General features: G+C 41.6%; 1 protein-coding gene and 1 long non-coding RNA gene across 4 annotated transcripts in view; one reads left to right on the top strand and one right to left on the bottom strand.

Annotated features, from left to right (window-relative positions):
• Positions 1-40201: 40201 nt before the first annotated feature.
• Positions 40202-231317, bottom strand: LOC148002878 (uncharacterized). Of its 3 annotated transcripts, none has more exons than XR_015631220.1 (4): positions 64225-64422; positions 61548-61712; positions 46075-46596; positions 40202-42306 (listed from the first exon to the last, which is right to left on the bottom strand). It is a non-coding gene; the product is annotated as an uncharacterized LOC148002878 (long non-coding RNA). The 3 variants fall into 3 exon arrangements; XR_015631219.1 differs by lacking the exons at positions 61548-61712; positions 64225-64422 and adding exons at positions 228227-228286; positions 230267-231317 and having other exon boundaries at positions 40212-42306; XR_015631218.1 differs by lacking the exons at positions 61548-61712; positions 64225-64422 and adding exons at positions 228227-228286; positions 230267-231317 and having other exon boundaries at positions 40617-42306; positions 46306-46596.
• Positions 231318-265560: 34243 nt separating this feature from the next.
• Positions 265561-267011, top strand: part of LOC120093097 (ral guanine nucleotide dissociation stimulator-like) — a 1779-nt gene continuing 328 nt past the window's right edge. The window contains exons 1-3 of the mRNA XM_087575108.1: positions 265561-265773; positions 265900-266060; positions 266844-267011. The exon at positions 266844-267011 is cut by the window's right edge and continues 328 nt beyond it. Coding sequence (XP_087431234.1) covers positions 265603-265773; positions 265900-266060; positions 266844-267011 — 500 coding nt within the window. The 5' untranslated portion in view covers positions 265561-265602. The remainder of the gene's footprint in view (positions 265774-265899; positions 266061-266843) is intronic.

Raw genomic sequence — 267011 nt, 5'->3', positions numbered from 1 at the left:
ATAGTGTTAGACTCTGAGTACAGCATAGATGGGTTGATGGGCAGACAGATGGATGGATGGTGGTTAGGTTAGAGGATGTCTGGATGGAAGGATGTTTGGATGGAAAGTTGTGTAGCTGAATGGAAGAATGGATGGGTGGTGGATGGATGGGAGGATAAGTGGATAAATGTGTGAGAGGGTGGGAGGAGGGTTAAATGTATGGATGTATGGATGGGTGGGTGAATGGATAGATGGGAAGATATATGAGAATGGGGACAAATGGATAGATGGACGTACAGATATATGGCTGGATAGAGAGAGGGATGGGGGGATGGGTGGATGGATGAATGGAGGAAAAGTCAGCACAGGGCTAGTGCTTCACATGCAGAACCATCGCAGCCACTTCATTCAGTACCTGCCCGCCTTTAGGATTTTTTCCAAGCTGCAGTCTTTGCTTTTACTTCCTGCAGCCAGCAGCTCTTTGCATCTTCAGGGAGCACGGATTCTCTTCAGACAAGCCCTTTAGCATGGACTTACAAAATTTTACATGGCACAGTAGAAACTCCTGCAAGCACCCCCTTTAAATAAATGGAATTACGATTTGAAAGGAGCTACCCAGGCACCAGAGCTCACAAAGAAAAACCAGGCTAATTTTGTGCTTCACTAATTCAAGATTCTTTTGCTGTGTGGTTGTGGGGGATCCAGCATGACAGATGTGTTCAGGGTTTTCATGTTTCGTTAAGAAAGAGATTTTGCACATCGGTAGTTATGTGGGAGAGAAGATATAAACTATGCTAGGACTAAATATCTAGTAGTCACACTTTTCGAATGTAAAAAGGCTGCACAACTACATTTATTTTCATTTCACGAAATGCTATAGAGGCTAATTATTGTCTTGTTAGCTCCACAGCTCTTTTAAGTTAAACTTGGAGAACTATGAGTCCATTTACTTGAATCAAGTATTAAAAAAGGATATCATTCTAAGCAGCAATTAAGACTTAAATGCCATCACTTAATTCCTCCCTGGAATGCATTTGTTTGCCATCCTATGACTGAGACGTTAAATTGGCCACATCTGGAGACAAACCAAAGACAATGCTGTATCAAACCTCATTTTCACAGGGCACATCTGCTTCCAGAGAGGGAAGAAAAAAGGCAGCCGAAGAGAAACCAAAGACCCATAACGAATGTGAGGGAGTGGGTGATAATCTGTTACCATGCAGAGCAGTGGGATGAATTTGGAGCCCACTTGTAGGTATGCCCTGATGACTCTTGACTGAGCTAAGCATTCTATAGAGAAAGATGCAACTTCCCGCCCTGCCGGAACTATAGGTTGCTCTGTGCACTTGGTGAGAATCTTGTTATACCACCATTATCCTGTCCCTCTGTGACCTCCACAGCCATTCATGAGGAATGCCTTAAAGCCATGTTTATTTGACAGGAGACCGTGTGGCTATTGTGGCCAGAAGTGAGTGGATCAGGCTAGATGCTGGCTCACAGTGGCCACTTAGATTTCTCGATCAGGTTCCTGGCTTTGAGATCTAGTTCAGGTTGGTACGTTTGTTTCAGATTTGCATGTGAGAACCTTGGAGGACTTTGGGGAAGATCCGGTTGTACAAGGACTCAGAGAAGCAGGTGAGGGTGAAAGATGAAATGATCATCACAGACCCAAGAGGATTCTTTTTTTTTTTCTTCCATCTTTGTTAAATTGGGTATTTCTTATTTACATTTCAAATGTTATTCCCTTTCCCAGTTTCCTGTCCATCAGCCCCCTAGCCCCTCCCCTTCTATATGGGTGTTCTCCCCATCCACCCCTCATTACCCCCCCGCAAACAATCCCCTGCACTGGTGGTCCAGTCTTGGCAGGACCAAGGGCTTCCCCTTCCACTGGTGCCCCAACAAGGCTATTCACTGCTACCTATGGAGTTGGAACCCACGGTCAGCCCATGTACAATCTTTGGGTAGTGGTTTAGTCCCTGGAAGCTCTGGTTGGATTGCATTGTCATTCTTATGGGGTCCCAAGCCCCTTCAGCTCTTTCAGTCCTTTCTCTAATTCCTCCAACGGGGGTCCCATTCTTAGTTCAGTGGTTTAGTGCTGGCATTCACCTCTGTATTTTGACATGTTCTGGCTGTGTCTCTCAGGAGAGATCTATATCTGGTTCCTGTCAGCCTGCACTTTTTAGCTTCACCCATCTTATCTAGTTTGGTGGCTGTATATGTATGGGCCACATGTGGGGCAGGCTCTGAATGGCTATTCCTTCAGTCTCTGCACTAAACTTTGTCTCCCTATCACCTCCTATGGATACTTTTGTTCTCCTTTTAAAGAAGGAGTGAAGCATCCACATTTTGGTCATCCTTCATGAGTTTCATGTGGTCTGTGCATCTTGGGTAATTTGAGCATTTGGGCTAATATCCACTTATCAACGAGTGTATACCATATGTGTTTTTCTGTGATTGGGTTACCTCACTCAGGATGATATTTTCTAGTTCCATCCATTTGCCTATGAATTTCATGAAGTCATTGTTTTTGATAGGTGAGTAGTACTCCATTGTGTAGATGAACTACATTTTTTGTATTCATTTCTCTGTCGAGGGACATCTGGGTTCTTTCTAGCTTCTGGCTATTATAAATAAGGCTGCTATGAACATAGTGGAGCATGTGTCTTTGTTGTATGTTGAAGCATCTTTTGGGTATATGCCCAGGAGAGGTATAGCTGGGTCCTCAGGTAGTGCAATGTCCAATTTTCTGAGGAACCTCCAGACTGATTTCCAGAATGGTTGTACCAGTCTGCAATCCCACCAACAATGGAAGAGTGTTTGTTTTTCTCCACATCATCATCAGCATCTGCTGTTGCCTGAGTTTTTGATCTTAGCCATTCTGACTGGTATGAAGTGGAATCTCAGGGTTGTTTTGATTTGCATTTCCCTGTTGACTAAGGATATTGAACATTTCTGTAGGTGCTTATCAGCCATTCAATGTTCCTCCACTGTGAATTCTTTGTTTAGCTCTGTACCCCATTTTTAGTAGGGTTATTTGGCTCTCTGAGTTCTTTGTATATTTTGGATATCTATTGGAGTTATTAGGGTCAGAGCCTGGGCCCTGGCAGCCAACGATCCAGGCTAGTCCATCCATCCTTAGCAGGCCAAATAAAGAGACAAATCACAGTGTGTGATGCTTTGCATATGTTCAGCCCAGGGGGTGGCACTATTTTTAGAAGGTGTGGCTTTGTTGAAGTAGGAGTGTCACTGTGGGTGTGGGTTTTAAGACCATCATCCTAGCTGCCTAGAAGCCAGTATTTTGCTAGCAGCCTTCAGATGAAGATGTAGAACTCAGCTCCCCCTGCACCATGCCTCCCTGGATGCTGCCATGTTCCCACCTTGATGATAATGGACTGAACCTCTGAACCTGTAAGCCAGCCCCAATTAAGTGTTGTCCATATAAGAGTTGCCTTCGACATGGTGTCTGTTCACAGCAGTAACACCCTAACTAAGACATAATGAAAACCAGAGAAAGGAGATATATTGCATGTGGCTGCTTGGGGACAAGGAGCAAAGAGGTCTAGTTACCCCAAGTCCATCACTGGAGTCCTGACATAAGTTGAAGTTTTAGTAGAGGACAAGAGGCATGCATGACTGAGCAGTCTTGGTCAAGGAGTGGTCCTGCCCACTGTTGCCCCATAGTTGCCTTAGATTTCTTCCAAGTTACTCTGATTTGTCTGAACAGTGTGAAAATTCTTCCAGAGAGACAAACTCCCACTCTGGCTAGTTCAGTTTCAGTGGAAATTTCAGCAGAAAATTCCAATTTCTCAGTTTAAAAGGGCTTAACATCTTGTCTACTAATGATTTTTCAAATTGGGAGCCCTTCTTCAGGGCTTCTGCACTAGATAGAAATAATTGGATGGGTAAACCATGACCATGGTACCATTTTGCTCTTTTACCACTATGCTATACCAGTTGGTGTTCTCTTGAGAAATGAAACACAGGAACCAGATGGCCTTGGGCCCGAAGATGAAACGACTTCCAGTAAGCAGCACGCTTCAGTGATCTCATTTCAATGCTTGATAAAATGGTCATGTCCTGCTAATAAATGGCTGTGTTTGTGCCTTTTAAACCAGTGGGAAAAATTTCTTTTCTAATTAGAGGATGGCCTATCAGTAAACCAGAAGAATTGAGTTATGTTATCTTCACATTATTAGTAAAATTAATGAGTCACTGTTTAATTTTCTATCCCTCTCTGGAATGAGTAAAGAGGCAAGAAGGCAATTCCTTTGGCCAGAATGTCTGGAAAGACTGAATTTATATTGATGTCCCTTACAATACCACAACAACAGCATTTGGGATGAATCAACAGGGTAGGGTAAGAGCACAGGCTCTATAGAGGGTTCCCAGTATCTTGTCCTGAGGCTCTATTTTCAGTCCACTTTCCATGATTGGACAGCCTCAAGCTGAGGATGGGGTCATCTGTTACTGAAATTATGTATGGAAGTCACTCATTTAAATCTCTCTACCTTACACACACACACACACACACACACACACACACACACACACACACACACACAAACACCCATTTATTCTATAACAGCTGAAAAAATAAGCAAATTAAAACTCAGCAAATTTTCTCAGCTTCATCAGAGAAGTGAGATCAAAGGACAAATGGCTGCCCTCAGAATCCCAGCTTACCAAGGCTTATGCCTCCATGGGCAGGTATGGGTAAGGGATTGTTGGAGGACCAGCGTGGGTAAGTATGAGAGCTAGCATCTTGTACGGCACATAGTCACAGGGCCACTGGTGCAAGGGAATAGTTTTGCTTTCAATGGTTACACAGGAGATACTGAGCAAAAATCACCCATATTCCAGGGTAGGGAAGAAATGATCAAAAATTAGCCACTTTGTAACAAACCAGAATATTTTGCTTTCCTAGCAAGACCCACAATCTGGAGAATCTCTCTGTCAGAGAATAACCAACCCAAGAGCGGGAAATACACAACTTGGGTTAGCTCTTGCTATCTTGTCCTCACAAGAAGAGAAGGAATAGCTGAGGAGCACTAAAGACGATCACAGTCTAGGAGCAAGCCCGAATCATTACCCAATCCCAACCAGCAACATCCACTGGACTCACACCTTCCTCCTCTTCCCACTGCATCATGGAAGACCCTCTTCTGTTTGCACTATACCAAGATTTTAAGCAAATATGCATAAGGAAGTTAGTAAATGAAATAAAAGGCAAAAACAAAACAAAAATCATCTTGCAAAAAAATAAGTTTCAAGGCAAGAGTCAGAGCTGCCAGAGGTACTGGGATTGCTGTCTGTACAGGAATTCAGAGCCAATGTGGCTAACATGCTAAGGATGTTAAGAGAACAGCTTGAAATCTTGCAAGCATGGATGAATAGCATGATTGGAGAAATTGAAGTTCTGAGAAGCAATCAAACACAAATGCTAAAGATCAAGGTTTTAATAGGGACAGACCATCCAAAAATGGCAGGAGGGCTAGAATAGCTATTATGTATGACTAATAGAAATTCAAAGAACAAAATCAACAGAAGTAACAGTTGAATATAATTAAAATTCACCCCAAGATAATGTTGGATACAATACCCCACGTTTAGGAACAACATCAACCAGCCTAAATAAGCCCTCAAATTAATCTACATATATTTCAATTTCAGATCATCAAAAGCAAAGAAAAACATTGAGAGGGCCCAGAAGGGGAAACTTAAATACCGGACATGCAAGTGAACAAAGGGAAAAACTATATTATATAATAAAATTCTTTGTATCTGGGCAAGCAAAGGAGAGAACACTGAGATAAATGAGGTTCTGAGTAACATAGATTGTTCTACTGACTGAAGATCCTCTGCCCTGCAAAAGCACCCATGAAAAATAAAGAGATAATTCGGACAAATCAAGATAGAGCAATGTGGACCTGAGTGTGTACCCTATGGGAATTGATAAAATCCTCGGGAAGCAGAAAAGTGAGCCAGGTTAGACACACAGAAGGCAGGGAAGAACACTGCTGAGTGAATGACAGAACTCAATAGAAGAGCTATTCAGGCATGTTAACCAAATGCCTTGCCACTGAGCTTCCTCCTTAGCCATTTGGTTCTTTATTGATAGAAGAGGTAACAGCCCCTATAAAGCAATAATTATTAACTGAAATCTACTCCAGATTTAAGTCAAGAATCCCTTTTTACCTATACAACAAGGCCAACGTTGCTCTAAGAACAAAGCCAGATAAAGTTATGGATAAAAATGGAAGTTATAGGCCACTATCTTTCATGAACACAGATGCAAATATCCTCAATAGAACAATAGAAATTAAAATATAGACATGCACAAAAAATAACTACATATCAAGATGAAGTAGAACTTACTTTAGATCTTGGAAGGCTGCTTCAACATTTAAAAATAAATATACTATAATGTACTATGTCAACAGTCTAAATATGGAAAAAAATCACAACTAAATCAACTAATATCAACTAAAAGAGAGAGACTTAACAAGGTATATAACAGCCACTCATGGAGGAAATTCTCAATAAATTAGGAATAAATAGAAACTTTCTACCAACACCTTCTACAAATGTTCCCTGGTCTCATGGGTAACATTCAAAAACTGGAATTTTCCCATCTAAGCTCAGAAGTAAATCAACAATACCTTACATATCATTGTTTGTAACATCATCTTGACATAGTCATGTGGTCAGACATGAAAAGGAAATAAAACACATATATCAGGAAGAGGAAATGAAATGAACTTTGTATATGTCATCATGAGTTTATTCAGAATAAAAAAAGAATCAACAAAAGTTGATTCTTTCCTGGAATTAATAAGACATGATAGTAAGTATTCAGGGTACAAGGTTAACATAACACTGCTTTCTCACACACAAAGAGCAAGCCAGTAGAAATTGAAGTCAAAGATATGACACGTTTTATGTTAGTACTATGAAAATGAAATGATTACATGTAAATCTAACAAAATATGCATAATAGTTATATAAGTAAAGCTACAAACTGATTAAAAATACCAAAGCATTAACCCAGTGGATGAAGAAGAAATGGAGCATCTTCAGATAACAAGATTTAACTTTGTAAGAATTTTGGTATGAACTACTATAATGAAGAGAGTCAATGCATTCCCAACCCAATGTCTGGGGGATATTTACAAGCACTCTGATGTTTATATGGGGAGGTAAATGACTCAGAATACTGATTCAATCTTGAAAGATGATCTGAAGTACTGACAATATTATGCCTGCGCTTACTGTAAACAACAGCCATCAAAGCCAGCAGAGTATTAGCTAAAGAAGAAATACATAAATGGAACAGAGGGCTCAGAAATGACGATGTCAGTAGTGTCCTGACTTCATTTCTGTTGCTGAGATAAAATAACCTGACTGTGACTGATGACTATTCTTAGTTGTCAAGTTGACTGTACCTGGAATTAACTAAGACCCTAATGGCTAGACACATCTGTGACCAAGTTTTCTTTATTAGACCATTTGAAGTAGAAAAACCCAGTTTTAATATGGATCTTTTGAAGTGGGACGATCCTTTAATTTAGGCCACACCTTCTGCTGGCAGCCTATATAAATGACATAGAAGAAAGAAGCTCGCACTCTTTGCTTCCTTCCTCTCACTCTTATAGCAAGTCTATTTCTTCACTGACATTACAGCCTACTTCTCTAGGATCCCAGAGTGTATGGAAGACCAACTGAGACACAGCCTCATGGACTGAACAACTACTGGATTCTTAGACCTTCTGTTGGTAGACAGACATTGTTGGACTAACTGGACCACCATTTTTGAAACATTCTAATAAATATATATATACATATATATATTTCTATCAGTTCTGTTCCTCTAGACAACCCTGACTAATACACTGATCAAAAGCAGCTTATGAGAGAATGGGATTTATCTCATCTTATAATCTCAAATTACAGTCTATTATGGTAGGGAATCCAAGGCAAGATCTTCAGCTAGTCATACTATATCCACAGTCAAGAACAGAGAGACAGGAATGCATACAAGCTCACTTGTTTTCTTGCTCATACTCAGGTTATCCTCTCTATTTTTATCCATTTCACGATTCCCCTGCCTAGGGAATGATGCCACCTAGAGTAGCCTGAGTTTTTCCACATCTATTCATTCAACGTAGGACAACCACTCACACCTGTGCCGACATGCCTCTGAAAATAGACAATCCCTCATGAAAACTCTCTTTCCAAATGATTCTGGGTTGCAACAAGTAGACAAAACTAACAGACATAACCATCTCTCCGATCTTTAACAAAAGAGCAAAGAAAACACAAAGAATCAAAGACACTCTTCAGCAATTGATGCTACCAAAACTGAACCTCTCAACACAACTATGTGAGACAAACCTTATACCCTTCACAAAGGATAACTCAAACTTATCATAAAACAAGATATCAAATTCTAATCTCTGAAACTCCTAGTTCAAAGGGGGAGGAAAGCTGAAGTATTTGGGGAATAACAATAACTCATTAGATAAAAATCCTAAAACATGATCTTGAAAAGAGAGTTTTAATGAGGAATTGTCTTGGTTCAGTAGGCCTGTCAGAACAGCTGTGAGTAGTTGTCTGAAAAGAATAATAGATATGGAAAAACTCACCCTACTCTAGGTGGCCTCATTCCCTAGGCAGGGGAATCATAGACTGCATGGAGATGAGAAGATAAGCTGAAATAAGTGAGCTTGCATGCATTCATTTCCCTTTGTTCTTGACTGAAATGGTTGACAAGCTAGTCTCCATTGAAATTAAAAATATCTGCTCTCGAAAATATGATCATGAAATATTGAGAAAACAAACAGCAGACTGAAATAAAATACTTGCAGTGGATATAGACGGACTCTCCACCAAAATTCATCTTATTTTTTCAACTTCAGTTAATTGGAGTTCATCCTGCCAGATATTTGAGCCAAAATTCTTGGGTCAGCTTCATCCATCACTCCTTGTGTTTGAAGTCTAGGTCTCATTGGCAGGAGGTCTTCTCCCTGTCTTCAGTCTGCTTAGAAAAGAGCATCATCCCCACCCCCATATCATTCTGTCTTAGCCTCCTGACATGCCTATTCACTTCTGTTTCTGAACTATTTATGATCCACCCAATGCAGTAGCTGTGTTGCTTTGTAGATATAATTCACTGTCACCTTGTTCTCTCTGCTTCAGACCCCTTGTCCATCTTCCTTTCTATGAGCATCACAGCCAAGCTATTCACTTTTATCATCTGCTGGAAGCACTACATGGCTGTCATGCATTTCCCTTAGTAATCAGCGCAATCACATTCTTCAGTCCCTTCAATGCTTATGTCACAGCTCAAGGATAGGTGCTCAGGCCTTCCTATTCATTTACTGCAGCACAACGTTCTGTCTGTAATACCCTGTATTCTCATGTACTTATCAGTTTCTCATACTCACAATGTATTTGTCAAGGTTCTTCAGGGAAACAGCTAATACAAAACATATTATAAAATGGATATATTCATTTGTTTGCTCTGTCACCAAGGCCTGATCGTTCCATGGTTTCCATCCACAATCTGGAGACCCAAGGAATTTATCAGCAGCTTAGTAACATGAGTAAAAGACTCAAAGCAAAACACCGAAGATGCCTTCCATACAGTCAACATCTGTAGGCAGGAAGCCTAAGACCCTCGAATTACTCTCACTCCTGGGAGCTTCTAGCACAAGTCAGAATCTAATGGTCAAATAACCTAGAGTCTGATGTCTGAGGCATGCAACAGGGTCAAACATAATCTCATAGAGAAAGAATGATGGGCAAAGAATGGAGAGCATTAGTTACTTTTATTGTTGCTATGACAAAATATCTAATGAAAGTGACTTAAAGAAGGAAGGGTTCATTTTGACACACAATTGGGAAATACCATTCATCATATTAAGGAAGGGATGTCAGTAAGAACTGAAGCAGCTGGCTACATTGTTCCTATAGTCAGGAAGCAGAGAGACAGATTCAGGCTATCAGCTAATTTTTCATTCAGTTCAGGACCTCAGCCCATGGTACAGTGCCATTGACACTTATAGTGAATCTCTCCACCCCAGTTAAATAACTCTAGAAACTCTCACACACATGCTCATACATTTGCATCCATGATGATTATAAACCCCACCAAATGGTCAGGAAGATTATTCACAGACAATTTCTTGCTCCTCTTGCTTTTTTTATTCTATCCTGACCTTCAGATCGACAGACTACTATTCAAAATCCAAGTGGAGATTCCCCACTTGACTTGCTGACCTCACACTAGTGGTAATAGCCTCATAGCATGCCCTACTACTTGTAGGATTTGCCAATCTTTTGAGTATCTTTTAAGATGGCAAGAGACTACCTTACATTATCCATCCCACCATGCATTTGTTCATAACATCATTAGCAGTCTTCACCTAGATGCATGAACTCCTCTACTATTATGCAAGAATAGTGAGAGCAGCCAGTCATCTTTTTGTAGGTTGATATATCCCAGGCACCAAGCACCACGCACAGTGCTTAGCATCACGTATATCATTGAGAAGATACTGCTGGGTGAACCTGTTACCATGCTGACCACTAGGAGTCTCTTGGCTCGGAAGGTCTTTTCATAAATTCTGTAAGCACTCATTAAACAAGCTTCTCATAGCCAATGGGAACAGATGAGAATTTATACCAGTTATTCAAGAATGAGATAGTCCTGATTCTACCAGAACTGTAGATGATGGGGGACAGGTGTTAAAAATGAAGGATCAAGTGTCACCTCAATGGGAGAGGTCAAGGTGGGGGCCAGTCAGGATGTCATCTATATAAAGAGCAAGACAAACTCTGGTAACTATCAATTTGAGCAATTGTTAACTGAAATACACAGACGTTGGGTATAATAATGGGTTCCGTGTGGTGTTTAACAGATGTATATGCTGCATAATATTCGCATCATGATGGATGCTCAATGGATTTCTCTCCTCCGACTTTATTTCTTGGTGATAAGCCTTTCAAACCCCTTCTTTTGAGCTTTTGTAAATACGCAATGTGTAATCGTTATCTATAATCATAATGTTAGACAACTGCACACGGGTCTTCCTGCTTCTGCCTGACCGCAAGTTAGGACCCACCGATCAGCCTTCCCTTCTCCTCTCACTCTGCTCTGTCTGTCCTGTCCTCTGGAATCTCAACCTCTAGAGCCCAGTTGGTTTTTTTTTTGGGGGGGGTTGTTTTTTGTTTTTTTGGTTTTTGTTTTCTTTTTTTTTATTTCCACATATGAGATTAGGTGGTTCTTGTCTTTCTGTGTCTCACATATCTTCACCTAATGAGGTCTGGTTCCATTCATCCATACAAGTAGCTTACATTGTTAGAAGTAGGTCTGGAGTGCAGAGAAAAGAACAGCACATTCCGAACTATTCCCACCAGGCAAAGGAGTTTTACTTCTACAGAAAGGTGTCTAACTTCATCAAGTCAGCAAACAGTCACACCCAATGGGGGTTCCGTCTTTGTTTCTTTTAACTCCTACCTAATTGCTGGGGGTACAAATGTCTGTATACCCACAGACATCTAGGGAAACCAGAAATGTAAATCACGCAGGGCTGTCTCCTCAGTGCAGAATATAAAATCAAATACCTGCACTCCATCCAGAAAGCTGAGAGTGGATATTGTTTATGACTTGGTAATTATTTTAGCTATTTATGGTGGCAGACATCACCCTCAACCACCTTTTGCTTTAGAGGTAGACCTTATCCAAATTACCCAGAATGAGTATCTCTCTCTCTCTCTCTCTCTCTCTCTCTCTCTCTCTCTCTCCCTCTCTCCTTCCTTCCCTCCCTCCCCCCCCATTATCTTTAGCTTTCGTAGTCAATAAAACCTATCCTTGGAGATGTCACATCTATTTTATGTACTGCTGACCCCTATGCTGTCTTGGCTAGAGACTACATTTAATCCTAGGCCCTTTAGCTATAGCTCATGATCACATATACTTAATAAAGGAATTTCTAAGTACTCATCCCTTAAGCTTTATTGAGCACCTGGAATGAGAATAATTGTCTCCTGGAAACTTTTTTTCCAAATCATACATGTTTTAAATATGCTGACAAGGAATTGCCTGGCATTAGCCTCTCTGATGTCTGATCCAGTTGATGAAGTCAATCTGAATGGAGTATTCATTCTCGTCTCTTGGTGGATCACAGTGGCCTTGACAAATGCAGGTCCCTCTCACCTAATGCCCAGGGGTTCTGTGCCTCACTCTGAATACCTAAAGCTTGGCTTCACATGCTTATGCAATAGGCTAGTTGGAAGCAACACAGCTGATAAGCAGAATACAGTGTTGTGTATAACTTTGAGTATATATTTTGGTTTCAAGAGGTGCTGATTCTGGGAGAACTTTAATTCCTGCCAAGGGCCTTCTTTACTTTCTTTTAAATGAAGCTGTGCCTTATTTAACTCTTTGGAGGAAAATGCACAATACATTTCCCACAAAATAACAGGATTTACCACTGCTCCTTTATCTAATCGTAGGTTGCTAGGCAACTTGATTGTGTTGAGATTTTGGCTAACATAAATAGGGAAGTAAGTATCAGATGCCTCTTGGACATATGGACTTCACTTCTTTGGCTATACACCCAGTGGTGATGTAACCTGGGCCTCAAATGGGAGCCTTGAGATAGACATAGTATAAATAGAGGTACTCAGACCCCTCTCTTCATCTAACAATCAGCTCCATTTCATTTGTAAACTTAGTGTGTGTAAGCATGCAGAATTCTGAGCTCAAGCTGATCTCTAAAGAAAAGATACAAAAGATTTGACTTACATCTATCAAAGAGTAAGATGAAGGAAAATGATAGGACCAGAAATCCCATAAGACTTTTCTCATTAAAAAATAGAATTGTTTAGCCTAAAGTCCAATGCAGAACTGTTTTAAGAACAGAGAGTAGGGACAGTAGAGGCTACGAGGGTCCCATGTCCCCTTCTCCATAGGGAAGGTTAGCCTGTCTCATCGATAAATTTACATATGTTTGGCCTTTACCACACAGCTTTCCATAGAATGTAAGACAGCCTAATAAATCCATTTTCCTTTGTCATTTGATGCTTCTAAATTTCTTTGGAAAGCAAGGAAACTGAAGCAACAGCCTTATAAACCTAAGTGTTCAGTAGCAGTGCAATCAATGGAGCATACAGTTATCCAGGTCTAGTCCTGGACTTCCTAGTTCCCCATCCCTCTGATCTTTCTCCTGTAGTTTGTCTCCTTGACTTTGCAAGTTGCTGCAGATGAGAGACAGGTCTGTCCTCATGACCTGGAAATCTGACATGACTGACTGGCTACCTAGTAATGCCTGTATCATAAATTTTATTTTACATTTTTGTAGAACCTCCATATTGATTTGCATAATTTATCATGAATTTACCAGTTTATCATGAAAAGTAATCTAAATAGATTAAAAAAAGAGGGGGATTGGAGGAAAGGGAGGGAGGGAGGAAGAAAGATTAAAGTATGAGGAAAGGCTATCATAAATTCTGTGGTAACTAAGGCCAGGCTCCTGTGTTTTCATCACTTTCAAAGTGGAGACACAAGATTACAAGTTCAAGGTCAGTCTTAGTCACCTAGAAGATGCATCCTACAACAGACAAAAAACACAACAAACAAACAAACAAACAAAAAAACAACCCAGTGCATTTAAAGCCTTGATTAAAAATTCCAGAATATTGTGGGGAAGATTCCAGCAGATATGTGGAGACAGAATCTGTATCTTTAAGCATCATTCAAAATTACATAAATTTTTTCCCGTGTGCTCCATCACACTCTGCAGCCCAGATGGCACCCACCTTGGTAGATTCTGCAGTTATTGTGGTCACAGTTGATGCAGCACTCACATGCTGACATGTGGAGGGCAATAAGGTGGCAGTTCTTGATCCCCAATTTGTCAAACATTCACATGCAATCTGGTCCTAACATCTGTTATAATTGATCCCAAAGGAGAGGCCACTTATGTTCCCACATACCAAAGCAATCTGCATGTGGGATATTTTCTCCTTTTCTTTGAAGTCCCTCACCCAGCTCTATTCTTCTAGTCTCATCATGCTCCTGTCCGTGAATCCTGCCATCTTCTAATTCTTGTCCCTCTCCATATGACTTTGTCACCTAATTCCCTGGTCATATCATTATCATTATCAGCATCAGCAGCATCAGCATCACTACCACCAGCAGCAGCAGCAGTAGCAGCATCTAATCACCATCCACAGTCCTCTTTGTCCACAGCAATGTTATTTCTCAGCTCTGATGAATGCATCTTTTTCCCTATTGTAGGTCTTGCAGTCACATCCCACTGAAGTTCTATGTAACTCCCAAATATCAGGAAAGAGATGGAGTTTAGAAAACAAGGGAGCAACATTGGAAGTATATGGCACAGTCAGGGGGCTCTGTAGCAGGTAAGGGGGCATACTCCATAAGTTCTCCTAAATTGTCTTGTTTCTATCGGTTTTTCCCCCTTGCACTAATTCTTTTACTTAACACTTTTAACGTTTTTCCTAACAGCCTCCCCAAATGCTCTTTTAAAAACCCAAAGTACTGGGGTGGGAGAGATGGCTTGGTTGCTAGCTTGTTGGCTGCACAAGCCAACAAGGACCTCAGTTTGGTTTCTAGGACCTGTGTGAACCCCTAAAGAGCAGTAATAGTGGGTGGTGTGTGTTTATTATTCTAGAACTAGTGAGGCTGACATGGGCAGATCCTTGGGGCTGGCTGGACAATCATTCTACCCTACTTGTTCTAAAACAAAACAAAACACAAAATAAAACACAGTACACTAAGAAACAACACTCAGACTGTCTTAAGGCTTTCAAGTACCTACTCATACACATGCATGTGAACGTGTACCAAGCAAGCATGCACATTCTTGTACATATGTGAACAACCCACACACAAACACATAAACACAGAATATTAAACCCACAGTACTCAGCATTTTGTGTCTTTCTAAAGTCACTTATAGGAGGCATCATGATGATCCTAAAGGTTTTCAGGGACACAGCACTTTCAGAGTCCCTCCCAGTCTTCAGAACCCTCAAATGTGAAGGCCAAAGGTTAAGGGAGTTTGGATTCTTTTGACATTGTGGTTTTCTCTTTTGAATGTCCTTGGAAACTAACCTGAACAGCACATAGATGCAATCAGGAAGATTCAGGTGCCTTAGTTTAAGTATTGCTGCCACTCAGCTGGCCCTGTGATTGACAGCTTGGGCTCTAGGTGCGAGTATTGGGTGCTTTGGGTCTATGGCCTGTGGGGCTCCATGGGAGTCATTTAAAAGCACTAGGGACACATTCTTGTGTGACTCCTTGAGTTCCTAGCAGGATGTTAATAAAGGAAACAGACCTGGCCCCTGGCCCACCTATATATGCTCAACCTTGAGTCCTCTTCCTATCTCTGCCAAAAAGTCATGGAACCAAGCAGTGACATGTACCCCATTTGCACTGTGTATTTGGACTTTTAATCTATGTTTATGATTTGAATAGAAAATGTTCCACATCCTGTTGGAACTCCAGTCCACTTTCTGGTCTGCTGGGTGCCGGGAGATAGAGATTCCTTGTTACAGCTTTCCTGGCTACTGGTGGCCATTTCTAAAGTCAAAGGTCAATTCCAGTGAACAGTTTCTAAATCTACTTTCTATGTCTTGATGATCTCACTTCTGCCATTATCAAGGTCTGCTTCAGATAGACTACTCTTCTTGGCTTGAAAAAAGAAATTAGAATGGGTCTTTGTGGATAGAAGTGAGAATTGCCTTATAGTTAAACTCTGCCTTTAACAACATTTTTATCACTTATGAATCTTACCTGCTCCAAAAGCCAAGTTGATGGTGTAGTCCATGTCTGCTGCTCTCCTGTACATTCTGTATTTATTCTTTGGCATAAACATTGCACCAAGTATCTATTGATTATTCCCTGGTGTTCTAGTTAGATTTTGGTCAACCTGACACAGCCCAGAGTTCCCTCAGAAAGGAGTCTCAACTGAAAGACTGCCTAGATCAAATTTACCTATGAGCACGTCCTATAGGATTCCTTTGATTGTTCATTGATGTAGAAGGACCCAGTTCATTATGTGTGGTATCATTTCCTAAGCATATGGTACTAGGCTAGCTAAGCATGAGCCTGTGAGCAAGTCAGAAAGCATCCTCTATGGATTCTGCTGTACTTTTCGACAGTGAAGTGAGTTCCTGGCTGAGAGGTGGTACCATGCAGAAAGCAAGCACGCCTCTCTGACTTCCTTCAATGATGGACTGTAGCCTGAAACTACCAGCTGAATAAATTCTTTGGTTCCCTAAACTGTTGTTTAAAGAGTGCTTTGTCACAGCCACAGGGAGGGAAACAAAAAAAAAACCAAACTAGAATAGTCTGCTTAGTCATACAAATGTGGCCCTGCATTGTCCACCTTCCACAGGAAAGTTAAACTAACTGGATATTTTTCATACTTTCTCTTGAGAGATGAGTTTCCTAACTCCTCTAACTTTACCCTAGTACACAGATTTGTGCAGCATGCATGATATGAACCCATAACCCTGCAGGCACTATAGTCATGCTCAAATTTGAGTTGTCCTAGAGACTTGATGCCTTCTATCCGTGGATGAATGTGAGTGCCTAGCAAGCCTCAGTCTCTGCTCCATACTTTGTCTCTATATTTCCTCCTGTGAGTATTTTGTTCCCCCTTTTAAGAAATACTGAAGCATCCACACTTTTGTCTTTCTTCTTCTTGAGCTTCATGTGGTCTGTAAATTCTATCTTGAGTATTCTGAACTTTTGGGCTAATAGCCACTTATCAGTGAGTACATACCATGTGTGTTCTTTTCTGATTGGGTTACCTCACTCAGGATGATATTTTCTAGTTCCATCCATTTGATTTGCGTAAGAATTCCATGAAGCCATTGTTTTTAATAGCTGAGTAGTACTCCATTGTATTAATGTATCACATTTTCTGTATCCATTCCTCTGTTGAAGGGCATCTGTGTTCTTTGCAGCTTCTGGCTACTATGAACATAGTGGAGCATGTGTCCTTGTTATATGTTGAAGCATCTTTTGGGTATATGCCCAAGAGTGGTATAGCTGGGTCCTCAGGTAGTACTATGTCCAATTTTCAGAGGAACTATCAGAATGATTTCCAGAGTGGCTGTACTAGCTTGCAATCCCATCAACAAGGGAGGAGTGTTCCTCTTTCTCCACACTCTCAACAGCATCTGTTGTGACTGGAGTTTTTGATCTTAGCCATTCTGAATGGTGTGAGGTGGAATCTCAGGGTTGTTTTGATTTGCATTTCCCTCATAATTAAGGATGTTAAACATTTCTTTAGGGGCTTCTTGACTATTCAATATTCCTCAGTTGAGAATTCTTTGGTCAGCTCTGTAGCCCATTTTAAAATAGGGTTATTTGATTCTCTGGAGGCTAACTTCTTGAGTTCTTTGTACATATTGGATATTAACTCTCTATCAGATGTAGTATTGGTAAAAATCTTTCCCCAATCTGTTGGTTGCCATTTTGTCCTATTGACAATGTCCTCTGCCTTACAGAAGCTTTGCAATTTTATGAGGTCCTATTTGTCAATTCTTGATCTCAGAAAATTTTCGGCTGTGCCCATGTGTTCGAAGCTCTTCCCTACTTTTTCTTCTATTAGTTTCAGTGTATCTGGTTTTATGTGGAAGTGTTTGATCCACTTGGACTTGAACTTTGCACAAGGAGATAAGAATGGATCAATTTGCATTCTTCTACATGCTGACCTCCCCTTGAACCAGGACCATTTGTTGAAAATGCTGTCTTTTTTCCATTGGATGGTTTTAGTTCCTTTCTCAAAGATCAAGTGACCAAAGATGTATGGGTTCATTTCTGGGTCTTCAATTCTATTCCACTGATCTACCTGCCTGTCTCTGAACAATAACATACAGTTGTTTTTTTTTATTACTGTTGTTCTGTAATACAGCTTGAGGACAGGGATGGCGATTGCCCAAGAAGTACTTTTATTGTTGAGAATAGTTTTTGCTATCCTGTGTTTTATTATTCCAAATGAATTTGCAAATCTTTCTAAGTCTATGAAAAATTGAGTTGAAATTTTGATGGGAGATTACAATGAATCTGTAGATTGCTTTCAGCAAGATTTTTACTATATTAATCTTGCCAATACATGAACATGGGTGATCTTTCCTTCTTCTGAGATCTTCTTCAATTTCTTTCTTCAGAGACATGAAGATTTTGTCACACAGTTCTTTCACTTGCTTGGTTAGAATTACACCAAGGTATTTTATATTATTGTGACTATTGTGAAGGGTGTCATTTCCCTAATTTCTTTCTCATCCCGTTTTTCCTTTGAGTAGAGGAATCTTAGCCATTCTGATTGGTGTAAGGTGGCATCTCAGGGTTGTTTTGATCTTCATATCCCTGATGACTAAGGACTTTGAACATTTCTTTAGGTGCTTCTCAGCCATTCAAGATTTCCTGTGTTGTGAATTTTCTGTTTAGTTCTATACCCCATTTTTTCATTGTGTTGTTTGGTTTTTGGAGGTTAGCTTCTTGAATTCTTTATATATTTTGGATATTAGTCCTCTATTGGATGTGCAGTTAGTGAAGACTTTTTCCCAATCTGTAGGTTACTGATTTGTCCTACTGGCTATATCCTTTGCCTTACAGAGGCTCTCCAGTTTCTTGAGGTCCTATTTATCAATTCTTTGATCTTAGAACCTAAGCCATTGGAATTCTGTTTAGGAAAGTTCTCCCTGTGCCAATGATTTTTCTTTCTCTCCTCCATCCTTCTTTCTCCGCTTCTCTCCCTTCCTCCTTTATCCTTACTTCTCAGCCTCTCCTCTCTCTGACCCTGTATTTCTGTTGTATCCCAGGCTAGCCCCAAGCCCCCCAGTCTTCTTGCTAACATTTATTTGCTTACTCCATCCTACCCGACTCATCCCTCTTTCTCATATTTCTTCCCCACACTAGTGATTCTCCATGCTTGCTCCACGTGAGAATGGTCAGAGTCCTTTAATTTATAAAAATTAAACAAATAAAAGTCAAAATATAAAACCACAAACTCAGGGTCTTTGTCCTAAGATTTTGATTCCCATATACTTTCTTCAGAAGGGACTAAGACTCAAGTTCATGGGACACTTTAATTTAGCCAACTCCAGACTATGGTTCTGTGGGTACAGATTTGTAAGTCACTGAAGAACAATGAAGAAGGTAAAATTCATAACCTAGTAAGATGTGTGGGACTGTCAGATGTATTCATATTCTAAGTCTCAGTGTCTTTGACCTGTTACATTATATTGTAAAAGGAATCTTTAAAAGGACAGAAAGATGGGAGATGGTTCCAGCCAGCTCTCCTGTGGCTACCTGTTGAACAGTCCCTCTTTCCAATGGCTAATAGCTTCATTTCCCCGAAGCCATCACTACTGATACTACTCTTCCTGCACAATCTGGTTTAACTAGAACCATGACCTTCCTAAAAAGACCACATATTTTAAAATAACCCTGTCAATGCCATGCAGCCTTTCTTATTTTTCCTTTCTTCTTTCAGAGCCTCCAGTTTAAATTTTGCTGCAAATGTACTTGTATTATTTACTTAGCTCACCGCTCTGACAAGAAACCTAACAACAGCCTCTCATGGGAGTATTTACTTTGACCCACATTTGCAGGGTACAGTGCACCATGACCTGGAAGTCAAGGGAACAGGTGCATAGGGCAGCTGGTCACATCACATCCACAGTCAGGAAGCAGACTTTGTATGCTTTGTATCCTTTGTATGAGTTAGGAGACCCTGGTTTTTTTTGTGGGGGATTTATTGCGTGTATTTAAGGTGGGATCTAGACAATTCCTAACAGACATACAGGGAGGCTAACATAGTCTACATAATCTTTCATAGGCATGCTTTCAGATTTATTTCCATAACAATACCAAAACTTAGCCAATTGACAGTCAAGATTAACCATAAAATTCATGATTACTGCCTTGATTAACCATAACATCTATGATTATCTTTCTTTAAAACTACTTTTCTTTCTGCAGTGCTCAGTGTGGCTGCTTCCCCAGAAAGGCAAACACTTTTTCTTTGTAGTGTCCTGTGTTCTCTGGTGTATGGCTGGCGACATACGCTCTCAACTAGAAAATGCTGAGCTCTGTAATCTCTGAAAGCATCCTTCTTGTTCATGTTTAGAGCTGGATATATATCCCACTGCTTCAGATGTGTGGTTCCCACCCTCAGAATCTCACATGCAAAATAGCACTGGCATTGTCCATGCCTACACAGTGAAATGAGGCGTTGAGAAATTCTTTCAATTAGTGTCTAATTAGCTCTGAACTGCTGGCAGATAAAACGGTGTGGATTTTATTGCAGTAGGTATCAAAGTTTACAATGCTAACTCTATAGAAGCTGGCAGTTCCATAGAGGAATTGGCAGCTTTGACGGAATCCAAATCTATTCAGTCTCACCCCAGATCCCAGCACCTCTTTCTGGATGAATAACTGCCTTTTTAGACTTTGTGCTGAAGTTGTATAATGTAGAAGGCTAAGAAAAAGAAGAAAAAAAGAGAAGAGAGGAAATAATGTTAGCAGCATGACACATAGGAGAAAAGGAAGGAAGCCACAAGAACTCTGAACAGGCGATCTTGTACCAGAGGCCAGGGAGGAGAAAGACCACAAAACACCATGAAATCTAAACAGTGCCTTTGTCTCCTCAGTCTGTGTTTCTGTGAAGTTACTTGGGAATATGGAAGAATCCACATGAGCAATGAATCTCTAAGACTTCAGAATCTCCTTTCTAATTTATCTGTTGATGTCCTAATACACAAAGCCACAGTGTCTGGAAACAGAGCCTTTTGAGTTAATTGGGCTTAAATGATGACTTCATGATGGGGTTAGTATCTTTGCAAGAAGAAACCCTGGGGAGATTGCTGGCTTACATTCTCTGTGAGACATGTGAAGGCAAAGAGAAAAAAAAGCAAAAAAAACAACAAACCAAAACATAACAAAATAAACCTACCAACCAACCAAACAAACAAAAACCCTAGACCTCTTCAAGCCAAATGGACAACCATGGTGTCCATTCCTGTGCCTGACTTCCATTTATGAGGTAGCTGAGAACAGAACATTGTAGCTAAGGCATTCCATCTATGGCATTTTGGTGAAGCAAAGAATTAAAGAAAGAACAAGAAAGGACAGTAAAGAAGATAAGGCTTCTTACCTAAGTTATGGAATTCTACATTAAGTATAATGTACTACATCATTTGTGTACCCAGAGAAACTACTAAAAAACCCAAATAAATATAATTATAAGTCAAAAAGACACTGTAGGCCCTTGCTTATTAGGTGCATAATGTCAAGTCTCATCCCAGCACCAGAGACAAACTGACACACTCACAAATACATAAACACATACAAATACACACATATGTACTCTCTCTCTCTCTCTCTCTCTCTCTCACGCACACACACAAACACATTCACACAGAGAGAGACACTCACAAGAAATCATCAGTATGAAATTACAAAAATTGCTCAAATAATTTTGGCAAAGAAAACAGAAACAAAATTAAAAAATTTTAAAGAGGGAAAAATCAGCAAAATTAAACATATCATATTAATAAATATGATAACTAAAAATAAACTGACTATGCTCACTTTAAAAAAAGATCCTTATGAGGTCCCAAGGTAGCCCTCTGTGAGTCAGGAACTGGTCATATATCTAAAAGAAAGCCATTGTTAACATACTCTAAGTAGACAGAAGTAAAAATAATAAATCATTTCAACAGTGATGACTTGCAAGCAAGATTCTCTATTAATATCAGATAAAGTATACTTTTATGTCAGAGTTACTAGATGAAGAAAGGAATGACACACACTGATTAAAGTATTTATTCACCCAGACACCAAAAGAGACAATGCACATTGATAAAAGTATGAATCTACCCAGATGCAGTGATCCATTACAGATGTACCCAAACAACAAAGTAGCCCAACTCCCAGGACAAAAGCAGAAACAGAAGGGAGAAATAGATAAATCTACAATTATGCTGAAAACTTTCCTGGTCTTTCTCAACAGCTGAAAGAACAACTAGACAGAAAGTCAATAAGGATACAGAATCGCCCAACAACAGCATCCATCAGCAGGATCCAGTCAATATTTGCCAAATGGTCCATCCAACGGCAGCAGAGTTCACATTCTGCTCAAGACCCCAAACACATGAACAAAAGAGGCCAAAGACTGGGCCATAAAACAAACTGTGGCAAGTCCAGACAAATTGAAATAACTACAATCCACTCCAACTTAAATTTATCAGCAGAAATAGCCACAGCACTCTCGAACGTGTGCCAAGTAAACCATATGTGGAGAGAACCTGGGAGTCCAAAAATTACCTGAAGTAAATTAAAATATACAGTGACTAGAATGAAGTGCTTTCAAAATTTTATGAGCTATACCTGAAGATATAGTCAGCAAGTATATGTATAGAAACCAGCCTACACTTATTTATTTATTTATTTATTTATTTATTTATTTATTTATTTATTTATTTATTATTTATGTCATGTGTCTGTATGTGCTCATAAATGCAGTTGCTCAAAGAGGCCAGAAGAAGGCATCATATACCATGGAGCAGGAGTAACACGTGGTTCTGATGTGAGTGCTGGGAACTGAACCCAGACCTTCTCCAAAGTCACCAAATCACTTTTTTTTTTGAATGATGATTCTTTTTGTTCCCTCCATCTTTATTAAATTGGGTATTTTTATTTACATTTCAATTGTTATTCCCTTTCCTGGTTTCCAGGTCAATATCCCCCTTACCCCTCCCTCTCCCCTTCTATATGGGTGTTCCCCTTCCCATCCTCCCCCCATTACTGCCCTCCCCCCAACAATCACATTCACTGGGGGTTCAGTCTTGGCAGGCCCAAGGGCTTCCCCTTCCACTGGTGCTCTTACTAAGCTATTCAATGCTACCTGTGCAGTTGGAGCCCATGGTCACTCTTAAGAGCAGAATCCTCCTTCCTTCCAGACACTAGAGTGAGCATCATTTTCTATTGTGTGTTTGCTTTCCCTATTCTTCTGATACTAACTTACCTTAAAAGCATTTTTTGAGACTATAACTACAGATGAATGCATTTTTTTAGATTATACTATACTTTAGTCTATAAATAAGTTCAGGGCATCAATAATAATCATAAAAAATTTAACGTAAGAAATTTTAGTAAGAAAAATTTTAGTAAAGTTAGAACACTTTAAATTAAGAAAAGTTTAAAGTAAGGAACTAGATTTAACAAGAATACCAGGTTCTTATTCTTTTTCCATTCAGTCTCTGTTTTTCAGGCACCTCAGTCTGGAGACCAGAGATTAAATGCCATCACCTGCTAAAAGCTACTGATTTTTTTGATGCCTTATAGTTTCCAGAAAATCTCCCTAAAAGACATTAGCTATTCAAAAAATAAAAAAGGAAAAAACCCTTCTCCAAATTCAGTAGTAGTTTTGACTATCTCTCATTTTACATATATATCAATTATCATAATAACTAGATGTATATTTTGGTGCTTGACATAAATGTAGATTTCAACATACTTATGAACTCCTTGGTATCTGAATACTTGATAAGGAAATGTCAAAAAATAATGTCAAACATTCTGACAAAAAATAGAATATTAAAATCTAGAGCTTGAGGAGGGCTGGGATGCAAGTTTATGGTAGAGAACTTGCCTGGCATGTTTGAATCCCTGGGTTCAATTCTCTGCCAAAGGGGATAATTGAGAACTGAAAAGGATTAGAACTTCAAGTATTGAAGTAGGGCCAGCAGGTCACAGCTCCAATTCAATGGGCTTATCTCTGGAACTTCTGAGCAGTGTCCTAGGCAGGGTTTGAAACCACAGCCTGTAGACTATAATGGACCTTCCTTCTTGGTTCTGTTTTTATCCTTTGCAAGTTTGATAGCACCAGAATGTTTCAATGATTGCTGTCTACCACTGCTAAGTTGACACTGACGCCTCCCTAAGATATTTCTTCTATCAGTATGGCAAAGCTCAAAGACACCCAGGACCTTGGAGAGTTTTATCACACATGCTGCTTGTTAGGTTTTCCAGGTGACCTCTCTGATATCCCCTCAACTTCAGGATGGTTATGGTAATTCACTCCCAGCTTGTCTCATGGGCCAATGAGAAAATTGCATTAGAAATCAAAACAGTTAAAAAAAAACAAACAAAAACTCTGTGGCCCATAAAGGAGTTGTCAGTTGACCTCCTACTCCTCCTGCTTTGAAATGTCTCCTTCCTATGATTCCAGAAAAACCATGGGTAATTACATCTTCTATTCTAACAGAACCATCAGCCCCACTGCCATGGTTCTAAATGGTACTATTTAGAGTGGCAAGAGAAAAGCAGCAAAAGATCCTTGACCGGCTTTCAGGCAGAATTGTCATTATTATAATTATAATGCATAGTGCAGCCTATGATATCTGATGGCATCCCAGGACACTAGGACAGAGTTTGATGAGGACCAGTCTGCTATGTTAACTAGAAATTGGATTGGACATGAGTGCTGTCATCAGGACGGAAAGCTGTCAGAGAGCATAATAGTGAAACGGACAAAAGGCACCAAGGAGTGGCAGCAGAGACCGAGGGAAGACAAGGTGCCCAGCAGGGCTCTCTGAGACCAGAGGTTAGGCCAATCTCATTAGAAACCATCATTAACAACTCCTAAGAGGGCATCGGGTCTCCTTAGAGTGATTTGCAGAAGGTGCTTAACTCCGAGGGCTGCCAGCAAAGAAAAACAAGACCATCCAAGGGGGCCAGATGTGTAATAGTGGCGGTATCAGCAACTCTCATGACCAGATTCTTTTAGAGAAACAAGAGCTTGGGCTTACAGCCTAATGTGCTATTTTGTATTTTACTTCTTTCTATCTTATGTCTGTCTGTCTGTCTGTCTGTCTGTCTGTCTGTCTCTGTCTCTGTCTGTCTGTGTCTGCCTCTGTGTCTCTCTGTCTCTGTCTCTGTCTCTGTCTCTCTCTCTCTCTGTCTCTCTCTCTCTCTCAGGTTTACTGCGAGCACTTCAAATAGAATTATACTTCTATTTTCTCTAACTTCCATAGCCCACCCTCATCTTCTATGACTCATTTGAGTTTCTAAAATGAAGCAGTCTTACCCCTCCCTGGACTGTAAACTCCCTAAGGGAGAGTGAGCTGTCTAATTCTTCACGGACTGCATAATATTTAAGATGACAGCCATTCACACTTCTCTAGACTTGGATTTCATTATCCACCCTCTACCTGCTTTAAAAGATATGGCTCGAGATCTTTCTATCTTTGTGAACATCTGGTTCAGCCTCTGTACTGATCTCCATCATGTAGTCTCATCTCCATACCCTCACTGTGCCTGAATCCATCTTCTATCTACTGCCACACCAAGGAGACAATTACAGGCTTTCTCACTCACATGGCTTTTCATGAAAATGCCCGGAAATTCTCCCTGGCTAGTGGTCTAGGCAAACAAGCCCTATTCTTGAAGACAAGTTATGTGGTTGCCACCCTGGATTTTCTGCTCATTGCCCACTGTTCATGATCACTCAGTACTGATTCTCTGTTTGTTCACAGCACCCCCCCCCATGGACAGTCATACCCTTGCCTTTCTAGTTCTGTTTGTGTCCCTCTGTTCCTCTACATGAAATCTTTACCTCTCTAGCTTCTTTCCTTTGATCTTTCCTTCATACCAAGGTGACACCACCACCCTGGGATTTATCCTGATACCTCAGGATCTCTTCCACTCCACTCAGCAGTATCCACTTCAACAATGGATGTGATCTAAGTCCTGTGGGTTTGAACACAGGGACATCCCTTCTCTGTTTTTATCTTCTCTACTTTTATCACACAACAATGTCAGCAGATCTACATGATGGCTCTTCATCAGACTCTTTATAAACTTCATTTCTGATAAGCAGTGATACCTTATTGGTACTTTTTCATGATCAGAACTATTTCTTGTTAGGAAAGATGAAAATCAAACTGAATACTGCAGCTTTACAAAGCCCTGAAGCTTATCTAAAACCCAAGGTTAGCTACGGCCTCTGTAGTTTTGTTCCATACCATATCTGTGTTAGTTCCAAACCTGGTCTCAGTGATCAGATCTGTTTGCAATGAGTAGGGATACAGTCAGGCATGGAGCTGGGACATGGAAGCAAGATTTGAGGCCCAGTGTATGAATCAGGCAGAAAAGATGATGTACAGATGCTTACCTGGCTTCTCCTTTCCTCTATTATCTACTCCAGACTCCAGGCCTAGGATGGTGCCACCCACATTTAAGACAGAGCCAACACCCTCAATGAATCCTATCTGGACACATCACCACAGGGACTTGTCCATGGGTCAGGCTGTTTCTCCACACTCAACTCTAGTGTTCTATAATGTCCTCAAATAGGTCATGTTTTCTTATTCCTTAGCCCACCCACATTCTATTTTTGGACTATTCCTAGCCCGTCTACTCTGCTAATCCAGATACAGTTTTAAAGTCATTTTCAAGCTTAAGTTCTTATGAACATCTCTTGATGCTCTAGAGCAGTGTTTCACAAACTGTGGGTCATGACCCCTTTTTAGGGGGTGTCAAACGACCCTTTCACAGGGTTGCCTAAAACCAAAATACACACATTTACGTTGTAGTTCATAACTGTAGCAAAATTACAGTTATGAAATACCCACAAAAAGAATTTTATGGGTGGAGGTCACCATAACATGAGGAACTACATTAAAGGGCCACAGCTTTAGGAAGGTTAAGGACCACTGCCTTAGAGACTCTACTGTGCATTCTTATAGCACCCTTTGCCTTCCAATAGTGAAAATACATAAATTAATCCCTATGTTGTCAATAAAGTGTTCACAAAGCTGTCTGCACATAAAAATATATTAGTGATGTTATTTTCCTTATAATTTTGAGAAACTGCTACCCAATTTTTGGATATAGGTTAGAGCTTACTCTCTTAAACGATAATTTCCTATGTCCCATGTGATACATGGAGAGGAGGAATGTGCTATGAAATTCATGCTTACTGACTGACATCTTTACATGAAGACTTGTCACAGCCTGTCGTCCCTGACATCACACTCTTATTCCCAGTTCTGTCTCATCTGTCAGAATAAATTTCTAGCCAGATTGAAGGTACCATGTTCTAAGTATATCTAGGGCTGAAATGCAGAACCAGAGTCCGACATGGTCCAAACACTCAAGAGATGGAGGCAGAAGGATTGATGTGAGTTTGAATTTGAAGTTTGTGGCCATCCCAGGCTATAGTGTGAGATTATGTCTCTAAGAAAGAATAAATAAAAAACAACAACAAAGGAAAACAGAGGTGGGAATATCTGATGTGAAGAAGTATTCATAAACTTTCTGCAGCTAGGTTATCATGTGACCTTGGTCTCCTGGATTAGAGCCTTGCATTCTCTGAGAACAGAATCAAGGTCAATGCTAGCCATGATATGTAAAGCAGGCTATGAGAATGTGTATAACCCTCTCTGAGGATGTGTACATCTGTCCCCAGATGAAGTGAGCCCAGAAGTTTATAGGGAGTGGAATTTGTTCAGAAGAGGAAAACAAATGCAGAAGAAAAAACAAAACAACCCCCTCCCTGGGTTTGGTGACATTGGTGTGTCCTTAACACAGTTACCCTCAAAGCCAAGATCCTCTAGGACTAATCAGCCACACAAGACCATGAAATTCCTCTTTTAAAATAAGCTACTTAGAATGGGAGTTCCTGTCATTTGTGATCAAAATAATCCTAAGAGATGTATGATTTCTCAAAGCAGATGAACTTTAAGTGAATTTTTAAAGGCAGGCCTGTGGAAAGAGAAGCCAACTGGGCATGGAGAATAACAGATCCAACACATAAAGGTTGGATCAGCCTTGTGTGTTTGTGGAGCTGCAGAGGGATGCTTGTTGTAAATGTTAAAGAGAAGAATGTTCAGCACCAGCTCTCTGTTTTCTGAAAGCTAGCATCCCATACTCATGTCTGCCGACTTCCCTTCGACCGCTTGGCAAGAGTTAAGAGTATGCCCCAGTGAGTTGATGGAAACACAACAAAGCAAACAGGAAATGCTTTCATGGACAAATGAAAAATTCTGAGAGAAGCAAAGAAACCAAGCCAAACCTGCTGACTTCCCACACTTCATTAAAGGAATAAAGGGACGAGACTGATGTTAAAGGCTGTCCACTGGCTGACTCACTAATATTAGTGTCGTAAAATATGCACATTAAAAGTCTTCTGTGGGCAGATAAAATTTCATGAGTCATTCAGTGTTTACTGTGTGATGGGTAATGAATCCAGCATCAAAAAATGGTAATCTTAATGTCAGCTCCCTTTGTGGCCAGGGGGCCTGGTAAGATCCTGAGGCTTTAAGGGGCAGTGTGCTTCATGGGTGTTATAGCTAGAGATGGGACACCTCACTACTCCGATGCTGTTCCTCCTTCTACAGTGCTATTCCTTCTACTCCTTATTCACACTCATTATGCCAGCCTTCAGGTCCTCTGAGGAATGCCATTTTCTCTGTAAAGCCTTCCTCGAGAAGGCCACATCTTGCTAGAGACTCTCCTAGAAGTATACAGCTCATTCTTTGAATAACCCTATTTGCAGTTCTACTGTTAGTGAAATGATAGACTGGCATATAGTGATCTTCTCGTTGGATCTTAAGCTCAGTGAAGGCAGAACCTGATCTCACCTGCTTGCTCCTTTGTGTGTCTCTCTCATGCTGGCAGAACAGCTGAGCTCAAAAACAGGCCCTTGGTGTTTTCTAACTCAACCAGTTAAGCTGGATTAACTCCCTTGCAAACTGCCTGTCTGTATCTCTTTGTCTCTTTTCTAATCCATTTCTTCATCTTGTTATATTTTCTTCCTCCAGTTGGAAAATTACTGGCAATGTGAACATAATTGTGGGGAAATTGAAAGAATGATGCTTCTTTTCTGAAAGGGACAGAGATGATGAATTTACAAAAGATAAGCAAGCAAAATAATTTCAAAGAATGATTCATGCTGTGCAGAAAACTAGGCTATTGGGCTGGACACACAGAGGTAATGTTTCATCAGCTTAAAGTGGTTACCATGCAGACACAAGGACCTGATTTCAGTATCCAGGGCCCACATGAAGAAGCCTGGCGAGGTTCAGACTTGGAATCCCTGGGCTGGGTATCTGGGGAAGGGTACGAATCCCCAGGGGTCTCCCACCAGACAACATAGTATTGTGCTATTTCTGTAAAAGTGAGAGCTTGTGTCTCAAAAATGAGGTGAAACACTTCAAAGTCTCCTGTTCTCTGCATATTGACCAGTTAGGGGTCTCTGTTAACTACCATCTACTTCAACAAGGAGCCTCCTCTGATAGGGTCAAGTTATGTATTAATGTATGATATAGTGATAAGTTATTAGGAATACTTTTAATCCTATGTTCATTTAGCAGAATGTTTTCTCCTAGGGCTATAACTTACCTAAGTCCTAAGTCTTGGACTTGCTGACAATGTCATAGCTGGGTCTTATCTCATGAAGCAGGCCTTAAATTAAATCAGATAATGGTTGTTTTACTCCTGTAACATTTAAACTTTTATTGCATCTTGCCGGAAAAATTGTTATTGCCACTAGCTGTGTTCATAGTTAGGTGAGATGAAGGATTATTTTTCTTTTTCAGTAGTGTGTACAACATTTTAAATCATGAATACTGGCCAGCAGGGTTGAATCTTCCATTTGACTACTATCTAGATTTCTCTGTATCATACAGGTCAAGTATGTGCTGTCTTCAGCATTAGGGTCTTACATTCAATTTCTGGAGTTAACCAAGAGCATTGTTGAGGGTCTATGGGACCCCACTGACTAATAATTCAAAGGGATGTAGCTCTTTCCTGTACTAGGGATTTTGTTAGTAGAATATGGTGTCTAATTGGAGTATTATCACTCCACTATAAAGTAACTTCACTTAAACTCTTTTTTTTTTAAAGATTTATTCATTTATTATATATAAGTACACTGTAGCTGTCCTCAGATACACCAGAAGAGGGCATCGGATCTCTTTACAGATGGTTGTGAGCCACCATGTGGTTGCTGGGAATTGAACTCAGGACCTCTGGAAGAACAGTCGGGTGCTCTTAACTGCTGAGCCATCTCTCCAGCCCTTAAACTCTTTTTATATGTGTGTGTGTGTGAATATTTTAGAAAGCTTCTACAGTTATGGGTTTCCGTGTGGCTTTTTCAAAGTGCCTTTGCTATACATGTGCAAAGGGTGTAGGTCTGTCCTATGCATGCTCTCTGGTTGGCAGTTCAGTCTCTATGAGATCCTATGGTCTCAGGTTTCCTTGTAGTGTTCTTGGCACCTCAGGATTTCCCCAGCTCCTCTTAATGTTTTGCTGTGAGTCCCTGCATCAGTTTCTAGCATTGCCTTGTTTAGCCTCAGTAGAAAGAAAGGTACTTAGTCTTGCTACAACTCGATAGGCCAAGGCTGGTTGATATACATGGGAGCCCCAGCCCCCTTTCTGAGGAGGAGAGAAGTGGATGAAGGATAGGGAAAGGGAGAGGGAGGGACTGGGAGGAGAAAGGAGAGGAAGATGCCATTGAGATGTAAAATAAATAAATAATAAAGCAAGCAGGAAAAAGCTGCCTTTGTTGTTATTTTCCCCCTCATTTTTTCTTTACCTGCCCTCGCATCGCATCCTTCACCCCCTTTAATCTTAACTGTTCCCTTCTCCCTCTTCTTCCTTTGCAACACTCTATTCTATATCCCCTCCCTAGCAGATCTCCCCCTCCCCCATATCATGGTGCATTTTAGATAGAATGTCTTTATTTTTTTGACAAATTTATAATTGTAAACAATGCATCTTGATTACACTTATCTTAATTCTTCCTCTCCCCCCTTTTCCAGGCAACCCCAACACATTCTGCACCCCGTTCATGCCCCTGCCTTTTTCTTTTATAATCGGCGTGGTCCAATTGGTGCTAAGTTTCTGGAGCATTAACTGTTGTTGTTGGCTTGAACTTCTATAGAAGATAACCACAAATTCAGTGAGTTTGTGACTGCAGCAGCCACACCGTGTTCAGAAGTCCGCACGACACAGCACTCTTTTTCCCCCATTCCGTGGTCCTTACTTTGTTCCCCCCACCTTCCATGCTGTTACCTGAGCCTAGAGGAAAGACACGATCAAGATACCTCATTTAGAGTTGATCTGCCAAGAATCACTTAGGCTCAGCAGCACTTTGACCAGTTATGACTCTTTTCACTAACTCTTGACCACAGTGGAGGGAAGGTTCTCTGGCTACAGTGGAAGGCAGAACTGATATATGGGTATATCACAGTTGTACAGAAGATAGCTTGAAGACATGTCTATTTAGTAAGACGACTACAGTACTAGCTTCCTGGCCAGGGTGCAGTCCATTTTAAATTATGTTTTTAAGTCCTGAAATTATATTTTTTGTCATTTATCTTTTTTCCTCTATGTTTCTTTCTTCCATTATTTCTTTCTCTTTCTTCTGGTCTCTTCTCTCTGTTTTTGTCTTCACAAGCCTAACTATTCTAGCATCCTTGGCTAAGATGTCTCTGTATTTCTACCAGATCATTTTGCCAGATCATTATGATTTCAATTTTGTGTTCACTTTCCCATTCCTTATATATAGGTAGTGAATTGGCTTTTCTGTATTTATCTTATATACTATACTTTATATTTTCTAGAACTGTTTTTAGATATAGTTTTATTTCCTATTTTTTGTCCTCTACATCCTTTATTTCCTGCCTTTGTCTTAAATGGTTTGAAGTGCTGGGCTGATGGAATGGTAAAAGCACATGAGAAAGCAACTCTGCCTTGGTCTTGAGCACGGAGAGGAAGTGTTCAATCTTTGATCAGACACTTGGCTTTTCTTTTCTTTGTTTTGGTAGAGATTCTTTTTACCTTTCTATGTATATGAAGTGTGTGTGTGTGTGTGTGTCTGTGTGTGTGTCTGTGTGTCTGTGTGTCTGTGTCTGTGTCTGTATAGATAGATAGATAGATAGATAGATAGATAGATAGATAGATAGATAGATGATAGAAATATATGTGTGTGAGTGTTTGTGTGTGTAGTGTATAGCACAGAGAGTATGTGGAGATCATAGGACAAACGTGTATGTCACTCCTCACTCTCTACCTAGTTTAAGGCAAACTCTGTCCTTTCCCATTGCATATCGAAGTCTAACTGCCCCTGGTCCTCCAGGGGTTCTCCTCCTACCTTTATCTCCCTCCAGGAGTGATTACAGATGTGTACCACTGTGTCCAGCCTTATACAGATCTGGGGGTTTGAACTTAGACCCTCAAGCTTATAGGGCAAGTACTTTATTATACACCGAGCCATCTCTCCAGCCCTATTTTTGTGGATATTGTTTTGGAAGTTTCTGTCTGACATTCCTGAATATTTTGTAGTGTGTTTCATTGGCAGATTTTTCATCTAAGAAATAAATTCCATTGTTGATTATGTATAAATCTTTTCATAAATTTCTTAATTCTTCTGCTGATTCTGTTACTAATTTTTACAGGTGTATTCATGGAGGATCCTGGTTTATAGCTTTCTTTCTTTGTACTGTCTTTGATTTGCTATCAAAGGGATAATGAACTTACAAGGAATTATAAAATATCCCTTCCTATTCATTACTGTGAAGAAATCCTGAAGGTAGATCATTGTAACACTTCTTTTTTTTTTTTTTTTTTTTTTTTTTGTTTAGCAAAACCATCTGGGCTTTGATATTCCTTTGTGGGAAGTTTTAAAGCTATGAATTGAGTTTCCTTAACTGTTGAAGGGTAAAGGCTCTTCAGCATGTGTTGGCATAGCTTGAAGGTGTTTGACCATGTGATCAAAGCCGTCACATTTATATCTAGAGAGCAGTTGTTAATACCTCCTTCTTATTTCATATGGAATGGTTCCCCTGCAAAATTCTTGTTATTGGTAAAGGGTTTTTTTTTTTGTCAGTCACTAGTGGTTTGCTATCAATGACAGATACACATATATGCATTTGACTATATGTAATTGATATTGCTATGTATCCCTGGCTGCCAACAAACACCCCTTATCACAACCTGAAAAAGACCTGGATTGCTTTAACTTCATTTTATTTTTTTTGTTTTCTTTTTAAATAGGCTTCTGAACTAGGCTAAGACAGTCAATAGCAACTTTTCATTAAGGTGCATGATAGGAACTGAACCCAGGGTCATGTACATACAAAAGAATCTCTAACATTTTAGCCCAACCTTGCCTTATTTGATTTTAGATAGGTATCTGCTAGGTCGTCCAGTGTGGTATCAAGCTTACAGTGTTCTTCCTGGACTCTTGAGTACCTGAGTTTTCAGGCCTGAACCTCCATACTAAGCTAACCCTGCTTAATAAATGTCTTCAGCTCTTCTCCTAGCCTTGTGCATTAGGCCCAGATGCACTGAATAGCAGACACAGTGTATTTGAAGATGTTACTATTGTCTTTTTGTTACTAACTTACAGTTTTATTCCACTGTGGTCAGAGAAATAAATTAATGATTTCAATTTTTGTTTGCTTTCGCTGAGACTCTGATTCTGTGCATGTTAGATCATTTGTTACTGTGATGCAAATTTTATTAGCAAATTGCCATTGGGTTGTTTGTGCTTATTGAGGGTAGACTCTGAGACTACAATAGAGGGAGGGGGCTAATTCAGACCCAGCCTATTTATCAAGAGTCATCTGAGACTGTCTCCTAGGCCAGGTTGGTCTCTGTGAAAGGGAGAACTGATATCATCAACCAGCTAAGGTTTTTAAACATTACCTCCTTGAGAATGACTGCAAGGCAAACCATTTCTGACATAGATTACCATTGTTTTTCCCCTAGTTAAAAAGTAAAGTGTGAGGGAGGAGTGTTCTGCATTGGGAAGAGAAGGCAGGCACTCATCCATGGAATGACAACCTGCAGTGTGACTATTCCAGCAGGATTTCTCCTAGAGGTTGGAAGCACCCAATGGGATGCTGTTACTTTGGCTGGCTCTGTAAGCACCCAATGTAATGTTCTTTTGTTCTCAGCTGCTTCTGTCCATGACGATGAGCTGCTACTTGCTAATGGTTCTTTTATTTTGCTCACTGCACATATAATAAATTCACTCAAAACCAAAAGCTCAGCTATGATTGGTCCCTTTCCTTAGGAAGTACTTGCAAAGCCTTGTGTGCCTGAGGCCCTCATTGTGATTGTTTCTCTCCTGCTTTCTGACTGTTGTTCTGGTTGTGCTATTCCTTTCTTTCTTCCAGTTCACTGGTCCTTCCTTCTTTCTCTGAAATGTTCCTGTGGCTTTAGCCTTCTGATCTCTGAATACAAAGTTCTACATTGTCATACTGGATTATTATATTTATTTCCTTATCACTTACTATTTCAAATGATGGAGAGATGGGTCAGTGGTTAAGGGCACATACCATTCTTGCAGAAGACCCTAGTTTGGTTGCTAGAACCTAAGTCAATCAGCTCACCTGTAACTCTTGTTCTGAGGGATCTGATCACACTCTGGACTCCTCAGGTACCCAAACTTGTACATGCACATACCCACACACAGACACATGTGTACATATAGTATTTAAAATTAAACTAAATCTTCAAAAGAAAGATGTTGTGGCAAAGACTTAATTTTTTTCCATTTGTCTCACATGTGTTCTTAGTGGTTTAGGGAAACTTTCTTTAATGCTGTTGTCAAGCTCTAATCAAATAGTTATCTGGATGTTGGCATCTCTCAGCAATCTCCTCTTTGACGCAAGGTTGGGCTGTCCCTGTTTCTTGTCAGGATGGGAAATTTTCAATTAGAATTTGAATTTGTTATGAGTGCTCAGATGCTATATAAGCCTTCTTTTTTGCTTCCTTTTCCTGATACCAACCACAAAGGGAACATTGTGAAGGGATTGCTGCCTTAAAGTAGCCCAGAAAGAAAAGGAAGGATTTTCTACTTGGGTTTAATCTATACCTGTGGTAAGAATCCTACTGATGCTGGACATTTCTCTGAGTCTTCTACACCAAGCGTTTTTGACTGACTCTGGCTTTAGGAGCCAAAGTACTTCCTTCTGCTCCCTAATGTCTCATGGTGAAACCAAAGTTGGGGACCACCAAAGGGAATCAGTGTCTCAGTTTTCCCCAATTTGATCAACCTTGGAGGTCAGCTGTGCCTTTGAACTTCCAGCTTTGAGGGGAAGTCCAGGTTTTCCTACAGTTTGACCGGAAATGAGAGTTGACGACAGTGCAGCAAGATGAAATCCCTCACTTGGCTGCATGGGGTGGAGGAAGGCGGGTGCTCCTTGGTATAATATGGGTGGGTAGGAATGAAACCATCCAAAATACTCTTCATTGATGGGGTTCTAGATGAAGCCAAAGATTTTTAATTTGATATTTTGTTGTAACAGGATGCCAAGAATCTCATATAAAGAATACCATGACAGGTGAGCTTGTTGGGTTTTTTGTTTGTTTGTTTTTTTATTATTCACTTTACAACCTGATCTCTGTTCCCCTTCCACAGCCCCTCCTCCCATTCCCCATACCCTTCTCCTCTGAAAGGGTGGAGTCCCCCCACAGGAATCCCCCAACCCTGGCACATCAAGTCTTTGTAGGGCTATGTGTTTCTTCTGCCTCTGAGGTCAGACAAGATAGCCTTGTTAGGGAAACATATTCCACAGATAGGCAACAGCTTTTATGGATAGTCCCCACTCAAGTTGTTCCAGTCCCACATGCAAACCAAGATGCACATGTGCTGCATATGTGTAAGGAAGCCTAGGTGCACCCCATGTATGCTCTTTTGTTGGTGATTCAGTCTCTGAGAGCCCCCAAGAGTCCAGGTTAGTTGATTCTCTTGGTCTTCCTGTGGTGATCCCATTGCATTCAGGGTCCTCAATGCTTCCCCAACTTTTCTATAAGAATCCATAAGCTCCATCCACTGTTTGGCTGTGGGTTTCTTCACCTGTCTGAGTCAGCTGCTTGATGGAGCCTCTCAGAGGACAGCCATGCTAAGCTCCTGTCTGCAAGCATAACAGAGTATCATTAATAATGTCAGGGATTGGTGTTTGCTCATGGAATGAGTCTATAATTAGACTGGTTATTGCTCGTCCATTTCCCCAATCTCTGGTCCATTCCCTTGTACCCAAATTTCTGGTAAGCAAGATAAATTTTAGGTCAAAAGTTTTGTGGGTGGGTTGATGTCCCTATCACTCAGCTGGGGTTCCTGTACAGGTAAGAGAGGTGGCCTCTTCAGGTTCCACCTCCCCACTTCTGTGAGTCTCAGCTAAGGCCACCCCCATGGACTCTTGGAAGCCTCCCCTATCCCAAGTCTCTGCCATGTCTTTTGAATACCCCTAGCCCTTTTCATGGCTATCTGGCCATCTCCCCTGTCTCTCCCCATACCTGATCTCTACCCCTTCCATTCCCTTCCCCATACCATTTCCCACCCCGTCCCTCTCTCCATCTGCCTCCTATACTAATTTATTCCCCCTTAAGTGAGGTTCAACCTTCTTCATTTGGACCTTCCTTCTTCTTTGGGCCTATGGACTGTATTGTGGGCATCCTGTATTTTATGGCTAATATCAACTTATAAGTGAGTACATACCATGTTTGTCCTTTGGCTCTGGGTAACCTCACTCAGGATGATATTCTCAAATTCCATCCATTTGCCTGAAAAATTTATGCTGTCTTAGTTTTTAATAGTTGTATAGTATTCCATTGTATAGACGTACACTTTCTTCATTCATTGTTTGGTTGAGGGACATTGGGTTGTTTCTAGTTTCTGGCTATTACAAATAAAACTGCTATTAACATAGTGGAACAAGTGTCCCTGTGGTATACTGGGGTATCTTCGGGGCATAAGCCCAAGTTTGGTATAGCTGGACCTTGAGATCAATTTCTGAGAATTCCTAGTTTTCTGAGAATCCAGCAATTGATTTACAAAATGGTTGAACAAGTTTGCACTCCCACCAGCAGTTCTCATTGCTCCACATCACCATCAGTATATGCTATCACTTGAGTTTTTGATCTTATAAATTCTGACTGCTGAGACAGAATCTCAGAATTGTTTTGATTTGCATTTCTCTGATGACTAAGGACTTTGAATATTTTTAGGTGCCTCTCAGCAATTTGATTCCACTGTTGAGAATTCTATGTTTAGCCCTGTACCCCATTTTTAATTGAGTTATTTGGATTGTGGCTGTCAAACTTCTTGAGGTCCTTATATATTTTGGATATTAGCCCTCTGTCAGATGTAGGATTGGTGAAGAACTTTTTTTACAGTCTGTAGGCAGCTGTACTGGCTGGTTTTGTGTGTCAACTTGACACAAGCTGGAGTTATCACAGAGAAAGGAGCCTCCCTTAAGAAAATGCATCCATGAGATTCAGCTGTAAGGCATTTTCTCAATTCGAGATCAAGGGGAGAGGGCCCAGCCCATTGTGGGTGGTGCCATCCCTGGGTTAGTAGTCCTGGGTTCTATAAGAAAGCAAGCTGAGCAATCAGGGGAAGCAATCCAGTAAGAAGCAGCACACTCCATGGCCTCTGCATCAGTTCTTGCATTCGAGTCCCTGCCCTGTGTGAGTTTCTGTTCTTACTTCCTTTGGTGATGAACAGCACTGTGGAATTATAAATTGAATAAGCTCTTTTCTCCCCAATGTGCTTCTTGGTCATGATGTGTTGGGCAGGAATATACACCCTGACTAACACAAATTGGTACCAGCATAGTAGGGTATTCCTGTGACAACCTGAACAAGTTTTGAGGTGGACTCTGAATGGAAGTGGGAGCTTTGGGTTAGAAGAGCTATTGGATGTTAAGAGCTCTGTGGGATATTCTCTAGGAGCTTGGAAGATAATGTTGAGAACATTGAAAATGGAGGCCTGGCTTGTGAAATTTTAGAGGGAAGATTTAAAGACTCTTATCAGCCATTGCTTTTTTGATTGTGAAGATTCTGTGGTTTTGGTTGGCTGGGGCTGAAGAATCAGCTGTGATTAACAAGATACCAGAACTACTACAGTGAACCCTTTGCATTACTGGGACTATTGATGCTGGTCAGCTGGAGCTAAGAAATTAGTGGTGATTAAGAACAGACTAACATCACTGAGATGAAATCTTCTGGGAAGTGCTTTCTGAGAGCACAAAGAGGCTGTGTTCCAGAGATAGACAAGGTTGTACCTTGTGCTGTGGCTGGACTTGGTAATGTGAAAGAGTCACCCAGGTGGTGCTGGTTTTGAAGGCATGAAGGGGTCAGGAAGAGCAGCTGAGGCTGGGCACTGTGAGAGGTCATGGAAGGCCACTGGTGAAGGTGCAGCCTCAGTTGAAATTGATGGCCTAGGGCTTATGGGGTCATGCAAAAGAGTTGAGGCTTGGCACCATGATGAGAGCCTATGAGAGGCTATTGGTGAAGTCTAGTTGCAGCAGAAGACAGCAGTTATAGTGTTTTGGAGATGCCAGTACCATGAGATGACCACTACCAATAGCAGCAGCAGAGAACAGGCAACTGGAGCCTAGAAGACAACTTGTGTGCCACAAAGGGCAGAGCTGAAGAAGTGACCTAAGCTCTTGGAGGAGCCCATAAGTTAATCAGTAGCTCTCAGATGGTTAGAGTTTGATTTTGCTCTTGTGACTGTGCCCCGATATTTTTCCCTCTTGAAGGAAAAAAATTTTAGTGGAGCCTACAGTTAAAAGACTTTGAATTTCGGGGCTGGGGATTTAGCTCAGTGGTAGAGCGCTTACCTAGGAAGCGCAAGGCCCTGGGTTCGGTCCCCAGCTCCGAAAAAAAGAACCAAAAAAAAAAAAAAGACTTTGAATTTCAAAAGAGATTGGATACTTTAAAGGAATTTATATTTTCATATATAAGAATCTGTAAAGAATGTGGGGACTTTTAAAGTCATTTAGATCTTGGGGAATGAATAAGAAAGTAGCAGTGACATGTTTGTGTTTCAAATTGACAAAGGGTCAGTTATACTGGCTGGTTTTGTGTGTTAACTTGACACAAGTTGGAGTTATCACAGAGAAAAGAGCCCTCCCTTGAGGAAATGTCTCCATGAGATGCAGCTGTAAGGCATTTTCTCAATTTGTGATCAAATGTGGGCCCAGCCTGCTGTGGGTGGTGCCGTCTCTGGGCTGGCAGTCCTGGGTTCTATAAGAAAGCAGGCTGAGCAAGTCAGGGGAAGCAAGACAGTAAGCAGCAACCCCCATGGCCTCTGTATCAGCTTTTGCATCCAAGTTCCTTCCCTGTGTGAGTTCCAGTCCTGACTTCCTTTGGTGATGAACAGCAATGTGGAAGTGTTAGCCGAATAAACCCTTTTCTCCCCAATGTTCCTCTTGGTCATGATGTGTTGTTCAGGAATACAAACCCTAAAACAGCAGCCTTTGTCCTAATGATAGTGTCCTTTGCCTTACAGAAGATTTTAGTTTCACGATGTCCCATTTCTTGTTGATCATAGAGCTGGAGCCATTGATGTTCTCTTCAGGAAGTTGTCTGCTATACAAATGAGTTCAAGGCTATTCCCTACTTTCTGTTCTATTAGATTTAGTGTATCCAGTTTTACATTGAGGTCTTTGATTCACTTAGACTGGAGTTTTATGCATGGTGATAAATATGCATCTATTTGCATCTTCTAATACAGACATCCAGCTAGATCAACACCATTTGTTGGAGATGTTTTTTTCTCTTTCCATTGTATGGTTTTTGCCTCCTTTGTCAAAATGAAGTGTCCATAGGTGTGTGGGTTTATTTCAGGGTCTTTGATTTGATTCCATTGGTCAACCGATATGTCTCTATCCAAATACCATGTAGTTTTTATTACTATTGCTTTGTAGAAACAGCTTGAGGTCAGGGATGGTGATTCCTCCAGAAATTCTTTTATTGTTCAGGGTCATTTTAGCTATCCTGGGTTTTTGTTTTGTTTTTGTCACATGAAGTTGAGTATTGCTCTGTAAAAGTCTGTAAGAATTGTGTTGAAATTTTAATGGGGACTGCATTGACTCTGTAAATTGCTTTTGGTAAAATGGCTATTTTCACAACAGTAATTCTACCGATCCATGAGCATGTGAGATCTTTCCATCTTTTGATATCTTCATCGATTACTTTCTTCAGAGACTTGAAGTTCTTGTCATATAGATCTTTTACTTGCTTCGTTACATTTGCACTAAGATACTTTATATTATCTGTGACTGTTGTAAAAGGTATTATTTCTCAAATTTCTTTCTTTGCCCATTTATCATTTATATAAGGGAGAGCTACCTTTTTTTTTTTTTTTTTTTTAGTTAATTTTGTATCCAGTCACTTTGCTGAAGTTGTTTATCAACTGTAAGAATTCTCTGGTAGAATTTTGGGGGTAGCTTATGTATACTATCAAATCATTTACAAATAGTGATACTTTGACTTCTTCCTTTCCAATTTTTAATCCTTTAATATCTTTTAGTTGTTTTATTGCCCTCACTAGAACTTTAACTTCTGTATTCAATAGACAGAGAAAAGAGTGGGCAACCTTGTCTTGTCCAAGGGATGGCTTTAAGTTTCTCTCCATTTAATATGATTTGCTTGATGTATATTGCTTTTATTCCGTTTAAGTATATGTCTTGTATCTGTGATCTCTTTAAGGCTTTTAACATGAAGATATTGGATTTTAGCAAAGGTTTTTCAGCAAATACTGAAATAAACATACCATTTTTTCTTTCAGTTTATTTGTATGATGGATCGTGTTAATTAATTTTCATATATTGAACCATCCCTGCATCCCTGGGATCCCTACTTGATCATGGTGGATGATGTTCTTGATGTGTTTCTGGATTTAGTTTGCAAGTATTTTATTGCGTGTTTTTGCATTAATGTTCATAACAGAAATTGGTCTGAAATTTTTTTCTTTGTTGAATCTTTGTGTGGTATAAGTATCAGGGTGACAGTACCCTCAAAGAATGAGTTTGATAGAGTTCCTTCTGTTTCTATTTTGTGAAGTAGTTTGAGGAGTCAACACTCAGCTTTTCTTTGAAGGTCTAGTTGAATACTGTACCAGAACCACTTATTGCTTTTGGATGGGAGACTTTCAATGACTGCAACTTATTTCTTTTTATTTCTTATAGGGCTGTTTAAATAGTTTACGTGATCATGATTTAACTTTCACAAGTGGTAGAAAATCATCCATTTCATCAATACTTTACAATTTTGTAGAGTACAGACTTTTGAAGTAAGACCTAATGATTCTTTCGATTTCCTTAGTATCTGTTGTTAATGTCTTCCTTTCCATTTCTGATTTTATTTGGACACTGTCTCTCTTTCTTTTGGTTTGTTTGGCTAGTCCTTTAATCTGAGATAATGTCTACTTTTTATTGCTGAGATGTGTTTCTTGAATGCAGCAGAAGGACAGATCCTGTTTTCACATCCATTCTGCTAACCTGTGTCCTTTTATTGGGGAACTGAGTCAATTGAAGTTGAGAGATATTAATGATCAGTGAATGTTACTTCCTGTTATTTTGATGTTTGTGGTGTGGGGTGTGAGTGTGTGTGTGTGTGTGTGTGTGTGTGTGTGTGTGTGTGTGTGTGTGTTACCCTTGCTTTTGCTAGCCTGGAGTTACTTATTTCCTGGGCTCTTCAATGTTGTTATCCTCTTCTGGTTGGAGTTATCCTTCTAGGATATTTTTTTTTAGTAGGACTGGATTTGTCGATATATATTGTTTTAATTTGGATTTGTCTGGACATAACTTTTCTCCATCTACTGTGATTAAGATTTTTTTCTGGGTATCTTAGTCTAGTTTGGTATCTGTGTTTTTTTTAAAGGTTGCAAGCTATCTGTCTAGGCCTTTCTAGCTTTTAAATTTTCTGTTGAGAAGTCTGGTGTAATTCTGGGAGGTTTGCCTTTGTATGTTACCTGACCTTTTCCCTTGTTGATTTTAATAGCCTTCCTTTGTTCTGTACATATTGTGTTTTGATGATTATGTGGCAGGAGGATTCTCTTTTCTGATCCAGTCTAATTTGTGTTTTCTAAGCTTCTTGAATGTTTAAAGGCATCTCTTTCTTTAGGTTGAGAAACTTTTCCTCAATGATTTTGTTGAGAATATTTTCTGCTACCCGGAGCTGGGATTCTTTGATGACTTCTGGTCCTAATATTCTTAGGTTAGGTCTTTTCATGGTATCCCAGATTTCCTGGATGTTTTGTGTCAGGAATTATTTAGATTTAACATTTTCTTTGATGTATCAATTTCTTCAAGTGTATTTTCTATGCTTGAGATTCTCTCTTCCATCTCTTGTATTCTGTTGCTGATGCTTACGTCTGTTCTTCCTGTTCTCTTCCCTTGGTTTTTCATCTCCAGGATTCCCTCAGTTTGTATGGGTTTGTATTTGTTTGTTTGTTGTTTTTGTTTGTTCAACACCTGAAAGTGGAAATACAAGCCAATCTTATTTATTTCCTTTACCCATTTCATGGTATTTTCCTGTATTTCTTTAAGGGAGTTACTCATTTCCTCTTTAAAGGCCTCTATCATCTTTATAAGATTGGATTTAAGGCCATTTTCTTATGCTTTCAGTTGTGTTAGGATACCTAGGACTTTCTGTAGTAGAGTAGTTGTGCCCTGAAGGTGTCCCATTGCCCTGGTTTTTGTTGATTTTATTCTTTCTAGGGCCTTTAACCATCTGGATGGCTTTAGTCCCTGGATGTTCCTGTTGTAGGTTTAGGAGTAGGCCTAACCTCAATGGCACTAATGTGACAGGCCTCTGATGAATATCCTTGGGCTGTATGGTTCTGGATCAGGAGGTCTGATGAAGGTGGTCAGAGAGGTGTTAGGAGAATGGGGTTCCAGTGGGACTAGCAGGCAGCTCAGGACAGCTGGGGGTGCCCCAGAGGACCCACAAGGAAGATGAGAGTGGTAAGGGATCTATCCTATATGCTTCTGTCCAGCTCATTAAGTCTAGTGGCAGGTGGATGGAGAAGTGGCAGGATAATGGAGGTCCTCCAGAGATAGCAGATATCTCAGGGCAGCTGAGAGTGGCCCAGAGGACTCAATGAAAGGTACAGAAAGGATATACCTGTGAGATTGTTTTAACATGTGACCCTGTTAGACACATTTTCTTTCAAACCTCTAAAGTTCTCACAAACACTGCTAATAGCTACTGTTTCCAACACTCAGCCTGGGAGACAATGCATAGAAAACCCAGGGTACCCATTGCCACATCAGTGATGGGGCAGTTTCTCTACTAGTCAGTTTTAACCATTAACTCTACACAGCTTAGAATCATCAGAGAAAGGGGTCCCAACTAAAGGCTGGCCAGATCAGACTGGCCTTTTGGGTATTGATGGAGAAGGGACCAGCCCACTGTAGGTGGCACCATTCCCTGGCCAGATGTTCCTGGGCTGTATGGGAAAAAAAAGCTGAACATGAACCTGTGAGCAAGCCACCAAACAAGATGCATTCATCATCCATACTTCCTTCTGTAACTTTTGGCTGTGATTGAGTTCCCTACTTAGGGGTAATGTGTTATAGAATATCAAGTATCCCTTTACCCATAAATTTCTTCTAAAGGCCGAGGTCCTCTTTTTTTTTTTTTTTCAGTAGTGAGCTGTGGTCTGGAAGTGTAAATTAAACACAAACCCTTTGTTCCCCTAGGTTGTTTTAGGCAGAGTGTTTTATCACAGGAACAGAGGGGAACTAGAACTCAAGCCATAGGGGTTGCTACTGTCTTCTCAATACTAAGAGCCTTCTGATCTTTGTTGTATACAATGTCTACAAATGTGTCTGATATGTACAGATATCCACATACACGTACAAGCACATTTACAAAAAATCCAAGGAATAACAGACAAAAGAAGAGGAACCCTGATTTCAGAAGCTCCTGGGAAGTGGTCTGGTGTAGCTGAGCTAGAGATGCACAGATTAGAGGTTGAACTTAAGGAAATGTAACAGTTTAGATTTTCTGCAGACTGGGAGTAGCTTGTGGTCATTTTTAAGGTAGTTCCTCTACCACCTTATATAAACTGCAGAGAGACTGAGCTAGTAATATGAGAGAGACAGAGACAGAGAGACAGAGAGACAGAGACAGAGAGACAGAGACAGAGAGACAGAGACAGAGAGACAGAGACAGAGAGACAGAGACAGAGAGAGAGAGACAGAGAGAGACAGAGAGAGAGACAGAGAGAGAGACAGAAGAGAGAGACAGAAGAGAGAGACAGAAGAGAGAGACAGAAGAGAGAGACAGAAGAGAGAGACAGAAGAGAGAGACAGAAGAGAGAGACAGAAGAGAGAGACAGAAGAGAGAGACAGAAGAGAGAGACAGAGAGAGACAGAGAGAATCTCTGCAGAAAGAATCTGCTCTGTGAACATGAGAACCAGAGTTTAGTCCCTATCACCTACAGCAAAAGCTAGATGTGCTGACTCCTTACTAATCCTTATACTGGGGAGGTGAGTCCCTGGAGCTCATATGCAAACCAGGCTAGGAGAATCAGCAAGGACCAGTTTCTAGTGTCTCAAAAAATGAAGGAATGAAACCCAAGGTTGTTCTCTGGCCTAGGCACATACGCACACAGACTCATGTGTACCCACAAACAAACAACCGCCTCCAAACATGACACCGTTAGCATGGCAATTATAATTCAGTTGCACAGAGCCAAAATTGAGGTTTTCTATAGCTGGCTTCTGTACTGGATCAAAATTGTCAACAGTGATTTTCACAAAATCTGGTACAATCCAGCTGATTACCATGCATACCTGTGATCGCTGCAGTTTATTTCATAATGATAAATTATGCAATTAGACATCCGCCACTGTAGATATAAACACTACAGAAGCACTGATTATGGCTTTGTATTCCCTTGGTGCTGCTGCAGAATCAATTACGCACTATTTTCAATATGACAAACTGCTAGAAAGATTGTGTGTGATACCCCCCTCATTTTTGTATTGTTAATTTGCTAAGCAATTATCACCCAAGGCAAGACTTGCTGTTATGAAGACAGACCTTTTGGAGTAACCAGAAACGAGGGCTGAGAAGCCTTTTCCAGGTTCATCTTTCCTCCACTGTCCTGCAGACTATCTCCTTTTCCCCTATCTGCCAGCTTGAAGCAAATGCAGGATTTCATCTCTGTTTTGGGAGAACAGGATGTGAATACAATCAAAGAGCTTGGAATCCTGATTTCTTTTACTAAATCTTGAACAGAACATCGCTACCATTTCATGTTTGCAATGGAATTTTTAAAGTTTATTTTAAATATGTTTGTTTTACTTTGTGTAATTTATTTTTATTCTGATTATTTTTAATTACAGTCCCCTGGAACAAATTTTGAGTACATTCTCATCAGAACCTCAGTGCATAGGAGAGGTAGATAGGAGGCCTCTGGATGTCTATCTACCCCTGATTACTTCCTTTTGTTAAAAGGAACCTCGCATTCCACAAGATGTATCTTCAGAAAACTAGGTCCTTGATGTTGGTGAGCAGGCTCAGTTCATAAGTGCCTGCTGTTCAAGCAAGCATGAGGACCCGAGTTCAGCCCTTCAACACCTAGGTGAAAGCATGGCGGCATGCATTTGGAATGCCAGCACTGGGAGGCAAATGCAAGGAGATCCCCAGAGCTTGCTGGCTAACCAGTCTAACTGAATAAACACACTCCAGATTGACCCTATCTCAAAACTAAGGTGGAGGGTGAACAAGGAAGCACCTGACACCAACCTTTAGTCCTCACATGCCTTTTCATACACATGCATATATATACCTATGCAAACATGTATACAAAGAAGTATACATACATCAGAAAGAGCAGGAGGAAGAGGGAGGGAGGGAGAGTTGAGGGAATGAGAGAAGGGTGATAAAATCTACTCATAGCTTGAAACAATTATATATGACTTGAGATATGATTTAGGTATAACCTGTGTCCTCTGATGGTTAGTAGGTAAGGGCTTTGTTCTCAGGGTGGAAATCTTGGGAAATGGTATCTTAGGGAGGTAGGGCATATTGGAGTAATTAAATCATTGTTTCACATGTATGACAGTAGTTACAGGACTCTTGTGTCTTTATGTTCTTCCTCCTCCTGCTTTCTTTTGAAATGTGCTCCTACACACCCTCCTGCCTGGCTGTGCTACCATCTGCTCTCAACTCAATTGAACTAATGCAGAAATCATGCTTTGGGGCCTCTGAAGCTGATGTAGACCAACCTGTTTTCTTTTCCAAAGTTAGAAGCCTTTGGTGTTTCATTGTAGTAACAGCAGGCTGACTAATATTAGTTGATTATGGTCTTTGATGTTTGCAGATGGCAAAAATTCATTCTTTCCTTGATTCCACCAATTTATATTGAGTGCCAATATGGGGGGAGAAAATGAGAGTGTGGTAGTGAACAAAACAGATGGCAAAAGACTCATGAAGAATGGCATGTGCCTCCGTAGTACCTGCATGATGGCAGAACTGGCTTCTTCACCTTCTCCATGATGCCCTGTCTCCTTTCCACCTCAGCTGGCAGAGTGATCTGATGCTCTTACTCCCTTCTAAATCTCTTCAGTAAAATCAGATGGCTTTGAAATGCATGTCCTGAGATGAGAGTTTTTTAGACTACCAGGGACAAGGAGTCAAGAGGACTGTTTCAGACTGTGGTGGTATCCTTTGCATTGTGAAAGCGCTGGGTCCTTGTTGAGTCCAGTTCTTACTAGGTGAGGTCCTTCTGCTCTTCTAGGGGTTTGTTCCTGTGAAAAAGGAAAGGCATTTCATTAATTGACACACTAAACTTCTTGTCATTCTATGACCTACTTGACAAATGTAACAGAAATAGCAAGTAAGAATCATAGGATATTCAAGGAACTAGCAATTGGAGATTAAATGTGGATTTATGAGCTTAAGCATTGAATATTTGAAATACGGAATGGTCCTCCAAATTATTAAAATTACTAGACATACTGTGTGTCTCTCTATCTATGATCCTAGATATGGAATGGGGAGAATGATCTGTTGTATTTGTTGTTCATCTGCAATTAAAACTTAACTGAAAGCCACCTATGTTTTCCATTGAGAACATAGTGGCTAGAGTTAAGTATTGTAAAATAAGGCACGTGACTTCTGTAACTTTCTAGCTTATCAAGTTATCTGTGGGTTTCCGTTTATAAATCCTTAAAGTGGAGATCTACAAGACAATCTGTTTTAAATACTTGTGGAGAATAACCCATACGTGGATGTCTGTAGTGATAAAACAACACATAGTTTATAATAAGTCTTTTATCTGTTCTAGCTTCTTCTTTTGAACACCAGAAAACACTGTAGAAATATGCATGACAAATTCATTAATATACATGTGACACACAGTACATGTATGATATACCTACAGATGCGTGTGTGTGCATATATATATATATATATATATATATATATCATATGTGTGTGATTATCTACCCAACCAGAACCTGCTGGGAATGGGAGAGCAGGCTGTATTACTCACAGCCTTTCAGGGTCACTGAAGTGGAACACTCCAACTATGGAAATGCAGACTGTTATTATGCAGTTAGGTTTCATGGTCCATTGAAGAAAAAAATCTGGGCTTTGCTGGTCGAGAAATACCAATAGCTTTTCAGTCTGTCAGGCTCTATGGTCCTTGCATAGCTCAAAAAACAAAACAAAACAAAACCCAAAACAAAAACAAAAACAAACAAACAAAAAGCAACAGCAGCCAGAGCAACAACAACAAAACCAAAACAAAACTGTCTGCCATATTCCCATACACAGCAACCCAAAGTGCTGGCTTGTTATTGGTGTTCACCAATCCAATCAAATTCATCCTTTCTCTTTTTTGTCCTCTCAGAGAAGCTTGTGGAGTTACAGAATATTTTATTTTGCTTTTTTCAAATGAACACAACATGGAAAGAGTCCTTACTGACAGAGGGCCTGGGAAGGCCGACTCTTTACCACCTTCATCATTTCTTTTAGTTACTGATAATGCAGAGAGCAGGATTACACAACAGCCTGCCCTCTCAACCCCATCATCTGTTTGCATAATGGAATGGGTGTTTAACAGCATCAACTTTTTAAAAACTCAGACATTGGAAGAATTCTAGTCATCAATTTCTTGTCTGAAATTGCTATGAGCAAGCTATCAAGCATTTCGGCCATTTCATAATGACCATTGGTTTATTGTGATAGTTGCTTAAATCTTCAGTATTTCATTTAATGGCTACATAAAAATACTCTAACTCATTCTCAAGATCAGAGTAGTAAGGAGGAGTCGTTTTAACCTTTGATCTGATTGTGGATTTTGAATAACTATAAATGCCAAAAAGAATTACAATTTATTTGTTCCATTGACATAGCTTTCAAACCATGGTATGACATCAATTGCAGAGCAACCAAACTTCAAAGCTTGCCAGAGATGTCGGGAGATTGAGTCCTGAGTGTATGTTGTTTATCTCAAACCCATAACTGTGTGTTCCATGATATATTGATGTACCTAAATATATATATCCCAAAAATGTAATATAACGTTGATTTTCAACTCTAGTGGGAGACCATTTCATCTGCACAGTTAACCTCAACAGATTTTATACTCTGTAACCTTCGGTCATAAATGTAGGGACAAAAGCTAAGACTCTGAAGTTGAGTATGAAATTGTGTCTGTTCATGAATCATTGACTACTCTTGAACTGTATTTAAGGGTTCAAATAATGCCCATGGATAGAGCATCTTTGTTAGATCTGGCTTGCTTTGGGGACATGAAGTTGCAAATCTCTGAGTTGTAAGAGTAAAGGGAGAAGGCATTGGTATTTAAAGGCAGTCTTTTAAGTCTTTGATAATTGATAGTAGTCAATTTCTTCAGCAATTAATATATTTTGCATTGTTTTTATTTCATTCATTTCTTACTATGAGACAGTGAACTGACCAAAGGTGAACCTTTTTCTAACAGTGAAATTGTGATTCAGTTTCATTTCTTTAGATGCTCTGTTCTTCAATCAAACTGAGTTCTCTGCAAGCTCTGGGTTTGAGGGTGGGGGTGTGGGTGTGGGAGTAATTTAGGAATTTGGATAATAATTAGGGATTTTTTGATTATGCATATTCCATTTATAGTCAACCTTAACAGATCCACTTGCAGCTATAGTTTTTAATATCTAGATAAAATCCCCACATGAAAGACTAACCAGGCTTCCAGTCATCAGGTACTGGATACATCTAGATTCAACTTTATGTCAACCCATGGAAAGCACATTTGATTTAGTATTTGATTTATCATTGGAAGACTGACATAAGTACCCATTTCCACCATGCTTCTGTGCAACAGAACTCAATAATTGTTTCTAATAGCTTTTGAGATAATACTGTGAGAATAGGAGCTCCTTGAAACCTATTCAGCAAGGAAATACTTAGGAGTATTCAAAGGCTCTGCCAATAAGATTTATTTATTTATTCATTTATTTATTATTTATGAGTACACTGTAGCTGTCTTCAAATGCACCACAAGAGGGCATTACAGATAGTTGTGAGCCACCAAATAATTGCTCAGAATTGAACTCAGGACCTCTGGAAGACCAGTCAGTGCTCTTAACCGCTAAGCTATCTCTTTAGCCCCACCAATGACATTCTAGAACACTATATGAACCGTACAAAGATAGTGGCAGCCAAAATAATCATTGATTTAATGGTTAAGTAGATGGCAGACTGTTCATGAAATTAAACTCTGAACTTGCTAATGATGCAGATCTCAACGTTGACAAGAAAATGAAGTCTTTGAAATTCTTTCTGTTATGTAGTGTTGGACACAGAACCTAGACTGTCCTGTGTGTTAGGCAGGTTCTAGACTATTTCTGGCACAGTCCTGATGGAAAATAATATTACTTGGTACATCCATGGTCAAAGAAAATGGAAGTTAAGGATTTTGTAGTAGATGACCAATTTCAGTGAAAATTATGGGTTTGTCTGACATTGAAGAAAGTGCAACAATCAATCAAAGCCTCAGTGGTCCTGAGCTCTTAATATGCTTCAGGCTCTATTACAAACTCCACATTCATGAATACATGCTCAACCTGACTTTGTGTTTGTGGGTTTTGTATGTATGTGTTCTTGTGGGAGGGTACATATATTGCGAGAGATAGATGCACTCTTATATGAGTTCATTTTAAGGTTTTGAAACCCTGAACCTATACCTCACTCATTTAAGTAGAACATGACCGACAAAGTCCCAGAAATACTTCTCCCATTTCTGTCCCTCCAGCTTCTCTTACTGCTGGGGAGATATATAATGTTCCAACATGTCCACATCAACCTGAGTGCTGAAGATTCAAACTCAGGTACTCCTTCTTCTGGAACAAGCATTTTGCAGAATAGGTCATCATCCTGGGCCACAACTTTGTTGTAATGACACTATTCACAATTTATAGCTGAGAAAACTGAGGTAAGTTGGTTTGGTCCACCACCAGTTTCCCTTTGGCCATACCATCATCTTGGAGGTGTGTGAGTAGACTAAAGGAAAACTGTGTAATGGTCACATGCTTCCCTGTAGCTTAAATATCTTCCCCAAATATGTTACTCTTAAAACTCATTTGCAAATGAGATCATGTACAAGGGAGCATTTTGTTTTATAGCTTGCCACTTGCTGTATTTAGATAAATGCTAAAATGCTGAGATGCTTGTTATATTAAAAAATACAAAGTTGTTTTGCATATCAACATCTCTTAGCACAGTCTTTGCTGGGGTAAAGGAAGTTGAAAATAAGACAGTTACATCTCCAGCATTTACTTGCATTTTCTCCATAATGTAGCTCGTGATTACTCTGCAGATGGGGTCTGATTATCAAATTGTGTGTCTTCCAATCCCACTCACATCAATAGCACGTGAGACAATAACTCCCAAGTGGTGTCAAGGCCCCCTCGTCAGAGCTACTGCCGGCAAGCATTTGGGCCAAGAATAAGAATGGCAAGTGTGTACACTTCCAGCTTTGCAATCAGTATGGAAATGAGTCAACTTATAGATGCTGAGTGATCTTATAGAAAGGGCTCCAGCTGCAGACAAATGCCAAGCCAAGGATGATCAGCAGAGCAGAGCCCCTGCTTACTCTCTCCAGCTGCTTACAGCCGGAGAGTTTTGGCAGCAGAGCAGCCTTGGCAAAATTGTTGAATTATCATGAGCTGAAGGAAATCTCAAGTCCTTATTGTCATCCATGAGGAACCTGAAGGTTAGACAGGGACTACTGTGAAGTAGAAACAGACACATGTGCGGGCTGTGGTTTGCACAGGTTTGAAGCCTGCTGGAATTTCTGCATGATTGAATTCACAGATATGTTGTTTATTTCTGTAAAAACGTATTTGGACACATATTTATTAAACAAATATTTTCAGAACAGCCAAAGGCCATTCTCCGTGTTGCAATCAGAGGAATTGTTTTATAATGCAAACTCAATTATATTGCTCTTTCCCTAAAGCCCTCAAAAGGGCTTATGTTGCTCTCAAAATAAGATTTAATTGTCTCGCCAAAACCTGTAAGGCCCAAAAAATTTGACCAGTGCCTGTGCCTGGCCAGGTGGCTTGTGCCACTCTGACCTCTCTCCCATCAGCAGTAAATGTCCACTGGGCTACACATTCATCCATTCTATATCACAAGATGAAGTCTGCCCAGGACTTTTGTTTGTCTCCTACTCCTCCTGTCTTGGTTTCCTTTCAATCTGGCTTCTCAGGGGGGACTGCTTTTGTCATGATGGCTCCAAGTCATCCACACTATTTGCTCTGCCAATTCCCTCTAGCACCCATCTGGCACTTGTCAATGGTGTCCCATCCAGGGCATGCTCTTGACAAGATTGACTCAGAACAACACTCAGCAAGTGATGGGCCAGAGAGATGAGGAAATGACCAGATCCCACTGAGCAGATGCTTCGGTCTGCTCCCAATCACAACAGCTTTTAGAATCCCAAAAGGAAGAGGGAAAGAAAGCAAACAAATACTAGGACTTTGCCTATCCTAATTTCAACCATCACAAACACAAATCCCCTTTTATAACAGCCTTTTGAATTCTGAGATGAAATTTATAGATGCTCAGCTCAGCTGTGATGAGTAGTTCATAAAATCAGATATAATTTAATGTAGATAAAAATCCATCTATAATAAAAATCACATTATTTAATACTTCAGAATGATTATGCTAGAACACATGTCTCTCCATAATAAATGTTCTTGGAGATGGGAGGAGCAAGATAACATCTAACTGAGTCATAATCAATGTTTGCTCTTATCACTGCTGCTTTGAAATTGAGTCTTAACATACAGACACATACATTGTGTCTCCAATGACAGCCAAGCTACACAGCAGACTAATACATATGTGTCATATGAGCATGGCAAACACTAAAAGTAACTGTTTGGTTACATGTGTGTTGGTTTCCATGACAGACACCTGAGAAACAGTTTAAGGCTCACAGTTTCAAGGATTTGGCCCATGGTTGCCTGGCTTCATTACTATGAGTCCAAGGAGGGCCAGAAATGCACAGTAGTAGTAATATGTAGGAAATAAGGCTATTCACAGACAGAGAGACAAAGAGACAGAGAGAAAGAGACAGAGGTGTCAGACATCAAAGAGGAGTTGGCAGGATACAGAAAGCAGATAGGCCCTTTAAAGCCCCAGCTCAAGTGATCTTTTCCCTCCAGTCAGGGCTCCAGTCACAGTATCACCACCTTCCAACAATGACACTGAGAATTCATCAACTAATAGACCCATAAAAATATACAGCAAAAACTAGACAGAGTACATTTGTGTTTTAAAGCCTGGTTTGGGATAAACTTTAATGTCTGTTGAAATGTACTAAGTGGCAATTTTTGTGACTTAAATAAATTAACGCATTATCTTTTGACAAAGGTGACAGTGGTGACAGTCATACATGCACACTGATGTCTAAAGCAAAGGATTTTTAAAATTTTAATGGAATACTGCCCAAATCTAAGTAGATTTGAACTTGTTCCTCTTAATGAGCAGTCGTGGTTTTATTTGCTTGCTGGCTTGCTTGTTTTGTTTCATTTTGTAAATCATAAACTCTTCTTTCAAGATCATTCTTTTGTAGTTAATGGTGTGCCTAGCATAATGCGTGGCAAGGAAGGGATTAGGAGTACCTGCTTAGAGCCCCCAAATCATCTGGGTGCATGGAGTAACTGGGTCTGCAGGTCAGGGTAGGACTGAGAATTTACAGTCTGCAGCCGCTACCCTAAACACCACACTTGTGATCAGAAACTTAGAGCATAATGAGGTCTTTCAGTGGGATACACATAGGTACAAGTCTGAGTCTATCCATGTTATTGGCTAACTGGATCTGTGGGGGTCACTCATGTAAGTTAATAGAGTCTCAGACTCACCATATTTAGTTCATGCAGGAGAAAGAAGTGTTTATTTCATCCACAAGGGAAAAATAAACCAACTCAAAGCTTGTGTAAGTAGCACAAGGTATTTGCTCAAGAGATGTGGTGAGTTTGTGTGTGTGTGTGTGTGTGTGTGTGTGTGTGTGTGTGTGTGTGTATACATGTGCAAGTGGGCATGTGCATGCATAGTCCAGAAATCAGTCTCTAGTGATTCATGGCATCCATTTATTCATATACCCCATGTTTTGAGAAAGGTAACTCCTTGTTTTGGAGGTCATCTATTAGCCTGGGCTAGCTGGCCATCGAGCCCCAAGAATTAGCCTCTCTCTCTGTCCTATGCACTAAGAGTACAAGTGTGTGCTGCTGAACTCAGCATTTTCTTTTACATGGGTGCTGGAGATTGAACAGAGGTACTTGTGTTCACAAACTCAGGAGCTTCCTGATTGACCTCTATCACAACATTTATTTATCTGTATTTACTTTGAGCTGAGGTCTGGTTCTGTAGCTCAGACTGGCCTGAAACTATGGAGCCCAGGCAGGCCTTGAAGAATTAGCTTCCTTTCTCATCGTCTGTGCTTGGCATTGCAGGTGGAAGCTACCCTACCAGCTTACAGTATCTATGTTGAGGAACTCTCTCCACCAAGAAAGGTCCCAGCATGACTTAAAGATGGCATTAATGTAGAATGAGAGTGTAGAGGAATTCAAGGACACTTTTAACATAAGATTTAATGGTTTCTCTCTGGGTCTATATGGATTAGAGAGGCCACTCAAGTGTCCTTTGGAGTGAGTACTTAAAGTATTGCTGAAACATCTCTGAATTTCTGTAAAAAACAGCCCAATTTGCCTAAAGCACAAAACTGCTGTGTGAGAACAAAAATATAATATGCAAACAGGTTGTACAAGAAACCACTGCTCAATACCTGGACAGAGCATCCTTTTGGTTTGATGAGTAGGAAGAGGATAAGGGTTAATGAAGGATTTTCTGTACAGCAGCAACAGTAACATCATTTTACAGCACGGTTTTTTCTACTTCTGCACTGTGATGATGGTTCTATTTGACTGTCATAGCACATAAGGAACACATGAGACTGAATCAGGGAATCAGGTGGTTCCTGTCAGCTTCTGAAGGAGCCTTCTGGATTGCAGTCTCCTGTTCCTGGGAAAGAACTCAGTGATGAGGCATTCTCTTCTGCAGCCCTACCATGTTTCAGTGAATTTTCATGATTACTTTCTAACCTGTCCCAAACCTTCTTCAGGACCTCTCATGGCAATGGTCTCATCTCTAAGACAAGGTCATGCTGGAATTGTCCAGCATTTAGGAAAGGAATTTATACTTTCCACTTAACAGAAAACTCAAGGATCTTCCCCCACCCTATATGAAAGCAACTCTCGGGCTTCCCTGCTAAGTCAGCAGCAATCTTTGGCAATGCTGCCATGCCCCTGTGGAGCTTTAAGACATGTATCTAGGGATACATAGCCAGGAAACCTTACAGTTTTAAATAAAACACTTAAAGAGAAATTGAAATCCAGAGAGGTTCAGAATGCAGAGCAATGTCCCCTACATCTAACTAATATGATGATGTGTCTCCCTCCTGTTGTGTTTTGTGTCTGTCTGACATTTCTGATTAGATTACCTCAGGCTTGAAGGGTATAGATCTGGAAGGAACCTCTGTTAGATATGCATAACTAAAGAGTGAGACTGTGTGGGTATGTATATGGGCAGGGGGCTGTCTGGTCTGAAAAGGACAAAGACCCAAGCAACAATGAACTTTTATTTGTACATTAAGCCACCATTACTATATGTCTCTCTGGAAAACACTCACTATTCGGTAGGGATGCAGAGGTTGACTACTGACATCTGTCATAACTAATATCACAGGGTCTTTCTTTGATGCTGTGAGGGAGACACCCTATTCTAGGCTGTTGGGAGTACATGAATACATACTAAAGAGAAAATGTACTTCTTGAGAAGAGAGTGGTCACTGTAGGCTGGGATAGGTGTGCCTTGAATTTACACTTGAAATTGCAAAGGAACATTTTCAGCATTGGGCATTCAACCAAGAAATAGAAGGAACAGCTGTATTGTGCTTGGGAGTAAAATGAAATGTAAAGAAATGTGGGCAGGGAGAGGCTTGGTTGATATGCGTGATGTCTAAGCCGAACTAGGAAGCACAGGGCATCTTTGGTGAGAATCGCCAAGAAGGTACAACAAATCTCACTTCACCAGCAACTTTCAGTGGGAGAGAAAGGGGCCAGTCAAGACAGCCCCAGAGGCAGGAGCAATGCATATAGGTTGCACTGAAGTACAGAATGGGAGGAGGGAAAGGAGATGGATATAATGCTATGCTTTTTTTCTCTGAAGATTCCTCTAAGAAGCATCTAAAAAGAATGCATGCATGTGAAAATGCACTGTGGAAATTAAGTAATATTAAGATTTTATTGCAAGACATAGTATCCTTGACCTGTGTGTTCAGCGGAAGCAGTAAGGGCATCAACAGGTGAATCCTGGTTCATCAGGGATCTTAATGTTTATGTAGTGTAAAGAAATAGTTCATGGATGTATGCCGTTAATATTTCAGATGTTAGCACTTAGGGGAAAAAGCATTTAAGGGGCTTATGGTTGGATGATAGAACAAAAGCTAGAGAAACAATGTCTCCTTATTAGGGATTACAAGTCCACTCTGTCTTGTGGTGGCTCCCAGGTATGAGCCCAAACAATGGCTTCCTAGGATGGTGGGTGCATTCATTACTTCTCTTGTTCCTGTGGAGGAAAAATACCTGACAAGAATCCCATTAAAGGAGAAAAGTTTAGGTTTGGTTTATAGTTCCAAAAGATAAAATAGAGTCCCTTGTGGCAGGGGAGGTAGGGTTGGATTCTGAGTAGGCTGCCCACTTTGCATCCATCATCAAAAAGCAGGAGACTGACAGAAAGTGGGGTGGGACTATAAAGCCTCAAAACCCAACCCCAGTGACAAACTTGTTCTAATGAAGGGGCTACCTTCTGAAGACTTCATGGTATTGAGACACAGAACCCTGGGGAATCAGTTCATATTCCAGCCAGACTCCTCATTCCTGGGTCAGCACCCTCTTTGCTCTTATAACTGGTTTATTGATCCAACTGTCACATCTTCTTGGCTGATAAGACATCCTGAAAGTGATATGCTGGCCAGTTTTATGTCAACTTGAAATAAGCTAGTGTCATCTGAAAGGAAGGAATTTCAATGGAGAAAATGCTTCCATAATAGCAAGCTATAAGCAGACAAGCATATAGGCTATTTTCTTAATTAGTGATTAATGTGAAAAGCCCAGCCCACTGTGGGCGGCCCAATCCCTCGGCAGGTGGTCCTTGGTTGTATAAGAAAGCAGACAATGCAAGCCAGTAAGCGGCACCCACCCCCCACATAGCTTCTACATCAGCTCCTGTATCCAGGTCTCTTCCCTGTTTGTGTTTCTATTCTGACTCCTTTTAGTGATGGACTACAATGTGAAAGTGAAAGCCAAATAAACCCTCTCCTCTCTAACTGGCTTTTGGTCATGGTATTTAATCATAACAATAGTAACCCTAACTATGGAGGTTACTTTAAATACTTCTTTCCTAATCCACTTTTTCTTACTATCTGAGTTCTATCTGAATTACCTACACCTGGGTGAGAGGTCTCTTCCCCAAGTTTCTATGGCTCTCTGACGTGCTTTCAGAGCCTGCTTGGGAAGTGTCACTAATGGGTCACTGTGTTCATAAAATGTTGCCTCTGTGTCCTTCATACCTAACCATTGAAGCTGTGCTTCTTGTTGCTGTAGGATGATACAGTGACAAAAACAACTTGAGGGACATCTTATTTTGTCTTAAAGTTCCAGGGTACATAGTCTGTCGTGGTGGGAAAGGCATGATAAGAGGAGCAGGAAGCTGGTTGGTCACATTACATTCAGGCTCAGGAAACCAAAAGTAAAACAAGGTATAGGGCAGGGTAGAAAGTTTCAAGGTCCTTCTCCCAGTGATACACTTCTACAGTAGGGTCCAAAGGTTCTACAACCTCACAAAACTACCATCTGGGGACCAGTTTGACACACAGGATCCTAGGAGGGATTTTATATACTCAATCCAGCAGTAAGCCTGGTAATCCACACATTCAGGAAGCAGTTTTATGACTTAAGTTTGAGCATCATTCTGTTTGGATAGAATGTCCTGAGGCAACTCTTAAAGTGAAGCAGGATTCCCTGTATGTATGAGTCCATGGTCTTATTGCAGTTGAGGGCTGTGTTGATGTCCATGGCCTGTGTTACCACCAAAGGCCAGGCAGATGTCATGGTTTGTGCTTCTGCCTGAAGCCAGGTTGATGCCCATGCTCTGGGCTACTACCAGGGACCATATTGGTACCCTTATCCCCTGCTGTCCTAGAGGTCATGTTGATGTCCTAGGCCCATGCTACAGAGGGCTATGTTGATGTATGTGATTTATTGTGCTACTGTAGACAATACTGAGCTATGTGGCATGTGCTGATATCGGATGCCAGGTGGATATCTGTGGTCCATGCTGTCACCAGACATCATGTAGAAGAAGTTCACATTCCATGTTCCTTCTGATTATAAAAGGCAAGGATGTTATTTTTACAGTGATATTGATGACTGAAGACTCAGTTGAGAAAGGAGGACATAGTAGGCTTCTGTGACAATCCCTACCCACCCCCACATCTAGAAGAAGTGACCTCCTAGACAGAAAGTCACTAAAAGAACTTTTAAAAATGGTAGTAATGGGCTGGAGAGATGGCTCAGCCACTAAAGGCTAGGCTTACAACCAAATATATAAAAATGGTAGTAAAGATACAGAAGCAGGAGTGTGGGTAGGGAAGGACTCAGTTTTCTTTAAGGGTCTAGCCACTGTGAGTTTAAACATACTCTAGTGAGTATATGGGTAACACAAATTAGGCCTGTTTTTATTGCTTTTTTGTTTTTTTACTTTTTTTGTGGGTAGGTCACAAGGTGAGGTAGACTTGGGAGGACTGGGAAGTGAGTGAGTATGATTAGGATGCGTGATGTGATTCTCAAATATTATGCTTGGAAAAGAAAGAAAAAAGGAAGGAAGGAAGGGAGGGAGGGAGGAAGGGAGGAAGGAAGGAAGGGAGGAAGGAAGGGAGGGAGGGAGGGAGGAAGGAAGGAAGGAAGGAAGGAAGACCTTATGAATTCATGACCAAGGTAATGACTCTAGTCCCTAACAGAGCCACTTTTCCATATTTTTAACACTTTATAATTTCACTTCCTCTTTCAAACATCCCCAGCACTTTGTTATAAGCAAAGCATTCAGTGTCAAAATCTACTCTCACATTTAATCCCAGTTAATGTTCTAAAGGGAGTTTTTCCTTCTCCAATACTTAGTATCTTCCAATACTAAGCATTACTATTTTTAAGAAAACACAAAATGTCCTTTTAAAAAGATTTATTTTATTTTTAATTATGTGCTGGGGGAGGGCATATTTAGAAGTGTTCAGGTGCCTTACAGAGGCCAGAATAGGATTTCTGATACCCTAAAGCTGAAATTGAAGGCACTTGTGAGTCACCAGATTTGAGTGCTAGAAACAAAATTCAGATCCTCTGTAAGAGCACTACCTGCCTTTAACTGCTTAGCCATCTCTCCAGTCCCAATAATGTCTTAAGAAAATTCTGTTCCAATCATGGAAGGATATCTAGTGAGGAGACTGATTCCAAAACCTGTATGTGTCCTCTCTGGTGTAATTGTTTGGCACTTTGGTAATTATTTGGCAAATTCTAATTTCATTCTGTTGCTATGATAAAATATGGCAAAAATAAACTAGAAGAGAAAGGGGTTATTAGGTTTACAATTACTCCATTACTGAGAGGAAGTCAAAGCAGGATCTCGAGCAGCTAGTCACTATCCAACAGTCAAGAATGAAGTGAAACACATACACACACCCTACCTGCTTGCTTGCTCCAGCTAGCTTTATCCTCTTATACTATGCAGGATCCTCATCCCAAGGTATGGTACTGTCCACAGTGGGCCTTGTCTTTCTACAATTAACAATCAAGATCATCCCCCACAGACATGTCCAAAGCCAATTTGATCTAGATAATTTTTCATTATTATTCTCTTCCCTGATGATCCTAGGCTATGTCAAGGTAACTGTTAAATTAACCAGCACATGTTATTGTGAATAACCAAGACAATAAAAAATTGAAAATGTTTATGAGAAGCTAAGTATTATTGTTTAAAAAAAAGACTATAACATGTCAACATGTTTGTGATAGGTAAAATCTTTTGCTCAATTTTAATCTAAACTAATGATGATAGCTTGAAGAATTTGGAGCTTGAAGAGGATCTCAATGAAGATTTATTTTTTCTCTAATTACTGAAAGTGAATATATGTGCGTGAGTGTAAAATGAAACTCCCAGCTTCCTCAGGAACCAAGAAAGATACTAAAGCCAACAGAAGCTTCAAGAGAACCAATCAACTCACAGAACACAAATTGATGTCAGGGAGGAAGCAGAAGTGAATTTCCCATTCTGAAAAAGAAGAGACACTTGGCAAGAGTGTTAATTATGTGTCTATCACACAGCTCTCTCTGCCATAATTATTTCCTTAAACGTCCATCCTCTACATCTGCCTGCTTCCACTCTGCACAGCTCAGCATGGAACAAGGCTGTCTTTAAAATCCCCAAATGGTTCCTTCTTCTCCATGTTAAAGCCTTGCAGTGTGGGACCAAAGACTTCCCGAAATCTTCTCCTTGTTTTCATTCTCTCAGTTGTCTCTTATCTCTCTGACTGCACTCAAGCACAATGCTTTGTGATCTCCCAGATTCTTCCCTATGTTCCCATTTTACCTCTCCCTCCATTGCTGTCCTATAAGTTCCTCATTATACACAAATGCAAAGTCTACCAATCATGGACAAATTATTTTATCACTGTTCTAAATGTATCTTAAAGTCCCAGCTTAGGAATTTGAGAGGTGGGTCAGCTATGAAGAGAACTTGCTGTTCTTCCAAAGGACTGCATTCAATTTCCAGTACCCACAATGTAGCTGACAATAATCTGTAATTCCAGTTCTGGCGAATCTAATGTCTTCTTTTGACCTCTGTGGACATGGCACACGTAAATGGTGCAAATACATGCATGTAGGCCAAATGCTATATACATATAAAATACAGAAATCTATAAAAATAATCACAATTTAACCTTAGTTTACATAGCAACAGAACTGTGTCTTCTGAAACATCATTAATTCAAGATTCATCTAGATCCAGGTACCCAAATGCTATTAGGAATCTGCATCTAATTTTATTAATTTATTTAATTACATTTGCATGTGCATGCATCTGCATTTTGGGTATATATGCATCTGCAATACATGCTCATACATGTGCTTATGTTTATTCTTATGCATTCACAGAGACCAGAGAGTTACATCATGTGCTCTCCTCAATTATTCTATCTGATTCCCTAGATATCATCTTATGTCATGAACCCAGAGATGCTTTGGAAGCCAGCAAGCTGCAGCAATCCTCCTGTCTCCACCTCTCATGATGTTGGGGCTACAGGTATGCACAGCAGCTTTGCCTGGCTTTTGACATGAACAGTAGGCTTTAAACTGATGTTCTCGTGCCTGAATAGTAAACATTTACCCATTGAGCCAGCTCCCCTGCCCCAGCAATCTGTATTTTTTCTATCTCTTTGATTCTTTTATAATGAGTAGCACTGAACCACTTTCCCCCTTTGAGATATCTGGCTGTTGAGGGCTCTCACAATGACCACTGGGTAATGTGCCCATCTGGAAGATAATTTCCACAGCTGAACAGTATACTATTCCTAACTAGTTGAGCAAAGTCTAAGGTTGGGAATGGGGTCAGTTCCACTCATACTATTCAGAGAGGAAGAGACAGTGGCTGCAGAAGAAAAAGTGGGTCTTCCCAACATAAGAAAGGAAATGCCTACTTGAGTAGCACAGACCTGAACACCAGACCCCCGTCTTTTCTTCTTGCGGGAAGTAATAGCCTATTAAAACCTCCATAACTATGCCAAGTGCCTGTCTCTCACTTCACAGCCATCTCTGCACACATTTCATTTTCCCTGAGCCCTTTGAGATCCTAGAGAGAAGCAAAGTTCTGTTCATTCTCTTTCCAACAGCCTGGCAGGATGTGTTAGTTTGTTTTGTTTATATTCTCCTCAATGTGGAAATAAAAATTTCATTTAACTTCCTTGAATCTCCTTCAAACAGACAGTACAATAAGTCATATATAAGTTCTTTTCTCATATTGAAGCTTTTTGATTCTGCTACATAATCAAAGAGTCATTGAGTGGATGAATGGGTATACGTACGAGAATATCAATTATTAACACTCAAATCCATCAGTGGAATGTTCCATTTAAATGCTGTCTGCTAGAGGATGGCTCGCCATGCTGGGCTTATAGAGCTGGAGTGCCTATGCACCCAGTTGTTTTCCAGTGCAGTTTCCATGTGGAAGGCATCAAAGGCCCAGAGTGCTGTGGAGAGAAGTGAGTCAGAGTTGGCTCTATTATCTCATGTGAAGGGGACAGGCTTAAGACAATGGAGTGATTTGACCCTGAGAAAGTGAGTAAGAAATAAAGATCATACCTGTAAATAACTGGAAAAGAATAAATCATTCCATAACTGCCCAACACTGGGTCACCTTGGTGGGTTATACTGAATAATTATACACTTTTCCTTATTCTACTTTGCAATGCTCCTGAAAATTCCATTCGTTCTTCCTCTTCTATCAAGGGGGAATAATCCTAGGCTCAGGAAGATATGAAAGGGTTTGCCAGGGGTGACTCAGTAGCTGGGAAGATCTCCAGATCCCACAAGGTTTTGTTCTGAATTCAAAGCTCAAACTATCAAGCCACTGTGATCAGAGGCACCTTACATCAGTGTGCTTAGTTTGTTCTGTAAATTTCTGTACCCACACATCCCCAGATTCTGAGAATGGCAGGAAAAGAGTTCCTACTGGACAGTTAGGCATTTCGTAGAGTTGAAGGATCAGGCCGATCTGGATAGATCATGGGACTTGTCAAGGCGACACAATGACCAAGCTGACCCATGAGCATGTCTCTGCATGAAATAGAACCTTAGAGTCTCATGACTATGAGGTTTTGTCTGCTGTGACTTGGAACAAAAAATTATTAATGTTTGAAACAGCTCAGGTGCAACCTGACCTCGACATCTTCTGCAAAGAGAGTGGTCTGCTCAGAGAGGTCCAGGAATGTTTTGATCCGGGTGCTGTGGAGGAAGTGGAATTTATCTGAGAATCAGAAATCTGTACTTGCAGTGGCTCCTCCATCAGGGCCAGAGCATGATTCCTGAAAAACTCCATCCCAATGATAAGCTTCTTCAGCTAAATATATTCTCTAAGAAGCATATCTCTACATGCCACTGTATGGGATATAATCTTATGGAGCATGGCATAAACAGCCAGGGACCAGGATGAAAACAGAGCTCAGTTCTGCGTGCTGTGTTCTCTGGGGCTATCATGACTATCTCTTTCCAGGGAGTGCCCAACTTTTCATACCTTGACTTGTGAGTATATTCAAAATGGAGAGAGATGGCTCAATGAGGATCAATTTTACATTGTGTAAATAGGTTTATGTTTGCTTAGGTGTAGCCACTCCTTCTTTTACTATATGCAGTAATTACTTATTCAGGGTTACAGGAGTCCATTTTCAGCTCACTGTATTTTAAGCATATTCTCTCCATATTCTGCTAGCCTCTCCTTGTCTATTAATTCATCAAGAAGATTACAACTTTTCTATATTGAAGCTGTGTTTGAGTGCAACAGAGCCTCTTATGACCCAGTTGTGTGGGACTTAAGGAACTAGGGTGATGCACATTCACAAACACCCGACATCAACTTGGGATTGTAATTTGCTATCCTATGCCAGAGGATGTTAAAGACACAGACTCTCCTTGTGGTAGGCAAAATTTATTACATACCAAGAGAGAAGAGAGAGATGGTACAAGAGAGGGAAAGAGCATTTAACTCCCCTTTAGGGCATTTCCTAGGGCCATACCAATACTGGACAAAGCTGAAATTATGGCTGTGAACTTGGACAGAGGCTACACACTGTACTTGGTGTACCACCCAATGCAAGCAATGATCATCACACACATTTTACACATGGCTTCCATATGTCCATCTCTACTTATACTTCTCAGCTGCTCTCCTTGCCCATCTTCTCTATTTATTCCTGACCAGCAACGCCACTGTCAACTTTACTGATAACTTGTATATTTACCGTGGCAGAAGGTTAACTCTACCCCAGTCACCGAGTGTTTCTTGGTCAAATACTTAGTTTCTTGCATGTAAGTGGTCTGTGTGTTCTGCTAGGGGGAAAGCCTCTTATGACTTGGTACATTACAATTAGCTGTGTTGGAAACATGGATATATGGAAAAGTAGAATGGCTGGACAGCTGGCTATGTGCTGATCTATGGCTCTCCTGTTCTGGAAGTAAAGGACAGCTGTTATCCTTCAGGCATTGTTTCTAGAATCTGCTCATTCTTTTTAAAGGATCCCATCATGCTCATGGATCTTGGAGGCAGGTCTTACAATATGCTGCTGTGCAAACCCTGGACATCTGGGCTCTGATGCATCAGTCCCTTCTACTTCTGTCAACTCCCCAGAGACCATGAAGTGATATCTTTGTTTCTCCAAATGACAGAAAGAGGAGAGAGTGGAGGGAAACCCTTGACTTTTTTCTACTTATAGTTCCAAAGAGAGTGGTCAGAATCACAAACATAAGAGTACAAAGCATGTTGTTATGCTGATTCCCTAAGGATGGATGGATTCATCCATGCTGAATCTTATTAAAGATGACAGGGATCTATGTGAGGGTGTATCTACTATATGACAGAGCCTTCCTCCACAGCAGGCCCAGTCATGTTAGCTGTCACTTCATTAGCCAGAAACTGGACAGTCTTTGTGAAGTAGTTCTTAATTCATTAGCACTAAGTGGGCAGATTGATTTACAAGGATTAATTACCTGCCACTCTTATCAAAGGGCCTCTGCAGGGAGACCTCCCACTGAGGACATCTCAGTTCTTCAGATCCTGTGGTCAGTTCAGTTAATGAACATTGAGCTTGGTGACCTTATAGCCTTGATTTAAAGGTGACATTATTTTAGCAACAGCTTTTTGAAGAAAATTCTTCTTTAAAAGGAGGTAATATAAAAAGATATCACCTATATGATACAAACAATACATATTAGAACATAATTTATGTACTATATAATGATACCAAGATAAAGTTTCTATATTAGCATACTTTAAAAACAATGTACTCCACTATTTATCATACAGTAATATATAATCCTAGTTAAAAATAACAAACTACATACATAAAATATGCATATAAAGGTGATGGTTAATATTGATTGCCATCTTGACTGATTGCAGAGTCATCTAGGAAACAGGATCCTACACACACTTTGGAGGGACTATCTTGATTAGTTTAGCTGAGATAGACAGACTCACCCTAAGTGTAGGTAATGCCATCCCCAGACCTAGCAGGTTATCTTCTTTCTGAAAATCTGATTCTGATTGGCAACATCCATCCATCCATCCATTCATCCATTTCTGTGATATACTCTACCACACTCAGTACCAAGAATCTACAGGGAGATACCCACCACTGGCTCTCTAATGAGAGCGCCAAAGAGTTATAATTTTTCTCTTTCCTTCTTGTATTCCCCCTCCCCTTTGGGAAATCAGTCTCAATCAGACGCAATTTGTTAGACTATTTTAAAAGAATGAATTTCTAGTTTTACTCTTTTTTATATCTTCTTTGTTGGCTCTTCTATTAGTTTCAGCTGTCTCTAATATAATTTATCCTTGGTTCCATGTAGATTATTGCTTTGTTACTTTTAAATTTTTATTATTTTATTTTTAATTTATTCACTTTACATTCTGCTTCCTCCTTGTCACCCCTTCCCACAACCCTTTCCCCATCCTTCCTACCCTTCTCTTCTGAGCAGGTGCTCCCCCGACCCTTGACCCTGACCCCTGGCACATCAAGTCTCTGCAGGGCTAGGAGAATACTCTTCCACTGAGGCCAGACAAGGCAGTCTGGCTAGAAGAACATATCCCACAGACAAGCAACAGCTTTTGGTATAGCCTCTGCTCTAATTGTTCAGGACCCACATGCAGAACAAACTGTACATCTGCTACATATGTGTGGGAAGGCTGAGGTCCAGCCTGTATATGCTCTTTGGTTGGTGGTTCAGTCTCTGAGAGCTCCAAAGGTCCAGGTTAGTTGACTCTGTGGGTCTTCCTGTGGAATTCTTACCCCTTCCAGCACACAATCCTCTCCCCTGTTCTCCCACGAGAGTCCCCAAGCTCCATCTGCTTTTTGGCTGTGAGTGTCTGCATCTGTCTGAGTCAGATGCTGGGTAGAACCTCCCAGAGGACAGCCATACTTTAAATGTTTAACATTTGATTTACAGTGAATATTGCTAACAAATTAATGAGAATTATATACTCGCTGGTGCTGTTCTAGCCACATGCCACAGATTATCACTTGATACTCTCAGTTACAAAGATGTCACAATTTATTCTATGCTTCACCTCAGGTCCTTAAACATAGATTTTTTTTTGAGGGAAGGGAGCTTATAATAGTTTTAAACTTATACTTTTCTTCTTATTGTCTAAATTAAAAGATAATTACATTACCCCTGTATTTCTTTCACCCCTCCAAAACATCCCATGCACCCACCTTGCTCTAGGTCCAACTCATGTTCCTCCTTTTCTCCTTTTCCTTAATTGTTATTGATACATATGTGCAGATGTGTGTATGTGCATGTGTATGTGTGTATAAGTACAGAAAGACAACCTCTTGAATCTATTTAGTGTTGCGTGTATGTCCACGATTTCAGGTTATTAGATGACCATTAGAGGATTCATCCCTGGAAACTAATTCTCGCTCTCTCAGCAGACATTAGTAGCATATAGCTCTTTGTCTAAGGTGGAACATCATGGGATTTCCCCTTACCCATTAGCAAATCACGGAGGTGTCTCTGTTTGGGTCTTGTTCAGGCAGCCATATTGTTGAACTATATAAATGAAGCTTCCCTGTCATTTCCGGGAGACAAAATTTCACAGCAAATATTTTTGTTCCTCTTGCTCTATGGCATTTCTGCCCTTCTTTGGAGATGTTCCCTGAGACTTAGGTGCAGGAGTTCTGTCACATATGGATCGATTTTGGTTGCCCCCTCCAATAATTACTAGTTTTCTGCCATTTGCGTATGTGTGTGTGTGTGGTTTTAGTGGTCTATGATCTTCTTTGATGAGGGGTGAGAGCTACACTTATCTGTGGAAATAAGAATAAATATTTAGACTATGTTAGAAATTATTATAGTTCAGGGAAATATCATTAAGAGATGCTCCTCTAGGGTACATGGCCTTACCAGTCATTGGTGCTTGGCTAGGTTTCCAGTGCTGGATATCATTTCTCTCTAATTGTGTAGGCCTTGAGTCCAACCATGACAACTGTTGGTTGACACCAAGATAAAAATGCCACCATTACACCATTAGGGATATCATGCTGTGCTGGTCATTGTGGGCATTGTGTGTCACAGTCATCACAGCTGAATAGAATCGTTGGTTGCTTTCCTCCCTTAGGAAGCTTAAATATAACATTCTGGATCTATGAAAACTAGTCTTCAGAGGGGAGTCTTTCAGATCAGATTCAGCTAGGATTCTCAGAGTCCTGTGTTTGAAATGTGTGGTGCCTTTAGCAAAGGGAACTGTTGAATCCCAGAGACCCATCTTCTCTCCTCCCACTGTGTTGGAAATACAAGCACAGACTATGCCATTTTTTGACATGAGCTCTGTGGATCTAGTTTGCATCCTGAACTGACAGATCATATAAACTATCTCCTCAGCCCCTGTAAGTTAAACTCTAATGCAAAACCTCCACTGGAGACAATAAAAACCATTTAAAATGTTAAATTGTATTATGGTTACCACAGTGAGCAAGCCAGGAATACAGATAAAGAGATGTCTCTGTGTAGCTCCCATTTCTGCCTGCTCAGGAAACTTTCAGAGTTTAAACTCATTTCAGTAAGAAGAATGGCATTAAACAGAACCGTAAACAAAATTTTGCCATCCTAAAAGAGTGTCTCATGGTGCCCCTATTCAGACAGTCATGTAGAATCACCGACATATGGAATGTTTGAGATTCTTAGACTGTTTTTTGTAGAGATAGCTCAGTCAGTAAAATTTTAGCTATTCAAACAGGAAGATTTAAGTTTATATTTCTAGTACCCACACGAAGATGCCAGGTGTGGTGGTGCACAACTGGAGTCTTAGCTTGGAAGGTAGACACAGGAGGATGCCTGGTCCTTAAAGGTCAGCAAGCATGGCTGAATCGGTGATGTCCAGGTACAATGAGTGACCCTGAGGAAGACACAAATGTACATAAAATGGTTTTTTCTTAGAACTTGGCTATTTTGCTTGTCTGAGTCATCCGTCATGTTCTTGGTGTGGTATTTTGAGTCTTCCAGTATGAGTTTTAGCTTTGTTAATTTCTTTGTGTGTCTGTTGGTATTTCTTTCTGTGCTCTAGTGCCCCGATGGCATGATCCAAACTTCATCAGTTTCATAGCTTGGAGTGAATTATCCTTTTAGTAACAATGTTCCATTCCTTTTTATATCTGGTAATGAGATTTGCTTTCTAATTCAAGTTTTTTCCATTTCAAGTTTAAGGATGCTCATTTGCATCTTGACTTAATTTCAGGAGTGTTTTAATAATATTTTTAATATGTAGGTCAGAACTTCTGCTGGTTTTATCCACCTTGCTGATGTAGTTAATCAGCTCAATTTTGCTATCTTCACTGTGCTTATGATGTGTTAAGATTACGTCTATCCTTTAGCTGTGCTTCCCCTCCCTTTTCCTCCTTTCTTTTATGTTCTGTGAATCCCATCACTTTTATATATATCCATACCAAGAAGTGACTTCTGACATATTTTACCATCTATTGCTTCTTTTATTCTTCCTTCCCAAACCACAAGGATTGGGACATGATCAAACTAAACATTTATTTTTAATTTTTCTATATCTCATCTGATGTTGATAAGGTGGCATCTAGCCTTGGAGAATTTACCAGATCTCTCAGAGTTGTATCATATTTTCTCCTAAGATTAAACTCTTCTGTCTTGGCGGGAAGCGTGTTAATCGTGGGATGTTAAAAGGAAGGTAAAACAACAGATATTCTGAGCAGAGATGGAACAGTCTATTCTGAAAAGAAGTTTCCTGAGATCAAGAAATAAATGATTCATGGGTTTCAGGAAGTCCATGAAACTGATCAGATTCACTGTGCCCTTTCCTCCCCAAGGCAGTAAGAATTGTCTAGTGACACCCATGGACAAACCAAGCCTCCTAGAAGAGGCAGAGACCAGTTGATCCAATGAGAAGAGGTTCAAGCCAACTTAGCCACAAGAATAGGAGACTTATCAACTCATTGAGCTGTCTACATCTCTGTAGTGTACTCTAGGTTTCCTGTTTTTATGAATTGTCACCAATGCTGGGGTGGACTTATGAGATGCAGTTGTCCTTGAATAATTTATAGTCCTGTAAGTAACTACTCACCCATACTCCTGTAAATAATCCCAATAAAACTCATTGGTTCAGCAAGCTGAACCCTAGTGGGGACTCCTGCTATAGTCTTGTGTCAGTTTCCTATTTGTTCACATGGAGATAGTGTCACATTACACTTAGCTTTCTTCTGGCTACAATCTGTGCCTCCTCTATAATATCATGGCCTTGTCTTAGTCAAGAACAGCTTTGGATCTTGGCTGAGTCTTTTCCTTGACACTTCAAACCCTTGGCTCTGACAGTGGTTTACAGCTTCTCCCACTCGTTGCAGCATGCTGAAGCATTTCTTTCAGCAATAAAGAGGCCTTATCCTACACTTACATTTCAGGTTGACAAACCTCCCTCCTTCTGGCAGAGAGACACTTGGTGCCAGTTTACATTAGAAACTGACTCTAGTCACAATCCATAACAGACTCAGAGCAATCATGGCCCTGGTATTTCTCATGACTTGTGTTCCTAACCTGTTTCTATTCATTTGATTTTGAAATACTACTCTCCCCTCTGCTCCTTGAGTCCATGGCATGTGTCAGTGTTATGTGTTTGGAAAGAAAAGTCACATAATGAGAGGCACATTACTTCTTTCCTTCAAACTAAATTGTAGATTTTAAAACAGTAAGGTTCATTTTCTGTTTGAATTTGCTTTTGGTCATATTTTTTATAATCTTGTTTTTATTATTCTGTATTTGTTATGATAATTATAGTTTGCATTATACTTTCATACAGAATGTAAATGACCTTCTCTTGACCCTTCCCACTCCTGTTCTTCTTACTCTTACTCTTCTTAACTAGTCTCATTCTATTCTCATGTATTTCTAAATTGTCATGTTTTAGCGGAGCTGATGTGATCCATTAGGTATATTTAGGTGTACGTAGTCAACTTACCACTGCTGAAGAAACTGGTGATCTCTCCATCAACTACCTAGAAATCCTCATGGAGGGATGATAGTTTTAATTTAAAATATATTTGGGGGTATAGAAATTTCTTTGTTGGGTGAAATTCTTGCAGGCAAGCCCGGATATCTTAGTCTGGATCCCCAGCAACCACAAAAAGATTGTGAATGATTGTATCTCAAACCCCAGTGCCAGGGAGGTAGAGACAGGCCATTGCCAACCAACCAGTGAGCTTTAGAGACTAGAGTGGAGAATGATGGAAGATACCAAATATTGACAGCCCATGCTTTGTCTCAGTCTTTTATGTCAACTTTAGATAAAGAACTGACAAAAGCAGTCCACATACCAAGGTCTCATCACAAAAATACAAAGAGTGTGACAGAGTACAGCAGTACCCTATGCCACCCACCCCCATGTCTGCCAAAACCAACCAGTCCCATACACATGTTTTCCAGTGAGAATTGCCTTGATGAATCACAGGACACAGAATTTTAAAGCATAATAAAATAATAAACTTCAAAGCATTGAAGAACTCTAAAGAAAACACAAGTAGCTCAAAGAACATAAAGAAAATAAATGCCTGAACATTGCCCAAGAACACAACTATAAGGTTGATGGAAGAATCTAGGATTTAAAAATCAAATTGAATAAAGAGACAGAATTATTAAGAAAAACATAAGCTGAACTGAAGAGAGAATTGAAAACATCAGTAACCTAGCCTGAATAGAAAACACAGGGGAAAGCCTTATAAAGAATTATAAAGAATGCATCAAGTAGAAGAGTTAAATCACACAAGTAGAGAATACAGAAATTATTTTAAAAATAGGAAAGAAATGCACAGGAACTCTACAACACCATGAATAGGGCAAAAGTTAAATTATAATCATACATGAGAAAGATAAATCTATGATATAGAGTGGATCTTCAACAAAAGTCTAGAAGAAAACTCCCTCAAACTAAGGGAATACTCACCCATATAGACACAAGAAGTACACAGCATACCAAATAGACAGGACACCCCATACAAACACACACACACATCTCCACAGGGGAAGAAAACCAACTCCCATGTTATATCATAGTTAAAACCCTAAATAATATAAAAAAAGAGTACTGATACCTACAAGAGAAAAACACAACTCACATATAAAAGGTAACCTATCAGAATAATAGCTAATTTCTCAATGGAAACTTTGAATGTCAGAAAATCCTGGAACAGTGCATTTCAAGTCCTAAAGAACTATAAGGTTCAGCCTACATTAATATACCCAGCAAAACTGTCTGCCACAGGTGAAGGGGAACTAAAACCTTTACACTGTTCAAACAGGTTACAAAAATTCACAACCAGCAGACCAACCCCGAAAGAGTATGGAAGGCAATAAAGATGAAATTTGGACTAAAGAGAGGAACAAGCATAGCCAGGAGGCTGTGATGAAAATATAATTGCTGAAAATAAAGTATTACCAAGGATACAAACAGTAGAAAGAGCTGTCAACTACCCCGACTCCTTTTTAATACAGTGTCTGGAGTACTAGCTGGAGCAATAAGGCAAAAGAAAAAAATTAAAGTAATACAGACTACTTTTCTAAGTGGAGTTATCTCTAGTTTATATCTCTAGATGATAAATAACAATAATGAAGAAAAAGACATTGATGTGAAGGGGCACATGAAAGAGTTTGGAGGTAGTAAAAGGAAGAGAGATGACTTAATTAAATTTTGAAAATTTGAATGTTTAAATTTACATACAAACTTGTTAACACATCACTTATTCTCATCAATACCCTGCAAGAATAACTAGTATTGACAGTGAAATGGACGGCGACCTTTGCACAGATGTCTTCAGTTTCTGTAATACTGAGCATCATGTAATGTGGATATTGGTGTTGGAACACTGTGATTTGCAGGGTCACAGTGTTTACCAGTTTCCTATTGGATTCTTTGCCCTTCTTCATTTATGCGGGACTCATAGATGTGTTTTTTGTGCACACACAGCATATTCCGTCCCAAAGGATTGGTCTCACCTGGGCTGTGTCTTTTGTGGTGTGCCTGCATTTTTAATTGGATGTACTCTCTTATTGGCAGAATTTTAAGTGGCCAGATAGCTTTTCCAGAAGAAATTTATGATGTATAAAAACATAGGAAATTTAATCACTGGTTTAGTTCTGATAATTTCACACAAATTATTTATGTGGTGTCTTCTCTCTAATAGGCAGAGTGCTTTCAATATTTTATTTGAATATAACCACAAAGCAACCACATGTGACATGGTAATCCTTAATTAGTGATGGAAGACACATATGTTAGGGAAGTTGATTGAGTTACCTAAATTCTAGCTGCTATAAGAACTTTATTCAAAGCCCTTTTATTCCTCAGGGTTTATTATGCTGTTCTTCACTCCTCCTGGCCTATAAATCTGAGTCCAAGGCTAAGAATCCATGAATCCACAGTGGGGAGAGTGGAGGCTCAAGGGTGAGGAATCTGAGCCAGGAGCTCTGGTATCTGACAGATCATTCAACTCTCAGATGCATAAAAGAACTTTCTGCCCATCTTTGTGTTAAGTGAACCTGAGGTTGGTACATGCACACACACACACACACACACACACACACACACACACACACACACACACAAAACGGAGCTTTCTCACCAGGTCTCCTTGCTGGGGAGCTAATCTGAAACCCTGCACAAACAGCCCGAGTAAAGACATCTCAGCTCTCAGGGCTCATGTGTTCTCATTTCAGAACTGATTGCAAAACTGTACTCACCAAAAGGGATCAATACTGGCAAAGGAGCAGGTGCATTGGGCTGATGTAATAGAATAGATAAGAGGAGACGAACCCATCTATCCATGGTCAACTGAACTCTGACAAAGGCATCAATATCATTCAACTATGGGGGAACTATCTTTCAAAATATAACACCGAGAAGTTTGGTATCTACACAGAAGAGAATCTGTACCCCTGCCGTATATCCAACGTGTTAGAATGGCTCCGGGATCTTCACTGCAAAATATAAAACTTATATGTCCACACAGGTCTAAATTTGACTAGATTAGGCACAGGTTTAATTAGTATAACTGTAATAGTAAAAATAACCACAGAAATAACAGGTACTGTAAACTTAATTAAAATACTAACCTTGGACTGGAGAAATGGCTGAGTGGTTAGGAGCACATACTGTTCTTTTTTTTTTATTTTAGATTTATTTATTTATTTATTTATTTATTTATTTATTTATTTATTTATTTATTTATTATATGTGAGTACACTGTAGCTGTCTTCAGACATACCAGAAGAGGGCATCAGATCCCATTACAGATGGTTGTGAGCCACCATGTGGTTGCTGGGAATTGAACTCAGGACCTCTGGAAAAGCAGTCAGTGCTCTTAACCACTGAGCCATCTCTCCAACCGCAGCACATACTGTTCTTGCAGAGGACCTGAATTCAGTTTGTAGCAGCCACATCAAGCATTTCACAAACACCTGTAACTCATGATGACCAAGGGAGTCCATTGCCCTCTTCTTGATACTGTGGGCACTCACATACATGTGCGCATACATTAACACATATGTAACTAAACAAAAAAAATCTTTAAAATCATCAAACTTCTAAAACTCAAAGGATACTATTAGACAGTCTAAAGAATGACAGAAAATACTTGCAAAGGATGCACTGGATTAAAGGTTTGAAAGCATAGTCCCAAATCAGTAAGCTGGGGGGTGGGGGAGGCCATCAGAAAGACACTGGGGCAGTTTAAGTCAAGTGTGGGGAGGGGCAAGGGAGATGGCCATATGGCCGTGAGAATGAATAGAAATCTGCAACTGACTAGGGTAAAGTTAGTGGGCATGTTCAGGAAAAGAAAGAGAGACCTGAGATAGTGGTGGTGCCCAAGAATCAATGGGGGTGGTTTTAGCTGTGACTCATAGCATTGGTGATATTGAACCTGAGGAGGCTGCCTTCTGAGGCCAGGCAGGAACCCTGGTGGAGAGATAGGGACACTTACCCATCCAGAAAACTTTAGACCCCAAACTTGCCCTATCTACAATAAATGCAGGGATCAGGATTTGAGCAGAGACAGGAAATAGCCAACCAATAACTGGCCCAACTTGCACCCCTCCCATGGGAAAGCCCCAATCCCTGACATTATTAATAATAGTCTGCCATGCTTGCAAACAGGAATCTAGCATGGCTGTCCTCTGAGAGGCTCCACCCACTAGCTGACTCAGACAGATGCAGACTCTTGGAGCCAAACAGTGGTTGTAATTTGGGGATTCTAATAGGAGAATAGGAGGAAGGATTGCAGGCCCTAAGGAGATAGAAACTCCACAAGAAGATAAACAGAGTCAACTAACCTGGACCTATGGGGCTCTAAGAGACTCAACCACAAACCAAAGAACAGCCACAGGGTAGACCTCGGCCTCCCTACTCATATGTAGCAAATAGCAACTTGTTCTTCATGTGGGGCCCAAACAAATGGAGTGGAGGCTATCTCAAAAGCTGTTGCCTGCCTGTGGGATATGTTCTTCTAACTGGACTGCCTTGCCTGGCCTCAGTGGTAGAGGATGTGTCTAGTTTCACAGAGATATATGTGCCAGTGTAGGGCATATACTCAGAAGGCCCTCTCTAGCTCACTGGTGAAGAGGAGGGGATAAGGTAAGGAATATGGGAGGGGATAACCAGGAGGGGTCAGTAAGTCAGATATAAAGATAATAATAATAATAATAATAATAATAATAATAATAACAACAACAACAACAACAATAACAACAACAAAGGACCACTCAGTCCTCAAAATATACATAAAACATTTAAGTACAATTTTCTTTAGAGAAAATATGCACTAGTCATTCAGTACACAAAAATTGCCCCAATCCATTATTTTTAGGAAAATGTTGATCAATAGTCCAGAGAGGTACCACATTATAGTCCTTGTGCTTGACATCTGATCGCAGAGGTCAGTGAGGACACATAGAAGCTACGATCATTGATGGAAACTGAAATGGTGCAGCTATGATATTTCCTTAGAAAGTCAAGTGTGATATTCCTGTGTAATTTGGATTTCATTCCCTGGTGTGTGCGTGTATATGTGTGTAAAGATGTGTATATATAACAAAAAATGTATAAAATATATATGAATGTTAATAGTGGCATTCTTATAGGCCAAAAGTAAGAAATTGACTAAAAAGATGACTCAGTAGTGAAAACGCTTTCTGCACAACATAGGGGCCTCAGTTCAAATTCAGAACCTAGGGATGTGGTATCTTGTACATCCTAACTCCAGAACTAAGGGAGATGCTGGGGAGTGTGGAAACAGTGGGATGACTGCTGTTTGCTGACCACCAGCCTAGCTCTAATTCACTGAGAGACTCTGTTTTAAAGAAATTAGGTAGAGCATGATGGAACAAGATACCTTACATCCTCCTCTGGTCTCCATATAAATAACACACACACACACACACACACACACACACACACACACAAACCAAAAAGAAAAAAGAATAACTTCAAAAAACAAAAATTAAAAACAGCCAAAAGTCTAATCTACTTACATATTAATAAATAAACACTGTATACTGGCAAAATGGAAAGAACTGGACCATAAAAAGGGGCATCTGAAGTACTATTAGATGACATCAGAAAAACAAACCTTAACTGTGTCAGTGCTAAGTGATCAAGTTGGACATTAGCTGTCGCATGTGTGACATGTGATTCATTTACTTTAAATATCTTCTATAAGAACACTCAATGACAATAATGGGTTGTGATTGGTAATGAGTCTGGATGAAGGGACTATTTGTGGGGAGAAAGTTGACAAGCAAAGAGGTTATGTTGGGGCTGGAGACAGGCAGCGAGAGATGGGGATGAATTAGAAGAAGTTATAATGATGCATATGTATAAAATACCTTATTGAAATTCATCACATTTTATCCTAATTATAAAATTAATTTAAAGTGAATTAAAATGATAATAACAAGGTAAAAAGAAATGCTCTAGAATTCAACAGTGGTGATGGAAAACCACTGAACTAGGTAATTTAAAATGATGAGGTCTGAGTTATAGAAATTAAATCTCAATAAAATTAAAAGATGAAAGAAGAGCTGAAACCAATAAAACATATATCCTGTAGAATAAGTTAGACCAGAAGAGTAGCAAACAGTCCCAGTGAGAGTGAAAGGAGTCAGCTAGTAAAAAAGACTGGAAAGTACCAAAGTTGAATAAAAAGACACATAAGAAATAATGATAAAGCTTCCTGGTTGCTGCCGCCGCAAAGAGCCCGTGGGCAGCACCCCGCGAGCGAACTTGAGCCTCGGGACCACAGGTAAGACCAAATTTTCTGCTGCAAGAAAGCTGCCTGGTGAACTCAAGACACAGGCCCACAGGAACAGCTGAAGACCTGTAGAGAGGAAAAACTACACGCCCGAAAGCAGAACACTCTGTCCCCATAACTGACTGAAAGAGAGGAAAACAGGTCTACAGCACTCCTGACACACAGGCTTATAGGACAGTCTAGCCACTGTCAGAAATAGCAGAACAAAGTAACACTAGAGATAATCTGATGGCGAGAGGCAAGCGCAGGAACCCAAGCAACAGAAACCAAGACTACATGGCATCATCGGAGCCCAATTCTCCCACCAAAACAAACATGGAATATCCAAACACACCAGAAAAGCAAGATCTAGTTTCAAAATCATATTTGATCATGATGCTGGAGGACTTCAAGAAAGACGTGAAGAACTCCCTTAGAGAAACACAGGAAAACATTAATAAACAAGTAGAAGCCTACAGAGAGGAATCACAAAAATCCCTGAAAGAATCGCAGAAATCCCTGAAAGAATTCCAGTAAAACACAATCAAACAGTTGAAGGAATTAAAAATGGAAATAGAAGCAATCAAGAAAGAACAGATGGAAACAACCCTGGATATAGAAAACCAAAAGAAGAGACAAGGAGCTGTAGATACAAGCTTCACCAACAGAATACAAGAGATGGAAGAGAGAATCTCAGGAGCAGAAGATTCCATAGAAATCATTGACTCAACTGTCAAAGATAATGTAAAGCGGAAAAAGCTACTGGTCCAAAACATACAGGAAATCCAGGACTCAATGAGAAGATCAAACCTAAGGATAATAGGTATAGAAGAGAGTGAAGACTCCCAGCTCAAAGGACCAGTAAATATCTTCAACAAAATCATAGAAGAAAACTTCCCTAACCTAAAAAAAGAGATACCCATAGACATACAAGAAGCCTACAGAACTCCAAATAGATTGGACCAGAAAAGAAACACCTCCCATCAGAAAGAGGAACACTCCTCCATTGTTGGTGGGATTGCAGACTGGTAAAACCATTCTGGAAATCAGTCTGGAGGTTCCTCAGAAAATTGGACATTGAACTGCCTGAGGATCCAGCTATACCTCTCTTGGGCATATACCCAAAAGATGCCTCAACATATAAAAGAGACACGTGCTCCACTATGTTCATCGCAGCCTTATTTATAATAGCCAGAAACTGGAAAGAACCCAGATGCCCTTCAACAGAGGAATGGATACAGAAAATGTGGTACATCTGCACAATGGAATATTACTCACCTATCAAAAACAACGAGTTTATGAAATTCGTAGGCAAATGGTTGGAACTGGAAAATATCATCCTGAGTGAGCTAACCCAATCACAGAAAGACATACATGGTATGCACTCATTGATAAGTGGCTATTAGCCCAAATGCTTGAATTACCCTAGATCCCTAGAACAAACGAAACTCAAGACGGATGATCAAAATGTGAATGCTTCACTCCTTCTTTAAATGAGGAAAAAGAATACCCTTGGCAGGGAAGGGAGAGGCAAAGATTAAAACAGAGACTGAAGGAACACCCATTCAGAGCCTGCCCCACATGTGGCCCATACATATACAGCCACCCAATTAGACAAGATGGATGAAGCAAAGAAGTGCAGACTGACAGGAGCCGGATGTAGATCGCTCCTGAGAGACACAGCCAGAATACAGCAAATACAGAGGCGAATGCTAGCAGCAAACCACTGAACTGAGAATAGGTCCCCCATTGAAGGAATCAGAGAAAGAACTGGAAGAGCTTGAAGGGGCTCGAGACCCCAAAAGTACAACAATGTCAAGCAACCAGAGCTTCCAGGGACTAAGCCACTACCTAAAGACTATACATGGACTGACCCTGGACTCTGATACCATAGGTAGCAATGAATATCCTAGTAAGAGCACCAGTGGAAGGGGAAGCCCTGGGTCCTGCTAAGACTGAACCCCCAGTGAACTAGACTAGGGGGGGAGGGCGGCAATGGGGGGAGGGTTGGGAGGGGAACACCTATAAGGAAGGGGAGGGGGGAGGGGGATGTTTGCCCGGAAACCGGGAAAGGGAATAACACTTGAAATGTATATAAGAAATACTCAAGTTAATAAAAAAAAGAAAAAAAGAATAAATGATTGATAAACATTAAAAAAAAAAAGAAACACCTCCCGTCACATAATTGTCAAAACACCAAACGCACAAAATAAAGAAAGAATATTAAAAGCAGTAAGGGAAAAAGGTCAAGTAACATATAAAGGCAGACCTATCAGAATCACAGCAGACTTTTCGCCAGAAACTATGAAGGCCAGAAGATCCTGGACTGATGTCATACAGACCCTAAGAGAACACAAATGCTAGCCCAGGTTACTGTATCCTGCAAAACTCTCAATTAACATAGATGGAGAAACCAAGATATTCCATGACAAAACCAAATTTACACAATATCTTTCTACAAATCCAGCACTACAAAGGATAATAAATGGTAAAGCCCAACATAAGGAGGCAAGCTATACCCTAGAAGAAGCAAGAAACTAATCGTCTTGGCAACAAAACAAAGAGAGTGAAAGCACACAAACATAACCTCACATCCAAATATGAATATAACGGGAAGCAATAATCACTATTCCTTAATATCTCTCAACATCAATGGCCTCAACTCCCCAATAAAAAGAAATAGATTAACAAACTGGATACGCAACGAGGACCCTGCATTCTGCTGCCTACAGGAAACACACCTCAGAGACAAAGACAGACACTACCTCAGAGTGAAAGGATGGAAAACAACTTTCCAAGCAAATGGTCAGAAGAAGCAAGCTGGAGTAGCCATTCTAATATCAAATAAAATCAATTTTCAACTAAAATTCATCAAAAAAAAGATAAGGAAGGACACTTCATATTCATCAAAGGAAAAATCCACCAAGATGAACTCTCAATCCTAAATATCTATGCTCCAAATACAAGGGCACCTACATACGTAAAAGAAACCTTACTAAAGCTCAAAACACACATTGCACCTCACACAATAATAGTGGGAGATTTCAACACCCCACTCTCATCAATGGACAGATCATGGAAACAGAAATTAAACAGAGATGTAGACAGAGTAAGAGAAGTCATGAGCCAAATGGACTTAACGGATCTTTATAGAACATTCTATCCTAAAGCAAAAGGATATACCTTCTTCTCAACTCCTCATGGTACTTTCTCCAAAATTGACCATATAATTGGTCAAAAAACGGGCCTCAACAGGCACAGAAAGATAGAAATAATCCCATGCCTGCTATCGGACCACCACGGCCTAAAACTGGTCTTCAATAACAATAAGGGAAGAATGCCCACATATACATGGAAATTGAACAATGCTCTACTCAATGATAACCTGGTCAAGGAAGAAATAAAGAAATTAAAAACTTTTTAGAATTTAATGAAAATGAAGGTACAACATACCCAAACTTATGGGACACAATGAAAGCTGTGCTAAGAGGAAAACTCATAGCGCTGAGTGCCTGCAGAAAGAAACAGGAAAGAGCATATGTCAGCAGCTTGACAGCACAACTAAAAGCTCTAGAACAAAAAGAAGCAAATACACCCAGGAGGAGTAGAAGGCAGGAAATAATCAAACTCAGAGCTGAAATCAACCAAGCAGAAACAAAAAGGACCAAAGAAAGAATCAACAGAACCAAAAGTTGGTTCTTTGAGAAAATCAACAAGATAGATAAACCCTTAGCCAGACTAACGAGAGGACACAGAGAGTGCGTCCAAATTAACAAAATCAGAAATGAAAAGGGAGACATAACTACAGATTCAGAGGAAATTCAAAAAATCATCAGATCTTACTATAAAAACCTATATTCAACAAAACTTGAAAATCTGCAGGAAATGGACAATTTCCTAGACAGATACCAGGTATCGAAGTTAACTCAGGAACAGATAAACCAGTTTAACAACCCCATAACTCCTAAGGAAATAGAAGCAGTCATTAAAGGTCTCCCAACCAAAAAGAGCCCAGGTCCAGACGGGTTTAGTGCAGAATTCTATCAAACCTTCATAGAAGACCTCATACCAATATTATCCAAACTATTCCACAAAATTGAAACAGATGGATCACTACCGAATACCTTCTACGAAGCCACAATTACTCTTATACCTAAACCACACAAAGACACAACAAAGAAAGAGAACTTCAGACCAATTTCCCTTATGAATATCGACGCAAAAATACTCAACAAAATTCTGGCAAACCGAGTTCAAGAGCACATCAAAACAATCATCCACCATGATCAAGTAGGCTTCATCCCAGGCATGCAGGGATGGTTCAATATACGGAAAACCATCAACGTGATCCATTATATAAACAAACTGAAAGAACAGCACCACATGATCATTTCATTAGATGCTGAGAAAGCATTTGACAAAATTCAACACCCCTTCATGATAAAAGTCCTGGAAAGAATAGGAATTCAAGGCCCATACCTAAACATAGTAAAAGCCATATACAGCAAACCAGTTGCTAACATTAAACTAAATGGAGAGAAACTTGAAGCAATCCCACTAAAATCAGGGACTAGACAAGGCTGCCCACTCTCTCCCTACTTATTCAATATAGTTCTTGAAGTTCTAGCCAGAGCAATCAGACAACAAAAGGAGATCAAGGGGATACAGATCGGAAAAGATGAGGTCAAAATATCACTATTTGCAGATGATATGATAGTATATTTAAGTGATCCCAAAAGTTCCACCAGAGAACTACTAAAGCTGATAAACAACTTCAGCAAAGTGGCTGGGTATAAAATTAACTCAAATAAATCAGTTGCCTTCCTCTATACAAAAGAAAAACAAGCCGAGAAAGAAATTAGGGAAACGACACCCTTCATAATAGACCCAAATAATATAAAGTACCTTGGTGTGACTTTAACCAAGCAAGTAAAAGATCTGTACAATAAGAACTTCAAGACACTGAGGAAAGAAATTGAAGAAGACCTCAGAAGATGGAAAGATCTCCCATGCTCATGGATTGGCAGGATTAATATAGTAAAAATGGCCATTTTACCAAAAGCAATCTACAGATTCAATGCAATCCCCATCAAAATACCAATCCAATTCTTCAAAGAGTTAGACAGAACAATTTGCAAATTCATCTGGAATAACAAAAAACCCAGGATAGCTAAAGCTATGCTCAACAATAAAAGGACTTCAGGGGGAATCACTATCCCTGAACTCAAGCAGTATTACAGAGCAATAGTGATAAAAACTGCATGGTATTGGTACAGAGACAGACAGATAGACCAATGGAATAGAATTGAAGACCCAGAAATGAACCCACACACCTATGGTCACTTGATTTTTGACAAAGGAGCCAAAACCATCCAATCGAAAAAAGATAGCATTTTCAGCAAATGGTGCTGGTTCAACTGGAGGTCAACATGTAGAAGAATGCAGATCGATCCATGCTTATCACCCTGTACAAAGCTTAAGTCCAAGTGGATCAAGGACCTCCACATCAAACCAGACACACTCAAACTAATAGAAGAAAAACTAGGGAAGCATCTGGAACACATGGGCACTGGAAAAAATTTCCCGAACAAAACACCAATGGCTTACGCTCTAAGATCAAGAATCGACAAATGGGATCTCATAAAACTGCAAAGCTTCTGTAAGGCAAAGGACACTGTGGTTAGGACAAAACGGCAACCAACAGATTGGGAAAAGATCTTTACCAATCCTACAACAGATAGAGGCCTTATATCCAAAATATACAAAGAACTCAAGAAGTTAGACCGCAGGGAAACAAATAACCCTATTAAAAAATGGGGTTCAGAGCTAAACAAAGAATTCACAGCTGAGGAATGCCGAATGGCTGAGAAACACCTAAAGAAATGTTCAACATCTTTAGTCATAAGGGAAATGCAAATCAAAACAACCCTGAGATTTCACCTCACACCAGTGAGAATGGCTAAGATCAAAAACTCAGGTGACAGCAGATGCTGGTGAGGATGTGGAGAAAGAGGAACACTCCTCCATTGTTGGTGGGATTGCAGACTGGTACAACCATTCTGGAAATCAGTCTGGAGGTTCCTCAGAGAATTGGACATTGAACTGCCTGAGGATCCAGCTATACCTCTCTTGGGCATATACCCAAAAGATGCCCCAACATATAAAAAAGACACGTGCCCTACTATGTTCATCGCAGCCTTATTTATAATAGCCAGAAGCTGGAAAGAACCCAGATGCCCTTCAATAGAGGAATGGATACAGAAAATATGGTACATCTACACAATGGAATATTACTCAGCTATCAAAAACAACGAGTTTATGAAATTTGTAGGCAAATGGTTGGAACTGGAAAATATCATCCTGCGTGAGCTAACCCAATCACAGAAAGACATACATGGTATACACTCATTGATAAGTGGCTATTAGCCCAAATGCTTGAATTACCCTAGATCCCTAGAACAAACGAAACTCAAGACGGATGATCAAAATGTAAATGCTTCACTCCTTCTTTAAATGAGGAAAAAGAATACCCTTGGCAGGGAAGGGAGAGGCAAAGATTAAAACAGAGACTGAAGGAACACCCATTCAGAGCCTGCCCCACATGTGGCCCATACATATACAGCCACCCAATTAGACAAGATGGATGAAGCAAAGAAGTGCAGACTGACAGGAGCCGGATGTAGATCGCTCCTGAGAGACACAGCCAGAATACAGCAAATACAGAGGCGAATGCCAGCAGCAAACCACTGAACTGAGAATAGGTCCCCCGTTGAAGGAATCAGAGAAAGAACTGGAAGAGCTTGAAGGGGCTCGAGACCTCATATGAACAACAATGCCAACCAACCAGAGCTTCCAGGGACTAAGCCACTACCTAAAGACTATACATGGACTGACCCTGGACTCTGACCCCATAGGTAGCAATGAATATCCTAGTAAGAGCACCAGTGGAAGGGGAAGTCCTGGGTCCTGCTAAGACTGAACCCCCAGTGAACTAGACTATGGGGGGGAGGGCGGCAATGGGGGGAGGGTTCGGAGGGGAACACCCATAAGGAAGGGGAGGGGGGAGGGGGATGTTTGCCCGGAAACCGGGAAAGGGAATAACACTTGAAATGTATATAAGAAATACTCAAGTTAATAAAAAAAATCAAAAAAAAATCAAAAAAAATAATGATAAAGTTAATAAGTCCATCTGAGGGCAAGAAAATAAAAAACAAATCACCAAAGTCAGGATTGGGCAATGGATTGTGAAATTATACCCTACAGAAAATTAAAATATGGTATTTTATGGGTAGGAACTGAAGAGTTCAAAGTAGACCTATCTCCAGAAAATACAATTTGTCAATACATATAAGATCAAACTTCCCGGATGTCACAAGGTTTTGAGATATGTAGACAATGTTATTCGAAATTTTGTCCTAAACAAAGGTGTTTTTCCCAGTGGGTTCAATGAATACTTCCACATAGTAGAGAAAACATAATAGCAATTTAAGCACACACTCTCCAAGAATAGGATAAGAAAACCAAAAAGATGGCTTATTGGCCAACAGAGATTGTTGCACTTAGAAGGGATCTGGTTTGGTTCTCAGCGTTTATTACTCCACTCCAGGAGCACCTGCCCCTTCTTCTGGCCTCTATAGCTACTCATACCATTGTATATACAACCCATCATATGGAATGATCTGGGAGGAGAGTATCAGTGAAGAATTATCTGGATTAAACTGGCCTATGGGCACACCAATGAAGGTTTGCTGTGAAAAGCCTACCCTGTGTGTGGTTGGAAATGGGGTTCTAAAATATGCAAGAGTAGAAGGGGCAAGTTGAGAAGAAAGCAAAAGAGGTCATGACTGTGTTTGGGATGTGGCCAATTGCCTCACGTTCTGGCTACTGTGACTTCTCAGCAGTCATGGGCTGTACCATGGAATTGTGTGCTGAAACAAGCCTCCTCCTCCTGTGAGATGCTTGTGATTGGGGCATTTTATCATAGGAAAAGAGAGGAAACTAGAACAGATGACAAGCTCAGATCCATAGTGACTTTGTAGATTAAGCACCAAGGTTTAGTTGATCATCATAGAGCAACAACACCCTGAACTAACTGGTTTGATCAAGTGTAGTTATAATCTTTGTGAAGGTAAAAAGAGATCAAGGCACAGGGGTGTGATTACAGATGAGCAATGGGGTACAGATGACCTCAACCCAGTGCTGACTTCCGGAGCACCAGTTACCAGGCAAGGTACGAACACCACCTCACTTTGGAAAAGCTGGGTAACCTCCACTAGAGTTGCTGAGGAAACACAAGTCTGCCAAGAGTTTCCTAATAGCTGGAGAAACTCTAATGAGATAGTTACAGTACATTTATGTTGTTTTAAGCCACGGCGTTTGTAGCATTTTTTAAAATACGAAAATGACTTTAAGCTAGGATATGGCAAAATAGCAGCCATAACCCCCTACTTGACACTAAGCATAAAAAATAATCAACTCAAGTGACAATTTACATAATAAGGGTAGATAAATGAATAAAGAAATAAGAAAACAAGTGTGTACCAGAAATATGACAAGACATCTTGATATCCCTTAAATAGGAAAAAGTCCACACACAGCACACGTAACTGTAAAATAAAAACCTCAATTCTACTTACCATTTAATGAAGGAATGTACAAAAAGAAAATAATAAAATAAAGTGAGAATGGATGGAAATTCTGTTTCCTCAATCAGAGCTGAGGGAAAAATAACAGATAAGGCTTGAGAGAGTAGTCTCATCTTTTATGTGTGTCATGTATGTGATATACAGGAAGACATCATTGACAGTCTATCTAGATATGAAACAAACACTGAAGTCATTAACTCACAGAAACTGTGGTGACATGCACTGGACCCCCACATCAGACTGGCACAATTGTCAGGTGAGGGCCCCAGGGAACCCCTCCTCATTAACTCTGAACCACTGACTCTATGGATTCTAGGAAAGAGAGGGTTACCAACTTTGTGGATCTACTACTGAGGGTACCAGGCTCCAGTAGACAACTGCAAGTCCAGTCACACGGATGGCCCTGGGTCACAAAAACAAGATAAAAAAGGCATGAACACAAGAGAAAGAGAAGTACAAAGGAAGAGAATAGACGGTGACGGTAGGGAGGTGGGTGATGAGATGGGTCATCAGACATCATGTACATATATGAAATTGTTTAAGAACAATCTAATTTTAAATGTGTTACCACATTTAAGTAATAATAGTTTAAATTTCAAGCAAAAACTTAATGAACGCATCATCAAAGTGGCTGCAATGATGACAGAATAAACACACTGCAGTTGCATACAGTGCTGCATGCATGTGGCTCTTGAATCCAGGACAAAAGAAGTCTAGAGGGAAAGTACATGCTGTCAGGAGGTAAGATGGTAACTATATGGGTTTCAACTGAGAACAGGGCGCAACAATACTGCTCCTGGTCAATGCCTACAGGGTTTTGTAGGACATCAGCTGTGCTGTCAAGATGTGTGCTTCAAGTGAGGACAATCTCTTGAGAAAGTAGAAGCATGCTTCAGCCATGGTCTCACTTTTCAGTTTCCATGGCCACAGTCAATGTGACTTGGGAAAAACTCATGGAAAATTACAGACATAAACATTCCTACATCTTCCTACTTATTTGCTTGAAATATATAATGTAGCAGTTATAACAGTTACAATTACATAAATGGCATGCATACCTGGTTTTAAAATTATGTCTGTGTGTGAGTGTGTCCCAAGGTACAACGTTGGTAGGTGTGTCCTAATCCGTATGTGACCATATGGAGGCCAGAGCTCAATGCTGGATACCTTCCTTAAACATTCTTTGCATTGTTTTTGGAAGCAGAGCCTCTCCCTGAACCTTGACCTCATTATGTTGGCTAGACTGGCTAGCCTCTGAGATTCTCCTGTCTCTACACCCCAATTCTGGACTTACCTGAACACATCACCACTTCAGGCTTTTACATGGGTTCCAGGGGTCATCGAAACTCAGCTCTTCATGCTTGTATAGCAAGCATTCTTCCATTAAGCCATCTCTGAAGGCTCTGTATTTTGTATTTGATCTTAGCATGCATGAAGTATTCAAAAATTTTCAGCTCACTGTTATAATTCCACAGAGGTATACACTGTGTGGGAACCATGCTTCCTTACTCTTTCCTGTTCTGAGCAGGAATGAAGTCTCAGGGCGTTGGGGTTTGAATCATCCCTCTGCTCAGCATTCCATGGTGTGAAGTAGATTGATGTTTCCTGTTGTCCCTTCAGCAGCTTCCTCCACCATCACATCGTCTGTGGATCACAGTGATTGGGTTCGGGTACCTAACACTTTACTAAACTGTAACCCCAAATCACAGAAGGAGTGCTACTGACTAATTTAGTACACTGTTGCAGTTGTACTCTTTTATTGTTATTTATCCTTTACTGGGTCTAATTCATAAATTTAGAAAGCAAGATGGCACTCACCTTTGATCTCAGCCCTGAGAGGGGCTAGGCAGACGAATTGCTTTGAATTTAAGGTCATCTAGCCTACCTAGAGTATTCCAGGCCAGCCAGAGCTGCATAATGAGAGCCAATCTCAATGAATGATTTTAGTCTAGATATCTGTGAATAGGAAGAAGTATAGTGATTGATAGTATCAGGTAGTAACTATAGTTTCAGACATCAACTCGGTATGAAGAGGCTTGGGATGATCATGGGAAGACCTACTAAATTCACGATTTATGCCTTTTAGGATAATCATGTCATTCTTGGAAAAGAAAATTGACCACAAACAAAATAAGCCACTGGAAGAGGGTGAACCGCACTGCACCTGATTTCTATGAGCCCGTCAACCAGTGGTGAATATTAAACTTGATATTGCAAGACTCTCTGTCTTCTGCTTGTAACTGCATTAGGAAGCCACCCCCTTGGCTGTCTTTACATTTCCACTTTCATTCACCATGACACAGAAAGGACAAGTACTAGTCTCTGATGTCAACAAATCTCTGAAATTAAATAACATGTGATTATCAATATGTGGCATCAATTTCTGTGATGCTTTTAAGTGTCCCTAAATCTTCTTCAGGATCTCTGGGAAAGATGTACATTGAGCATTTCCTCTCTAAAACCTCTTTTCTTCAAGTGCGTATAATCAGTATTTTTCAAAAATATTTGCATAAATTTTGGTTATACACTTTCATGTCTAGCATCTACCAGAGTAATGTTCAGAGTGATGTTTTTTTTAAATATAATTTTCCTCATAGGTATTCTTGTGATTGCATATACACATGTGTATTCACATATATCACACACCACTCATATACTTCAGACTAAGCATGTTGCTGTCAGACTCTAAGTTCTAAACCTGCATGCACTGGAAATCTTGCTCTGTGCTCTTCTGATATATGAACTGAAAAGCCTTCTTCATGAATTCAGAACGCAACTGCATATCTGGAAAAAGGCTTGGAAGAGTAAAAATGTCACTGAAAATTATGTAGAGTGGCTGACATCGGGGCCACTCATTTTTTTCTCAACAACACTCCATGAAAGGGCAGGGCAGCCATTTGCTTCTGCACTTTGTACATAGGGAAAGTCAAAACAGAAGTAGAATGATTGAAGTAACTGACTCACGTTTACAAAGTTAGATTGACTTCAGACTCGGGGAAAAGTGAGAAATAAAGTCCATGTCTTTGTTCATGATGAAATCTGTTCTTCATCCTCTTGCCCTCCAGCCTCTTTCCCAACTCAACTCCACATTAATGGATATAAATTCCCTGCACTTCAAATAAGTAACAACAGGGACAGCAAGATGGCTTGACAGATAAGTGCTCTTGCTGCCAAGCTTGAAGACCTAAGGTCAAACCCTGGGACCAGCACAGTTGAAGGAGGGAATTGACTTGAGCAAGATGTCCCCTTCTTCATACATTGCCTGTTGTGCACATGTGCAACTATACATACATAGAATGAATAAATGTTAACAATTCAAGGAAGTGAAAATGTAAGGCTTGGGAAGGTGGATAGCTTCAATAGTAAGGCATTTCTGCGGGCATGTGAACCAGAGCGTGGTCCCCTAATATCTATGTCAAAGGCCAGGTATGGTGGCATGCATGCCTATAATCTCAGAACTGAATAGCTAGAGATGGGCATATCACTGAAGCTTTCTGGCTAGCCAATTTGACAAGTTAATGAGCTCTGGGTTTTGAGAAGAAACACAGTTTCAAAAGAAATTAGATAGAAGGCAATTGAGAAAGATACCTGATGTTATCCTCTGTCCTCTCTAGGTATACGTGTGTGTGTGTGTGTGTGTGTGTGCGTGCGCGCGCGCGCGCGTGCTCCCATACAAGCGTACATGTACACACCGTATACACACATACAAAGAAAGATAATATACATAATGAAGTTTCTAGGAATATACATGACTCATAAATAGGGCTAGGAAGTAGAAGTTGGTTTTGGACTCACGCTGCACTGAGAGTCAGGCTCCATAAATAAAAGAAAGTGATGTCTATCAGATAGGTCCATGTAGAGTTGACAAGGAAACTGACTTGCTTAGGATGGACTGGCAGTCACTGGATGAGAAACAAAAATAGAAAAAAGAAGCGGGCAGGCATGGTGTCTAGACTGTATCAAGTAGCCCAGCCCCTGCAGTGTTTCTACCAAAAAAACTGGGCTTAATTCAGGCACCTCTCTAGCAGTATTTTGGTTGTTAAAGATGTATTTGTCATCTCCTGTGGAAGTGCTGTTAGGATTAGGGAGGATATGGGACTCCCCAGATGAGCCTAACTGTAGGCACAATTCAAATGCCAGATGTTCATTTCATTCCATTTAAACCTCTTCAGTGCATCAGGGATATCCGCCTCACTAAACATTTCCACGTATCTCAGAAATGTTCTTCCAAAGTGTTTCGCCACCAAAGAACAAAGAGTTCTAAGAAGTAAAGGAAATGCTGAGGTTTTCTCTTTCTGTTTCTCTTTGTGTCTGTGTGTCTGTCTCTTTTTTCCCTACCTCTCTTCCTCCCTCCTCCCCTTTTCTCTTACGGTAGGGAGGGGAAGAGAAACCAAAAGTAAGAAAATAAAAATGATTACTTTTTCATTCATAAATAGGAGCCCCCACAAAATGCTGCAGATGTGTGCATGAGATGCCACACTCATCTCTAAAACCACTGTTTCTGCTTCAGAAGTAGTGACACAATTCTGAATGGTGTCCCCTTTCATCCAACTCTGGATTTGATCCTACATCAAATTATGGTGGCTTTCTTTCCTGAATTCACCCACAAACCAGGTTCATTCACTTTATTACCTGGGCCATTCCTCGTCTCCTGGTGAGTCCTCCCCTTCTATTCTCCCTGCTGCCACCACCAGCACTGACACCAATGTATTGGGATCCATGGCTTTCCATTTATATTGGAAGTTATGTAGTCATATGCAACGTCTCCTCACATAGTGAAGATGATCAGTGTTTCAGCCATGTAAAAGGGTGCCAGAGAGCTTGTGGAAGATCTCACATACTCCGATTTCATCTCAGCCATTTGTCATTAGGGAATTACTCTATGATCATCCCATCCCAAACATGATGAGGCACATGTAGCCAATTCTGGACAGAAGTTCTTTGCAATGACAAGTCTATAGGGCATCTAAGTGCCCACTAGCAAGGCTTAGTTTAATTGCCATGATGCATTGCCCTCTGGAGTTCAGTAATAGGAAGTAGATGGATCTGTAAAATACTTAGGTCTCTGTGATGTTTTAGATATAAAAACCACAGTAGAACAAGCTTATGGCATGTATACTACTATTTTTCTAGGAAAAGGAAAGACAAACTAGCTTTTAATACTTTTTAAATGGAAAACTTAACTTCAAATAAATAAAAATCATGTCTGAGCAGAGAAGAAAGAGGACATCTGACTCTGATGCACAACAAGAGTAATGAAATCAATGATGAAAAATCTAAACAAAGATAACATTCACTGCACACCAATTGGAGATGTTCCTCACCCCAGGAATGTTCAGTTATCACACTCTGTGTGGTAGGTAGAGTGTCCAAGGGAATATACTGAAGCCACATCTGAACCTCAAGTGTTCTCTCAGACACAGTGAAAGATATATCCAAGTGCAACTTTAAGAGCCACCGCCTCTGCCCTGAGAGTGGACAACAGCTTGTGAACAATAGGGGAGACTCAGCCAGGGACCCCTTTTCCATTCTTCCATTCTTCCAGACTCCTATCTACTAGCTCTACCTTACAGACCAGAGTTGAGGGTCACAAAGTTCCAGCCCTAGAAGTGTTTCAACTCGTGAGTGCATGACCATAGATCCTGGTCATTGCTTTGTGACTCCTGAGAGGATAAAGATTCCAGGTCATGACCATGTGTGGCCACTAACATGGATAGGACAGGAGTCTCTTGAAGAACAAGCCACTACCATAAGAACTTGCAAGACAAGCAATCCAGAACTAACCACATTTCGGTACTAATTTACAGAAAATACATGTGACTGAGAAGCACGTTCAACAACATGGGCAGTCCTCAGTAGCCCTGGCTGTGAGATCGTCCACCATTCAAAATGTCTGGTTTCTCCAGTTGAAAAGTACTTTGTGTCTAATATTTTTAGAAATCTGATTTGAGAAGTGAAAACTGAAATGTTTACCAGGAAAAGAACACATGATCCTGGCTTCTCGTCAAAATAAATGAGACTGGAAGCAGCTGCTGTTGAGGAAACCCATGCAACGGCATTATATAAAGCGAATAGCTGGAAGCTGGAGGAGAGCCACTTGGATGATCCCAATTATTTTTTTTACCTGTTTTTCTATTTTAATTTTCAATTCAGAGCAAGAAGAGAATAAACAAGAGGAGGAAGAAGATACAGAACGGAAAATCAGTAGGTAGGGGTAGAGGAAGGGAAGGTTGGATGGAGGGGTGGATGGAAAGAAAGAACAGATGGAGAGAGGGAAAGAGGGAGAGAGAGAAACAGGGAGAAAATATGAGAGAAATGGTTATAAGGAAACAGAAGAGTAAAGGGAGAAAGCAACGAAGGCAAGAAAAGAATGGTTAGAAGGTGACAGGGAGGGGAAGAGGGGAAAACAAGGTAGAAGAAAGGAGGGAAGGCAAGTCCGCCAAATGGATGAGTTGGGCAGTTTCTATGCCAGCCCACCTGACTCTTCCTATATCTGCCGGCCACCTTCACCTCTTGCCTCTCCTCTAGTATCCTCCAGGCTCTGACTTTCCTGCACTTTCCCCTCAGGCAGTAACAGTTGTCCGGGCCCTTCAGTGCCTTCTAAACTCTTACACCATCCTTCAGATTCCATACTGGTTTTCTGCCTTCATGCACAGACTGGCTTTCCTGATGTGGTCCCGTCTCTGCCTTTAACTACTGTGGTACCTTCCACCCTGCTTTGCCGAATGTCACACCCCCAAAGCCACACTCGATCAAGGGACTATTGCTTGCTTCATCAGCTTCACTAGGCTGTGAGGTTCCCACTAGCAGACACAGTACCTGACCAGCTTCATGAGTCAGCACTCAGCTTTCTAGAACTTGCTGGATATTTTATCACGTTTTTGGGTTGGGATGAGGCGATGATAGGAAACCAAGATATTCACCTTGGAGGTGAGAAGGGCTCAGGTTTCAATAAGTATAGAAGGGGATGCATGATTCGTAGAGACTGAAAAGGCTGAGGCAAGCATCTCCGATTTTATCCTTTGATGGAAAAAATGAAGAGAAAGTAATAAAAAGCCACATACTGTTATTAGATAATGCCTCCTTCCATCCCTGAGGTTATATGCCATTCTGTGTGGAAAAGGGTAGAGGAGAATCCTTAATACATATAGCATTTTAATCATAATGTGACCATGGACTTCAAGGTATGGCTGCGATCTCCTAGTGGATGAAATCTCCCTTCCTGGGCAATGCTGGCTGCTTCCTGAAGAATATTATATGGCAAGTTAAAGACATGCCCAGATATGCAAGCTCTGAACAGCAGTGACCAAAGACACTGTTAGTTTCTTCTGGTATGCTGGGTGAGGAGCTCATTAGCAATACAACCTCCTTCTATCGGACTAGACTACTCATCACATAAATCCTGGTGACCTGGCACAACAACCTGAGTTCAGTCCTAGGGACCCAAATGGTGACGAGAGAGAACTGGTTTCTGAAGGTTGTACACACCATAAATGAATGTAATTTTTAAGGAAAGCAATGCAGCCTTCTGCAGACCTGAATATTCAGATCAGAGACCTTTGCTAATTATGGACACAGTGGATGAATGTACATCCTGTGTCGTCCTTATTTTATATATTCTTCTTTTGCATAACACAATGTAGTCACCTGCAGAGAGGCCATTCATGAGTCACAGAGGAAGCCAAGATGTCACCCACTGCAGGGGATCAGTACATCTTCCCAGGTTAATATTTGGAAAGGAAGCAAGCCATAAAGAATTGCAGGTGCTTTTATTGGCCAGCATGGGGTGTCTAGTTGGGGTACTGTATTCCATTCCCTATTTTAGGGTAACTGATAAATCCTTTTTAATGTATTCATATTTTATTAATTGTTCATCTTAATACCTGCACTTTCAGAGCTGCATTCAGAAAGGGTTTTTTTTTCCTGTCTCAATTAATTTTCTATCAAAAATGTGGTTTTGGTGCCCCTAACAGACTGATTTAATCATCAAACGTGGTCTAGGGAACAGAGTTCACATATGTATAAGCCCAAAGATGTAGGTTTGAGGTCTGTGCCTCAAACATGGCTTGAAAAGGATGGGGGGGGGATGGTATCCAGCTCACCTGCTGCTATGGAGACCTGTTTGGGAGGCCGAAGGACTTAGGATTATTACCAGTTTCTTCAGACTTCTGTGTATATGCATGCATACAGTCAATGTGTGCACACAGATATGAACAGGTACTCTCTGTGTATATGTAAGCTTAATCTTAGGCATTCCTCTGAAGCTGTCCCATATTGTTTTGAAATGAGGACTCTCACTGGGACCTGAAACTTGCCAATTCTGCTAGGCTGACTGGCCAGCGACTCCAGGGGATCATACTGTCTTTTGCTACCACCCCCTAAGAGCTGGGTTTATAAGTACCTCTCTCTGTCTGTCTGTCTCTCTGTCTCTAGTTCTTGCTCTCACTCTCGCTCTCACTCTCACTCTCACTCTCTCTTCTAATCATTTCTCTTTCATTGTGTGTTCTGGAGACTCAACTCCACCTTTTACTGGACTGTGGTAAGCATTTTACTGACTGAACCATGTCACCAGCCCCAACTCTTCTCTTCAGACTTTTACTGTGCCTTTGAGAACCCCTGCTGCCCTGGTTTGTGCCTTGCTTCCTTGTGAATGACGTTTTCACACATGCATTCAGTATGCTTTTATCATAGTCAGACTTGCCTCACTTTCATACCACCCCCTGGGGCCAGGTCTGCTCCCTCATCACCCAACACAATCTCTCTGCTGCTTCATGCTCTGTTTTTCTTCATCTATGATCCACATAGGAGAGTCTTTATGAGTCTGTGCTTTTCTCCAGGTCTACCTTCTTTCCTTTTTTTTTTAAATTTTATTTTTCTTGGATATTTTATGTATTTACATTTCAAATGTTATCATCTCCTTTCCCACCGCTATCATATACCCTCCCCCTCCCCTTGCTCCTATGAGAATGCTCCCACTCCCACCCACCCACTTCCACCTAAACGTGCTGGCACTCCCCTACACTGGGGAAATGAGCCTTCACAGGACCAAGGGCTTCTCCTCCTATTGATGGAAGACAATGCTATCCTCTGCTACACATGTCATATGTGGCTGGAATCCTGGGCCCTTCCATGTGTACTCATTGGTTGGTGGTTTAGACCCTGGGAGCTCTGGTGGGGTATGGTTGGTTGATAGTTGTTCTTCCTAGGGGGTTGCAAGTCCCTTCAGCTCCTTCAGTCTTTTCTCCTCCATTGGAGTCCCCATGATCAATCCAACTGTTAGCTGCAAGCATCCTCATCTGTATCAGTAGGGCTCTTGCAGAACCTCTCAGGAGACACCAATATCTGGCTCCTGTCATCAAGCACTTCTTGACATCAGCAATAGTGACTGGGTTTGATAGCTGCATATGGGATGGATCCCCAGGTGGAGCAGTCTCTGGATGACCTTTTCTTCAGTCCCTCCTCCACTTTTTGTCCCTATATGTTCTCCCTTCTAAGAAGGAATGAAGCATACACATTTTGGTCTTCCTTCTTGATCTCCATATGATCTGTGATTTTTTTCTTAGGTATTCCAAGCTTTTGTGATAATATGCACTTATCAGTGAGTGCATATTATGTTCTTTTGTGACTGGGTTACTTCACTCAGGATGGTATTTCTAGTTTCATACATTTGCCTAAGAATTTCATGAAGTCATTGATTTTAATAGCTGAGTAGCACTCCATTGTGTAAATGTACCACATTTTCTGTATCCATTCCTCTGTTGAAGGGCATCTGGATTGTTTTTAGCTTCTGGTTATTATAAATAAGGCCACTGTGAAAATGATGGAGCGTGTGTCCTTGTTATATGTTGGAGCATCGTTTGGGTGTATGCCCAGGAGTGGGATAGCTAGGTCCTCATGTAGTACTATGTTCAATTTTCTGAGGAACCACCAGACTGATTTCCAGAGTGATTGTACCAGCTTGCAATCCCACCAACAATGGAGGAGTATTCCTCTTTCTCCACATCCTCACCAGCATCTGCTGTCACCTGAGTTTTTGATCTTAGCCATTCTGACTGGTGTGAGGTGGAATCTCAGGGTTGTTTTGATTTGCATTTTCCTGATGACTAAGGATGTTGAACATTTCTTTAGGTATTTCACAGACATTTGATATTCCTCAGTTGAAAATTCTTTGTTTAGCTCTGTACACCATTTTTAATAGCATTATTTGATTATCTGGATTCTACCTTCTTGAGTTCTTTGTATATATTGGATATTAGCCCTCTATCAGAAGTAGGATTAGTAAAGACCTTTTTCCAATCTGTTGGTTGCTGTTTTGTCCTATTAACAGTGTCCTTTGCCTTACAGAAGCTTTGCAACTCTATGAGGTCACATTTGTCAACTCTTTATCTTAGAGCATAAGCCATTGGTGTTCTGTTCAGGAAATTTTCTCCTGTGTGTATGTGTTCAAGGCTCTTCCCCACTTTCTCTTCTATTCGTTTTATTGTATCTGGTTTTATGTGGAGGTCTTTGATTCACTTGTACTTGAGCTTTGTACAAGGAGGTAAGAATGGGTCAATTTGCATTCTTCTACATTCTGACCTCCAGTTGAACCAGCACCATTTGTTGAAAATGCAGTTGTTTTTCCATTGAATTGTTTTAGCTCCTTTGTCAAAGATCAAGTAACCATAGGTGTGTGGGTTCATAGATTGGCAGGATTAATAAGTAAAAAATTGCCATCTTGCTGAAAGCAATCTACAGATTCACTGCAATCCCCATCAAAATTCCAACTCAATTCTTCATAGACTTAGAAAGAGCAATTTTCAAATTCATTTGGAATAACAGAAACCCCAAGATAGCAAAAACTATTCTCAGCACCAAAAGAACATCTGGGGGAATCACCATCTCTGACCTCAAGTTGTATTACAGAACAACATTGATTAAAAAAAAACAAAAAAAAACAAACAAACAAAAAACATGTGTGGTATTGGTACAGGTAGATCAATGGAATAGAATTGAAAATCTACCTGCTTTCCTATAGATGACATCATTTCCTCCTTTGTGACAAGTACACTGTGTGCATCTATCTGCCACATTTTCTTTATCCTTTCCTCAGTTGATGGGTACCCAGGGTAGTCCATCACTTGACCACGGTGAACAGTGACAGTAAATGTAGGCATGTGGGAGTCTCTATTACATGCTTATTTTGATTCCTTTGGGAATAACACCCAGGAATGAAATAGTGAGATCATGTAGTTGTTGTTATTGTTGTTCTGTTGTTCTTTGTATTGTTTTGAATTGGTTTTCTGAGAAACCTACATAGTTATTTTAGAACTGGTTAATTAGATTACATTCTCCCTGCCAATGCATTTACATCTTTACCAGTGATTGTTTTGTTAGCTTTCTTGATGATAGCCATTGTTAGCTTTTATTGATGATAGCTGGGATAAATACATTGCAACTAGTTTTCAATGCCTTGACCTTTATTGATAGGGTGTTTAATATTTTTCATGTATTTACCATATATTTCTAATGCTTTTGAGCAGAATTCATTTCTGCATTTATCAATTGTACTATCTGGTATTTTGATACCTGTTTTTAAGATTGATTTTTATTTTTAATTATGTGTATGTGTGGTTATGTGCATGTGTGAGTGAAGTAAGTGTCTGAGGTGTCTACAAAAGGATATTGGATCCCTCCGAACTAGAGTTCCAGATGGTTATGGACGTCATATGGGTGCTGGGAACTGAACCTGTGTCTTTTGCAAGAGCAACAAGTGCTCTTAACCACTAAGCAATCTTTCCATCCCCTAACTATTGTTTGTTTCATTTTGTTTTAATTCTTATGCGTTCCAGAGATTTGACCTTGTCAGGGGAATAGCTGGACAAGAATTTCTTCTACATGCTGGGCTGTCTTTCTATCTTTGCATTTATCTCCTCTGTATGGCAGCTAATTAGTACTTTATTGTTATGATTTGCTTTTTATTGATTTATTTTATGTGTATAAATGTTTTGTCTTCCTTTATGTATAAGCACCATGTGCATGCATTGTCCCCAAAGCCAGAAGGTCTCTTCTTCTAGAATTGAGTTACAGAAGGTTGTGAGCTTCAAATGTGCTAGGAATTGAACCCAGGTCCTCTGAAAAAGCAGCCAATGCTCTTACCTGCTTAAGCATCTCTGCAGCCCTTATCTCAGGCTGGTGGTATCTCATTAGGTAGACTAAACTGTCCTCTAGTTTAAACTGCTCCATTCCCTGGTCTCCCAACTCCACATCTACTTTCACGTTCGCCTACCAAGTCCAATTAGTGCTATGCACATGTACGTTGTGAGGCCACCCATGGGTACCTACCAGTGTCTGTTTCCTCAGAGGAAGACATTTCTCCAGCAGTCATCAACGGCCAATAGCTCCTCTGTAGGGGTAGGGCCTTGAAAGCTTATCCACATCTATTCTGGCATTGTGACTGGCTTGATTTTATGTGGGTATTATGCAAGTAACCACTGTTGTGGTGAGCTCATAACATGATAGCCATGTTAGATCACAAGACAGCATTGTGCTTCACTCCACCTCATCTTCCAGCTCCCAAGTTCTTTCTGCATCCTCTTACTTAATGCTCCCCAACCCTGAGGAGGGACTCACCTTCACTTCTTCAGTGCACACACTGGGTCTTGAACAGTAATATGGTCTGAAGCTATTTCATACCCAGTGATACCATGTCGAGCTGCTGCTGTCTGGGAACTGGGTCCAATCTGCCTTTGACACCAGTAGAAACTGTTCCTTTTTGTTTTTAGTTTTCATATTTTTTCAAGACTGAGTCCCCTAAATGCAACTGATTTCATTGTCAACAAACTTAAACTCTTAAGGAAAAGTAGCTATAATCCTATTTGTTGCTTCAACAATGTCTACAATTTTGACACACAATCATTTTAATGCTCATGGGGAAGGTCTGTCTGTCTCTCTTTCTTTCTTTCTTACTATTGTTTTTTGGTAGGGGAAACAAAGGATTTCCCCTAACATTTTAAGAAATTTTAGTTTCATTCCTATTTCAAAAATCCTCACTGATCTCCTGTTTCATCAAGATCTTCAAACACCTGGCAGCTCTAAGATCTAATTACTAATTCCAGAGGGGCTTGGTGTACATTGGAAATTCACAAGGGTTAATTAAAGGGATCAACTCTTCCATAATAAATTTGAGCATCTATCTCAATATATTACTAATTGTAGAAGATATTTCTGCCTTGTTCACTTAGGGAGATGCTTGGAGGGACTTTCAAGGTTGCATATTGTTCCTTGTTCATTAGCTTGGTGTCTCACAGTAGCTTATAAGACCCATATTGAACAAAAGATTGATTAAGACTTAGGCAGGTCAGATGTCATTGACAAAAATCCACAACCAAGTTCATAATCCAACAAAACTTGTTCAAGGTTTGAATCATTTAGTAAAATAATAAATTTTTAAATGTTAGATTGCATTGCAGCAAGCTTCTTGGCATCAGGGGCTCTGATAAGAGTATCAAATGCATTATCTTGTTTCTGTAACTACAGACTGATAGTTAATATTTATCTCTATTGTGCAGAAGAACAAATTGAAGGTCAGAGCAGATATGAATCATTTCCAGGTACCCAGCTGAGCTGTGTAAGGGAGTCTGTGGATCTGTCTCCATCGTACTGTTTTACATGTATGTACGCTTATGTGTGGGGTGATGGACATATAGATATGTACATTGTTAATAAAGTCTGGGGCTCCTGGGGAAAAAAACCACAGACTCCATTCAATTATAATTAAAAGATTTATTGATTAGCTGCTAGTAGGACCATAGCCTCTGAGTCAGACTTGAGATTGCTGTATGGGAGGGGTATGGGGAAGGGTTTTTTAAAGATGAAAACCACAAGAAGACCTTTGATATGTATGCAAGCAAGCAAAAAGAAAAACAACAGCTCTGTTCTGCCAAGTTCAAGTGGTAGAGGTGAGTCAAGACAGTCTCTGGGCAAATGTATAGGCATATAGAGACCAAAATGCAGTTAGTCATATAACAAAGAGGTAATCGTGGCTATATATTTCTGGGTGGGGGTCACTGGGTCAGGGTTATGTAGAACTTAACCTCCAGAGACTGAAGTCAGACATAAACGTCTAGGGGTTACCAAGTTGGATCCCTAACATAAAAGTTTCTTTAGCCATCACAGCACATATTGATTTTCCTCAGACACAGAGGCCTGTAACTTGTCAAGTAACCTGGGCTGGCTGGTCAGTGAGCCCAGGCATCTGCCTACCTCTGTTTCCCCAGAGCTGGGTTTTACTAGTATCTAGAACCATGCCTGGATTTTCAATGTGAGTTCTGGGAATCAAACTCAGGTCCTAATGTTTACATGGTTAAACTTTTACAGACTGGTCTATCTCCCTAACCCTTACATCCCTCCCACTCATAGTCTACCAATGTCTGTGGCATGGCTTATCACATGGTCATCATGTGTGCTGATGGCTGTAAAAATACAACATAAGGAAACGAGCATTAGACACTGTCCATAACATACTTATGTCCTTACTATGCAGCCAACTGATTTCTTAGTAAACTGCTTTTCTCAGCACTCCTTCATGATTTAAGGCTATGGGGAAGAAGTGGATAAGGTGATTTCCTACCATCCTTTCTTGATCAGGAACTGACCTGAAATTATATAACAAACTGAACAAACTAATTCATACTAAGCACTGCGTTTGAATGGCCATCTTCCTGTCTTCCTTTCATGGTTATTTGCATTTTCCAAAAGGAAGCACTTACATGAGCATGTGACCAGATAATTGAAGCAATTAGAACTACACAATCAAGAGACCAGGCAACTGGGAATCAAGCCTTCACAGATCTTACTTACTCCACCTACTGCGGCAGTCTTTGCCTACTTTGCCCTTTCTCTGACTTTTCCCCAATTTTTTTCATATTGTGGAATTGTCCAGCTAAAGTGTCTTCTAGATATACATAAAATATAAGGAATGCTCAAGAGAATTATAAAATGTAATAAGTTAAAGCTAAGAACAGAGTCTCCGTTAAGAGAAACACCTGTGTAAGTTTGAAGACCTTTACCCTCTTCAATGCTGTTTACTTCCTGGCATCTGTCTTTAGCCCAGTGTGGATGGCAGCAGGATGGCCTGCTTTGAACTACTAGGTAACAAAATCACTGTGGTAGATCTGACTGAAATATCCTTGTCTATCACTAAGGAAGGGAAGAGGCCTTGTGCCCTAACACTGTGTGCCCATCCTAGTCTCTTCACTAAGGAAGAAAGACTTCAGCGTAGCATGGATCTCAGACAAAGTCTCTCTCCGTATTCTGAGGTAAACTAACCACTTGAAATCTCTTCATCAAACCTCAATTCCCATAGCAGGTTGTGTGTGTGTGTGTGCGTGTGTGTGTGTGTGTGTTTCCCTTGTGCGTGTGTGATGAGTGTACCTGTGTGCGTGTGTGATGAGTGTACCTGTGTGCGTGTGTGATGAGTGTACCTGTGTGCGTGTGTGATGAGTGTACCTGTGTGCGTGTGTGATGAGTGTACCTGTGTGCGTGTGTGATGAGTGTACCTGTGTGCGTGTGTGATGAGTGTACCTGTGTGCATACACGTTTGTGGAAGCCAAAGTTTGAAGTCAAGTGCTTGTCCCTATCATGTCCACCTTATCTTTAAGACATTATCATCACTATTATTATTATTGGCACGTAGACTCGTGAATGTGTAGGTATCTGGAGAAACCACAAGAGGGCATCCAATCCCCTGAACCTAGATTTACAGATGCTTGGGAGTCATCTCTACGGGTACTAAGAACTAAACTGTGGTCCTCTGCAAGAACACACTCTGAGCTCATGAGGAACCTCTTCAGACTTTCCATCGTATTTTTTTGAGACACAGTCTCTCACTGACCATGGAGAGTTGACTAAAGTTGGCTTCAGGGTTGCAGCCTTCCCCTACACCGGAAGCTTTTCTACCTAACATTTTTGGTATCAAACTCCTGTCCTTGTCCTTGCATGGCAACCACTTCACCAGATGAACTGTCTCCCCAGTCCTACCAGTATGGGTTTTTTTAAAAAGTCAAAGAGAAATAATATATAGTGTTTAAGAGCTTAACCTTGAACACGAGCCAGGCCAGGTCTGTAATTGCTCTCTCTTGAACTAGTTGGAGGTGCCTTTAAAAATTATTGCCTTGGCTTAAGGTTGAGTTCCCTCAAGATGTGGTAGGGGCTGTGATGGGTGGCAGAAGAGAGCGCCACGTCGCGGATTTGTGGTGAGCATCAAGTGAAGTTTTATATTAAAAGTAGTCTCTGCTTAACGGCAATGATATTTGGCATATTGAAGCCCGTTTGGTGCCTTCTGTAGTGACCCACACATTTCACTTTCCTTCTCACAAATAAAATTGGTAAAATAACATGAGCTTAAAGCTCCATGGGCTCTGTACTGTGAGCATCTCCAAGTGAAGATCAGACAGGAGGAATGGTATCAAACATTATAGATTTGGGGGCTGTTTCTAGAGTTTACTTTGTTGTCTGGGATCAAAGTCCCTCTTTCCTTTGTGGCCTTCTAAGTAATAAAAGAGTGGATCTGTAAAGACAGATCTGTGTGTAGAAAGGTTGAATACAGCAGCTAGAGTTACTAGTCCTAGGAACAAGGTGAGCCAAGCTCCAGTGTCAGTTCAGCTGGTCCCTGACTGTGTGGCCTTCCCTGTGGAAGCTACTTTGTTACCCTACCTCAAAGTCATTACCTGTAAAGTGAAGAGAAAAAGACCAAAAAACAAACACTCCCAAGCTCTGGCAAGAAACATCTAGCAAAAAGATGTGGGGACGGGATCTGACCGTGGGTGGCCAGCTCCCATGGCAACAATTATATGACAGGGAGAAGATCAGCCCTGAGGCAGTGGGGGAGATTCTCAGAGCTAGTATGCTGTTTCTGCCATTAGCTCCTGGTGTCACCATGGGCAAAGTGCTTGGCTTTCTCTCTGAGACAGCTCCTTTCTTGAGTGGGAATCATAATAAGAATATCTATTCCACAGAATTGCTATGAGACAAGCTGGGAAGAGGGTTCAGTGGTTAAGGTATTTAATGTACAAGGGTAAAGATTTGAGTTAAGATGCCCAGGTTCATGGAAAATATCTGGGTGTGACAGTATATATCCTAACTCCAGTCCTAGGGGTAGAAAAGAGACAGGGGTATCCCAAGGGTCACTAGCTACCTTCTGTAACCAGTCTGTGGACTCTATGTACAAGGAAAAACTTTTTTAAAGTAAGGTAGAGAGCAATAGAGGACAGTACCCAACATCTGGCCTCCACAAGAATATACAAGCAGTCACACACACAAAGTGTGGTGAAGAGGATTAATCTGTCTCAACTTTTAGACCTGAGGCTGCCACTTGGTTATAAATAACAGCTACTTTAAGGCAGATCCCAAACAGCACACAAAACATCTCCCCAGACCTGTTATAAAAATCTTGAAATATGGTCTAAGTTAGGGTTTCCACTGCTGTGAAGAGACACAATGACCAAGGCAACTCTTTAAAAGGATATTTCATTGGGGCTGGCTTACTGGTTCTGAGGTTCAATCCATTATCATCATGGTTTGAAGCCTGGAAGCATCCAGGCAGGCACAGTGCTTGCTGGAGGAGCCGAGAGTTCTACGTCTTGTTTTGAAGACAAACAGAAGATTGTCCCTGATATTGCTAGGAGGAATGTCTCAAGGTCTGCCCTGCAGTGACACAAATCCCTCAACAAGGCCACACCTACTCCAACAAGGCCACACCTACTCCAACAAGGCCACACCTACTCCAACAAGGCCATACCTCCTAATAGTGCCACTCCCTGGGCCAAGGATATTCAAACCACCACAAATACCCTGCTCCCATGCACCAGACACTGAATCTGAATGCTTTGAGTAGGGATGCCTACATTGAACATGACTTCCATGACATAGTTCAATAGTTCAATTGACGAACTATTTTCTCACCTATGGATCCCTCTACCTTTTAACTCCTACCACCCAACTACTTGGCTTAGGTCATGGGAAACTTTTTATACTCTTCTTTCCTCCTTTCTCCACTTGCATCTGGATCTTATAGCCTATTGCTGTTTGGAAGCATGTGGCAGTCCTCTGCTATTTTTCCAGAGTTAGCCCCATGAGGGAAGAAGTCATCTTTCTTTTGTTACCCCTTAGCCGCTGTCAGAGCTGCAGATAACAGTGAGCCATGCTCTTAGCTCGTCTGACCTTGCAGTTTAATACAACAGAAGGGCATTTATCGAGCGGCTGCACCTATTAGCACTGAAGATGTCATGCTGAACACCAATGAAGAGTGACAGACACAAGGGGGTGTGTCAAGAAGATATAGAGACACAGAGCACAATGGCAGAGTCCAGAACGACCCTAAGATCTGCTGCCCCTTGGAAGGATGTTCGGTAACGTGTGCATCCTAGGCTGCACAGGGACTTCTGGTAGGAGGTCTCCTGAAAGGGCATGGTGTGTCCCTTCAGTAGCAACTCCATTCAAGTATTATCCACAGCAGTGGGGATGATTCAGCTAGGGGTATGGTGGCAGTTTCCCTCCAGGATTACTCCATCCTGGTACTGTTAGCTTTTAAGGACCTCAATGCTTAATCCCATATGTGTTGTGATTTAATGCATTTGAACACTTGGTCCCAAGCTAGTGGTACTGATCGGAAGGTTATAGAACTTTTAAACACCGCAGCTCTGCTGGAAGAAGTGTGTCAATAAGGACAGCCTTTGCAGTATTACATCCTAGCCCTACAGAATGTCCTGTTCTCTCTACACTTCCCTGACTGCCAGGCCAGTCTCAAGCTCCTACTGCCACGCCTTGTCTGCCATGATAGACTGTATGCCTTATGAAACTGAACCCAAATAAAACCTCTTCTTTCCCCCTTAAGCTTCCCAGGGTATTTTATCACAACACTAGGAAGAAAATGAATGCAATACCAATACATATGTCACAACAGAAATATCTGCATTTTCTGCACAGTAATTCCACATATTAGTGACTTTACATGTTGCTGTTACAGAATACCTAAGCAATAGTACCTTAAAGGGAAAGGGATTAATTCTATCCTCTAGTTCTGTGGGGTTACAGACCATCCTGGTGAGGGAGGCATGTAGCCTGCCTAGCACATTGCATCTGTAGTCTGGAAGGAAAGAGAACCAGAAATTGGACTGGGCTATAAAACATCAAAGCCTACCTCCAACAACATACTTCCCCAACAGGGATTCACCTCCTAAAGGTCCCATAATCTCCCCAAACAGTGGGACCAAGTGCTTAAATATGTGATCCTAATGATGACAGTCTACATTTAAACTCTCTCTCTCTCTCTCTCTCTCTCTCTCTCTCTCTCTCTCAGGATATATATATATATATATCCCCTAAGGGGACCTGGAGATTATAACACCCTGATAGCAATGAACTTACCTAATGCCTAAAACTTGGTTTTTAAATACTATTCTTCAATAAAGTGAATAAGGTTGTGTGCAGTGCCAATATTACTGCCCAGCCTATTGCCCTTGTATTTTTAATGTATTTTATTTATATGTGAGAGTGATTGATTGAAGCACACATGTGCGAATATGCATGTGGGTGTCCTGAGAGGGAAGAAGAAAGAATTGGATCTCCTGGACCGTGAACTACAGAATCCAACAGGGCTTCTGGGATCCAAACTCAGTTTTCATCAAGAGCAGTAAGAGCTTGTGACCACTGAGCCATGTCTCCAGACCTAGAAATTAATTAATTAAATCAACAAAGATCCCCCCCCAATGACTCCTCCAGACATAGAATATATTTGAAACATCCATCCCCAGCATGGGAATGTTTGCTCGTGGTGTTGAGGTTCAATAGAGGACTATCTTGACTTGAAAGGAAAGCCCATTTTTCGAGGAAAATAGAAAAGGGAGGAGTAGAGTGTGGCTGGAAGAGGGGACAATAGAAATGTGGAGGTGTAGGGAACACAGTCCCGTTTAAGGACTGCTCAGGACAGTGCATTTGAGCATCTCTGAGTCCTCTGCTTCTTGTTAGCCTGCCTGACCAAAAATTCAGGCACAGTCTGGTGCCCTGAACTTTTCTCAGCCAGACATGGCTCTGCCTGTACTTCAAAGCTCTACCTACAAGCAGCAGGTGGTACCTCCTAGGCCAAGCAGAAACTGCCTGGAGAAATGTCATCTAATATCTCTCTCTCTCTCTCTCTCTCTCTCTCTCTCTCTCTCTCTCTCTCTCTCTCTCTCTCACACACACACACACACACACACACACACACACACACACACACACACTGATTAAGAAGAGACATATGACCAATTTCTTGCTAGGAGTGATTCATGAGGATTATTTGGGGGACAATCAGCATGTTATTGTGGGAAGCTTTCTTCTGAGGTACAACTCCAGTTTTATTTGCTGAGACTTTTTTTTTCCCAAAGGTCCTTGGACCGTGATCTCTTATGATGTGGATAATCAGCAGAACCTACTCCTCCCTTAATGAAAGCAACTGAGACCAGCAACTGTAGCAGCTGAGATAAAATCATGGCTTTACGGCGGTGCCCATTAGCTGGGTAGAAACTGCATCCTGGGGTCATAAATAGTTATTAGCCAGTTAATGACAGCTATAGTCAAATCATTACATTTACATCTGATGAATAGGGATGAGGCCTTCCTTGGCCTGTTGGAGCTCAGGCAGTTTATTGGAGTGTTCCAATATTCTGAGCAGAATTTCCAAATTTAAAATGACAAATCCTTACACCTCCCTTAAGGAAACACAAGAAATGGATAAAAGTAAACAATTAGTGTACCCTTTTTTGTTTCTAGACAATTCCACCTTTCAACGATGTCTTTAAATTCCTGGTGTGCTTCCTGTTGGCTGCAACACAACCCACTCAGTCATGTGACCTTGGGTGCTTCATGCTACATCCCCAGCTTCTCCCCATTATGGCAACTCCCCAAGACTTCTCCATACTATCCTGTCAAGACTTTACTCCAAATGACAACAAAATCACAGATTCGATCTTTTATGCTCTCCTGTGCTGCTTGTCTATTTTTGTAGTTCCAGGGATGGCACCTAAAGCCTTGTGCATGCCAGGCGGAGGCTCTACCATTGTGCCACATTCCCAGACCCCTTGTGCCTTTTAGAAACTGACACTTCAAGTATAGCCTATGTTCTTCAATGGTTCCTGCAATTGAGGAATTTAAATGCTTGTTCAATCTAGCAGCATCCCGTCTCCAGTGGAAGATACAAATTTATCCACAATATATTGCTTTGGGTGATTTAACAATCAAGCATATGTACTCTGGGCTTCTTTTCCAACTCATTTGATAATGGGTCTCTGATTTAATTGGAACCGTTTGGACCGGGATATAATATTTGTTCAGGCAGGATTGCTGATAAATACAGGAAACAAAGTATGTGCTAGAATATCATTGTAAGCTACAAGTATCCCGCAGTCCCGTGGTTTATAAAGTAATCATTTCTGAAAACATGAAGTTTGAGAGCAGAAGGTTAAGCACTCTTATTTTATTAATTGTGAGCTTCCAAACCCTCTTCCTTAACCATTAGTAATTAACTCAGATTTAAACTTATGCACATGCTCATTTCCTAGAAGAAAATTATGGGGTAAAGGTCTGCACAGCTGTGTCAATTAACACAGGCTTCTATGGGTAATCATTTTCTATGTGCCCAGGCACCACATGCCACAAATGTCACAAGATATATCTGGAAGGGGATGATGTGTTAGTTACTTTCATTGCTGTCACCAAAAATATCTGACAAAACCACTTCTGAAAGGGAGGTTTGGGTTTATTTTCGCATAGCATTTGAAAGTGAAGTTTATGGCAGAGACAGCGTGATAGAAGCTTGAGGCAGCTGGTCACACTGCACCTGTAGTTAGGACACAGAGAAGGGTGAAGGCTGGGGCTCAGTGTGCTCTCTCTCTTCTATTCAGTCTAATATCCTAGTACATGAGACAGTGATGCCCACATTATAGCTAGACCTTTCTAGAGTACACACACACACACACAGAGAGAGAGAGGGAGAGAGAGAGAGAGAGAGAGAGAGAGAGAGAGAGAGAGGTGGAGAGAGAGATGATATAGGTATAGATATGATATAGATAGAGATAGATAATATAGAGATAGAGAAAAAGATTACATATAGATTAGATATAGCCAGATATAGACATATGTTTTAATATATCTTATTGCAGGCTGGCCTCAGACTTGCCATGTAGCCGAGGGTGACATTAAACTTCTGATCCCTCTGCCTCCATTTCCAGAGTGCTGGGATTACATGTGTGTATCACCATACCTGGTTTTATGCAGTCCTGGGGATTAGATCCAGGGTTTCGTGATTGCTAAGGCAACCACTGATATCCAAAGTTAGGAACTTTTCCTTGCAAAGGTAAAGACAGTCTGGCATCCAGAGTCAGGTGACCTCAGGCAGCTCTGCTTTCTCTGAACTTCACTGTGCTTCCCAGATGTGTCTCAGTACCCATACCATAGGCTGTCTATCACAGGGACAAGGGAGCACTCTCTGAAGAGCTTCTGGCACAGGACTGTTTGTGAGATAACTGTAGGTGTTATCAGTGGTTATGAGTAACTGGCATTGGACAGAAACTGCCAACAATTGGAGATGTAAATCACAGACCTTGGCTTTAAATATCAACTTTGCCAATTTATGCACACAATTGTGTAACAACTCCCTTATGCAAAACAGGTATGGTGATAGCTGATGTTATCAACTTGGCCTCTGAGCATGTCTATGAGGGATTAATTGATGTGGGAGACACTCTGATGATGGGTGGTATTGCTTCCCAGATGAGATCTTGAGCTCTATGCATGGCGGTGAGGAGTTGAACAGCACCATGCACTTGTGACTCTCCCATACTGTTTGTGCCTGCAGGTGGAGTGGAACCAGCTACCTCCAGTTCTGATAATGATTTCCCCCACTTGAGTGGGCTGTAGCCTGAACTCCAAGCCAGATTATACCCTCTGTCCCTTGAGGCGCTTGTGCTGGGGATCTTTTTATCACAGCAACAGGAAAAGAAACTAAGACATGAACCAAAATCACACCGTCCCTTAGTTATAGCTTATAAATGTGCTTTGGGTTCTCAAATAAAATAGTGAGTTTGACTGGGCTTTAGCAATCACCTGCTTTGCCCTCAGCACATGGCTGGCCCCCATGGCCTGGAACACCTGTCCAAGGGTATTTACATTGCCTCTTTCTCAGAAAGCAGTCACTGTGCAAAGGCTCAGGAAACTTTTCCATGAAATGACTAACAGTAGCCAGTCACATGGGTACTGTATTTGAAGAGTGTGAAGCCCAATCAGATGTCCTAACTCATGAGACTGTCTTTTTATAGTTGGTTCCTTGAGCATCTCTCTAGGGAAGCTTAGGAGAGTAGGCACTAGTTGGGGATGGGTCAGCCTGGTCAGACTGGGAAGAGAGTGTGGACCCCATCTCTAGGGAAGACCTTTTTGGGGCCTCCTGGTTGACTGTTCCCATAATTCCTGCGCTGTATGATTTGGGACTTACTTCTATAATCACCTTCCCTGCTCTTAAAGCAGAATGGGGGAGTGAAGCAATCACTTCATCAGGTAATTTAACTCATTCCAATACCCAGTGCCTCTTGCCACCTTGGTGAGTGGACAGCCTGAAGAAGGGAATCGTTGTAGCAGACACAGTGGTTTGGTCTGTCAATCTGCAGCAGCTTTACCTAATGTGGAGCCATAGTGGATTCCTTCCCTGGTGGTTTACTAGGGAAAGTATAAGTGTCTGCCATGGGACACAATGGATATTTTGAATTCATTGGCTGCTGTCTGCACTAGAAGAAGAAATTTCCAAGGCTGAAGCTCATCTCCTCAATGTTCTGGGATAGAAGCACTATGGTTTCAAGACAGTGCTGTGTCATGGGCTAGATGATGAGTGCCCACTTTGACTCAGCCCTAGGAGTCCTGCAGCTGCTGTGCTCCCCCAAGCCTTGCCACACTGCTGTTTGTTAAAACCACTCACTTAGACATAAGGAGTTCTCCTGAAATGTTCAGGAACAATCAGACGGGGAAGAGAGGACAGAAACCCTGAATGGGGGAGGAAAGCTCTGATCGTCTAGCACCAGCTCTCACTGCAGACAGAGAAGCTCAACTTTTATTCCACCCACCATGGATCCTCTGAAAGGGTTTTGCTTTTTATACAAAAGAATTCCACTCAAGAACCATGGAGGAGGAAAATGGGTGCTAATGCTGTGGACATTCTCACCTGGCAGTGTTTATTGTACTTCCTGGGTTTGGTCTCTCAAGATTGGCAGAGTGCAAGGAATGGGACAATATCAAGACCTGGGGTTCTGAGTCTCACCACCCCCACACTTGTAAGACCATATTCCTCCCCAACTAGTGAAGAATACAGTGGACTATCAGAACCTGGCCATTTATGCCCAGGATAGGCCACACCTCCTCTCTATTCCTGGTGGCTATTCCTTCAACAACCCAACTTACTTCCTCTACTTTGTGTTCTGCAGAGGTAAGGATTCACTGCTTCATCAGTTCCTCACATGACTCTTGGTCAGTGCAGTTTCCAGATGGAGAATGGAGCCTCTGTGGAAGACTGCCCTGTGCTGATTTATAAAGCTAGGAATAAGACTTCTTTCTTACTGAGAACAAATGAGAGGAGACAATGAGGATGATGAAGGTGAGGGAGAGGGTCAGACACCAATTACCAGTCCTGTCTGGTGTGTGAGCGGCTGTGGATATATTTCTCTTTTTGTTCATGCCTTATTAGTTGTGACCTTCAGAGTCAGACTTAAGGCTGACTGGGGCACCTCCTGACCCTATAGGCGGTGGATAAAGGTGCTGTCTTCCTTCTGTCTTCAAACAAATCTTGAATATTGCTTCTCGACCCAGAATCCTCTTCACATAATGTTAAAATTTAGACTAAAGACTTTCTCAGATTCTTTCAGTGGCCACATTGATCATTTCTTTGCATGCTTTCTGTGATCTGATCTTGTTTCTACCCCCTTTTTCTTTAACTCACACCTGCAAAAATATGTCCATTGAGCAGTTATGTATAAAATGCTGTATCAGCCACCATGGTGACAAGGATCTCATTAAGACATCGTAATCAAAGACCTTAATAATGCTGCCACTGGCTTTCCATCTGCTCTTTATGGTAGCTACAGATACCTGGATAAGAACTTCCAGTGGGACAGAATTAACACTAGGGGTGGGGGATAAAACAGCTGACCATCACAACATCAGCAGTAACTTTTGAGAGGGAGGCGTACTTGCAATAGGATAAGATATCATACCATTAATCAGAGAATAATGAAGAAGCCAACATGCTATGTTTTGCAATGTGATTCAACCTGTTCCTACTCCCTCTCCCAACCTAGCAGCCAAAAGATGAAGCATGGACACCCAGAGAAGTGTCCAGTAGGACCCTCACCTGTAAGATTGCTGCTGCTGTTTTAAAATTGGAGCTCAGTGTGTAGTCAAGGGTGGTCTTGAACTTCTGGGTTCAAGTAGCTAGCTCCTCTGCCTCATTCTTCTGTGTTCCTGAGTCTATAGACTTCTGCTACTACTGAACAATACAGTCGGGATTGAGACATGTTAGGAGGCATTGATTCTATTCCTGCCTGCTGCAAAATTCTGGAAAGGCCCTCTAGTACATTTTGGGGATTGGTTAATTTCAATGGTATTTTTCAACTCAAGAGTTTGTGTTGTATATATGTTTATGAATGTATGTGCATGGTATGTGTGGTATGGTGGGTGTGTTGGTGGTGTGTGTGTGTGTGTGTGTGTGTGTGTGTGTGTGTGTGTGTACCTTTATTGATTCTCTCTATTGATCCCATACTTTTCTTTATTTTGTTCTTTTTTCTTGTAAGCATGAGTAGTAGTTCACACAGCTTTGCCAGTGATTCATGTTTAGGTTTTCCTAATGACACTCTTGGTTGTGAACTATTTCTCGATTACAAGGTCTGGATGTTTCCATGCTTTTGAATGTCCTAAGCTTTGTCTCTTGCCAAAAATAAACATTTACAGTCACAGAGCAACTCCAGAAATACAGAGTAGCCATTTCCTCCAGCCCTGTTTCGGCGAGCATTTGGTGAATTTCCTGTCTTCTAAAGGAATGTGGCTTCTGGTAACATATGCCTGTGTTACTTTCAGGGACCTTAGCTTTGCTGCTTTTAATAATTTAGTCTTCCAGTTCTACTGTCTTTCTACATCACCAATGAAGTGAGGCCTGTGCACAAAGAATACAGAAGCTTCAGATCAATTCGGACTCTGAAGAACACAGGAGCCCAGTTTGAGAATGAAATAAGATGGGGAAATTGATTGTGGCTTGTGACCAACATGTTTAAGAATCTGTCTGAAGAGAGAATGTGGATATTGCTGATGATAACATGTATAGAATGAGTAGAGGGAATGAATGGAGATAAGAAAGTTTGAGAATTAAAAGGGCTAGTTTGGGAGCAAGCAAAATGACTCAGTAGGTAGAGCTTGCTTTCGAGCCTGATAACCTGGGTTCAATCCCCAGACCTGCACAGGACAAGAAAAGAATTGACTTCTGAATTGACCTCCACTTACACTGTGTCTTGTGTGTACATGCACATATACACTATCATAATTTCTGTTGCCATGACCAAACACTCTCACCTGAGAAGAAGAGATTGGGTTTAATTTTATCTTATCTCTGGGTTACAGTCCATCTTTGAGGGAAATAAGAGCAAGAACTCGAGCAGAAACAATGGAGGAATGCTGTTTACTGACTCACTGCTTGGCTCACTCAGGAGCAAATGCTCAATCAGCTTTTTTACACAGCCCAGGACCACCTACCTAGGGATGGTGCTGCCCACAGTGGCTGGACTATTCTATTAAATAAATAATCAAGACAGTCCCCCCAAAATATGTCCACAGGCCAATATGAAGTGAAAATATATCAGTTGAGGCTCCCTCAGATGACTGTAGGTTGTCAATTTGACACCTGAAACTAACTAGGAAACACACACACACACTACAGGACTATATATATATATATATATATATATATATATATATATATATATATATATATATATATATATATTTGAAAATAAAAGCCAGAATGTTGAAAAAACTCCCCATAGTGAATCTTGACTTATTATTCCAGAAGAAAATTAATGAAAAGTGAGTAGGTCAAAATCCCTAAGTAGGGGAGAGGCTGGCAGAAGCCCCATCTCACGCTGGACTAAGGAAGACCAACGTATATTACAATACAAGATCCACATTGGCTGTTTAGCAACAAAGGACCTGGAAGTCATAATGAAGACCATGAGGTCACTCCTGAGACACTCCTGAGAAGAGAAGGTTAGGAAAGGGTAGGGAAGGAGAATCGTTATAAGAGAGATCCAAGTACTAGAGAACTTTAGGGGAGACCCTAGAATTCCATTTGTGGACAAAATTGATTAGCTCTTCCTGATGGTCTTATAAGTATGGATAATCTGTGGCAAACGCTATGTATATTACTTCAGGATTATGTGGATGCAAGAGGAATTGAGTCAACAGTGACAGAACTCAAGGTCATGTAGGTGTTTGTGTCTAGAAATATATGGGTTGCTACAGAGTCCCAATGTGGGGTTCTTGTAGATAATGTAGAGGTAAGTGATAGTTTTCTATGGCTGGGAATAGATCCTGAGCTCAGGATTCTCAGCTGCTGAACACAGGAGCCAGCTGAAGCATCTAGTCCATGAATGTGATGAGGGAGTCACTATCCTAGCCTTTGGCATTGCTGGGATGTGGTTTGGTATAAGCCCTAAAGTGCTTCACCAATGCTGCATAGCCAGTAGCTCTGTCTCTGAAAGTTTTATAGTCAGCATATCTATCAATTAATTTTCTACCTATAGGACCATGTGGCTTCGATGAAATTCATACTTGTAGAAAGCAGAGGGCCCAGAACTCATGGTATAATTTCACTCTTGTATATATCTCACCACGTGTTCTAGTGATAGCCACCCTGTGCTATTCTAAATGGGGAGCAGTTTCTCATGCATACAACCAGACCAGGAAGATAGTCGATATGGGATAACATGCTTTGATACATTTTATAAGTTCCACAGAGATCAGCAGAACTATTAATTAAACAGCTGTAATTATTCTGTGGAAATGACTTAATATCATAAATGTAAGTCTATTGAGCATGATTGTCAACCTCCCAGTGGCAACCCCAACACTGTCAGCCTCTGGCTAAAATGCTTGTCGTAGGAAGAGTGGTATAACTTCAGACTTCACCCTGTAATCAGTCCAACAATTAAATCATTTTCCAATCTTAGTGCTATACTAAAGGAGAAATTATTGAGACCATTTTACAAGGGAGAGTGTCAATGTGACAGTCACCTCTGGACATCATTGCACTTGAGTTCGAAGTGTGTGTCTGCATGCCTGGGGATGCTGCATTTCATTTGTGACCTGTCCTGTCTCCTTTCTGTCAAGTGTATTCTTGTCAGGACAGGTGAAGCAAGGTGTTCCTTTATACAGTAGGAGTCTCCATGAAAAGCTTGTGTCTACATGTGGGCGTCCTGCTGCTGCAGTACTCAGTAGCTTTATGATATTGGCCAAATTAATGTGTCTTCCCTGTTTCCTCTGTGTGTATGTGTGTATGTGCCTGTGGAAGCCAGGGGTTATTGTCAAATGTCTTCCTCAGTTGTTTTGGGTTTTTTTGTTTTGTTTTTTGTTTTTTGTTTTTTGTTTTTTGTTTTTTTTTTTTGCCTACTTTCTGTAACTGGATCTCTCATTTAACCTGGAACACATCAGTAGTTAACAAAGGCCTGCCAGCAAGCTCTTAAGATCCTTCTGTCCCTGCATTCCTCCAAAGGTGCTGAGGTTCTAGGTGTACAGTACCATCTACCTTTTGCATGGGTGCAGGGGATCCAAACTTACACAAGCCCTCACATTTATGCAGCAAGCCCTTAAGCAACTGAGCCGTCTCGCCAGCCTATTTTCTAAATTTTCAAATCTATACAAAATGTTTAGAATAGTGCAGAATCTTGGTACATGGCATGTAATTATTACTGGTGTAAACCATCATATGTGTGGGTATTTTGTGATGTAGACAGTGTCTGATTTATAGAGGATGCACTACACAGGGCCAACTAAACAGTTATGTTGCTTTGTTTCAAAACAGAAGGGCTTTTATAGCTGCATAATATCTCTTTGAACTATCTTATTACAAAACATAAAAGAAATATTGACAAGGAGATGTCTCAGGCAGTAAAGGGCAAGCTGTGCAAGCCATGGAAACTGGATAAGCCATGGAAGCCGTGCAAGCCATGGAAGAGGACGAGGAGCATGAGGATTTGAGTTCAATCCCTAGAACCTTCGTGAAAAATGCAGAGCATGGTGGCAAGTGTTTGTAAACTTAGTGCCAGGGAGGAAGACATGTGGGTGGGGCGCGTGTTCCCTGAGGCTCATGGACCCAGCCTGGCCTACTTTGTGTGTTCTAAGCCAGTGGGAAACTCTGTTCAAAATAATATGATAGAATGTGTCTAAAAGACAATACCAGAGGACAATGTCTGCCCTCTACATACCCTGTGCAAACATTATTCTATTGATGTCTTGATTAGTCAGTCTTTGCCCATGACAGGCCAAGGTCCAAGTGTTCTATGAGTAGCCTATCAGACCTTACAGTGACTCTCTTAGCCAAATCACTATATTGCTGCTGCTCATAAATGAGAGAAAAGGAAAGTGAGGCACCCGTGTTTTAGAACCTTATTGGAAGGGCCAGAAAATTCTAGACACTCTCCACCCAAGTCATCTGTGCTCCACAATGCACTCTCTTTCCCCTTAAATCTTAGAGGCATTTATTTTAAAATTTGAATGCTCAGATAATTTTCATGATTGATGAAAATACATTTGAGAATATTAAGCATTTAGGATATTAGCATTTTGTCGGCCTTCTGACAGAAGTTAAAAGGCCATTAGAAAGTCTGATGAATCACAGCAGTATGCTCTTCCCTCAGAACAGCACTGCCTTCCCCAGTGACCATGCATTTCACATGCAGGGGCCTGTCTGCTTCTACCACCCCCTCCTCCATTGCATTCACCACTGACCATACATGTCACAGTTGGGGTGTCAGTGACTGTAGCTCCAGTCCTAATCTAGGACAGCCACTAGCAAGCTTGAATGGCAAGCCTGTGGCTGAACCATTGCTCCTATTGCTCTCTGAGCCAGTGGCTCTAACGTTGCGACCCTTTAATACAGCCCCTTATCTTGTAGTGACCCCCAAACATAGTTATTTTTGTTGCTAATTTGTAACTCTTGTTTTGTTACAGTTAGAAATTGTTGTGTAAATATGGATAAACAAGATTTCTGAAATAGAACCCCTATGAAAAGGCCATTGGTCACCAAAGAGATGGAGACTCACGGATTGAGAACCACTGCTCTAGGTGCTGAGGCCCGAGATGAGTTCATTCATTCATTCATTCATTCAGCCACTTGTTGCTCCTTTACACAGCAGTGAAGAAACAAACAAAAAAAGCCTTCAAGGAGTTTATATCCCATTAGGGGAAGCACGTTTGAATATAACGCACAATTAGCTATGAAGTCACTTAAGGGATAAATGGAACAAGGATGTTGGCCCATGTGAAGAATAAGTGATGGGCATATCTGGGGTGGACCACCTTTAAGAAAGGATAATGGAGGAGCCACATGAGGAAGTGTCTGAAGGACGAAGTGGAAATTCCTGGGATGGAAAGGGTGTTCCAACCAGGGATAGCAGCCAACACGCTCAGCAAAGAGGCTGCAGTGTTAAAGCCAGAGCCATTTAGGAATAGTGTCAGAGATTTGGGGGAGCATGTGACATTAGTTATGGTCATCCAGACCTTCATAAAGACTTTTTACCTTATGAGTTGGATAGCCAGCCACAGAAAAGCTTTAGGCTGAGACTGTGATATCAACTGGGAGGTAAATCTGGCCTGTGACTCTGGCTGGGTACTCAGACTAGGGTGGAGGAGGGGGTGATAGAAGCAGACAGGCACCTGCATGGGACGTGCATGGTCACTGGTGAGTGCAGGGCTGTTTTGAAGCAAGAGCATACTGTTGTGATTCATCTGGCTTTCTCATGGTCTTTTAACTTCTGTCAGAAAGCCTATCATCACACTAGGAAGTGATGGTAAGGCAGAGACGGGTGGATCCCTGAAGCATGATGGCCAGGCAATGTAGACAAATCAGTGAGAGTGAGCCCAGCTTACACGAGAGACTATGTCTCAATAACTGTGCAAATGATAGAGGAAGACATCTGAGGTTGACTGATGGCCTGCACAAAGATGTATCCATATACTCATCACACACGCACACACACACACACACACACATATGCAAAGATATGAACACATACACACATACATGCAAAGATGCATACACATACATATATATGCATACACACTGGTATGCATGCACACATTTGCACATGCTTGCACATATATACTTACAAAGAAAGATGTACACACACACACAAAGATACACACACGCAAAAAGATACACACACACACACCAACATAAACCAAAGATAACTTTATGGTGTGTCTTCATCAACTTGAAGGGTGGAGTTGCCATCTGCACAACATAGATACTTATACAAAGACATGCTTGAGAAGGTAAGAAGATGGCAGTTCAGCCCAGTGGATGAATTGCAGGACACGCTTCTAGGCCTCCAAGTGAACATGATAGGAAGATGAGTACTGGAGTAGGTGTCATGCTGAGGGTACCACTCTTGTACCAGCAGCACAAGGAAGGAATGTAGACAGAAGAGAAGTGGTCCTCAAAAACCATATTTTGTCACCCTAAGGTGATGTGCGTGAAAAGAGAGATGATAAGCCAGAGGACAACGATGAATAAAAGGGATCAGAAGAGCAGACATGTTTGGCAGCTGAGGGAAGGAAAGTTTCCAAGAAGCAGAGGTTGATGCCACCTGATGCAATGTGCTGTGGTTCCAAGTTCTGCTTCCTTTCTTGAAGTGCACAGTGGGCAGGAAAGAGTAAAGTGGAGCCCCAAATGGTGAGTCAGCAGGACCTCGGTGTTACCATTCTTTCACATGGTACTCAGTGCAACAGTTCTCTTAGACAATATTCAGTGAAACAGCTTGTGTGCTTTATTGGGGGTGAACAGGGCTATATAAACCTTGGAGAGTGGGAAGGGTTTTTGGTTTTCTTTTGTTTTGTTTGTTTTTTAGGGTGAATATACACTGGCTAGGAATTAAGACACTAAGAATGCCTCATTTTCATGGAGGGGGTACTCCAGGTACTTTGCTGGCCAGGTCCTTATTTGAAAGAAGGGAGTTGAACACTTGATTTCACCAAGGACTAGGTGACATTCCTCAGGTAGGGGATATGGGAGTCAGGCTCCCCAGATAATAAGGTCAGGCAGAGAAGTCCAGCTGCAAGATAAAGTCCTCCATTCTGCTCAGGGCTCAGGGGACTGCCCAGTCATGGGAGACTGCAACTTTCATAGCAGGCTTTCCTAACACCATATGAGTAGTTGTTGCTACAGCAGAATCAACCAGGATGGAATGGAAACCTGAGGAATGGGCTCATGAGAGAACTAGACTAGAGGAGCTGGAAATAACAACAGGCTCCTTAAGATGGGGAAAGGCCATACCTGTCCATACCAGTGGGGAATGCTAACAGTTTACAATAGAGAACAGTTACAGAAGCTAAAGAAAGTCATGCTAGGCCTACATGCTTATCAGGCAAGAGGAAGAGGCTCAAATATAACCTCTTCTTCCATAGCAGTGCCCAGGACTTGCACTGGGAGTGGAGATATAGTCACTGGAGTTTGGAAACAAACTTCAGCTAAAGGCTGAAATGTCTGCTCAGGCATAACCTGCCTATTTAATTTCTCTGAACCTCTAGAGTGCTTGAAAAACCTTTAATACAATATTCATGGTGCTTAATTTTGGTTTGTTAACTTGATGTTTGGGTTAAAAATGCCCAGGGTATTAGTGATGTATGCTGTTGGGCGTGGCTGTCAGTGTATTGCAAGAGAGGATTAGATGAGAACCTACGGAAAAGGAGATTCCACCTTGGTGTGGCAGCTCCATTCCATTGGCTACATTCCTGGACTGAATGAAAAGAGGGAAAGTAGAAAATTCGCTGTGTGAGCATTCATGGTGGGAAGGCATGGCAGCAAGAGCTTAGAGCATCTGTTCACATCACATCCACAGCCAGGAAGCAGAGAGATGAACCCTCATACTTAGCTCAATTTCTCATTTTCAATCTGGGCACCACAGCCCCAAGGAACGGTGTAGCCCATATCTAGGGTGGGTCTTTCTACCTTAATTAGCCCACTCAACAAACTCCCCTTTAGATTTCTCTTGGTGATTCTCAACCCTGTTAGATTGGCAATATTGGTCCCACGACAATGGGAAGTTGAGACCTCAGTACCATAAGGTACCTACCTGGTCAAATTACATCCTTCTGTCTTGGGAAGCAGAAAACAATGAAGACATTGAACTTTCTTTCTCTTCAGTCCATGGGACAGTTCTGCCCACATGCAGGGTGGGCCTTCCCACCTCAGTCTAGAAACTCCCTCATAAATATGCCCAGAGGCTTGTCTCCCAAAAGGTTCTAGAACCCATGGAGTTGATGCTAACCGTCACATGCTCAGGAAATCAAAATAAAGCCCCCCTCCCACAGGCTGTTGCTTTCAAGTATTTGATCATAGCAAACAGTAACTCATACGGCATGTGACACACAATAAGAGCTTAGTTAATCACTGTGGTTGCTCTAAGCAAAACAGGGGTTTATAAACTCACTAATAACAGAGAATAAAAGTCATTGCTTCCTGCCATCACTGCCCACCACACATCTTTTTAAATTTTGGGTTAATCTTCTGTCCTCTCCTATGTTTTCCGTCTGCACACAGATTTCTGCATCCCTGTGCACACGTTGCCTCTGACATGACACGGAGCGCTCAAGAAGGTAATTATCTCAGGGACTAAGCTGCATGAAAAGATAAACAGCTTAGCGGATTAAAATTGCATATTTAATATAACCCAGTGGCATAAACATCCTCTTCCTGCTTGTTGAGTGTCCCGTCATTCTCTCCTGGACACCCACTGCATGTGGACATCTCCCTTGGTATCTGCTTCATTCTGGTGAAGGGAAAATGGTCTCAGAAAGCATTTCCTTGTGGCAACACTGGTCCCAGGCTCCGAGAGATGAGCTATGATGACACCCACCTCTTACAGAGACACAGGGGCTGTGACAATTTAATAGACTGGAAAAATAATTGAAAGAGAAAACCAACAATTCTTCCCTCCCTCTGGGGAGAAAAAGAGACTGAGTTTCATTAAGAGCCCAGATGCTTGTGAACAGTTGGCTGTTATTACAGGGAGGGGTTGACTGGCAACCTATGTGTAGCAGTATTGATGGAAAGAGCTCAAAGGTTCAATGAGCCAACTAGCCATGGCTCTTTGTTCTGGAGCAGCCTCCCTGGCTTAGCTAGTGCTGATGTTCTGTAAACTTCATGCTAACCCTGGCCAGTTTGCAAGAAGCACGAGAGAATCATTTGAGGTATAGTGTCTTAACTGGACATGCTATCGAATTACTGGATAAAATGAGAGGAAATGGGATCCAGTGAAGCAGGAGAGACTGCGTTAGGAAAGGAAAGAATAGATTTAATAGGCAAGTCAGGCACGAAGGTCCCAGAACTGGTCCTCCAAGATCCTTCTGAAGACTCACTGTGCTGGTCAGCTCAAACACAAAATAAAAGTTCTTTACCTTTCTACAATTCTATAGTCTTGACTCTGACCAGGCCATCAAAAACCTGGCCAACCCTGGCCACCTGCAACTCCACATCCTCTTGTCTCCATTAGGATCCTCTGCTGGCAACTCCTCAGCTTTGGCCATCTTCAACTTGTACTACCTTGGGTTTGCTAGCTTGCTTTCCTGTCATAGTTCACTTCAGTCCAGTGGCTCCGACACCAGGCACACTAGTGCTCGCTAAAGCCGAGGGAAGAGCCAACGTTTACACACAAACTTCATAGTTTTGACATGAGAACCACCAACTTTGAAAGTCAGCTTTGAAGCTTTAAATCACTCCTCTGCTACGCTGGCAGGCTTTGTCATCTCCAGGGATGCTGATATATCCTTCCCTTCATCCAGAAAAGAGCTTTGCGTATCCTAGGCAGCTCGTGAGCAGTGACCAGTGGAGCAACTTCTGGAAATGCTTCAAAAAGATGAGTACCTTCTTTCTCTACCAAAAATAGTAGAAAAGGCCAGAAGTTTTATCACATGAGCACCAGACCTCAGGCAGTGTTGATGTCTTAGTCAGTGTTCTATTGCTATGAAGAGACATCATGACCATGACAACACTTCATTGGGGTAAGGTTAGAGTTTCAGAGGTTTAGTCCATTAACAGCGTGGTGGGAAGTGGGGTAGCACACAAGCAGACACGGCAGCTGGGAGTTCAACATCCCAATCAGCAGAGAAAGCCATTGGGCCTACCTTGGGCTTTTGAAACCTCAAAGCCCACTCCAAGTGACCTTTTCTCATCAACAAGGACACACCTCCTATCCTTTCAAATAGTACCACTCCCTAAGCATTTAAACATATGAACCTTTGGGGGCCATTCAATCCAGCACAGTTAGTGTCCTGGCATTCATGTCTTTATATTCACTATCTACCCTCCCATCAACCCTGCAGCTACATCACTTCTCATTGTCAAAATTCTCCCCCTGGGAGAGATTAAACAGTGTTTACTCTCTCTTCATGAAGACTCAATAAAAGAAACCAGTTTGATTCTACAAGTTACTTATAGAGCAAGGGTGGGGAGTTGTTGGTAGGAGTATGACTGATGCTAAAACAACTACACTGGAAGGTTTACACCCAGCATGAATGATGGTTACCCCTTGGATGCTTAGATGGAAACCCGATTTAGCTTTTCTGACCTATAGACTCTAGCACTTCCCCAAGACCTTAAAGTCAATTGACATTTGGGCAACACTGCATACAAAGGACTGGAAGGAGTGGCTGGAAGAACAGGGGAGGATGCAGTGACCCCCCCCCCCTGCTTCTGACTTCTCCAAGGGGAAATGTTCTTTTGATTCTGGCAAGCAGACACAGCTGACTTGGCGAAGATGGCTGCTAGTTTTGCTATGAGGGTGGACTGTACTTCACAACACCTCTGAATCACACAGCCAGCCCTCGTCCACACTCATCACCCAGTTCAATGCAGCATGCTGTGATGAAATACTGTGGCATGAGGCCTGGGACACTGGTCCTAGAAACAGTGTCCTCAGACTGCTATGAAGCTACCCCCACTCCGGGTAGGAACAGTTGCCACTTGGAAAAGAGTTAGGTAGAAAGTGGGTCAGATTTGGAAGAACACAGAGCCCTGGGGCTTGTAGGAGGAAATCTCCATGATCTGAGAGGGAGTTTGTAGTGCAATGGACCCTTCCAAAGGAACAGTCAAACAGAGTCTACATGGCTGCTGTCAGTATCCAAAGCGGGATTCATTAGGATGTCTGAGACCTTAGGGACTTGTTCAGCAAAGTGATGATGTTGTAAGTATGAGGATCTAAGCTTGTTCTCCTGGAACCCATGTTAAGCAAGATGTGGTAGCAAACACTTATAATCTTGGTGCAGGAGAGGTGAAGGCAAGCAGAGGCCTGAGCTGTCTGGCCAGGCACTGTAGTCACTTGCTAAGTTCAAGACCAGTAAGAACAAATACTGAGGAGCTCCTGAAGAAAAGCATCACATCAAAGCTGTCGTATGATCTTTATAGGAATGTTTGCACACCCATCCATGTGCACGTATATACAAAACAATATGCACATATATAGAGAGAGACAAAGAGAAACACAGAGACAGAGAGACAGAGGCAGAGAGAAAGAGACCAAAAAGACCTTCAATATCCTATCAACACAAATTCAAGAGTTTGAGAGACACACATAGTCTGTAACAGTTTTCAAGGGGGTATACTAAGGGCTGTTACTTGCTAAGAATCAAATATATGCAAGAACTATCTGGACCCTTTACATCAATTGCTACTATCCTTTGAATAGCTTCTCAAGGATGCTACAATCCTTTTACTCATCTTAAATACAAGGAAAATAATTCAGTAAGTTTCTTCAAGACAGCCACTCAGTCCAACTTGGAGCTGAGAACCAGGCTGGTCCAGGGCAGTGTTGTTAACACTAAATGTACTGCTTCCTCCTATGAAAGAACATATTTAGTTCCTAAGAGCAATACTCTTTATTACTTTTTCTGGGATAGACTTCTCTTCAAAAGAATGTTCTAGATGGGGCCTGTACAGTAAGAACTAGGCAGCTATAGGATGTGGTAGGAGTGGTCTAGAAAGATATCACTGGGTCCTTCACAGAGTAGGTTTCCTTCAGAGAATGAGGTAGACAACCATGGTGAGAGGAAACTGATAAAAAGAGGTTTTGTAGTAGGGCCCAAGCTCATCACTAGGGCTGGGTCACAACACTGGTTGTGCTAACAGGGTAAGTGGAGTGGGAAGGCCTAGGAAATAAGAAGTTGGGTTGCCATTAGCTTGTCTTAAAAATAGAGGGGAAAGGTAATAGGGCTAGTCCATTCCTGGGGATCTTTCAAGGCTTCTGTGAGAATCAACTCAAGATAGAGAGGCTGACCATTACTGTTGTCAGGCAACACAGTTTAGGATTGGTATGTCACTGTGGCACAACCAAGCACAAGCTGATTGGCAGTATATGCAAGAACCAGTCATAGAAGAGCTGAGAGATGGATGGGAAAGAATGGGGCTGGCTAATGCTGTACAGAAATAATGGGGAAATAAGACCAGATGCGTTGAAGATCTGAAAAGCCTGAAGTTGCTTGAGTCAAGAAGACATAGGAGAGTGAACATCCAGGCTGAGGCCAGATCATAAAAGGGTTTGGAGATATTTTAAGAGTTTTATATTTAATCCTAAATGCATTTGGAAAAGCCAAGAGTCAACAAGATAATCTCCGTGGAAGTGATAGTTTTACTTGGCAAGCTGTGAAGCAATCACAGATCTATTTCACATTAAAAATAAACTCTTGCAGCCTGGAACACTGGGAGTCATCATCACTGTAACTTTTCATGCCTCAGTTTCTAGAACACTTATGTAAAGACACATTCTCCTACATAACTGTTACATCATTGTGACAGCTAGCAGAATTAAAAGAAAGGATGATGCCTCATGGATTTTTTATCATAAAGTTACATGGGAGTAAATTTTAAAGAAATAGAATGACAGAAGAGACAGCCCTAAGTACCAGAAGGATTTTGCAGACCCTGTTTTGATGAGAAGCATTGCCTAGACCACAGTAATTAGAACAATAGACTCCCACAGAAACTGTGTCATTTCAGAGTCATTTCAGAAAGAGTTGTACATGTAGCAAGAGCTATTGATGGAACCTGAAATAAGTCTTCCACAGCCCTAAATTCAGCCACACACCTGATATGAGCTTCTAGAAAAGCTTGAGATGCCATATTTCAAGGGCCACAGGTCATCAGCATAGGACAAATCCTTCCAGTATGGCTGCTTCTAAAGCTAATCCATTTTAAACCATTTTGAATTTTTAATTGTGTGTGTGTGTGTGTGCACGCGCGCGCATGCACGCGCGCGGTCATGTGCACATACATGCACATAGATGCAAAAGGAAAGCTTGAAGTCGGTTCTCTCCTTCTGCCATGTGGGTCCTGAGGATGTCCTCAGGTTGGCAGCTTTGGCAGCTTCATTTCCCACTAAGCCATCTACAGCCCACCTACCTATTCTATCTTTCGTATATCAGCCTAAGTGTATCAACCTGTCCACACATTTCATCCCCATGAACATGGACCTTGCTAGTCTACTTAATGCCCAAGCTCTGACATAATTTAGTAGGACAGGGTGTGACTATCCCCAGACATACTTAAGATACTGGACTGAGTCACAAAGCACTCTTTAAAACCAGCTTTTGATTCACAGGAATGGTAGGAAGTGTGTGTGTGTGTGTGTGTGTGTGTGTGTGTGTGTGTGTGTGTGTGTGTGTTTATGATATTCTTATACAACTACTGTACTAATTTGTTTTCAGATATCTGTACCACTGTTTTCTCCTTCTGCTTTCCAAAATGCCAAAGATATGTGTGCTTATATGAACCCACAAATGGTCTCATGGGGCAGGAGACAAAAGATACAACCAGCTGTTATTATATTACCTACAAGCTTTACTAAATGATAGTTTAATTGAATAATTAACCCCAAAATGCACATGCTGCACATCAATATGTACATAGTGATAGAATATGTCCATAGTGACCCATAAACCATTTCAGACTACCCAGAGCTTCTCTTCACACCAGATAATCATTGATCTCCTTTGCCCTCCTTGTGCCTAAACTCCTCACAGTCCAAAGCTTGACTCAGATACTGAGAAATCATTGACTGGATAGCCCTGCCTTGTAAAAATCTCTCAAGAGCCCTGGGTTTAGAGGTCACTTTTATGTTCTGCCTACATGAATCAACCATCCTTTTCTCATCACCAAATTTAAAAGTGGGAAGAAAACAAGAATAGGAGACCTCCCAAGTATCAGCATATATTTCTGGTTAATTTGAGATGGTAGGAATGAGGTCTTAAAACAAATCCCAAGTTGATATTTCTAACATCATTATGCATCTCAATTTATTTTTAAAAAGAATGTATGAGACAAGACCAGCTTTGAATTCACCATATAGCTAAAGGTGACCTTGAACTTGTTATCCTCTCTCCTCTACCTCTGGAGCCCTAGCATTACAAGTAAGTACCACTTACTCAGCACCAAATTACATTTCGCTAAGATGTTTCTCTTTGCTGTATCAGGAAGTGATTAGATGGTTTACTTTTCAAAGCTTCAAATTTAACAGGGAAGTAAGTAAGAGTGGAGCTTCCTCCCTGAACATCACTAGGTTGTGGTTTTACAAGCCAGGGGCAGGTGAAGGACACCAAGGCTGTTGCATTTTCTGACTATTGTAAATAGAACAGCAATGTACACAGATGAACAGCCATTTCTAGAGTATATATAAAATCCTTTGTGTATAAACTAGAGTGGTACAACTGGTATATTTACTTCTAGATTTTTGAGGAATTCCAACACCAATTTCCAGTGTCTGTACCAGTTTGCACCTTCATCAGCAGTGAATAAGTGTTCCTCCCCCACCCCCAAACTACCATTTGTTGCCTTTAAAATAAAATGTTTACCATTCTGGCTAAAGTAAGGTGAAATATCTTGAAACAGTTTTAATTTGCTTTTCTCTGATGGCCAAGAATGTTGAACATTTTCCAAATGATACTCAACCATTTAGAATGTACTTGTATATAAGGCCCACTCCACAAGTTGAAACCCACATCTGGCACTATTATCAAGTCCAAGAACCTCTGGCTAGACAGGTCATAGGCCCTAAGAGGAATATCTATGACCAGTACTCTGCTAAAGAAGCACAATATTGATTCTTTTTTAAAAGATTTATTTATTATATATGAGTACACTGTAGCTATCTTCAGACACATCAGAAGAGGGCATCAGATCTCATTACAAATGCTTGTGAGCCACCATGTGGCCATATGGGTTGCTGGGATTTGAACTCAAGTCCTTTGGAAGAGTGGTCCGTGCTCTTAACCACTGAGCCATTTCTATAGCCCTTAAATTGATTCTTAATGACTTATTATTATACCCTTAAATCTCTGCATCTCTCAAGCTTCATCAGTTACCTGTTTTGCAGTAGATGGAGATTAACACAAGGACCCCAACTGGTCAAATGGCAGGAAATAAGAAACTTTGGAATGCTTGGCTTTAAATGGGACACCTGCATCACGTCATGTCCTTTCTAGGTTTGGAGGTCATTGCAGAAAAGGGGGCAGAAACATTCTAAGAGCCAGGAGTGGTAGGGTTACTACAAACAATGTTTTCTGGAAACCCTGGGTCAGTTATACATATAAACTCATAATAGTTGTGACAGAGTGCATAAGACCTGCACAAGCTCATGCCAAACCAAATCTCAGGACAGAGATGAGGTAGGCATGAAGTGCCACCCCCAGAGAAGGATCTACTGGCAATAGACAGCTGCTAGGAAAGCAGAGTCAGTTTTCTTTAAGGGTGTGCCCTCTGGGAGGTCAACCAGACTCCAGTGGATGGTCACAACCTAAGAGTATATGAGCAACATATAGTTAATGGCTTAGGGGGACAGGGAGTTCACAAGGTAGGGAAAAGGGTATGAAGCTTGGAGGCTTTGGGGGAGAGGTGGATATGATCAAAATATATCATATAAAATTCTCAAAGAAATAATTTAAGATGAGAAAAAATATACATTCATGCAAACACTCATGCCCATAAGGTAAAACTAAGTCTTTAAAAAGTCAAGCAAACAACAACAACAACAATAAAAAAAAGGCAAGCCATCAGCAGGGAAGGGACATAGAACAAAGAAACTTCTCTTATAGCAGGAAACTGGATGCAGACCATGCTCCAAAACACTCCCCAGTCACATGCACCCCTCTTGTTCAGTGTCTTTACCCTTCATCCAGATATTGGAGCCAGAAAGTCTGAAATTCATCTTTGAGCCTCTCCTCTCCTTCAATCCACATGTTCAGAGAGTGCCTGAGCCCTTGAGATTTTACCTCTCAATTTTCCCGGTGTCCCCTTTTCCTTTGTCATTCCACTACTGTGTCATAGCTCAGCCCGCACAGCCCTCTGAGACATCTCTCTGCTCTCGTGGAGCACAGTCAGAGATTCCACATGTACGAACTCTACCTCCTGTGTTCTGTGACCTGACCCCAGAGAATTGATCCAACCTGAGTTTACCTCCTCAGAGTTATATGGTGTGACTTAGGAATGGTGCCTGTTACTTGGGCTGTGCTGTGGTTTCATTTCTGTTGCTGTCATAGAACACCCTGACCAAAGGCAACTGGTGGATTGAAGGATTTACTTCAGCTTGTAATTCCAGGTTACAGCCTATTGTTTGGGCAAAAGTAAAGACAGGGATTCAAGCAGGAAGTCAAACATACACATCTAGCAATCTTTGGGTAAGCAAAAGTGTCTTTTCCTCACATGCAGTCAGGGCTTTGTCCAGGTTCATCCACTGCTTAGTTGACTTTCCTTCATATATTTCCCCAAATGTGAAAGACGGCCAAGAATTACCAATGTATAATGAAATTTCTTTATGGAGTGTACAGCATCTCTGAAAGTCCACCTCTGCCCACTCCAAGTAGGCAACAATTGGTCTTAGGATTCAGCCGTGAGGGAATACTAAAAATAATTATCATCTAATAGGGTTCTGAATGATAGCTTCACTCCTATGAACTGTTTGATGAAAACTACAAATACCTGGTCCATCTGCATGGTGGCCCACACTGGTTACTTCCTCACCTGGAGGACTCTACTGTGTCGTCACTGTGTGTACCCACAGTGGGCTTAAATAAGCCTTCCTGGACTGCAATGCTGGGACCAAAGTGAACTAAATCTGCTGCTCCCATTGCTCAAGTCGACTCCTGGATTCTGACAAGCTTGGGATTGATATCGTGGTCACCATCAGTTACTCAGGGCTACTGCAAGGACCCTGGGCTAGACAAATGGTCTGTACTCCCAGCCTATTTTCTCAAAGGGAGGAGACATTCACAGCATATTCTGGGGGAAGATAATAACCCACCCAGGGCAAGCAGGATCATAGGTACCTCTGTCACTATGTCTCTTTAGATGAACTGCTGTGGGACTTCAAAGTTTTAACGTCTTCCAGAATTTACCTTTCTGTCAATGTTTTTTTTTTTTTTTTTTTATCTTTAGGAACACCAGCTTAACACAAATCTTCAAACATTTGTTTCTGAGTGACCATGACAAGCCTTCATCTGCTTTCTATCTTGCTCACCCTCTCCTGAATGCTTAACCACCTCCCAAACCCAGGAACTCAGAATCACCATCTCCTCCTACTACTTTAGGAAGATCATGCTCTGTTGCCGGGTTCAGCAAAGCCAGCAAACGCCCACACCAATACTGAGGTTCCTGTTGAGTTACATTTTTCCTTTAAAAGATTATTCTCATAAGTTTTAATTTATTTATGTGGTGTGGTGTGCGTGTGCGTGCGTGTGTGTGTGTGTGTGTGTGTGTGTGTGTGTGTGTGTGTACATGCAAGTCTGTACATGTGTATGGGTGGCTTTAGATGTCCCCAGAGATAAAGTTATAGATAGTTGTGAACTGCTTGATGTGGTTCTGAGAAAAGAATTTGCTCCCTCTGATCCTCTGCAAAAGCAATAAGTGCTCTCAATGACCAAGTGATCTCCCCAGTCACTTATCTACTTTGTTAACCCTACAGTGAACAGACTATTATCTGCCTTGATGAACTGGTCATCAATTTGCCTATTTCATGCTGAGACCCCCTCAGTGATACCTGTCCTTGCTCTGTTGTTCTGAAGTTCCTGGTTTCCATGGAGATTTCAGCTGGTGATACCCATGTGTCCCTAAAGGCTCAAATGAGTCAGTCCGTCTGTCCAGTACCGATTTTCCTCATATTGTCTCATAGCCACATCTCAAGGAGTCATTCAACTCAGTTGTAGCACTCAAACCAATCTCCTCATCCCCCTTTGCACAGCTGCATGATCCATGCCTGGATTGGATCTTCCATTATTAAAAAAATAATGTCTTTCCAACACAAGCAGTTTGGAAGCAGTGTCCTCTGAATAGCCCGGTTGCCTATACTGGCCACTCTGAAGGCCCCAGCTGCATGCCAAGTCATGGATTTTCCCATGACTTCTGCTTCATTTGCTCCCTTCTCACAGGCTTATCCTTCCTCTAGGTTCCAAGCTTGCTGATGCCAGGAAGGACTCTTTAGCACAGATCTAACGTGCACTAGTCCTCTTGCATCCTGCCAGCTGTAAGAAGCCGAAAATCAACACTGAAGTCCCACGTCCCCTGTGTTCCACTGTTCCTGCCAGATCAGCAGGCATGCGGGTGCTGCTGCCCATGTGTCTTTTCCTATTGTTATGACTCCCTCAAGTGGGCAAGCTCTGTGAACAGACAGCTGAGCCTGACTGAGCTCACCCACAGCCAAGGCCACACAACTGTTGTCACAGCCAGCTTATTGTACCGCCCCACTCACGCTACTGTCAAAGACTGCGCCATCTTTCCTAGTATACCCAGCTGTTTGGAGATATCAGAACACTTACAGGGCAGACCACATCCATCAAAGGAGGCATACCACCTCATTAAGATGACCACTCTGAGATCCCCATCAAAGGGGCTCCGCTCTCAGATGGCTCAGCTTTGAGTGCATGTCTTATCATCAGAGCAGAGAACACACCACAGCCATTACAACAAGGAAACACTCCAACCCATACCTCAGTGGGGAAAGGTTGCCATATCAGGGGTACTAATGTTTTTACTTGAGTGACAGGGTCATATGTGAAGGATTACTTATCAAAGCACGACAGATAAACTACCAAAAGTCTCTTTCCTTGCATATGGAAGATTCCAGAAAGGCAGCATCACTGGAACTACCTGCACAACTTCTAGGGAGTCCTGATTGGGACTCTGCTCTCTTATAGGGGCAGAACCTCCTCTGTTCACTTTTGGTTCCCATGGGTATGATAAATCTTTTATCATGTCTCTTCCATTTTAGTCCATGTGTATTTAGTGAGTTGTCTTCGTTAAGTTGGTCATATTTATTATCCATTCAGCTAGACTATATTTTTATTAAAGAAACAAATCCATTTACATTTCCTCTATTACTACTACTACTACTACTACTAGGTTGCTACTTGCTGCTACTTGGTTTATTGGCTCCTGCTTTAATATTTTATATTTCCTTTCATTTACAGCCATGTCACTATTTTTTTTGAAATTTAGTGAGTTTCTGTCATACTAATTTTTGGTTCTCTTTCTCATTCACATTACAGTGAGAAGGTATATTTATTTTCATTTTGGTGGCTGCCTACCATCTTTTTCTCTGTGGTGGAGAGCTCCCTTTCTTAATTTTAAACATTTTTATTTCATTTTATATGTATGACTGTTTTGTAGGTATGTATATGTGTATGTATGTATATATGTATATGTGCCACCTGTGTGCCTGATCTCTGTGGATGTCAAAAGGGGGCATCGTATTCCAAGGAACCGAAGTTATGAATGACTGTAAGTTACCATCCTGGGATGCAAACCTGAGTCCTCTGCCAAAGTAGCCAAACCCCTTTCTAGTCCTTTTATGTATTTCTTATAGGGCTACTTGGTAACAATAAACTTCCTCAGTTTCTACCTATTTTATTTATTATTTTACTTATTGTTTCTGAAGGATGCATTTGCTGGGTATAGTATTAATGGTTAGCAATTTTCCTACATATTTAATGTTTTCCCATTGCTTATAAGGGACCTGCTGAGAAATGTTCTCAGGACATTCCCTTACATATGGTTTGACTCTTTACTGTTTTCATAATCTGTCTGTCTGTGTGCAAGTATGCACACGAGTGAGTATTTGCATGTACATGTGTTATATACCTTTCAGCATTTTCACTTTAATATGCTATGAAGAAGGTCGCTTTCGTTGTATATTTTGAGGAGGTCCTTTTAGCTTCATTTCTCCTGATGTCTATCATCCACAAACTGCACATGCCTCTCCAGGGAGACCTGGTTGAAGGGGCCATCTGCTTTGTTCTTTTCCTGGGAAAACTCTTGCAAACTCCCCATGCTCTTTAGAATTTCCACACTCCTTTGCTCCTTTCCAGTTGTCCTCCAGTCCCCCTGCTGCTGCTTTGTTTCTCTGTAGCAGGGATTAATGCAAGATACCTCAGTTCAGCCACATTCTATGCGCTATTTATTCTTTACCCATCCATCCTTTGGATACTGCATGTTGATTTTAAGTGCTTGCTCCTAAACAACACTATGAAATGTGTGGAGATGCACACTTCTCTTTAAGATCAATTCTATTTCCTTCAAGTCTATACCCAGTGGCAGGACTGCTGGGTCTTACAGTAATTGTACTTTGAATTTATATTTTTTGAAATTGCATTCTGTTACTGATGATTCCCAGACTAGTTTACATTCCCATCAATACTGAATGAGTGTTCTCTTTTCTTCCATCATCCCTAATGCCATCTATCTTTTGTGAATAATAGTCATTCTATTGGGTGCGAAGTGATAATACATTGTACATTTTTGTTAATGGGAATTAACAAAATCCCACATGCTTATAAAGTGAACACTGCTCACATACGATCACAAACACACACATGAGCTTCCATGCTCGCCACTCATTTCCACAGCACCCTTCCCTATCTTCAGAAACCCTTACCCTATTTTCAGGTCAACCTTTTCCTTAAGCGTCGTTATTTATGTGCATGGGCAGGTATGTGCACATGTGTGATGGAACCTGTGGAGACCAGAAGAGGGTATTGGATTCCCTGAACCTGGAGTTACAGTTGGCTGTGATCCACCCCTGTGGATTCTGAGAACTAAACTTGGTCCTCTATAAGAGCAGCCAATGCTCTTAACTTCTGAGCCGTGTCTCTGCTCCATCAACTCTTGCTTTTTAAACTGTTTAATATGAAAAAGAAAATGCAGAATCATGGGGCCTTTCTCAACTCTAGGATTCAGTATAACAGCTCATCTTGAACGCCAAATTTTAAGACCAGGAAGTTGAGTTCTTTTCTCTCTAAGTGGGAGGCACCCCTAGATTCAAAGTCTGCTGGAGCATGGTGTGATGATCAAAGACCCAGCTGTATAGCATGCCCCACCCTGAGGCTGACCCAGAGCCTATAGCTGTAGGAGTTAGCCTGGTGTCAGTAAGACCCCACCCAGTGCTGCCTACTACACTGGAGACACTTGCTTTAGGGCTGGAGAAATAACTAGTTTTCTTTGCTTCCCCTAAGTTACCTCCCTCTGTTACACACACTCTGGTGCTGACGGCAGAGGTAGTATAAAGTCCAAGGCTCGTCTTCTTCAGTGAGGCCTTTCCTCCTTCTCTGCCATAACCATTTGCTGAATCTCTTACTCTGTCTCGGTGTTTATCAAAGTATTTTATTGCATAGACATTTGTTCAAAATATGATTCCCAACTGCCTGCTGAATCTGTTTTATCCTTTCTCTAGAATTTCTTTTTAATTTATATGTGTCAATTTTCTTACAGATTACATATAAAAGCACCAGCTGTAAATCTACCCTGTCACTCTCTTATTTTCCAGTGTTTACACCTGCTATTATGTCTTCTCTTTCTCATTAAGTGACTGAAAACTTCAGCAGCTAATGTGGAGTGAATAGGATCAGAAAGCAACTCTGGAGTTCAGTCTCAGGTGTGGAACAGAATGTCTGGTGTTTATTGGCTTGATTTTTGTTTTTGTAGGTACTTTAGATCAGATTAAGCAAGTTTGCTTATGATTTGAAAATTAGTATTATATAATGGATGCCTGACTTTATCATTTCTTTTGACATCTATTCGTATAATTTTCTGTGTATTTTTCCTTTCTGTCTTCCTACTAATCAGAGAAAATATATTGGCTTTTATATGTAATTTTTCAGGACAGAGAAGAAGGACTTATGGGTAAAGGCAGTTGCCACCAAGGCTATCAACCTGAATGTAACAGCTGAATCAACTCCTGCAAGTTGTCCTTTGACCTCCACACATACACAAATTGTGGCATGTGCGTGCGTACACACACACATACACACCAGCATATACACAAACCAGGTCCCAAATGACTTTTCTGTTTAGTTCATTAAGTTGTACAGTCTATACAATCTTGCCTACACAATACACTAGGACAGTGGTGATGTCACCCTTGTGGGAGTAAGCAATCAATGTCTTATTTGACTTAAGGTCCATTCCATGAGATGAAACACATACTTAACACTGCATGGGTGACCAAGAACCAGAGACCAGATAGCCAAGAGACCTAAAACTCAAATACTACCTACCCTTCTTTTAAAAAAAGTAACAGTAAAATGATCCCTAATGATATTTTGCCATAGTCATAGATCAGTGTCTTCAGCCATCATCAAAGAGGCTTCTTGCTACAGTATAAGGGAACATATGAAAAAACCCTCAACCAGACATTATGCAGAGAAAGAGTCCTTGGAAAACACAGCTCTAAATGAGATGTCTCCATTAAATCCTCCCCACCCCAGAGCTCAGGAAACCCCACAGAACAGGAGAAAGGAGGAGTGGGAGAGATAGAAGGGACAGAGCAGAACAGGAAGAGTAAGTTCTAAAGAAAGTGAGCAAGGCTTACATGAGATTTCAGAGAGACTGGAGTAGCAGGCTTAGGACCTACAAGATTCTGCACCACATCCTTTGCATGTATGACACAGCTTTCAATTTAGCAACTTTTTGAGACTACTGAATTTGTAAAGTAGCTCTCTGGTTCTTATGCCCTCTCTTGGGGCTCTTTTATTTTTTTCATAGCTTGCTTTGTCTAACATTGTTGGCTTTATTTTTATCTTAGTGTATTTTATTTTTGTTATGTTTTATTGTTTTCTCATAGAAGCCTGTTGGTTTCTAAAGAGAGAGAAATGGAGTGGCTCCAGATGACAAAGGAGGTGGGAGGAACCGGTAGGAGTAAAGGGAGGGAAGTTGTATTCAGAATATCTGTATATGAAAACAATCTATTCTTTAGAAGGGGGGGGTTGTATAGTCTTTTTGCCCTGGTTAATTTTACTGCATGATTTTTTCATTTGCAACATTTTTTAATAAACATTAAAAATTTTAAGTAAGCAAAATGCAATATAATTTTAAGGTAACTTGCATTTGTAGAATGATGAATGTGATTATATTATCAGTTTTACATATTCACAATTCACTAGCACTTGAAGAAAGTGATAGCTTTGCTCATCAGAGTGATGACAGAGTGAAACATTTCCTTTCAATGCCCTTATCAAGTTCTTTTTTTTTTTTTATTAACTTGAGTATTTCTTATATACATTTCGAGTGTTATTCCCTTTCCCGGTTTCCGGGCAAACATCCCCCTCCCCCCTCCCCTTCCTTATGGGTGTTCCCCTCCCAACCCTCCCCCCATTGCCGCCCTCCCCCCATAGACTAGTTCACTGGGGGTTCAGTCTTAGCAGACCCAGGGCTTCCCCTTCCACTGGTGCTCTTACTAGGATATTCATTGCTACCTATGGGGTCAGAGTCCAGGGTCAGTCCATGTATAGTCTTTAGGTAGTGGCTTAGTCCCTGGAAGCTCTGGTTGCTTGGCATTGTTGTACTTTTGGGGTCTCGAGCCCCTTCAAGCTCTTCCAGTTCTTTCTCTGATTCCTTCAATAGGGGACCTATTCTCAGTTCAGTGGTTTGCTGCTGGCATTCGCCTCTGTATTTGCTGTATTCTGGCTGTGTCTCTCAGGAGAGATCTACATCCGGCTCCTGTCGGTCTGCACTTCTTTGCTTCATCCATCTTGTCTAATTGGGTGGCTGTATATGTATGGGCCACATGTGGGGCAGGCTCTGAATGGGTGTTCCTTCAGTCTCTGTTTTAATCTTTGCCTCTCCCTTCCCTGCCAAGGGTATTCTTTTTCCTCATTTAAAGAAGGAGTGAAGCATTCACATTTTGATCATCCGTCTTGAGTTTCGTTTATTCTAGGGATCTAGGGTAATTCAAGCATTTGGGCTAATAGCCACTTATCAATGAGTGCATACCATGTATGTCTTTCTGTGATTGGGTTAGCTCACTCAGGATGATATTTTCCAGTTCCAACCATTTGCCTACGAATTTCATAAACTCGTTGTTTTTGATAGCTGAGTAATATTCCATTGTGCAGATGTACCACATTTTCTGTATCCATTCCTCTGTTGAAGGGCATCTGGGTTCTTTCCAGTTTCTGGCTATTATAAATAAGGCTGCGATGAACATAGTGGAGCACATGTCTCTTTTATATGTTGAGGCATCTTTTGGGTATATGCCCAAGAGAGGTATAGCTGGATCCTCAGGCAGTTCAATGTCCAATTTTCTGAGAAACCTCCAGACTGATTTCCAGAATGGTTTTACCAGTCTGCAATCCCACCAACAATGGAGGAGTGTTCCTCTTTCTCCACATCCTCGCCAGCATATGCTATCACCTGAGTTTTTGATCTTAGCCATTCTCACTGGTGTGAGGTGAAATCTCAGGGTTGTTTTGATTTGCATTTCCCTTATGACTAAAGATGTTGAACATTTCTTTAGGTGTTTCTCAGCCATTCGGCATTCCTCAGCTGTGAATTCTTTGTTTAGCTCTGAACCCCATTTTTTAATAGGGTTATTTGTTTCCCTGCGGTCTAACTTCTTGAGTTCTTTGTATATTTTGGATATAAGGCCTCTATCTGTTGTAGGATTGGTAAAGATCTTTTCCCAATCTGTTGGTTGCCGTTTTGTCCTAACCACAGTGTCCTTTGCCTTACAGAAGCTTTGCAGTTTTATGAGATCCCATTTGTCGATTCTTGATCTTAGAGCATAAGCCATTGGTGTTTTGTTCAGGAAATTTTTTCCAGTGCCCATGTGTTCCAGATGCTTCCCTAGTTTTTCTTCTATTAGTTTGAGTGTGTCTGGTTTGATGTGGAGGTCCTTGATCCACTTGGACTTAAGCTTTGTACAGGGTGATAAGCATGGATCGATCTGCATTCTTCTACATGTTGCCCTCCAGTTGAACCAGCACCATTTGCTGAAAATGCTATCTTTTTTCCATTGGATGGTTTTGGCTCCTTTGTCAAAAATCAAGTGACCATAGGTGTGTGGGTTCATTTCTGGGTCTTCAATTCTATTCCATTGGTCTATCTGTCTGTCTCTGTACCAATACCATGCAGTTTTTATCACTATTGCTCTGTAATACTGCTTGAGTTCAGGGATAGTGATTCCCCCTGAAGTCCTCTTATTGTTGAGGATAGCTTTAGCTATCCTGGGTTTTTTGTTATTCCAGATGAATTTGCAAATTGTTCTGTCTAACTCTTTGAAGAATTGGATTGGTATTTTGATGGGGATTGCATTGAATCTGTAGATTGCTTTTGGTAAAATGGCCATTTTTACTATATTAATCCTGCCAATCCATGAGCATGGGAGATCTTTCCATCTTCTGAGGTCTTCTTCAATTTCTTTCCTCAGTGTCTTGAAGTTCTTATTGTACAGATCTTTTACTTGCTTGGTTAAAGTCACACCGAGGTACTTTATATTATTTGGGTCTATTATGAAGGGTGTCGTTTCCCTAATTTCTTTCTCGGCTTGTTTCTCTTTTGTATAGAGGAAGGCAACTGATTTATTTGAGTTAATTTTATACCCAGCCACTTTGCTGAAGTTGTTTATCAGCTTTAGTAGTTCTCTGGTGGAACTTTTGGGATCACTTAAATATACTATCATGTCATCTGCAAATAGTGATATTTTGACCTCTTCTTTTCCGATCTGTATCCCCCTTGATCTCCTTTTGTTGTCTGATTGCTCTGGCTAGAACTTCAAGAACTATATTGAATAAGTAGGGAGAGAGTGGGCAGCCTTGTCTAGTCCCTGATTTTAGTGGGATTGCTTCAAGTTTCTCTCCATTTAGTTTAATGTTAGCAACTGGTTTGCTGTATATGGCTTTTACTATGTTTAGGTATGGGCCTTGAATTCCTATTCTTTCCAGGACTTTTATCATGAAGGGGTGTTGAATTTTGTCAAATGCTTTCTCAGCATCTAATGAAATGATCATGTGGTTCTGTTCTTTCAGTTTGTTTATATAATGGATCACGTTGATGGTTTTCCGTATATTAAACCATCCCTGCATGCCTGGGATGAAGCCTACTTGATCATGGTGGATGATTGTTTTGATGTGCTCTTGAATTCGGTTTGCCAGAATTTTATTGAGTATTTTTGCGTCGATATTCATAAGGGAAATTGGTCTGAAGTTCTCTTTCTTTGTTGTGTCTTTGTGTGGTTTAGGTATAAGAGTAATTGTGGCTTCGTAGAAGGAATTCGGTAGGGCTCCATCTGTTTCAATTTTGTGGAATAGTTTGGATAATATTGGTATGAGGTCTTCTATGAAGGTTTGATAGAATTCTGCACTAAACCCGTCTGGACCTGGGCTCTTTTTGGTTTGGAAGACCTTTAATGACTGCTTCTATTTCCTTAGGAGTTATGGGGTTGTTTAACTGGTTTATCTGTTCCTGATTTAACTTCGATACCTGGTATCTGTCTAGGAAATTGTCCATTTCCTGAAGATTTTCAAATTTTGTTGAATATAGGTTTTTATAGTAAGATCTGATGATTTTTTGAATTTCCTCTGAATCTGTAGTTATGTCTCCCTTTTCATTTCTGATTTTGTTCCTTATCAAGTTCTTATATGCTTACTGAATAAAATATGTTGTGAAGTTTTTACTCCTATAACTTATGTTTACAATACATAATAAATGCCAATATATTTTAAACAAATGTTGCATAAAACTCATGTTTTGCTTCTTTTTTAATTTTGAGAAGTTAATTATAGGTATATAATCATATATTTTCATTTTAAAGGATCATTTTATCAAAAGGTAAAATGAATTAAACATATCCTCTATTCTAGAACAAAAGATATTTGTATATCAAGAATCTGCTGAAGAAATCTGTCTTGGAGTAGTTTAAAAGTAGCACAAATGAATCATAAACAGCTTGTAGCCTAAAAAGAAAATGGACAAAATGTCTTGTCAGGTATTCCATTGAAGAGGATGTTCCCAAGACCAGGGGACTGAAACAAAGGTGGTTGGCATGAGGTATTAGAAAAGGTAAATGAATCTGAGCATGGGGGCATGTGCCTGTAATTCCAGCACTCAGTTGGCTGAGGAAAAAGGAGAACACTACATTTCAAGACCCAGCATCAAAATAAATAAATGATAACCCAAACCAATTTAACATTGAGATATTCCCAAGACCAGGAAAGCAGCTTTCTATCCGCAGGTTCAAGGTAATCTCTATCACAACGATTTGTAGAACTAGAGAAAAGAGCATTCCAAAAGTTATACATAAATAAGAAACATTTGGCTGCACTCATAATAAAAGTGGCAGTCAAGATGGTGTGTAAATGCCAGGAAAGAAACGTGGGCCAGCAGGGAAGAGTATGGAGGCTTGAAAACCCAATGTGCAACCTGATGATATCTGACAGGTGTGACAAAGACTTGCTTTGGAAAATGGACAGGGATGGGGAAAATCAGCACCCATGTGTAGAAGAATAAAAGCTACATCCACTTACAAAAAATAGGTTCAAAATAGACAAAATCTATTAGAAAACAGGAAGTGGAGTAGGCATGGAGTTTTAGAAAAGACCCTGTCTGAGTTATCTTCACCCAGCCCAGCATCAGCTTAGGGAACCACAAATGAAGGGTGTCCTTAGATCAGATTGGCTTTAGATGTATCTGTGTGACATCATCCTCATTGTTGACTAATGAGAGAGGACCCAGCTAACTGTAGGTAGCACCATCAATACTCAGGAGGACCAAGGATGTTTAAAATCCTACCTGAGCAAGTAAGCAAGCAGCAAGCAGTCTTTCACCAGGGTCTCTGCTCCAAGTGCCTGGCTTGAGTTCCTGGTCTGACTTCTCGTAGTGACAAACTCTATATAACCCAGAGCATGAGCTGAAACAAACCATTTCCAAAGCTCTGTTGCTTTTAGTCATTCCATTTATCACAGCAACAGAAAAAAGTAAACTAGAAGAAATCCAAAAGGCACAGGAAACAAAAACAAAGTAGACAGATGGGATTGCATCCAACATATCTACACATAGAACATAGAGAACATAGAGAAGACAGAGTTCACAGAATGAGAGAACAACTTAGTGAACTATGAGCCTGAAAAGAGATTGATATTCAAACTATATAAAATACTCAACAAACTCAATAACAAAATCCTATGAATAATCCAATATCTGACAGATGCTTCGCAAAGGACATATGTATGAATCTAAAAGATACTTGAAGAAATAAAAAAAGTCCTTGTCACTAAGGAAATGCTAACCCAAACCACAGGAGATATCACCTCGTTCCAGTATGGCTGGAGAGCAATGGAAGCATAGCAGATGCGAGTACTATCTGGGATCTAAAGGAAAAGGAAGACTTGATCACTGCGGCTAGGTAGGTACACTTCATGAATTCTGAAAAACAAAACTTTAAACCTAGAGCTTTCCAGTGATGATTCATCTGCATTGTCAGGTTGGCTGGATTTGAATGAGTCACACCTCTAGGCATGTCTGCTCAGGGGTTTCCAGATAGGTAGAACTGAGGGAGGAAGACTCGCCTTGGATGGGAATGCCACCATCTAACAGGCAGCTCCCAAGCAGAAGACCACTGGTCATTTTCATGCTTCCTGACTGCAGATGTAATGTGACCTGGTGACTTCACTCCTGACGATGTATATCCTCTTGTCTCCTAGTTGGTTTCTGTTGCTTTGATAGAACACTGACCAAAACTAATTTGAGGAGGAAAGGATTTATTTCATTTCACCCTTTACAGTCCATCATTGAGGGAAGCCAAGGGACAAACCTACAGGCAAGAGCTGAAGTAGGGGCCATAGGAAAACACTTCATGCTCTCTCATGCTCCATGACTTGCCTAGCTCGCTCTCTTATATAGTTCAGACCCACCTGACCAGAGAGAAGTAGCACTGTCCAGTGTGGGTTTGGCCCTCCTATATCAATTAGCAATTCCTCAGTTACAGTTTCCTCTTCCCAAGTTTATAAAGTTGACAAAGCTAACACCAGAAGCAAAATAGACCCTTCTTCCTCTCGCTGCTTTTGTTAAGTATCTTGTAACAGCAATGAGGGTGGGAGTAAGACATATTCTTTGACACTCGCCCCCCCCCCAACCCAGTATTCCAATGCTGACTACATTATCAAAAGGACAGGAAATTCATACTCTCACTTTCACTACAGCACTTGTAACAACACCCAAGACACAGGACAATGAAGTATCCATCAGCTAATGGGTTAAAAAAATAACATGGTATAGTAACCATGGAAATAGTAATTGCCCATGAAAAGAATTCTATTGCTCATGGCACTGTGGCTAGATCTGGGAATCACTAAGCCTCAGTAAAGCAAGAACTATAAGAGCTCACTCACTGTCAAATCTGAAAGCCTTGATGTGGACATTGAGAATATTGATAAGCAGACATGGGGGAGAATAAATTGAGATATTCCTGATCAATTCAGAGTAGATAGTTATATAGAAGCAAAAAGCTCTCGTAAGCTGTTCCAATGCATATAACCAGAGGGAAAGTTTGAAAGTTTTCACTATAAAACTGTCAGGGTTTGAGGAAACAAATTGTTTCTACCCCTGATTAGCATTATTTAATGTGTACCTGGGTATAAACTGTTTATGTGTACATATATAGGCCATTACTAATATGCATAATTTTAGTTTTATGTATCAATTTAAAAACTAAAAGGTAAACAAGGGGAAGAAAGTCACTTCACTGACTAGTTTTATGTCAATGTGACACAAGATAAAGTCATCTGAGAGAAGGGGACCTCAATTTAAAAAAAAATACCAACATAAGATCAGGCTATAGGCAAGCCTGTAAGATTTTTTTTCTTTATTAGTGGTTGATAGGGGCGGGCACAGTCATTGTGGGTGGTGCCATCCCTGGGCTGGTGGTCCTAGGTTCTGTAAGAAAGCAAGCATAGCAAGCCATGAGGACAAGCCAGCAAGTAGCACTCCTCTATGACCTCTACCTTAGCTCCTGCTCTAGGTTCTAGTCCTGTTTGAGTTCCTGTACTGACTTCCTTTAATGATGAACAGCAACGTGTTGTGTTAGACAAATAAACCTTTTATTCTCCAAATTACTTTTTAGCCACAGCGTTTCATAACAGCAATAGAAACACATGTTAAGACAGTCCATTTTCAGAGAAATATTGTCCAGTAGTAAAAAACCCTAAAGGCACTTGTGAAATAAATATTAGAATAAAAAATGACTTACTTTCATGAAATCTTTAATCAAAAAAATAGAAATATAAAACACAAAAATAAAAGTACAGAGTTCATCAATAGAAGTTTTAAAATGGTGCGCCTGACAAAGTCACAGATCTTAGCATCCTCTGTAAAAAGGATAATCACATTAGACATATTGGTGGATCTAGGTTTATCATGGCTTTAATCGCAATAGTCAAGTTATGGGGCCTACCTGGCTACTTTGCAGCAAGCAAATGAATAAAGAATGTATGAAGGTATGCATAAAGGAATCATAATTCAGTGAGAAAGGAAAAGATCACCCCATATTCAGGAAAGCAGATACAACTGGAAGTCATCATATTAAAACAATAGGCCAAGTACACAGACAACACACGTTTCCCCTCAAATGTGAAAAAAAATCACAAATATAAAGAAAAGGAAAGAATGTGGATAACAGGAAGATTATGACAAAATGTGCTCATAGAAAGCATGAAAATACTACAACAAAATACTTTAATATATGCTAACATACTTAGAAAACTGTACTGTTCAGCAGAAAATGTCAAAAATGTTAAAATAAAATTAATGAAGCAATTCTTCATCCCAATAAAACCTCCAAATAAAATAAACACAACAAAGGGATAAGATTTGTGACTGAAAAATATAAAATATAGCCAAGAAAAATTAAATAAACTGAGACAAACCATGTCCATGAATTTAAAGTCTAGCTGCTATTAATATGATAATTCTTCCCAGACTCATCATGCAATGCAATTTCCATCAAAATACAAAAAGGTGTTTTCAAAACTAAAACTTCAGAGATTGATCCATAAAGAGAGAAAGGCACAGGAAACAGCAAGGTCAAGCCAGTGGAGAGAAAGAACAAATTCAAATTAAATAGTAATCTCTGATTTCATCAACACAATGAAGTATTGACATAGGACAAGTGCAAAATGGACAGGAATAAACTTTTTAAAATGTTATGTTAAACTGGGCAGTGGTGGTCCATGCATTTAATCTCACGACTCAGGAGGACTCTGTGAGTTTGAGGCCAGCCTGGTCCACAAAGAGAATCCAGGACAGACAGTGCTACACAAAGAAACCCTGTTTGGGAAAAAAGTTGTATGTTTGGTCAAAGCAATTAAAAATAGATAATGTAGCTATGATAATAGTATTGGCGGAGTTGAATAACACAACAAAGATAAACAACACTGGCCTTTAATTTATGTCATTTGCCCACCTCAGAACTCATCAGGAGCCTCCACACAAAGACTGCACATATTGAACTCTAGCATAAAACTCTGGAGAAGCCAGGTAGATTCACTTCTCTGTCACTATGATAAACAACCCCAACCAAAAGCAACTGATAGAAGGAAGAGTTCTTCAGAGAGACGAGGCCATCGCGGCAGGAAGGCAGGGCAGAGGGAACAGGAAACTGTGAGCTCACATCTACATAACAGGAATGAAACAGAGCAAGAATAGGAAATGGGGCAGGACTATGACCACTCAAAGCTCGTCCCCAGTGATATATGGCCTCCAGCAGGCTCCACCTCCCAAAGGTTCCACAGCTCCCAATAACACCACCTATTTGGGTACCAGCTCTTCAAATACCAGCACTTACAGGGCCATTGTTCTTTCAAACCACCACACCAGGTACAGTGATGTACATCCACAACTGCAGGGCATGGGGCAGGAATATTGGTCAGATATTCCACGTTAACCATGGCTACATTAAAGTTTGAAGTCAGCCTGGACTATGTGAGAATCTTGTCTCAAAACAAAACAAGTCAAAACCAAGACGTATTTCAGAATCTTAAATTAGGCACAGGTTTCTCAAATATGATCACTCTAAAAATATAGCCAGGAAAGAAAAATATAAATTGGTTTTTTTAAAATTTAAATATCACATTCTTCAAAATATACTATTGTATACATGCAAAGGGAACAGGATATTAACCATTATTTCAAGGTATTATCTGACACATAAGTTGTATCCATAAAGCATGAAAATCTCTTAAAGTTAAACAAAAAAGATTTTTAGGTTGGAATAGGTTAGAGTATTCATTAAATAAAACATATGATTGATAATGAGTACAAGAGTACATTATCAAAGGACAAAGTACATCCAAAGGTTAAGCTGTGTAAACCCATATGGGTAGAATCAGGGACTAATGCCTGGCAAGAATAAGATACAATCAGAATCCACATCCATCGTGACTAGTAATGTAAAAATGACACCATGCTTATTGTAAACCAAACTGGGACTGACTAACTTGTTAAATCAGTGATTCTCAACTTGTAGGTTGGAACCCCTTTGGGTTCCAAAGATCCTTTCATAGGGCTTACATATCAAATATCCTGCATATCCAAAGTTTACATTATGATAAATAACAGTAGCAAAATTGCACTTATGAGGAAGCAACAGAAATAATTTTATGATGGGAGAGGGCCACCACAATACAAAGAACTGTATTAAAGGGTTGCTGCACCAGGAAGGTTGAGAACCACTGTATAAAATGCATGCTTCCCACCAATCTTACTACAAATAAATGCAGTCAGACTTGCATGGAGTGTTCACTGCAAGCACTGTGGCAATAGCCCCAAAGGACAAGAAGTCCACATATCGCTAGGTCAACAGAATTCACAGCATGAAATATGACACACCCATGAACAGAAGCTGGAACACATGTTCAGGCTGAACACACTTAGTGAGAGAAAACAGTCCGACAAGAATACACACCGCACGATCTTCCTGTCCTCAGGGTTAGAGAGGTAGAGAGTCTTGGAGACAGATCACATGCTGCCTATGACATGGTAGGAACTGGAGGAGGGGTTAACTGTTCACAAACCAAGGCAACTTCTACCAGGCAGAGGTGACCTGAAGTCTGATCAGGGTGTTCGTGGCATGTTTTAAATTTACCATTGCACAATAGGTCCATTTTATTTTGTTAATTATATCTCAAGAAAGTGGCAAGCCAAGTCCACAACATGAATTATCTAATCTTATCTACTCTCTGTAAGGAATGAGAAGTAATTTAGGAAACAAGGACCAGCGCCATGTTTTCTCTGAACAAATGATAACAGGGAGGTACAAAGGGAAGATTGGGGATGCTGGTGATTGTCTGTGCCATCTCTAGGTCTTGGGCCAATGGGGATATTCCCTTAGCAAAGTCAAATCAGTTGACTTCCAAGTATATGGACAACCCTCTATGTTATAACTAAATAGACCCCTCACAAAACAAAAGCAGATACTCTGCCAGGAGTTTGGCCTTAAATTTCCTTAAACTTCGAGCTGCTTTTTTTTTTTTTTTTTGATCTTATTTTAAAAGGTAGCTGATGAATGGAGACTAAAGGCAGACAGATGAACCTGATCAGCCCATTCTCCAACACTAGCATACTTACCAAAAATATATAATAGACTCCCTACAGATTGGATTTCTGAGTAGGGTATATCTTCCTCTGCATGAGGGAGGCATTAATTCTATGTTTCTTGTTTTTCATTCAGACACATCCCATCCTCAGAGTATTATTGAGTTGATATTGACATTTTCCTCAATATTTCATTTCTTCATTATAATCCCATGGTTTTGCTTGCTGGTTGGTTGGTTGGGTTGTGGATACAGAGAAATGAAGGAAACTGCCCCTTGAAGATAATGGTGATAGCTCTAGATTATGATTCACATGCTATTGGTCCCATTCTGGCTTAATTTCTGTTGCTTTGACAAATCCCTTATCAAAAAAATGTAGAGAAGAAAGCATTTATTTGCTTAAAATTCCAGGCTACAGCCCATTATGAGGAAAAGGCAAGGCAAGAAAACAATCAGTCAGTTGCATATGCAGCCAAGAACAGAGAGAAACCAATGGGTCCATGTTTGCGTGTTCTCATCCAGCTTTCTGTTCTACTGATTCAGGATACCTCCTCCAGAGGAATCATGCCACCTACAATTAATAACCAAGATAAGCCCCCAAAGAACTACAGGATAACCTGATCCAGATAATTCCTCAATTGAAGTTCTCTCCTCAAAGGATTCCTGGTTGTAGCATTTTGGAAATTACAAACTACCTGTCATAGACTCACATTTCATGTTGCTTCTGGGCTCAGACATGTCTTACATATCCCAAATTGCCAACAAGATTCATTGTGCCGGAAGTTTCTGTGCTAACTTTACGCAAATCTCCAGAATGCCCTGAAGGTCAAATGAAATGATGTTCTTCAAGAGGCTGTCCCAGATGCTTGGTGCATCCCAAGCTACAGTTATTATTAACAGCAGCAAGTTAGAAAAATTAACCCACTTCAGGTGGTGCAGCTTTTAAAATTGAGAATGTAATGAGTTCCTTGAAAACGTTCTTATCTACAAATACTGTTTCCCTCCACTTGGGCATGGATTCCCTCATAGTCTGTGTGGCATGATTGATTTGGACGCTGTCCCTGTATCAACAGCTATGCAGAAGGAGACGAGCCGTTCAGAGACATTTCTCAGCACCATTTCCATCCCTCCTCACTCCCGAGATGGAAGATGAACAACAGTCTCTCTCTATCACACTCCACACCTGAGGAGAAGTAGACATGCTGAGATAAGACCACATCTCCCTATAGCGCTTAATCAGATACTTTAAGGACAGGAACCAAAGCCTGTTACTAGGGTACTCACAGTCCGCTAAGGGGTCCATTTATACTGCTTCCAAGGATTGTCAATCGAGTTTATGTGCATATGTAGCATATGCATGTGTGTGTGTGGATGTATATACATGTAGAACAAAGACACCATCCATCATGTGCTAGCAATCTACCTTATTTTTTTTCCTTCTTGACACTGTTTTATTTTATTTTATTTTTTTACATTTTATTTTTTTTCTTTATTAACTTGAGTATTTCTTATTTACATTTCGAATGTTATTCCCTTTCCCGGTTTCCGGGCAAACATCCCCCCCCTCCCCTTCCTTATGGGTGTTCCCCTCCCAACCCTCCCCCCATTGCCACCCTCCCCCCAACAATCACGTTCACTGGGGGTTCTTCCCCTTCCACTGGTGCTCTTACTAGGATATTCATTGCTACCTATGAGGTCAGAGTCCAGGGTCAGTCCATGTATAGTCTTTAGGTAGTGGCTTAGTCCCTGGAAGCTCTGGTTGCTTGGCATTGTTGTACATATGGGGTCTCGAGCCCCTTCAAGCTCTTCCAGTTCTTTCTCTGATTCCTTCAACGGGGGTCCTATTCTCAGTTCAGTGGTTTGCTGCTGGCATTCGCCTCTGTATTTGCTGTATTCTGGCTGTGTCTCTCAGGAGCGATCTACATCGGGCTCCTGTCGGTCTGCAATTCTTTGCTTCATCCATCTTGTCTACCTTATATTTTTAAAGACAGGGTCTCTTAGTAAACCTGAAGCTCACTAGTACAGAAAGACCAGCTATCCAATGATCCCCAGCAATACCTCCATCTCTGTCTATACAGCACTGGGATGACAACCACACCACCATCACTCCTTGCCTTTTAGATGGGTCCTAGAGGAGGTGTTAACTCAAGTTCCCATGCTCTCGTTGTAAGCACTGTAATAACTGAGCCTCTATATAATTGTTTTGGCAAAGTAAATAAGATCAGGCTCATCCTGTTTATCCAGTGGATCTGCGTTGTGCCTTCCTATAAATGTGATTACCTGTGCTTTTCTCTGCCTGAATCTCACTTCCAGAGGCTGATTTTGCTCAGCTCTTGAGTGATGCCTCTACAGAAGGAGGCCTTTGCTGATCAACATCTCTAGAAGACTCAAAGCAGTTGAGTCCCTTGCCAAAGATAGAGACAAAAACAGTCATTTCAATCTAAGACCTTCCAAGATGGAGGTCAGAAGAAAATGGCATTCAGGGCATCTGAGCAAAGCTTTATCTTTATCCTAAGGAGACAATTTAAATTGAAAGTTCTCTGTTTTGAATTGAAGCAAAAATCCTTCCTAGCTGAGTTAGGTTTTGTCCTCTGGTGAATTCGGGAAGAACTGAAATGCATAAAATTAAATAGCACTGTACTTCAAAGTGACTGAACAGAGAAAAGATGAACGAGGAGGATGAGAACCCGAACTTCCTCCAGGAAAACTTCCTTACAGCTCTTCTTACAGAGGCTCTTGGCCTAGCAGCCAGCTGACACAGTCAGATTGGAACCATTGCACTGTCCAGCAATGAGTGGGAGTGAAGGTAAGTTCCCCTTAGGAAATAGCTATTCCCTGTTGAGATTTCCTAAAACCAAGGTCACCCAGCTGAGATGATTGCTAATTATGTCTGGACAATCCAGGCAAGAAGCCAGACAGACCCAGTGCTGCAGTGGGTCAGCCATTGATTAGATTTTTGGCTCTTGATTAAATGTCCAAATGATTAAATGATTGTTCCACAGAATTTTCTAGAAGCGATCTTGGTTCATCACCCTAAACTGTAACAAAGGAATGTCACAATGCGCCCTGTTGGGATTGGATCTTTTCAGAGGAAGTTCCACAATTCAGTCTATAGCCTCTTCATTCTCTGTAGTGTCAACCTCTGGTTACTAGAGACCAAGCAGTGAGTGGCCAACCCCATCTGCTAATGACACAGCTCAGGTAATCTAGTATTTTCCTCCATTTTTCTTAGCCAGTTTAAGAACATTCAGATCACAGGGTGTAAGGATATCAGTCTTCATTGTCAATTTGACTAATATCTGTGAGGTTTTTTCCAGAAAGGTTTAACTGAGCATGGTGGGTGGAGGTGGGGGTAAGATGAAAAATATGAGTGGCATCATCCCATGAACCAGGATCCTGGACTAAATACAAAGAAGAAATGAGCTCTCTCTCTCTCTCTCTCTCTCTCTCTCTCTCTCTCTCTCTCTCTCTCTCTCTCTCTCTCTCTCCCCGCCCCCCCCCCCGCCTCTGTTTCCTGAACCTGCACATGATGTAAGCGCTGCCTCAGGCCCCTGCTGCCATGCCTTCCCCACCATGGATTGTTCACTCAACTGTGAAGAACAACAACCCACTCCTTGCTTGGCTTGACCTTAGAGTTTTGGTCACAGGGGGTGAGAAAACAGCATTCATGGTGTGTTGAGAGCAGTGAATCATGATAACGATTCCAAGCAGATGGGAAGACACACAGATGTCACTATCCATCAGAGGCACTGACTCCTGTGTCACTTCACCGCACTGGAAATGGCTTCTGACTTTGTACTACCTTATCTGTAAAAGGACAGTTATAGTGTAATTCATGGGCTTATTGAGAATTAGGAGAGCTCACAAAAATTTGCAGGTTAAGATGATGGAAAAAGACTAAAGGCTTGGGGAGATCTGGTGCCATGCTCCTCTAAGCTACTCAGAGGCTAGACAAAAAGATGTAAGTTCAAGGCCAAAACTTAGGACCATGCTATTTCAAAAGGAAAGAAAAAAGTAAACGGAAGGCTAGGGCCAGATCAGCAGTAGAAAACTGAACAGTGGCCTATTATGCAAGAAGATCTGTGTACTAGTCAAGGTCCCCTAGAAACAGAATCAATAGAATGACTATATTGTTCATATATATAAATATATATTATAATATTCTAGATAACATATAATTATATAGGGTTTATTCATATTATATAAGGATAGATATAGATGTAGATATGGAATTAAAGTATGCAGAAAGATCTGTGTGTTAGTCAGAGTCCCCTAAAGGAACAGAATCAATAGAATGTATATATATATATATATATATAGTGTGTGTGTGTGTGTATGTATGTATGTATAAATGCATGTATATGTATTCTATACAATACATAATGTATACAGGGTTTATTCCATATTAACGATAAAGATAGAAATAGAGCTTGAGATATATGTAGATATGGGATTAAATTATGCATAAAGTCAGGGTCCGCTAGATGAACAGAATCAAAAGAATGACTATATATGTATATATACATATATGGAACATATATAATGTATATTGAATTTATTCCATATTATATAGATATAGATATCAGTACTGATAGAGATACAGATACAAATATAGATATAGATAAGATAGATGTAGTTATGGGATTTATTAGCATGGCCCACAAGTAGTGGTCCATGGCTCTCTACCAGCAAAAGGTCCAAGAATCTAGTAGTTGTTCAGTCCAAGAGCCTGGATGTCTCGGTTGGTCTTCAGTATACACTAGAATCCTGAAGAAGTAGGCTCTAAGGCCAGTGAAGGAATGGACCGGGTACTTAGAGTGATAGCAAGCAGGCAGAAAGCAAATACTTCCTTTTTCCATCTCCTTTATACAAGCTATCACTGGAAGGTGTGGCCTAAATTTATGGTGAATCATCCTACCTCAAAAGATCCAGATTAAAAAATCCTTCTTCCCACTTTAAATAATTTCATTAAGAAAAATCCCTCAAGGGTGAACCCAGGACACGTGGGTTTTAGTTCATGCAGATGTAGTCAAATGGACAACAAAGGTTAGCCATTGCAATCTGGCTTCAACCTGGCACTGAGAAAAGAGGGAGGAGAAAAGGAAGAGGAGGAAGACCAAAAGGAAGAGAAGGTGTCTATAGATACCAACTTCCTGCCATGGTTTAACTTCTTCACAAGGTGTGGTTTAAAATATGCTCATTCTGCTCCCAGAAGGACTCCGGATAAAGCAGAGACACTGCCAGCAGGACTGTGCTAAGTCCACTGAGGTACTACATTTTACATTCGGAAGTGGGGTCTTGGCCAAGTGTTCGCGATTCCATAGAAAGAATGAATTCCCGAGCTGCTCTGAGGTGTCAGCCACCATCTTGTACACACCACACAAAGAATTTGATGCCACAAACCTGTGTATATGGTGCTGGGCATGGCAGATACACCGGGCAACTTGAAGCTACTGTCATCCAACTCTAGAGAAAGGTATCGTAAGTCTTACCTTGCACATTAAACCCTGGATTGACCCTTCCTTAGCCCATGCACAAAGGTCATTTTCATTTAAACTCTTCTCAGTTATTGTTCCAGCAAAAGCATGCAGTTGGTAAATAATAGCGAGTTTCCTTAACTGGGTGTTTAACTCTCAGAACATGAACATCATGTTGTCCATGTTAGAAAGCAAATAAAAGCAGTAATAGAACTACTCACCTTATTTTTCCTTTCTCACTACTATTGCATCTCTCTGTTCCCTTCAATGGTATAGCTTCTGCCAACACTTGCTAGAACATTCTCCCTCCTCTGTGGTTGTGTAGTTGCTCCCTGTGAGTTGGTACATTCCCTCCTTCAGGGATGAGTGAGGCTTAGGAAGCTTATGCAATACAAGGTTCGTCTCTCTGTGGAAAGGTTATGCCTGGCTATAAGGAGACTCTTCCATGGAGCTGCATGCAAGTTAGGCAGGGGATGGCAGGGCTACAACTTTCAAGAGCTGTCACACTAGAGTGGGATTTCCTGCAGTGCAGCAGCATGAGGTGTTCCTGCTCCCAGTAAGTTAATCACTTACCCACTTTCCTGAAAGCAACTCCAATGAGTTCATTGCTTCGCCAAGGTGGACTTGAGTGGAGTCATGTTTTGCTCAGCTATTGGTGCTTTATCTGTGGCAAGTTAATCTTTGTTAACACAGCCTTGGTCCTCTCTCAGCCCATTTGAGCCATCTTAACCCACACCCTGGTAATATAGTGTTCCCCGTTGAAGGCTACTATTGCTTAGTCCAGCCTGAGAAACATCCTGTTCTGTCCTCTCTCATGTGACCTGACCTCGCAACAGCTTGATACAGTTGATCAGACAAGATCCTCCTGACAGGCTTTACTGATTGGACTTCCAGGACCCAACACTCTCCTAGGTTCTTCTCTCTCAGTTCCCTCTGCTTTTGCTGTCCTGTCCTCATTAATAGTTACATAAAGCAAGCCACAGCCTTACCCTTTCCTTTTGTTTCTGTACTCATACCCCTGTACATCTCAACTACTTTGTTATGGACATCCATTTTCTATCTGGAACCCATACCCAGTTTAAATAACCTCATTTTAAAATATTGCTTTTCTGTGTGTGTTCTCTCTCTCTCTCTCTCTCTCTCTCAATTATATATAGATATAGATATATATCATAGATATATAATATATATCTATGTTATATACATATCCCTCTATTGCACACAAACACACACTTTTTTTTTCTTCTGTGTCCTTCACACTAATGGCCTCAGGGCAGCTCTCCTGTGCAGCTCACTGTGTTTTCATTATGCCGTGAACAGAAGTCCAGAGCAAGAAATTAAAGACATCCTAGCCTAGAAAAGGGAATTTTGATTCACTGATGTTGGGAATTTAAATTACTTTTATTATGAACACTAGATTTAAGCACTGCACCACAGGAGAAATCACAAGGCTGGTTCCGTAAATCTGATCAAGAAGATTGGGAGCACTCAGGCCCCGTGGGTGAACATGATACTATTATTTTGCTAAATGGACATAGTATCAAATTGCTTTCTATGTTTGCATCTCTCTACCTGTAGATTGGCACAGCACTGAGACCTCATCAGGGAAGTTTCTTTGTGCGGTGGATGGAGGTTAATGCAGAAACTCGCAGCTGGTCAAAGTGCAGCGAGTAAGTGTCTGTGGAGTGCTCAGCTACAAAAGGGACATCCATGTCACATTGCCTCCCTTCGAGGCTGAGGAAGCGTCATAGAAATGAGATCAGAAGGACTGTAAAAAAACAGAGGTCAGGAGTACTGCAGAGAAACAATGTCTTCTGGTCATAATAAGACTATTGAACTCATGAACTCACTCTAGTCGTGCTTGCCTGCAAAAGATAATCCAGTCAACATTGCAGCAGGGACTAGGGAAGGCCTCTCATAGCTGAGGAGCTGCTCTCCATCCAATAATGGCTTTTAGGGGAGGGAGAGCCCCTTTTCTTTGAGGATGTGGCCTCTGGAAGTTCAATCATGATCCAGTGGATGGTCCCACACCCATGAGTGTATGGGCATCTAAAATGAAATCTGAGACTGACTAGAAAAAAAAAGGGGGCATTAAGTTGGGAGGGAGATTGGGAGAAATTAAGAAGAGGAGCGAGGTTTTAATATAATCAAAATATACTCTCTGCATGTATGAAATTTGCAAAAATTAATAAAACATTATATAAATAGAAAATGACTAGTGTTGTGAAAGAAAAATGAATGACATGGAGATTTCTCAATAAATAAAGTAACAAAAGAAATGAAGAGGCATAAAGTCCCAATTGTCCTACCTCCAGGACATCCCAAAGTAGATGAACCAATACATCAAAGAGACACCTGCATCCCTATGTTTATTGCAGTACTGTTCACAGTTGTCAAGTGACAGTAACAAACACACTTATGGATGAGATGAAGAAGATGCAGTGCACGTATGCAAGGGAATTCTATTCAGCTCCCAAAATGGGCACTCGCGGCAGCACCCTGGCTGAATTAGTAGATGTTATGCTGAATTAAGTAAGAGAGCTAAGAAAGATCAACACCGCATTCTCACTAATATGTAAAAGATGCAGAATATCTGTGTTCTAGTGTGGAGAGAGGAACAGGGGTACCTGGGACACGAGGCTGAGGAAGTGGTAGGTAGGGGTGGGAGATCCACAGCAAGCACTAAACTACAGAAGTCGGCAAGAATGAGCTCAAAGGTCCTGTGGCGTGATGGAAGTGTGAGCGACTGCAGCTGACACGTGTGCACTGTGTGATTTGTAAGCAACGAAAAGGGCTGAACACTTCCTAACACAAAGTAATAACTCCCCAAGCAGAGGGAAAGGTCAGTCACCCCCAAGTTCATCATGCCATGCTGAATATATACATTAAAGCATCACACACTCTGCCATAAGTACAAGGAAGCCTTGGAAGCCAGTTCAAATGAGGAAAGAAAGGAGGGATAAGAGAAGGACAGCCAGACAAACCTAAAGTAGACCCCAAACATAGCAAATAGGAGGGACCGTGAGATATCTTTGAGATTTTGTCTTTTCCTATCTACTGTAATGCTAAGTAGCTCCACAAGACCTGGAGTCTAGTGTCCCCTCTGGGACCCGAGCCCCAAGTTAATTCTGATTGGTGGATAAAGATACCGACAGCCAATAGCTGGGCAGAAGAGACATAGGTGGGGTTGAGGTTTTGAGGTCTTGTAGGTTTGGGGGAGAGAGAGGAGCACATGGAAAGAAGGAGAGAAAGAAGCCACCATGGAACATGCAGGAGGAGAAAGAAGAGCTGCCACAGGCTAAAGGCCAAGAGAACAGGGCCCAGAGGGCTGCCTGACTGGAGTTAAGAGCCACCACATGGAACATGGTGGACAGTAATGGTGATTCGAAGCTTTCGATAGGAAAGTAGACTCTAGCAACAGGGAGGGCAGACCTAGCTGCCCAGCTATTGCGCTGCCTAAAGCATATGAAAAATAGAAAGGCTGTGTGTGTTGGAACTTACCTGACTTTAATCTGAGGCCTATTTTATGGAAAAGGTTAAAGGAGGTTAAGTATTTTGCCAAACAGAACAGACACTAAACTTTCATCATGTTCTAAAAGTATTCTCTATTTAGATAAGAAAGTAATTGGGGAGGTGAGTTTGAGTAATTCTCTCTCTCTCTCTCTCTCTCTCTCTCTCTCTCTCTCTCTCTCTCTCTCTCTCTCTCTGTGTGTGTGTGTGTGTGTTTCTCTGTCTCACTGTCTGTCTCTCTCCTCTCTGTCACCTGAAAAGCATCACCAGATAAACTAACTTTAAATAATCATAAGTCCGAAATAAAAGATGTAAACAAGTGTGTGCCCTGAGTGTGAGTGGACACTAGGGGGACATGTGTCATGAGGGTCAAACCAGTCCCATGTGCTGAGAGTTTGGGTAGCACAAACCTCAGGATATACAATCCTGGGCAGTCTTTCCCAATGCCATTCTTCAGAATAAGGTATACCGAGTCAGTTTTTCCCCCAGATGAAAAGGTTCCTAAAAGTCCATGTTGTGTAGCTGAACAACCTCAGGATATCTGACCAGAGAGAGGATTCTAAGGTCTGTGCTACCTGCCTTGAATCCAATGAGTGACTGCCTCCTCAGAGAAAGATTTGTTAGGCTCCTTCTGCCAACAAGTGTTGAATTTCTAGGAGGTACAAGGAGCAGAGATGTCTTCCTCGTGTTGAATTTAAATAGAGCAGTTCATGCCACCAAAATCCACAGGAAAACAAATACCCTGGAAAGATAGCAAGGCCTGTCCCTCCTGGGTACATCAGCAGACAGAGGGACAGTGTGGGTGACAAACTCTGGGTGAGGATTAAATTAGATTACTCTAGGTGTTCTTCTGGGAGCTTCTTCAGGACCTCTGATGCAATCCCTTGTAATTCTGACATTTTGAAGTAAGTCTGTAAGACACAGCTTTTAAAAATATTCTAGCCTGGTAGTCTTCTAACTGAAAAGGCTAAGAAACACAACCTTCTAGCCCCCGGGTTATGTATGGTGGCCTTATTTTAAGGTCAATAGCTTCATTATTCTGTCTGCGTAGAATGCCAAGGACATTGCGCTTGGTAATAAGTTATTTTTTTCAGAATAAATGTAATAAAGTGTTTTCTTCTCAAATGAAATGACATGCCTTCCAGGGCCACAGAGCCAGGTTCTGTAATATATTCCTAACTATGTTTGAAGTAAATTCACTACAAGTTTAACATTCAAGATAGGTTAACCAGTGCCAACTGTTTCAAAACTGTGAACTGTTCTAACCTTTGAGATTGAAACGAAATCACCTCTGCTACATAGGTCACAAAACCGAAGGTTAGAGAAGTCAGATATCTTGGTATATGTCCCTCAGCTGGTAGAGTGACATATTTATGTTAGTCTCATCTCTGAGTGAGTCATGGATTTCTAATTAAAGGGAAGAGTAAGAGTTGCCTGACTTTGTGACCTGCCTGATCTATAGACAGTGACAGTCTAGACAATGACTTTTGGCTGGAGCTAAGAACTTCATTCACATTAACTTGGTAAAGGCTTAACTAACCAAAGTAACCAACCATCTCACATAACACAATCATGCCTGAGGCCTTGAGAAGAGGGTCTCTCAGAAGGATTTACAGAGGTGCTGGTAGGCCTGGGGACATGGCAAGGGAAATAAAGTGCTTGCCTTGAAAGTGGGAGAACCCACACAAAGATCTGGGCATAGTAGCATGTCCCTGTCATCCCAAAGATGGCAATGTGAAAGGCAGACACAGGAGTTTGCCTGTAAAATCACTGAGCAGTTAGTATAGTCTACTTGTAACATTCCAGGCTGGTAAGAGATTCTGGCTAAAACAAAGAGGTAGAAGATACCTTATTGGAATGATAATTTCCTGCACTGTGTAAAGATTATCCTTGTGTTATTCAAATGCTGGTTTCTAGACTGGCAGAAAGTTGAATATAGGTCAGACTTTGGTATTGTTGTTTTTTGTGAAGCATCATCTGTCTAAGTGTTTTGTAAACATTCTTCTCCATTGTCTTCTGATTGTTCAATAAAGAACAGATGAGTGGGGGCTGGGGATTTAGCTCAGTGGTAGAGCGCTTACCTAGGAAGCGCAAGGCCCTGGGTTCGGTCCCCAGCTCCGAAAAAAAGAACCAAAAAAAAAAAAAAAAAAAAAAGAACAGATGAGTGAATTAGGTAAGCAGAAGAAAAAGGAAGGCTGGACTTCTGATTCCAGCCAGGGGTCCCAGGGAGAGAGAAGTAAGAGGAGAACCACAAGAGGAGGTTGAGAGACCATGTGGAGAGGCCAGGAGGATTCACCATGAGGTTTCAATGAGAGAGCAGACGTAAGGACCATGAGGACCAGAGTGAGGCAGGGAAGACCAGATTGACAAGTAATGGATCATTTGTCTGATATTAATGAATTTAGAGGGTTAGGATAGCTCAGAACCTGCCCAGCCCAGGCTTACAACTTGGTAATAAACTTAGTAGATCTTTGTGTCAATCATTTGGGAGATAGAATGGGAACAGATAAGGCTTGTATGCTTAAATTACAATCTACAATACCTGAGTTGTCCTCTGACCTCTGTACACATGCATGTGCATTGGTTTGCGAGAAATCAGCAGTAGAAGTCTGGTTGTAGTGTAACAGGAAGCCTCTGTGGAAAGGATGTGTCCCCTCCTATTCACAGTGAACAAAGAGACCTTGGGCGCAGCTCAATGCCTCCCACATTTCAATGAGGAAACTGCAATTTTATCGACTCTGTGTACATCAGGTATGATGATTCTGTCTTCCGTGGTCCAGCAAACTGTCACCTATCCCCAGAGCCTGGCATTTTCATTCATTTATTTTAACTGATTGATTTAATATAGTCCTTTACTACAGACATCAGCAGATCATTATCGGAGAGATTTCTTTCTCTTGTTCTTGACTCTACTGTGGTCAGTGTTCCTCCCACTCCATCAAAGGCTGCAGTGCATCAGCAAGTCTCTGGGGATTCTACAGTCTGGCTGCATTTCCTTTTTAATTGTTTAATTTACTTCTCGTTCCTGGGGAATCTATACTTGAAGGCTGCTTGTTCATCGCAAATAGGAGGGGACATTCTCTTTACAGAACAAGCCCAAGCAAGCTAGAGTATTGAGAAAAATAAAACACACTTTGATATAAAACACACCTTCAAAGAGAAAACTCATGGTTGGCTTTTCCAGCCTCTGATTTCATTGATGAACTTGGCATGGCCAATGTGGCATGCCTCTTTCTACTACTGGACACAAGTCTATAGTCACAGAAGACTGTGTCACTTGCATACTTCCAGGTCACAGAACTAATACTGAGATGCCCAGAGATCTGTGTTGACATGGGAGCATGCTGAGTCCTAATAGCTTCAGACCTCGGTTTGAAAGGAAGGACAGAGCTGACTTGCAAACAGATAAACTAGCCTAGGCCTGTTACGTTTTCCCTGGGTCCTACTCTTAGTATTTAAAGTCTTCATTTCAACCGTGCATTTTCCCTTTGAATAGTTAGCTACTATCCCCACCCACTTTCCAAACAATGAACCAAAGGATAAAGAGACACCCGAGTGGGGGAGGCCTTACTCTAGAGCTCACAAAACTTCAAAGTGGTGGCCCCAGAGCTTGATCCAAAAGCTACAAGCCCACAACCTCACCCTTTGCACTTACTCAGAAAACTCCTACTTCTCTCAACACAACTACATACAATACAAATACACGAATACATGCACACAAAAACACATATTTATATGCACACAGACAAGTATAGTAAAATATGTCTGTAATGAACATTGAGGCAGGGGCCACCCTAAGCTACATTGTGATTTCTAGGCCAGCCTGAGCAATGTAATGGGACATTGTCTCCAAATAAAGAGACAAAGCAAACTCCAAGACCATGGACTCAGGAAGTAAAGAATTATAATGCCCGAGGCATCCAGTATGCCTGACTACAGATCTAGGGTAGCTCAGAGTTTGGTAAACATCTTGATAGGTATTCCAAAGTGTCACATAGTGTAAAAGATCTTGAACTATTTTTGGGACCTCAGTCAGGCTCAGCTCAGGCCTGGAATCACAAATATCCCTGGCTGGTGGGGGAAGCTTGGAGCACTGACTACCAAGGCAGCAATTTAATTAGAGAAGTAGAAATAGACAGCCAAGGTCAGAGTCAAGAGGCAAGTAATGAAGAAAACGGAGGAGTTACAGATCAAGGGTGGCTTGAATAGAGACCCATCCATGGCTGGTTTTGTGTTGAGCTATGCCCTGTGTGTAAGAAACAGACTGTCACTGTCTGGCTAGGAATTGCACTGTGGTCAAATGGTCCTGGAGATGAGGTCACTTCATATGATAAAGCAAAACAAATAAACAAACAAACAAGCCTTGCAAGAGGCAGGGGGACAGGGACAGGAAGGAAGCAACAGGGAGGAAGAAAGAAAAAGAGTTAACAAATAGGAACTGCAGATTCAGTTTAATCCACAGCTGTTTAAAATTGGACTGAAAATACAGTCCTGAAAATAAAAACTATCTCAATGGGGCTGAAGAGATAGCCTGGTTAGGAAAGTGCTTGCCATGCAAGAACAAGAAACCGAGTTTGATCTCCAGAAACAATATAAAGCATCCAGGCATGGAAAACCCCAATGGGAGGGAAATAGACATGGTGGATACCTGGGGCTTAACGACCTGCTAGTCTATCCTACTTGGTGAGCTCCAGGTTGGTGAGCGAGCCTGTTTCAGAAACAAGGCATAGAGCACCTGATGGATGATCTGTAAGGTTTGCCTCTGGTTTCTACATGCAGGAGCATACACAGACAAACTACCACTGGCAGCAGCAGCAGCAGCAGCAGATTCATCTTCCATCTCCTCTCCTCAGCATCAGGAGGGCGAGGAGGAGGAAGAGGAGGAGGAGGAAGAGGAGGAGGCTGAGCTGTTCCTTAGCATCCTTCCTAAGATCAGTAGCATTGCCTGCACTGGCTCTAGTCTCAGATGATCTGTTCTGCTAGGAGTCATTCCAATTAGTCCTTTATGACCAAGATGGTCTGGCATGGACTTACCTGGGTCCATGTGATTTAACTGTGATGGTCTGTATATGCTCTGCCCAGGGAGTGGCACTATTAGAAGGTGTGGCCCTTTTGGAGTAGGTGTGTCATTGTGGGTGTGGGCTATAAGACACTCATCCTAGCTCCCTGGAAGTCAGTATTATTCTAGCAGCCTTCAGGTAAAGATGTAGAACTCTCAGTTCCTCCTCCGCCATGCCTGCCTACCTGCCTGCTGCTATGCCCCCACCTTGATAATAATGGACTGAACCTCTGAACCAAAAGCCAGTCCCAATTGAATGTTGTCTTTATAAGACTTGCCTTGGTCATGGTGTCTGTTCACAGCAGTAAAACCCTAACTAAGATATCAACCTTCTGTAAAAAAAAAATGGCCAAGCTGATGCTCTAAAGGAAAAGATAAGAAGGTCAGGTATGGGGAAAGCAGATGCCTGGCTAACCACATATTTGACCCCACCCTTCCTAAGATCAGCAACAGGAAAGCTGTGAGCCAGCTCCCTGAAAACTGGCTGAGAACTCCAGAGTCCCAACAGTTCTTCCAATGTCTAATGGTAAGTATGAGAAAGGTTGAAATAGAATCTAACCATTGATACATCCCCTTTCCCAACTACTCCTTATACCTAGGAATCTCACAGGGAAGAACTACCACCCAGCCAGATAACAGAAACCCAATATGCAGAAGATACAAGAAGATGGTAGGGAGGTAAACCCATGTGAGCAATCCACGTGCACTGAGACCATCAAGCCGCCATAAGAATGTAAAACCCAATCTTGAAATGGCCTCAAACAAAGGGCTCTGGCATGTTCTGGCAAGCTGATGAAGGGGATAAACTCAGGAGTTGTGATTCACATGGCAACCGGCCACTCATCCTGAAAATAAATCCACTCTGGCTGATATTTATCCAGCAGTTATTTTTGATTGTTAGATGAATCTGCAGCACCTAATGTGAGCTCTCCAATTCCTTGATGTCTGTTGTCAGCCAGGCATTTAATAACTGTCAACAAAGATACTCTATTTGAGGCAATACATTCAGTGAAAGGTTAAATTAGGCACCATGACCAGAACTCCCACCTCTGGAAGGCATGTTGCAGGAGAGAATAAATCCACCATTGGGAAGATGAAAAGAATTTCAAATAACAACCTTAAGATTTTCCTGCCTGAAATGCAAAATCGGAGGTTTTCAGATTAAAACTGTGCTCTGGGAGGCTTGTCCTCCTTAGAAATGCTCTTAAGACTCCTGACACACCTTTTGTTACCCATAGTGTCTTGCAGAATCATTGCTACTCAGTTTTCTCATTTTCTCCTCTATCACACACACACACACACACACACACACACACACACACACACACACACACACACACACACGATGTATTCCACTTCTTGAGCCACAAGTGTCCAACTCTCAAGCAGCAAGCAGTAGGAGACAATGCACTGTTGAGGAGATCCAGGAATATAGAGCAACACAAAACCATAAACTTAAAACTTATGGTTCTTCTATAGCATTTTAATAATTATAACTATATATACATATGCTCTCAAGTATGAATACTATAAATAGTGACATCATATTTTCACATTTGATGTCAAAAGGTGGGGCAGAATAACAAAACAAACTGGCCCAGAGCTCACAACAAGAGAATCTGAAAAATAGTTTTTTCTTTTCACTTCAGCACTTCTCTAGATCTAAGACTTTTCGTCAGCAGATGGAGTGGTGTATACCTTATAAGATAAGTGCTGTGACATGTTACAGAGATCTCCTGGCAAGAATCCTCTACTGCCTCCAGGATAGCTGACTTGTGAAATTTGGCTTAGCAGGGAAGGGTAATTGTAGTGATGGGGTTACTCTAGAGAATGCACTACTCATGTGATATGTTCAAGTCCATGTAGGAAGGCTATCTCTGAGGGGTAGAGAGATGACTCAGTAGTTTGGAAGATCTTGCTCTTCAGTCGTGAATGCTGGATTTTGGATCCCAGCACCTATGAAAGGTGGCTCACAAATACCTTAAATTCCAGCTCTAGGAATTCCATACAGTCTTTGTGCTTCCAACCTTGGAGCCATGGTCTTCAGCCAGAAGCTGTTCAATATACAGAACACCAAGGACTTATTCAGTGAGTTACCATCATTGCCCCCCATGAAAACTCAAGAAGACTGTCATCAGATTGAGCATGGTGATTAATAAAACATTAAGAGTTTGTCACTGTACTAGTGGCTCTATATGTTCAGAGCCAAGCAGTTGTCAATGTCAAAAGGCTCTCAATGTAACTGGATTCTCCATGCTGCCTGGACACAGCATTGTGAGAAACACAGAATCATGAAATGAAAGATTTCCCTCAATCTCTCTTTCTTGTGTTTTCTCTCTTGAGTCGCCCTCTTCCTTTCCCTCTCCCTCTCCCTCATTAAATATTTAGTCCCAACCCTGGGGAAATAGAAGGGAGATTATTAAGAGTTCAAAGTAACTATTGACTACACAGCAAGGTCAATCCTAGACTCGACTACAAGATGGACTATCAGATAGATAGATAGATAGATAGATAGATAGATAGATAGATAGATAGATAGATAGATAGATAGATAGATAGACAGAACCCCCCCAAAAGACATAGCTAACATTATCAAGACACACAAGGTATCAAATATTTTATAAACAGTGTTTAATCTCTGATGCTGAGACAGAAACAGAAAAGTGAAGTACCGTGTCCAGTGTCAGCCTTCACAGCTATGAATGCCGCTTGTGTTCTCAGCTTTGGGTAAGTCTCTCAAGAAGATTTTCTGCTCTGTATTCTGTGACTGGTGTGGTTCTTCCAACCTACGGGAAGAGCATTCCTTCCTGAGAGGATCCATAGGGCTGATGGCTCTGCTCTGTCTCAGAACCGCATTACGAAGTCTCTGATGCTTTCTATCACTAAGTTCTCTGCCATGTTTGGTAGGTCTTCTCCCACTAGAAGGAAGCATCTTTAGCCCAGGGGTGAATATCATTTTTGCTTTCCTCTTCAGCCTCCTTCCAATTTACCTCACTTCTCTCTGTACATTTTCCCTCATCACTAGTGAGCAAGCACTCTAGCATTGATGAACATCTATAAATAGTGGTTTTCTGAAACAGAATGCTATGCAGCCCAGGATGGAACAAAACTCATAAACCTTCTTCCTGAGCACTGAGATTACAGGTATGCATCAGCCTGCCTACTTCTACCCCATCCTTAGACTTCCAAAGGGGATACAGTCTGCTATCCAGGGGAAAGAGTGGCCAAAGGAGCAGGAAGCTCCCAGCTACCTGAATTTTTTTCCCATTATGGTTATCTAAAAAGCCACATTGCTTTAATTTGAGTTGGGCAATCTTCCAAGAAATCTACAAATTGTATTTTATTAAAATGCATTCAGGAAGCAGAGATTAAAGCGAATATAAAGTAGGTTGAGGCTAAAACCCTCAAAGCCTGCCCCTCTCACAAGTAGCACATTTCTTTCAGCAAAGCCCTACCTGCAAAGGTCCCACCACCTCCCCCGGACAATGTCACCAACTGGGGACCAAGTGCTCAAATACATGAGCTATGGGGGAACATTATTCATTGAAATTACCATAGCATATATCTTGAAAGATTCTCTTGTTGGGGCAATACAAAATTTCAGAAACTTTTTTTGTTAAGATTGAATAAACACCAATAAAGAAACTATGCTGATCCCTGCCCCCTAGTTTCTGCAGTCTCTAGGTTTCTGTAATTGGCATCTGAGATTTCCTATATAGTGAAGAGTCTGAGATCCTCCAGTATCCAAATTTGTAGCACATCTGAAATGCTCAGTTTGGCTGTTTCACAAAACCATCTGGACTGATTCAGCCTGAAGCATCTGGTTAGATTGGTCACAGGCCAAGCTTTAAAAAAAAATACATACTGGAAAGAGCCACCTTTAGAGAGTCTAGTTATTTCTGCTTTATAGACTTTGGCCATGAAATAGTCCTAAATAGTGGGGACACTCCCAAAGTATGTCCCATGGTACTCTTAGCTTGCTACTCAGAAAGTTCTCCGTCACTTCTAACCAAACTTTTTCTTCTGTAATTAACAAAGAATCCATGCCATGTTAATTTGAGTTAGGCAGTCTTTGAGGTCATCTATAAATTATGTTAATTTCATAAGAGATAATGGAAGGTTCACTTACCTGCAGATTTTACCTGATAGCTGACTAGAAAACATCTGTTAAAGATTACTCTGGTCATCTTCCTCTGAAAAAAGCTGATTTCTGAACATAATGACCAAGGTTCTTCTTCAGTGGTGTAAGTTTTAATCTGGAGGTTAATAGTGATGGTGTTTGGGCCTCCTTGAGTATGAATTCTGGTTTGTAAAACTGAAGAGACTTAAAAAAGCCAACTTTTATTCCACAGGCACCCCGCGCTATATATTGTTTTCTTCTTCACATCCTCCAGGGACTGTCCAAGACACATCTTTGCTCACCTGGCCTTGACTTAGCCAGATTTTTCAATACTCTGCTTGAGAAAAGATGCTCCTTTCTAGAACTCTAGAGACCCTTAGGAGCCCACCCCAGGGACTAAAAACTTCAAATGGAACATGTCCTCAGAAATCACCCCTCCATGGGCATCCCCCATCTCCAAGTCTCCCTTTGGTAAAGGTGCTCTTGCCAAACATGTTTGGCTTTTACCTTTCCAAAATATGCCTCCACTTCCATGTATATCTCAAGACCAAGCCTAAAAACTATTCTGATTGGACTTTTCTTCTCAGATGGTGGTTTATTAGTAGCTTCTAATCACAGTACTTCTAAAATATCCCCCAACATATCCACTCATCACCAAAAGCATCACTTTCAAAAGTGACTGTTCGCTACACCCAAGGCATCTGCCTTCCCTATAGCCAGCATTTCCCTCTCATCCCCTCCTACCTGCTGGCTTCTAAGCAATCCAAACATTCTGAATCTTATATACTGAGGTCTCAGGAAACTAAAAACTTTAAGATGTGTCTCTGTTGCTCTCTTCACATGCAGGCATTGGAGACGCTTGCGAGATTATTTTAAACTGAAGTAAAAGTTCCTGCTGCTTTGTAACTTGGTTCTAGAAAATGATATTGCCGCTCCCTCCCAGTGTAGCTTAAATCTGCTAATTATTCCCAAATGTCTTCACAGCTATTTTCCTCCATCCCAGGATTATTCCTTGCATCTGGTTGTTGTCATTTAAACCTCTCAATCCAGCTTGGCCTTGTTTTATGTTTCTGACTTACTGACAAAACCGGGCTAATTATCTTAACTTTTTTTTTTTCACAAGTAAGTTTGACTTTTGTTCCTTACAAATCATACGGGATAATTCTGTCTTAAACGTGTTGTTTGTGTCTCAGGGCTTGTAAAACAAAGTCCAAACTCCCACTTATGCCTACAAAAGCTCACCGTGATTACCGTGGCTTCTTACCCTTTTGCCTCTCCTACCTTTCTCTCAGTGGTCCTGAGGAGAGGACTAATCTAGATACTTGAAAGACACAAGTTTTTTCTCATTGGAGAAATTTCCATTTGCCTTTCATCTGCCTAAGACCTTTCTTTAAATAATATTATATTTTATTTATGTGTTAGGAGGGAGAAGCATGTGCATGCCACAACATATGTGGAAGTCAGAGGGTGACATGGAGAGATTGGGTCTCCCCTTCCACTGTGTAGGTCACAGGGACTATGCTCGGGTCATCAGTCTTCATGGCTGACCTTAACAGATGAGCTACGTTGCTGGCCATACTTGCACAGCTGATTTCTTCATGGTTTTCTGGACATACCTCAAAGGTCACTACTCCGAAAGGCGTTCCATACCTATACAACATTTCCCTGGCCCTACAGCCATGTCTTCATAAATAGTCCCCTCCCAAGATGACTCTAGACTCCAGACTTTGTCAAACCACAGGAGATAAAAAAGGATTTTGGTCACACGTGTTTGAAATGCACTCACTCTTTGAGGCCTGGTAGAAGTTTGTGCAGGAACACTGAATGTGTGATGGAGTCAGGAGAGCCCCATGATAAAAAGAATCTTGGATGCTCTAACGCGTGCAACCTTGCTCGCAACTGCGGGTACAGGAATGACATCAAGTGCAGCATATAGGGAAGGACATATAGGGAAGGACCACTCAGTTGAATCCAGTCAACACACAGAATAAAAAAACCTCATGAACCATTGTGTTACAACTGTACTTTGGAGTGTATTGTGCTACAGTGAAAAACCTCTGTATTTCAATGTTCTTTGCAGTGCTAACTAATATTTAGGTTTGAACATGTTCCCTGATAGTCCACATGTTAAAAATGTTTGTTAAGTATTTTCCATTGAATATTTTGTTTGTTTTAATATTTCTTGTGGCATTGTGATCTTACTGTACAGTTGATACTGGTCTGGAACTCAAGGCAGTCCCCCTGCCTCAGTTTCCTGAGTGCTGGCATTACAGGTATGCTCTACCATAGCCTAGCCTCATGCATTTGAACTATTTGACTCTTAATCTCCAGTGCAGCAGTAAGTAGAGGGAGCTAGGGTCTAAGGAGAGGTGGGCAGGTTCTGCATTTCCAGGTAAACTAATGTTGTTATCATCAGGGGCGTCCCTGCCCTAGCAGGATGTTGCTCATAAAAGGATGAGTTTGAGGCTCCTTTCTTTTTCCATGTGTGTCTTAGTTAGGGAGTGAACAGACACCATGACCAAGGCAACTCTTAAAAGGACAACATTTAATTGGAGCTGGCTTACAGGTTCAGAGGTTTAGTTCATTATCATAAAGGGATGGCAGCATCCAGGCAGGTACAGTGCAGGAGGAGCTGAGACTTTTACATGTTCATCTAAAGACTGCCAAAAGACTGGCTCCCATGTGGTTAGGGGGATTATCTCATTGCCCACTCTAACAGTGACTCACTTCCTATTCCAACAAGGCCACACATACTTCAACAAGGCCACACCTACTCCGACAAGGCCACTCCTCCTAATAGTACCACTCCCTGGGCCAAGAATATTCAAACTACCACAATATGTATTTATCTTCTCATTCCACATTTCATTTTTTTCTGATTTTCTTCATAGAATGACTCCTCAGAAAGCCCTCACATTAGTCCTTGGGCCTGCTACCATCTAGAACCGAAAGGAGAATACATTTCCCTTCTTTATCAACTATTCAGTCTGTGGTACTCTGTTATAGCTGCACACAACAGAGTGTGGTGATTACTGCCTAAAATAACCAAGTATTTTCGTGTCCATTGTCAATAGCTGGGTATTATAGGCCTCAGAGAAGACAAATTTGCCACCTGATCAATCAACACCAATCGGTGTGTGGCAGTTTGTCACCAACTAAGCACTTAGTAACATTTGTTTATGAATAGACAGAATGTTTCATGGCATGAAAACGTCCAGGGAGAATGTGTGGAAGGGGCTAGAGCACATTCAAAAGCATCTAAGTCAACTTTTTGCTTGCTATCAGTGATGTAGTGGACATTCAGAGAGGAAAGAACACATATGCTTTGGACCTAGGAGAATGTCCAACCCTTAGCATGCATTCCACATGCATCTCAAGAGAGCCATAAATGTGAAACAACACATCTGTAGATGAATGCCCATTGTAATGACAAAGGGTCAGGTGTTCCTGGAGGAAGAAAGGTGTAAGAAAGAACCCGCAAATGTGGCCTTCCAGAGAGTAAGATGGAAACAGAATAAGAGACCCAAGCTCAAGAATGCAAAGAAATATGAGACAGGCATTGTCTGCAGGTGTAGGCTGTCAACCTGGACACTCCCTGGAGGGAGCTTCTTTCTCATGCTGCCTGGAGTGGGTCTCTGTGCCAGCTAGAATATAGTCTTTAAGAGGACTGTTTAAGTTCAGCCTGTAATTTATGGATGTTGGTTGTGACCACACCAGGATGCTGATATGGTCCACCATCCTCACAAGGGTATAGACTCCCGACAGCCACTACAGTACTTTCCCAAACCAGTGTTCTGCGCCCCGAGCTGTACTCCTCTGCTGTCTCCTTGCTTTTGCTGCATGTGTGCTTTGCTGTACCATCAACTTTAACTCTGGCATTGACCTTGTGTCCACATTGGACTTGCCCATTCACCTCTTCTCAGTGTTTTTTAAACATATCACATCCTGAGGCAGCATGGTGGTTTGGATGAGAATGTCCCCCACAGGCACATATGTTTGAATGCATGGTCCTCAGTTGCTGGAACTGGAAGGATTAGGAGGTAGAGTTTGTTGGAAGAGTTGTGTCATCAGGGAGGTTTCAAAAGCCTATGCCATCTAGAGAGTTAGATCTCTCCCTGCCTCATGCTTGTGCATCAGGATGTGAGCTCTCAGCTACTGCTCCAGCACCATGCCTGCCTGCCTGCCTGCCTGCCTGCCTGCCTGCCTCCCTGCTTCTGTTTTTCTCACTGTAGTAGTCATGGATCACTGTTTAAAACTGTGAATGACCCTCCAACTAGATGATTTCTTTTATAAGCCAGTTTGGTCAGTATCTCTTCACAGCAATAGAAAATAACTAAGATAGGCAGCAAGGAGACTCCATCATAAAATGTTTGCACACAGCGTTAGGGCCTGAGATTGGATGTCCAATGCCCAGATAAAATGCCAGTGCCATAGCATGCAGTTGTGATCACAGCACTGGGGAGGCAGAGAGAAGGAGATTTGGGGGATTAATTGGCCAGCCAGTCAGCCAAATTGATGATCCAGATTTATTGAAAACCAGTCTCAAAAACTAACGTGGTGAGCAATAGAGTAAAAGACATGTGTTGATGTCTAGCTTCTGCGTGCATGTGCACACACAAGTACATGCCAGAATATGTCAGGTTCCAGGACTGGTAAGATGATTCTGTGGCTAAGAGCACATATTTATAATGAACTAAGTTCCTGCCATCCATTTCAGACAGCTTGCCTGTTACTGCAGCTGCTGGAGATCTAGTGCCTGCTTCTTGACTCTGTGGGCACCTGTACTCACATGGCATTCACTCACAGAAACACATAAATACACATAAATAAAACAGTAGTCATAATAACAGATCAAATGTGTCAGCTCCCAAGCTCCTCTGTTCCTATAGGCTATTTTCTTTCAAAGTCACAGCATCTTCTACAAGTAAATAAAAGTATTTCTTCTATGTCAATACAGGCAAGCCTCTGCCAAACAATTCAGTTAACATAGCTGAGATTAACAGCTAAAATAAGTAAGAAAGTGCTGCTTCAACAAATCCCTACATTCAAAGGGCAAAGCTTCTAGTCAGCAGTGGCTTTCTCCCTGCAATGCCTCCCATCTCCAGGGCCTTCACATGCCAAGCCCATAATCAACTCTGCATATTGGTTCACAATGAAGGCACCTCAGTTTTCTCAGTTCAGATTCAATGCCAACTTTAAGCTGAGCACCAGTGGGTACTGAGGATGTCAGCCATCTCAGTACAGGAGACGGGTGCATTCCTTAACGTCCAAAGGCATCTGTTCCGTTGTTCTGTGTCTTTCAGATCAGCTGGCAGGCTAGTTAAGAACATGTTTGGGGGCAAAAGATATAAGAAACTCACTGGAGACACACTAAAGTATGTCCAATATGCCCAAAGTCTAGTGGGTGAACCAATTCAATTATTGGGATCACTTACAGAAGAGTGGGTGATGGGTTACTTAGAAAAGCATGGCAATCTGAAAGGCCATAGCCCACCCCAACATGGGTGATAACTCATGGAAGCTGGAGCCTTGGAGTGCTCTGTGGGCAGACTTGGAAACTCTTTCCTTCCTGGGTACCTTCTTTAAACTTCTTGGGTCTTAGGAGCTTCAGAGGAAAATGTTGTACTTGGGCAAAGGATAACTTCCTCCATATCTGCATTAAGGCATATTCAGACCTGAATAGATAAAAGTGACTACAAATTGTAAACAATCCTTTTATTTAGAAAATCGGGCTTATAGAATTCCAAAGGCCATTTCCCTCAGAGTTTTTAGTAATATACTCTTCCTTCTACCCATTCTTACACAGACAGGATGTTAGAAATGGCAGACTCAGTGCCTCTGATTCTCTCTCTCTCTCTCTCTCTCTCTCTCTCTCTCTCTCTCTCTCTCTCTCTCTCTCTCTCTCTGTGTGTGTGTGTGTGTGTGTGTGTGTGTGTGTGTGTGTGTGTGTGTGTGTGTGCTGCTTTCTGCAAGAGTAGAAGTGGGAGAGATCACTAGTACTGATTGATTCCTTAGGTTGTATTGCTGCTGTCAAAAAAAACCTAAGCTGACAAAGTCTCCTCAAGGTCACAAAGTTTTCCAAATGACAAGAGAGTTACCTGTGAGCCATGGCACCTAGCACTTCTATGCTAAAGTCACAGCTTGATTCCACCTCTGTTCTACTTTACCCGGGTGGCAGACAGTGGAGCTGCCTTTTATTCTCCAGGGCCTCAGCTGATTTGCAAAAAGAATGCCTGCTCCCTGCTTTCCAGGCCCACCTCCCTGGGTTCCCTCCTGGTACACACTGGTTGCTGCCTCCACACTGGGTTGCTTAGCAACGGGGCTCTGCGGGCTTCCTAATAGACAAAGGCTTCTCCTTCCTCTCCAACTGCTGCACTAATGCTCATTGTTGACAAGGGAGCAACTCCTGGCTGAGCATATGCTGTAATCTGGAGGCTGGTTCAGGAACTTGGTGCCAAGAGCTATGGGCTTCTCTCCTGAAGTGGTGATGTCTGAGAAGCAAAGCATCTCATTGCATGGTGCTGTGCTGGCCAAGTGACTATCTTGGTCATTTATAAGCAATTATGTTTGAGAAGATAGTTTGTTCCAGTGGGATCTGACTTCAGAGAACTGTGCCCATCATCCTCCTCTTGCCCCACAGACCTCAGGAAGAAGCCTTATAACATCCCCAGGCATACAACCACACAGTGTGAGATAATTTCATACATATATCCAAGGATCCAGACTTAAGCTGGTTCCATCCTAAACCCTTAAATCCATAGAAGAGTTACTTTGCTGTCTCTGAATTCTAACACTGGCCACCAGCATACTCAGCCTAACACAGAGCAGCACTGTGTCACAAGAAATTAGGTGACTCACTTCAAGATAATCAGGGGAAAGGAGACAGTATTCTCACAACTCTTCAGAGGCCTCTGACCGGATGCTTTCCATCTCTGAGACAGATACATCTTTATGGAGCTGGCCTGTAGAGATGGGACCACAGAGGATCATTTCTAAATTAATAAATAAGCCAGAGAGAGATGCAAAGACTTATTTTGGGTCACTGAGTAAAGCTGCGGCCCTCTCATCTTTATGAATGAAGGCAATCAGCCATTAAATACTGCATTATGGATGTTTCTGTGGCTATGATAAGATAGGAGATGAATATAGTTAGGAATGCATGTGAGAAAGTGAACTTTCAATAAGAGTGTTGGCCAGGCATTGACTGCCCACGACTGCAATCCTCTGACTGTCCCTGTCTCTCTGTATGTCTGTCTGTGTGTCTGTCTGTGTCTATGTTTGTGTGTGTCTCTCTCTCCTCTCTGTGTATGCGTGTGTGTGTGTGTTTCTGCATGTGTATAATTGTGTGTCTGTGTGAGTATATGTTCACATGGGGAGTGTGTGCATCTATGTTCATACACGGTGGCCAGAAAACAGTGTCAGATGTCTTCCATCCATCCCCATGTTTCTTTAAATCAGACTCTCTTACTATACCTTCAACTTGATTTTCTTTCCGAGGTAGGAAGTCAGCAAGCCTCATCAAGCCTCTTTTGTCTTTGCAATTCAGAGCTGGGGTGGCAGGTGTGTGTGTGGAATACATGGCTTGTTATGCGAGTGCTGGGATCTGAACTCTAAACTTCAGGATTATGAAGAGAACCATCCTCTAGCCTCTTTCCTTATCTTCCTGTTGTACAGAGTCTAGCATGGAGAAGTCATTCTGTAAGCACATGTAAAGGCAAGAGCATACTGAAGAAGCTCACAGAGAGTCAATGTGTTCACTGAGGCAAAGACCCTTGTTAGTGCTTGTCCCTTCCCCTCTTCCATGTACAATGTCACCTTACATCATAAGTCAAATTGCTGTCTTTCCCAGAAGCAAAAGAAAAAAGATTCTCCGTGAAAAGAGAAGAGATATGCCCAACTGGAAGATTCCTGTAGTCCAGACTGGGAAAAGCAGAGAACCTTAATCAGGCCAGTGATGCCTCTGAATCCCCAATATGTTAACTCCTACTACTAGGTTTTACTCCATTCTTGAACATGATACCCAATGATGTCCTGCTAACTTAGTTCTTAATATTCAATGTCAGAACTTAAGTGACTGTAACTGTAAGTAAGGCCTTTCAACCAGTTTCTTTACAAGTAAGTTTGAAATTGTCAGAATAACTATGTCAGAGTATGTGATACATCAAATAGGTAATGCAATAATAATTTAAAGCTTTTGGTTCAGTGCCTGGGGCTGATGATGTGGCTCAGTTCAGAGAGAGCCTGTCCTAGGTTTGAGTTCTACCACTATATAAACCAGGAATAGTAAAATATGCCTGTAATCCTAATCCTAGCACTCAGGAGGTAGACAGGAGGCTCGGGATTCCAAGGCTATTCTCAGCTACACAGTGAGTTTGGAGCCAGTGTAGTCTACATTAGATCCTACTTCAAAATTCTAAAATAATATTTTTAATAAACTCAGATCTGATACACAGGATTCAGTAAATACGAGTTGTTATTTTCAATCACACTGCGAAATAATAATGATTTGAATAAGCAAATATTCAGTTTAATGGGTTTTTTTTTTCAGGATTCTATGATCTTTGGCCAACTACCAATGTATATTTTCAATAAAATCTTGGAAAGGATTTGTATTTAAAAAATAAAGACCCAGCACTGTTCAAAATGTATCTCTTTTCGAGGTCTGGAGAAGCAGTGGTCTAGAATGCCCATGAAGGAGCTGGCGGCTGGCATCCTACCACTTCTTTCTATCCCACCCAGCACTGGAAGGAGCCACTCAGCACACACTGTTCCTGCCCTCCTCACACGGATGGGAACATGCCTCGCTTTCCATGCTAGCCTGTGATGACAGGCTAGATCTTTCTGACACCATCTGTTCTCTCAAGCCCACAGTACACAGTTGCCTGGCTGTCACAACTCCATCTGCAAATGCCTGCCGAGAACCATGATGAATGAGTCTGAGGGAGGCTGTTTACCTCCTCACCATCTAACACTAGGCGCTCAGCGATTGGGGCGGGAGGTAGAGTGTGGGGTAGAGTAGAACCACAGGTTTTACCCACATGAGGATTCTAGGATCAGTCCTACATCACAAGTCTCAGAATTTGGAAGACAGACACAAGAGATGATTCTAGACAGCCTCAATCCAATGAACACTTGCTGCCACTCATGGGCAAATACAGAATTTTTGGGGCATCTGCATCAGAGTGTCATGAGTCAGACATAGATACACAAAACTCTTGGTCCCTGAAATCTTAGCTTCCACCAGCCGCAACATTAAGCCCCTTCTGTCCGCTGTGGCGTTGAATTCTGAATCCATCCAACACAAAGAAAGACATGTTGCCATTGGTCAGCATACTCAAGGACAGCTGAGAAACCTGGGTACAGCTGCAGGGTCAGTACATGGTGATGTCAGTATGGGAACTGTGTCTTCATGGTCTTTGCTTAACTGCTTCCTACCCTGATATCAAACAATAGTCACCAATGTTTGCTTTCTGGGCTTCACCATCAAGAAGAAAATTTTGTCTAAATCTCTAAGTTCCATTTTGCTGATGTGATTCCCAAATGGAGGTTTATAAATGGTAGAGATCATAAAATACTTAGACAGCTTCCTCACCTTTATATTTTGAGGAGTCAAAGATCCTCAGGAGTTCTCTATCCTATCGATTTAAAACAAAATCTCTCACTGGCCTCTGTAATTTCACTTTCTCACTGTACTTCTCTGATTGAGCTGGGCTGGCTGGCCTGTAAGCCTCAAGAACCTGCCCATCCCTACTTCCCCAGCACAGGTCACAAATCCAAGCTTTTCTCACAGGTTCTGAAAACCATAGCTAAGCCCCAATATTTGAACAACAATCATTTTGCTTAGTCATTTCTCCAATCTAGACTCTTCACCTTGCATCTCATGCTATAGAGACTGCATCCAGTGAGATTACTACATGATCTCTCTTCCCAATCAGGACATGTCTGAAAGGGAAGGAGCTGATAACAATGACTATGTCTGGACAACAGCTATAAATGAGGATCATCTTAAACCAGATGGACTACATGGATGCCCTTCATCAGGTCCATTCTTCCAGTCCTTTCTATGCCATGAGCTCCCTCTGTAATAAATGATAAAACAGTGTTGAACCAGGCAAACTGGGACACTAGAACATCAAGCTGCCAATCCTACACACAAACCCAGAAACTGGGACTCTCAAAAAGGCAACCTGGATATCACCCTGATTTTGTTTTCCCTTTTATAAACGTGTTTGCAATTTTTCTTCTCCCCACTTCTCGGCAGATGCTACCTGATTTGTGTTCTGGCTAATGTCACCCACGTCAAAAGCATTGCCAAATGCAATGAGGTGTGACTGACACCAGGAGAGATGACGAGTGAGCCGAGTGGCAGCTGGTGGCTGTTCCTTCTTGTAGAATTTAAATGAATCAAGGAGCATCCTGATGGAGTACATCTGAACATGCCCAGAGCCAAACAGAATGTTCTCATTCCAGACATAGAGATGGGAACACTCTGAGGTGGTATTGCCCTCGTGACAGCTGCATGGCTCCTGAGCAGAGGATGAGCCTGGAGGGCCTGAGAGGCAGATGAGAGGCAGATGCAGAGTTGCAGGAGTAGAAGTAACCAAGTGGATAGGATGCCCGATCACTCATTCTATGTTGCCTGCTTTCACAGTAACCTAGACAAATGTTTGCCTATGTAAGACCCCTGATTCATATGAACATGCTCTAAGTCTGCCTTAAGCTTAGGCTGGCCTTGAACTCACTATAGCTTAGGATAAATCTGAACACCTGATATTCCTACATCTCCCTCTCTATTTTTAAAATTATAGGTATATACCACTATACCTGGTTTACATGGTGATGAGAGTTGAACTTAGCAATTCATTCATGACCAGCAAGCAATCTATTAACTAAGCTACATCCTTAAAAAAAATAATGATTTTTAAGAGAAATTTTATTTCCAGGATCTTTAGGCATGTTGTGGGATTCAAGAAGAAAAATACAATATGTCCTCAGATGACTGGGGAACAGCTGGAGGGTCACTTGAGGACCCCTTCCTTCTGTCATCCTGTCTTCTAATAATCTGTTGCCCACCCCTCCGCCTCTTTCTCTCTCAAAATCACATATTTTTTCCTTTTTGATTTTTCTAGTGAAAGATAACCCAGGTTTTACGATACAAAACTATCTACAAGAAAAGATTTATTTTCAATTTTCATTCTCATATTGCTATTTAATGCCTGGATAAAGGCATAAAGGCTGTATCAAGTGCTTGCCTCTTCTCCAGAACTATAAGTAGATTCGAAGCTTCAATATCATATATGAGGCCTACTGCTATAAATAAATAAATAAATAAATAAATAAATAAATAAATAAATAAATAAATAAAATGGATCTATTCCATTGGAGACACCTGACCTGTGACAAACTTTCAAAGGTACCTATTTGTCTATGTACCTGTGTGCCTGCTTGCCTTATTCCTTTTACAGTAAAATCTCCATGCCTTTTAGTAGTTCTGAGTATGCAGTGGTAATTTGGTTGGGAAATGGTCCCATAGACTTGTACATTTTGAACACTTGGTTTTGAGTTGGGAGTTGGTGCTCTTTGAGACAGGCTTGCTGGAGGAAGCACACCACTGGGTGTGAGTATGGGCTTTGAGAGTTAATCCTCAAGCTCCTACTTTTCCTTCTCTCTTCCCCTCTTGTATAATTCAAGATGCGAGCCCCCTGCTTCCTATTCCTGCCTCTATGGCTACCACTTGCTGCCATGGCTCTCCACCATGATGGCTTCTCAATCCCCTGGAGCCATAAAGCCAAATAAACTTTTCCATCTGTTCTTGTCATTCATGGGATTTTATCACACTAACAGAAGAGAAGTTAATGCAAGGTCTTAAAGGAGACCTCATGTAGGAAGCTAAGAAATATGAATGGCTTCCTGTACACCAAGCACTACCATCATACCTGAGTTTTCCCTCTAATAAGATGTGAGTAACCCTATTCAGGCTCAAATATTCTGTATTCCTCATTTCCCACTGAGACAGTGTAGGTCAGTAGCACAGCCAGAAGCAAGGGAACCTTTTCTACATTGATGAGCTCACAGGTAATTGACAGGCCAGCTCCTTCTCCCTCCCTCCCCGTGCCCCTCTCTCTAGTTTTATAGCTAATTCTCTTATTTGCATTATGGAAATGGTACCTTGTAACATTTTATGTCCATAGCCATTATCCTGAATAAATCCAGCTGTTGTCTCTGAGTCCCATGGTGTCCTTATTGACTAGAGTTGTAAAGCAAACATAAAGCACAGGTATTAGTGATGCTAAAGTTAGTCCTGTCCCGAAATGGGTGTTAATATTACTGGGTATTTTGCCAGGTCAGATGTCATCATGAGAGGTGAAGGTGAAGTGTAGGAATCCTTTTTCTCAGAACTTAATGCATCAGGGAGTTATATCCAAGAGGAAATTTCATCCCTCTCATTCAAGCTTTGCAATAATAATTGATCCACAGATTGGGGCCCACTGGGAGACAAGGAGTCAATAGCATGGCATTATAAAAAGACCTAGATCATAAAAGAATGTTCTAGAAGTCTTTCACTGATAGACTTCATTATATATCTCTGGTCAGAAAGCCATTCCTCTTCCACCCTTGAAAGAAGTGATTTGCTGGATAAAGCAGTTGTGTTTGATCCTGACCTGTAATGAACCCTGTAACGTAGAGCCTTCCACGTCTTCTTCATTTGAGAGTCCAATCAATATCCTCCCTGCTACCTGAGAGCTGATAGAGAAGCAAGATACAGCAAAGGGGGCCTCAGAAAAGAGTCAAACCACAATGTTTCAATTGTGCTCTGCTCAGAATCTATCATAAGTGATTCACGTTGTACCTGGCTACAGCTGCCTTGCCTGGACTTTAAGAGATGAGGCACAGTCCCTCTGTGCTGCCTTAGAGGCAATCACAAGGAGGCCCTAGCTCAAAGGGGTGGCTAGAGTGGGGTACATGGCTAAGGCTTGTTAACATGTGAAACTTAGGGAGACAAGAAAAAAGGGCTATTGAGGATGAGGAGGGAGAAAGACCATGCAGAGTTACCTCTAGCAGACTGTTAAAAAAAATCTGCCTTGACTGCCATTCATTTAGATTCTCAAGGTGTACATGTGCAAACACAAATGCAAAAAGAACAAATGACATGTTCTTCTGCTAAACATAGCATATATACACAACCTCGTCATCTTCAGTGCATGATATGTACACAGGAGTTTCCATATATAAGTAAACACACTCTCACAAAACATAAAAGACACACTCCCATAAATGCATGCTCACATACTAACACACGCAAGTTCACACTCATGATCCTACACATACATACCTGTATACTCTCATAATACTACATGTTCACACTCACATATACACAGGTTTACACACACATACACACACACACACTCCCATACATACATGCATGCCCACACTCACACCACATTCTGCAGATTGTCAGCCATCCACAATGGCAGCATACATGTCTCCACACAGCTATCTAAAACAATAGCACACAACACATTTAAGACAAAGGGACAGAGGCAATGCGCTTGGAGAGAATGAATCACCAAGACAGAAGGATCTAACCAAATGCCATCAGAAAGGTCAGCATGACCGACTGTGGCTTCAAGAGACAGCTGGCAATTCCTCTGCACTTCTGTAAATAGAGCTAACGATGGAAGAAGGGCAGGTTAATGGCTGAGTGCTCTCATTACCCAGATTGGTGCCTGTTATGGAGAGAATATTCCGGTGACGTGTTTACCAAATGGTCCTATTCAAACACTAATCGAAGGAGCAAGATAAATATATATATATATATATATATATATATATATATATATATATTCTTCCTACTAAATTCCTGTCTCTAAAATGTGCAGGCAGATCAACTGGGACACAGAAATACAAAGACATGGTCGAACATCTGTAACACTCAAGCCCATCCTTCTGAAGCCTCACAACCTAAGAGCTCTGAGCTTTCCAAGCTTTCCATGCCACCACACTGAGGATAGGAAAAGCCAACCCTGGGTGGGAAGCAGTCACATTCAGAAACTGTTCCACAATTTTGCAACAACCTGACTGCAATGTAGGAGGAGCCATGGTTGTTGGTTTTAGAAATAGATGGAAAGTAATATGCATAAGAACTTGCATAGCCTCTATCCAGGGGACCGTACTGAAAGGAGATTTTATTTTCAAGATGTGATGATTTGAATATGAAATATCTCCCTCCCCATGCATGCAGGTTCATATATTTTGAACACTTGGACCAGGTTGATGGAGCTGTTTGTGAAGGTTCCACAACTTTTCGGAAGCAAAGCCTCACTGGAGAAACTGTATCGCTAGGGGTGGGTTAAGGGGAATTATTGCACTGCCCTCATACCAGCTGGACTGCTATGTACTTTTGCATATGGATGCAGATCTAATCAGCCAGCTTAGTGTGCCAGCCACTTGATGCCAGGCCTAACACATTGTATATTCCACTTCTGGAACCATAAGTCAAAACAAACTATCTATTATGAATTAAATTGATCACAGTGTTTGATCACAGCCAAACCCAGTAATACGTAAGTCAAGTACAAACTGATAATTACTCTTCGTGACACTCTGTGAAAAAAATATTTTTTGTGATGTGGCTTGACAAGAAGAAGTACAGCAGATGGGACTCATGGCTGAAGAGATTGAATACATTCTTGTACCGTGTACACTTGCCACATAGACCAAGTGCCAGACCATGTACAACCAACCATATATGTACCTTGTTCAAACATGGTGTGTGAAAACTGAAGGAGTTTAAAGACAGTTTTACTAGCTTGGCCATGTGAATGGCTTTGGGACATATGAGGACCTGTTAGACAACCCTGTATGTCTAGTCCAGTTCTGTACCCTGTGTCTAGATCACTCAACTATGGCTTAGGAAGTGGACACCTATCTTTATTACTTCATTCTGCCCATTCCTACCCTCATACTAAACATACCAGAATCCATTTCTCAAAGTTGTACAGGATCAAAGAAAGTAGATTTCCATGCTCAGAACAATTCAATAATGAAGAAAAGGTATGGTCAAAATTCAAGGCTTACATGGAGTCCTGTAGATTAGCCTGTGCTGTTGGATCCATGCTATACAATATGCTTACTTTACTGGTTGTGGGTGTGTGGACACAGGGTGCTATGTGCTCCTTTAAATCCTCATGAAAATGTACACTAGTGAAAGGATGCACAAAAGGCCACCAGCTATCCTGAGACGACCAAGAACTGTCACCCCAAGCCTGACAACACCCTATTTGCTTTCTTGGCAGCTTCAAATTTGTCCTTTTGTGGAGTGGAAGGCAAAAACAAATTTCAGTCTATATCCTGTGAGCTGGTGACTGACAGGAGAAGGGGTGTAGATTGTGATTGTGGAACACATTGGCAGTCAGGTGGGCTTCTTATGAATCACACATCCAAGTGACAGAATTAACCAGCCATGGAGATAGAGTTCACTGAGCAGGAAAAAGAAGGCTACCAGAAACAAATAAATGAGCTAAAATGTTGATGCAGTCCAAGGCTGTGCTAAGCAGAACAACAGACATGCCTACTCTATTGCTCCAATCTCAAAGGAGATTATAAAGGAAGTATCTCCCAGAATCGACAGTTTTAGAATTAAAAATATTGATCAAGCAGGCATGGAAGTGCACTTCTATAATGATAGCACTTGAGAGGTAGGGTCAGGAAGATCAGGAGTTCAGGGCAGCAAATATGAAGAATAGTGTGAGGTACATGAGATTCTAGCTAAATGCCCCAGATTGGATGGATGGATAGATAGATAGATAGATAGATAGATAGATAGATAGATAGATAGATAGATACATACATACATACATACATACATACATATATACATACATACATACATACATAAAATAGAAAAAAATGAAAAACTCTGAAGATGCTTTAGATCCTGTTGTATCAAATATTCAGGAAGATTTCATTCCTTAGAAATAAAAATAAGTGCATCCATCTCATTAATAAACAAATGTACTTTAAACTTTAACAAGTAGTAAAATTATGTATATATTAAAGAATATTTTAAAAGCACATCTTGTTATGATTTATTATCAGAAAAAAAGTGTGCACTGAAAGATGGGAAGCCTTTTCTTTGTGATGTAGACACTGATATACATTGCTGATGGTATATAATTGGTAAATAATTTCCAACTCCTGGTCATAAAAGCAACTTGATTAGACTCAGTGGAATACAAAATGACAACTAGAACACAAAACAAACATATGAAAGCATAAGATTGGCTTTTTTAGAGAAGCAAGAAGAAGGAGGAGGAGAGACAGGAAGGGAGAGAAAATGGGGAGCAGCAGGGGAGGAGCAGGGGGAGGAAGAAGATGAAAAGAAGGGGAAGGGGAAGAAGAGGAAGAAGAAGGAGAAAGAGGAAGGAGAGGAGGAGGAGGGGGAGGAGGAGGAGGGGGGAGGGGGAGGAGGAGGAGATGTTGACACTCCCTAGCAGGACTGGTAAAAACAGCAGGAGGGTCATAAGGTAGAAATGACACAGGTACAAATACATGCACAGAACTGTCGAAAATATAAATGAAAATAGTTTTTAGTAGCAAGAACCCAGGACCAAATAAGTAAAAATTGCCATGACTTTGGGCCAATAGACCACACACAAAGTGTTCTAGGCTCCTTAAAGAAACTTCAAGAGACTCCTTCAGAAAGTACAGGTGATTCTGTGAGAGCAGGCACGATGGTGGCAGGAAACAGAATCATGGCCATGACTAAAGAAGCTGAAAGAATTTACTCCAGAAAGGACTTTGGGGGCAGTGGCAATGCCTTTCCCAATACCAAGTAGGTCTGCCATATTAAAGGGAATTTAGATTTTTCCACCCATCCCGATGGCTTCTCCTGGATCACCCTTTCACATCCACTCCTCAATTTCATATACTTAAAAAAAGATAATCTACGGGGTTGGGGATTTAGCTCAGTGGTAGAGCGCTTGCCTAGCAAGCGCAAGGCCCTGGGTTCGGTCCCCAGCTCCGAAAAAAAGAAAAAAAAAAGATAATCTACTAAGTCCAATGTGTGCTGCTCACTAACTCATGGGTGTAGGGCCATCCACTGGAGCATTGTTTATCTACCAGGAGCCACAACCCTAAAGAAAACCAACCAACTCCTTTCCTAACGGACATCAAATATCGATAACTCTTCAGGTAAAGGTAGGATCTTCTGAGCCCCTCTGCCATTCCTACTGGAGTAATGACTGCCTTGATCTTGTCCAGGAAAGTATAGCAGCTATGAGTTCAAGAGTACAACTGTCCTGTCCTGACCAGAGGACACAGGTTCATTCCAGTCTTCTCTAATCATTGGTTTGTTTGGTTTTTTTTTTAACAATCTCCCCCCTCTATTCAACAGGGATCCCTTCGGCCTTGTACAGAGAGTAATAGTGATGTTCTATTTGTGGCTGGGAAGCCTGGAGATACTTAGCCTCTCTACTTTGACCAGTTGTGAGTTTCTGTGTTGGCCACCGTCTACTACACACATTCTCTGCACTCCGGGAGCCACACTAACCTGCAAGTACGAAAATGTGCATTTAGGGGGCAGTTTGAAGCTAGTTACATTCAACAGTTTGACTTGTTGTGTGATCTAGAAGATCAGAAAATGACTCTTGAAAGTTCTAAACTGGACCCAAAAGTGGGAGAAGAAAAAGGTAGAAAAGAAAAGGACACCTTTGGAGTGACAAATGGCAATAATATTAAATCTGGGCAAGCAGTAGCACATTTATAACAGGTGGCCAAAAGAGACTTTAAAACTATATGTGTGGTTAAGCCAGGCTCCTTCATCTCATCCATTATCTTTTCAACTCAAGTCAGCACAAATGTGAAAGATACTTGCTGAGTATATAGCATTTACCTGCTGGAATTTGCCTGGGAAGACCTGGTAGGTTTTCTTTAGAACAAGCCGCAGAACTGTTTATCCTTTTGGAGATATGCAGACAGACAGACAGACAGACAGACAGACAGACAGACAGACAGACAGACAGACAAAGCGAGCAGGAATGGAGGTAGGAGCATGACCTTGGGTGAAGTCTCTACCTTGTTTGCTGCTATTCCTTGCTGAGGGTTCTATGCCAGCTGACCCATTAGCTTGCAAGGATTCTCCTGTTACTAAGTCTCATCTCACTATCAAAAGACTGTGTCATTGATGCATGATCCCACACCAGGATGCATACAGGTTCATGGGGATTTAAAGTCAGGTTCTCATTCTTTTCTTGGCAAGTGCTTCACCACTGAGGCATCTCTCCTACTTCCAAAGAATTTTTAAAATCAAAATTAAGGAGGCAAATTGTATATGCCTCATGCTTAAGTTAAGCAAGGTGGCTGGGAATGAGATGCCATCAGCCTCCATCATGTGGGCTTTACTCCTCTCATATCTTCCTGTGTGAGAGCATAGAATTCCCTATTCTTACAGACTTCTAAGCCATAGATCACGCTGTTAGCCATTCAGATAGCAAATCAGCTATGGCTGAGAGGGACCCCAGATGCTTCTTTGAACCGGAAGGGGTCTTAGAAGCAAGCCTGGCATGTCTTTTTCTCTCCCTTTGTGAATTCTGCTAAGTCATTATCTTCTGAGAATCAGCCAGCCTGCTTGGGCTGTTGGTGAGACACCGAATGACCTTACAAACCCCCACCGAATTCCTTATTCATAACAAGAAAAGAATAAAGCCGTTTTCATCTGTGCTGTGGCTTCAAGATTAAGACAGGAATAAATAAATCTCTACATCTTTCTGAAGGTTTCTATCAGATTCCCTGGCTGTAACAGCAGCTATCACAGCTACACAATGTGCAACAATTTCCTAACCAACTTGTCGCAAGCCAGGACAGGAGGTTGTGTTCAAAATTCAGTCTCCCAGATTCCATTTGTCTTCCCAGACAAGCAAGATGATCATAGAAGAAACTACACCACTGAAACAGGAAGGAAACAAGTTTGACTTTATAGGTAATGCAAACAGGATTAAATCAAGAAAGTTTAAGTCCTTAAAGACCCGGGTAGACAAGATGAGTACATGAATGGGGAGCAAATATCCCACACTGTTATGTAGAGTTGACTTCTCTAGGTGGGAAGCCTACTCAGTCACGTAGGGAATGATTGGGTGCCTCTCCAGTGATTGCCCTGAGAGTGACCATGCAGACCAGCAACCCCACGTGTGTGTGTGTGTGTGTGTGTGTGTGTGTGTGTGTGCACGTGTGTGTACGTGTGTGTGTTTGTGTGTGTATACATACACACACACACACACACACACATATATATATATATCCAAGAGTTTTATATAGCACAATGTTTGTATTGACAATATTCATAATAGCTCAAAAGTAAAGAATAAGCTAAAAATGGTATATTCATACAAGGGAGTGCCATTAAGTCATAAAAGGGAATGACATGTGATACTTAACTGTAGCAAGGATGAACTCTAGAAATTATACTACATAAAATATAGTCATAAAAACCAACACATTGTATAATTCTATTCAGGAGGAATGGGGTCCTAGTATGTCCCAATACCAAGCAAGAATACAGGATAAGTAAGATTTTTCAGAACAAAAAAAAATTTATCTTTGTGTACTAAAATATGCTAATGGTACTCTGGACTGCATTTAACTGAGTCATATACATCTTAGTTTCATTTCCTATTACTGTAATGAAACACTCTGACTAAAGCAACTTAAGCGACAAGGATGTTATCTTGATTGTTCAAGAACACAATCCATCATGGTGGAAAAAACACAGCAGCAGGTTCTCAAGGCAAATAGCCATATTTTGTCCATAGAACCAAGTAGAAAATGATGAATTATAGAGACCAGTTTTGCTATCTCCTTTTCATACAATTTAACATTGCAGCCTGGGGAATGGTGCCACCCACAGTGAATCGGTCTTCCCATCTCAATTAATAACATTAAGATAGTCCCCTGCAGGAATGCTCAGAGGCCTGTCTTCTTGGTCATTATAGACATCCTCAGGTTGACAACTGAGAATAGACATCATACCCTCACCTGTTACAGATTTCGGGAACCTTCCTATAACACTGTTGTTCTTAGACTCACAGGCACGTTCTGCACTGCCTTGACACATGCCTCTTGGTAGTTCATTTTCTGCCCCATAGATCTTTGTAAACAAAATTTCTAAAAGGCAATTGGAAAAGCTGACTCATAAGAAGGAAGAGCCATGGGAAGCAGAAGAAATTATGACTGAAAACGATGACAAGGATAGACCACTAGACGGACAAAAGTCATGGGTCATCTGGTTGTCAAGTGACTGATTGTAGAATCAAAGGCAAGCTGCTGGGCACTTTCAAAGTACTTTCTTGATCAGACTACTTGAGATGAGAAAACCTACCCTAAATGTGGGTGGCACCATCTGTTGGTAATGCAGATAGAAGGGGGAGAGGAACAGTCTTTGCTTTGGCTGGCTTGTCCATGTGTCTCACTGGCAGGTTCACTTATTCTGTTGCTGCTACATCCTTAACTGACATTAGAGCCAGCTTCCTCAGGATTCCAACAATTCTCTGGGGATTCCCCAGTTCTTCATTCAGCACCAGATCATTACCATAATAGCCAGCCTCATAGACTTAACAACTATTTTTCAGGTGTGAAAAAGCCATTGTTAGACTACCTACATCATACGTATTATTTACATCTATCCCACAGCTCCCTCTTTGTTACACACACACACACACACACACACACACACAGCCTTCTATTGGTTCTGTTCCTCAATGAACACTGTGGTGGTTTGAATTGTTAGGAGTAGGATTGTTGGAGAAAGTGTGTCACCATGGGGATTGGCTTAGAGACCCTTCTCCTCGATCTCTGGAAGACAGTTTTCTCTGAACAGCCTTCAGAAGTAGCTCTCTCGGCTCCTCCTCCATGCAGTATGTCTGCCTGGATGCTGCCATGTTTCCCACCTGGTTGAAAATGTACTGAGCCTCTGAACCTTTAAGCCAGTCCCAATTAACTGTTGTCCTTATAAAAGTTGCCTTGGTCATGGTGTCTGTTCACAGTAATAGAAACCCTAACTATGACACTGACTAACACAGTAACCATCTGTGCCTTGGTGTTTGTACTTTCCACGTGTTCAACAAAACTGCCTGTAAAGAACATCATACTTAGGGCTATAAATACAGGCAGTACACCTCCTCTCAAAAGATAACAAAATATCACTTGCTCTAGTTTATCCTCTTCTTTGTTTTGCTGTTCACTTGCATTGTAATTCTTAAAAAGTTCGAATAGAAAGGGAGCCTCTGGGATAGGTAGCTCAGGGTTTATCAAACTTCACTGTGATTCAGCTGTTGAATCTGACAACGCAGAGGAGGACAGAGATCAAGACTCTAAGAGGCTCCCACATGCTGTGGATTCTGCTATGTCATTAACCAGAGTAGGAACAGCAAAGTTCAATATCTTCATATCTTCACAGAGAAACCAAGGGTCGTAAGATACTAGGAAAACCAAACCAGAGAAGCAGTCTTTTAACTAATGGTCTCCATGTCTTTTAACTAATGGACTCCATATATTCCCATTTCATCATCTGCTTATTATGTCTTGGTGTATCCTATATGTACTCCATGTGTGAGAATCCATGTCTGTTCTTGTGTGTAAATATGTTCATTTGTACATACACATATACACTTGTATATAAAGGTCAGAAGAAGGTGTTAGGTATCTTTATCATATCCACCTTATTTTGTAATGCAGGATCTCTCCTGAACCTAGAGCCCACCAATTCAACTAGCCTGGCTGGCCAACATGCCTCAGCTCCCTATTTATATAGCTCCACCCTTGAGTTTATTCTGTCGAGACTGTAGGTGTTCACTGACTCTCCCTTCTATGTGACTGGTGAAGATCCAAACTCAGATTTAAGAACTTTTCTCATATGATGTCTCTCAGCTCCCAGTTTATTTGTTTAAACCAGCAAAATTATTTTGTACAAGTTTTATCCTTTTCCTATCAAATGTTCAAGGATATAAAATATGAGAGGACAAACAATTCTGGTTTTGTCTGTTAGGGGCTTAGTATATTCTTAAATATCCATTCGGCCAGCATCCAGGACACGGGTAGCCTCTGTTTGACCTACTGCCTCATCAGCACAAATACAGAAGTACATATCTATCTATATTTAAGTAGAGTATGCATAGAACGAATGAACTTCAGCAAAAGATTTAAACATTTCAGAAGGGGAAAAGCTTAATAAAATTTGAATACACAGTGACTTCAAACGTATTTATATGGATACATGAGAAAGGGCTTTGTAGCTGAAATACGTATGGACTCAATGAAATCTAATATATACCTATGTTAATAAATGCAGGGAACATTTCTAAAGATTAAACTATAAAAATAATAATATTGAAATGTCATAGTTTAATGCTACATGGGAGTGTATTCCTTGTGATAAGAACAACTGGGAGACTTTCATTTCCACACTCTCTTTCAGTTGGATTTTTACTTTGCTGAATACCTACCACTCAGAGAAGTATTAACATTTTGGTTTCTCTAAGTCTTTTGCGTAGTGGTTTTTTTCTGAGATAAAACGTTTCCTCTTTAAGTGAAGCTTTTTACTTCTGAAGGGTGCTCTGAAGAGAAGGGAAACGTTACATCCTCCAGAAAACTTTAAATTCAGGAAGTAAACTCAATAGCTTCAGGAAGTTACTGAAATTGACCAAGTCCACTAGGCTCCTCCCTCCCCAGGTTTATATGAGCAGTGAGGACTGCTGAGAAACATTCTCAGACCACCAGAACTACATAGAAAAGGCTCATATCAATTATGCTACCTAGAAGGGACACACTTCAACCTATCGAGCTGCCTGTGGGCTATGCAGTGTGCTTCAGACTTGCAAGCATTTGAGAGCTGTCACTTATACTGGTGTGGGCTTTGATGATAAGGCTTCTTTGAGTCATTTCTGTTTCTGTTAGTAACCCTTTACTCATATATCTATAAGTAAACCCGATAAAAATCATTGGTTCACCAAGTTGGACTTGGTGTTGTCTGTACTTTGATCTGTTGTCAGTTCCCTCTCAGGAGGGAATAAAATTTGTTCACCTCTCTCTAGGGATAGTGTGAAACAATGGCGTGACATTGTACAAGGAAAAATTTGAGGACCACACATTAAAATTTACTGCTTAAAATTAGGAATGTTTCAAGAACATTATCAAATACTACAAGTGGTAAATTATAATTTCTAAAAATAGCCACAGCAATTTTGATTTGTTATGTCTGCCTGACCCTGTAGCTCCCCGTTAGGTCTTGAGTCTACACCCCTATGCCTCGAACCTGGGAAGATTGCATTATTTCCAATCAAGAAAGTAGAGTCAAGTGATCCTCTGTGACTTCTGAACCTGAGTCTTAAAAGAATAGGGCTTCTTGGTCATCACCATGATATAAAGAAGTCATCACTCGCTGCATGCAGCACCTCATTGGAGGCTCACTCAGAGAGCAGCAGAGGGCCAGAGAGCAGTCCTTTCACCACAGCTCATGTGTATAAACAAGCCTTCAGAAGGTTCTGCTTCTAACAACAGATTTCCTTGGTGCACAGATACCAGCTGTGCCCATACATCCTCCCTAAATTAATTAGTTAGGTAACCCAGGAAGTTGTAAAGGAGAGATTAAAGGAAGGAAAGAAAAGCGATACTGGAAGCTGGACCCTTTTGTACAGTGACAGAGAGTTTAGAAACATTGAATCTGATGAGGCAGAAACTGGGGCAAACAAATGAAATGGCCAAGAAAAGTGGGCAATAGAGTTTCTGGACAGCATGATGAGGATATCTCAGTGTTCTAGATGGTTCTGAACAGTGTATAGTGCATGAAACAAAGTAAAGGACTGCCAAAGACTATTTAATAGCAACACTAAAGAAAGAATTGCTGGATATAAACCAGACAGGGCTTTCTGAGCTGGAAAATAACACCATTCTTCATTCCCAGTCTATCCAGATGGCAAACGTTGCTAAAATTAATAAATATCTTTGGTGCAGAGATCAAACCTGGAGTACTGTCAAGAAAACATGAGCTATTGATAAAACGAAGGCCACGGTACTAAAACCTATTGTTGAGCTCTCAAAAGAATTAAACTAGCTTCTCAGATATTAAATATCAGTTAATAATCAAGGTCTAAGAATGTCCTCCTGGCTCCATGACTCTGGGGACAGAACCTCCAGCACATGTGAAGCAAGACACCTCCCATGGAGCCAAATCTCCAGCCCATGAAAAAAAAAGTCTCACTGAACAGTTAAGGCTGGCCTGGGATTCTCACTCCTCCTGCCTTTGAGAGCTGAATGTTTGGTTACAGGGGTACACCACCAAGCCCACTGCCAAGGAAATTAACAAACCTTATTCTCCAGCAAACTCACAATTATCTAGAATAACTAAGAGCTTGTCTCAAGGTTATAAGCAATTGTAGCTTTTGATTGATGAGTTGACCCTAAACAACTTGTAAGCATATTTTTTTTATTTATGTGAGTGTGTCCTGCTTGTCTATGTGTGTGCTGTATGTGTAATGTGTTTGTGTGTGTGTGTGTGTGTGTGTGTGTGTGTGTGTGTGTTGGTAGTCATAGTGGTAGTAGTGGTAGTAGTAGTAGTAGTAGCAGCAGCAGCAGCAGCAGCAGCAGCAGCCGCAGCAGCAGCAGCCCATGAATATCAGAAGACAGCATTAGATCCCTTCCTTGTAACTGGAATTAGGGAGGTTGAACTCCGGTCTTCGGCAAGAGCAAAAACTGTCTTTCCAGCCACTGGTGGTGTATTATTTTACTTATTGGCTCATACCAACTTTTTTCCTGCAGAAATCACTCAGAAGCCAGAATGAAGATCCCTAAGAGTCTTCCTTAGACAGTCATCCTGGGGACCAACGGAGGAATGATCTTCCTGTACCTAACACAATGGCAGCACCCAATAGGACCAGTATCTGCACATCACATGTTGTCGCTAAGGTTATCCTAGGACTTTCCTATCATGATATGATGGGTTAAATGTAGAAAATTACTGTCTCTGAAGTTTTGAGAATCAAAAGAAACCACATCAAGAAACTACTCTGAGTAGCAGCACCCTAGGGATCCCACCCACTCCTAACCCTTTATCTGCTCCAGTAAGCCTCAGCCTATAAGCAATGGTAGCTTGATAAGAAATGCAAATGGAGAACTTAACATATTTCACAAGCCATCGACACAAATATGTCCAGATTACAGGACCAAACCCAGAGACTCACTCCACTCATGGTAATCGGATGTTCTACCATGGACCTAGATTTCCCAGCCCCAACAAAGCATATATGCACTGGTTGGTGAGGGGATGGTTAGAATACAAAGAAAGGCATTTCAGCATGATATCTCTACACATGTGTTGTCCTACATAGTTTTAACTTTCATTTTGACCCAGCCTAGAGTCACTTAAAATGGGACACTCAAATGAGGATCAATCCAGAACAGATTGGCTTATGGACCTGTGTCAGGAACACTGTCTTCCTGGTCATTGATGTAATAGGGTCTGACACACAGTAGATAGCACCATTCTCTGAGACAGTGATCCTGGGTTGTACATCAAAGCTATGGAGTCTAGGCCAGTCAGGGATCCAACAAGTGGACTTCCTTCATGGCTCCTGCTCTACTTTATGATTTAGAGTGAGTTCCTCATACAGAGGTAAGGCTATGCAGGACAGAAAGCAGACCTTCCTCAACTCTCCAGCTGGAGTTCCTGTCTTGACTTCCCTCAATGGTGGACAGTGACTTAGAAGCATACGTTGAAATAAACCTTCCTCCCCTAAGTTGTATTTGGTTAGGGAGGTTGCCACAACAACAGAGAGGAAAGGTGAACCTGAGTGATTATGCTTCATCATCATTCCCTCCCTTGCTTGCTGCCTTCTCTATGCTCTGTCTCCCTCCAGATGATACCCTTTTCTTACCCCAGCTAATCCTCTAGTCTGCTAAATCCCCTTGTTCATATGTCCTAGGACCCTCTCTACTTCCTACCTCTCTTAAGATCTCCTTTTACAGTTTCATATCCTAAAGCAAGTATGCATGTGTGCACACACACATGCGCACGCATGTGCATACACACACACACGTGCACACACACACACACACACACGCACACGCACACGCACGCACTTTTACAAGCAGTCTCACATATGAGAGCAAACACACAGCGTTTGTCTGAGTCTGACTAATGAACCTTCCATTTTCCTATAAATGCCATGGTTTCATTTCTCTTTATGGCTACATAAACTTCCACCAGCAACCAAGCCTCCTGACAGTGATGTTTTTGATGCCTGAGGGCAGATCTTCAAAAGGATATACATTCTGCTTCATCTCTCCATGTGGAATGTCTGCTCTAAATGAACCAGCAGCCATCTATGAAGAAGGCCAAAGCAGCCCATGAGAAACAGGACCCACAGAAGCAAACTCTTGAAGACAGCCATCTCCAAATACCAGACTTAGGAGTGAATACACCCACCAATTCTTGTCAGCTTTCCAGCTTTAAGTCTTCCACTTGAGTCCCTAGACACCTGGGGAACAAGGGCAATTAGTCCCTAATGTACCGTACTGAATTCCTCCCTCACAGAGCCCATGAGCATCATCGGTGTTTGTTGACTGAGTTCTGAAACAACGTGCTGCCCAGCATTACTAAACCTTACCAAGAACAGCGTTGGGTATTTCCGTTCATTCTGCAGATCCTCCCACATACCTGCCACCTCTTATCACAACAAAAAGGCTATGAAAACAGACATCCACTCTCATTTTAAAAGATTCCAACAGGAAAATAGTACACTGTACACTTAATACTTCAGTGACAAAATAAACTTTGCTCCCTACTATTTGTTTACTTACTTTCTTTGAAAGGGGTGCCAGGGGTGAATGCAGGGCCTTACCATTGTTAGGCATGAGGTACACCACTAAGCTACATTCCCAGATCTTTGATTACTTTTGATCTGTAGTTGGTTGAATATGTGGATTCTGAGCCCAGGGATGGATTGCAGGCAATTGTTACAGGCACTGACAAGTGTGGACTTCTTTACTAGACTTATGATAAAGATGAGGGATGTAAAACCGCAGCCATACATCATCACCAAAACACCAGTGTTTTGGTTACAAACCTATGCCATCTGAGATCTGCCATGCATACTCTTGAACATTCATGAAACCTGGATAGGGGAGAGAGTGAGTAGCCACTTTACCTAGGAGAAATCAAAGCCCCAAGGATTCAAAATATTTGCTGCTTAAAAAGTGAAGGCATGCTTGCTTATCCCTATGTTGTCTGTAGAAGCACTGCTTTGCTTTCTATGAATGACATCAGCAATACTGTAGAGGAGATGAGCATGTAATTTATATTCAACTCAGCTAGCAGGGGTGTCTGACTGTGCTGCTTAGGTTTTGCAAATTTGATACAAGCTAGAGTCATTGGAGCAGAAGGAACCTCAACTGAGAAAATGCCTCCATCAGATCGGCCCAACTTTGTGGGGCATTTTCATTATTAATGATTGATGTGGGAGGGCTCAGCATACCATGAGTGGTGCTACACCTGGACATGTGGTCCAGGTTGTATAAGAAAGCAAATGGAGTCAGACAGGAGGACCAAGCCACTAAACAGCACTCTCCCATGGCTTCTGTTTTAGTTCCTGCCTTCAGGTTCCTGCCTGGAGTTCTTGTCCTGGCTTCTCTTGATGGTGGTATCTAAATTGTAAACCAAATAGACCCTTTCCTCCCCCAGCTGCTTTCTGTCATGGATTTTATTACAATAGAAACCAAATGAATCCATGGACCTCTTAGACTCTCTGGGCCACATTGGACAGAGTTTTGGTAGTTCACTTGATGCAGAGTGCTTGTATAGCAGGAACAGAGCCCAGGGTTTGACCCATAACACCAAATAAACTTCACTTTTGTAATTCAAACACTCAGGAGTTAGAGGCAGGAGGAATTTCAGATTCACCCTTGGTTATATAGTAAATCCAAAGCTGCTGGGTCTACATAAGACCACCATCTCAAAAAAAAGTAAAAATAAAAGTGAACCTATAAGGTATCCCTCCCCAAATCTCACCACAAATCTTAAGATCCTACATATGTTTATTTTGTGACACCTTGAGCTATCATGAGCCATATAGGGCTGTGAGTCTCTGACACAAATTTGTCAACACCATGAAGATTAAACATTGCTCATATTGTTTGCTATTGCATCCCCAGACCAGCATTTGGGAAATGCTCAATAATGTTTCACCAAAGGAATACTTCAAAATGGTCCTTGTGTATGCACTGTGAAGATCTAGTTAAGTAAATCCAGAACAAATAAATTTTCAGTTTGAAATCTCAAATTCAAATACCTCAGAATTTTACAGAAGTTTACAGTGGGGGGAACATGGCACCCTAGGGTTTTCTATCACCTGTCTGGGGTCACGTGTGCCTTTAGCTTCACAGAGCACACAAATACCTCCCATTTTAGTGTGTGTGTATGTGTGTGTGTGTGTGTGTGTGTGTGTGTGTGTGTGTGTGTGTGTGTGTGTGTGTGTTCTGAGTCTGGGCAGTTCTTTATTCCCCAAAAGACTATGTGAATTGAAAGACCGAATTTAAAAATGTCTTCAAAGGAGGACAGGCCATCCTTAGTATGTCCAAAATCTGAAAACGAGATCCTAAGCAACAGCCTGCACTAGCTTCCACTCCTTTCCTCCAGGTTCTGACTAAAAGCCTTTAATGACTCTGAGAATTTGTGCCCCGGTTTCTTGTGGTATATTGGAGATGCAGGAAAGCTAAGTAGGATTTCTTAGCCATGTAAATACAAAGACCTGGGATTTCCCTTTAATCTCATCTTTATCAATGCCTAATGTTTACTGAGCAATTACACAGCACTACACCTGAGAGGAAGTGCCTAACCACTCAGGCCTTGTTCCTCCTCCACCACAAGAAAGAAGCAAGTGATACAGCACGTCCTCAAGAGATGAAGGAAGGAATGCTGGGAAGGGAGTTATCATTTGCTCAGGTTTACTAATTAGTAGGGGGACTAGTATTTAAAGACCAGGTAGGTATGCCTGAATTCACAGTCTCCTACTTGGCTGCCAACTAGAGGGGCTCAGCACAACAGTGGAGATGTGGGATGCTCTGACTCATGAGCAGTCCTCAAGATCTCCTTCATCAGAGACAGATCCTAGAAATGGGTCCCACAACTAATTTGAACTCTGTCAGGCAGTTCTGCCAGGAACCCTTCCTGCCACTGTCTCTTCTTCATTTTCTCCTTCATTACTTCATATTGTCTTCCCTATAGTACATCTTCCGAGTGACAGCAGGTTCCAGGCTCTCTGACACCACCTCCAGGGTGCCCTCTCATATGTGTCTCCCATGTGCTTTTGTGAGAAATGGGGTGGGAAGCAAGTCAGGCAGACTTCATGGAGCCAGATGGTGTGTGGAAATCTGATCATTAGAGCCAAGATGAAGGTCCAAGGATGGAGGCCAAACCTGCAACATTCCATTCATTTCCTTTCAAAGGTCATTGCCTTGGCTCTAGGCAGATGTCTGGCTGCTTATGAGAGGATATTTACTCCACGCCTACCTGCAGCTGGCCCTGCCAAATCCCACAGCATAATTTCAATTTCTTCTCAAGGCTTTGACTTACTGGTCCAGGACTATAGGAATCACAGCCAAGTCTTTACTGGCATTATTCTTATTAAGCACTTGTGTCAGATAATATGTGAGGTTTTACACACCAAGCAAGGTATTGCTGCCTCAGACTCCAGTCAGGAACCTCTAAAGGAAGCACTGCTCACCCATTCTGCAAATGCTAGCTAGCTACAACTAAGGTTGAGAAAGCAAGATAGATTATACAAGAACATACCGATGTGAAGAAATGGGACAGGTTATAGATTCTGGCTGGCTCACTCCTTAATGTATATATTTTCCTATTGTGCTATAAATAAAGACCAATAGAGAAGACAGTGAGGATGAGGAAGTATGGATTAATAATAATAGTAACTTTAAGGGAAACATGGACCAAATAAGATGGTCCTGCCATCATGCCCAGCACTTGACAGTATACCTTCATAATTGTCACTTTCATAATCTGTGTTCCTTTAAAATCAAATAGCTTTCTGAAGACTATACTGTGAGAAAAGGTACCTAAACTCTCACCAAAAGCCACAATTAACATCTTTCTTTAAATCTGTGGAAACTTTGACACAGGGAGGGACATTTCCAAGCCTGTGCTTCTAGACCAAATCAGTCTACCAGTCTAACTGCCAACCATAGAGCTGGGATTCCCAACTACCAGGAAGGTCTGTCCTTGGTATCACGGAGAAAACCAAACCAGATGCTGTTTCAGGGACAGGAGGAAGACACTGAAGAGTAGGGAGACAGAAGTGGCCTCAGTACCAGATAATAAAAAGCAAACCATTTATTAGCTGCTTCTTGGCCAAAGGAACAAGGCATCTAATTTGTCTCAGGCCTGCATTCTTCACTCAGAAGCTTATTGCATGGCTGGGAAGAGCCAAAGTCCAGAAAAATGAGGTGATAAATCTAACTTCAAAATATTATGTGAAGCTGAATAAGACTAAAATGAATCTGCATCTGTCAAATTTTTTAAAAGTATTTTTAAAGAGGGCTATGTGTGTTGGGTGTTTTGTGTGTGTGTGTGTGTGTGTGTGTGTGTGTGTTTGTGTGTGTGTGTGTGTGTGTGTGTGTGTGTGTGAGAGAGAGAGAGAGAGAGAGAGAGAGAGAGAGAGAGAGAGAGAGAGAGAGAGAGAGAGAGACACTATGGAAGCCAGAAGAGAATGCTGAGTTCCTTGGAGCTAGAGTTAACAGGTAGTTGGGAGATGTCCAACATAGGTTATAAGAACCAAACTCTTGTGGTGTGTTCTTTCAACTGCTCTCCAGTCCCTAAATAAAAGTGCTTTAATCATGGCCCCTAAGATGGGCTATGAAATGATGACAAGCATTATCCTGAGTGTTTCATCCTGCTTTTCCTATGAGCCATGACACGAGAAAGATCCAAACTGTGCACCTTTTGCTTATAGTCAATGTAGGTTTGTAAATGGTTGTTATTGTGTTTCTGAGATTCTGAGATGGATTGCTACATTGAAACATGAAGCAGCTAGATTTCAACTCACCATACAAATTAATAATACTTGCCTCCATCACACTGGAATAAATACCTCGGAGTTCATGACGTAATGACTTCATTGTACCCCATGTTTCAGACAGAAGAAAGGGGCCACAATAGTGCCATTCACAGGATCTAAACTGCATTCCATAATCATAGATATGATCTAATTAGCTAATACCCTCTGAGGTATTATCTCCTCCATCCCTGGTCTTAAAAAAACTGTTGATATTCCTGGACACCCGGGTCTCAGAGACTAACTCCCTTGTTTGTTTACACATAACTACTTTACTGTTGTATAATGATTTTCTATAAAAACAGTAGTTCAAGAGGGAGAGCATTAAGACTCAATCATTAAATGAAAATTACAAGGCTTGGAAGACAAAACTTGTAAGACCCAGGAAGTCCCTGAAATTTACAGGATTCACTTGAACACTACCATAAGGCTATATAAACAAGAACAGTTATGAGAGAACTTTCCCACCAGTAAACTGGCTATAAGTCTTGCATGAAACATGTATGTTTCATGCTATAATGAGCGTTTCAGTGATGCATCTGCCCTATGTTCCTGTTAGTACTGTCTCACACTCCTGTTAGCCTTACCCCAATAGAGTCACTAAGCTACACTCACATACTATTTATACATCATAGATTATAAATACAACTGCTAAGATTTACTTAGGTGTTTTTATGAAAACTTTATGTAGTATAAGGTATGTATAGAAGCTTAGAGTAAAAGAAATTGATTAACACTGTACCTATACAGCCAAAAGGAATCAAAAAATTCCAACAGTACCTAAACCACTGAATCCCTAGAATTTGGGTCCTATCAAATGACCCACATGGCAACCAGGGAGATGTAAGAGCAAAGATGAGCATGGCATTCATGGTACTGCATACCTATACCCCTAGCACTCCAGAGAATGTGTCAGAAGAACTACCAAGAGCTACAGAATAAGTTGGGAGCGGAATAGACTACATCAATGTATTCTCCAGATATGCAGTTTGCTGTTTTCATCGCTCTGCTATCTTCTCACCCAGATTTCTACCTCTCTGCCAAGTAGAACCCACTGGGTCTCACTGCCAGCACTCCCCAGCCTCTCAGAAGCCAAGATCTCAGAATCCATGGCCCTTGACTGCTCTGTACTTCATAAAAAGCATTCTCACAACTGACTTCTCCATCTTTATCTCTCCGTATTTCCAGACCCAGGCTCATTTACCTACCGGATTCTGACATAATCTCAGGTGTGGCTGTGTTTTTGTATTGTTCTGACCCCAGTTGTACCTTGCAGGACAGGAAGCCCGAGAAGTGTTTCTTTAAGGCAAGGTTTCATGGAGCAGGGACAGTCCCCCAACTTACTAGCATTACATAACTAAGGATGACCTTGGCTTTCTAGTCCTCCTGCTTCCACCCTTCAAAGATTGGGATTACAGAAATGCACTGTACCTGGTTTATGAGTTTCTGGGGATCTAAACTAGAGCTTTCTTAGCACATGTTAAACAAACACTGTCCCCTCTGACCTATACCTCTGAAAAGTCTGGAAAAAATGCCTGAGTCATGGACACCTGCCCCTTGGAGCTCAGCAGCTTCTCAACACGAAAAAACACTTGACTGTAAGTAGTACAGGCTGTGAGGACTTGCCCAAAAGAGAGGTGTTTCATTTACATTTTAAATAAACACAACTAAAGTACATTCATGGGCCAAGATGCATCCAAAAATCTGTAAAAGACACCAACCCTTTTCTTTTTTCTCTTAAAAGAAACAAATAAAAACTCTTTCTTTAAATCAATAAACAAATGTATTCCTGCTGCCTAAAACTGTTACTATCTGTATATCCTTTAAGCCAAAATTCAAGACTCTATCTTCAGCACAAGTCTATAAAACCCAGGAGTTAGCAGAATAAGTGACTCTGGAGATTCTCTTTATGCAAATAATTCTCACAGGAACTGATTCAGTTAATTCCCAGCCCCTCCTTTCCAAAGATGTGAGGAAAGGAGAAAAGGGGGGGAAGCATTGCAGATACCTCAGTGATGCCCAAGGTAAATTCACAGAGAATTAGCAATTCACTTCAGGCAGCCGGTGCTGAGGAGTTGAGTGTGAAGCATACAAAGAGAGACAATTTTGAAGCAGATCATTTGAAGATACCAGAAAGGTCAGCAAAGAGCCCCAGATGGATGGAGGTGAAAGACTAGTTAGTATAAAGGAATATTAAGAAGCAGCATGGTCCTGAGCAATCTGGTTTGGAGGTTAGCAAATGTCTATCTGGTCACCTGGTTTATTACAGAGTACTGGTCTCAGATCCTGCATGGAACCCATGTGGAGTCCTGCCTAGAGAGCCACCAGGATCTTTCTTCAAATGTCTTAGCTACTCTTCTACACTCCAGTTTCTCTTCTCTTCTCTTCTCTCCTCTTCTCTTCTCTTCTCTCCTTTCCTTTCTTTTTCTTTCTTTTTTCCTTTCCTTCCTTCCTTCTTTCTTTCTTTCCTTCCTGTCTTTCCTTCTTTCCTTTTCTTTCTTTCTTTCTTTCCTTTCTTTCTTTCCTTTCCTTCCTTTCTTTACTTCTTTTCTTTCTTTACTTCTTTCCTTTCTTTTTTTCTTCCTTTCTTTCATTCCTTTCTTTCCTTTCTTTGCTTTCTCTTCTTTCTTTCTTTCTTTCTTTCTTTCTTTCTTTCTTTGTGTGTGTATCACTCTATACCAGGCTGGTCTCAAATTCATGATGTAGCTAAGAATGGCCTTGAACTTCTGATCCTCTTACTCCATTTTCTGAGTGCTGAGATTAGAGGCTGGCATCACCATGCCTGGTTTTATGCACTTCTAGATATCAAACACAGGGCATCATGCATGCTAGGCAAGCACTCTACCAACTAAACTACATCAGCACCCAGTATGCCTTGACTGCTAAGCCGGTCAGGTAACTGACAATCACCTCCATGCTCTATTCTTTCAACCTGGGACAGATAACAGCCAATGATATCAGTGCTGTGGTTCAGGAAGAAACAGGTGCTAGGGGCAGGGACCTATGACATTTGTCAGGAAATCCTTTTGAAAACTCAAGTGTTCTGCTGTGATGCAAAATGACACAAGTTGTACTATCTCTCTTCACATTTCTGAAATGATATCACTGCTCTGTGGGTCATTACAATAGACATGTTGTTGTTGTTGTTGTTTTGTTTTGTTTTATTTTGTTTTTGGTTTTGGTTTTTTTGTTGTTGTTGTTTGTTTTTTTGTTTTTTGTTTTTTTATCCCAGCACTCAGCTTTGCATTGTTTGGATGTCCCTGCTCAGTAACTACAGTAACCCTGAAACAGAGCAGATTTATTTCCTGTCCTCACATGTGTTTCAAAAATGCTTATACAAATGCTTATACAGGTATACAATTGTCAAAGAACAAACTCAATTAGTAAAAACAATGGTTGAGCCATCATCCTTCTAGCCCTTTTTTCAATGTTTATTACACTACACATCACTTATCTCTCTGTGGTATATACCCAGAAAGAAAGTGCCAACAAAAAATATTTTAGGAAATAGTGATCACAAAACTCCCTAAACTGATCAAAACATGAATATATTAAAAATAGTACAATTATGGTAGACTCAAAGAAGTCTATATCCAGATGCCCCTGTCTCTTATTTCTCACCTCCATCCATAACAGTGTCCTGGATACAGGCCCAAAGCTTTTTACATGGATTCCAGTCCTCATGGTTGCATAGAAATTATTCTTACTGATGGATCCTTCTTCCCAGCTCTAAGGATGAATTTTGTCGCCTTAAGGATATGTGTAGCAGTCTCTGAATAGCCATTTCTTCAGGCTCTGCTCCAAACCTTGTCTCCATATCTCCTACTATGAATATTTTTGTTCCCCACCTATGGATCCAGCCCATATACATACAGCCACCAAACCCAGACAATATTGCTGATGCCAAGAAGTCCATGCTGACAGGAGACTCATATAGCTGTGTCCTGAGAAGCTCTGGTAGAACATGACGAATACAGAGGCTGACTCTTGGCAGCCATCCATTGAACCAAAAACGTGGTTCCCATTGGAGGAATTAGAGAAAGGACTGAAGGAGCTTGAAGGGGTTTACAACCCCCAACCAGAGCTCCTAGGGACTGAGCCACCATCCAAAGAGTACACACGAACAGACCTATAGCTCCAGCTGCGTATGTAGCAGAGGATGACCTTGGAGGGTAGCAGAGAGGAGAAGCCTTTGGTCCTGCCAAGGCTGGACCCCCCCAATGTAGGGGAATGTCAGGGCAGGAGGCAGAAAGGGGTGGGTGGTTGGGTGGGGGAGAGGGGATAACATTTGAGATCTAAATTAAAAATTCAATTAAAAAAAAGAGGATATGTGTAGCTACTACAGTCTCCATTTTATTAATGACCAAAACTCTACCTTCATTGGACTGATGAAAACTGTGACTAGAAAAGATAAGCAATTCCCTGGGAAGAATAGTTACATGGTCTGTGGGGACTTATAAATGAATCTTAGACACTGGTTCTACTTGCTGCCAGACATACAGAATCATGGATGGGTAAAGTGAACCATAAGACAGAAAACACAGGGCTACTGAGATGGCCCAGTGGTTAAGAGCACTGACTGTTCTTTCAGGGGTCCTGAGTTCAATTCCCAGCAACCACATGGTAATGGGATTCGATGCCCTCTTCTGGTGTGTCTGAAGATAGCAACAGTATACTCAGATACATAAACAAAACAAAAGAAACAAACTAAAAAAAACAGAAAGCACATTTGAAATGTGAAACAGGAAGGGACCAAGGCAGGCATTCTGTTACCAAAAGAAGATGCATGCTTCTTTCTTGTGGCCTCACAACTAAGAAGGAAAACTCTCCTGACATTTACTGATGGAATGTTACAGTCCTGAACAGTGTGTGGCTCATCTGAAATTAGAAGTTGAATGTTTTGTTGTTTGAGAGTTGTGGAGAAGTATCAGTCAGGTAAAATCCACATACTGTAGTCAATATGGGAACATCTGCAAACCAAGAGGGCATTATCACTGTCACAGCATAAAACGAAACTCTGGGGAGGTGGCTTTCTCAGTCAGGAAAGTGCTTGCTTGATAAGGTAATATGACATACATTAAAACACCAACACCCAGATAAAAAGCAAAGTGTCCTGGAGTGTTCCTGCAATCTTAGCATTAAGGAGGGAGAGGTAGGAGGATACCTAGAGCTTGTTGGACACTCTGTTTAGGATAATTAGCGATCTCCAAACTCAGTGAAAAACCCTAGTTCAACACTAAAATGAAGAACTACTGAGAAAAAAACAGTCAATGCTGGTTTCTGGCTTCCATATTCATGTATGCACCAACACATATGCAAACATACCACACCTGAGACTCTCTAAGTAAATCATCCTCCCTTCTAGAAAAACTCGAGAATCTACTCAGCCATTTGAAACCTGGCCTGTGTCCCCATCCACACTGATATGTCTCTCCTCTTGGAATTCATGCATGCATTGCTTCAGTCCCACAATGCATCTCTTCTGTATTCAACTGGATTGACCTGACTTCCTAAAGAAACAAAGGAAGGTTGGATTCTTCTCCATTGTGTACTCAGAAAACCAGCCTTGCTATGACTACAGCATGAATAGTGAATAGTGAATAAGAACACAGGTAATCTGTGTTTTCATTACTTACCAAGCACGAACACACATTCTGGATCCTCAAAACAACTTTAACCCTCCTTAACCTTGCCTGATAGGATTTAGTCTGCCCTATAATATGACTGCATAGGGTCCTGAATTTCTAACTCTACTTCCTTATAATTAGCAGATTTCTCTTGGTTTTACACTTTTTTCTCATCTACAAATTCCATTCAGGTAGGACTGTGTCTGGTTCGCTTGAATATTATTGTTTCCTTTCCCCTTCGGCTTCCTCAGCCTCCTCCTCCTCCTTTTACTCCTCAACCTCTATGACCCCTTTCTCTTCTCAGTCTGTTTGCTTGCTCTCCCACCCCTGCTCTCTCTTTCTGACAGGGTCTCACATCTACAAGACCAGGCTTGAATTCACTATGTAGCTGGGGATAATTTTAAATTTAAGATCCTCCCACCTTCACCTCTTACTTGGCAGGGTGACAGAGATGTGTCACCACACTACCTTTACCTCCCTTGTCTTTGGCACATATAAGCATGAGTGAGACATGTGCAGAAGAAGTAGAGAGGAGGGAAATGGGTGAAAAAAATGTCAGACTTGAAACAAAGTCAAAACCCTAAGCTCTGAGTTCTGCAAGACAGGGAATGTGGCTAAGTGATAGAGCGCTTGCCTGGCCCACACAAGATCAAGGGTTCTATGCCATACCACACAAAAACAAAACAACAAATTTCCTATCTCAGTTCAGAAGTTTGCATGCATTTGGGTGGCTTCAGTTGAATCTATTCTGAGGGGTGATGTCATATGTAGGTCTAGATGGCTTCCTTCTGTAAACCAGACTCTCATGGAACAAGAGATTACAGGCATGGTTCCTCCAGCAGGTTATGCTATCTGAACTGCACAGAGAAACAACATTGGCAGCTGTTTGTGGTCTATGCTTGTAAACCACTATGCTTTGGTCTGCATAGCTCAGCCTCCACAGTTCTGTGTTTGTCCCTTGAAACCAGCCCTGCTGATCTCCCTAGATGACCTGCTGCCTGCCCAGGGTGTTTTCAAGGACAATTTTAACTGGACTTGACATTAGCTTCACAAGATAACTTGAAGGTTTCTCTCTTTTCTAAAGATGAGGCCTGAGTGCCTTGTTAGTCATTATTGATCCACTGGCTCCCTAAATCTCCCTTTTACATAACACCTTCAACATCAGTAATTTGAGAGCAGAATTTTCCTTGACCATCTTTCTTTTCCTTTTCTCTGACTCACAAAGCTGAGTCTAAACAGAAAGCACCCTCCTCCTAGAGCACCTGCACAAATCGGTGGCTGGGCTCTTCAAGACTTCAAGGAGTGCAAGCCCCTGGTATGCATTTTGGAGAATGAACAAGGATTTTCTTTAAATCAGTGCAGTTGAAGCTCTCCATATTGAGCTGGCCTTAGGAAAATGGCACTCACTGGAGGAAGCAAAGGTGTATCTGGCTGGAGGTTCAAATGTAATCAACACCTTTTTAAATAAAAGTTTGCTTTCCTGAGAATAAGGCTGCAGTTTCCAGCCTAAACTTTCTCCCAGGTTATGTTGTGACATTGGGCAACAGTACTCAGCTTTTAACTTGATCTCCTCATCATTTTAAAGAAGGGTGAGTGAACTTCATGTATACTTTTATGTTCATCCTAGAAGGGACAACCTTCTATTCTAGCCATCGGAGAGTCATATAAGTTAAGTCTATGCATCAGTTTTGAGACAAAGCTCCTAGCCCACCCAAGAAGCTCCAGCTGAGAGGTTCCTGGGACATGAGTGTGTGTGGTGGTGATCCTGGCTCAGAGAGATGGAGCTGAGACAGGACGGAAGAGCATCTTCCAGCCACCGTGTGCTTCTAATTCAAAATAACTCTTGGGACCAGCATTAGAAGGGGAGGACAATAATGTCGCATAAGGTCGTGTTTGGGGAGTGAGGAAGCCAACTAACAATGTCTTACCATCCCTGGTACCCATCAAAACTAAGCCTCAAAGACAGCTCCCTGAGTGCACTTTCTGTTTTTACTGGAAGGCAGCCTTTGTGTGTACTGAAAGCTGAGAAGACACCCCCCCCCCCCGCCCAGTAGGTAGGGTGGGATACCTATCTTGTATTTCTGGTTTCCAGTCTATCAAATAAAGTAGACAGCTCCATAAAAACAATACCCAAGACTGTTCTCTGGCTGCCAGATATCTGTACACATAAGTACACACATACACATACATGAACATAATGTTTTCACACTGTACTCATGCATAAACACACAAATAAAAACAATTTTCTCATGGGGATGAGTTCTCATCATAAAACATGGACTATATGGCACTAAGTTCTGTCTATGTGTCAGCTTGTACTTGAACTTGGTCCTACTGGAATAAACTTATTTTTTAGAAACACCAAGTTCCTCTAAATGGCATGGGAGTGGTCCATTTCATCCTCTGACTATACAAGGTTTGAGGTGCTTAAATTAAGAGAGGTCAACTATACTGAGAAGATGACTCAGAGGTTAAGAGTACTGACTGTTCATGCAGAGAATCCAGGTTGCATCTGCATCCCCCACACAGTGGCTCACAACCACCTGTAACTCCAGTTCCAAGGGATCTTATGTCCTCTTCTGGCTTCTGTGGGCACCTCATGCAAATGATGCATAGACATACAGGCATGCACCAACACACATAAACCAAAAGTAAAGAAATATTTTTAATTCAAAATTACAAATGGGAAAGAGAAAAGGAGGAAGAGGAAGAAGAAGAAGAAGAAGAAGAAGAAGAAGAAGAAGAAGAAGAAGAAGAAGAAGAAGAAGAAGAAGAAGAAGAAGAAGAAGAAGAAGAAGAAGAAGAAGAAGAAGAAGAAGAACTCAAACCTTAGGACAATTGAGTCCTTTCTGCCAAAGGAGGATCACAGTAATTCTGTATCCCAGCCACATCTTCCACTTGTTATTGCTAAATATGCCAGGTTCACAATGCTTTCCAATTTGGGTGCCTATTTGAATCTGTGTATAAATATTCACTCCTCCAAATGTCCTATTTGAATAGACAAAATATCCGTTTTAGCACTGAGTACATCAATTCGGGGCTGGAGGCGTATGGTGCACCGAGAAGCAGTGCTGACTCAGGAGTCAGATGGCAGAGGTGTGGATAAATCCAAATGTTGTCCATGTGACCTCGGACAAGTCCCTTTCTCTCCCTGGACTGCTTTCTAATTCCCAATTTGGAAGAAATGAAGATTCTCTAATTCCTCTACCTGGGTGTAGGAATCATGGGAGATATGAGTTTGTTTTAACCCTTTCTTGCTCCTTGCTTTGAGAGAGAAGAAGGAGATAGAGTAAGGGGCAGATACTTGAAGAAGTTACAAGGTCACTTGAAGGAAAGTGAGAAGTTCTATTAAATCTTGCACTTGCCCATGCTTCTTTTCTGAGCTAACTTATTTCCATCATCAAAATAATAATCTGAAGGGTTGAGGACAATAAGGAAAGTGCCTATGGTCATAAAGACCTCGATTTGACCCTCTGTGACCATGTAGAAGCTGGGACTGTGCTGTATGCCTGTAATCTTAGTCCTAAGGAGGTAGGGATAGGAAAATCACTGAAGCTTGATAGCTTGCTAATCTAGGTGAATCTCTTAGCTCCATGTCTGGTGAGAGACTGTCTTAAAACGTAAGAGGGAAGTGGCAGGAGTGTTGATAAAGAAGGATGAGTGTAACCACTTGTCTTTTGGAGAACTGGAGTTCAGTTGGCAGCACCTACATGTAGCAGCTTACAACTACCAATAACTCCAGTTCCAGAAGATCCAACACTCTCTTCTGGGCTTCACCAATACCCACACATATGTTGTGTGCTCACATACAGACACGGAAATAAAAATAAACCTTTTTAGAAATTAAGGTGAAGAGGTACTGTGCAAGACATATACCTGCACCCACACACATCTATACACAGGTACATAAAGGAGAGTTTGAGAGGAAGTGATCAACTTTTGACCCTCCTATTCAGTTTCTCCATCAATAGTTAATATTGGATCATTGTGACCTAAGCTTAAGTGTACATGTAATCTTTTATACTGGAGCAGAGGCAGGACTCAGCCAACCTTGTGTGGAACATGGCACTATCATGCAAGTCAGACCACATGTGTGATAGCTAAAGGCTGGCAACAGGAGACCAGCATCGATCTCTTGATTTGGATGCTTGGTTATATAAGTCGTTGACATTAAGAGATGCTGTGAAGGACTCACTAGAATTCTGTGTTGTTTTCAGGACTGCTAAGTCAAAGATTATTTCAAAGTAAAAATTACAGTGGAAATTTTTTTCATGGAAATTACCAGTGTTTGTTGACAATACGATGTATCCAGTACCAGTGACACAGAAATGGAAGCCCTGAGATTGGAGCCTCCTTGAAACCCACACCACAAGGAATATCAGGGGAATTGGATGCAGAATTTTCCAGGATTTTAATTTGGGAGACCAACCCACATCACAGAAGGACAGAGATAGCTTTGCATTGCTGATGCCTCTGAATTAAATCACTCACTGCAGAGGGGAGGAGGAAGGCCCATGAGACATCAAGTGTGTGGGAATGCTGAAGCTTATAGGATTCAGAGGTCTCCTCTCCATAGTTAAAGAAGCAATAAAAGGCGGAGGAGACTCAGACCAGCAGATCTACAGAGAAGAGATTCTGTTACCCACGGAAGTGCTTGAGAGCTGTGCAGAGAGTTGCAGGTCTGTAGCCAACAGTGTTGGGGTTGGCTTTTCAGTCATTCTGACCCTGCAAGGAATTTCAGTAAATGCATTCATTCTCCAAACTGGACTAGTGTAACCTTTCATCTGTCATTGGCTCACTTTCTAGGATGAGTAGATGGTGTATGTTATGCTGCCCCAGAAGTTTCTCATATGGCAGACGAGAGAGTAGAAAACATTCCACGCTAAACATTCTCATGAGAATTGGACAAGTGGGAGAATTGAGTTCTGGTCCAATTTCCTCTAATTTCTCTGTGAAATTATACCCATGGATAATGTCCTCCCTTCACAGTACCCATTTACAACATCCACCAAGTATTTATAGATCATAATGGCCTTTCCATAGGTTGTACAAAAAGGAAACATGAAGGTCAGTGGCCAACAACATGGGTATCCAACCTTTCTGCTGGCAGCCACAGCCTCTCCACTATCTCTGCATGGCCGTTTACTCCTAGGCTTCAAAATGGACTAGGCTGCCATTACTCCCATGTGGACAAGTGCCTGGCCCTGCGGTGAGTTAAACACAGCCACAGAGGAGACACAGCTGTACTGGGAAAACAGAGCCACTGTACTCAGGTCAGTCACAGGGGACATTAGATTTTGAATTTGCTTTACTGAGTGGGAACGTGGCTACCGTGGTTCCAGTAGTGTGCCCTTCTGCTTTGTGAAATAGAAATCCTATCTTCCATCTGTGAAGACTCCGGGGAAAGGAAATGAGGTCTCTGGCTCTAGGCCTTTCATTACTGAGCAGTTTTGAACCAGATGAGACCACAGAACCGCAGGGACTGTGAACCTCCAGAGGTACCATCCAGAAGAAGAAAGCTGGGTTCAAGTCAGTTCCCAGACAGTGAATTTAGAAGTGGCATCAACCAGTCTGAGGATGGCTCTTAGCCCTTTGCTTGACTAGCTATCTCTGCTAAAGTTGGCTGCAAGAGTGTATGTATGCACACACTAGTATACACTTATAGTATACACTTCCCAAACGAGAGGAATGAGGCGTGCACTCAAATAAAAGTCTCCATAATACAGTCATATTTAAAACACACCTTACTCCAGCTCTAGTGACTTGACTCCAAGAATCTATGCATTTCAAGTTTTTTTGGTAGTGTCTGTGAAACAACTCTTTGCGTTTTTTTTTCCATAAAGGAAATAAACAAAAATGAATGACAGGAAAACTTTTAAAGTCTTAAGACAGCATCTATAAGGCTAAGGAGATCACTTGAACTGGTAAAGTGCATGCTGGGAGAGCGTGAGGGCCCAAAGTAAAAACCCAGCATCTCCATTAAGGGCTGACTGTGGTAGCTAGTACACAAGGGAGGAAGAGACAGGCCGACTTCTAGAGATCAGTGAGCACCCTGGCTAGCTGAATTCAATCCCATTCAGTGAAACTAGGTTAGATAAGCTCCTTTACCCACTGAGCCATATTGTAGGCCCTTAACATTTTTAAAAGTCATTGTAATGGGAACAAGAATGTACCATGGTATATGCATGGAGGTCCAAGGACAATTTTGTATAGTCAGAGCCCTTTCAATTAGTGAAATCACATCATCAGTTAGAGGCACCACAAACATCTTTACCCATTGAGCCATCTCATCCGCCCTCGACAATTCCTTAGGAAAAACAAATGATGTGTGAAGTTTCCTTTTTATTCCCCTAAGCTGGTAAGTCATAATATCAGATAAGGCCAGAGTGTGCCCACTATCTCTGTGATTCTTTTTTATTGTGAGAGATGAAACTGAGCCTTATGTATATGGACTTTAGGGCTGAAGCATGTTCCTGGATCCAGGGGAATGTCATGGTGATACTGGAGGACTTAGGTTCTCAGTTAGAATACAATCTCATGATCACATGTGATCACCATGATCACATGGAATCACCATGATCACATGGAATCAGCCACAGCACTTCGGCTGCACAGATATAGTAAGTACTTAAGACTGACAAGGGGCAGCAGCAGACTGAGGGACACTCAGAAATAAATGACCACCCAACTGACAATGAAACTGACACCCTCTTGCCCGCCACAATTCCCCATCCATGAATTCGCCCAATTCAGCTCATAGATGCATTGTAGACCCAGAGATCTAGAACCAGCTTCTAGGATCAATGCAAGGAGGAAGGAGGGAGGGCATAGCTTTCTTCCCATTCTCTTCTGTGCCTCCCTGGAGCCACATCATAGAATGACACAGTGGCTATATCCAGATTTAGTGATCTTGACTCTAGGGGAGAAGGACCTCTACAATGAGAGGTGAAAGGAGAGATAGTGCCATGTTTGAGCCACTGACTTAGTTCCGTATTTTGAAGGTGGACTTGGCACTTTGTGGAGGAGGGTATCTTGAAATGGTATCACATATAGCCATGATTGAGCTTGAATCTGTATACATTTGAGAACAGGCTTGAACTTCTGATGTTCCTGACTTCACCTCCTGACGGCTGTGATCCAGTTGTTTACCAGTCATTGAACTGAACCCATGGTTTCACGCATGCCAGACAAATGCTGTGGCTTGAATGTGAACTGTCTCCAACAGTCTCATGGATTTTTAACATATGATGGCCAGCTGATGATGCTGTTTAAGAAGATATGAAACATATAGGAGCTATGGCCTTTCTTGAAGAAATACATCACTGGGGACAGACTTTGAAGTTTATAGCTTGGCCACACTTTCTATTCTCCCTCTCAGTTCAGTTCCCAAAGTCTACACACAGAGCTGACAGTTGGAATCATCCCTGAGGAGCACGCAATTGAGCTCAGATGTGGAGAAGCAACTGAGCAAGGTCCCTTCTTGACTTTTGCTGCCTTTGACAGGGGCAAATTAATCATGTTTCGTCCTCACATGGGGCACACACATGTCCATAGACACAAGTAAATAAATGTCATAAGAACTTTTAAAAAGTATATATTTGAAGGGAAATTATGGAAACTCCCTAATTGCATGGAAAACATACCCTACAATTTCAATAATTACAAGAAATCAAATCCAGGATAAGCACATTAAAATTCATCTCAAAATGTATCCTAATCACACCGCAGAAAAGTAAACACAAAGCAAGAGGCCGAATGCAACTGCAGGAAAGGAACACATTATCTGTGGGCAGGAAAACAGCAATGGCTTTTCATCTCTCAGCATAATCCACAGTGGAAAAAGGAGGGAGGAGAAGGAAGGTGGAGGAAGAAGGAGGGGGAGGGAAGAGAAGGAAGGAGGAGGAAAAGAAAGGAAGAGGGAGAAGTAGGAGGGAGGAGGAATGGTGAATTCAAATTCTGTATCCAGGAAAAAAATACTTCAGGGATAAAGCAATATATTCTCAGTTAAAAGAAAACTGAAGTAGCTAAAGAGGTTTGCAAACCCATAAGAACAACAATATCAACCAACCAGACCTCCCCACCCCAGTGCTCCCAGGGATGAAACCACCATCCCAAAAGTACACATGGAGCGACACATGGCTCCAGCCACATATGTAGCAGAGGATGGCATTGTCTGGCATCAATGGAAAGAGAGGCCCTTAATCCCGTCAAGGCTCAATGACCCAGTGTAGGGGAATGTCAGGGAGGGGAGGTGGGACACAGTGGGTAGGTGGGGAGGGAGCACCCTCATAGAAGCAGGGGGTGGAGAGATGGGATAGAGAGTTTCTGGATGGGAAACTGGGATAGGGGAAAGCATTTAAAATATAAATTTAAAAGATTCCAATAAAAGTTTTTAAAGTAAAACAAAACAAAACAAAACAAAAACAAAAAACAAACAAAAAAAACAAAACAACAACAACAAAAAAAAAAACCAGAACCTGGTGGCTAAGAAGCAATAGCTAATGGAAGACCTTGAAAAACAACACATCAGGGCTGGAGAGATGGCTCAGTGGTTAAGAGCATTGACTGCTCTTCCCGAGGTCCTGAGTTCAAATCCCAGCCACCACATGGTGGCTCACAACCATCTGTAATGGGATCTGATGCCCTCTTCTGGTGTGTCTGGAGACAGCTATGATGTACTTATATATAAAAGAAAGAAAGAAAGAAAGGAAGGAAGGAAGGAAGGAAGGAAGGAAGGAAGGAAGGAAGGAAGACAACACATTAAATGAGTATAGTTAGATATTAATGACTAAGAGCAAGAGAAACAGGATTAATGTAGCTTATTATGCATTTACTGACTTTAAAAAATATTTGGCTACTAAAATTAAAATTATATTTTCTAGTGGAAAATTCCAGTGGATATAAGTGATATGTAAAAAACTACAACTTAAATGTACATTTGGGGAAAGGCCTTGAACACCATTCTTGAAATAGTAAACTATTTTTGACACAATATAAAAGTGCTTATATTTTACAATCACTACAGAAACAACTGCCAAAATGATGAGGCTTGAAAATGTTTAGAACTCAGTAAATGATAAACCGGAAGATTAAAAAGAAAATTTAAACAGCACCAAGAAGGAAGAATTAGAGAAAAATGTAGAGAAACAGAAAAACAAAGAATACAGTGATAGACCTGAATCTAGATGTGCTGATAACTATGTTAAGCTTACTGTCACAATTATGATCACTGAAACATGGAAATAATTAGAATAAATACAAAATAATTAATTCTAAGTATAAAAGGTTATTTCAAGTTTAATGATACATAGTCAATAAATAGAATTCAAACAATAAAAATGTAAAAGCAGATGTAGCAAGAAACTCCACAGGTGTGGCTCTAGAAAAATATGTCAATACACCAAGATGTACAGTTTCCCCCTTTAGTCTTCTCTGTTACTGTGACAAACATCACAATCAAAAACCAGTTGGAGAGAAAAGATTCATTTCAGTTTTATTTCATGGTCCATCGCTGAGGAAACCAGGGCAGGAACTCAAGGCATGAACCTGGTGGCAAGGACAGAAGCAGAGACCATGAAGGAATGTTGCTTACTGGTTTGCTCCTCATGACTTGTTCCTCCTGGTTTCTTGTACAGCTCTGGTCTACCTGCCCAAAATTGCCACCACTCACATCAGACTGGACTATCTCACACCCATCAGTAACCAAGAAAAAGCCTCACAGGCTTGCCCACAGGGCAATCTGGTGGAGGAATTCTCCAACAGAGGGACCCTTTTCCTAGATGATGCTAGTTTCTGTCAAATTGACAAAAACTAAGCAGCACAAGTATTGTGTGTAGAAAGGACACATGACTTGATGGGAAAAGATTTTGTTGCTTAAACAAAGCTAATAGGCATTTGGGCATTCAGGGAGGTAGAATCTTTTGCTGGTAGAGAATCATTGTATCAATTTTCACAGTTCCTCCCTGATCAGGGAGATATTTGCTGAGGTTGCCATGGTGATGGGAACTTCTTAAGACAAGACAGCGAAGTATGCCCTGTGTACTGCTCACTGCGTCTTTGATTCACGAGGGATTTCACACAAAGTGGGATGAGGTTTGATAGCATCTCTACCCAAAGCAAACTTTCTCAAAATTAGACTCAGTCCACTCAAACCTTCACTGTCCCACAAATTATATATGTGTGATATTCCACATCCCAGGATCAGCTAAACAAGGCTAATAGCACTACCAAAAGTAGGCTCTGTCCCAAGAGACCAGTTTGATTGTTTATCCATTATTTATATTTTTGTTTTTGTCATTTTTCCCTCCTAGAGACATGGTCTCATTCAGCCCAGGCTTGCTTCAAACTATCCATATAGTCAAGGTTAGATATAAATTATCCATCCTCCTACCTCCCTACTGCTAGAATAACAGGTGTGTATCAGCCACCATATCCAGCTTGTGCAAGCAATGACTTCTCTATGGAAGTTTGATCTTGACCTGACAGCCATGCCCATACAATCGCAGTTTCAAGACCCACTTCCAATGCTAGTTCCCACACGGTTTCCACCATGTCTAGCCCTACATCTGATCACAGCAGTGAGGTCTTAAGTATCTCAGCGTAATGGAGGGACCTCAGAGCAAATACCTGCTGATATTTACCTCCCCCTGATCCTCCTAGAAGATTCTCAGTTTCTATTGCTCAGGTCCACCAGAAGACTCATGATGACAGTTATGGCCGCATGAGATGTATTTCTCAAGGAGTAAGAAATAAAATTTCAAGTTACTCTTAGATCCATGGCTGGACAAAAGTTGTTTTGTGAACGCACATGAAATATTAATAGTAGTATATGCTTTTATCAGAACTCTCAGGTGACCAAGGGCATTGCCAGTATAATATAATCTTCAGTATGGGGCATAGGAAGATTCTTTTCACTGAACTATAGATCTCTAGAATGAGGTTAAAACATTCAGCAGCCTTGCTGCAACAAATATTCCCCCTGCCCTTCTTTGCTGTTGTATTTACAGAGACAGGAAGAGAAGAGGAGAATTAGCATTGTTCTGAAAGTCTTTTTTTAATTAATTAACTTTTTTGTTTGTTCACTTGTTCATAGCATCAATTTCAGCTCAGGCTCACCAGATACACAAGCCCCTAGCAAGTGACTCAGCCTGTCCCCTGAAGCCCTTAAGATGGAGTCGACTTCTCTCTTGAAACCAAGTCATAGCACAGGGCTGGATAAATTAATATATCCTTGAGGCAGAACTGTAAAGGTACACTGCTGGCCTTGCCAACTGAAAGCAGATTGCTTCTGGTCCTTATGGACTGAGGAAGAAGTCACTTGATAGCTCAGTAGCTGTATGCCATGTACCAGGAGATGTGTTAACCTGGTCAAGAAAGGAAAACACAGCTGGTACAACAGCTGCAATCAGAGTCAATACTTGGTTGAGCTTTTGATAGTCAATTGTCACTCTGTAATCTGTCTTCTGCACTGGCCAGATAAAAGACATAAAGGGAAACTGTAGTGGGAAGCACAATACCTGTATCTTTCAGGTCCTTGATGTCACCAATTTCTGCAATTCCTCCAGGGGTACGATGCTATTATCGACTCGCAATTTTCCCTGATAGAGACAACACTTAAGGTTTCTGTTCTAGCCTTTCTAACCATAACAGCCTTCACTCCAAAGGACAGTGAACCATTATGAGAATTCTGCTAATTTCTAATGTACCTATCCAAATTATACAATGGGAATGGGGAAAAAATTGCAGGATGATTTGGGGAACCCACTGAACACAGTGTAGGTTGAACTTCAGCCAAGACTCCAATAATCACCTTATCTCCATAGCCCCTACTTTAAGTAGAGGGCTTCAGTGTTTCTTGGGGTCTTCCTGTACCAGTATCAATTCAAAACCAGTATAAAATAGACCCTTGTAAAAGGTCATTGGTCCCACTGAGGAAGAACTGGAGAAAGGATAACAGTAAAACTTTTAGGTATTTTACCTCGGTCCTTCCTCAGAGGAACCTGATTTGTCCCTTTATTCAGGGGTTCTGGTTCTGCAAACTGACTCAAGTCTGGAAATTGTCTCATGAGCCAAGATTGTCTTTTGCCACAATCCAGTGTACCTTATTTTTCATTTGGGTAATTTTCCATTTTTGCATATCAAACAGAAGTCCAGTAGAATTCTTATCTATTTTTGCCTGGAAAAACCATGACTGATTAACCAGGACCAATGGCCCATGCCAGTCTGGCCACCATAAAATCCACTTTGCCTGTGCTGACTGTTACAGAACAGGCCATGATGGATATTGCTTTGTCTATGCTGCCTTTTCAATTCAGTGCTGCCACCTGGCTCCTGCTATCTTGGGGCCCAATTAAACTCATTGCATTTAATTCATCCAACTGAGTAGCAATGTCTTCAGCCCTAAGGTCTGGCATGAGAAAAAGGGTAACAACAAAGCTCTTCAAGTGTTCTGATGGCCCTCTCACCATTTGCATCTTATAAAAGTAGTGAAGGACATTTCTTTTGAGCCTTCCCATTGTGGAGGATTGGGTTTTACGTAATATATTCACTGTGGTGGTTTGAATATGTTTGGCCCACAGAGTGGTACATTTAGGAAATGTGGCCTTGTTAGTGTGGCTGTGGCCTTATTAAAGGAAGTGTGTCACTGTGGGAGTAGACTTGAGACGCTCCTCCTAGCTGCCTGGAAGACAGTCTTCTCCTGGCTGACTTCAGAACAAGATATAGAACTCTTAGCTCCTTCTCCTGTACCATGCCTGCCTGGACACTGCCATGCTTCCCACCTTGGTGATAACAGACTGAATCTCTGAACCTGTATGCCAGCCCTACTTAAATGTTATCCTTTATTATTTGGCGTCTCTTCATAGAAATGGAAATCTTAACTAAAAAACACAATCTAGCATTGCAATTACCCTGAGTCTTAAAAGCCCCTACATCAACACTAAGCCAGGAGATATTAGACATCTATTTTCAACTCCTTTTCAGTGTGATACTTTTCTGACAGACTCTTCAGACTACCATTCAAACAGACTTTTCACACTTTTCCAACTGTGCAAGCTTCCATATTAGACTTGAAGTCTCCCTTCAGAGGGTGTGTATCAATAAACTGAGCCTGACCCAGTTTTATGTTCTTTCCACCAACATTACACACCCTTAAATTCCATTCCCATACATATCCCCATGCCTCTGCTTGAATGAATTAGCAAACACATTAATATCTTTAAAATTTTAGTATACCTCCTCATGGACTACTCTTTCTACCTCCCCTCTAGGAACCTGTTTAGTCTAGCTATGGGTGTAAAGGCAACTATTGCTTGTCCCTGAGAAACATTGGTATTGTCTTGCCTGGCATCTCCTTCTGAAACTGTCACTGATGGTTTAACAGACAATAAAGGATCCAATTCCTCAGTCAAAGGTGAAAAGGGTAGGACTTCAGAGGGTAGGTGTATGAGTCTATCTTCTGGTAATGGTAGAGACACTATTTCTTCATGTGAGATAAATCCTTAAGAATCTGAGGGTTCAAAGTTCTTGACTTCAGTAGGGTTCTCCCACACATGCCCATTTCAAGTTACCAGATCTCATTCTTTACCCTTTACTTTGACCGCTGACACCCTACAAGTCTCATATATGAATTTTTGCTGCAAATCAGCCAAACCTATAATGATGGCTTTGTTTTGATCTTCTGAAACTTGAGCCCTTGGCTGCTAGAGAGAGGATTCTCTTCTGGAGCATACTTAGAAACCTTTAGACTCCTTATATGCACTGGAAGCTGGTCAGTTTTACCACTGAGTTCATTATCCTGCATCATATTCTGAGATGTTATAAGTTGGTTCGCTTTAACTTGGAACTCAATTCTTTTTCATTGTCAGCTTATTCAGAGACACTAAGAGCAACAGATCACCATTGTCATTTTCCTTATTTTTTTCACATGTCAACAGTTTTATATACCAAGTCACCACATCCGTTACCTTTCACAAGTGGCAAATCAAGATAATCAAAAGCAATCTTCTCTTTTAGTTTGTAAAATTGTTCATACTATGGATTTTCAGTACTCTCTGTGCTCCCAGGACAGCCTCAGCAACTGGAACGTCTTCAGAAACATGGTCATGGTCATGTGTATGGTCATAGTCAGTCATGGTTATGCATGGTTATAGTTAGAGAAGTCAAGAGTCTCCCTTCACCAAATGATGAGATCAAGTAGTGCACATCCTCAGAAAGAAGATGTCAACACAATCAGCCAATTAGAATTCACTGACAATTTTAGAACCATGGTCTGATAAAAGCCAAACACCTACTCAAGGACATACAGACTGTTCATAAAGATAACCTACTTCCCAGCCTATAAATAAACACTATCAAATCTAAAACAGTTAAAATTAAAATCACAAAAATCACTTTCTGTGGTAGTTAGCTCCATTTAAACTACAGAGAGATCATAGATGAATGGTCAAATATAAAGAAGTTCACACATTTCTAAGTAACCCATCTCACAGAAAGTCTATAAGTTAGAAAATACTGTGTCGTAAACAAAACAGGACTGGGATACCGAAGAATCTGTGGGGTGCAGCTAGGACAGCAGTATGAGGTAAGCAAGGACACTCACTTCCCACACTGGGAGGGCATCAGCCTTCAACCTTGGGGGACTAGAAAGAGTAAGCCTTGGCAGCAAGACAGTGAGAGCAGAGAGGGCGGTGGGATATAAGACACGGCTGTAATTGTGAGCTCTCCCAAATGCTAGCTCACAAATAATGAGGTGGGGAATTGCAGAGGTGACACAGATGCAAGCCTAGAGTCATTAAATCAGAGCCAGCAAAAAGCTCCTTGCATAGGGATCTGACAACTGAAAAAGACTGACTTGCCCCTCAGGAAACTATCAAATAGATAAAACATGTCAGTGAGAAGTTCCACAGATATGAAGAAACTAAAGTCACAGTTTGGAATCTTCAGGGGGAAAAAAAGTGAACAGGTTCAAGTGGCTTTACCAGTGAACTTTACTAAATATTATTGGGCAGGGTAATATTCACTCTCATAGTATTTCCAGAAAACTGAGGCTGAAGCAACAACTCCATATCTGCATGGCCTTAGCATCAAGGACAAACAGTGATAGAGTAAGGATCAGCAAAATTCCTCACAAAATATAACTGCTTATATCAGACATCATCACATCCGTTTCAACAAGTTAACAACTACAGCTCATTGTGGCACTTCACAGAACACACAGCAGACTCAACAGAGCTCCACAGTAGGTTCAACAGGAAAGCATAGTAGGTTCAGTACAAGTTCATGGAGACTGATAAGGGAGATTGCTTATAAACTTCCAATTATCTATATGAATTTTTAAGATTCTTTTCTTTTATTTTCCTTTTAATTTTTCTCTTATACAATATGTCCTAACTGCAGTTCCCCCTCCCTCCACTCCTCCTAGTTCTCTCCCCACCTCCTTGTTCCCTCAGATCCACTGCTCTTCCTTTTTCCTCAGAAAAGACTAGGCCTCTTAGGGCTATCATAGAAACATAGCATAAGGAGATGTAACACAAAGAGACACAAACTCTCACTCATATCAAGACAGGGCAAGGCAACCAAGTAGGAGGAAAACCCAAAAGGAGGCAAAAGAGTCAGACACCCTCATTCCCACTGTTAGAAGTCATACAGAAACTCCAATCTAAACAATCATAACATATATGTGGAGGGCATAAAGTAGACCCATGCAGGCTCCATGACTGCCACTTCATGGCAGGGCCCTGCTTAGTTGATTCTGTGGACCATGTTCTCCCAGTGTATTTGACACCTCGGACTCCTACAGTTCTTTTTACCCTCTTCTGCTGGGCTAATCTAGCTTGGCCTAAGTTTTGCCGTGGGCTCTGCATTTGCTCCCATTAGCAGCCAGAGCAACCCTCTCTGATGATGATTAGGCTAGCTACCAATCTATGAGTATAGCAGAATATCGTTAGGGATCATTTCAATGACCCTTTTTCTTCTGGAGAGGGCCAGTTGTATTTGGATCTATCCTGGGACTCTGGGTTGTCCAGCTTCTGGTTTCTCAGCCATCCAGGCAGTGTTAGGCATGGGCTCCTAGTCATGGCTTGAGCCTCAAGTTAGACTAGTCATAAGTTGGCCACTTCTAAAAGCTCTGGGCTACCATTGCTATAGCTCATCTTGAAGGCAGAACAGGTTGTGAGTTAAAGTTTTTGTGGCTAGGTTTGTGTCCTAGTTCCACCACTAGAAACCTTGCCTGGTTACAGGAGATGGCTAGTTCAGACCCAATATCTTCTATTACTAGGAGTCCTCACTAGGGTCACTCTCATATATTCTGGAACATTTTGACTACACTAGGTTTCCACATGGCCCCCCAAAACCTCCAAAATTCCAGTCATCTCCTCCCATATTCTCCCCATCAGCACCTCCCTCTCCTACCTGATTCCTCCTATCCCCATCCCCACCTCTCCCCAGTAAATTCACAAAATCTATTCTATTTTCCCTTCTCTGGGAGAAAAACACATTACACACCCCCCTGCCAGTCTTCCTTGTTTTTTTTTTAACTTCTCTGTGTCTACATATTATACCATGATTAATCTTTACTTAACAGCTAATGTCTATGTATAAGTGAATTCATATTATGTTTCTCGGTCTGGGTTGCCTCACTCAGGATGATTTTCTCTAGTTCCATTTGTGTGCCTGCAAAACCTAGATGTCCCTCAACTGAAAACTGGATAAAGAAAATGTGGTACACTTACACATTGGAGTATTTTCTTTATGCTCGTGTGGTCATTTCTATTATGAGAGTGTCAGTCAAGGTCAGGAGAGAACACTGGATTCCCTGAGTTATAGCAGCCGTGGATAAAATTTTTGTAGATAGCAAGAATGTAATGATTATGTATTTCCAAGGCTTTCTCAGCTCCCCACATGATAATAATATGGAGACAACCCATTCATCAGCTTTTGAACAGGTTAAAGAGGTAGCATAAGTGTAAGTCGTGGAATAGTATACCGTAGTTGTTGCAGCAAGAATTTAAAAAAAAAACAAACAGTGTTTTCTATCAGTTCCCACCAACTGGATCTGCTCACTCCAGCTGCTACTTTACCATGTGGTCTGCAAGCCACCTTCTCCCAGCTGTCTCCCTTTTAGCCGCCCTCTCTGCACGGTCCCCTAGGTGGTAGTTATCATGTCTGGGGCACACACACACGTACACACATACACACACACACACACACACACACACACACACACTGGGCCCTTGCACGTTCTCAACCTTGAGGGCAAAAGAACCAGATCTGCACACTCCAGCAGTCTCTCAGTCATTTCTTTCACACACACTGTCCTCTTTAGCCCAGTAAATCAAAGTTTCAGAAACTTGTAATTTAGCAATTAGATTTACATGTTAAATTCCCAATCCACAATACAGCCACACAACAAACTCACTGCCAATTAATAAAGATTTAAACCGCCCACCTAGACAAGACAAAATGGACCCAGTCCAACAGGATCTGGATCATCCTGCTCTGTTGTCTCCATCTTGCTTTCTCTCCCTCTTCTTCCTCCTCCCTCCTTCCTAGACTCTTCCTCACCTACCTTTCCTTTTCACGCTCCTTATCCTGGATCCACTTTGGTGCATAATGACATCATTCTACAAGTAGTGACAAAGCAAAACAAGCACAGGAAACTATGCCATTGCCACAACAGAGGATGACCATAATCAGACAAAAAGAGGCGAAGATCAAACAATGTCACTTAAAAGTCAAACTGAAAATAGACTTGAATGGCAGTGTCTATAAGCTAAGGACAGGGAGCAAGAGAGAAGTTGCTCCGTGGATACCAAATTTCAGGTAGATATGAGGAGTGAGTTGCAGCATCCTATTGTACAGTGTCACGACTGTATTCACTGATGATACTCACAATTCACTACACTCACAATAACTGAAGGATGGGTCTGAAGAGACGGCTTAGTGGTGAAAAGTGTTATGTACATCTCTTTCAGAGGACCTGACCCTGTTCCCAGTACCCATATTAGGATGCTCACTTCCATCTATAGCTCCAGAGTTGGGGCATCTAACACGTCCTTCTGACCACCATGAGCACTGCACTCACACTTGTATAACCCCAACCCCCAGCACACACACGCAAGTGCACAAATAACTAAGCTCGAGTTTCAAGCAATACAGCTAAGGGTGAAGATTTCATATATCACCACAAAGAAATGAGGAGACTGGCATAATGTCAGTAGCCTGCTCCATCGCTCCACAATGGCATTTGATACGTTTCAAGTAGACTTGGTTTTGAAACCATGTTGTACCCTATAAACATATGGCTACTGTTCGTGCACATTAATTATAAATGAAAAGAAACTTGACAAGTAAATTTGGAATTTTGTCAGAGTAGAATAACAGCAAGGGAAAGGAAGTCAGCATGAAGACCCACTACCAGCTTCCCCTACTAATCCACACCCCTTCCCAACACCCACGCCAAAGTATACCCAGCCTGTGTTATAGAGCGCATTGCTTTTACTTATTAACAGACATTTTGCAGCCTCTCCTATGAGAAGAAAGGGAAGCAGCCACATCTGGCTGGGGTGAAAGTGGAGGTGTGTAGGAAGTGATACAGAGGAGGTGGTAAATCAACTGAGTGTTAAGAAACATCATTTTACTGAGAAGAGATGGAGGCAGCCTCTGGCAAACTTCCTGGCTAAACACAGAAAATCATCAGCTTCATTTGACAAAGGTCCAGTTACACTGATGCCTGGGATAGAGGATGTTTGGATATAAGAGCAAAGAGTTGGGCTGGAGATGAGTCATGAAAAGCTTGAATGCCAAGCAAAGGAATTTATACTCAAATTACATCCTACATACTCATCAATGAAGATTACCTCATAGCCGGTTCCTTGGCCTTATATGGATCCTATGAAAGAGAGAGAGTGATAGAGAGAAGGTGGAAGGGGGAAGGAGGAGGAGAGGGAGAGGGAAAGGGAGGAGGAAAGGGAGAGAGAGAGAGAAGCGTTGCCACATTAAGCTAAAACCCAATGGTTGAACGAGGGATCCCAAGATGCATTGCAACACTGAAACTTTTTGATATGAGTGTCAGCAAATTAACCTGTGCATCCTTTCCACAGGTACAACATAGGTGAAAGCATACAGGATACACCGCTCTTGTTGACGAGCTGAATTCAGCTCCTAGCACCCACTTTGGAAGGCTTACAACTGCTGACAATCTGACACCACCCTCTCTGGCCCCCAAGGAACTGTGCTCATGTACACACACACACACACACACACACACACACACCACACCACACCGTTGATAAAATTAAATCTTAAAGAGAAATAAATTATGCAAGCCTCAAATTTTGAACAAGGCTTATCTGACAAATGAAGCTCATGGTCATGTAAAGAATTATTTTTAAAGCACTGTACAATAGTTTTCCCAAAGTGTGGTCTTTGGGTCAGCATCATTAGCCCAAACTAAGACTTCATAGAAATCCGACCTTCATGCCCAGACTTACTAAATCAGAAACACTGAGCTCACGACTATCAGCGTGCATCTGCTTGGTTATTCCAACACTCGCTACAGTTTGGAAACCTCTGACAGGTGATTATATGAATACTGTCAAGTGCCAATAAACTCTAGCCATACCTCGCATAGCTTAGTACAGTCAAACCATAAGAGGCTCACAATGGAAGCCTGTCTTACTTCTCCCTGGAAAATCAGATATTCTTCCTTGGCATTTCTCTTTTCATGACCCATGAGCCATTGAAAGCTCGTTTTCCTAGAGGGGTAATTACTTATAGAAATCCTCAGCGCTCCATATCAGAAGGTCCAACAATGGCTTCTATGAAGGAAGGAAAATTAGATAGGGACCTTTCCCTTTCAGGTTTGTATTTTTGATAAGGCAATTTTGCTGGAAAGAACCAATGTCAGCACACTCACCCGCAGTCACGATGAATTTGTGTCAATTTACTCACTGAATAAATACTCTGATGTCAATGTTTCCCCCTCTAGCCAAATGTTCTTAAGCATTTTAAGTTCTTGCTGCAAAAAGAAGTAATTTAAATGGTCAAACAATAAAGACGTTGCTAGTAGAAGGAGAGAGAATGAATGACTGGAGGTAGTCAGGATGCTTTACTTTCTCAGGACGAAAATGAAAAAAAAATGAATTCCATATCTGTGTGATGTATTTCAACATGAGATGTCATTTTTTAAAAAGTAATTGAAATGGATTGCCCAGTGATTCCTGTGCCACCACTAAACTGTAACCTTGGCAATTATATTGTAATCAGATTGTCTGGTTCTTTTCCATTCTCTCCCTCTTCCTTCTCTCCCTTTTCCTTTACCCTCTCCATCTCCCCGTCCCTCCCCCTCTCCTCCTCTCAGGTACAGATCATATGGGTTTATGCATTTTTTCCTTGTTTTCAATTTTTATTTCTAATTTTATATATCTGTGTGCCTCTGTGTGTGTCTGTGTGTGTGCCTCTGTGTGTGTGTGTGTGTGTGTGTGTGTGTGTGTGTGTGTGTGTGTGTGTGTGTGTGCACATGCAGTTGCAGTCTTCCTTGGAGGCCAGAAGAGGACATAAGATGGCCTGGAACTGGAGTTAGTAGCTGTTGGTGGTTGTGAGCTGCCTGACTTGAGTGTTGGAAACTGAATTCAGGTCCCCTATAGAGTGGCATGTGCTCATGCACTCAACCTCCAAGCCACATTTCCAGCCCCACAGTCATGGGTCACTATCGTCATCGATAGCCTTTTCTTTTTTAATCTTTAGAGTAAATGGTCCCTAAAGGATGGTCCTGTCAAGATGGGCCCTGATTAACATTACATTTAGGAATCACTTGATTTTAAACCCAGCCCCTGTCACCATACAGGAAAAACTAACAACAGAAGCTGCTGACGAGGCTCTAAGGTTACCTATCCATAGACTGACCACAGGCTTCTCAGTGTAGTCTGAGGTTGCTGTTACCTGCCCTGTAAAAGAGTGGCCATGTTTATTACAGTGCCATCCATAATAGCTAAACTATGAAATTAGCCTTTGGAGCCCATCAAAGAATGTGGGGACCAGATGTGGTACATGGACACAGGGGACTTTTGCTCAGCCACAAAGAAGAATGAAATTCTGTCATTGGCAGGAAAATGGACGGAACTGAAGGTTCATGTTATGGGAAATAAGCAAGACATGAGAAACAAATACCACAGGTTTTCCTCCTAGACTTGGAATCTGAGGAAACAAAAAAAATGGATAAAAACTACAGAAGAAAGTACTAAGGAATGAAATGTTTCCCTTTTTCAGTTTTTATTTTTAATTTCATATGTCTGTGTGCCGGTGTGTGTGTGTGTGTGTGTATGTGTGTGTGTGTGTGTGTGTTGTGTGTGTTGTGTATGTTGTGTGTGTTGTGTGTTGTGTGGTGTGTGGTGTGTGTGTGGTGTGTGTGTGGTGTGTGTGTATGGTGTGTGTTGTGTGTTGTGTGTTGTGTGTGGTATATGTTGTGTGTTGTGTGTGTTGTGTGTGTTGTGTGTGTTGTGTTGTGTGTGTTGTGTATGTGTTGTTTGTGATGTGTATGTGTGTTTTGTGTGTGTGTGTGTGTGTGTGTGTGTGTGTGTGTGTGTGCATTTTCCTTGGAGGCCAAAAGAGGGCATCAGATTCCCCGGAACTGGAGTGTTTGGTGGTTGTAAGAAAGGGAAGAGCGAGTAGAAATGGCAGTAGAAGGGATGTGTACAGAGATAATAGCCCACCTGTATGTAAATATCATCATGCAGTCTTAGCTTGCAAAGGTAATTTGTGTGCTAATTAGTAGAGAGAAAAAGAGACAGATAGGAAAAAAGAGACGAGACAGAGAAAGACATGGAGAGACAAAGAATGAGCAATAAGCTCTGTATGACTTTGAAGTCAGCCCAGTACCCAAGGCTTCCACATACCATAACCCTGTGAGGATTTCACACTATAGGGAGGCTATGACAGTTGATTGGAGCCCACCAAAGGCAGAATTCTGCTATCAGTGCTATTTTCGGAACCTAACCTTTTTCTTATCAATTATGGGAATCTCTCCCTTCCCACCCCCTTCTCTCCCTTTCTTTCTACTTTACATTTCTATTATCTTCTCTGCATCTCTACCCAAAGATAGTAGCTTCATCTTGTCCTGGAGGTGCCTTAGGTAGGTAAAAGGTCACTTTTCTCACTTCATAATATTTGGCCAAGTTTTTCCTTCTCCATTTTCATCTTGGGGGTAGAGCTCTCAGCTACTGTTGCCCAGGAAGATCATAAACCCATGACTTTAAAAGACCCCCCTCCCTCCCACAACTGCTCCCAAGGACTCCTGGGGTCACGAGTATAAGCAGGTGCCTCCAGCTTACCTTGTAACCTGACATGAGGGATCTTAAGTTCATTCTCTTTAGCTGTGCCATGCTTTAAAATTGAGCTGAAAATAATTCTAAATCGGTCACCTGAATTAGAGTAATTCCTCATCCAGGGATGCCCGTGCTTCCCCGAACATAAGCACCAATTACAGCCAGCTCCAAGGTACACATTCCCATTCCCCCTCCCTGTTCTCTAAGCCACTGATATCCTTCCGCAGAAAGGATCCAAAGAGCAGGAATTATCTGTGGAAAGTAGAAGCTAGACACTGGACAGGGCTGCAGGATGGAAAGCTCAGGAAGGAAGGAGTGAGCCACTGACCTTTTCGGACACAATGGATGCAGATTGATGTCTTCGATGTTTTTCCTTCCTAACTCCTTATTTACTAGAAGTTGTTCTCAGACCACGATTAGACACACTGCTTGCAGTTCCTCCCAGTGAACAAGCCCAGCAATCAGTTCTTGGGAGAATCTGATTGCCACATTGTGAAGGCCTGAATCCTCCAGATGGCTGCTCGCTGATACTTGGGTTCTCTCCAGGTCCGTGGCAGCTCCACTTGCTCGCCCACAGCGGTGTGTGCAAGGCTCGCCCAGCAATACTGGTAGGCTTTCTTTGTCTAGCAGTTGCTACAATCTGTGGTATATGTTTCTTGCCTCCAGTGAACAACACAGGGGCGTTTTCAGATGTCGACTCCACTGTTCATGTACATTTAAGTTTCCTCTGAGCTGTCACCAACCTACTCAATAAACCCTTTCAGATAAGTCACCATCCTATTCAATAAGCGCTTTCATATAAGTCAACAACAAGAAAATCATCCTTGTCAGACCCCAGAAGTCCCAAATGCGGCATCTTTTCTTCTAGTCTGGTGACTGAAAGCGACTTGTGAGTCGTTATTACTGCTTTATTTAAACTACCATCAGCATGATTAGGGTGTCAGCGCAGAAAGGAGAGAGAAAAACCATCTAAAAGCTGCCATTGGCTAGGCATAGAGTTGTAGAGGAGAGAACTGTTGGGCTTTTAGTGAAAATTGCTGTTTGTCTGATTTCAATGGGGATGAAAATAATATCAGAAATCACGGTGCACTGTATGCACAGTGTCTTTGAATTGCAAACATGCTTCCCGTTATCAAACCACAAACAGACAGTGCTGACACCATACCCAGAACCTCAGATCCAGGGGGCTGGGGGAGTGGTCAATGAGACCCCACCCCTTTTAGCTTCTTCCACTGTGTGATAACAATTTGCTTCTCCTTTGGGCTTTAAAAAGTGTCTATTTTTAGCATTTTACCAGGGTCTGGAGAGATGGCCCAGCAGCTAGGAATGCCTACTGCTCTTGCAGAGCTCCCAAGTTCTGTTCCCAACCCTCACTTAAGGTGGCTGACAACTTCCTCTATTTCTAATTCCAGAGTATCCAATGGATGCTGTCTTCTGGCCTCTGCAGGTACCAGGCACACACACACACACACACACACACACACACACACACACACACACACACACAAGTTAAACCTTCTTTGAAAGAAGTGCGGGTGCCTGAGTGTATGTATGAGGACCACACACACATCTCCATGAATGCCAGAAGAGAAATTGTATCCCCTGGAACTAGAATTATCGACTTTTGTGAGCTCCCCTGGGCATGCTGGGAACCAAACCCATGTCCTCTATGAACACATCTAATGTTCTTGGGAGATAAAAAAAATAAAACCTCCCCAGCCCTCAAAAATAAACCTTTAAAAACTTTATTAGTCTATAATCATTATACAAAGCATTGAGCTTCGTAATGACATTTACTGTCAGAATTACCTCCTTTTTCAAAAAAACGTTTTCTTGCAAAAAAAAAAGTCTATCTGCAATGCATTTCCAGTTCCAAGAATGACATCTTCAGGCCCTCTCTGTAATGTAAACTAAGCTACCCACCAAGCACTGATTCGCTCCAGGAACCAACCTAGCAGGTACCACCTTTGCACACAGCAGGAAGTCAGGACAGATCACTAATATGCCATCCCAGAATTATGGCAGCAGAAAGCTCAGTTATAGTCACTTTTGGTAAGTTACATGGCATCAATTGCTAACACTCATAGCTAAGACACAGAAGCGCCCAGGCTTAGAGCCTCGGGGGGTGGGGGTGGGGGTGGGGGTCAAGGCTCAGCTCCATTTCTTGCAAATTCTGCATCATTAAGCAAAGACTTGTGACACGTGACATCCCTTAGCCTAAATTCACTCATTTCCCATGCAAAAATAGAGCAGGGGGTTGGAGGAGATCTGCTATAAACACTGAAAGAGAAAATAATTGAGTTCTTGTGGTATCCAGGATTTAGCAAACACCTAACCTTGATGATAATTAAATGGATGGAGGAGACCAAACTTCCAGCACTGGAGAATTTGTGAGGAACTTAGTGACCTAAGAAACACCACCCAGACCCACCTGGTTACCTGTTTGACATCTCCCATTGTGTTTGTTGCTTTGTATGATTTGGGCCCTATCTCCTAACCTCCTCCTGTTTCCTCTATTTCACCTTATTACTGACAGTCTTGCAAAGAGAGACTGCTTCAGAGGTTTTTTTTTTAAGTTCTTTGAGATTTTTCTGAGCTCTCTCTCTCTCTCTCTCTCTCTCTCTCTCTCTCTCTCTCTCTCATTGAATTCTAGAATCAACCCATAGATATTTATTGAAGTTTATCTTAATCCCATTTTGCAGAAACAGGAAAGAGGCAGGCAGTGAGTTAATCTCTTGACTTTTAGCCTGGTACTTCTCTGATCCCTTCACCCTCATCTCTCCTACAGCAAAGAATCACCAGATGAGCCCCAGTAGCAGAGGGCTAATTACCAATGGGCATTGAAGTGGAATGGGGACCCACAGAGGAGAGCTGGGCATACAGACAGCTGGATGTCTTTGGAATCCTCCCCAAGGTGCACGTGGATTCTGGCCAAGGAGTTATTTTATTCATCAGATGCCAGAGGGTTGAATTTTTATGTCAGCTCAGTGCAAGGTTGGCCAGGCCAAAGAAGGCAAATAAAAATTGCATGAAGTTTGGAGTCGGCTGGGGTGGGTGGCAGTGTCTCCCTGCTGGCTTGGCCTTTGGTACAGCCTCATGAAAGACAAAGACCAGGCTCAGCAAGGTCTGTGTGCATCCTGGAGAATCTCATTTGGCATAAGAACAGACCTTCAGTTAGGAGGAAAATTCATGAGGCAACAGAGGTCCATCAGTCTGGGCATCCATTTTCCTTTCTCCTTTACAAGTCAAAGCAAGAGAGAGAAGCCTGGTCTTTTCCTTCTCTTCTATCTAGTCCTTGCTTTACAGCCTGCTGAGAGCCAATCACTGAGAAATCCCTTTCAGCAACATTATATGCTAGAGTCAAAGAGTTCAATATATTAAGTACCAATACCAGGCTATGACAGATGCCAAGACATGGATACAGTAAGAAAGAACAGGTATCCACTTCTTTCTTCACATGTATGTGTGTGGCATGCAGGCATAAGTCATGCATGTTTGCATGTGTGTGAATGCAGAAGCACATGCATGCAGACATTTGTGGAAGTTGGAGACTGAAGTCTGGAGTATTAAATGGTTGATATTGGGAATTTTCCTCAGTTGTTCCCACTGTATTCAATGAGGCAGGCTCTCCTAGTTGAGCTAGTCTCACCGATATGGCTAGTCTGGCTAGCAAGCTTGTTCCTTTATTTCTACCTTCAGGTGGCTGGAATTTCAGGCTGACCACCTCACCCACATGAGTTTTATGTAGGTTCTAAACACTAAACCCCAGTGTTCATGCTCTGTGACAAGACCTTTTCCCTCTGAGCCATCTCCAAATATTGGAAATCACATTCAGAGGGGGAAGAGGCATTCTTGAAAGGCTACAGCACATCACAGAAGGGCTCTGACACACAACATTATGGACATTCTCGGTACCAGAAGAGGAGGGATAAAGGTGTAAGGGGATGGGATGGATGGAGTCAGGGAGACATCACAGGCCAGTGTGGATGCTTGAATATCATAAAGAACCACTGAGAACTAGGACTCAGCCAGACTGGAGCGTCAAGGAGAGGTCCATGGAGAAGTCCAAAGAAACCACACTCTTCTCCATAGAAGATCCTAGGAAACCAGTGGGTTGGAATGGGAGGAAACTGGTGACTGCCCATGTAGGATTGAGACAGAAGAGCACAGCACAGCAGAGCCTGCATCATAGGGAGTCAGCTTGCTCTGGCCTTGCATCCCAGCAATGCCACTTCTGCAAGCTTCTGAACCATGGTTTACTCAACTCCAGAAGGAAGCAGCACAAAAAAGCCTGTGTTTGATGCAATTGTATCAGCAAGCATCTTCATATTCTTCTAGCTATAAAGGTCCCCAGTGTTCAAAGAAAGCCAGTGAGAATTGATGGATTCCATTCATGGGAATAAAAAGAAGACACGAGATAGAGAAATAACTCAATCTGAGTTGAATTGTTTTACTTGATATTGACCATTTTGGGGAAACATTTCTTTTGTGAGTGCACAGCTGTATACTGTTACTGTCATGGACCACACAGAAGAGAAAGAACACGTCAGAACACAAGCGTTAGTAGTCCTGGTTAAGTTGGGCTTTCTAATGGATGGCTTTACAATTATGCACCAAAGTGGGCAGGGGTTACCAGCTAAAAGCATCTGCTCCTACATGGGAGGCAGAAATCTTAAGTGACTTTTGCCATCCAGGGATGTCAGTTGAGGTGTTCCATGGGAGCCGGCCTGTGTCTACAGAAAACATGAAAGACAGAGAAGATAAGGCCGTCAGCCAGTCAGAACTTCATGCCTCACAGCGCTCGCCTCACCGCCCTAAACCTTTGAACCATGCTGGGCGCTTTATTTTCTACTGTGACACATCATTTCACCAGAAAAAGCTATCTTCTGTCCTTTAGAATGTGTCCAGCATCTGATGGCATCTGTCATCCCTAACACTACCACTTTGGTATACACCATCATTTTCCCTGTAGCTCATGACAACTCTGGATGGTTCCCCTTTCTAGTCACATCCCTTGTATGTGTCTTGTCTCCCCTACGATAGCCAACCAGGGAGTTGAAACTGTATCTGAATGTGCCACTTCTTGGTTTTGGACCCACAGAGACTTCTTCCTGCTCATACAAAAGGGAAACAGTAGGAAGACCCTGCAGTGTGGCATGCTTGCCTAACCTCCTCTGTGCTCAAACTTCCCTGGCTATGCTGGCATCTTCGATTGTTCCCAGGTACACGCTATGGTCTTCTCAGGGCCACTACATCTTTTCTTTACCGTGTCACCCTTTTCTCAGGGACTGTTCTGCTTCTTACCACACTTTGCTCCAGTTCTAAGAGTTACTCACGAAAAGTTACCCACTCTGGGTACATAAAGCCCCACCCTCACTTGTCACCTTTCACCTCATTCTTTTATTTTTAAGATGTATTTTTTAAATATTTTTTAATTTAATTTAGCATATGCTTGTGCCTGCAGTTTCCTCTGGAGACCAGGAGATGATGTCAGATCCCCAGGGAGCCGGAGTTACAGGCAGTTGTGAACTGCTGGGTGTTGAGTGCTTAGAACTGACCTGAGGTCCTTCGAGAGAGCAGCGTGCTGTGTGCTCATCGCCACTGATCTGTGTTCCTGTCAGGCACCCACCTGCCCCTTCATATTACACTCCTCAATTTCCAAGACAGTACATGCATAATTTTCAGTGACAGGTTTCCTCCCACGAGACTGAAGCTTCCCAGAGACCTTGATTCGTTCTCTGTGGCTTTTCCAACACCCAGTCCATATGCTTTGTGCTAGTGGAGTTATTAAGCACAGTCATCTTTGGGAATCCAATGTGGTTGTCTATCTCACTAAACACCTAACTCCAACCTCTGATTATTAAAGAGCCACCGGCCATGTAATACAGAAATCTATTCTAAGATATGGCTGTCCATGGATGACACAATTTAATAGATGCAAAGGAACTGAAATGTTTATTAATGCACAAATCAATATTGAGTGAAAGCCATGGTGTTAAGCACATCATAGGTTATTGGGTTTGTTGACCCTGTGCTGTCTTTTATTAAAGATAGGAGAGAAAATTTCAAGCCTCCAGTTAAAAGTATTTTTTTTAGACGAAACCAAGAATTTCTAGCTTAAATAACCACTTCATAAATATAAAATCTGTTTACCTTGCTGGAAGCCATGATCAACATTTCTTGCAAAAGCTACAGCTGAAGCTGTTAGATGCACTCATCGGCCACCTGGCTTACCTTAAAAGTGTACTCATTTTGTGAAATCATCTACTATTTTTGAAATTTAAATTATATATAGCCAAAATTTTTTCAGATATTTCCTTTATTTTTAATTATACGTATGTCTGTGCATGGGCATATGAAGGTGAATAGGGGTATCTGAGGAAGCCAGAAGAGGGCATCAGATGTCCTGGAACTGGAGTTAGACATGGCTGTGCAACATGTGGATACTGGAAACATAACTCTGGCCCCCCACAAGAACAGCCAGTGCTCATAACTGCTGAACTATCTCCCTAGCCCCAAAATAGATGAGCATTTTTCTTACTGTTACAATTGTGTACTTGTGTGTGTGTGTATTTGTGTGTGTATTTGTGTGTGTGTGTGTATTTTTATGTGTATTTGTGTGTGTGCATGTGGGGGGCATGCCTGCAACAGCACACATCTGGAGATCAGAGAATGATTTCCAGGAGTCAGCACTCTCCTGCCATGTTGATCTCAAGGATCAAACTCAGGGTATCAGGTCAGACAGTAGGAGCTTTTACCTGCTGAGTCATCTTACCAGCCTAAGTCAAACTATTGTGAAATTACTTTATATTTGTCATAGGATGATGAGGGAGAACACCTAGATAGCTTGGAATCATGTTTCTGTAGATAGTGCTTCCATGAGAATGGGTGTATTTCAGATGGTTTTAAAAGCAAATAGCAAAGGAACAATAAATAATAGCTAAGGTGTTACTTGGCCAGGACAAAAGTTAGGAAGCATGTGTGTAGCTGAAACAGAAAATACAGACATGTAGGCCAGGAGGGATGGTTCACACCTGTATCTATCCCATGAAGGCAGAAGAAAGCGATACAGCCAGAGTTTGCAGTCAGGAGCCAGGATACAGCTCACTGTGAAGAAGACCCACTGCTCTTGCTGAGAACTGGAGCTCAGTTCCCAGCACCCATGTGGGGCAGCTCACCATCATCTCTAACTCCTGCTCAAGGGTCTGATGTCCTCCTCTTCTTGTCTCTGCAGGTGCCTGCAATATACACACATAGACACATTCATAGACAAGCACATGTAAATGAAAAGAGAATTGCTTCTCTTTACAAAGATGCTGAGGTCAGCCTTAGTTACACAGAGAGACACTGTGTCAGAAAGAGAGAAGCAGAGCAGAGTCTGACAACAGCCCTTCCTGAAGGCTGTAGTGGTTCTGTGGAGATGGCACTCACTATTAACCTTGTTTTCCCTTTCAGATGAAATATTCATAACTCAAAGGTAAGGTTAAATACTTAAGATCTCAGAGCGGGTCCATTACAGAATGAAGAATAAACTCAGGACTCCTACCATGTACTTCATCCAATCTCTTCTCCTCTAATGATAAGCAAAGGTCTCTTCCATCTCCAAATTTATACAACTCCTTAAGGCTAAGATCAGGTTTATAAACGGACAACCTATGGCCTGGTCTAGGCTGGACTTTTTATAATCTACGTTTGTCAGCAAAATTTTACACAAAGAAAGCCCAGATCAAGTGGACCTGAAGTTGCATTCTACAGATTGTAAATGTCCACACTAGTTCACTACACATCAGTACTGACTGACAGTTATCACAGCCACTCAAACATGGGGACCATTGGGTTATAAAAGAGTTGGTTCATATCCAGTGCCATTCTGGTTCTTCAAAACACTGGGTGAAATCTGATGGAGTTAAGATACCAAGGCTAGGCTGGGTTTGTAGCTAAGAATGCTTGCTCAGCATGCATGAAGAGCTGAGTTCATTCACCTTACTACATAAAACCAGGCATCATGGCGCATGTTGGGAATCTCAGAGTTCAGGTGGTAAAGGCAGTGGGATCTGAAGTTCAACATCTTTCTTGCTACATCAAAGGTTCCAGTCATCCTGAACTCCACAAGACCCTCTCTAACAAAAGTTTGATTAAGTAAATAAATAACCCAACTACCTGTACCCAACACAGTGTCTGAGACAGAGTTAGGACTGAAGAAGTTTTAGGGTCCTCATCTTGTTCGAATGCCTACATTTCCCTGTCATGATGTAAAAAAAAAAAAAATCCTTGGAAGACCAGCAAGTTCCCAGAAGTTGACAGTGGATCTCCTACCCAGGAATCATCTATTAAGTAACGTTTTTTAGCCCCAGTTAGAGACACATTTGGCTGTAACCTGTATCCTGCAGTCACATTCTTAGACCACCTCTGAGTTGAGCTACTTTGAGCTAAACAGTTTAGGTTTCATTTTTATAGAAAACAAGGGAAAATGTCTTGGAATTACATAGGATGACCACTTGGATAATATCTTAGTCAGGGTCTCTATTCCTGCACAAAACATTGTGACCAAGAAGCAAGTTGGGGAGGAAAGGGTTTATCCAGCCTACACTTCACCTTGCTGTTCATCACCAATAGAAGTCAGGACCAGAACTGAAGCACGTCAGGAAGTAGGGGCTGATGCAGAGGCCTTGGGAAGTTGTTACTTACTGGCTTGCTTCCCCTGGCTTGCTCAGCTTGCTTTCTTATAGAACTCATGAGTATCAGCCAAGGGATGGCACCCCACACACTCACAATGAGCTGGGCCCTCCCTCCCTCTCTTCCTTGATTACTAATTGAGAAAATGCCTTACATCTGGATCTCATGGAGGCATATCTTCAAGGGAGGCTCCTTTGTCCGTGATAACTCCAGCTTTATCAAGTTGACACACAAAACCAGCCAGTACAATTGACCCCTTGTCAACTTGACACACAAACACATCACTATTAAGCCTTAACCCTTACTTTCTTATTCATCCCCAAGATCTAAATAACTTTAAAAGTCCCACAGTCTTATAAATCAACATTTCAATCCCTTTAAAATATCTAATATCTTTTAAAATTCAAAGTCTTTTTACAATTCACAGTCTCTTAACTGTGAGCTCCAGTAAAATACTTTTCTTACTTCAAGAGGGAAAAATATCAGGGCGCAATCACAATCAAAATCAAACTCTAACCATCCAATGTCTTGGATCTACTCACAATCTCTGGGCTCCTCGAAGGGCTTGGGTCACTTCTCCAGCTCTGCCCTTTGTGGCACACAAATTGTCTTCTAGGCTCCAGTTGCCTGTTCTCCACTGCTGCTGCTGTTGGTGGTGGTCATCTCATGGTACTGGCATCTCAAAAACACTGCTATCTTCGGCTGCAACTAGGTTTTACCAATAGCCTCTCATAGGCGCTCTTCATGGTGCCAAACCTCAACTCCTTTGCATGATCCCTTCAGTCCTGGGCCATCAATTGCAACTGAGGCTGCAAGGCTGCACCTTCACCAGTGGCCTTCCATGGCCTCTCACAGTGCCCAGCCTCAGCTGCTCTTCATGACCCCTTCATGCCTTCAAAACCAGTACACCTGGGTGACTCTTACACATTACCAAATCCAGTCACAGCACGAGGTACAACCTTGTCTATCTCTGGAACACAGCCTCTTTGTGCGCTCAGAAAACACTTCCCAGAAGATTTCACTTCAATGATGCTGGTCTCTTCTTAATCACTGCTAATTTCTTAACTCCAGCTAGCCAGCATCAGTAGTCCCAGTAATGCAGTGGTTTCACTGTAGTAGTTCTGGTATCTTGTTAATCACAGCTGATTCTTCAGCTCCACCCAACCAAAACCACAGAATCTTCAAAACAGCAACAGCCCTGATAAGAGTCTTTAATCTTCCCTCTGAAATTTCACAAGCCAGGCCTCCATAGTTTACACTATTCTCAACATTATCTTCCAAGCTCCTACAGAACATTCCATAGAGCTCTTAACAACACCTAATGATTCTTTTAGTCTGAAATTCCAAAGTGCTTCAACAGTCCTCCCCAAAACATGGTCAGGTTGTCACAGGAATACCCCACTATGCTGGTACCAATTTGTCTTAGTCAGGGTTCTATTCCTGCACAAAACATCATGACAAAAAAAGCAAGTTGGAGAGGAAAGGCTTAGTCAGGTTACACTTCCACATTGCTCTTCATCACCAAAGGAAGTCAGGACCAGGACTCAAACAGATCAGGAAGCCGTGGCTGAGGCAGAGGCCTTGGAGGGATATTACTGGCTTGCTTCCCCTGGCTTGCTCAGCTTGCTCTCTTATAGAATCCGGTACCATCAGCCCAGGGATGGCACCACCCACAATGGGCTGGGCCTTCCCCCCTTGATCACTAATTGAGAAAATGCCTTACAGCTGAATCCATGGAGGTGTTTCCTCCAGGGAAGTTCCTTTGTCTGTGATAACTCCAGCTTGTGTCAAGTTGACACATAAAACCAGCCAGTACAGATAGATTCTTGCATCACATTTTAATAAGTCTAGAGAAGTCAGGCAGTAGTGGCACATGTATTTAATCCCAGCACTTGGGAGTCAGAGGCAAGGGGAATCTCTGAGTTCAAGGACAGCCTGGTCTACAGAGTTCTGCTACACTGAGAAACCCTGTCTCTAGGGAAAAAAAAAGTCTAGCGAATAGTGTGTGTGTGTGTGTGTGTGTGTGTGTGTGTGTGTGTGTGTGTGTGTGTGTGTGTTTCATACAAAGTCATTTAGCAACTGGAGTTTTTTTTTCAGCTGTGGATTCGTTTGAAAAGGGGGACTTTCCAGAACACACATTCCTCAGAGACACAACTGTGATGTTTGTGCACACACACACACACACACACACACACACACACACACACACACTTTTCAGGAAAACTCAGCTCACACAGAAACCTCAAGGGAGAGACAACAAAAGACTCAGCTGCTGTCTGGGGCAATATGCATCAGCATTCACAGAGGTTTTAACCCCTGGGTCCTATAATTTTGTCTCAAACTTACTATTTAGCAGCATTTCAAAACACTGGACATGGAGGTAAATCCCCCAAACGCCTTTGGTCATGTGGGTGAAAATGTGCTTTCTTTGTTCGGTGAGTGCTGGAAATCATCTCAAAGTCACTAAGTTTCTATTCCAACGCAGACAAGCAACCCTTTACCATAGCAGGTAGGGAAGCCTCCGAAGGTGGGGAAATGGACCACGAAGGATCGCAGGAACCATAGCTAAGTGTTTTGACACCTCATGCTTGATGAGCTGTCAAAAGACCAGAGAGGAGGATCCCCATCATGGTCCTTTCATACCCAGGACATGAGCTTTCTGCTCGCTAATTGCAGTTCGTCAAGACAGGTGTTGCCTCTGTGCCTACCACGGCATACCGCCTGAGCTAGCTCTCAAACATAGACTCGACTCCTCTATGGAGAGTTTGAGAAAAGAATTATAAAATTGATGAGCATGCCATTACCCCAACTTTCTACTTCATGGTCTTACATCGGTGTCAGCCCTACTAAAAATGGGGAGTCCAATCCTTACTATCGCTGCTTAAATATTCAGCGAGAACAAGAGAACAATTTGCTTGCCATGCAGGAGTTACAGAGCAATCTCGTTCCACACTGGTAAACACCATGAAGACATCTCCAAGGAATAAGAAAGACCTCACAACGGCTTCAGCCTTGAGAAAAGCACACACCGCCCCCTTGTGGTCATAAAAGGCCAAGGTCGCCTGCCTGAAGTAATAGCAACTCTGCAGGAGCCTTGAGACAGGGTTCCACTTCGGACAACGGGAATGATTGATGGTGTTGACTTGTGAAAGTGCACCCCCACACACACCAGCCTGTTTACCCGGCAACTGCAGTTACTTTCAACAATCGGCTTGTTTGACAAAAGGAAACTTCCAGAACACATACTCCCTATAGACACAACCTCAACATGTTCCCAAATACTTTATTATCCTGGGAGCATATCCAATATTCAATAAATACTCACTGCTTGCCTACCAAGTGTGAATAATTTGCTAAGCATAGGAGATATCTATGGGAAAGTCATTCATAGTCTTTGCTCTCATGCTGGTTTGTTATGTCACGAGCGAGCACATCAACATTGGCGGTACAGTCTGTGCTCACCAACTATAAGAAGTGTCAGCCTCATATTTAATCTCCCCTATAGGTTCTAAAATAAGGAAGAAAACATGACATCAATATCGCTGGGCTGCCCAGCCACAATTATATACTATGTTGAAAGGGCTCCACAGACCATGAAATCAAGCTTCTCAGTGGAATATTTCAAGTATGTATTTTAATTTATTATTTGAGAATGTAACATATTTTTAAAATGTGTTTCCAAAATCATATTCACCTCCTTTCTTTTCTTGACAAAGAAGACTTTTTTCATTTATGTTTACATATGTGTCTATCTGTCTGTGCACATGATTGCCATGTCCTTGGAGGTCAGGAGAAGGTATTCGATTACCCAGTGTGGGAACAGAATGCAGGTCCTCTGCAAGAGCAGAACAAACATTCCTGACTGCTGAGCTATCTCTCCAGCCCTGTCCCTTATTTGTGAATATATATTCACTATGCATGGTTCTGGATTGCACCACAGACACACATACACCCACCCACCCCACACACACACCTACATATAATATACTTTGAGTGTGCAATCCCCTTCTCCTCTTTCTCTTCCTCCTGCTACTCCCCTAAAGACAGTTCATTCCTACTTTTATGTTGCATATTCATGCATGACCTTGTGTATTTATATAAAAACCTAAAATCCACAAAGGGGAGAAGCATGTGATGGTTGTAGCGATGAGACAGAAAACTGCAGCCTTCAGTATTAGCACCCATTTTCCACCAATGGCATTTGTTCACTCTCTGTGTCTAATAAAACCTCACTGTGTACACACACCACACTTTCCTTATTGGTGCTCTATTGCTGAACACCTGGGCTGGTTCTAATCACTGCCGCAGCATTCCAGTAAGCATGGGCCTGTGGGTGCTCCGTGAGGTGCTGGCTTGGAATCCTCAAGCCCTTCCTTTATAATGATGACAGAATGTCCAGAACATGGACATAGAGGTCCAGCATCAATATAAGCTTCACTCCTATGTTCTAAGCAATGTCTGCTGAGGCCTCTGATTGGCCAGAGGCCTACTAGCATCCAGAGGTTGGGAAGTTACTTCTTTGGTCTCCTCTCCTCCTCTCTGCTTCTCAGAGTTATTCAGTGAGCTTTTGTGCTGTGTGTAGCAAAGAGAGCAGCAGGGGTTTCATTTCACTGTGCCCTTCCAGGTTCTTCTGGGAAGAGTTGACTCTTTCTCTTTTTTTTATCTTTATTAACTCGAGTATTTCTTATTTACATTTCGATTGTTATTCCCCTTCCTGGCTTCTGGGCCAACATCCCCCTAACTCCTCCCCCTCCCCTTCTATCTTGTCTTCCCCTTCCCATCCTCCCCCTCAACAATCACGTTCACTGTGGGTTCAGTCTTGGCAGGACCAAGGGCTTCCCCTTCCACTGGTGCTCTTACTAGGATATTCATTGCTACCTATGAGGTCAGAGTCCAGGGTCAGTCCATGTATAGTCTTTAGGTAGTGGCTTAGTCCCTGGAAGCTCTGGTTGCTTGGCATTGTTGTTCATATGGGGTCTCAAGCCCCTTCAAGCTCTTCCAGTTCTTTCTCTGATTCCTTCAATGGGGGTCCCATTCTCAGTTCAGTGGTTTGCTGCTGGCATTCGCCTATGTATTTGCTGTATTAAACTGCACATTTCCTTTCCCCTCTGTGGAAGTTGGAATGAAAATGGTCCCATAGGCTCATAGGAAGTGGCATTATAGGAGGTGTGGTCTTTTTGGAGTAGATGTGGTCTTGTTTGAGGAGATGTTGGGGAGGGGAGGTAGACTTTGAGATCTCAGGAGGTCCAGCTAGGCCTAGTAGATCAGTCTCTCTCCTGCTGCCTCGGGATCAAGGTGTAGAACTCTCAGCTCCTTCTCAGCTCCCTGTCTGCCGGCACACCACCATATCTCCCAACATGATGATAATAGACTAAACCTCTGAAACTGTAAGCCAGCTCCAATTAAATATTTGTTTCCCTTTGTTAGTGTTGCCATGCTCACAGTATTTCTTTACAGCAATAAAACGCTAAGACAGCCTCCTTTAGCACAGCCTGGGAGCAAGCTTTGAGGATCTATCAACCCCACTGTGTCAGCATTAATGGCTGGGGTAACTGACACAGGATCAGGTTTGGGAAATACTAGTAAGAAGCGAATCTTGGGAGATAATGGGCTTTTACCAATATCATAGGCAAGCATCGCTGCACATTAATTATGCACAGGTATTTATCCTATGACTGTGCTAGTACTTTTGCCTACATGGCATTAAAGAAGCCTGTGGTAACCTTAAATTCTACCTGGGTCATCTTGGGTACCAGTTCTGATATCCACTTGAGTCAGAACAGAAGAAAATGCCCAGTTATCAAGAGTGGCCATCACTGACTCCAGGTAAGTCTCCCACCTCCACTTTCTTCCCAGGTTGGAGACATTATGAAGATGAACAGATCAGAGCCATAAAAGAGCTAACAGGGGAGAAGGCCATCTATCTGTTCCTGGGGCCACTTGTTCCTGAGGGCAAGCAAGGAGTGATGATCCCACATGATAGTGAGGACAACAGGAAGCAGAGCATCCAGCAGCACTGTGTGCGGAGAAGGCTGCCTTGGGTTAGAATGGCAGGAAGTTATATGCACAATGCTTTGTACTCTGGTTTACACTTCTGGAAACACTTCTTACATTTCGAAACAGTTTCCATGCATGCTGAATAAAGTAGCTGAGATAAGAATTCAATCTGTAGACCTCACCACCCTCAACTCCTCCCAGGTCCCTCTCCTCCCTCTCACCCTCATTACCTTTTCTTCTTTAATTGTTACATATAAATGCATATTTAGGTATAAGTACAACCTGCTGGGTCCCTTTTGTGTTCTCCTGTGTATGTGTTTAGTGCTGACCACTGATATCAGATAAGCAACCAGGGGATTTGTCCCTAAAGAAAACTGATTTTCCCTCTCTCTTGGAAGCCATTAATTGCCTGTAACTCTTCATCTAAGGATGGGGTCTTGTGAAATTTCCCATCCCTGTTAGAGGATTAAGTTCTGACCATCACAGAAATCCCCAATTGGTCAAAAGGCAGACTGTGGGTGGCCAGTCCCAGTTGATACATCTGTAACACAACTCCTGTAACTAAAGCACAGGGAACATTGCCTCTGAGAGAGAGGAAAGACTGTGAGATCTGGAGGATTGGGACAGCAGTCACCAGGGAGAATCTTTTACAAGTTACAGAGAAGCTACATCCATAAAAATCTCAACAATAAACAAGACCTTTACAGTGACAACACCGGTTGACATTCCAATTTTGTGGGAAAACACTTTGATAGTCAAACTTAACACCTAAAATCTCCAAGGAAAAAACTCAAAGGCCATCTTCCTAGGTAACAAATGTAATCCCTTTATATTCAGGAGATGCCATGAATAAGCACAAAATGACAAGACTATCATGCAATCACTGTGTAGTTCCAGGGTTTATCTTGACAAGACAGTTTCATTTCATTTTTTTATTTGTGTGTGTGTGTGTGTGTGTGTGTGTGTGTGTGTGTGTGTGTGTGTGTGAGAGAGAGAGAGAGGGGGGGGTCATAATATGTAGACCAGTCTGGCTCTAAACTCCTTATTCTCCTGCCTCCATCTGCACAGTATTGAGATTATGAGCATTGCTTAACCATGCCTGGCTCAGCATTTCATTTCTTGCCGTCAGGAAAGAGTTTACATGGAGCCATTAGCACAGAGCTGGTGTCTCTGTCTCTCATCAGAAGAAAAGCACAAGGCTGATTCCCATCAGAACTACGTCAAGTGCCTAAGAAGATAAAGAGGCAGGTACAAGGGTGACCGTTCACAGGGAAGGAGATATTGGATATTGGTAAGACTAAGTAAAAATTAACAATACCTTTTTCACAGTAAAGAGCACGATCAATCACTCTCCTATTCTCCATATGATGTACCCGGAACACACGAGTAACCCTTTACTGGCCACCTGATGTGAACTCTCTTCGTCTTCTTCAGCTGAGGTACACCTGCTTGCTCCACTATTGGGAGAGCTGAGGTTTGCAGAGTGTGCCACTTATTCATGAAAGCACATAGTAAATGGTAACTCTTCCATTCCGATATGAATTTATTATATAAACTGCAAACTCTTTTAGCTCTTTGAGACAGAGTTTCATATTGTCTAGACTAGTCTCAAGACATCTATGGAGATGAGATGAGACCTCCTCAACTTCCCAAATGCTGACACTATAGTCCTGTGATAACACATCATACATAGAAAATACATTATATATGTATACGTGTGTGTGTATGTGTATGTGTGTGTGTGTGTGTGTGTGTGTGTGTGTGTGTGTGTGTGTAAAACTGTGGGCTTTTACATCCATGCCCAAGTTCCTGAAGTAAAGACTCAGAAGTTTAATATTTTATGAATAAATGCTTAGGCCATAAGCTTTGGCTTGTTTTCTGACTAGCTTGTAACTTAATTAACCTGTTCATTCTATTTTATGAGTGAGTGCCACATGGCTGGTTGCCGCTCCTCAGTTTCATGTGTCTGTCTCCTCAGAGTTCTGGGAGAATTTCTTCCTATGCCTGAATCTATCCCAGAGTCTCTCTTTCCCTATGGGAATGCCCACCTCCTATTTCCTGCCTCAGCTAATAGGCCATCAGCTTTTAATTGATAGGTGATGCTTTCATATAGTACACAAGAGATTCTCACAACAAAAATTTATTTGTTTCTGTTTTACGTTGCCTGCATGTATGGATGGGAACTATATGCATGACTATTGTCTGTGAAAAAGGATATTAGATATCCTGGAACTGGAGTTACAGATAGTTGCAAGTTGCCATGTGGGTACTGGGAATAGAATCTAGGTCCATTGTAGGAACAAATTCTCCTTACCACTAGGCTGGCTCTCCAGCCCCAAACTGCATCGTTCTTAACAGAACAGGACACTGTAATGCACATCAAACTTCCCACTATCAGCTGTGTCCAATCAGAAGGCAGAAAAAGTCATCATAAAGGGTAAGTGTGAGATTTGTCAATGCACATTTCTTAGACAGGCAGGCCAGATGCTTAAACCAGCTGAGTTCCTGGTCTCTTAAAGGCTCAACAGAGAAGCTAGGGACTCCCTCCAACATGAAGATGACCTTTCTATGAAATTTATCATCTTTTGTCTTCTAAATCTTTAGTACCTATATCCCCTACAGAGGATTAATAACAAACAACTAAACTACATATAAAGCTAAAGAAATTAAATACCATAAAAATAAAAACTACCAGTCAACAAATGCTCCAGTGAACAGATGGGTATCAAAGGAAGAGAGACAGTGATCAATAAATAGTTCTTACGGTTCTCGGTGTCTCCAGCCTTCAGGGAAATGCCAAGTAAGGCAGCTTTGAGAGCCCCTCTCAGCCCAGTCAGAATGGCTACCATTAGAAAGTATAAGGACAACCAATACTGGAGAGGAGGTAGAGGAAAAGAAGCCCTTATTAGCTGGCTGCTGGAGTGTAGACTGGTGTTGCCACCATGGAAATTACAGTTGAGCTTTCTCAAAGAGCTAAAAGTAAGACTCGCCATTTGACTCAGCTCCGCCGTCCCTGGAGCACTCTGAATTCTGCCACAGAATACCGGCTCCTCCATGTTCACTGCTGCTCTATTCATAACAGCCAGGAAAAATGGAACAAGACTAGACATTTGTCATGTATGTACGTGTGTATGTGTGTGTGAGTATGGACAAGTATGCAGCCATGTGGCAATGTACATGTACATGTGTATGTGTGTGTGAGTATGGCCAAGTATGCAGCCATGTGTGCATGTACATGTGTGTGCATGTGTTATGTATGTTTGGCCAGGACAAACCTGAGCAGTCCTCTGAGGGGGCAATGAGGATTATAGGGAAGATTGAGAAAAAAGAGACAAAGGTTAGATTTGGAAGGGCTATCCAGTCAGCACTGTGGCAGCCCTGAGTTTAATTCTCTTAGGCTTTACATACTTTAGATTGACATGGGAAACCAAGTCACAAGCCATCAATAGAATATTGATGTATATTCTATATATGTACCCATCCAGAGGCCTCCCTATTCCTCCTTGTTCCTTTCTCCAAGATTAGCATCTGGCAGTAGACCCTGGCCTTGCTTGACTCTGCTTAACAGGCAGGCTGTCACAGAAGCAGACAAAATGGCTCCCGACTTGCGCATGTGTGAGTATGTCTTTATGTATGTATGAATGCAGTGGGAGTGTGTGTGTGTGTGTGTGTGTGTGTGTGTGTGTGTGTGTGTGTTGTGTGTGTGTGAAGGACATAATCTAAGACCTACTGACTGAACACATTTTAAATTGCTCACTGTAAGCACCATGATATAGGGTCTAATTCTAAACTTGTAGGTTTTATATAAGTTGAACTTTGTGTCCTTGAGCCATATCTCCTTGTTTTTCTTGCTACCAGTACCAGAGAACTACCACTGTGCTTTCTAAAACTAATTTAGATTACTCATCTAAGTGATACCCTGTAGTATTCGTAGGTATCTGGCTGTTGTGGCTTGATATCAGGAACAGTGTTAGAAACAGCAGGATTTCCTTCTATTTAAAGCTGAAGAATTTCTGCCACTCGAAGCTGGTTTTTCTTATCCATTCACCCTCTCAGGAGTCTAGGTTGCTCCATACCAGCCACAAATACCTGTCCAAGGTCCTGCTTCCCGGAATGCACACAGAAGGGGGTGGCAGCTCACACAGAGCAGGAGGCTCTGTTCTTGCTCTTTGCTGTGTCTCTAATGTCTCCTAAAGTAGACACATCAATGTTCACTCACTAAAGATCTCCAAGAGGAAGCCGCAGACACAGCCCAGCAACTGCGAGTACCTGCTGCTCCTCCTGAAGACCTGTGTTTAGTCCCTGGCACCCAAATCAGAGATCACACAACCACCTTTTACTCCAGGTTAGGATATCTGAGATCTTCTTCTGGCCTCTGTGGGTGCTGCACTAGTAAGCACCTCACATAAAACTATAAACAAAAAAATAATAATCTTTTAAGAAAACAATCTGTAGGATTCTCCACCCTCCACATCCTCGTCAATCCTGATCTCCCCTTTGTGCTTGTTTCTGATAATGGCCCTCTAAGCAGGTGTAAGGAGTTCACCTCTGTTTTGTTACAATTGGTGATGGGAGACCCTCTGCAGATACCCACCCACCATTTACACCATTTTAACATCTCGGCAGAAACCTGCATCTCATCCTTTGGCCCGCTTTTAGTTTGAGTTGTCTGTGCTCGTTTTGCTTTCCCCTACCCTGCCCCGAATATGCTTTGGATATTAACCTTTTCTCGGATATCCATATATGTTACCCTCACAGTCTTTTTCCACCCTTGGGTGTTCCCTTTGGTTTTCTTGATTGTTTTCTTTCATGGGGCTTTTGGAATTGCACCTTGCATAAATTTCTTTGAAAAATTACTCAGTAACCTCTCATTTTCCCCCAGAATATGCTTTCTCCCTCACTGCCATATTTCTCATTGTCTGGGTGTTTTATTCACCACACCGGCCACGGGCTATGGTGCGTGGTCCCTGTGCCCTCTCATTAACCCAATTTTCCTCCCTCTCATCTGCAACAAAACCATGACTAATTTTACTGCCCGGACTCTGTGGGGAGAGCCTGCGTACCTGCCACTGGTTTCTGGGAACAAAAAGGCAATTAATCCACTGGGTGCCATTACTACTATGAAAAGGGAAGCCTATTGTTCATTATTTTTAGAAGCTGTTAAACTAACCTTTATGGAAAGGAAATTGGCCTTTGGGTAAAGAAACAAGGCCCACCCATCCTGCTTTCCACCCACAGCATGGTTTTAACCAGCATGAACTTACACAAGTGTGCATGCATACATGCACAAACACGCACACACTTACCCACACAGGTACACAGCAGAATTCTTTTATTACCTCCACAACTTTAAGCAGCTCTAATTTCTGCAATGCTTCTAGGATGCATTAAACAGTTTATCATCTGTTTAATCACAGAATGCATTTAATTAGGTAACTCTCCTGAATAATTTAAAATTATCTTTTTATTAGTATTTTGAAGTTTGGGCACTTATTACATGCATATAATATATTTTGATCAAATACACTACATTCCTCCTCTATCACTCCACAGTTTTTCTCTACCAACCTTATATGCTCTTTAAAAAAAAAAAAAGCACTGTCTTCTTAGTGTTGCCTGAATGTATATGGGTGGATGTCCCTCTGCTGGAGCATAGGTTTCCTCTCAGGGCTGCATCCCTGAATAAAACCCTCTTCCCAGTAGCTTGGATTTTGACAGCGGCTGCTATGTTCTCTCTAGAACATCCTTGATTCACACACAATGGAGGTGCTATATCTTGACACTTTATAATTTTCTTGAAGAGTTCTCCTGGGCTTTTTCTCTTCCTGTTAAGTTTCTCTCCAGACACTAATGCTTTTTAGAAATCTCAAGTCTTCTACATATCTGCATGTGTTACTTCAGCCTCAACCCCTCATAGAGTCTCTGTGACACAGGAATCAATCAAAGCCCGTGCAAGTGTTTGGGCTCCTGTGGGTAGCCCCTCAGCTCCTGTGTTCTGAGGAAAATGTCAGGGCATTTTATCAACATAGTTGCCAATAATTCATCCCAACAACAGCTTGCACCTATTGCTTGGGACTAGCTTTGACTACAACGTGCTCCAGAGAGGTGCTGTATCCACTCTGGCCTCACTTGTCGTGAGTGTGATGGGTTTCCTCCCATACCACAAAGAAGCCATGGAAGAAACAGTCTGTCTTGGACAGCAAGCACCAGCTGGATCTTTGAATAAAGCCTCTTGCTGGGTTAACTCAGGCTACAACACATGACACAGAGCTGGCTGGACCTGCAGGTCTCCAGACTCGGGAAAAACAATGGTTGCATTCAGCCACAGAGTTCTGAGGTAAAAATACTTCAGGGATGAGAATGTAGATGGTGCTCAGAGTGCTAGCATGAAGGAGTCCCTCCATTCCATCCTCGGCAGCACGTAAACTAGATACGATGGAACACACTTGTAAATCCTGGCACTTAGGAGGTTCAAGAAGTTCAAGGTTGTCCTTGGCTATATATTGAGTTTGGGGCTAACCTGGGCTCCATGAGGTACTGTAATGAGAAAGAGTGGTTTGGGCCCTATATATAAAGGAACTCTGAACATGCCTTGTTCATACAGAGGCACAAAATTGGTGCCACAGATTTAACCTTTGACGCCGATATGTATTTATAACGATCCAAATACTATCTTTCTCATTCTCCTGATTAGGACTGTGTTGTGTTTTCTTGATTGCAGACTAGCTACATCTTCAGAATGCAGCAGGGAGCTCCTCTTGGTTCTAGAAAAGCCAAATCCTCTCCCTTGTCTCAGCCCCACACCTCTGCACACTCAGATGTCCTGATGTGGACTCTGTTGCCACCACTCAGGCTTAGGAGGCCACTCCCACTCGGTGATGTGAACTCTCCCTTCCCAACAGTCCAGAGGCTTCTTATTCCAGAAAACTTTCCCTCTTTTCTCTCCTTTCTCAAAGAATCTCCTGAGTTCATTTGATACCATTCATATACACATGGATATAGAGCCATCTACTGGAGCATTTACCACTTGCCAGGGACCTCACCACTGAAGAAAACCAACTCTCTCTCAGTGGCCATCAATCTGACTTCATCACACTGATTCAGGAGGCCCTTCTACCTGCCCATCCTGCACAGCAGCCCCACCCATCTCTATGTACTGTGCAACTTGTTTCACTACACCCAGATTCTCTTAGTCAGTATTAATTCTCCAGTGAGCCCCTCTGGTAGGTCATGCAAACGATGTGTTGAGGAGTTCACTCCTCCACTCTGTCTGCACCATACAGCAGCTAGGGTGCTTTTGACTGCCTATGTCTTTCTTCTGTACAAGTTCTTATTATGAACAGAGAGCCCCCTGGGCTGCACCACGGACCTAACCCATTACTGTCCTGGTCTCTCTCTGCTCCCACACTCTCATCCACAGGATTCCAGCCTCCTGCCCCCTTGTCCCTTGCAAACAGGCTTCTCTCCACCCTGTGGCTTTTCAGTTGTGATCTCAGCCTGGCACATTCTATCCCCACCCAATTCCCACAGGACTCACACCCTACTCCTTCAAGTCTCTATTCAAAATGTTCCTTTCTCAGTAAGGTCCCCCTGGAGCCATTCCATCTGCGATGACTGATCTTGACTTCAACTCCCTCAATTGACAGATAATGAGGAGACTCCAAATACCTGCCCTGGGGACTGTCTGTGAGTGCTCTCCCTCAAATGCGAGAGTAACTGACAGGGAAAGGCCCACTGTGACTGTGGGGAGCCCCTATTCAACAGGCTGTTGAATATACAAAATAAACACTGGGGGAAAGAGAGAGGGTGAGGAGGGGAGGGGAGAGAGAGGAGATGGGGGAAGGGGTGGAGGAGAAAGAGGGAGACATAGAGACACTGAGATACTGAGAAGGAGACTGACAGAGACAGAGAGTCGCCAGCAAGTGCAGGCTCCACTCTGTCTGTGTATTGTGCTTACAGCTGCCACATGTGTAGTCTTCAGACAGACTCCTTCAGCCTCTCAGCACACACTCTCACCAGGAACTCTTCAGGAAGCTTCTAGGCCTTGTGCCTGGACTGAGGTTGAGCCACTGCACTCATTCTTCTGAGGCATCCGGGTTTCTGGAGATGGACAGCTATCAATTCTGTTTCTCCCTCACTATTTAAAAGAACAGCCCCATCCCTGTACCTTTAATCTTGTAATACCACTCTTTATTCTAAAACTATTTAACTTACAGAATAGTCTATGTTCGTTTTAATAACTACCTCTCCCACTAGAGTGTGACCTTTATGAAAACAGGGTTGTATTAGGACTTTTAGAGACACCTACCTGTCCACCATCCAGAACAGAAGTCTCAATAAATATTGAACAAATGGATTAAACACTGCCTACTGGAACTCATGAGATGGGTCAGTAGAAGTGTTTGCTGATATCCTGACTTCCATCCCCAAGATTCACATTGTGGAAGACGAAACAAACAAGAATGTGTGTGTTATCCAATTCATGTCTATGCTTGACAGTCTCTTGTTTCAAAACCCTGTCTCACAAAGCTCTGGGTTATCTGGTAAATCATTCTAAGATACTTTGTTACTTGACATCTATATCTCCAATTCATTTTACCTCCTTATATCTGTAGCTCCAAATACAAACCTTTTGACAATCTCATTTCCAATCTAGGATCACACAGCTCCCTCTTCCTGCTGTGATCTGAGTATGTGTTTCTGACTTTACACAGCAGCCAAAGAGAAAAGCAAAAGTCTTCTAGAGAGTGTAGACTTCTGAAAAGATATCTAGGAGTCCTTAAGGATTATTATAGACAAGACGTATTGATTGCTGCTGAAGAAATGATCAGAAGTCTCTGTTTTTCCAGAGGACCCAAGTTCAGTTCTTAGACCCTAGAAAACTCCAGCTACAGGGGTTCTGGTGCCTCCCTTCTGGCCTTCATAGACACTACATTTGCATAGCACACATACACACACACACACACACACACACACAGAGGGGGGGTTACAGGGATGGAGGGAGGGAGGGAGGGGGAGAGAGAGACAGAGAGAGAGACAGAGAGAGAGAGAGATTAAAATCCTTTAAGAATAGGTTTTGAAGTCAGATGATAGAGAGGTGGTGGCTAAATTTCTTGGCATAAAAAAGGGGGGGAGGGGTTGAGGATTTAGCTCAGTGGTAGCGCTTGCCTAGCAAGCGCAAGGCCCTGGGTTCGGTCCTCAGCTCCGAAAAAAAAGGGGGGGTGATACTATTACTGAGGGTATGGAGTGCTCACAAAAAGAGGACTATTATGACTGTCCTTCGAAAGATTTAACTGAAAAAATCAGATGCAGATATTTACACCCAACCAAAGGACAGAAGCTGCTGACCACTGTGGTTGAATTAGGGAAAATCTGGAAGAAGCTGAGGAGGAGGGCGACCCTGTAGGAGGACCAGCAGTTTTAATTAACCTGGACCCCCAAGACCTCTCAGACACTGGGCCACCAACAGGGCAGCATACACCAGCTGATATGAGGACCCCAACACAGAGGACTGCTGAATCTGGGTTCAGTCAGAGAAGATGCACCTAACCCTCGAGAGTCTGGAGGCCCTAGGGAGTGGGGAGTTCTGGTGGGGTTGGAGGTGAGGAAGTGAGGATATCCTCATGGAGACAGGGTTGAAGGGAGGAAGTATGGGATGTAGAACAGTCAGAGGGTAGACCAGGAGGGGGATAAAATCTGGAATGTTAGAAAGATTAAATAAAATTAAAATAAAATAAAATGTATGCCTTTCATTGAACCTTCTACAGTCTGTATTTTAAAAAGCCATTCAGGTTGTTCAATAATTAAGTAGTTTGCGATATAAAGAGTCCACTATGGGTGTCAGAAAACTTGGATTTTGATCTCAGTTCTGCTACTGGGACTTTGCAAATTCCTACTTTTCAAGTTCCCCTGGCCTTCTTCCTCAAGGGCTACAAATTCTATTGTTGTTAGTAAAAGAGCTGGTATCTTTGTGGCTACAAAGTTGAGGCTGGAGCTGTTGGCATGCACACCGCCCTCTGACAGCATGGTATAAGGGCCCCCTAATGCACTGATTCCATATGTCAGAAGCAGTATGCTAATGACAGCTCCTCTCTCAGGACGTGGTATGTTCCACGTGAGCTGTGGGAAGGAGGGTTTACAGAATGAAATGTACTGGTGCAGAGCAAAGCCATCTGGAACAGCCTGCTTCCCCTTTGGGCCACATGCAGCTGGGGAGTCCTTAGGAGAGGACAGAAAAGAGATGTATCCTATCCCTGTGAGCAGGAAGCTATGGGAATGAGCTAATGCCACAGAACAGGTTGAGATCAGTGGTCTGATTTTGATTAGCAGACCGAATGTTGCCTGCCAAATCCTTGTCAGAAGAGGGACCTCCTAGACCCTACTCTGTGTCTATCAACAAATTATCCTAATCCCAATTATCTTCTTCCCCGGGCCCAAGGATCAGTTTGTTCAGAATCCCAGACTGGACTCTAGCAGTTTTGGAGTGGGCATATAAGCCTTTGAGTCTGAACACAGAACACTTTACAGTTTTGAGGTCCAGGGGTTGGAGAAACGAATCAGCAGTTACAAGCACTCCCTGTTCTTGTAAAAGACCGGAGTTCAGTTCCCAACATCCCTGTCAAGTGATTCACAACCTAAACTCCAGCTTCAAGGGATCCAATGCCTTATTCGGGCCTCTGTGAGCAAACACACATACACTTAACAATTTTTAAAATAAAACAATTTGGGAGTTCAAGTTCCGTTGTTTTTATTCCTTGCCCATCTCCACATTCCAGAATTTAAGCCCAAGGTACCTGACTTTTGACACCACTAAAACAAAACCCACCCAGAAAAGGATTAAAGTATTGTGACTCTCAGTTCTGTGCCTTTCTGCTACTGTATATTACTTGATCCTTAAAGGATGGGAGCACCTATAAAAACATGAATCTAGGGGATGCGAAAGTAGGACAGTGGTTACGGCAGTTGCCGTACAAGCATGAGGACCCATTTCAAATCTCCAGCACCCATGTCTGTATCATGTGGAAAAGGAACTTTATAATATCAGCATATGGGAGGCAGAGACAGGGACTCCCAAGTAATCTGGTAAACTAGACTCACCAAATTAGTGAGCTCTGGGTTTGAGAGAGAGAGTTGGCCTCATTGTTTAACATGGACACTGACTGAGGAAGACATTCTCCTCTTTACATTGTGGACGACTTAATTCTTGAACACCTTAAATGCTTTTTGAAAAATACAGACTTTAGAAGGCTTGATGAAAGGTGTACATTTTTTTAATGCTAAGAAACTTGGCCAGTATCTCTGCCATGTGACATCAAACAGCATGTTCTTAACAGTTTTTCCAAATGAGCTACATCATCGCCAAGAGTAATGACATGTCACATCATTGTTTGAGCCCTGGAATCATCTCAACCCTGGTTGTTTTGTTGTTGCTGTTGTTTGTTTATTAGTGGAAAACAACAAATTCCTATGATCCTTTGAGGTCCATGAATTATATTGTGAGTATTTATGATACAATATTTTTAATTGATGTGTGATCTTTCCTTTATCTTAATTTAAAGATCCTCTTACACCTAGCTATAGCTTTACAAGCATATGATGGTACCTATGGAAAGGCCAGAGAATATACATGTCATTTATTTCCATTGAGGATGATGTGGAAAATGAATAAACAGGTAAATAAGTAATTTAAATACTTCTTTAAAAGAGAGATGGTATTAGGATGTAGTTCCTAGGAATGTACTTGTCTAGCATGCACAAGGCCTCAAGTTAGATATCCAGTATTGCAACAAAGAATAAATGGAAGAGGAAAAGGAGAAAAATATATGAATGGAAAAGAGGAGAAGGATGGAGGAGGAGGAAAGAGAGGAAGAAGAGGAGAGAAGAAAAATGAGGCCAAAAGGAGAAAATAAGAAACAGGAGGATGGGAGAAAATGAAATAAAAGTGGAGAAAGGGAAGGAGAGGAGAATAAAGGAGGAGGAGACAAGAGAGGAGAAAGAGGAGGAAGTAAAGGAGGAAGAGGAGGAGAAAGAGGACGAGGAGGGTGAAGACAAGAGAAAGGAAAATGGTTCCTACCTTGTGTTCAAACCCTGTCCTAGCGCCATCATATCTCCCATAGCCTCTGGGGTGGCTTCGGGTTCCAGTGAGCAAGCACCAGATGTCGTTCAGTGTTCTCTCCTGGGGTTACCCATATAAGGTGACAAGATGCTTGGGGTGTGAGGACTGGTGTGTCTGAAGCCTGCTAAGATGATCCAGAACTAGGAGAGCCTTACAATATTCACTCCAGTAATAGCAGCTTGGCATCACATTGAGTTGTAAGAAGCAAATTTCCAGCATCGAAAAACGTACATGTTGGTCTCTGAGCTGGACTACAAGGGGAAAAAATGTTAAGTAGCCATCAAGGCAGCATCCGTCATAGGGGATCCATGGCAAGCTCATCTGTAATACATGCTGGCATCCTACCGTCAAGCTCTCTAGCACAAAAAGAGACCAAACAACCACTTCACAGTTGCACTGACAAACTAAATAGAGGTATGCAAGCAGAGAGGCCTGCATCCCAGGGCAGGGTCTTAACAGCTTTTAAAATTAGAACCCGATGAAGGTGACAACTGAAAGACACAACTACTGGCCACTGCAGCTGCTGACATTGGGTCTTCAGGAGCTCTCGTATCAAACTTGCCATCCTTAACCCCCATGGTTCAATTGCCTGTGCACATAAATAGGAAACTCCAATTGAGGATTGACAGCTTTGAAAATGGACAGGTTATTTTAGGTCACTTTCTTCTTCCTTTCTTTAGCTCCCTGTAGTTTTGTTCCCCCCTCAAAAGCTTTCAAGAAATAAATCTTTCTCCATCTTGTTATCTTTTTTCCCAGCAACAATTGTATGTGGCAGTATGTGGTTATGTATGTGTGTATAAATGTGTGTGAGTGGTTTTGAGTGTCTATATGAATGTATACATATGTGTGAAGAGCAGAGATGGTGGAGAGGGAGAGAGAAAGAGAGAGGGAACAATTAGTCTTTTAATTATTCATAACTGGTCACTGCTAAGGGCTTCATGTTCCTGACTACACTTTCAGGCTTTCACTGAGCCTGTAACCAACAGTAGTGCAAATATTGATTGGATTGGAACATACATGAGCAAAAAGGGAACACAAAAAAGACACCGAAAGACAGCTCACAGTGACTACTCACATTCTGGTCAGTAACTGGCACATGGTAAAAATCAGTTATCTAGAAGGATTGAAACCCAAGACAAGCAAAGTTTACAGAACATTCTTTCTGTGCAGTAGTTTACTGACTCTCTGCTCTCTTTAGTCTATAAGGTTTCTGGTGCTGGGTATTTTTTCTTATTCTTCATTACTCCCTATCATGAAAATAGAGCCCACCAATACAAATCAATCTATCCCTTGTCCTAAAATTATTTGCAGCTATGAAAGTGAAATGCCATCACATATAAAATGATGTCTATTTTTCAATTTTCTCATTTGTACATTGCCCTTCAGATAACCTCTTCCTAACCCCACCTTGTCGATGTTGTGGGAGGAAGCATTGCTGCAAAGCCAAGGTCTTTCTCGGACTTTCCTGTACCTTCTGGTTCTTCAGTATGCTCAGCATATCTTCTCATTTCCTTCATTACCGGGGTACCTATCTTTAATTCTAACAAACAATGGTCAGTCTTAAACCAAGGATCTCATGTCTGGAAAGAGAGTCAAGTGTTTCCTCTCCCAACGTGACCTGAGTCTTTATCTCAATTCTGAATCATACTTATTTCTCAGCTTAAAGTCCTCTTTTTTCTTATTAAAGTTCTCTATCACTTGAAGAACTAAGAAGCTTTCAAACAATTCAGGCTGTGGATGTTGCCCTTGGTTACCTCCCAGAACTTGAAGAGAAGGCCATACTGCCAAAGGCACTGAACACTTCAGAATTAACACTTGGAGGATTCAGGATAGAATGATCTGGAAGCCTTCCCCCTGAGGACTAGATCTCATAATATCTAAAGGTGCTATGTAAACTAACAGATGAGAATGAAGTGGATATTTCTGGTTCCTTTGGAGACTCAGTTGTGTCATGTGATGTTTGTTGTCTGGAAACTGTTTTATGAGAGGATGTTTTGGCTGAAGCAGACATGGGAGGATGTTTTGTTGAGGACAGATATGTGATATTCTCTGGAAGCTGACAAGAAAAGAGCATGTGATGTTTTGTTAGAGTGGACACTTGAGAGAACATGTGATGTTTGGAAAGGCTATAATGTAAACCAATAGACAGTGGACTATTTTGTGGCATTGGTTCACTGTCCCACTCTTTGCTGGTCTTCATTAGGCTTTGCTGACAACACTACGGCATTGGTTCACCTTGCCTTCTTTGCTGATCATCATTTGTTGTGACTTCATAGAAAGAAACACAGCGAAGAACTTCTGGTGGTTTTCTGGCAGCTTCTTGCCACTTCCACAGACTCAGGTTGCTTGGCAGATCCTATGGTTTCTTCTAAATCAAACTGCCATTGCTGGTTCATAAATGGTGTTGGCAAGTGGATCGAGCCACTGCTGCTGACTTGTGTGAACTGAACTGCTGATATCCTCACAACAGAGATTACATTTGCTCCAAAGAAATATTTCTAAACAGGTCTACATCTTCCTTTGCCCTATTACCATTTCCTTTTCTCTACCTCTGGTGGGTAATGGACTAAAAGGGAGATTACATCATATAAGAACCCTTATTATAGTAGGTTTTGAAAAAATAAAAGCCCACAGGAAAAAAGCAATCAATAGTCCTACACAGATATAAAGTTAGTCCACAATAATGTCCAGCTAGCAAGATATCCTGAAGGGTGCAATGGTGACATTCATATCTTGGGGGACAACCAACAACTATCTAGTTGGACTCAAAAGCCCACTTGATGGGAAAGAATTGATGCTAGGTATTGCAAACATAGCCAATTACTGGTAGCTGGTAAAGTGATGAATCCCAAAGAACCTACTGCTCTCATTCTCCTAAACCAGTATCATAGCTAAAGTGAACCAGCTTTTAACCAAAGCAGGTTTGAAATCATTCATTTTGTTGTAGTCAAAAGAAGCCCAAGTACAGCATTCCTACCATGGCTACCCCAAAGCAACTACTTCACACTTTCACAACAATATCTGTCTTCCTTCCTAGGACACACATTCTGTCTATCCTGTATTGCAGTGACATATATCAAGGCCTTGTGACTCAATATGAAAGTAGATAATTTTCTGCCACTGTGATAAATAAAGAATAGACATTTTTCTAGTGGTTTTCCCAGGAATAGAAGGACAGTATTATGCCTGGGCCAAACTTTATAGTCCATATCCTTATATGATAATTTACTTGTGGAATCTGTGCAAACATGAAATGCCTGACATAGAGATGTGGGAGTCCTTCAGCCTTAGAAAATCACACAATGGATAAAAACTGCATGGTATTGGTACAGAGACAGACAGATAGACCAATGGAATAGAATTGAAGACCCAGAAATGAACCTACACACCTATGGTCACTTGATTTTTGACAAAGGAGCCAAAACCATCCAATGGAAAAAAAGATAGCATTTTCAGCAAATGGTGCTGGTTCAACTGGAGGTCAACATGTAGAAGAATGCAGATCGATCCATGATTATCACCCTGTACAAAGCTTAGGTCCAAGTGGATCAAGGACCTCCACATCAAACCAGACACACTCAAACTAATAGAAGAAAAACTAGGGAAGCATCTGGAACACATGGGCACTGGAAAAAATTTCCCGAACAAAACACCAATGGCTTATGCTCTAAGATCAAGAATCGACAAATGGGATCTCATAAAACTGCAAAGCTTCTGTAAGACAAAGGACACTGTGGTTAGGACAAATCGGCAACCAACAGATTGGGAAAAGATCTTTACCAATCCTACAACAGATAGAGGCCTTATATCCAAAATATACAAAGAACTCAAGAAGTTAGACCACAGGGAGACAAATAACCCTATTAAAAAATGGGGTTCAGAGCTAAACAAAGAATTCACAGCTGAGGAATGCCGAATGGCTGAGAAACACCTAAAGAAATGTTCAACATCTTTAGTTATAAGGGAAATGCAAATCAAAACAACCCTGAGATTTCACCTCACACCAGTGAGAATGGCTAAGATAAAAAACTCAGGTGACAGCAGATGCTGGAGAGGATGTGGAGAAAGAGGAACACTCCTCCATTGTTGGTGGGGTTGCAGACTGATACAACCATTCTGGAAATCAGTCTGGAGGTTCCTCAGAAAATTGGACATTGAACTGCCTGAGGATCCAGCTATACCTCTCTTGGGCATATACCCAAAAGATGCCCCAAAATATAAAAAAGACACGTGCTCCACTATGTTCATCGCAGCCTTATTTATAATAGCCAGAACCTGGAAAGAACCCAGATGCCCTTCAACAGAGGAATGGATACAGAAAATGTGGTACATCTACACAATGGAATATTACTCAGCTATCAAAAACAATGACTTTATGAAATTTATAGGCAGATGGTTGGAACTGGAAAATATCATCCTGAGTGAGCTAACCCAATCACAGAAAGACACACATGGTATGCACTCATTGATAAGTGGCTATTAGCCCAAATGCTTGAATTATCCTAGATGCCTAGAACAAATGAAACTCAAGATGGATGATCAAAATGTGAATGCTTCTTATATTTTTGGTTGTGAGCCTAGCCTTTAACGGCTGAGCCATCTCTCCAGCCCTCTCTCCCCAATGATACTCAAAATACACATCCGTAAGTGTCATAAACAAGAAATCCACCTTTATATCCTATCTCCTTGGCGAGTACATTCAAGGAAATCCCAAGAACTTTTGCTTTTCCCCAGATCTTCGAATTAAATAACTTAATTCATGAAAAGCTAAGCTGTGTATTGTCGAGAACATCTGCACAGAACAGCCAGATACTTCCGGCCATTCCATTAAGGCAACTCTCCTCGACCCAGAGGACAATGTAATATTGAGACTCCTGTAATGATATAACCCAACCCAGACTTACCATGTCACCATAGATCTCGTCAGCTAAGATGGGGACACATTGCCTTTCAGCCACTGGAAAGAACAAAAACAATGCTGGAATCATTTTCAGTTCGGTTTCCGTCATTGCTTCCTTCATGCCGAGCCCTCTGGGTCCCGCGTTCCGTACTCACAGAACTAAGTGCTACTGGGAACTAAGCACGCCCGATGTTCTCCCCGGATGTCTAGCCTAGCTGTGCCATTTAACCACACATTCCAAACTCTCTTCCACAGATGGGAGTGGGGAAAGGCAAACAAGGGTGACCTAGTTCTCAACCACTGCATCGGGGTGTTTTGGACTTGAGTATTTTATCAGTACGCTTTGTTGGGGGTGGGGGTGGGGGTGTTTGCTTGCTTGTTTGTGGTCTTAAAAGGAGGGATTTGAGGATATTTATACGGATTGGCCATTTGAAGAGTTCTAAACTGAAACACAAAATCCGCCAAAATGAAAGGCTTGAAAAAAAAAATGTGAATGCTTCACTCCTTCTTTAAAAGGGGAACAAGAATACCCTTGGCAGGGAATAGAGAGGCAAAGATTACAACAGACACAGAAGGAACACCCATTCAGAGCCTGCCCCACATGTGGCCCATACATATACAGCCACCCGATTAGACAAGATGGATGAAGCAAAGAAGTGCAGACCGACAGGAGCCGGATGTAGATCGCTCCTGAGAGACACAGCCAGAATACAGCAAACACAGAGGCGAATGCCAGCAGCAAACCACTGAACTGAGAATAGGACCCCGGATGAAGGAATCAGAGAAAGAACTGGAAGAGCTTAAAGGGGCTCGAGACCCCATATGTACAACAATACCAAGCAACCAGAGCTTCCAGGGACTAAGCCACTACCTAAAGACTATACATGGACTGACCCTGGACTCTGACCTCATAGGGAGCAATGAATATCCTAGTAAGAGCACCAGTGGAAGGGGAAGCCCTGGGTCCTGCTAAGACTGAACCCCCAGTGAACTAGACTGTTGGGGGGAGGGTGGCAATGTGGGGAGGGTGGGGAGGGGAACACCCATAAGGAAGGGGAGGGGGAGGGGGATGTTTGCCCGGAAACCGGGAAAGGGAATAACACTCGAAATGTATATAAGAAATACTCAAGTTAATAAAAAAAAAAAGTAAAAAAAAAGAAAAAAAAGAAAATCACACAATGGCTACATATATATATATATATATATATATATGAATGAATATACAGGGACTTGATTAAGTGTGATCTAAAAGTCACCAGTGGCTTTTCTATACCTCGAGTTTCTAATCTGTTGTCCCATCCTAAAATCAAGACCTTGGGAGATCAGAATGGTCAGGTCCCAGAAATGTGGTGTCTGGTTAGGCTTAATCAGATAATAGATTAAGATGAATGTGCTTTAAGACACATGGACTACCGACATTATACCCTGGAGAACATGGCCACCGTGAGAAAGGAAGAATTCAGCCATATTGACAGCTACCTCACCTAGCATACGCAGACTCTGTCCTTGCTCTGATGTTTCTTGTGTTATGTATAGTATATTTCTATACCTTCCTGATAAGGCTACCAAGTCCCAGGCTTGGACACACAGATCTGTAAGTTGAGGATTTGAGTTCTGTAGAGAGGTTCATATACTGTAAGGTCTCTTAAAATATCAACATGCTCAGGGTGGGGGTAGGGGAATATATGAAGGCCTGTGCATGATCTAGTGGAGAGAAGTTGGTCCACTAGGAATTACATCCATAGAGCTGGTATGTCAATGTTTTCTAATAAGATTCTGAAAACATCTCTGTGTGTTGATATCCGTGTGTGTAAACTAGACAATATGTGTACATGATTACATAGATACATGCACTATATCTATGCATATGTATATAGATTTAATATGATGTGTGATTCCTTTTAAGAATGGCCTATAAGATAGTTTCTTTTCATAGGAAGTTAGAGCTTTAAAGCTGAGTTTTACTCTCTATCTAACATTTGGCAGGAGGAAATGGTCCCCAAAGTAGCAATGTCATTTTTGGGAAATTAAAAATCTATTCTCCTGATTCTGAATTAGTTTTCCTATGGGGAAACTCATGTTCTCAGTCTTACTTAGATCAGACAGGTCAGAAGGGAGTTCCTCCCTGACTCTTCTGTAACTCAAATATAGGGTGTATACAAAACAGTTCATCCTGAAACCACACAAATATGATATCATCCACAGAGAGCTAAGAGAACTGCAAAGGTCAAAACAAAGTGGCCTACCCCTGCCCAAGAGAAACTGGGTACTTAGACCCTTGTGTCTGCTGTGACTGGGTTGAGAATGGTAACAAGAGAAAAGTCAAGTCAATTGGTAGTAGTAAGATTTGGGGATTCCCTGTGCACCTCTCTTGAACTAGAAGAAAAAAGAACCCTAAAGTGATCAAAGCAGAAAGTTGTACCAACAGATGGAATCTACGAATAATCAATACAGAAGGAAATTTTTATTAATTAGTTAGTTAGCTAGCTAGCTAGCTAGTTAGTTAGTTAAGAGGTGGTGGTTGGAGAACTGCCTCAGCTGACTAAGAGCACTTGTTTCTCTTGTAGACCAGAGTTTGGTCCTCAGCACAAGATCAGGCATCTCACAAAGTATCTATAACTCCAGTTCCAGGAGATCCAATGTCCTGCCCTGGCCTCTGCAAACACTGCATGCACATGGTGCACAAACATATATGCAGATAAGCACACACACACACACACACACACACACACACACACACACACACACACACGATTAAAATGAAGGGGAAATCTTTAAACCATTTTTCATTTGTTTGTTCCCTGCCCCCAGGGAAACAAGAAAACAAAGTGAAACTATGTGTTGGAGCTAAGAAGGGAAATAGAAGTGAAAATGTGAGTTTATTTTGAGAAGGCATTCTTAGGTGATCGATGCATCCAGGCTAGAAACAGCTCTATATTCATACACGGCTTTGTGAGCTCTGCATGCCAAGGGCTCAATCATGGTGCAGAAGTGAGACTCCAATTTAAAGTGCTGCTTTCCACTTTGTGAGACAAATTACTGGGCTGTGAGTCAGTCACGGTGAACAAGTGGAGAATTTCCCTTTCGTCAGGGAATGACTGATTTCTCCAGGTCCCTGAAATAAAAATAAATTCTAGAAGTAAGTGTACAACAATAACCTTTTGAGGATCCACAGATACCCATAGAAGGCCTTTCTGTCTTCTCATGAGCAGAAATGACAAGGTCATCAGAACGAACAAAGGACCTGAACGGTAAGCTCTACACCAACCTCATGCTTTGGAAACTGTTGACATAATTTTGCATGAATTCTGATAACACTGTGTATTTTGTTTATAGGTTTCAGCGTTATAAAGGAAACTAAAGAATAGCTTTGAGTATTACCTAGAATAGACCAGAGAATGTGGTTTCAAATCAGGCATTTGATTAAAAGAGTAAGAAAGACTCATGCAAGTCTGTGCCCAAAGTAGTCCAATCATGTGTACATGCACATTTACGGACACATATATACATAGTACACACAGTTAATTATGGAAGAAAAGTTAGAGGTCATTTCCAATTTCAGGTACTTGGGGCTGGATCTATTCCACTCAAAGTCAGGTAGACACCCTCCCACCACACTGGGTAGTGACAACTGGGATCTGATGCTCTCGGATTGCTGCTGTGTTATCCCACTATCTTGCAGACCTGTTAGAACTCCTGCATTAAACCATCTCCAACAAGAGAACGTAGCTCTTCTCTTATGGAGTCAGCTACATGAGTGCTACCTATAGTGCTTAGTGGAAGAGTAGTCCTGTATGGCTATAAAATAGACATTTCTAATTAAAAAAAAAAGACCGGAAAATACTTCTCAAACAAAATTGTTTTTTTTAATATATACATAATAGCATGTTTTCACTATGTTAGTGTGGTCCACAGCACACAGAGCAGGGTCACGCTACTTTGCAAATACTTAATCATAATTATTATCATGGCTGACCAGAGTGACCGACAGTGAGAGGATCACCAGGAACCACCCCAGCTGTATACCTGTTGGCAGCTGACGGTGACAGGGGGAAAGAGGGTCACCTTTATTTGGGGGTATGGCCATTCATAGACTGCTTGTGTCCCAGTGGATGATCCCACACTTGTGTGCATATGGGCAACACTGGCTGGACTCATGAGTTAATGCAAGGTGAGGGCATGTAGTTGGGAAGTAGAGGTAGCAGGGAGTAGGTCCATGGTGAGTTGGAGGAGAAGGGGTGGAAGAGGTGTTAATCAAAATACATTGAATACATGTATAAAATTAAAAAAAGAAACAAGTGACCCAGGAAACAATACCAAGCACACCCCATGTAATAAGGCAGTCTATAAGCAAAGACATCACTTAAGAGTTGGAGCCTGGGCTAAGTGGGTTTTCCCTAATATGGAGACCAGGTTGACCTGCTTGCTTTCTGACTCTATGATAGAGTACTATGTAATGCTTGGAAAATGCCATTTCATTTTCCCAAATCTAACTAGGGAATCATTTGAGACTGGATTTACATTACTTGGAATAAACGACTCAGGGGGTTCGTTCAAACTTCAGGCTAATGTTTGCTCCATTTCTTCCTATCCATCCATCACATTTAAATCTCAACTGCCACAGAGAAGCCACTGAGCATAATGTGAAAACAGAGAGGCCCCTCCAGCCTGCCCCACACTCTGGCACTCCACTTTGCCCATCCTCCTCATTTGACTTCATCTCCCCTTTGAGAGAAATCTCTATTTATTCTTTTTGAAATCTACCCAATCCATTCACACTCACTCCCAGTAGCTCTCTCACTCACTGCACAGCCTCTGTCCCACAGACAGAAAGTGAGGTGTAAGCAAAGACCATGTTTAATGTCTCTGTGGTAACTTTCTGTCATGGTAACAAAAATACCAGAGAAAATCAACTTAAAAGATAAAAGATTTATTAGGGATCAGGGTTTCAAAGATTTTTTTTGGAGGTGTGACTGCCACACTTCTTGAATTGAGTTGAGACAGAGCACTAGAGTATGAGCAAAACATTTGCTTCTAAGAGACCAGGAAGCCAAAACAGCCAAGCTGGTGAAGGGCCAGGATAACACGAACCACTTTGGGACACAGCCCACTGACCTCACCTCTCTAGCAGACCCCAACCCTCTGAAAGTTGAAAGCCTTAAAAACACTTCAACCATAAAGCCTAACACTCTAGTTCACACACTTGTTAATTCTTATTTTCAACCCATAGCTGTAGTCTCCATCCCAAGGATGATCCTTTGGAAGCTACCTGAACAAGCACTCCTAGTTTAGGGAGGCACACTGCTAAAGTTTGATCTCAGCAATGAGTGGAGGACAGAGATTTCCAAGCTGTCACTAGACCTCAAGCCCATCCAAAGTGGATCATTTCCGCTCACGATGATGTTTGCTATTGTAAATCTGAAGGTAACTAGTAAATCAGAGCTTGAATCCAATGTTGCAGTTCCCCATGATAACCTGTAACTTTATTCTTAAGCATATGTTGTTTTACAGAGCACTGTAGGCAGTACCAATCCAGTTGGCCCTTCAAGACATAAACATGTTCTTCCAGACCTATAGAAGTGGGACCAAAAATGGAATTCTAAAACTACGAAGCCACGGTATCTTCTGCAGTCCGCAACCCCCTCCCCAAACAAACAAGTGCCCACAGCTCTGAGTAGATGTGTCTCGCTATTCCTTGACAGGAAACTGCTGCTAGCTCAGTAAATTTGCTCTCTGCTCTATGACACACTTCAGAAGATACACATCCATCCAGACACCACTACAGACCATGAAGAGCTATCAAGGGTAGCTACAGAATGTGTATGCGAGGGGCACTTGGGGTGGAGAACTGAATGAATGGAGAGGGTTGATGATTTATGTTGCATTTCAATCCATATAAAATAGCCATTTCTGGGTGAAATCATTTCTTGATAGACAAAATCCAAGGCTGGAGAGATGGCTCAGTGGTTAAGAGCACTGACTGTTCTTCCAGAGATCCTGAGTTCAATTCCCAGCAACCCACATGGTGGCTCACAACCATCTGTAATGAGATCTGATGTCCTCTTCTTCTGTGTCTGAAGACAGGTACAATGTATTTATATATAATAAATAAATAAAACTTTAAAAAAGAAAGTAAGACAAAATCCAGTGCATATGACACTGTGACAGGAGAAGTCCCTAGTGACTCTTGATTTAGTTGCCATTAGAGTTCATGTAACAGAATGATGGGACAATTGTAAAGAGAGGAGAGCCCATAGTGCTCAGGGAAACACAGAAGGAAACATCCTAACCATAAGAACACTGTCACAGCTACCCATTATAGACAAAATACTTTAGGTTCCTGTTTGAGAGGCATATGATAGGAAAACACAGTATTAACATTTGGTCTAGTGAGTGAAATTCACACCATAGATTCACCAGGCCTCTTTGAATAGAAATGTCATGTTGGACTAATACCTATTGTTTGTAGACAGAACATTTCATCAGAGCTTAGACAGAAACTTTACAAACATATACATTCTCTTTGCCCCTTAAACAAACAGCCTTAGACTAGGTTCTCCATACCTATAACCACACGTTCCCTCATCCAAAAACAGGAGAGTTATGAAGCTGGAGGGCAACCAAGCCATGAAAATGTGTCCAATCCTCCCAATGCCTGGAGTACCAAGAACCAGAGACTGGACTGCCAGGAGGCACAGATGCACAGAGACAGGATAGAAAATAATGAGTAGAAAAATGCCAATGAAATGCTTTCTAATAATATTCTGATATACTTAGAGATTGGTCCTAACATGATTGTCATCAGAACAGCTTCACTTAGAAAAATGATGGGAACAAATGCAAAGACACACAGTCAGGCATTAGGTAGAACTTCAAAAACATTGTGGAGAGGTGGAGGAAATTTTGTAGGAGCTGGGGAGTAAAGGACACCACAAGAAAAAAATATCCAGCCAAAATAAGACCATAGGATACAGAGAATGAACTGTCCATTAGAGAGGCTGCATGGGGACCTGGTAGTTTACATTGGACTGATCTAGGCCCTCAGCACCTTGCAACACTTGTGTAGCTTCATCTTCTTGTAGAGTCTTAACAATGGGAGCATGGGCTGTCTCTGACTTGGTTGCCTGTCCACTGTAGCCTCTGCCCTCACTGGGTTGCATTTTCTAACCTTAGTAGACAAGAAAGTGCCCTGTCTTAATGCAAACTCATAAGCCATGGCAGCTAAATATACTTGGGAGGTCTGCCCTTTTCTGAATATGAAAGACAGAGGAGCTACTAGAGATGATGCAAATAGTGCTGGTGAAGAGAGAGAGACAGAGAGACAGAGAGAGACAGAGAGAGAGACAGAGAGAGACAGGCACAGACAGGGAGACAGAGACAGCTAGAAACACAGAGAGAAAAACAGAGTAAGAAGTAGAGAGACACAAAGACACACATAGACACAGAACAACAGGTAGTTCATGCAGAAACAGAGAAGGAGAACAGAAGAAACATTCAAGAACACAAAAGTAATGGTTTGTTTCCATAAATGTTTCTTTAATGCTCTTTAAGAAGTTTCCCTACCATGTTTAGGGTTGGTCAGTTTCAAAAAAAGACTATATCAGTGACCGGCTGATAAACATAAACATGCCCTAACCAGCCAGAATTCAATGCCCAAACCTAAACATAGTAAAAGCAATATACAGAAAACCAGTAGCAAAATCACACTAAATGGAGAGAAACATTTAATATAGTTCCTTAAGTCATAGCCGAAGCCATTAGACAACAAAAAGAGGTCAAAGAGATACAAACTTGAAATGAAGCAGTCAAAATATCACTATTTGAAGATGATATGATAGTATACTTAAGTGACCCCAAAAATTCCAACAAAGTACTCCTACAGCTGATAATCAACTTCAGCAAAGCAGTTGAATATAACATTAACTCAAACAAATCAGTAGACTTCATCTACTCAAGGATAAACAGGATGAGAAAGAAATTATGGAAATGATACCTTTCAGAATAGCCACAAAGAATACAAAATACCTTGGTGTGCCCCTAACTAAGCAAGTGAAAGGTCTCTGACAAGAACATCAAGTCGCTGAAGAAAGATCAAAGAAGATCTCAGAAGATTGAAAGTTCTCCCACGCACATATATTGGAAGAATTAATGTAGTAAAAATGGTCATCTTGCCCAAAGCAGTCTACAGATTCAATGCAACACCCATTAAAATTCCAACTCAATTCTTCACAGATTTAGAAAGAGCACTTTGCAAATTCATTAGGAAAAGCAAAAAAAAAAAAAAACAAAACAAAACAAAATTGAGGATAGGTAAACATATTCTAAACAATTAAAGAACTTCTGAGGATATCATGACCTCAAGTTGTATTACAGAACAATCGTCATTAAAAATATTGCATAGTAATGGTACAGAGAAAGGCAGTTAGATCAATGGAATAGAATTGAAGACCCAGAAATGAACCCACATACCTATGGTCACTTGATCTTACACAAAAGAACTAAAGCTATTCAATGGAAAAAAGACAGCATTTTCAACATATGGTGCTGGTTCAACCAGAGGTCAACATGGAGAAGAATGCAAATTGATCCATTCTTATCTCCTTGTACAAAGCTCTAGTCCAAGGGGATCAAAAACCTCCACATAAAACGAGATAAACTGAAATTAATAGAAGAGAAAGTGGGGAAGTGCCTTGAAAACATAGACACAGGGGAAAATTTCTTGAACACAACATGAATGGCTCATGCTTTAAGATCAAGAATCAATAAATGGGACCTCATGAATTTGCCAACCCTCTGTAAGGAAAAGGACATGGACTATAGGACAAAATGGCAACCAACAGATTGGAAAAATTTCTTTACCAATTCTACATCTGATAGAGGGCTAATATCAAATCTATATAAAGTACTCAAGAGAATCACATAATTAAAAATGGGATACAGAGCTAAACAAAGATTTCTCAACAGAGGAATCCAGAATGGCTGAGAAGCACCTACGAAATGTGCACCCAGCCAAAGAAAAGAAGGTGCTGACCCCTCTAGTTGAATTAGGAAAAAGCTGGAGGAAGATAAGGAGGAAGGCAAAACTGTAGGAGGACCAGCAGTCTCAATTATCCTGGACCCCTGAAATCTCTTAAACACTGTATCACCAACCTGGAGGCATAAACCAACTGAAATGAGGCCTCTAACATGTATATCAAAGAGGACTCCTTGGTCTGGGTTCATTCATAGAAGGTAAAACTAACCCCCAAGGGACTGAAGGGCCCAGAAAGTTTAGAGGTTGGGTGGTGTGGGGAGGGTGGGGACATCCTTGTGGAGATGGGTAGGGGGTAGACCAGGCAAGCAGGAAGGTATGGGTTGTGGAACCCTTGGGGGTTTGACCTGAGTAGAATAAAGTCTGGAGTGCAAAAATTAATAAATGAATAAATTAATAAAAAGGGAATGTTCAAAATCCTTAGTCATCAGGAAATGGCAAATGAAAACAACCTTGAGATACCAGCTCATACCTCATAGTCAGAATAGCTAAGATCAAAAATACAGATGACAGTAGATGCTGGCCAGGATGTGGAAAAATAGGAACATTCCTCCATTGTTGGTGAAACTGGAAGCTGGGACAACCACTCTGGAAATCAGTTTGGGGGTTTCTGGAAAAATTGGACATAGTACTAACTGAGGACCCATCTACACCATTCTTGGGCATACCACCAAAAGATGCTCCAACATATAACAAAGGAACATGCTCCACTATGTTCATGTCAGCCATATTTATTAGTAGTCCAAAACTGGAAAGAACCAGATGTCCTTCAACAGAGGAAGGAATACACAAAATGTGGTACATTTACACAATGGAGTACTACTCAGCAATTAAAAACAATGACTTCATGAAATTCTTGGGCAAATGGATGGAAGTAGAAAATTCCATCCTGGGTGAGCTAACCCAGTCACAAGAGAACACACATGGTATACACTCACTGAGAAGTGAATATTAACCCAAAAGCTTAGAATACCTAAGAAAAAATTCAAATCATATGAAGCTCAAGAAGACAGAAAACCAAAATGTAAATGCTTCATTCCTTCTTAAAAGGGAGAACAAAATACTCAGGAGAAATACAGAAACAAAGAGTGGAGCTGGGACTGAAGAGAAGGTCTTCCACACACTGCCTACCTGGACATCCATCCCATTTACAGCCACCAAACCCTATTGCTGATGCCAAGAAGGGCTATCTGACAGGAGGAAGATACGGGTGACTCTTGAGAGGCTCTGCTGTATCCCTACTGATAGAGATGGCAGGGTTGCAGCTAACAATTGGACTGAACAAGGGGACCAAAATGGAGGAGTTAGAGAAATGACTGAAGGAGCTGAAGAGGTTTGCAACCCAATAGGAAGAACAACAATGTCAACCAACAAGATTATACCAGAGCTCCCAGGGACCAAACCACCAACCCATCAGTACACATGGAGGGACCCATGACTCCAGCCACATGTGTAGCAGAGGATGGCATTGTCCAGCATCAATAGGACGAAAAGCCCTTGGTGCTGTATGCCTACAAAGACTCTATTCACCAATGTAGAATAATGATAGTGTGTTGATGGGGGGTGAGTTGGTGGGATTGGGAGCATTCTCATAGAAGCAGGGGAATGGGGGAAGGGATATGGGTGAGGGAGGAAAGGAGATAACATTTGAAATCTAAACACATGGAATATCCAAAAAAAATAAAATTTCAAAAAGAAAGGGAAACATGTCAAAAAAATGTGCTGATCAGAGCTTGAAATAGTTCAGGCTCAAGCAGCAGTAAGATGGGGATGTTGAACTGCTACTGATGGAGAAAAGCTTTAGCAGTCCTTTGTGTTAAACTACCAAGTTTTATGCAGGTCAAGAAAATGAAGGAGTCAGGCACTTAACAAGTCCACAGTTTAGTAATTCCATGGCTGCTCTACTGAACTTTCTGCCTTACAGTCAATGTTTCTAACTCCTATTCTCCCTGAGTCAGTGATAACATTTACTCTTCCACTGCTTTTGTATCACAATTATATTTATAAATTCTAGTACAATGGTGCCTCTATCTGATTCATGCCTGTCCTGCTGTAAGAAAGCTATGGGAGTTTTGTGGCTTCATCTTGGTGACGTGATCATCCTCCTAGATGCTTGGGACATCATTCTCATGTTGCATAATGCTTCTCCTTATAGGTTTCCATGTCTTGATAATTTCCAACTTGTCAAATGGATTTGGCCTCTTCAAAGATGTAATCTCTGAACTAAGATGTTGCTGACTTATTACCAATAGATTGAACAACTCACCTATTTGTAGGCATACAGCCACCAAGAGGCCCAGAGTGTATCGATGGTTTTTTATTTTGTCTCACAGGGGATGAAGCTCTAGTCCATGATGTAGAACTAGGTTCTTTTGAAACAAGAGTTAGTTCCCACAACTATTTGTGTAACAAGTGTCTTTTAAGGAATTCTGGATTTTACCTTAACCAGTAAAAAATGTTACATTTTACCCACACACAAACTCTCTCTCTCTCTCTCTCTTTCTCTCTCTCTCTCTCTCTCTCTCTCTCTCTCTCTCTCTCTCACACACACACACACACACACACACATGCACGCACATATATACACAACACATACATGAACACACACTCACAGATGCACGTATATATTAGCATATATGCAGGTAAACACTCCCATGAACTTTCATACATGCACATGTACAAATGCAAATAACATATATAAGAATGTTCTCATGTGCTTGCCCTCCTTGCATGTACTGGGAGGGAACTAGCATGTACATGCATGTGTACATGCAAAACTAAGAAAACATCACAGGGAAGAGGAAAGGAACTATAACACTACACACCAATGTGTAATAGCAGGGAAGTCTGAACGCATGCACATGATGTGGACTCCTAAGATCCATGGCTTGCTAATGTGTGACCCAGACACTCTCTTTGAAGGAGGGAGATGACTAGGGGATGAACAGTGATTGACTTTGGAGCAAAAAACACTGGGAACAGCAGACAAACAAAACACAGAGTACAGAGGAAGAGATGGGAAATCAGGGAGTGAGGGAGATGAGGAGCTAGAGAAGAGATGGGGACAGAGAAAATTTAGTGTTTCCTGTTCAAGGATCATTCAATTGCTGTGACAAGCACCAGGATTAATGCTACTAATGAAAGAGAAAGTTTTCTTGCAGGTGAAAGGTCACAGTCCATGACTGGAAAGAATCAGAACAAGGACTTGAGCAAGAATTGAAAGAAGCAATGGAGGATGAATCCCCTCTGAAAAAGGGTTACAGTGTCAGCTTCATTCTTGTAAGCTGGTGGATGTGCCTCAGCTAGTTGTTTACAAAGGGCTGTAAACCTCTGAGCCTAAGCACTAAAACAATCATGGGGGTAGAAACTGATTCTAGGTAAGAAAATTCCTATGTGGGAACACTGACACTGTGGGGCTGCTGGCTGTCACAGGTGTGCATGTGCTGTCATTTCACATACAAGACCACATACAAGCAACAAAAAATGCCTAGGGTATGATTAAGGTAGATTGGGATAATTATGGCTGAATTTACGATTATGGTTACAGATACAGTTCAACAGTAGGGGCTCAGCTTGCAAAGCTGAGGTCCTGTCTATATCTAGGTATCTCTGGGAACACTGGAGTGGGAAACAGATGTCTACCTGTGTTCATTTTGGCACCTAGGAAATGGGATGGGACATGGGAGCCTTTAAGGAAAGTCCTGTTGAAGAAGAGATAGTGATGGAACCACCCTCTTGAACATGACCTAACAATGCTGAACCTTGGTAACCAGGCAACCCACTGGTTAGAGCAAGGCCTGCAGACTCACTTATCACAGACAGTAGAGAGGGCAGGATGTTCTCTTGCTGTTGTTGGACTACTCGAGGATCAGGCCCCAAGAAAGACAACAGGAAAGGTCATGATAGTGTCTGGAGGCACAGGGTTCTCTCATGCCTTCAATGCATGTGGCCATTTTCCCAAAAGGAAAAAAAATTGAGCAAGGCCAGCCCAGGCCACACAGACCAGGTAACCACTCTGTTTTCCCTGTGGGTTTTGAAGAGAAATAATTCAGGAAAACTTAGAATGAGGAGAACCAATCAGAATGATGCAATTCTCTGCCAGTTTGAACCCTCTGATTTGACCTCTTTTCAGGTGGAGAATGCTTCTGCTCAACAGGACCAGATGGAGGCCCAGAGAGGGTCAAGCATCAGGGCACAGACTGTGTTGGAGCAGATGAACACCCTGATGCCTTCTCTGTCTGCATACCGACATTTTGCCAGCCCTCTACAGATATTGGACCTACTGTTTGTGAGGTGAGTGCCCATCTCCAAGCCCATAGTTCTTAGATCCTTCTGTTGTTTCCAGACATCTCTCTCTTTCTCTCTCTCTCTCTCTCTCTCTCTCTCTCTCTCATCTCTCTCTCTCTCTCTCTCTCTCTCTCTCTCTCTCTCTCTCTCTCTCTCTCTCTCTCTCTCTGACTCTCTATCTCCCCCACTCTCTTTCTGTATCTCTCACTCTCTTTTGCTCTCTCTGGGTCTCTCTCTCTTTCTCTTTTGCTCTCTCTGCCTTTCTCTATCTACCTTTCCTTTTCGTTTCCCTCTCACTCTCCCTCTTCTTCTGAGTCTCTATCACTGTCTCCATCTCAGTCTCTGTCTCCGTCTGTTTCTTGTCTACATAATTGTCAGAGCCCATTAGAATGCATTAAGCAATCCCTTCTCCCAGGCTTAGTCTAAGCAATTGGGTGTCCGGAGCTGAGATGCTAAAAAGGATGTAACTAACCCCTCAAACTTGAAAAGACACTTTATTCTTCACACAATATTTCTGAGGCCTTAGTGAATGCAATTCTCTCACATAGAAAGGAGGCTCTAGAAATATTGGAGTATGCAGTAGAGATGTGTCCAAAGTAGAGATCCATGATGGAAAACAGGAGACCAAGGAGATGTCAGGACAGAGACGCCTGTGTTCACGTTTGCACAGATACATGGAAGCCCCTATTGTGTACAGATAAACTAATAATTCTGAGAGCAGCCTGAACTGCCAGTATTAGGTGAGGGGCCTGGGACTTTACAGGTGACTCTGTCTCTCATCTGCTCTAGGCACTCATACCTCAGCCCTTACTCTAAAGAGGATGAACAAGTAGAGAACACCCTCTGGAGCTTCCTGGAAACATGGATGGACAAGAACCCTGAGGACTTTTGTGACCCATCAGACCTGTTGCCTCTGCAGTACCTGGAGGCCTACTTGAGTGTGTACATACCCAACTC

The sequence above is a fragment of the Rattus norvegicus genome, chromosome 10, assembly GCF_021556685.1.
Source record: "Rattus norvegicus strain SHRSP/BbbUtx chromosome 10, alternate assembly SHRSP_T2T, whole genome shotgun sequence".
Lineage (NCBI taxonomy): Eukaryota > Metazoa > Chordata > Mammalia > Rodentia > Muridae > Rattus > Rattus norvegicus.
The sequence above is the reverse complement of the archived record's forward strand: the minus strand, read 5'-3'. Positions and strand labels throughout refer to the sequence as shown.